This window comes from Pelodiscus sinensis, chromosome 8, assembly GCF_052426305.1.
Source record: "Pelodiscus sinensis isolate ZL-2025 chromosome 8, ASM5242630v1, whole genome shotgun sequence".
Classification (NCBI taxonomy): domain Eukaryota; kingdom Metazoa; phylum Chordata; order Testudines; family Trionychidae; genus Pelodiscus; species Pelodiscus sinensis.
Window position 1 is genome coordinate 16926106 of NC_143059.1, and position 243793 is coordinate 17169898.

The 243793-nt window shown below is 44.2% G+C and overlaps 5 protein-coding genes and 1 long non-coding RNA gene across 13 annotated transcripts; 2 read left to right on the plus strand and 4 right to left on the minus strand.

Annotated features, from left to right (window-relative positions):
• The first annotated feature begins 26404 nt into the window (after positions 1-26404).
• On the plus strand, positions 26405-53442 carry SYT15 (synaptotagmin 15). 5 transcript variants are annotated; one of them, XM_075934821.2, is made up of 9 exons: positions 26407-27028; positions 29060-29178; positions 32259-32467; positions 35737-35882; positions 36465-36760; positions 37919-38089; positions 39059-39179; positions 45233-45412; positions 51493-53442. In XM_075934821.2, the coding sequence occupies exons 3-9, from the start codon at positions 32343-32345 to the stop codon at positions 51627-51629; spliced, it is 1176 nt and encodes a 391-aa protein (XP_075790936.2). In that variant the 5' UTR covers positions 26407-27028; positions 29060-29178; positions 32259-32342; the 3' UTR covers positions 51630-53442. The 5 variants fall into 5 exon arrangements, with proteins under 5 accessions (XP_075790932.2, XP_075790936.2, XP_075790935.2 ...); XM_075934820.2 differs by having other exon boundaries at positions 26408-27028; positions 32254-32467; XM_075934817.2 differs by lacking the exon at positions 29060-29178 and having other exon boundaries at positions 26405-27028; positions 32254-32467.
• A 3583-nt stretch (positions 53443-57025) lies between these two features.
• On the minus strand, positions 57026-138797 carry SHLD2 (shieldin complex subunit 2). 4 transcript variants are annotated; one of them, XM_075934822.2, is made up of 11 exons: positions 138727-138797; positions 133787-133855; positions 101614-101729; positions 95067-97773; positions 91636-91743; positions 90734-90928; positions 82336-82470; positions 76790-76996; positions 74432-74666; positions 61756-61871; positions 57026-60894 (listed from the first exon to the last, which is right to left on the minus strand). In XM_075934822.2, the coding sequence occupies exons 4-11, from the start codon at positions 96625-96627 to the stop codon at positions 60728-60730; spliced, it is 2724 nt and encodes a 907-aa protein (XP_075790937.2). In that variant the 5' UTR covers positions 96628-97773; positions 101614-101729; positions 133787-133855; positions 138727-138797; the 3' UTR covers positions 57026-60727. The 4 variants fall into 4 exon arrangements, with proteins under 4 accessions (XP_075790937.2, XP_075790938.2, XP_075790939.2 ...); XM_075934823.2 differs by having other exon boundaries at positions 101581-101729; XM_075934824.2 differs by having other exon boundaries at positions 137848-138756.
• A 107-nt stretch (positions 138798-138904) lies between these two features.
• GLUD1 (glutamate dehydrogenase 1) lies at positions 138905-195889 on the plus strand. Its single transcript, XM_075934828.2, has 13 exons — positions 138905-139396; positions 158979-159059; positions 159747-159802; positions 161202-161265; positions 165231-165325; positions 177416-177595; positions 182423-182560; positions 186599-186736; positions 186866-186946; positions 188648-188771; positions 190887-190978; positions 193146-193208; positions 194469-195889. The coding sequence occupies exons 1-13, from the start codon at positions 138979-138981 to the stop codon at positions 194586-194588; spliced, it is 1650 nt and encodes a 549-aa protein (XP_075790943.1). The 5' UTR covers positions 138905-138978; the 3' UTR covers positions 194589-195889.
• LOC112547461 (uncharacterized) lies at positions 167741-173463 on the minus strand. Its single transcript, XR_012905566.2, has 2 exons — positions 172879-173463; positions 167741-169749 (listed from the first exon to the last, which is right to left on the minus strand). It is a non-coding gene; the product is annotated as an uncharacterized LOC112547461 (long non-coding RNA).
• A 5886-nt stretch (positions 195890-201775) lies between the features above and the next one.
• On the minus strand, positions 201776-207767 carry ADIRF (adipogenesis regulatory factor). The gene is made up of 3 exons (XM_006112407.5): positions 207609-207767; positions 203131-203193; positions 201776-201980 (listed from the first exon to the last, which is right to left on the minus strand). Exons 1-3 carry the CDS (start codon positions 207667-207669, stop codon positions 201874-201876), a joined length of 231 nt encoding a protein of 76 aa, XP_006112469.2. The 5' UTR covers positions 207670-207767; the 3' UTR covers positions 201776-201873.
• A 4751-nt stretch (positions 207768-212518) lies between these two features.
• Positions 212519-241524, minus strand: SNCG (synuclein gamma). Its single transcript, XM_006112408.5, has 5 exons — positions 240904-241524; positions 233743-233784; positions 233076-233203; positions 213908-213994; positions 212519-212942 (listed from the first exon to the last, which is right to left on the minus strand). Exons 1-5 carry the CDS (start codon positions 241022-241024, stop codon positions 212922-212924), a joined length of 399 nt encoding a protein of 132 aa, XP_006112470.2. The 5' UTR covers positions 241025-241524; the 3' UTR covers positions 212519-212921.
• Positions 241525-243793: the final 2269 nt, after the last annotated feature.

The following is a 243793-nucleotide window of genomic DNA, read 5'->3' on the forward strand; positions in this document are numbered from 1 at the left end:
GGTGTGGACAAGGACAGTGCACTAGTCATTTGAATTGGAAACCACAGGAAGATCACTGTAAAAATCACACCCGCCAGGGAAAAGGGACTTGTTGGAAGCTACACTTCAAAAGAAAACATTTCAAGGGTTTCCTGGTCTATAAAGAGGGGGGGGAGAGAGCTCCCACCCCAAAGTTACCCTTCACCCGAGGAGACAAAGAAACGAAGCACTTTGAAGTGTTTGGATTTTGCTTAAGGACAAGCTAGCTGTGCTACAAGAATGACTGTAGTCAAAAATACTTTAAACAAAAACCTTTAGTTTAGTAAGTTGATTTTCAGACTTAGTACCATATTTTCTTTGTTTGTAACCATTTCTATCCCTATCGCTTCTACTTGATTTCACTTAAACTTGCATCCTTTCGCTAATAAGCTTGTTTTATTTTTACTACACCCCAATTCAGTACTGTGACTGAAGGGAAGGGTGTGTTATCCCCGGCTACATGAACAGGCTGCTGTGTGCTGTCTTTTTAAAGGAGCAGTAAGCATGGTACAGCGAAAGAAACTGCACTGCAGAAAGACATTCTGAGGGGAGAGCTCAGAATTAGAAGGGCTGTCAAAGTCCCCACTGCTCAGACTAACTGGGCAGGGGAAGCCAGGGGGTGACCTGTATGCTTGAATGCTGGCTGTTGGTGTCAGGGCTGAAAGCCACATCAGTGTAGCACTCTTGACACTGGAGTTGCAAGGCCGGTGTTGAGTGAACCCCAAAGCGTCACACTGATGAGGAGTAAAAAAGATGAAACCCTCAGGCAAAGTTTAGGTATGTCTCATTCTCCCCTGTAGTGACTGCTCCACACAGAAGACAGCAGCCTTCCATTGCCACCAGTTCCTGGCTTCTCTAGTGATGGAGGTTTGTCCTGCAGATCTAAAGGTCCGGGTCCTCCTGATGACCTAACCTGGAAGTTAATATGGTTCCAGCAATGCATGGAATTCCATTTATTTTCAGCTTTATCTTTTTTTTTTAAGGAAATTACATTAAAAATCCTACCAAACATGAGGTTGCCAAATCAAGCATAAAAATGAGGACATACAAGATTTAAGTTTCCCTGTGCAACTTTCATTCAGTGCCCGTGTCCCTATGCACTATTATAGAGTTGTGGGGTTTTTTTGGTTACATGACCATGTAGTATTTTTTCCACAAGACCCTGCCCTTGTTTACTCAGCAGTTTGGAAGGGAATGAATCAGAGCTCTGTATTGTGTGGCACTATTGGCTATAGGACCCCTGCACTGTTTGGGGCAGACGCTGAAAGGGAGGCAGAGAGGCTATGTCTAGACATAGGGTATTTTTCAAAAAAAAGTTGCCTTTTTTAAAAAAAAAACTTCACTTGTGTCTACACTGCCACCGCGTTCTTTTGAAATTAAATCAAAAGAACGCGGCAGTTTTTTCAACAGTGGTAAACCTCATTTTATGAGGAAGAATGCCTTTTTTCCAAAGAGCCCTTTTGAAAAAAGGTGTTTTTGAACACAAACGGAGCTTTTTCAAATGAGAGCATCCAGACTGCCTGGGTGCTCTCTTTCGAAAAAGCAGATCACTTTTTTGAAAAAAAGGTGGTGGCTGTCTAGGTGATCTCTTTCAAAAGAAGCTTTTTTGAAAGATTATTTTTAAAAAGCTTCTTTTGAAAGAAGCATGTAGGGTATGTCTACACTACAGAGTTAATTCACAATAACAGACATTATTTCGAATGAACTTTAATAGCTGTCTACGCATACAAACTGCTATTTCGACTTTAATTCAAAATAGCGGAGCCCTTTTTTCGAATTTGGTAAACCTCATTCTATGAGGAATAACACCAAATTTGAAATAGCTAATTCAAGATAAGCGCTGTGTAGACACTTATTTCGAATTAGGGGGTCTCCAGCCCTTCCCAGTTCCCCCTGGTGGACACTCTTGGCCAAACCAGGAAAACACCTCTCCTCTCCCCCAGCCCCAGGGCTCTTAAAGGGGTAGACTGCCCAGACGGCACTTGCCAGAGCCAGGCCTGCCAGCAGTCTCTGCCCCTGACCCAGTGGCCCCAGCATGAGCCAGGCAACCAGCTCTCCCCTGCCCAGTCCTCCAGCACCCAGGGGCCAGCCAGGGGCCGTAGATGGCACGCACCCTCATGGACTAGTGTGGCCACCAACTTCCATGATCTCTGCACTAGGTGGAGGAACGCAGTCGTCTATGGCCACATAGTGGCCACCATGGCCAGGAAAGGCCACAGGCGCACCCAAGAGCAAGAGTGCCTGAAGGTGAAAGAACTGCAGCATACGCCAGGGCCACCAGGGGCGGCTCCGCAGCAGGGGATGACACCTGCCCCTACTTCCCTGCCCTCGATCGACTCCTGGGGGGCCGGGTGGTCCGCGCCAGCCCAGGAGGCAGCGAGCCAGGACCAGAGGGCCCTAACCCAGGCGCACCGGAGGGGCCACTGCCAGCTGTCCCGGCACCGGAGTCGGCAGGGTCATCCAGGGAGGCCACACTGGGTAAATGCCAACACTGTCCCCTACCCAGTGGGGAGCGGCAGAGGGAGACCAGGGACCGCGCGTGTGGGCCCTGCCTCCCACGGATCACGCAGCCACCTGTGCATGTGCGAGCACGTGCCATGCCACCCTTGGGCAGGTGGCTCCAGCTGCGTGACACCCAGGGGCCGTGGCCCAATAGGCAGACGTGTGTGTGAAGAGACCTGACACGCTCCCGACCCTGAGGAGGGGCACAGCAGGACGCTCTCCCTTCACACGTCCCCTCTACACAGAGGCAGGGGACATCTCCCCCCTGCCCCGGCCACACTATACACGGCACAGGGGCACGGGTGTGGCCTTGGGGCAGCTCCCAGTCCTAGGGAGAGCCAGACATCTTGACCATGGCCTCTGTGCAAGCACATCGGCTCTGACGGTGCAGGGCACGGTCACCCTCACGTTGTGGGGGGGAGTTTGGCATCATCCACTGTGTCCCCACTTCTCCTCTTTCTCTAAAAAAAGTGCTGCTCATGCAGGGTGCACCACCCGGCCCAGGACATGCTCCTGCACCCGCGGCCTGCTCCGGACCACCACCACGTGGCAGGAGTACCGGGACCAGCACCTAGGGGCCCTGCGAGCCCTGCACCGCACCATCCAGGCCTGGATGCTGGAGGACCTGCAGCTCCACCAGGAGCAGCTGGCTGAGGACCGAGCCATGAACGCAAACCTGCAGGCCCTGCTGCAGAGCATGCTGCCCTGAGCCAGTCCTGCTCCTGCTGTCCCCCCAACTACTGTTCCTCCTCCCACTCCTGCCCCCCACCACTTCTTCCTCCTCAACCTCCACACCCTCCTCCTCAATGTCCACCCCCCCCCACCTCAACCTCCCCACCCTCTGCCCCATCCTCCCAGGGACGCCGAGACCCCTCCCCCGCCGTGCTGGGAGGCGGTCGACCTGGCAAGACCCTCAGCCCTGAGTGCTGAGCTTTCTCTCCCCCTTCTTCCCCTTGCTTCCCCCTTCCAGCTCCCTCCTCCCAATTTTCCCCCTCCCCTCTCCCACCCTCTCCCACCTCCTTTCTCCCATCTCCCCAGAGTTTCATTCTCCCTCCCCAGTTGTGTTAAATAAAGACAGGTTATATTTTTTTAAAATACGTGTCTTTTATTTGACATCAGTAAGGAGGGGGCTAGGGAAGGGTAAGTGGAAGGACGAGAGGGAGGAATGAGGCACAAGCCCCCAGTGGGGCAGACCGGGGAGACTGTTAGTGCTCCTCAGGGTGGAAGCTCTCCCGCAGGGCCCCCTGGATCCTGACATCCCCTCGATGGTCCTCCCAGATGGCAGCCTGCAGACAGTGCAGCCCTGCTGCTGGCAACGTGTCCACGAGACGCAGCAGAGTCCCCAGGGGCAGGTCTGGCTCCATGTTGCAGAGTGCCGTGATGTCCTGAGTGAGGGCAAGCAGAGCACACAGAGACACAAATGCTTTGCTGTCTCTCAGCAAGGTAGACCAGCAAGCAGAGAAACCTGAGAACTGTCTGTCCGGGATGGGGGATCGGGTCCCTTTAAGCACAGACCTCGGACAGCCTGAGGCAGCAGCCCCACACTCTAAGTCTAACCCTGATGCCCTGCCGGCACTGGTTCCAGCCAGCCTTACCTTCGATTCAGGGTCCACTCAATGTGGACGCGCTATTTCAAATTAGAAAAACGCTATTTCGAATTAGTTTTTGTGTCTAGATGCGTTATTTCGAATTAGCTTGCTACCCTGGGACTTGAGTTGCAGAGGTGCTAAGCACTTACAACTGCGACAGAAGTCAGTCCTTGGAGTTCTACTTCTGAACATATAAAGTGCTGTAATTATGCTAACTACTATGAAAAATCAAGCTCTAGGCACAGGACTGGTCTTAGGAGCAGGTGATCAGGGCAAATGCCTAATCATCCTGCCAGATTCCGTTGGTGTGTGTTTTTTCCATGGCTGCGTGTGGGGTACTGGCGAGGGAGGCCTTGCTTGACTGCCAGAGCAGGCGGCAACCCGCCCTCAGAGGCCCCTCGAACGCCTTCTCTGGATTGAGCAACCTAACAGCTCCTCCCTCCCACACTGAGTCTATTTACAGTATGGCCCAGCGGCCTCAGTCACTATTCCACAGGAAAAGCTCCCTCATGTGGGATATGCAAGGAAGAGGTAGGGGGATCCAGGCCCTCCCTCTCCACTGGATCCCAGCCCAGGGTCCTGTTGGCAGTGGCACGGTCCACTGCTCACTCAGGGTATGTCTACACTACAGCGCTAATTGGAACTAACTTAGTTCGAATTAGTTAATTCGAACTAAGCTAATTCGAACTAACGCGTCCAGACTAAAAAACTAGTTCGAATTAGCATTTTGCTCATTCGAACTAGCATGTCCACATTGAGTGGACCCTGAAGCGGGGTTAAGGATGGCCGGAAGCAGTGCCGGCAGGGCATCAGATGAGGACTTAGAGCATGGAGATGCTGTCTCAGGCTAGCCCAGGGCTGTGCTTAAAGGGACCCAACCCCCACCCCGGACAGACAGTTCTCAGGGGTGCCCCGCTTGCAAAGCAGTCCTGGCTTGGAGTGCCCGGAGTATCCACACTGGGCACATCACAGCACTCGGCCATCAGCCCGGATGCACTTGCCGCAGGCTGCCATCTGGGGAGAGGGGGCAATTGGGGGGCTGCAGGAGAGCTTCCACCCCCAGAAGCCCGCAGAGCCAGCCCAGTCCTCCCCATCGGGGGCTCGTACCCCATTCCTCCCTAACCTCCTTCCACTTACCCTTCCCTAGCCCCCCTTCCTGATGTACAAAATAAAGGACAATTGTGTTCAAAAATAGAATCTCTCTTTATTGAACAAAACTGGGGGAGACTGGGAAAAGGAGGTGGGAGAGGGGAAGAGAGAGGGTGGGAGAGGGGAGGGCAACTACAATGATGAGGGGTTTGGAACAGGTCCCATATGAAGAGCGGCTAAACAGACTGGGACTTTTCAGTTTAGAAAAGAGGAGATGGAGGGGGGATATGATCGAGGTCTATAAAAGCATGAGTGGGGTGGAGAAGGTGCATCATGAAAAGTTCTTCATTAGTTCCCATAATAGAAGGACTAGAGGACACCAAAGGAAAGGAATGGGTAGCAGGCTTCAAACTAGTAACAGAAAGTTGTTCTTCACAAAGCAAAGAGTCAACCTGTGGAACTCCTTGCTGCAGGAGGCTGTGAAGGCTACAACTAGAACAGAGTTTAAAGAGAAGTGAGATCAAGTCATGGAGGTTGGGTCCATGGAGTGGTATTAGCCAGGGGGTAGGAGTGGTGTCCCTGCCCAAAGTTTGTGGAAGGCTGGAGAGGGATGGCACGAGACAGATGGCTTGGTCACTGTCTTCGGTCCATTCCCTCCAGGGTCCCTAGGGTTGGCCGCTGTCGGCAGACAGGCTACTGGGCTAGATGGACCTTTGGTCTGACCCAGTATGGCCATTGTAAGCTCAGGGCCCAGGGTCGGGGGTCTCAGTGGACCACCTTGATTTTCATGCACACCTGCTCCTGGGTGGCCAGGCTGGCAGCTCTCCTGCCCTAGACGGCCACTTTCCTGTGCCTAGTGCGGAGGTCGTGGACGAGGTCCACCATGTCCGCACTAGACCAGGCGGGTGCTCCCCTCTTGTGGTCCCAGGCAAGCTCCCGGGAGCCACCAGCCTGGTCCTGGGAAGAGGGGGAGGGCTGGGGGGCATCGGGTGGCTGGCTAGAGCCGTGCCAGGTGCAGGGTCTGCTGGCTGGGTGCTGGCAGGCTTGCACCTGGCACGGGCACCGTAGCCAGCCCGTGCCCCTTTAAGGGGTCTGGGGCCGGGAGGGGGGCAGTAGAGTTTCCCTGGTGTTGGCTAGAGTGGCCACCAGGGAAAGCTGGGGAGGGCTAGCCTTCCATTAGTTCGAATTAAGGGGCTACACACCCCTTAATTCGAACTAGTAAGTTTGAACTAGGCTTAGTCCTCGTAGAATGAGGTTTACCTAGTTTGAACTAAGCGCTCCGCTAGTTCGAATTAAGTTCGAACTAGCGGAGCGCTTGTGTAGCACCTATCAAAGTTAATTCGAACTAACGTCCGTTAGTTCGAATTAACTTTGTAGTGTAGACATACGCTCAGTGGGGAATCCTGCCACAACACTCTGAGCACCCGGGGAGCAATTTGCTGCCCTGGGCTACTTCCTACCGGATCTTGTCAGACGTCCTCTCTGTCCTCACACTGGGTCCCACAGCATCAACTGTAGCCCCTCTCGGCCTCGCTGCCGCCATCTAGTCCAGATGCGCTTCCTCCCCTGGAGCTCCTGCAGCGCCTCCTTCCCCTTCAGCAGTCAGCCCCAATTGAGCTGTGCCAGAGATCTTTATAGCCAGTCTCCAGTTGGAGCATGCCCAGCATGCTGTCAACTCCAGCGTGGAGCTGATACACCCTGTCACTGGAACCAAAGATATTTTTCATCCTGAGAGGCAAAACATCTCGGGACCTGCGTTCTTTAGTTCGAAAAACATAGGGCCAGTTTCTCCCCTCCGCTACACTAATGCAACTCCATTGACTTCAGTGAGGTTGCTCCAATGTGAATGTGAAGAGAATGTGGCCCACAATCTTTCCCTGGGAAGTGGACACTTGACATTTTTGGTTTAACCTTTCTGTGCCTCAGTTCCCATTTGTAAAATGAGGGATAACTATTCGAAAAAGAAGTCTGGTTTTAGTTAACCTTAATTTGGAGTAAGCGCTGCAGCCTTGAAGCACAATTTATTACTTTTCTCAAAGCACATCATTATATGAGCACAGCCCTAATAAGGGTTCTGTTTACTTGTTTGACGTGGAATATTTCCAAATAATTTAGCCTACAATACATTTACGGGAATGGGTCATGCTTAATGAAATATAGACTAACTGCTATATAGCCAGTATAATGGGGCAGCATTTCACATTCAAAAGGCAGACTAATGGTGCTATATGTTAGACAAGAGATGTAGAAATGAGAACTATAAAATAGTACATATGGTTGGAACAAAAATCACAGCATGGAATGTGATGATGCATCAAGCATATACCCTACGAAAGAGAGTTCAGTAGTACGGAAGCTGAGCTCCATGTTGGCTCTGTCTGCAATAATCTGCACGGTTAACTGTGACAGATGAAAGTCTGATAATAGTGTTTATGCAACTAAATCTTGTTCTAATCTATTAGGTTTATGTAACCACCACTCATGGACAAAATGACTCAGGTTTCAGGAGCCTAAAAGAACAACAAGAAGTCCTGTGGCACCTTATAGACTAAGGGTATGTCTACACAACAGCACTCATGCGAACTAACTTAATTCGAATTAGTTAATTCAAAATAAGGTAATTCGAATTAGTGCATCTAGACCTAAAAACTAATTCAAATTAGCGTTTTGCTAATTCGAACTAGCATGTCCACATTGAGTGAACCCTGACCGAAGTTAAGGCTGGCCGGAAGCAGTGCCGGCAGGGCATCAGGTTAGGACTTAGAGTGTGGAGCTGCTGCCTCAGGCTATCCGAGGGCTGTGCTTAAAGGGACCCGACCCCCACCCCGGACAGACAGTTCTCAGGGTTCCCCGCTTGCTTGTCTAACTCGCTGAAGGACAGCAAAGCAGTCCTGTCTTGGAGTGCCCTGAGTGCCCACACTCGGCACATCACAGCACTTGGCCATCAGCCTGGCTGCACTTGCCGCAGGCTGCCATCCGGGGGGGGTCAATCGGGGGGCTGTCAGGATCCAGGAGGCCCTGCAGGAGAGCTTCCACCCCAATGAGCCACCCCAGTCCTCCCCATTGGGGGCTCGTGCCCCATTCCTTCCACTTACCCCTCCTTAGCCCTCCTTCCTGATGTACAAAATAAAGGACACGTGTATTCAAAAATAGAAACTCTCTTTATTTAACAAAACTGGGGGGGGGGGGGATTAACCTCTGGGGAGACTGGGAAAAGGAGGTGGGAGAGGGGAAGAGAGAGGGTGGGAGAGGGGAGGGGGAAACCTGGGAGGAGGGAGCTGGAAAGGGGAAGCCAGGGAAAGAAGGAGGAGGGGAAGTATAAGACTATGGTACGCCATAGCTTCAGGACTGTGTACAGATGTGGTCTCCTCACCTCAAAAAAGACATTTTGGCCTTGGAAAGGGTTCAGAAAAGGGCAACTAAAATGATCAGGGGTTTGGAACAGGTCCCGTATGAAGAGAGGCTAAAGAGACTGGGACTTTTCAGCTTAGAAAAGAGGAGACTGAGGGGGGATATGATAGAGGTATATAAAATTATGAGTGGTGTGAAGAGGGTGAATAAAGAAAAGTTCTTCATTAGTTCCAATAATAGAAGGACTAGAGGACAGCAAATGAAATGAATGGGTAGCAGGCTTCAAACTAATAAAAGAAAGTTCTTCTTCACACAGCGCATAGTCAACCTGTGGAACTCCTTGCCACAGGAGGCTGTGACTCTTTAAACTATAACAAAGTTTAAAGAGAAGTGAGATAAATTCATTGAGGTTGGGTCCATGGAGTGCTATTAGCCAGGGGGTAGGAATGGTGTTCCTGGCCTCTGTTTGTGGAAGGCTGGAGATGGATGGCACGAGACAAATGGCTTGGTCATTGTCTTCGGTCCATCCCCTCCGGGGCACCTGGTGCTGGCTACTGTCGGCAGACAGGCTCCTGGGCTAGATGGACCTTTGGTCTGACCCAATACGTCCATTCTTATGTTCTTATGTTCTAAGCTCAGGCTCGAGGGTCTCACTGGACCAACTTGATTTTCATGTAAACCTGCTCCTGGGTTTGCATGTGGCCTTTGGTGGCCAGGCTGGCAGCTATCCTGCCCTAGACGGCCACTTTCCTGTGCCTAGTGCGGCGATTGTGGACGTTGGAGGCATGCCCCCAAACCTCGATGAGGTCCACGATCTCTGCACTAGACCAGGCGGGTGCCCACCTCTTGCAGCCCCGGGCAGGCTCCTGTGAGCTGCCAGCCTGGTCCTGGGAAGAGGCGGAGGGCTGGGTGGCAGCGGGTGTCTGGCTCATGCTGTGCCAGGTGTAGGGTCTGCTGTCTGGATGCTGGCAGGCTTGCAACTGGCACAAGCACTGTAGCCAGACCGTGCCCCTTTAAGGGCTCCGGGGCTGGGAGGAGGGCAGAAGAGTTTCCCTGGTTTGGCCCAGAGTGGCCACCAGGGCAACCTGGGAAGGGCTAGCCTCCAGCTAGTTTGAATTAAGTGGCTACAAAGCCCTTAATTCAAACTACTTAATTCGAACTAGGCGTTAGTCCTCATAGAATGAGGTTTACCTAGTTCGAATTAAGCGCTCCGCTAGTTCGATTTAAATTTGAACTAGCGGTTTGTATGTGTAGTCCCTATTAAAGTTAATTTGAACTAACGGCTGTTAGTTCAAATTAACTTTTTCATGTAGACATGCCCTAACAGATTTATTGGAGCATAAGCTTTTGTAGGCAAAGACCCACTTCGTCAGATGCCAAAGGAGAAAAAAGAAAACCTTTTTTTTTCTCCTTTGGCAAATTAACTACATGGCATCATCAAATCATGGTCAAGGTCTAGTCCTTCCAATCTCACCTAATTCAGGTTAGGTCTACACTGCAATGTTAAATTGGAAAAAGAAAAGCAATTTACAGTAAGCAAACTGCGTATCTATTTCCAATTTTCTTTCGAAAGAGGCTCTTTTGAAATTTGGTGCATACTCTACATGGTGCCAAATTTTGAAAGAAAGTGCTCTTTGACACATCCCTTATTCCCCGTAGAATGAGGTTTACAGGAATGGAGAAAGAGCGTGTCCGCTTTTTTGAATTTTTTTTTGAAAAAGCGGATGCATTTCTTTGATGCGGCGTTTCTTTTCTGGGATACCTCCAGTACCCCAAAAAAGCAATACAGTCTAGACATAGCCTGTATGGAGTTACATCACTGTCGCTGGGAGGAGAATTTGACCCTGTGTTTTTGGAACAGTCTAATTCTATTGTCAGCTACACACAGGGACCCCTTATATTGGGTAGCATAGAAAGGAATTTAGTCTATTACCTGCTATGCCAGTTGCATTCAGTTAGCTGAAAGTTGGGGTGGGTGGGTCTGTGTATCCTAATAAGGCATTTTAAATAAAGGGTAATATCTGCAATGTCCCTAATTAAATAAAAAGGACAGAAAGAGGAAAAAGATGGAAAAATATTATGCAATTAAAAAGTTGTAAAGCATCTGTGGATATTTCATTCAGTAGGAACTGTGGACCAAATTCTGTCATGAGTTGTCTATTTGCAAACACATTGCATTCAAAAGAGCAGAACTCGGTCCAAGATCTTTATCAATCAATTACATTTTTTAAGTTATTTTAGTACTCACGAAAGATTAATATGCATAATCTCAGGTCGCCACTTGACACACAGAACATGTTCTGTACAGAGCAGCAAGTGTCAAGACAAATTTCTCCATGTTGCCCGGCCAGTGTGACTCAGGCCCAGTGTTTTTGCATTTAGTAACAATCAGTCTACGTTTGGAAAGACTCCCCTGTGCCCAGTGTGTAAAATCAGGCCTTTCCTGGCAGAATATATGTTGTGTTCAAATTAGTGAGCCCGTTCCTTTATCCCACAATAGCATGGCCACACATTTACATTCCTGGAGTTCTTTTCTCCTCAGTGTTTATGTATTAGCCCAGTATTTATTTGTGGAGAAAGGTCTCTATGTTCACTTGAAATTGTCTGACATGAGATGTTGCTTTAGAACAGGTGTGGCCAACCCATTACAGACGAAGAGCCAAAATAGTGGTGGCTACAGCACAAACAACCGAGGGAAAAAAGTTGTTGAGCAATTTGGTCGAGCAAAAAAAAAAAAAAGGCCCAGCCACAGAGCAGGCATTGCCCCTTTTAAGGCGGCCATTTTGAACTCTGCACTGGCATCCTATGCAGACAGAAACCCGCTGCCTCTTTCAGAGTCGCGAGCCATGAGTTAGGAAAAGCAGCGAGCGTCACCCAGTACTCTCAGACAGGAGTGTGAGGGGAAGATTAGGGGAGGAGTCAGACTGTACTAGCAACCAGAGACACAGGGAGGTGTGTGCCAGGAAGCAGCAGACAGTGACTGAACTCTTGTCCATTTTTTTGAGGTGCTAAGGCACTGAAGCACACAGCTTATTGGCCTCAGTCCAATTTCCTCCTCCAAGGAAAACTTCTAATTGCTACTTTTATGTCAGTGGAAAGAAAAAGGGCTCTCCTATGTAATATTTGGTAATGAAGAGTCTCCTAAATGTTAATTATAAAAGCATCATAGTTTTAAAAGATTTCTATGAAGGAAGGCTCCAGTTACATTGAAACAATTCTTATCATACTCCAGATTAGAAATATATTTATAGCAGTAAAATTATAGTGGGTTAAAAGAGCATTGGCCACTTTCTACCATGGTGAAGAAAGTATTCCTTATATTTATAATCAAAGGGACTAGGTATAGTGAAGCAAGAAATACCCAGGGAGAAATAAATTAATATTAAGTGTTATGCCTAGTATGTTATTTGTCTCTTATCCACACGCAGCCTTTTTGCCTCAGTCAATATACACCACTCAGATTATTTCAGTGCTTTCTTGGATTCACACGTAAAAGATCAAATTGAAAACACACCTGTTTTATGAAGGTTGACAGTGACAATACCCACATGGAACGCTCTGGCTGTCGTGTACAGTTTGTGGTTGGAAATCTGTGGAAATATTTCCAATGCTTTCAGTGGACTTTGGATCTGGCCCTTTGTTATTCAGGCTTGGTTTAATACAGTGGTTCTCAACTAGAGGTACATGTACCATGGAGGTGCACAGAGATCATCAAGTGCTCTTGATGTTTGCCTAGTTTTACAACAGGCTACATAAAAAGTACTAGTAAAGTCAGTCAAAACTAACATGTCATACAGGAAATGAGAACCCTGTTTCAGTGATAATGTGAGGTGACGCTTTTGTGTCTAATTTTGTAACAAGTCATTTCTAAGTGAGGCGAACCTGGGGGTATACAAGACAAATCAGCCTCCTGACACGTCTGGTCAGTAGTCTGGAAAGGTTGAGAATTGCTGGTTTCAATATACAGGTTGGACCTCCATAGTCCAGCACCCTCGGGACCTAACCGGCCCCAAAATGAGGGAGTTTGCTGGACCCGGGGAGGTCAATTCTGGCCCCTCTGCCGGGCTCTATTTTTGGCCCCGCTCACCACAGGTCCCGGTTGCCGACCTCCCCATATTGGCTCCACTTCCAGCCCCAGCCATGCTCCCAGTCACCGGCCCTTCTTGGGCTGCTGGCCACTGGCACCAGCTGGACTCCCAGTCCCGGCAGGACTCCTGGCTGTAGACCCGTCTGCTGCCTGACTCCTGGTCACTGGGGCTCTCTGGTCCAGAGCGTTGCCAGACCAGAGAGTTCCAGTTTGGAAAGGTTCAGCCTGTACCTCACCTGCTAGACAGTGTCGTGCATTCAGAGTGCTGGACCACACACATAGTAACTGTTATCTATCCAGGGTGCCTCTGCTGAGTGTTTCCAGTTTGAGAATTGGCCTCTTTACATAGTTCCTTTGTATATTCATCTTTTTTCTGCCAGATTATACAGTTTTATCTGATCATTATTTTCCTGGCAGGGGTGATAAATGGGCACAGCAAATGAGCCATGTCCCACCCACTTCTTGAGACAATGCAGCACATGACAAAGCCAAAATCCAGCAGAGGGAGCCAGAGAATTCACAAAGGGAAAGCAATTAGCAGCTCAACTAAAACAGGAATGTGGATAGATGTCGAGTGTTTTGACTTGTGGGGTTGGATTTTCATAGATCTGAGGCCTCATGCCCACCTACATCTTTGTCTGGACAATTATACTCGGTGGTGAAAGTCAGGCCTGGGTGCACCGCTCTGGGAAGAGCTGTCTGGGGTGCTTGCTCGCAGCATGGGTTGGGGTGCGCTCTCCCAGCTGGGCTCCCACTAGCTCCTGGAATTCCCCCGCTTAGGCTGGCGCTGGCGGCCCCATGCACCATGGTAAGTAGCAAGGAGCCAGGTGACGCAGGCCATCTGGGGCCACGCTGGGGGAGAGGGGAGCGCTCCTAGCCGGGCTCCTGGTGCATCCACACATGTCTAGCTGCCTCTCTTGCTGGGCACTGGGCAGCGCAGGTGCAGTCCCTGGTGTGCACTGCTGCCCGTGAGAACAGAGAAGCAGGCCAGTGGGTGTCTCATACCCAGGGGAGACAACAGCCTCCAGGGGACCCGGGGCAAGGTGTGGGGTGAGAGGCCCCACACTCCTGGAAGGAGCCTTTAGCGGAAGGGGCAGGACTGGGGGCAGACAGCCCTCCATACTGCCCAGAGCACAGCCCAGCCCAGCCTCCTGGAGTGTGCAGCACGGCACTCTGGCAATGAGTTAGAGGGCATAGGGCTCCCGCCGCCGCTGCTGCTGCACCCCACCACACACTCGCAGCCCTGATTCCTGCACCTCCACACATCCAGCTCTCCCCGAGTCCTGCTTCCCCCCCCACAACCAGCCCCCTCCTAACTCCTCTGCTCCACACACCTAGCCCCCCATACCCTGAATTTAGCACCTCCCTCACACACACCCCTCACTGACTTCTTCACCCCTCAGTGCACCTATCCCTGACTCCTGGACCCCCCCCCCAGCCTCCCTCTTACATCCCCCACACCAACCCAGCCCCTGTCCTGCACCCCTCCACACACCCAGCCTCCTGCCCTGAGCTCCTCGCATTCCACCTCAAACTTACATTTCTTATAGGTTCTGTCATAAAGCAGCCCCGCTGAATACTTTGCCCTGAGCTTTAACCAAGGGGAGGTCTGGTAGGACAATAACTGTGAGAAATTTCAGTTACTTTCACTCCAGATTATGCTCCTACTTTTTACACAGAGGTGTGTGAGTGCACGTGCAAATCTGGCCATTGTGCACACTTCATTTGACCCATGCGCAGTTTGATGGGATGCATGGGTAAATGCACAAATATACATTACATGCCTCTCAGTCTCCCGACTGAGGAAAATCAGCATCTTAGGAGTGTGCATGTTCCTAGTAACAAAGACTCACAGGGCTGAATTCTGCTCTGAGTTATACCCACCCAGCCACGGTGATTCCCAGGGAACTGCATGAGCACAAGTTATGGGTGTAGTGGAGCAGAACTTGGCTGGCTGCATTTATTAGTACTGAGCATTTTTGCACATAGCACATTTTATTATTATTTTGAGGCAGCTTCCCAGACCCCTTTTAGCCAAGCCCCATGGGGCTCACTTGCTTACAAACAATCAACATGACGGAATGGTCCAGTGGCAGAGCCAGTCAGGAACCAGTTCCAGGGGATTCTACAACCTCCCTGGGAAACCTGTTCCTTTCAGCCTTCTTTTCTCAAGACTAAAGAGAGGAGGGTTTTGACCTTCCTTGACAGAGCAGGCTTTCTAAATCTTGTCTCCCTTTTTTCTTCTCCTTCGGACTCTCTTCAGTCCATCCACAACTTCCCTAACGTGTCACACCAAGAACTGGATACCGTCCTCCAGCTGAGGCATCACCAGTGCTGAGCAGAATGGGACAATCATCTCACGGGGCTACATACAACGCACCTATTAATACGCCCCAGGATAATCGTAGCCTTTTTTGTAACTGCATCAATTTGTGATCCATTCTCACCCCCCAGATGCTGCTGAACAATATGCCCATCTAGACAGTTAGTCCCTGTTTTATATTATACATTTGACTTTTCCTCCCGAGCTCTATAGCACTTGTCCTTACTGAATATCATCCTGTTGAATTCAAACCAATCCTCCTACGGATAGAGAATAAGACAGAAAATACCGTATTGCCTCTTTATAAAACTATGGTACACCCACATCTTGAATACTGCGCACAGATGTGGTAGCCTCATCTCAAAAAATATATATTGGCACTGGAAAAGGTTCAACAAAGGGCAACAAAAATGATTAGGGGTTTGGAACAGGTCCCATACAAGAGAGATTAAAAAGACTTGGACTTTTCAGCTTACAAAAGGGGGGTTATGACAGAGGTCTATAAAATAATGACTGGTATGGAAAAAGTGAATAAGGAAAAGTTATTTACTTATTCCCACAGTATAAGAACTAGGGGTTACCAAATGAAATTAATAGGCAGCAGCTTTAAAACAAACAAAAGGAAGTTTTTCTTTACTCAGCCCACAGTCAACCCGTGGAACTCCTCGCCAGAGGATGCAGTGAAGGCTAGAACGTTAACAGGGTTCAAAAAAGAGCTAAATAGATTCATGGAGGTTAGATCCATCAATGGCTATTAGCCAGGATGGGTAGGAATGGTGTCCCTAGCCTCTATTTGTCTGGAGGTGGGTGACAGGGGAGGGATCACGTGATGATTACCCATTGTGATCCCTTCCTCTGGGGCATCTGGTATTGGCCACTGACGGCAGACAGGATACTGGGCTGGATGGATCTTTGGGCTCTGTCTACACTGCTTCCCTCTTCTGCAAAAGCCTATACAAATGAAGCATGGATTAGCATATTGCCATAGTTCAATTGCATAATTAATTAGGAGCCACTTTTGCGCAAGAGGTTTTTGTGCAAAAAGGCACCATCTTCACAACGCCCTTTTGCACAAAACCTCCCTCTTGTGCAAGAGCCGTTCTGCCTGAAAAATGAGGAAGAATGGCTCTTGCGCAAGAGGGGGGTTTTGTGCAAAAAGGCACTGTGTAGATGGCTCCATTTTGTGCAAAAATGGCTTTTATTTAATTATGCAAATGAAGCCTGGCAATATGCTAATCCGTGTTTCATTTGCATAGGCTTTTGGAGAAGAGGAAAGCAGTGTAGACATAGCCTTGGTCTGACCCAGTGTGACGGAGCACGGTTGCCCCGCCACTGGGCAGACACGGCAGCCGGGAATGCCGGCTGCCGGGCCCCTCCCCCACGCCCGTGCGGCGCATGCTTGCGCCAAACACAGGGTGCTTTAAATTCCGGCAGTGACTGGGGAGGTGGGGAGAGGACTGCCCTCCGGAGCAGGAGACAGGGGAGAGCCGGAGGCGACCGAGGAGGCACCCTACCGGCAGCACGAAGAGCTGGTGGGTCCACCTGTGGGGGGGAGCAGTCCGACCCTCCCGTCCAGGAGAGGAGTAGCCCGCGGCCGAGTGACAGGCTGATGTGGCATCAGGGGTGGATATAGGGCAGGGCGAGTGGGGCGGTCGCCCGGGGCCCCGTGCTTCAAGAATCCTCGCGCATGCGCCGTGTCAAAGGGGGGTCCCGCGAAATTGTACTGCCCTGGGCCCCACAAAATCCTCATCTGCCTCTGGGTGGCACCCCCCGGGGAAGCAGACGGCCTCCCAGTCTGAGAGAAAGGGAGAGGGAGGAAGGAACCCAGGGCGGGCTTGTCCCGCGTGGCTGGAGACTTGCGGAGCGGAATCCCACTCTAGCCTTAAAGGGGCAGTATTCTCCGACCCCTAGGGCCCTGGGTCTCCCTACCCACTCCCCTTCCCTCGCCCAAAGGGAAGACAGAAAGGAGTGGAGTGACTTTGAGGGGCTGCGGTGAGTGTGGCAGCCCATCTGGGACATTGGGCAGAATAACCCCCTCTTGGGTGGGGGACCCTCGAACCAGAGGGGCAAGCCCTCTAGGAGGCCCCTCGGACAGAGACCCGCTAGGCAGGGGCGGCACGGTCGAAGGGTTGGTGGAATATCCAGCACGCTCCGGGGACCGGGAGGCGTTGGGGGGGGGCTGGGCCCCCCCCGCCGTGTCCCTTCCGCCCACCCGCCAAGAGGGCAAGAGGAAAAGGGAGGTGGTGCCAGGAGGGGGTAGGTGGAACCCCCCACGCCCAGTATGGCTGATCTTATGTTCTTTTGTTCTCCAGTTTCTGAAGGTTGTTCTAAATTCTGACCCTATCCTCCAAAGTGCTTGCAGCCCCTCTCAAGTTGGTGTCATCCACAGATGTTATTAGCATACAAGAGCGATGCATAGGAGGGGCGTGAATGATCCCATGCCCCTCCCTGAAACACTGAGGGGGCAAGGGGATAGCAGCAGAGCCGGAAGGGAAGAGACCAGCCCCTGGACCTCATTCCCACCCCCTACACACACTCTCAGTCCTGACTCCTGCACCCTCCCCACACCCAGCCTGCATCCCCATTCCTACTTCCCTGCCCCACACATGCAGCCCCTGCCCTGACTCCCATGTCCCACCCCCATACACACACACAGCCTCCTGCCCTGACTCCTGTATTCCCCCCCCCCCCCGATACGCAGCCCCATTAGTGCTTGGAACTAAAATATTCTTGGGGGAAATTATCGATGAAGTCGAAGGCCTTACTGCAATGAATAGAATCATGTTTCTATATTGAAGCTTGGTAATTCATCATGTGGAATGGCAAGCTCAACAAAGTGAAGTTCTTTCTCCCAACGGAGTGTGCATACTTGGCCTCCTTGCCTGTGGGGATAGGCCAGAGGTGGAGTTGCTTGTTCCTTTTGGTGACAGCCTGCACCACTGAAGAATTTGGAGTGGGTGAGAATAAGTATTCTGCCCCTTTAGACAGCATGAAATATTTCTTTGTCATTTTCTTCAGCGTGGGAGCACGGGTATCTGGAGTATGCCAGACCATTGTGGCTAGTTCTACGATGACTTCATTAATTGGCAGACCCACCTGACTCGGACCATCTCTCTGGAGGGTCCCAGTAGCTTATGAGGGCTGTCTTGTACTTCCTCCAGGGGTTCTGCCATTCTCCTTAGGCAGTCCCAGAACTGCCTGTAGTCATCAAGTGGTGACTGTGAGGCTGGTGCAATCAACTCTTCTGAGGAAAATAACCTCCACCGTGCGAGTTGTTCCTCTTTCTCAGTTTGTTCCTGATGGGGCTGAGGAATCCTTGTTCCTTGTGTGAGGAATCTTGTCTTGATTCCTGGTGTGACCATATAGCTGTGGGATGATACACATTTGTCTCCCAGAGACCCTAGTAAGGCCATTGCAAAGAGCAGGGGTGGGCAATAATTTTTGACTCGCAGCCACTTCAGAAACTTTTGAAGCTGCCCTGGACACTCCGGAATGGGCGGGGCCTTGGGAATAAGGTTTACAGGGATGCCGAAAAATGCATCTGCTTTTCCGATTTTTTTTTCGGAAAAGCAGATGCATTCCTTGGACATGGCAGAGCTTTTCCGGGATATCTGGTATCCCGGAAAAGCTCTGCAGTGTAGACATAGCCATGGCCTGGCCCTAAGAGAACAGTTTATGCATTCACTTAAAAGGCTGAGCAATATTAGAAGCTGCCAATAGGTGGCATGATTGTTCCTGTAAGTTTTATAAAAAACTGAGACAGGTGAAGAGATAAAGAAAAACGTATTAAAGCAGCAGCGGCTATGATATGTATGCCAAATTCTGCTCTCATTTGACATCAAGCATGTCATTGAGTTACATGTTCACATCAGGAGGCACATTATAGTTACACTGAAAAAGTTTGCAGTAAAGTATGAGAGGAGTCTATTTAGAGAAAATAGATGGATTTCTGTTTGTGAAGGACTGAGCATGTCTAAACTACATTCCTCTTCTGAAGAGGAATGTAAATGAGCCCGATCGAAAATGCAAATGAAGTGTGGATTTACAAATCTCACGCTTCATTTGCATAATTGCGTGAGAGTAATTTTTCGAAAAAGAAACCACAGTCTAGACGGGGTTCTTTAAAAAAAAACAACCCTTTTTCAAAAGAACTCGTACACTTGAAAAAATGAGGTGTACGAGTTCTTTCGAAAAAGGGTGTTTTTTTTTAAAGAACCCCGTCTAGACTGCGGTTTCTTTTTCGAAAAAGCACTCTCACGCGATTATGCAAATGAAGCACAAGATTTGTAAATCAGCGCTACATTTGCATTTTCGATTGGGCTCATTTACATTCCTCTTCAGAAGAGGAATGTAGTTTAGACATAGCTAGAGAGGGGGTGTACTAGTGTCCTGGTAGAAATGGAATGGGTATGACAAATCTATCCACACTCTGTGTGCCAATACTGCACACTGTGCAGAAGAAGACTGCTACAGCCAAATGCCAGTCCGTGCAATGGACAAAGCATTCTACCACCCTGCCAGTGTACAGCTAGAGTCATAGAGCTTGGGACAAGATGTCAAAACAGGGCCCTCACCCCACCTGGAATCCTTCCTCATGCTCTCCTCCTTTTCTCTCTTTTTATTCTAAGTTGTTCTTATATTGGTGTCTCACTGAAGTATCAGAGTGCTTTTACTTCCATTCACCTTATTCAGACCTCGCTCCCCCCATTGTCACTGTCAGGAGATTTGTCCCTTCCTGTCTAATTTTGTTTGGAATTGTTCTGGATTCAGCAGTACATTTTATTGCTCAAATTCAGCGATAAAACTGGCCAAAACAAGTCTAACAGACTCACCCTTCTTGGATTTCCCTATTTGCCAGCCTTCATTTTGAAGTGTGAGGAGCTGATGCCTCCTGGAATAAGTTCCAGTGAGGAATATTTTGCAAATCACTGTCTTTTAGTCTCATATAAACTTTTCTAATACATTCAAGTACCTGAAACTGAGCGAAGTTAAGTCCCAAATGTCAATCTAGGCCAGTAGTTGTTCAAAATTCTTAGTTATACTATTATGAAACTGGGGTAACTTAAATGGTCAACTAATCTATAAAATAAGAACAATTATTTCACATTGCTGACCTTACGTTTAATTACAAGCAATGCTGCAGTGCTTGGAAACCCCAGAATGAAGATTCTATAGAAATGTTAAAATACTTGTATTATTTCATTCATTTATAATTACCCTTAGGCCTTTTTTCCTGGTGTAATAAATATATTGTACTCAGGGTAGAAATCACTGTTTCACCCCCTTCAGATCCCACTAATTGGATAGCTCTGTAAATGATTCACCAACTTCAATAAAATCTGTGTCTTAGAAAGTACCATTTTTAATTGGAAAAATCTGCCTCTTTCTTGAGCTCATTATTTTAGCTTAGTGTGCTAATTATGTGACAGTCAGACCTCATGAACTGTGGGAGGTAGGAGAAGAGAGGAAGTATATTAAAATACTTTGTTATTTCAGTAACTCCTGTGGTCTGTATTTATTTTTTGATTGATGCCAGTTTTACCAAGCAAGCGTGGCATTTGTAAGGGTATCAGTAATAATTCTAAAATTAAATAAACAATAGTTGGTGTTAGATTTTAGTCAGATACGGTCAACTTTAAAGCTCTCTTAGAAGAGATGAAGCTATTTTCAGATACTGTACTACCTGTATCCCTTAGACCCTTCTACCAATCTTTGTGTTTTTACAACCATGTCTTTTACAAATAGGTCTCTCTCCCCTATTGCTATGATGACATAGCAGGGAAAGTGATTATATAGGGGAAACAGTCTGATTATAAAACACAAGAGTTGTCAAATACACAAAGCTGAACTGAAAGGGCAAGCATGAAGCACAAACTGAAAAACAAAACAGAGACAAATATTTTCTCTTTGGTGTAAGTGTAACAATAATATAGGTGAAACTATTCATACAGAAATGTAACCTCTGTTGATGGTGGGCCTTTACAGAGACATTGACAATTTGAAGTGTATATAAAACAGGCTTATTTAAGAGAACTCTATTATGAGACAAAGTAAAAAACTCAAAGTGGGTTTTTTCTTGGTAAATCTTGTGGGATCTTAAATTATTTTGGATGCTTGAGGCTGGTAATACTATAGTCATCATGGAAAAATGGGGAAAAAATTATTTCCCCCTTCAATTACTATAACAAAAGCATTTCAATTGTTACCTTGAACCATAACAGGTACAGCCATTTGTAGATGAAAATGAGATTTTTTTCCCCACATGATGCTATCCCTTTAAATTCTTAGATTTTGCTATTAAAAATTAGATCTTACCAGTAAAATATTATTTATTATCTGTAACGCACCTAAGAATCTGCTAAAACCCTACATAACATCTACAGGGACTGTCCCTGTGGTCCGATAGCTTATAAGGGTAACCTTTAGAATTGCATTTTTTGAGAGACAGAGAAAGAGAGAATCTTCCTTTTTGAAAAGTCTTTATTTTTCATCTGATCATAAGTCATCAATGAAAATGAGTAAATATTCCAGCATGAATTTGAGGGGGAAAAGAGCATTTGGAGTGTGTTTTGGATTCAGCTAAATACATGTAGCAAGTGGTATACATACACTGTAATAGAAAAGTAAATATTTTAAAATATTCTAGAGCTTTTCATCTGGAAGGTCCACAAAATGCTTCACAGGCCACGCACACAAAGAGAAAAAAAGAGAACAGCAGCTTTATATTTCACTGAATTGCAGTTTCCTTGGATGTGGATTTCCGTAGCTATTCATTGGCACTAAGCTATACCACAGGACTGATTAGGACGGGAATTGAAGAAAATGACTTTACCTAATTGAAACAACAGGAGCAATTAAAGGAAACTGAATGCAATTACCCAAAAAGTAATTTGGCCAAGACAGAAGGGAGTTAACAGTCTACTTCCTACAAAAAGTTTCATAAGTCCTTTGATGATGACAGTTTGGAAAGAAACACCCAGATTGATGCATGCTGCAGACTTCTGGGTTTTGTTGCATTTTGTTCTTGAAGTTCTAGACTTGGCAGGATGGAGCGTGCTGAACTAGGTTGGCTGGTTCAAAAGGTGGGTGAAGGATCTCTATTACCTTGTAGGTAATGTCCTAAAGTTACATTTATACCACATGAGTCTAGATTTATACCACATGGGGCTGCACAATCCTGAATTAGACATCACACTGACATTCACTATCTATAGAATTCAATTCAACCTTATCTGTGGAGCTGTGCCCACTGCCTCCAAACTTTATCTTAATGGTATAATTCATGTTGATTAGAGAAGACTTCACACTGAAAAGTACCCGGCCTCATTCCTTAGGAAGAGCTCATTCAAGGGACAACAGCTGAGAGAATGTGATGTTTTCGTTCATACCTCAGAGGCCACGGAACGCCACGACTCTCAGATAATCACCACCAGCTCAACATCATCAGCCCCACAGTCGATGCTGGAGTTAAGGCTGGGGACAGGATGGACTTTCATTTTAAGCCTCTGCTCAGTAACTTGATTTTTTGGGCAGAGGAACGAAGGAGGAAATAATTACCACACTGCGCTGTCATCAGTCCCTGTGCTAGTCTGAATACACAGGGGGAGCAGATCTGCTAAGTGAGAAGATGCTTCTCTGGCCTTCCTGTCTACGTATGGTACCCACAGAGTGTTGCCTAGGGGTGAAGTGTAATATAATTGGTGTGCATGTGGCTCACCCATCTGATTAGAAGGTTCTAGGTTTGTCCTCTTTTCCCCAGGTCACAAATGTTGAGCACTATCATGTTCTATTTCTGGAGGAGGATCTGCGAGCCCGCAGCATCAGCCACGCTCACAATGAGGATGGCACCAAATTAAAACAATGTTTATTATGACTGCTATGAAGCTGTTTACTCTGGCTCTTTTGCGCAAAAGTTTTGCGCAAAAGGACTTTTGCCTGAACGGGAGCAGCATAGTATTTCTGCAAGAAGCACTGATTCCTTACAGTAGGAAGCCAGTGCTTTTGTGGAAATTCAAGCGGCCAGTGTAGACTGCTGGCAAGTTTTTCCGGAAAAGCGGCTGATTTTCCGGAAAAACTGGCCAGTCTAGACACAGCCATGGTGTGGTTCACTCTCCCATGTAGTGTCGCTTAGACCACTTACAGCGAGAGATAAGAACAAGGGAGCTCTACAGCCTAACATGAAAGTCAGCAGCTTTTAGCTCAAATGGTAGAGGTTCCTACACTAAGCTCCAGAGCTCCCAAATTCAAATCTGCTCTGTTACACATACACTGTCACATACTTTCATATAAATTTTTTAAAAATTGACTTCTTCATCTTTATAGACGTGAATAGGAGATTAAACCAATAGGGTTCTAATGAAATTAATTCAAATGCTATAAAATGTACTCTACAATGTTTTTAGACTTCATCAGAATAAAATCCTTTCTGTAGAATGCTTGACTCTATCTTCATAACACTTAAAATGTCCTGCTATAAATTTTAGCTAGATTGGCTTAGCTCTGTTCTTTTATACAGGATTTGTCCAGCAGGAAGATAGCATTTTAAGTTCCCTTTAACTATAAAGCCATTTATCTCTCATGTATATTTCATTTCCACCTTCTCACATGTCACTCACTACTGAGTGTATTTATTTGCCAACAATGATTTTCTCTCCTTGTCAGTTGCCTCTTCTGAACTTATTTGCTCCCCTAGGTTTGCAGTGGTTCTGGATGTAAGCAAGAGGCACCTTCATGAGCAGACTTTTAGCTGCTTACTGGGCAGGGATGTGGAGTGTCATCACCACAATGTCATGTTCCTTTCTTGCTACACTTGTAGAAGCCTTTCTGCATTGCAGGGCTGCAAGTGCAGGGCTGAGACTCCTCAAGATTTGGGGAGATTGGAGGACTGACAGTTTTCCAGGGTATTGTCCCCTCCTCAGCCAACAGAAATAGTAGCTGATACCCTAATGCTGGTTGAAGCACTGAACTGTTTCATGGATTCTTGCACTGCTACAATCCTCCATGGACTGCAACTAAGCAGTTACAGAGATCCCAGCCCATGCAACATGGCTGTTGCTGGCACCATACTGCCAGTGTGGGGACAGGACCAGCATAGGTACCTGGGAATGGACAGACATCCATGCATACATCTCCTGCTTTCATGGAGTGGGTTCCTTCTCTGCATATCCCACTGCATTAGCAGGCTTAATTCCCTTCAGATTTGTGGCCATTTTGTATCTTTCTGTCTGATTTTATTTTTTTCTCTTTCCATTTGACTTTTTAGCAAATAACCATTGCCAAAACAACTTGTTGTGCAGAGCAGTTGTGTGTGTTTTGCTATATTTTTGTATCCTTGATTGCTATATATTTGTAAGTGTATAGATTGTAGTCATGGGGGGAAAAATCTGAAACCAATTGCAGCTTGTATTCACAAAACAAGATCTGTGTGGCCCAATAAAGTCATTTTAATAGCAGCACATTTTTCTACTAATGGTGTTATCAATTTTTCATCCTAACAGACAACAGGATTCTGATTTATTAGGAACTGGAGAATCTTTTGGGGAAGGGGAGTCTATTCAGGAAGGGGAGTCTCCACCTAAATTAAGATGAAACCAGATCCCTGGCATGTAAAATTAAAAAAGGTGGTAGAGGAGTTTTTAAATTAAAGGCTGAGGGAAAGTCAACAGATGTGCAGGAGAACATACTACGGAGAGAGACATAATTTAGGGCAGGGAGGGGAAACCTATGGCCAATGGACTCTGCCTACCAGGGGAGGAAGCAGTAGGAATGGAAAAGAAATAATCAAATGGAAGAGTCCCATTCAATAACATCATATGACAGCAAACAACTGAATATTGACAAATTTTGTAATTACTTAACTATGGATGCTAGAAGTTCAAGTTCACTCCTCTTAGTATTTAAAGTGCCTGGTATTAAAATGAGAATATTGATATAATAGGCAGAAATACTATGTTGCTCCTGTTCAGGCAAAAGCCAGTGTAAACAGCTCAGATTTGTTTTCCGCAAAAATGCCCCGATCGCCATTTTCGCGATCAGGGCTTTTTTGCAGAAAAGCACGTCTAGATTGGCACGGATGCTTTTCCACAAAAAGTGCTTTTGCGGAAAAGTGTCTGTGCCAATCTAGATGCTCTTTTCCGAAAATGCTTTTAATGGAAAACTTTTCCGTTAAAAGCATTTCCAGAAAATCATGCCAGTCTAGACGCATCCAGGTGTGTGAGTTACATATGCACACCTTATTCCCATTTGGAGTGGATTGTGGGTGCGCTGACACCAGGGGTACAATTTACCAGATTGTCCTGGACCTCAAACAGTATGGCCCAATGGCTAGAGTCAAAGCAGCATGGCCTAATGGCTAAAGACAATATGGCCATCCACAAGCACTAGGCAGTGTGGCATAACAGCCAGAATCAACAGAGTGGCCTATGAGTGTAAGGCAGTATGGCCTATTAGCCAGATCAAGGAGCCATCACCAAAGTGGTGGTGCCAGGACAGGGGGACCCTGGCCCACCTGACTTCATATGCTCCTGACACAGAGCCCTAACAATGGTGGAGTGGCCTACTCCTGGGTCACGGGGAATCCAACCACAGTATGCTGCCCTTATATATGTGGGAGATACCACTTACTTCACCTTCCTGGATCATTTCCTACCACGCTTCCTGAAGCTACAGTCCATGTGATGTCACTTGCCCTGCTCTGGTACTAAAGCCAGGGAGTTGTGAGCAGTAAAGCTGGGGCTTAGTGGTTCCTGACCCCACTCCCCAGCAGGTGTGCCATAAGCAGCAGGAAAGCAGGTGGGGTCACAGGGCCACACATTTTTCCAGGAGCTTCTGGCCAGAGTATCTATTGCCCCTCCTCCACAGATGGGGGGAGGGAGTGGCAGCCCCAGTTGCTCCTATGCCTCACCCCCATCATTGTCCATCCCCCCACCCATATGTCCCATCCCTACTGCTGCACCACTGCTGTAGGCAGCAAGTCTTCCGTCTGTCTTGTGATCTCTGGCTTCTGTATTGACTCTATAGGCAGGGGCCTCCCCAAGCATCTTTCCTCCTTGGTGGTCAGCCCCAAAGTGAGCTGGGCTGCCTTCCTGCATACGGCCACAGCAGGGTTACCCACCGCACGGGATTAGCCCTTCCCTGCCTGGTGCAGGGTCCGCGCGCTCCATCACAGGACCCAAGTTATGAAAAGGACACAAACAAAAAGTACAACTAGGCTCTAAAATGACACTGGAAGTCTTAGTGGTTGCTACAGTCCCGGCTCAGTTCTCCTGGGGCAGCCAATGCCACGCAAACAAGTCCAGAATCCAGGTGCGCGTTACGTACTTGCCTGAAGTTGTATTAGCGACGGCATCTACCGCAGCAGGAGAACCCCGCCCCCCTCGCGTCTCGGCAGGTCAGTGAGAGAAGAATTGAAGTTGGAGGGTTTTGATTCCCCTGCTTGCTGTAAAGCCACCGCCCCCTCTTATAGTTAGTGGCGGGTCAGGGGCTGCTTGTGGCCTCCGAAGCGGGCGAAGGGAGCAGCACGGGCCGGGCCCGCCCTTTGCACAGCTCCCGCAGAGTCACCCCTTGCAAGGCGGGAGGGACTGAAGCAGCGAGGCTCGCGCGCGGCAGGGTCCCGCTCCGCGAGCCGGGCTCGGCCCCGCCCCCCTCAAGCTCTTTCCCCGCCCCAGCGCCGAGGGCGCGTCCCGGCTGCAGGCAGAGCCGCGGGATCCTGAGCGGCCCCCGCCCCGCAGGTGCCCGGCGCGTGCCAGCCCCGCTCGGATACGCAGGACCCGGGACCCCCTGCAGGGCACCGCCGCCCCAAGGGCCAGGCAGCCGCCGAGCAGCGCGCCTCGCTGGGGGAGCTCCCCTCGCGACCCCGGGCCGGGCTGCTTCAGCCAGGTCCCGCGGGCCAGGGAGCAGCGGCCCGCGGGCCAGGGATTCGCGTCGGGTGCAGCGTCGCAGGCCGGGACTGAGCTCGCGGCGGGGGCACCAGGAGCCGGTCGCGCTGCCGGCCCCGGGCACATGGCAGGGAGCTTGTGACCCCGAGGAGCAAGGACCCAGCCCAGCAGCGGGGGCCCGGCCCCATGTCTGGTAGGTGCTGGGGCTGGCCCGCGGGGTGCAATTCGCGGGGCGGGGCGGGGCGGGCCCGCACCGGGCCCGCACCTCTGGCCACAGCCTGGGAAGGTGGCTAAACTGTAAAGCCTGGGGAGGAGGGAAACCAGTCGGGGGGCTGCTGCACCCTTGCGCCCCTAGCTCCAGCCTGCCCCTGGGGAGCTCTGTGCTGGTGCTGACACTTAGCTCCCCAAGCACTGAGGAGAGGGGTGCGGGACACAGCTGTTGCCCCCCTTCTTCCTCACCCCCATGTCAGCCATTACCAGCTGTTCATCAGGGGGCATTTCAGTACCAGGCTAGTCCCCTCCGGTGTCTCCTGCCTGCCTCCACCCCTTGCTCTTCTCTGGCACTAGTTCATCTGAACCCAGTGTGGCCTGAACTTTCCCTCCTAGTCAGAGATTGGCCTTTGCCTCTCTAGCGAAGGACTTCTCAAACTTCCCAATTCATCTCCAGGTGCGTCTGTGCTGGGGCAGTGCCTTGCCTCCCATCTGCTAGCTCACCCTTAAACAACTAATAGACTGCTAAATTTTGTGGGAACCTTTAGTTATGGCTCCAAAGCAGAGTGGTGTGGCTCCAACCCATCTCTAGCAACACTTGTGAACACAAACCCCTGTACAGCTATTCAGCTCTTCCTCACAACCCCAGTGCTGGAGCAGGATCCCTCTAATTCTCAGGTTTCCCATTTGATTTTTATTATATGCCTTTACTTGTTGCATTGTTATCAAATAATTGCTTGGATTCTGATGTATATAATGCTTGTAAGGCAGGGAGAGTGAGCAAATAAGGAAACGTATGATGGATTTTTTTCAGAGAACACTCCGTCCTTTTCTGTCATGAAGGTTTGTGCTGAGATAAATGTGTAAACTATGTGAATGAAGAGAAAATACATTGCCCATCCAAGACTTGTGCATGAATTAAAATGTGAGGCAATGTTGCCTGACTACATAACTACAATAGAATTTATTTGGTATAGTATGGTCATTTCTAAGGCTGCACATTTACCAGGGAGTGATGGGAAGGATGGGGAGTGGTAGGTGGAGAAAGCTTATATAAACAGATAGTTTTGCAAATAAATAAACAAGAAACTATAAGCCTGAGGGAGACAGAAAATTCCCCACATCAAAATATTATGTTTGCTAAAATCAAGATTAGTATCTACACTTGTTGATAGCTGATCCTGCAGAGCAAGAGGTTGGGGGAGATTGACTCAGTGTTCTAACTATTCTTCTTTCCAACTCTAATTCCCGTGCTCTCTTCCTCAGAAACAGCAATTTCTCATCAACATAGGCTATTATTTGAACATCCTACAAATTTGTTTCTTCGTATACAAACAGGTTTCGTCTATCTTAAGGGTTGTGTTTCTGTTTTATGCAGCACTGTATCCTAATTTACTGATGTTGGTTTAAACAAATAAGGAAAACTGCTTAAAAAAAGACAATAAGCTATGTCTGCTTTAGATACACAGGTGGGAATTCTGAGTAGCTCTGTTGAACCACTCTGGATTTACACAAATGAAAATAAAAGATGAATTTGCTGTGAGGGGTGGGGCAAGTGGATCAGAAATGTTGAATGATGTGATTCAACAGTGACCAAATTCATCTCACTGAATTTGCGCAAATGTTCAGAGCTCATTCTCTTTGGATTTACTCCAATGCATTCCATGGCTGGCTGCTGTAGTTACACCATAACACCTTTATTGTCACTGATGGCTGTGTGGATGAGGCTGCATGGGTAGGCTACGTAAGCAGAACATAGGGTAGCTGAAAAGAGGATAAGTGCTCAGAAATGAAGAAAATGAACTAAACTGAAAACAAAAACAAAAAAATGGCAATGAATGTAAGTGGCTTAAGCTGTAATGGCCCTTGAAATGCTTGCCTTTCTGCAATTAACACACACATCAGAGGGGAGAATAGAACCATAAACCACGCATTTGCAGTGCAGATATTACAGTTGTTTGAAGTGAACTATTTCATTTTTTTTTACTTGTGTTCATTTTATCATGGAATTTAGCTTCTCACTCTGCTCTTCCAAAAGCAAGGGAGAAAGATTTGTGCGTTTGCAGTTTTACCTACAGATATTCCACCAAAGTGATTCAGTGGGAGTTTGAGTGTGCCTTCTAACACTAAGAGGTAAGGTGTATCTCTGCTAAAGTTCTTTGTTCAGCAGAGAATTTCTGAATTGCCAGTTCCGCTAAACTTCAGACAATTATGCAAAAGTTAATTAATGAGGTTACCAGTTTAGCACACCCAGACTTTCAAGAATAATTCTAATCCACAGCAAACAGGCAAATGAGTTCCCTGCATCCAAGAGTAATTATTATAATCAGTGTGTCTAGACATCAACACGTACTCAACCCATCTTCAGATTACAAGAAAAATATGACATTCTTAAAAAGTCTGTATGTTGGTTGAGCGGCTGGGAAGTAGATTAAAAAATGAAGAAACACAAAAAGTATGGTCGCAGCTTCTATTTAATTGCACAGAGATAGACTAGACGCTTTAGTGGTCCTTTCTGGTCTAAAAGAATCTTTGAATGAATAGTTTTTGCTTGTATTGCCATGCAGGCTGCTGATGAAATACAGCTCTCCTACCATACAGAAAGTGAGGGAATTCAATACTAATTTATATGTATCAAATATAATTGGAGGTATCACCAGGGGCAAGTACTGAGAAGGCAAGGCCTGGGGGAGGGAGATAATCCCCCACATGACTAGTTTCCCTCCTCCCCTCTCCCGTCTGGACCCCCAGCACTCTCCCTGTTCTCTCTTCATGGCACTTACCGGGAAGAGCAGTCTGGCAGCCTCCGGCCACATTACCTGCCTGGGAAATTGCCCAGTGCAGCAGCATCCCAGGCAGGCAGCAAGGCAGGAACTGTTAGAGGAAGGGCTCTGGCCGCACCTCTTCCCTTCTGGCACTGCTGCTGGCTCCTTGCCCCCTCCGTTTATTCGCCTCATTCTATGTCATCACTTCAGAATTGGAACAAATATGTTCTCCGGGATTATGTACTAGAAGTGGACTGTGAGTGATGCTGTACAGATCAGGCAGGATCTCTCCCTCCTCCCCCCATTCCCGCAAAAAGAAGTTAGACTCTAATTCAGAACTTCAACTACAGGCAGAACAGTTCAGAAACTAGACTCTTTGGCTCCAGCCTATGTGACCCCAAAACACCGCATCAGGGCAGAGCCATCCTTGGGTAGGGCAAATTGGGGTAACTTGCCTGGGCTCTGTGCTTCCAGGGAGCCCACACTTTGATATGTGGCCCTTTCTCCCGCATCTAGATTGATGCACGATCCAGGTGCCGTTTGTCCCGATGGTCAAGTGAGGAGGAGGGCGGGGAGGTTAGGCAGGGAACGGGCAGGAGGGAGGAGAGAAGGCAGGAGGGGAAAGAGCCAATCTGGATGAATGGCAAGGAGACTGGTGGGGAGTGAAGTAGTAAGCAGGCATGTTCAGAGGAAAGCAAGAGGCGGGCAGGCAGGCACGCTGGGTGGATGATGTGGAGGCTCATTTGTCCTGGGCCCTGCACCCCCTAGCGATGGCCCTGACCAGGGAATAACATGACCCTGGGTGGGGAAGAAATTTAGCTCTGATCAGCATTGAAAATCTTTGTGCATGAAAACATTGTGCTTTAAGCAGTAGAGGGAAGTTTGGAGCCTTCATAAGGAGAGAAAGTTCCGGGGCGGGGGGGGGGGGGGGGTTGGAGAAAGCAGAAGGACCTGACATACACCCTTCGGAGGGGAACAACGCCCTGGGTGGAATGCATTGATTACAAAGAGTGCAGCATACAAAAAGGAAATGCAAGCAAGTCACCGGGCATCCTGTACTTTCACTTCAGCACTCTGAAGGACTCGCAGAATTGTGGCCACTCCCTTTTTTGTGCCCGTGGAATGCTGTAAAAGGAAAGGCATGAGGGGCCCTGTTGACCAGGCTTGCAAAGAGATTTAGGGGGCTCTTGTGCCGGCATGTAAGAAGATCAAGAGGCTACATTGAAGAAGGTGGTTTTATACCATCACTGCACCTACCTCTATTGTGCCCAGCTCAGGTTATAGCAGCCTGACAGGTTATTGCAGAATTCCCCAACCCCACTGGGCTGGTCCAGCAGCCAGACTAGCCAAGTTAGGAATACATCCCTGCCCCCCTAGGAATGTACATAGCATGTCCCTTACCCCGAAGACTCCTGCTTGGGGTGGCCTAGCAGTGTCTATGGTGACTCTGATTTCACATGGAGTTCTTGATCCAAGAAGAGGCGGGGAGTTGGAGATCTGGCTTTGGTATTCCACCAGAGATGGTGTAAAGTAGCGCTGGAGTACCAGTGAATCAGGTCCATTATCAACATCCAACTCTTGGTCTTGATATTTTGATAAATTATCTTCTTTTGTTGTGGCTAGAAAACTGCTGCCCCAGAGTTTAATTTTAACTTAAGAAATCAGGGTTAGGATACAATATTCAGACGATGTGCTTGAGTTGATCTTTCCAGATTAGGAAACATAAGTATCCTCTAATTCTGTTTTGTTTGATTCCAAACTTCCTTTATTCTAAAAGATTCTTTGTTTTATTTTTAAACTTTGGTTTTTTCTTCATTTGGACATGTTCTCTTAACTGAACGTTGACGGAAAGGAAACGAATTTAAGTAATGGAGTAATGTTTTGCCTGGTATTTCACACTCCACTGTCTAGCCTGTTTTTCCTGTTATGGGAGTATTACAGAATCTCTCAAGAAATCTGCATTTACTTATATTCTATTCAGGTTCTTATTCCATGCTCATCACTATAGTATCTGACCACCTTCCAGTAGAGCATTAAGAGATATAACCAGGAGTAGGAGTGTGTGAGTGGTGTCTTTTGTTCTGCTAGGTTTTCTGAAACGTATGTAGCTTTGTATTTGTTAGAGAAAGCGAGTCAAAGAAATGTGCCATGCAGCTGGAGAGAAAGATGGTGAGGGTTTGTGATGATCCTTAGGTTCTGGAGTAGTTCAATCCATAGTCTCAGAATGGCCCCCAACAAAGCTCTTGAGCATCAAATCCTATCCGCAATGTTTCAGCCAGTGTAACTGAGAGTGAAATAAGCAAATCCACTTCCAGCAAATCTTTCAGCAAAGCCAGCAACTGAAAGTTCCTAGTCCTAGGAGTGTTCTCTTAAATGTCTATTTCCCTGTCCAAAACCCCTATCTGCACTGAAAATCCCATGATGTATGCTTCCCTGTAATCAGCACAGGTAGCTGCTGTGGCTGGAGGTGTGATAGGAGGAATCCTTTTACTGATCCTTATTGGAATAGTTGTGTACCTGCTTTGGAAGAAAATGTGCCTCCTACCTTCCTATGAGGAACTCACCAATTCAGTCACACCAACACATCCAGATGCTGCCAGTCTGCAAGATCAGACTTTAGTACAGCCATCTTCTATAATTCAACCAAAAATCATAAGGTAAATAAACCTCTCTTTCTTCTTATGGGCTACTGTTTATCAAGCTACCTATTTCTCCACCTGCCAACAGCTCAAAAATGGGACACAATGTATGAGAGGAGCCCAAAATGATGGAGGGGGAGAATCCATCATGTAGAAAAGGTAAAATGCTGAAGGATCATTCCTTTCAGGTAAGTGACACTTACTACAGGATGAACTTCTCTAGCCCAACACTCTTGGGACCTGACGAGTGCCGAACTAGAGAATTTGCCGAACCATGGGAAGTCAATATTGTAGTGAGTGGGGGGGGGGGGGAAGAATCCATCATCTTTTTATTTTTATTTTGCTGAGGTCAGTAAATGGAACAATGCTTGCAATGCTGTTTAATAATGTATGACTGTACTGATACACCCTATTATAGCCTATGTCTACTTAAGGCTTATCATCTCTCTTCATAACAAAGTGTTACCGTTGTTAAACAACTTTATTGTATTGGCACAAGAAAATCAATTACATATCTGAGAGAGTGTGTGTGGGGCAAGAACTCCTCCTAAACGGAGAGAGCTAGAAGCTCCAAATTTGGTATACAGCTTCCTCTCTTGTCATAGCTTAAAGCAAAGTCAGGGTTTAGTTGTGCCAGGACAATGGGGTATACCTGGAATTCGATTGTTTCTCAGAAAATAAAAAGGGGGGCTCTTGTAGGAGAGACAGTTATACTGTAGAATGACCATTAGGGGGAGCAAACGGCCAGAGATGGAGACTGGGATAGCTATAACTCTCTTCCCCTGTCTCCTGCTGGCCCAAGAGGAAGGGACAGCTATCTACTATATATTTCAGAGAGCTTGTTTGTGTGTCCATCTGTCCTCCAGATGGGGACATGGACCCCTTCTAAGGCTGCACCTGCAGGTGCATCGCAACTGGCTCCAAGCTGCTGTGGTTAGAGGGGCTCGGGTAGCCCTCTCATCCTGTAAACGGAACCCTTCATCTGTACCCCTACCCCCAGAGCAATGATTTAAATGAAGAAAACAAAACTTATTTGAGTTAAGGACCTGAGCAACACTGGGTATATATTCTAGTCAGTAGATAAAGCATAAGAAACATGCTTACATTTAGTGGCAGCATCACCAACACTTCTATTGCTTGCTGGGCTCTTAGAAGACTTTTAGGAGTAAATTAGAACTAAACTACAGTTTGGAACACTGAGCTACGCCTGGTGGCTGTAAAGAGACTTTATGGGACCCTGGGAAACGTGGCCACACCCATGATAAGTGGACATCCAGCTAACTAAAATCATGCTGGCCCACAGATGTTGCCAGACTAGAGAGTGCTGGACTAGAGAGATTCAACCCGTATAACCTCAGTTCTGTAATTCTTTATTTCTGAAGTATACAATGTATATCATTTAACAATACCAAAGATGGGGAAACCAAATGTATATGGAACACGGCTAACTTGTTGGTTCTCAAATTCTGATCTGTGGATCAGGGCCCTTCCTGGTAATCCTTAAGAATGAAACATTGTAAGGACCAAGCACTTGGAATTTTGGACATGGGGGTGGGGAGTAGATGTGATCAGCAAGCTAATGAAGTACAGCTAATGTTGTTCAGCAGTTCTCAAGCTTTCCGAAGACTGTATCTCCTTCCCGAGTCTGATTTGTCTGATATCCCCAGTTTCACCTTACTTAAAAATACTTGCTTACAAAATCAGACTTAAGGCTGTTAAATATTGATTAATTTACTAGTCAAGTAGTCGATGGAATTTCCATCGACTGCTTGACTATTTGATAGGCATTTCCACATTTCTCCTTTGAAATGTACAAGGGCCCCAATGGGGCATTTCAAAGTTGGAACTCTGCGTGCAGCCCAAGACCAGCAGGAAGTCTGAGCTTTTGTACATTTCAAAGTGGAAGTGCCCATAGGGAGCCTGGGTTCAACTGGGGACTCCCCAGATGACCTTGGGCTCCATGCAGCCGCTGCCACTTTGAAATGCCATGTGGAGCCAGGGTCAGCTGGGAAATCCTCAGCTGACACTGGGTTCTGCAGAAATGCTGCATGGAGCCCGGGGTCAGCTAGGGAGTCCCCAGCTGACCCCAGGCTCCATGAGGCGATGCTGCTTTAAAATGCCATGGCAGCATTTCAAAGGGGCAGTTCCACATGAAGCCCAGGATCTGCTGTGTGGTGCTACCCCTTTTGAACTGCCACTGCTTCAAAAGGGCAGCACCGCCCGGGATCAACTCCATGTGGCGCTGCTGCTTTGAAATGTTGTGGCGGCATTTCAAAGGAACAGCACCACATGGAGCCTGGGATCAGCTGTATGGCACTACCCCTTTGAAATGCCGTCACAGTGTTTCAAAGTGGCAGCACTGCACGGAGCCTGTACCCCAGGCTCTGTATGGCACTGCTGCTTTGAAGTACCCACCTCCCTCCCCTTTTGCTGCCTCTGAGTGACTAGTCAACTCAACTATCCAATAAGCATATGCTTATTGGATAGTCGACTAGCCATTAACATCTTTAATCAGACGTAGACACACAGATCTGTCCCAGCACTCTGTTACTAAAAAATGGCTCACTTTCTCCTTTTTACCGTACAGTTATAAAGTAAATCCACTGGGATGTAAGTATTGTACTGTGTGATACTGAGCCTGGTTTTCATTTGAGCCATGTCTAAAACCCGAGCCCTGTTGTCCAGGGCTGAAGCATGTAACTTAGTTTTGTGAAGAAACTCTATGTTATGGAGCCCTTGGCAGTTGCGTTACTTGCTACTTCTTAATGCCAACCCTGCACTTGCAACCCCTCATAAGCCATCTCATAACCACCTGCAGGGCTGCAAGCCACAGGTTCAGAAACACTGCTCTAGAGGAGCTGAGTCCCCCAGAAGTACACATACCTCTGGTTGAGAAGGACTGAAAGAGCTAGAGACTTACTCATATGCTCTGGCTCAGTCTGTACAACAAAAAATGCAACTGATTCTTTCTTTGGGGCATTAATTCTAGAGAAGGAGAGGGGGCTCTGACCAAAAGTTTGTGTAAGGTGCTCACCATAATGAGGCCACAAATACCTGACTGGGACCTCTAGGTACTACTGCCATACAAATACATAACACATTTCTATGATTTGTGTATGGGTACACAAAGGGTATTGTGCTATCTGTCAGGGCCGCTCAAGGACCAAAGCCGCTACAAGTACAAGCAATTTCTGCAAAGCTATGGAATCACAATGGGGCTAAATGTGTGATTTGATTGAATGCCAGGCTTCTTAGCTAACCTGGAAGTGTGTGTTTGTTGTTCCAAGCAGAACTAGAAGCGTTCCGTTCATCATCCCACCAAAACTGCATGGGCGAGATTGGATTAAGCTGACCAATGGAGAGCTGGTTCAGGAGGACAGTGACCCCTACATGACTCCTGAGTGCGGGCCCCGGTGTTCTTTTCACTCCTTGGGTATGATGACACTGCCCAGGTGGGACAGATTATTGGAAAGGAAGCTTGAACTGGAAGGGATGAGCTATATACAATAATCACACAGTGGAGGTGCACTACAGTGTTCTACGATCAGAGTCCCATACACCACTCTCTGTTTAGTCAGAGATTGGGTCAGACTGTGGCCCATTACACTGCTGTACAAGCACCCGAAGCAAGTCTCCCCTTGTATCTTCTATTGAGGGACAACACCAGAGCTGCTCAGGGCTAGTGTCAGTCAGTGCTTGTCTCTCCAGAAGGGGCAGGCCGAGCCAGTTGCAGAAGGGGGTATGGGCTGCATCCTGAAGGGCTGCTATGTTCCCCCAGTAGGTGTCTAAAGCAGAGTTGCTACGGATGCTTCCATAACTATATTAAGAAGAAAAGAGAGGAGTGCACAAACTCTTCTGAACCTTTGAGGGGAAAGGAATTCAAATGCAGGATTTATGCACAGAGTTGGACTATAAATATGGAAGAGCTTTCCATGGTTTCTCTAGAGAATAGCTAGAAGAAAAACAGCTGTGGCTTGAGGTTAACTTGCTTGGTTTTGTTTTTTATTTTGTGAAGCTGGAGCTTATATTGTAGGGTCTATCAACCCCGAGCTGTACAAGTTCCCTGAAGATCAGAGCGAGACAGACTTCCCTGAGTGCAACATGGGCCGTCTCTGGTTCTCAGTGGAATATGAGCAAGAGGCTGAAAGGCTTCTCGTCTCCTTGATAAAAGCTAGAAAACTGCAGCCTCCTACAGAGTCCTGCAGTACCTTTGTGAAAATGTATCTGCTGCCTGATGAGAGGTGTTACCTCCAGTCCAAAACTAAACGCAAAACCCTCAACCCGCAGTTTGATGAAAGTTTTATTTTCCAGGTACTTGCCTTTTAACTGGAATGGTACGTGTAATGTGTCACTCTGGATGTCAGGGAAACAAGATCACTGGGCTATGCAGTCAGGTGGTCTGTGTCATCTCCTGTGCTAGGAAAGGCTGTCCATACACTGTCACAATGCTCTCTGGCCATGAGGCAGTTAATTATTATTATTTGCACTGCCAAGGCCAGTTAGGGGTCAGTGTCCCATTGTTAGGCACTGTGAAAAAAGAAAAAACACACACCACAAAAAAGGTGGTCCCATATCCCAACAAGCTTACAAGCTAAGTCAAACAAATCTTATTTGATATTTCATCTCCACTATTTGTTTTGCACTATTTTTCTCCAAGTAGCAGAGATTATGGCATCTTAATTTCTGATAATGTATTATGTTGATCAGCGTTCTCAGTGCATTTACACAAAGAAAAATCCAACCTCAAAAGCCAGAAGAAACAGTGGGGATACAGGCAGTCCTCGGGTTACGTACAAGATAGGGACTGTAGGTTTGTACTTAAGTCGAATTTGTACTGAAGTCAGAACTGGCGTCCAGATTCAGCTGCTGCTGAAACTGACCAGCGGCTGACTACAGGAAGCCCGAGGCAGAGTTTCTCTGCCCTGGGCTTCCTGGAATCAGCCACTGATCAGTTTCAGTAGCAGCTGACTTGGGGATACCTGGGGTAGAGCAGCTGGGGTGCTGCCGGGTTGATCCCCACAGCGCTGAGGTGCGGCACTGCGGGGACCTACCCAGCAGCGCCCCAGCTGCTCTGTCCCAGGCGTCCAGATTCAGCTGCTGTCCCCCCCCCCCCCCCCCCCCAGCAGACCAGGGAGACGCGGAGCAGCTTTTCTCGCCCCGGAGGACGCGGGCAGTGGGACCGTGGCACGTCTGGGCGGTCCCGCCGCCCGCATCCTCCGGGGCGAGAAAAGCCCCGTTCGTAAGTACGGATCCGACATAAGTCAGATCCGCGTAACTCGGGGACTGCCTGTATTGGGAGGCAGATTATTATTGCTATTTTGCTAATAAGAAATAGGATATATATTTGAATTACAGAAACAACATGCCTTAAAATATTTCAGACATGCATCACGTGTGGTAAGGATAGGTTGCAGAGCTATGGAATAAATTACATTGTTATATTGAAGCGTTCTGTCTATTTTTGTACAGGTTTCTAGTAAGACAGTGTATCAACGGACTCTGAAGTTCTTGGTCTACTATGTTGATAAACAGAAAAAGCACCAGCTCCTAGGCCAAGTGATTTTTCCTTTGAAAAATGAGACATTAACTGGTGACAACAAGCTAGTAATTTGGAGAGATTTGGAAGCAGAAAACCTGGAGGTAGGCATCTAAGTAAAGGGTATATTCATTAGGCGAAAAACACTCTGTTTTGTAGTTTTGAGCTTTGACATTGCAATGGTCCTATGGGCGGGAGGGGGGCAGACGAGGGAGTTCTACAGCACATAGAGTACCTGCATAAGGGCACAGAGGGGGCAGAAGATAAGATCAAATATAGGATCGTTTTTATAAAAAACGAGGGGAGTAGAGTAAACCAGGGGTCCTAACACACACCATAGGGGATCACTAGCAGCACCGTAACACTTGTAATGCTTCCCGCCATAGCACTGGAATGAAATGGCCGCTATCTCCCCACTGGCTAAGATGTGATGGTGTAAAAGCCAAATGGAAAAGTTTCTGTTTCTGATATGGATTATTACGCACACAAGAAAGGCCTAACACAAAGCAGGATGAATGATGCTGTATCCCAAAGGAGGAGGGATAGGAGGGGAAACTTTTTTCATGTGTGTTACTATGACTCAGTGGTTACTGCTTACACTTCACCTCAAGATGGCTTAGCCACCATTTAGGAAAACTCAGAAGAGCCAGAAACTTGATTAGTGACGATACTTCATACTGTTACAGTGCAGTGTTACAGTAGTACTGCTGGTGCTGGGGGAAATGACACCTTGATAGAATTCAGTGGATGGGAGGCACAGCTGAGACTGGGGCCCAAAAAGAAGGGTCAAATCCTGTTCATTGATGTAAATATTTATGTGAATAAGGGCAATCAAGGTTTACTGTGAGGGATAAAGCCAGACTCTCTGGCAAAGAACCACAGAGAAGTAACTGCTAGGTAGCCAGTTATGCTGGCATCTGATTGTTCCTTTCAAATACCTCTAGCAATGAAATGCAGAGATTCTAGAATTCATCTCCCATTCCTAAAGTGGCAGAAATCACTGTTTTACAATAAATCTAGTTGAAAAGAAAGCGTCTTTGATGCATTTTAATAGCGACCTTCTGCTTTCAAAGCCTCCTTCAGAGTACGGTGATATCCAGTTTTCTCTCAGCTACAATGACTACCTGGGTCGCCTCACTGTAGTGGTGCTGAGAGCAAAGGGATTAAAATTCCAGGATGAGAGGCATGCTGCTAGTGAGTATTACTTTCCTCTGTTACTACCCCTGGATTCCTGTTCTGGTTTGCTGCCTCCTTGCCCACGTTCCTAGTGCTTATGTTAAGTGACTCCACTGAATGACCAAACTTCAGCAGGCCTGTATGCAGAAATTTCTGTGGGGGGTGCCTTTTTTTTGGTAAATGTGGGCCACAAGGGTGTGAGCGCACTCCCCAAAATACCACAAGTAAGCTGGTCGGGGGAAGGCAGGAGCCGCGCACTGTCCGAGCCTCCCTCCCCCATGCTTTAGCTGGCTGGGGGAAGGCTGGGGCTGATTTCCCCTACTTCTGGAGGAAATCAGTCCCAGCCTTCCCCCAGCCAGCCGGAGCGTCGGGGAGAGAGGGAGGCTGGCTGGAGCACGCTTACTGGGGGACCTTAGTGGGGTGTGCTCACACCCTTTGCACTCACCCTGCGTACGGGCCTGATTCATTGGTTCCAGTTGTTAATTGGAAAACTGCCTGTATTGGGAGCCACATTCAGAAGCTGTTTTCCAGCTTTACCCCAGTTTTGCTCTGGAGAGCCATGTCTGCCCCCCTGCTGGTGACTGAGGGGCGTCTACAAGCCTTGGTGAGAAGGGGAAGTAGGACTTGCAGTTACCTCACAGAGACAAGCTGGCGGAGGTACTGTCTTGTAGAAATTGTATTGGACCAATCTGAGCTGGGGAGAGACACGTTTTCAATCTACCCAAAGCTCTTCTTCAGGTCTGGGAAATACGTGGAGTCACTGTCACATTTAAGATGGAACAGATGAGGGGCTTAGCAAAAATAGTCAACACATTTTTCAAAGGGCCACGTAAGGTGCAGTGGCCCCCTACCAACTCCCAGTCATGGGCGAGTTAAGGGGGTCACAGCTTGTAATGAGTCAGAAATCCAGTGTCTGTCCAGTTCCTATTTTGTAGCCTCTAGCAAAGGTCTGAATTTAAGTTCCCAGGCTCATTTTGTTGCAGCTGTTGTGCAGGTTTCCTCCGAGGGCAAGGCCTGAGGGAACCGACAGAGCGGTGCCTTTGAGAGGCGTAGCAGCTTCAGAGACATTTCTAAACATGCTCGTTCCCTCTTGCTCCCCCCCCCCCGAGCAAACTGCAATAGTCAGACACCACCTAAAGGGATGGTCCCCTCACTTTCCATGGGACTAGAATGTGTGGCTGTGGTGACAGCAGAGAAGGGGGAATCACCCCTCAAAAGAGTGTGTGTGGGGAGGGGGGATGGACAGAGGCTGTCAGCAAGCGGTGTCTGAGCAACTGCACCCACTAGAGCAGCAGTGTCCCCTCCTGCAGCAACTCCTATATACCCAGGCGGCGGCAAAGGGCAAGGAGTGGGACACTCACCTCAGCTGGAGGGGCTGGGGGAGAAGCTACATTCTTGGGCCCTTCCTGCTTCAGCAGCAGCCCCCCCAGCCAGTCCCACCACCCATCCTGGGGCACAGCCTGTCTGCCCTGGGGACAAGAGGCTCTCACGCTGTTGCTGTGGTTAGGAGAACACTAAGCAGAGCAGCAGCCCCCCAGTCTCCTCGCTATGAGACCCGGACTCGGAATGAAGATCTCAGAGGCCTCCCACTTCTGCTGTGCACAGAGTTAGCCCATGCCAGGGGTGGGCAATAATTCTGGATGGGGGCCACTCCAAGAATATGGAAAGTGATTGAGGGCCGCACTCTTCCATGCTATTAATGGAGGATGTGCAGGGTCTGGGATGGAGTTTGGGTGCAGAAGGGGGCTTGCAGTAAGGGACTGGGGTGCAATCACTTCTCTCGGCTCACCTCCACGCTGGCCCACAAGTGTAGGGTTTTCAGTTTTGTAGCAGCAAGAGAGTCACATTAAATTTGCTTCTTTCAGCACTGGCCATTGAGCTGCTGTTAATTTGATGCCAAGCGCTTGCATATTATTATAGTAAACAGCATTAACAGGAGCCATGGAAGCTCTCCAGGAGGAAGGAAGGAAGGAAATGCTGTCAATAAGCAATTCCCCACAATAAATGGCTAAAATTTAAAGATGTTTCAACAAACAGCCCTTATTGCCTTTGATAATGCCCACTGCTGCAGCTGACTTAGTGACTGCAGATTATCTGACAAACCCTAAAGAGAAGAACTTGAATGAATAGAATAGCCTTTTACCTTTGTGGTTTATAGGCTCTCTGCTTCCAAACTGTTAGTTGTTAATTTGATTATAACTACAGCCCTAGGATCCTCAACTGTGAACCAGAACACAAGCTGATCTTGGGAAACAGAGATCTGTATTCTCTAACAAGGTACAGATTAATAAGGGACTGCTTACTGGTTGGTTAAAACGTGAGTGACTTTAGTGTTTGTGAAAATGAGTGGCTAGAGCCAGGCTTAGAGCAAGAAGTTTATGGGCTAACTTCTTCTTTAAGATACACCACAATTGAAATACCTCAGTTGTGTGAAAAGCCACCTACTCTGATAAATCCGTGGTTTCTCTTCAGCAGAACTGCTATCTAACATAACTGCTGACTAAAGTCTGTGATGTGGATAAAGCAGGATTAAAATGTCAATCTACAAACTCCTGTTTGGACCTATTGATTTCCATTGATCTGAAGGGGGGGAAGGATCAATACACACCTGCGAGCTGAGTTGAACTCAGGTCCCCGTAGGTGAAAATCTCACGCGCTAACTCCAGTGCATCACAGAGCACCTAAAATATCATCTGTTAAACTTCCAGATGTATCTTGATAAGCTGGTTCTCTAGCTAGAAGGTTAATCCAGAATGATACCAAAACAATTGTTTTTCTGATCAAAGAACATTATTCATGCAAAACCAAGATATGAAGTAAAAGGAGCTGACAAATTGCATCAGTCAAAACCAATTTAGCAAATTAAAAAAAGACTGGAAATTTATATGGAAATCAAGAATATCTAATTATTACACCGCATATCCCATTATCATAATTATAACAACATTTTGAAAGGGGTATTACACCTTGTGCTTCAGGATTTGTCAGTCCCTAACCAGAGGCCAGGAGCTATATGCCTAGGGATGGGTGGAGGTAGATTATTTTACATTTGCCTATTGATGGGTTCTTGTCCCCTTCCTCAGAGACTGACTCTACATGGGCCCTGGGTCTGACTCAAAATAGCAATATCTAGAGTTTATCTTCAAAAACTTTCTGACGGTGGGATAATGTCATAGAATCATAGAGCTGGAAGAGACCTCAGGTGGTCATCAAGTCCAGCCCCCTGCCTAAGGCAGGACCAATCCCAACTAAATCAACCCAGCCAGGGCTTTGTCAAGCCAAGACTTAAAAACCTCTAGGATGGAGATTCCACCACCTCCCTAGGGAACCCATCCCAGTGCTTCACCACCTTCCTAGTGAAAATAGTTTTTCCTAATATCCAACCTAGACCTCTCCCACTGTAACTTGAGACCACTGCTCCTTGTTCTGCCATCCATAACTACTGCAAAGAGCCTTTCTCCAGCCTCTTTGGAACCTCCCTTCAGGAAGTTGAAAGTTGCTATCAAATCCCCCCTCACTCTTCTGCAGACTAAACAAACCCAAATCCTTCAGTCTCTCCTCATAGGTCATGTGCTCCAGCCCCCTAATCATTTTGGTCGCCCTCCGCTGGACCCTCTCCAATGAGTCCACATCCTTTCTATAGTGGGGGGGCCCAGAACTGGACACAATACTCCAGATGTGGCCTCACCAGAGCCGAATAAAGGGGAATAATCACTTCTCTGGATCTGCTAGCAATGCTCCTCCAATGCACCCCAATATGCCATTAGCCTTCTTGGCTACAAGGGCACACTATTGACTCATATCCAGCTTCTCATCCACTGTAATCTCCAGGTCCTTTTCTGCAGAACAGCTACTTAGCCATTCTGTCCCCAGCCTGTGACAATGCTTGGGATTCTTCTGTCCCTAGTGAAGGACTCTACACTTGTCCTTGTTGAACCTCATCAGATTTCTTTTGGCCAAATCCTCTAATCTGTCCAGGTCACTCTGGACCCTGTCCCTGCCCTCCAGCGTATCTACATCTTCTCCTCCCAGTTTAGTGTCATCTGCAAACTTGCTGAGGGTGCAATCCATCCCCTCACTCAGGTTATTAATAAAGATGTTGAACAAAACTGGTCCAAGAACAGATTCTTGGGGCACTCCACTAGAAACCGACCGCCAACCTGACATCGAGCCGTTGATCACTCCCCGTTGGGCCCGACAGTCTAGCCAGCTTTCTATCCATCTTACAGTCCATTTATCCAATCCATATACCCTTAACTTGCTGGCAAGAATATTGTGGGAGACTGTATCAAAAGCTTTGCTGAAGTCAAGATATATCACATCCACTGACTTTCCCATATCTACAGAGCCAGTTATCTCATCGTAGAAGCTAATCAGATTGGTCAGGCATGACTTGCCTTTCGTGAATTCACGTTGATTGTTCCTGATCACTTTTCCCTCTTCCAAGTGCTTCAAAATGGATTCCTTGAGGATCCCCTGCATGATTTTTCCAGGAACTGAGGTAAGGCTGACAGGTCTGTAGTTCCTGGATTGTCCATCTTCCCTTTTTTGAAGATGGGCACAATATTTGCCTTTTTCCAGTCTTCCGGGATCTCCACAAGTTTTCAAAGACAATGGCCAAAGGCTCTGCAATGACACTTGCCAACTTCCTCAGTACCTTTGGATGCATGAAATCCAGGCCCATGGATTTGTGTATGTTTAGCTTTTCTAAATAGTTCCTAACTTGTTCTTTCCCCACCAAGGGCTGTCCACTTCCTTCCCATACTGTGTTGCCTAGTGCATTTATCTGGGAGCTGACCTTGTCCGTGAAGACAGAGGCAAAGAAAGCATTGAGTACTTCAGCTTTTCCCACATCATCTGTCACTAGGTTACCTCCCTCATCCAGTAAGGGCCTCATATCCTCCCTGATCACCCTCTTATTGCTAACATGCCTGTAGAAACCTTTCTTGTTATTGTTCCCATCCCTTGCTAGTTGCAATTCCATTCTGAAGACAATTGGGCTCCCTATACCATTCCCCAGTGGATCAGACTGTACAGAACCAGTCTCAGCATATTTGTAATTAGTTGTGCAATAGAAAATGGAAATGATGGTGCACCTGGATTTCTTCTGCCTTAAAATGAATGGCAGAGAGTAACAGACAGTTACACTAGCAGAGCTCTTATTTCTCCCTCAAGGAAACGTTAGTGCTTGGCCACTAGGAGTACATCCACACTGCAGCGCTTTTACGGGATACTGGAGGATCCTGCATCTTCACAGGAAGCTCATTATTTCAGGCTGGCTATCCTGACGTCCCTGTAATCCTCACTCCACGAGGAGTAAGGGACATTTAGGGATAGTGGTTTATTTTGAAATCTGGCGCTGTGTAGACCGTGCCAAATGACGAAATAAGCTATTTCGAAATAACTTCAAAATAAGATATGCAATTTGTGTAGCTCAAACTGCGTATCTTATTTCGGGTTACGGTGTTATGTAGACGCACCCTGAGATCAAGCCACTTTTGTACTTGCAAGGGATAAGTGAAGATAAAGAGGGAAAATTGAGTTATTTTGAGGCTGCTTTGGCTCTTATCACCTTCAAATGTTGGCTGAACACCACAGAGGAGCAGGGTCAATCAGGACAGGAAGCAAGGGACAACCCTTTCCTGTTCTTCCCCCGCCCCACCCATCTTTGTAAGGTCTCTTAGAAGAAATAATAAACCAAAGAGCCCATTTTAAACAGCAACTCCGCCCCTCTTATTTCCCCTACTGCTAATATTTTCTGCAAATTTACCTATCCACTCAGAGAAGATAAAAAGTAAATGAGATTTAACTACCTGCTTAAGTGCTGCCTTGAACAGGGATGCTGCCTTCCTGAAGGGGGGTCTAAATAGCTTGTGTGCTGTCTTGATAATGTCATTGCATATTGTTGGCTCTCTGCATGTGTCATTAAGCTTTCATTTAATTAGCTTTATGACTAATTTGTTTTAAATACAGTTTCTGAAGTCATGAAATTGTTGTGAATTATCTTTATCCTTTTCTCTCAAAGCCCCTGATATGTTGTTTTCTTTCCTTTGATTTTTTTTCCACCTCAGGTGTGTATATCAAAGTGTCCCTAATGAACCACAATAAATTCATTAAATGTAAAAAGACAGCAGCTGTTGTGGGATCTCCCAATCCAGTCTATAATGAAACCTTCAGCTTCAAGGCAGACCAGACGGAGTTGGATACAGCAAGTGTGAGCCTGTCTGTGCTCCAGCGTGCTGAGGGAGAGAGTAAGAAACAGAATTTACTATATCAGAGGTGTACTAAAGCGCTTCCTAGGTTCTTGTACACTTGCTGCAAGGGTTACCCTTGATCACTCTAAACAGAGGAGAGTCCCAGTAATCAGCACTGACAAACACCAGGGGCTAATGGGGAACCAGGTATTTCAGAAGCTGTTGCTTAGATGATTAAACCACCCAAAGAAAGATTAGAACGCTGACGTTAAAAAAAAATGGTTTTAATTACAATTCATGTGTTAGATGACATTCATTCTGTAGCATTTTAGTTGTTTTTGAGGTCTCATGGTGCGGTAAATGAATAACAAGGGTTTTAGAGTCATGGTTTAGTCTCTTTGGGATGCTATTTACATAATTTTTAGAGACTGGATATATCTGGACTGTTCCTTGATATTAGATATCTAATGTGATATGAGGATGACATCTGGAAAATCTCCACATTGATACTCATAAATCCAATACTTGCTTTACAGCAACATCAGAAAGAGGTCATCTAGACACTTTGAAATTAGAGAGAGGAAGGAGGGAATCTGTTTCAAAGCTCTGAGAGTAACAGAAATTTTAATCAGCACAGGAAGAGCTCCAGTCTAATCAATTTCTGTATATTAGCAGCTGCATTCTCCTCCTCCTCTTGCCTAAACATGGATTCAGTTTTGAAACCAAAGCTTTCATGGGGTTACTACATACTGTCCCTTGCACAGCAGTTATACAATGGTTAGGTGAATGGACTGGATCTGTGGAATGCCTAATGACCTGTGTTGTAATTGAGATGTAAGCATGTAATACAGATTGAACCTCTGAAATCCAGGACTCTCTGGTCCAGCAACATCCATGGTCTGGCAGGAGCACGGATGTTGCTCGATCAGAGAGCCCCAGAGCCTGGGAGTGCAAACTAGGTGGGAACGGGGCGGCAGCAGCAGGGCAGCCAGCAGCAAAAACAGGTCAGGCAACAAGCCCTGTCCCTGGGGATCCCACGGGGCACAGCAGAAGGGGGGCAGCTGGCAAGTGCCATCCTCAGGATCCCCAGTTGGGTGGGGGAGAAGTGGGGCCATGGCAGCTGGGGAGGTCCGTCCCTGGGGAGACCCTGCCCTGCGCTGGAGCACAAGTCCAGGCCCTGCAGGCTGGAGCCCAGTGGCAGTGGGGCCGGAGTGGAGCCAGCCACAGGGAAGAGGAGCATCCTGGGAGGCCAGTGGCAGGGGACTGTCCATTTCTGGCAAATTTCCTCCTTTGGGATAGGTCCGGTCCTGAGGGTGCCAGACAAGGGAGGCCCAACCTTTAGTTTCCATGCAAGGATCTTAAAGTGCTTTACGGACCTTGACAGTCTCTGAGAGGAAGGTTCTCACTCCCCTTTGCATATGGTTACATTGAGACTTGGAAAAGTTACATGACCTCCCTGCTGTCCCAGAGTCATTGGCAGAGCCAGAAACAGGAAAAAAAATAACCCGAATGGTTACTCCCCTGTTGCTCTTTGAGATGTTTCAGTTGAGGTGCGCACGCGCTGAATGCACGGCTGCTGGAAAGCTGTTATCCTAGCTGTTACCTGTGGGTTGGCTGTGGAGCCCCCTCGAGTGGCGCCAATTCGACACCCTATATATGACCTTGGGAACCCAACAGCCCCTTAGTTCCTTCTTGCCAGCTACTCTGACAGAGGGGAGGGAGGGGGGTATGGAATAGACATGAGCAACACATCTAGAAGAACAACAGTTCCAAAGGTGAGTGACCGTTTTCCTTCTTCGGGTTCTTGCTCCTATGTATTCCAATTGAGGTGATTCACAAACCTTATCCAGGAGGAGGGGTTGGAGTCAATGTGTAGCTGACTCTAGTACTGTAGCCCCAAAGGCTGCATGAGGCCTGCTGCACAATAGTGGAGTGAGACGCAGCAAGAAGGGTTGAGGACCACGTTGAGGACCACGCATATTCCAAAGAGGAATATGAGCCAGAAAGGCAGCCATGGTGACCTGCCTCTGTGTGGAGTGCGCAGGGGTCCAGGAGTAGATATGCTGTGGCAAAATGAGCAGCCCCTTCTCCAGTCTGCCACAACCACAAATAGCCATGAGGAGTTCCAGAAAGGACTTGGTCCTCTCAGTGTAGCACGCGAGAGCTTGCCTGATGTCCAGGGCAAACAGCTGCTGCTCCCGTGGGGTTTGGTGAGGTGTGGGATAGGAAACCAGGAGGCAAATGACCTGGCCTGTGTGGAAGGCAGAGACCACTTTGGGGAGAAAAGCCAGATGAGGGTGAACCTGAACCTTGTCCTTATGGAAAACAATATATGGAGGGGCCAACATAAGGGTGCAGAGAGCAGGACCAGTAAGAGCGGGATCAGTGCGGAGAGTGGGACCGGGGTGGAGAATGTGACAAGGGCTAGAAAGGCTGGTGCCAAGATGAAGATACATGCACCAAAGAGACTAACCCCATAAAGGACGGTGTTGGACCCTGATGCGATGCTGAGAAGACCCACTCTGCACTGGAGAAGGAGACGGGGGGGGGGGAGCATCCGCAACGGCCAGATGAGGCAGAACTCAAGCGGAGTCAAGACCCCTGGTGCTGCGAGGTGCAAAGACTCCAAGGCTGACCATGGTCTGCTCTCTGCAGAAGCCCTCGAGTGGGAATGGCTCCGAGGGGACTGCCAGAGATGAGTATGACTGACGCTGCGAACAAAACTTGCGATGACCACACTGGGACTTCAAGAGGGGTGACATCAGGGCTGGAAGTGGAAGGCCCATCATGGCCAGCTTCCCCCATGAGGGCTGGCAGGAAGTGGAGGCCTTGTCCCTCAAAGTGGACTACATCATCTTGAGGAGGCCTTGAAGATGTCTGGTGTGAAGGAGAGGTCTGTCACCAAAGGTTCACCTGTTGGAGAGTCTGAGATGATGGGACTCTGTGCGCAGAGAGAGCATGGCAGATCGGTGACTCAAGTTCAGGAGCCTTCAGGGGCCACTGATGCTGGAGGTGCAGAGGGAGCCAGTGGTGCTGGGTGCGCCAATGTTGAGAACGTGGCTGCCTTGGAAGGGCACACTGAGGAGTGAGAGCAGCCCGGATGGACTCTGAAGAGGAGCAATGGTACCAAGAGGTTCCCTCCCCCCCCTTTCAGTGCATGTCCTGGAACCAAAGGAGGTGGCGCTGCGCTGAAGCACTCATTGTCAGATCTTGCATCTGAAATCACAGAGCGGATTCCATGAGAAACTGCTGCAAGCGAAAGTCCTGCTCCTTTCTCCTCTGTGGTTTGGAGACCTTGCACTTGTCAGTCTGGTGGCGTTCCCCCAGGCACTGGAGACACAAGGTGAGGCTCATTTGTAGGCATAGATTCAAGGCAAAACGTGCAGGGTTTGAAGCCCTAGGACTTTGGCATACTCCAGCCCTGAAAGGCACATGGGCAGGAAGGGGAACTCCTCTTTACCCCGTGCTGCTAACTCTATCACTAACGTAACAACTGCTACCCTAACTATTTACATCGAAGAGCTGTAAGTGCTAGGGAGACGGGACCTGAGCAAAGCAAGAGAGCGCCAGTGACGGCTGCTAGAGCCTCTGGCTCTAAGAAGGTACCGAGGGGCTGTGGGGTTGGTAGGGTCATATTCGGGCATTGCACCGATGCCACTCTAGGAGACTCTACAGTCGGCCCAATGGGTAGCAGCTAAAGTAAACATTTTCCAGTAGCCATGCATGCGGCACATGCACATCTCAGTAGATAGGAGCAAGCACTCGAAGAACTAGATCTTCTGACTCCCAGACAGATGCTCTACTACAGAGGTCTCCAGCCTTTTTAACCACAAGATCACTTTTTCAGTTTTAAGTGCAACGTGAGATCTACCTCAAACCCAAATACCTTTGCTCCACTTCCTTCCTGCCCCTTCTTTGAGGCCCTGCCCCTGCTCCACCCGTTCTCTGAGGTCTCACCCTGCTCACTCCATCCCTCTTCTTCCCCGAACCACATTCGCTTTCACCAGCCTGTGGTAGGGGATTGGGGTGCAGAAGGGGTTTCAGGGTGCAGGCTCTGGGAAGGAGTTTGGGGGTAGAGGGACTCGTGTGGCGCAGGAGGTTTGTGTGCAGGAGGAGGTTCAGGGCTGGGAGAGGGGTTCAGGAAGCAGGCTCTGCCTAGGTATGGTTTAACTGAGACAGCTTCCAGGTGGTGGAGCAGTGGAGCACATACAGCAGTGGCTCCATGGCACCATGCACTGCCCCTCATCTACAGGCACCAAGCCCACAGCTTCTATTGGCCATGGTTTCCTGTTATTGATCAATGGGAGCTGCAGGAGCGGTGTCTGCAGGCAAGGACAGCATGTGGAGAACCCCTGCTCTGCCTCTCTCAGGGACTGCAGGGACATGCAGCCACTTCCGGGAGCACAATTACCGCAGGGATAATGACCCCAGTCACGACAGGTTCGGCATTTTAGAACTCACTACTCAAAGAATTACATTTAAGAGTAAGAGAGAAATGAAAGTTACGGAATGCACAGACCAGTCAAACACTAAAAATAACCCACTTTGCAAGCAGTACAAGTAGTAACAACAACCCCCACGTATGGGTTGGGTCAGGAGATGAGGGAAGGGCAGTGTGTATTTGTGAGTGACTGACACACGCACAATGTGTGAGAGTGACCGAGATTTGCATTGCCAAGCTCTCGCCAACCCCTTTTCTCTGTGTGTACAGGAGTGGGGGGAGGAGGGACACCCTGACATCAGCACCTCCCCCTTCTCCCATCCCACACCCTGCACAGCAGGTAGGAGGCTTCCAAGGGGCAGAGGGCAGGAACAGCATGACCGTGGGGAGAGGGACAGCTGAAGTGCCAGCATTTACTAGCTTTCCAGCCAAACCGGCTAGGATCACCTGTCAGAGGCTCCACGATCTACTGGTAGATCCCGTTCTACTGGTTGGTGACCACTGCACTAACTAAATATGCTGCCTCCATGAGCCAAAACGCTTTCACTTTTCAGTCATCCGGCTGAACCCTGTGCAAGCAAGTGGTGACCAGGGCAGGAGACATCCTTGAAATAGATCTGTCAGTGGAAGAGTCCTTGATTTCAAAGGGGCAGCGCAGTAGGTGCCTGGGATCAGCCGGAGCCTCCACCTGACCCCGGGCTCCTGGCAGCGCTGCCCATTGGAAACACCTTGGCAGCATTTCAAAGGGGTAGCACCTGGGGTCAGCTGTGTGGCACTGCCCCTTTTGAAGCGCTGCCCTGGCATTTCAAAGGGGCAGTGCAGCGCAGCCCAGGATCAGCTGGGGATTCTAGCTGAGCCCAGGCTCCCATGGTGCTGCCCCTTTGAAATGCTGGGGTGGCCTTTACAAGGGGCAGTGCTGCATGGAGCCGGGGTCATCTGGGGACTCCAGCTGATCCCGGGCTCCTGCGGTGCTGCCCCTGGGGCAGTGTTTCAAAGGGGCAGCTGTACTGAGCCTGGGGTCACCTGAGGACTCCAGCTGATCCCAGGCTTCCACAGCGCTGCCCCTGTGCAACACCACTGCACAGGAGCAGCACACACCATTAATTGCCAGCCCTGGTCTGAATGGATATCGATTGGCCTGCTCAGAACAGTAGCTGTGGCTGGCCGAACACAAAGTGATGGAACAGGCCAAGGCTAGATACTTGATGTGACTGAGTGTGCCCCACCTGCAATATCTCCAAATGGCTGAGTCACACTGCAGGTGGAACCTCTTCAATCCAGGACTCTGTGGCCTGGCAGGATCACAGATGGTGGTGGACCAGAGAGCCCCAGTGCCTGGGAATGCGAGCCAGTCAGGGAGCGCAGCAGAGGGGAATCCCGCTCCCATAGAGCCCCAGCTGGACCGGACAGCAGTGGGACCAGTGAGCCCTGCCTCTGGAGCCCCGTCCCGGCAGGGCAGCAGTGAGGTAGCCACAGAGCCCTGTCCCATGGAGCCTAGTCCCCAGGAAACCCCCAGCAGGACAGAAGCACGGCCGTGGCGGCTGGGGGTCAATGGCGCACACTTTGGAAATTTGATTTAAAAATATTCTCTGACAACGTAGAGGAAATGCTGCTGTTCCACTCCTAGGCAAGGCGCTAACCAGAACACAGAGAAGGTGCTGGCCACTAACCCCATTCTTTCCTTTTCTCGATTCAGAATCCCACCTGCTGGGCCGTGTCGTGGTTGGCCCCTTCATGTACACGAGGGGCAAGGAGCTGGAGCACTGGAACGAAATGATCAGCAAGCCCAAGGAGCTGGTCAAACGATGGCATGCTCTCTGCCGCAACACCTAACGGAGCAGACACTCCCGCTGAGCAGCACCGGAGAGACACAGGACTCCTTCAAAATGGAGGAGCTCTCATTGTTTCTGGATCCAAAGAAATGTCCACAAAGCTTTTCCACCACTGACCCGTGTAACCAGCCAGTGAACCTGTAACCACACTTACCCTCCAGAAAACTCAGTTTCTCCTATGCTGACAGTCTTCCCTCTCCCTCCAAAAGATTTGCCCTTCTTTGGTCAGACATACAAAGCAGGAAGAGAAACAGGAGCATGCTAACCTGGTGACCAGTTACGTGAGCTGCTGACCTTGGTTTGTGGTAGTTTACTCATCTGGACTGAACCCAAAACAAGCTACAAATTGTCCATAAGGCTATGGAGCTTGATCCACCATTCCACTGCTTCAGTTCTAGACCAGTGCAGGTCTATTGGAATTTTTAATGGAGTGTCACAGGTATAGAACTGGAGTCAATTAGGCCCAAAATGTGTCAGCCAAATACATTTTATCCCGGACAAATGGTTTATATTTCAAATCCATTGTAAATCTAATATGAATCTGGCTTATAATCACCCAGCAGCCATAAATTTATTTCTGGTGAATCTCCAAATGATGCTATATTTCTCTCAGCAGTTTAGTTGGAGGTCTGCAGTTGACTCCAAAATATAACCTCTTCTGGTGACTTTGAAGACAAGGTAAAAGTATTGAAAACACTGGCCAAAATTCTAACTGTATTACAGACTTGTTGTTAACTTGAACTCTGGCAAAATGAAATTGTTGTGGTGGTGATTCCTTCATCACAAAGATCTGATTATGTTTGAAGCAGAACAGAGGGGAAAGTAAGCGGGTGCACCCTGGTGTGCAGTACCCATAAGAAATTGTAAGCTACTTTCACCGCTGAATCAGAATGAAAGCAATAGGACATGTGTCACTTCTTGATGGCTCACCTAGGATTTAAACACAGGACTTCTATAGTCTATCCTAAAATCATAAACCAGACCAGCATGCTGTCTTTTAATGCAGCATGTAGTACAGTATGCTTCAATCAGCATTGTAATCTTTGCAACTGAGAGAAAACAGGCTTCCTTTCAAACAGGATACAGTGTAATTAATGTATCAAAATAGAGCTTTCTTGAGAACCAGAGCACTTTTCCTTTGGAAAACCCTGCTACTTTCTGCCTAAATTGGAGTATGTCTGAAATAGGCAGTAGTACAGTAGGTTAAAATCTGCCTGACCTCCAAGTGGAATATTTTGGGGATTCCTCATGTCACAGTTTGTTAGGAATAGCCAATTGTGTACAAGAGAGGTCCAGTATTAGAGAATCAATGATGAGACATATTGGTCTTATGTGAAGAAACTTGTAAAGTACCTGATCATGTTATGTCGTCTGCCTTGAATCAGTACTTCTGAGTCCTCGAAACTTTGCATAAATGTTTTCCTGATTGTATTCCTCAAAAAATGCTTTAAATCAGCCTAATATGCAGCAAATATAATTTGATGAGGAAAATAATATACGAACATGTGCTAACTATATTGTTACAATAAAATTGTAATGGACACTAAAATCTACTGTTTGCATCCCCATTTAAGTTAATAAAAACTGTTTTGTTTGTACATGAAGGTGAACAAATAATGTATTTCAGTTAGGTTTTAGTAGATGATATGAGTGTTTATGTAGTGTAAATTTGTCAAGTACTATATCTGTTAAAGTAAGTGCTGCTAGGCTAAGAAATAAAATTTTTGTTTCTTTGCTTGCACTTTCCAGGTTGACAGCACATCTGTCTCTGTCTTGCTGCACAGTATCCTGTATGTAATAAAAAATACATTGCACTAATGTTTTCCCCTTTATTTATGCTTCTACATGATAGAATGACAAGTCCTGTGACAACGTAAGGTTTGCTATTCACTTATTCTAAATGAAGTGATGGAGAAATGGATCTGTAGAGCTTATAGGTTATTGACTAGTATCCTTGTATTTTGGCTGTTGTCATGGGTGTTGGAATTGCTGTTCAAGCTAACCTGAGTAGCAGGAGTTGGAAAGATCATGTCTGATTCCTCACAAGAGAATGCTCTTGCTCTAATACACGGCCATGAAAAAGAGGCCAGGCAGAAGTGGGGGCAGATTCTTGGCTCAGTGGAATAATGGCAAGTCACACCACCCTGCTGGCCTTTTGCTGTCTTTGAGAGAGTCTATGAAGTAGCGAAGATGAGTCACTTTCCTAGCTGGTGTCTCCTCTCTTCCTAAATGTGGAAAGTACAAACATTCGCAGCTGAATGTAAATGAAAAAACAATCCAGACTCCAAAAGTAGACAAAGGAAGAAATCGAAGCTGTGAGTTAAGATTCAACATTGCTCACGGTATTTCCTATCAATGTCCCCCCAAATTAGAATTGCTTATTGAACAGTTGTTCAGTACTTCCCTTTGAGTAATTCTCTAGCCATAGCAACAGAGCTCCCCAATGTAAATGACATATGCCATGGGATGAGGTAACCCTTGCAATGATTTGGTGTTTAATCTCATCCCCACCAGGTCTAAACTGCTTTCCAGGTGGTGGACTGGTGGAGATCACCTAATGCTCAGAGAAGAGGCGATGTGTCTTATAAAAGGAGATTTCTTAACTAGTGGACAAGGAGCAGGAAGGCTCCTGCAGCAGACCCAGTTGAAACTCTAGTCAGATGGAAAGACTTTGCTGTAGCTTCTTGTTTTGAGGGGCAGGGGGAAAGTCTTAGGAATCACTGGGTCAGGTGCACAAAGAACTGACAAGGTGAGGAAAGATTAGTTTTGATTTAAATTTACATTGAAGTGTGATGATGCGTCCGTGAACCAAATCACAGGGAGTACTGTTTGACAAATGAGAGCATAGTGCAGTAACTGAGGAGCTCAAGTGGAAGCAACTGAGCCAGTGGAGGGGCTTAAAGCCAGAGTGAGTAGGGCCCACTGCAACATTCACCTTGGAATGTGAAGCACTGCCAAGAGACAGTTTTGGACGGAGAGGGCAGTGTTTTGAGAGTGAGCGATGTGTACCTATGCGTGCCCAGAGGCCAGAGCTGAAACACAGCATGGTATTTTCTCAGCAACTGTTTCTTTTGTATAGTGAGTTACGGTGGTTATGTATGCAAAGCTTAGAATAGTGCTGTTTCACTTGTCTCTGATTGCCAACTGCTGTATGCAACATCATAGCCATATCTCAGTGCAGAAAAAGCCATCCCTTCAAGGTCCTAATAGATCCACAGTCAGGGTTTAGAAACAGAGTATGAAACAGAAACAACTCCACATTTAAATCCAGCAAACTCAAAGAGCCGCAAAAGAAATCTGAAAAGAACTCCATGTGAGACTTTGCAGATAGACAGATCCCACTGTCCCTGCAAAGGGGAAAGCTTCTTGTTCTGAGTGTTCCAGTCTAATTTCATGGCAGTGTAAATGTGGATGTACTCCATTGCCCTAAGCATTAGCCCTTGAGTGTTACAGGGGCTGTTGTTCTTTGAGAGGCAGTTGGTGTGGACCCCACTGTAGGTGGACAGGCACTTCCTGAGTACAAGGCTAGAAGTTTCTTTAATACTAGTGTGTGTTGGTGCCGTACAGGCACCCTCCCTCAAAGCCCGAGTTGTTAAGGACTCCACAAACAGGGCCAAGTAGGAATCAACACTGATTACAGCATCTCAAAGAACCGCACAAATCATTCATTCTTCTTCGAGGATATTTCCTTGTGGATCCCATACAGGGGACCAGCAAACAGTAGACTACTAGGATGGAGGGCACGAGGCATTTCACCTGTATCAGACAGTGACCGAAGGACTGCACTGACTCACTTGGCATCTGACCAGGCTGCCATAGCAAGTGCTTGATATTTAGCAATGGTCAGTGGGTTGCTTCATGTAGCTGTCCTGCATCTCTCAGAAACTGGCATGTTTCTGAAGCAGCAGAGAATGATGCTTGTGTCCGTGCTGACTGTGCTTTGATATTCAGAGGAAGTTCCACCAGTCATTTGACATCAGGTGCAAATATACTGTGTCGTCCACTTAGAGTCATTGCAATGAGAAACTTTGGCCTCTTGATGCACTGGGTATTGCCACAAGGAGGTGGGGAAACTGCCTGAAAGGTCTGCCTCCCCCTTATTGACTAATCGAGTAGTCAATGGAAATTCCATTGACTACTTGATTAGCTAATTAATCGCTACTTAACATCCTAGTCTTGGGACACTTGGGACAGCCAGTGCTAATATTGGTTCTAAAGATACTGCCTCATCCAGTGACAGAGAGAAAAGATCCTTCAGTGGTGAGATGGGGCATTAATAGCCATGGAGGAGACCGGCTTCTTGATGCCTGCGATTGTGGGCCCCCACTATCCAATAAGGCCGTGGTAATATGCTACAGGAGTACAGTTTGATCCGGGAGGCGTGGGTGGGTTGACCTAACTGTCACCAGGCTGGTAGAGACGAAGCTGGTCTCATCATGTGATCACAGTTCTCAGGGGACAAGATTCTCTACTTGAGGACAGGGAAAATGTATGCTCTGGTGACTGAGGTGCAAACCTCTTCTGGGGTGTGGCCAACATGTAAGAAATTCTTGGTGCTCCAGTCTATACTAGAGCCACTAGGTATCTTGGTACTAATGGTGGTTCACATTCAGGCCCACTCTCCTCCACTGAGCCTGAGGTTGACACTGATGATCACTGGAGCCTAGAATGGTGCTAGCAGACTGCTGTGTCATAGGCTCCTCCTTCTCCCCAGCCCTCAACATCACATGAGGCTTGGCAGAGTCCTCGCCACAGGCTTTGCTGTGTTTGTCCTTATGAGATAACATTGAGCTCCTTCTCAGGCTTCTTGATACATGGCTTCTTCAGTCAGGCTATGTCTACATAGCGTTATTTCGGAATAACCGGCATTATTCTGAAATAAAGAGTGCATCTAAACTGCAACCCATTATATTTTGAAATAATGTTGAGCTGGAGGACTTCTTACTCCGACTCCTGTAACCCTCATTTCACAAAGAGTAAGGGAAGTCGAAGGAAGAGTGCTCTTCCTTCAACTTCCTGCTGTGTAGACAGCGCCAAAAGCTGAATTACACTATTTTGACTTCAGCTACGCAATTGACATAGCTGAAGTTGTGCAGCTTAATTCAACTTTAGCCCTGCAGAGTAGACAAACCTCCAATATTGAAGCCAGACAATGAGGGTATCAGTACTAGCTTTGACACTGATGTTGAGATCAGCTTTAGTGCTGCAGGCATCAGAACCATTCACTGTCAGTACCAAATTTTTCCTTGGTGCTGTCTTAGGTGTTGTTGGCTGGATTAAGATGATTTATTCACTAACAGGATAATAATGCTCATCTACTTAGGGGCTGATGAGACTTTCAAGGATGGTTCCAAAAGACAGAGTCTTTGACTTATCTCAGAACTTGCATATTCCAACAGAGGATGAGCAAACCGAGCATCTGCTCTGAATATGTGAGTTCCGCAGGCAAAAGAAACACTTGACTTTTCCATTCTTCTCCAGCATCTGATCAGCAGTTTAGATCAGTTCACACAGTCAAACAGAATAGATCAGAAGTGGGTCTGAAGAATATGGAGCATTTTAAAAAGATTTAGCTTAAATGAAGACTTACTGGGTTGGACTCTTGCTGCCCCTTATGCCCCAGGGAAAGCACAGGCCATACACGTGGCCTCAATATACTTGTATTAAATACAATTAACCTCTAGTGTTGTGCACGAGTTCTCCTGACACATACTTATTTGTAAACAACTAATTGACATCAGACAGTGCTCAAAGAAAGTTGTGTCTGTTCAGTATCATCTCAGTTACATTGCGTCACTAGTGTATAAACATTTCCTCTATTAAGAAATTAATTTTTCCTGGAAACAGTTCTGTGTTGCGAGGTGGAGGGATATTGGCCTGCTAAACCCACGGTTGTGAGCTCAATCCTTGAGGGGGGCCATTTAGGAATCTGGGGCAAATCTGTCAGGGATGGTACTTGGTCCTGCTGTGAAGGCAGGGGACTGGACTTGATGACCTTTCAAGGTCCCTTCCAGCTCTAGGAAATAGATGTTTAAAAGGTTCAACAAGAGCCCATGGGAGCTTAGTGGAGTCAGACCTCCAGTGAGCAAGACTGATGATAAATGAAATCAATACCTGCAAAGACATAGTGAGAAGAGAACAGGTCACATATTTTTGTCCTGCTGTTTCTCCCACTCCCAAAACTGCCAGGTTCACCATTTGGTGCTGCTCTCTGAACAGTTCATGTAGTAGGGGTGTGACTTCTTGGCTAGCTGCTGTCTACTCATGACACTGTAGTTTTTGATTTTCTCCCCCCTACTCCCCACTACACTCAGACAGGGTGGGTGGCCCAGTGAGGTAAGTCAGGGGATGGAGGTGGTACTCCCTTGCCAAACCCTGCTGCTGAAACCTGAGCCTGAGTTCTGCCACTTGGGGCTGAAGCCCAGGCCTTTGCAGACCCTCTGAAACCTGCTCATGGCTCTCCAGGGGGCCCTAGTTGAGAACTGGTGCCTTACATGATGCAAGATATTTTATACCGGTATATATATTCCCATAGAGGATGGAAATAAGCTACATACAGTAAGAATCACCTTTTTACTGATAAAATAGTGTCCACTAGATATTGTACTGATGTAGCTATCTTGGTAAAAAATCAGACCCCTGACAGAAATAGTTACTCCAGTACAAATACTGGGTTTAGACCACGTCTAAGCATAAGAAAGTTATAATACAAACATTTATCTCTCCCTCTAAGCTTTATCTGAGGTCTTTAGACAATGAAAGCACAAAATATTCCCTCCAAACAGATTGACAGAACCAAGCAGGTACCCAGAAGTTACCTACTACAGAACAGACCCAACGAAGAAAGCAACAGAACACCACTGGCCATTACCTACAGCCACCAGTTAAAACCTCTCCAACATATTGTCAAGACTATAATCTATCCTAGATGATGATCCCTCACTCTCAGAGAATTTAGGAGGCAGGCCCGTCCTCACTTATAGACAGTCTCAGACCTGAAACACTCATCAGCACCTACATACCCCCACAACAGAAACACTAATCCAGGGACCAATCCCTGCAACAAACTCCGTTGCCAACTCTGCCCACTCATCTACTCTAGTGACACCATTATAAGAACTAACCACATCAGCCATACCATCAAAGGCTCATTCACTTGCACATCTTCTAATGTAATATCGGCCATCATGTGCCAGCAAGGTCCCTCTGCCATATACACTGGACAAACCAGACTGTCTCTACACAACAGAATAAATGGACAAAACCAGACATCAAGAACTGTAACATACAAAAACCAGCGGAGAATATTTTAACCTCCCTGGACACAGTTACAGACATGAAAGTTGCCATTCTCAAGAAAAAAAAACAAAAAACCAACCCAGACTGCAGTGTGAAACTGCTGAGCTGGAATTCACATGCACCTTTTGAAACCATCAAAGAATGGGTCTGAATAGGGACAGGGAATGGGCTTGCCCATTACAATAAATAATTTCCCCCTTCAGGTATTCTCACCTTCTTATCCACATGCACCCTGACTGAATTAGCTCTGATGTAACACTCCCATCTATGTATGGCTGCCATCTCTTTCTTTTCTTTCACTTCATGCATCTGATGAAGTGAGTTCAACTTGTGAAAGCTTATGCCAGGGATGCGCAATAATTTTTGAAGGGAAGGGCAACTTCAAATTTCTGAAGTGATCACAGGCCGCCCCGAATCGGGCAGGCCCATCAGGCGTCCTGTGCTTCCCTGCTCACAGACCCTGATTGGCCTGGAGGTGGAGGGAGCATGTGAAGTCTTTGCCCCTGCTCCTCAGCGCTTAGAGAACCGCCAGCTCCTCCAACCCCAAGTCTCGATTGCTCTGGGGAAGTGGCAGGGTGGCTGTGGGCTGGATCAACTGGCTTGGCGGGCGAACCCGGCCTGCTGAGGTTGTCTTGCCCACCCCTGGGTTAAGGGATTTGGGTGCATGAGGGTCTGGGAGGGAGTTTGGGTGAAGGAGGCAGTTGCGACCTCAGGTACAGGATTGGAGTGCAGGGGTTTGGGTTGTGACTTACTGCAGGAGGGGATTGTGATCTGGGGCAGGGTTGGGGTGCAGAGGATTTGGCTAATGTGGGATGGGGGGTAGGAGCAGCGGGGCAGAGGGCTGGAGGGGAAGGAGGGACTGGGAGACTTACTAGTGAGACTCCCAGCTAGCAGACCAGCTCCTTTCTCAGGCAGGAGCCTGCCCTGCTCCACCCCCACAGGCTGCAGGGCCCTGTGCTCTGTGAATAAGAGCCTGATTGGAAAGGAGGGGTGGTGCTTAGAGTACTGCCTATTTTTTAAACAGGCAGCTTTCATTAGCTTTAGTCAGTTTCTTGCCAACTTAAAATAAATCAATATATACCAGGTTAAATCAATCTAAGAGGGTCCACAAAGGAGTATTCACCAGTTTAACTGAACAAGCTTTTAATACCAGTTTAAGTTAAATTGACTAAGCGTGACTTGTGTGTGAAGACAAATCCTTAGCTATACAATTGGCATGGTGGACTCAGATATTAGGATCCTTCAGTGAGAAAATGTTCAGATGGGAGAGAAGCAAGACTACTAGGCTGCAGGGAGAAAATGAAAAAACTGCTGTCCACAGAAGAGAGGAGGTGAACCAGAGCAAAGACATAAGAAATAACAAAACCAGAGTATCTTATATCTAAAACCATACTCCAGAATAATGGCTTCCCTCTCCTCTGTCAATGTACATATGACTTCACTGTCAATTAATATCAGAAGACTTTTTTTTTTGAAGAGGCAGAGAAAAGAGAAAGAGGAGGAGAAAATATTGGTGAAACCCTTTTATAAATAAAGGTATATACAAAATATTTAAGAACAGCATATAAAATCACTATATGACAATTCATAAAATATTACAGCAGTGGATTTTCATTTTTATTCTTAATTTTTAGTACAAATTATACATAAAAACATTTTTCACTGTCGTTCTTTACTTTTCTTGTCTCTATCCTTTTGTGGGATAATGCAGGGTTTTTTTTGTTTGTTTTTTTTAAATCTGCTAATTCATATGCTCTCTGTTAGTCAGTCAGTCAGTCAGTCACTGAAGAGGACAAGGCTTCAGAGATCAGGATGGAAATCCAGCAGGAAGAAATCCTGTTGCAAAGGATAGCTGTTTTCATCCAGAGTAAAATGGCTCCTAATGTCCAACAGACAGGATGTGCCTGACAGCAGTGAGTGGCACAGATCTGCCACTACCATGCCATAGGTAGCATCTGAGGGAGGCACTGCAAAAGATAGTGAACCAATCAGTTATGCTTCATTGTTATCAATGCTCATATCTATACTTAAGTTCTTTCCCCAAACCTCAAAGAACTGCCACTGTAGTGTCATATCCTCAGATTTGATCTGCTCACTGAAAGGGATAAACATAGGAAATGCTGCTCAACATTTGAATCACAAAGCTGAATAATTAATTTAGTAATTACAAAGTAAAAATTTCCTTAGAAGAGTTTTACACATTTTCAGATTTGCTAGTCCTTCTTTCCTGGGCTGAACTACAGTTCCTGTAACATACTCTCTAGCAGCTCCCAAGCAGGAAGTTTACTTTGAGGATGTCAACAACACGGGAGTTCTCAGCAAGACATTTAACACCGTTTGCAATTATATACATTCTGAAACTATGGGAGTTATTTTTAAAAAATGAGATGGAAACCATTCCACATATGGAGGCGCGCGCACACACACACACACACACACACACGCACGCACACTCCTAACGAGTAACTGTATTGAGCTATGTAATGTTATACATAATCATCTCACAGTACTTTCTGTTATCTAAATTCAGAAGATCTCTCATGTCTTTTGTAACAATTACAGCATTCACCTTCAGGATTCTGAACAAAAATGATCAATGTTTATAAATGTAACTTCAGATTAATAATGTTTGGGAATTAGTTATAAATGCCTGACAAAGCCTCAGTGGAAAATGAAACACGCATTCTGATGTTTACATAAAACATCAGAAACATCACATCAAACCAGATCAATGTCCTGTCTTTAGACAGTAACTATAACTTAGTTTTAGTTTAGTGTTTCTGGTTCGGTGTTGCAGCTGATTGTTCTTTTAACAAATTAGACAGTACCTATTAATCTGTTCAGCCAGTCTGCAGGAATATTAAGGAAGATTTTCTCCATCAACTCTGATACCACTTGAATACAAATCTCATATCCTTTGTCTTCTGCAGTCATCAGGGCTGGTCTACATTAGAAAACAGATTCTCATAAATGCTTCAATTTGAAATTTTTGCAGCAGAAACAAAATGCACGGTCAAGGTAATTAAATAGAACATTGTCTTTATTCACCTAATACTATTGATCTGGAAAATCTCTTTTATTATCTTAATTTCTGCCAATCTGCAGATCAGGAATATGTGCCCGGCAGTCTAATTCACATTCTCTAATGACTATGCATAATGATGCCATACAATTATCAACAAAGCTGTAATTTTAGAAAATAGGGCTAGGTCCATACTTTTCACAATCTGTGCTTTAGTTTTTAAAAAAAATGAAAATTGCACCATACAACATTTTTAGGGCCATATCCTAAAGTCATAGACCTAAGATGATTTGTAGAGCCTTATGTGGATGCAAAATTCAATCCAATGATATCCAATCCATGATATCCACAGACCTTGTTCGTGTATCTGTGGACATAAAGTGAATATCCACAGATTTGCACTAGGCTGAGCATCTGACACATTCTTCAAGCTCAAAACTTTAATCTTGAGATGAAGCTCCCTTAAGAAGATTCCAGGAGAATTGCTAGTTCTGTGATTCAGTGGGAAATGACTACTTTCCATAGTATATGTGATACAGCTTTTGGAATTTCAACTTTCTGTTTCAATTAACATATTAACATGAGTTATTCACTCTGGGCCAAAAACTGCCATCTTTAACAAGCACAACTTCCATTAAGTCAGGGAAAATGTTACCTTAGTATTGATAACCTCTGGCCTGACCTCCACAAACAGAAAGGGCATTTGTTTCCAAAGAAACTTGGCAAAGATATACCCTTAGAGAACAGTTTTCTTTAACTAATTTTCTGAAGGTTAAAAAAAAACGGTGTAGGTATGTTTAGTACCGGGTGAAATGCTAAATTCTCTAATGCCAAGAGATGTGCATGCGTGCGTGCGTGTGTGTGTGTGTGTGTGTGAGAGAGCGAATGAGCAAGTGCATAAGTATACACAAGTGTGCCCACCATTCCTGTCACGTGATTTACAATTAAATTATAGCAAAAACAAATATACTAAAGCTATGGTGTTTCAGGAGTCAAGGACATTTTCTGCTTTTAACTCCAGACCCTTGTCCAGTGGTGCAGTCTAATCAGCATACTCGCTGTATGCAAGCAATTAAGCTAGCAGAACCTGTTGGCAGCTTAGCAGTTGTTTTAGACTTCCTGCTGATATTTCTAATCAAGTAAGTATAAATTGCAATATCAAAGAGAATAGTCATATGTTTCTATTTCAGAAATAACTTTAAAAAATCAATAAATAATGAAAATAGAACACTAATTAATTTATAGTTTTATCAGTTTTTGTTGATATTACTCTTGAGAAACTGACAAATTGAAAAGTTTAAATTAAATTTAATTAAAAATTATTTTTCTCTATTCACTTTCACAAACTAAATTATTTAAAGTAAATAACAGAATTTCAGCCACACCCTTATCATCAGATTCAAAGAAACAGGAAATAATGATTCCATAATTAAAAAGTGATCCTCACTTTCCCAATCAATCATATTGAATTATTTTCCCCTTTTCTAATATTTTTTAATTATTCATATTCTGGATCTTTGTCTCATATCATGATTCCTATTTTGGTGCTGACATCACAGTGTAGCTCATCTGTGTCAACAGAATAAACATCAAGCAACTGATTCTCGGAAGTCCATGTGTTTACAGCAAAACTGAGAGCTCATCACTCTAATAAATAGGGATGTAAGTGACTAATTGACTAGTTGACTATCCAATAAGCAAAAGCTTATTGGATAGTTGACACCCTAGTTGACTAGTTGCTTCTCCCCCCCCCCTCCTGCTGTCTCTATCACAAAGAGGCAGCAAGGGGGGGGGGGGCGCGAAGGGAGTGTTGGAGGGAGCCAGCTTAAAAGTGTCCCTGGCTGACCCCAGATTCCATGCGGTGCTTCCTCTTTGAATGCACAAGAGTTCCCACTGAGGCTCTTGTACATTTCAAAGGTGGAACACAGTAGTTCTTATCGACTAATTGAATAGTCGATGGAAAGCCCATCAATTATTCAATTAGTTAATCGAAATATAACATTCCTACTAATAAGCATGTCCCAAATGCATATGACTACACAAGGACTGACCAACTGCATCTGTCTCTCCAAAGGTTTAATTAATCCGGGGTTCTCTCATCCAGCAACATCATGCCAGACCCCGGAAGTTCCTGGATGAGAGTGTCCTGGGGCAAGAGGGCCAACAGCTGGGAGCCTGGTGCAGCCCTTAAGAGTCTGCTAGCAACAGGGCCGCAGCAGTGGAGTGTGATCGGGGCTGTTTGCCACTTGGCAGCAGGGCCGGGACCACAGCAGCCCAAGAGGGGAAGCCTGGCCAGGCTGTGTCAGCCTGGGAGGCAGCAGAGCCACAAAAGCCCAAGCGGCGGGGGCAGCAGCACGATTGGGGCTGCCTGCCACCTGACATAAGGGCCAGGGCTGTGGCCACAGCAGCCCAGAAGGGAAAGCTGTCTGGGGCTGTGGCAACCTGGCAGAATCAGTGTGACGGGGCCACGTGCCAACCAGCAGAATCAGCGTGGCTGGGGCCACGTGCCACCTGGCAGCGGAGCTGAGACTGCGGAAACCTGATCTGGCAGTGTGCTGTTCTGCAATGGGGCTGGAGCTGCCTGGCCAACCGGCAGCGAAGTTGGGACTGGAGCTGGTCCAGACAGCCCAGCGGGGCTGAAGGAGCCAGCAGCGGGGAAGGGCAGGGGCCTGAGGGACTGGTGACAGGGGACCTCCCGTTGTCCAGGAAATTCCCTCATCTGCGGCCAGTAAGGTACTGAGGGTGCCGGAGAAGAGAGGTCCAACCGGTAGATAATTCAGAGTCAAATCAATGATAATTTGAACTTCAACCCTATTTTTTAGGAGTCTGTCTGTCTGTCTGAATTCTTGTTGGAATGAATATTTTACTGCTTCTGGAGTTTCACTGTCTTGTAACTTCAATTGAGGTTTGCATTCAGAGCCTTAGATAAGTGTATTTGTAATCATTTAAAATCTAAATAAATAAATAAAGGCACAACATAATTCCAGGTTGGATCTTTTCATTGTATATGTCCACATCCCACTAGGATGGCATAAGGCAGATAGAAGAAAGAGAAGAATCATCTTCAAGGAAAAGTTCTGCAACTACAGGTAAGAATGGCAGCTATCCAGAGCTCTAATATGCTGCATTCTCTCTGGCGTATGTTTAGCTTTTATCACTATTTTTATAGTAATTGACCGGGTAATACGAGAAAATTCAGCAAACTGCTCTATGTTTTAATACTTAAGTTTTAACATTTTTGCAGCAGGCAGATGAGTTGATTGTGGCAGTTCCATTTTCTCTATGGGAAAATGCTTTGACACACTATCCTAAAACACTAAAATCACAGCCATATTTCTTTGGATTAGATCTCATGATCTAAATACAGACAGTCCTGGTAAACAGTTAAGAGAGGAGACATCTAGGAAGTTAATAAAGAGTTGCAGATATTGGCGTTGGTGATATTAGCCCTATGCTGCTGGATGTGAAATCTTTTGAATTAGACATAAAAATCAATGCCCTGACCACATGTGGTCTTCAAAGAACTGGTAGTACTTTTCATGAGAAGAAAGTTAATAACTGTAGTGTCCTGGCTAAATTCTAATTTGGGTCCTGCTAGTTCTGCTTACTTAAAATTCTCCCAGTAGTTTTAACTGGATGCTATGTATGCAATTTCCTGAACTGTTACAGGAAATTTTTGTTGAATATATTAAATGTTTTACTTCGGAAGAGATTATTACATTTCAGTGTATACAGTTTACATTATTAGTGGGTTCCATAAACACCATTTCCACAACTTGACTGCAATATATTTAACTGAGGTACCCTATAAAAAGAATATATCAAGACCTGGTCCTTCAGGAAAGGATTTTTTTTTAAAAATGAGCACATTAGTCAAAATTGCCTGAAGGGAAGAATTAGAAAATCAAAGTTCATATGATCAGCTCAAAGAAGGAAACATCAACTTTGTGAGGTAAGAAGAAATGTGAATCAATACCTAGAGATATAAATATAAAAAAAAGATTCTTTGAGTGCCTCACAAATCAGAAGCAAAGGTCTGTGGGGGCAACAGACCCAGAGAATGAAAAGTGGTAAATCAAAGGGGTGAAAACGATTGCAGAGAAACTAAATGATTTATTTATATTTTTTTCACATCACAAGAGAGGAGGGAAAACCTTTTTAAAGAATGGAAGTAATGCACTATCCAAAGCAAAAATAATAAAAAAGGTCTTCCTGTCCTGCATAAGATCTGTTCTAGGATTTTTCATCTTCTATGAAATCGTGGACATTCAAAAACATTTTACAATTCCAAGGATAATGATGTATTTGATCAGCTAACTCCGCGTTTCTCAAACTGTGGGACCCGACCCCCCAGGGGGTTGTAAGCAACTTAGAGGGGGGTATCACAAAGTTTGAGAACCCCATAGCTAACTGATTTAATACCTGAAATGTGTGTGCTATTACTGAAACAAAATCAGATGCTATTTCAAGTTGGGCATTTCTCTTGCTTTGCAAAGGTACATCCCCAAATAGCTACTCTGCGTCTATTGAGGCAGCCCGTTATTTCAAAATAGATTTTGAAATAACAGGTGGCTTATTCTGACGTTCCGGTAACCCTCATGCCACGAGGGTTAAGGGGCATTTCGGAATAGCACATTATTTCAAAATATGGTGCTGTGTAGATAGCACCAAATTACAAAATAAGCAATTTTGAAATTGACTCAAAATAAGCTATACGATTTGTGTAGTGCAAATTGTGTAGCTTATTTAGAGATAAGGGTGCTGTGTAGACGCACCCTAAGACACCAGAAAAGACATAAGCAAATAAATGTATTATGAGGTATTATGTCTTATTCCTAATTATTTCCTAAAATTAGTGAAAGTATTTAAGATTATGAATATGAATTAGATAAAAAGAAACTTTTTAAAGGTAACAGATATTAGAACTATTCATGTTACAAAGTACAAACAACATGCAGATTATACAAATATGACTCCTCAAAATTTGAAAGGAACAATTTTGCTCCTGGAACCAATGATCATGCTGAATTTACAACTGTCCAATTCAAACAGCTTTAAATAACCGTCTGAAAAATGGGGGGATATGATTTAGTAGGCTACGGAAAAAGAAATATAATTTGATCTCAATGAGTAATATTAACGATTTTGAATGCAAACTAATTTTGACATTTCATGTGCTTGCACTAATTGGGAAATAGGCTAAGAACAACATGTTTTGTGAATACAGTACATTGTATCTCATTAGTTTTCATGAGATGTCTCTCTAGTGAAGCAGGAAAAAAAAGACTCCTCTTATTAGCATGGGCTAAGTGTTACAAAACTCATCTTGGAGTTGCCGTTAAGAGATGTATGACATGTTACTAGAGCAAAGATCAGTACCACCAATTTCAATGTGAAAACATTAGATGCATACTACTCTTTATGACAGAGTTCAAGGTTCACATCAGACTCACACTTAGGAACTTATGCTAATGCAACTCCAGATGGTTTCACTATTATTTGTGCCAACCCTTGGGTTAAGGGTTAAACAAATGTTCATTATGGGAGTGAAAGTAACTTACATTTCTTACAGGAACTGTCTTATAGCAACTTCCACTGGGGCACCTAAGGGCAGGAGGTTGGGGAGAAAGGGGTTGTGATATATTTCTTTCAGAAACTACTGTGAGTGTGGGATGGAGTGTGGGGGGCTAACGACCGGAGATCGGGGAGTGTCAGAATGTCTGGGGGCTTAGGGCAAGGGGTGAGGATGTGGGGGGATGCAGGAGTCAGGGCAGGGATTTGAAGGTGTAGGGGAGCAGGAGTCAGGGTTGTGGGTAAAGAGAACTCAGGGCAGAGGGTTGGGGTGTGGGAAGGTACAGGAATCAGGGCTGGGGAGTGAGGAGGAGCTCAGGGCAGGAGGCTGTGTGTATGTATGGAGGGATGCAGGAGTCATGGGGATATAGGAGTCAGGGCTGGGAATGTGGGGGATCTCTGGGCAGGGGGTTGGTGTGGGGAGGGTGCGGGGAGAGCACAGGGGCTGAAGTCCCCACCCTGATATTTGTACCAGGATGCTGCTTGCTCTTCCCCTTCCTGTCACCATCAAGGAGTGAGAGGAAAGTGCCCAGCTCATCCACCCCCCGTGCTCCCCAGCCAGAGTACAGGAATGCAACCAACTGTGCACTTTCCCCTTGCTCCCTGACAGTGATGGGAAGAGATGAATCTTGGAGGGGGGGGCTTCAGCCCCTCCACCTTCCTTAAATGGCGCCTTGGAGGTTAGGAGGCTCAGGGTTGGAGCAGTCCTGGACTGGTGGGGCACATGCCCTCAGCCAGTTCCTTTCACCTGGCTGGCTGCCTGCGCAGGATCCCTGGGAGCAGGGCAGGGAGCTCTCCCCACCTCTTCCTAGAGCCGAGTACCTCAGGCATCCAGTTCCTTCTTGCCAGAGCGGCACACTGGGGTGCACCAGTTTACTTTCACCTCTGGTTCGATAGACTCTTGGAAAGAGAAAGTTAAAATTTTCTTGGCAGAGGCACCTTATTGGATTTATTGATATCATGCATCTCTTATTTCTCTCATGCTCTTACAAACAAGCTGAAATATAAAAACAATTCCTCTGATAAAATATCAACAATATTAAAAGAAATCTCTCCCCCCTGAACAAAAGCTCTTTTTCATTTAATTCATGCTCACAGAAAAAGACTGAGCAAAAAGATAAGGTCATAATATTTGGCCTGGGCTACAGCAAAGGTAGGAAGCAAATTTCAGAGTTAAGGGCCTCATCTGAAAATCCTCTGCAAAAAATTCTGAGGTTTACAAACTGAAAGACTGTCTAGGGAACGGTAAATGAACAAACGAATATTTTTAACCTCTAACAGAAGTAATCATTTTGCGTATGCTCCAGCCATATTCGAAGACAGGTCATGTGCACACCTTTGCACCTACAGTAGGCGGATAGACTTGGCTTTATCATAAAGTAGGTTGACTACTGGCTGTCTCATATGGATTTTAATTTTTTTTAGCTAGTAATTTATGTGTTTTTCTCAAATGTTTCAACTACTTCGGGCTCGGTATTCTTGTTATGTTGTTTATTAAAGAAATAACGCCAAATCCTTATATTTGTTTGTAACAGGGTGGCACCCCCTTCCACACACGTACCATTCTGGTTGGATGTGTCTGTAATTTTCAATTCATGGTGAGCCCTGTCAATGGTTTCTCAAGTAGTTTTTTTGGCTGAGTCAAACACACTGGCTACACGTCTAGACTACATCTCTTTTTCGTAAAAGGGATGTAAATTAGATGTATCACAATTGCTAATGAAACAGGGATTTAAATCTCCCCCGCTTCGTTAGCATAAAAATGGCTGCCGCTTTTTTTCCGCACGGAGCTTTGTCGGAAAAAAGCACCAGTCTACACGCTGATCTTGCAGAAAATAAAGCCTTTTCCGAAAGATCCCTTATCCCTCTATGAAATAAGGGATCTTTTGGAAAAGGCTTTATTTTCCGCAAGATCAGTGTCTAGACTGGCGCTTTTTTCCGACAAAGCTCCATGCGGAAAAAAAGCGGCAGCCATTTTATGCTAATGAAGCGGGGGAGATTTAAATCCCTGCTTCATTAGCAATTGCGATACGTCTTATTTACATCCCTTTTACGAAAAAAAGATGTAGTCTAGAAGTAGCCACTGTATTTAGGTGAAACAGAACAAACCCTTTCCAGGGTATACATCCTTCACCTTGTTATGGCTCTGGAATGGGGGCTTCTTCCCTGGGGACACTCTCTTTTTGTGGCTCTCCTTGGCCTCAGTTCTTACTCAGGCCCAGCAGTCAATCAGAAGCACCTTTTTAGTTTCCTCAGTCCCTGCCCATCCTGAGCTGTCCAGGGTCCTGCTGCTCTTTCAGCCAGTCAAGGACACATATCTCTCTTCTTCAGGTTTAGGCAACAACCGACTACTGCTCTGTTCTGCAGCTCCTTTTATATAGTTCTGCTGGACTCTATTATTGACTGCTTCTCCACTCTAGGCCACTTGGAGGACTTTTCTTTTGCTCCTTTCTAGGCTAGGCTCTGGCTGGACCAGGTGGCCTCTGAGGAGAGTTGTAAGTATTTCAAAGGGACGTTGTTAAGGGCCCAAAAGCAAACAATTCTGCTGTGTAGGAAAGATAGAAAATATGGCAAAAGATCAGCTTGGCTTAACAAGGAGATCTTGCATGATCTCAAAATAAAAAAGGAGTCTCATAAAAAATGGAAACTAGGACAAATAACAAAGGATGAATATAGGCAAGCAACACGGGAATGCAGGAGCAAGATTAGAAAGGCAAAGGCACAAAATGAGATCAAACTAGCTACAGGCATAAAGGGAAACAAGAAGACCTTTTATAAATACATTAGAAGCAAGAGGAAGACCAAGGACAGGGTAGGCCCACTGCTTAGTGAGGAGGGAGAAGCAGTAACAGGAAACTTGGAAATGGCGGAGATGCTCAATGACTTCTTTGTTTCGGTCTTCACCGAGAAGTCTGGAGGTGTGCCTAACGTAGTGAATACAAGCAGAGAGAGGGTAAGTTTAGAAGATAGGATACACAAAGAACAAGTTAAAAATCACTTAGGAAAGTTAGATGTCAGCAAGTCACCAGGTCCTGATGAAATGCATCCCAGGATACTCAAGGAGCTGATAGAGGAGGTATCTGAGCCTTTTGCTATGATTTTTGAAAAATCATGGCAGACGGGAGATTCCAGAAGACTGGAAAAGGGCAAATATTGTGCCCATCTATAAAAAGGGGAATAAGAACAACCCAGGAAACTACAAACCGGTCAGTTTAACGTCTGTCCCAGGGAAGATAATGGAGCAGGTAATTAAGGTAAATATGCAAACACTTGGAAGGTAATAAAGTGATAGGGAATAGACAGCATGGGTTTGTGAAGAACAAGTCATGCCAAACTAATCTGATAGCTTTCTTTGATAGGATAACGAGCCTTGTGGATAAGGGAGAAGCGGTGGATGTCATATACCTAGACTTTAGTAAGGCATTTGATACAGTCTCGCATGATATTCTTACTGATAAACTAGGCAAAGATAACTTAGATAGGGCCACGATAAGGTGGGTGCATAATTGGCTGGATAACCGTAGTCAGAGAGTTGTTGTTAACGGTGCTAAATCCTGCTGGAAAGGGATAACAAGTGGAGTTCCGCAAGGGTCTGTTTTGGGACCCGTACTGTTCAATATCTTCATCAATGATGTAGATATTGGGACAGAGAGTACGCTTATTAAGTTTTCAGATGATACCAAACTGGGTGGGGTTGCAACTTCTTTGGAGGATAGGGACATAATTCAAAATGACCTTAGCAAGTTAGAGAAATGGTCAGAGGTAAACAGGATGAAGTTTAATAAAGAGAAATGCAAAGTTCTCCACTTAGGAAGGAACAATCAGTTCCATACATACAAGATGGGAAGCGACTGTCTAGGAAGGAGGATGGTGGAAAGGGATCTAGGGGTCATAGTGGACCACAAGTTGAATATGAGTCAACAGTGTGATGCTGTTGCAAAAAAAGCAAATATGATTCTAGGTTGTATCAACAGGTGTGTTGAAAGCAAAACTCGTGAAGTCATTCTGCTGCTCTACTCTGCACTAGTTAGGCCTCAGCTGGAGTACTGTGTCCAGTTCTGGGCGCCACATTTCAAGAAAGATGTGGAGAAATTGGAAAGGGTACAGAGAAGAGCGACAAGAATGATTAAAGGTTTAGAGAACATGACCTATGAAGCCAGGCTTCATGAACTGGGCTTGTTTAGTTTGGAAAAAAGAAGATTAAGGGGGGACATGATAGCGGTTTTCAAATATCTAAAAGGGTGTCACAACGAGGAAGGAGAAAATTTGTTCCTCTTGGTTACTGAGGACAGGACAAGGAGTAATGGGCTTAAAGTGCAGCAGGGGAGGTTTAGATTGGACATTAGGAAAAAATTTCTAACTGTCAGGGTGGTCAAATATTGGAATAAATTGCCAAGGGAGGTGGTGGAATCTCCCTCTCTGGAGATATTTAAGAATAGGTTAGATAGACATCTGTCAGGGATGGTGTAGACGGAGCTTGGTCCTGCCTTGAGGGCGGGGGGCTGGACTCGATGACCTCTCGAGGTCCCTTCCAGTCCTATGATTCTATGATTCTATGGTGTTGGATAAAGGAGAGAAGTACTGGAGATGTTCTACTACATTAGCATACAAGCAGTAGGATACTGTTCTACCATTCTCTTGAGTGCCATGGGTGGGACTCACGTAATTGCAGGTGCTGGCACACTAGAGTTCTAGTTTGTACTGTCTGCCAGTTTGGGACTGATTAGACTCTCTGACCCTCTCTAGACATATGCAATGGTGTGCAGTATCAGATCCCCACTTGAGTAGCTCACAGTAGTACACAGGATTGTACCCAAGTAAAAACAACGAGTAGTCCTGTGGCACCTTAGAGACTAACAAATCTATATATATATATATATTGTATCGTGAGCTTTCATGGGCAAAATCCACTTCTTCAGATCAACTTGACTCCAGTTCATCTGAAGAAGTGGGTTTTGCCCACGAAAACTCATGATATCTATCTATCTATCTATCTATCTATCTATCTATCTATCTATCTATCTATCTATCTATCTATCTATCTATCTATCTATCTATCTATCTGTCTGTCTGTTAGTCTCTAAGGTGTCACAGGACTACTCATTGTTTTTAAAGTACCCATGTAGTTTCACATTGTATTGTCCATGACAAAGTCAGGTTGTATGTTGTCATCTATGATTATTTAATACAGTCCTAAGTACACTTCCAGCACTTAGAAGATAACAAACAATAATAATTAGTAAACATTTCTAATAAAAAAATTATCCCGATATTTTTGGGAAAGGGATAATTAGGTATGTGAGTAGTCAACTAGTCAACTACTTGCATTTGCCTATCAGAGGCAGCAGTGGGGGGGAGGCAGGGGAGGCTGCCGTGAAGCAGCCTTTACCTATGGCAGGTCCAGGCTTACTGAGGGCAGAGGCTACTCCAGCAGTAGCCCCTGTCTGTTGGGGGTCCCAGATCCCTGCTGGGACTCTGGAAGATGGGAGCTGCTGGACCTCGTACGAGCTGGGACTGAGCAAGCCCAGCTCAGTCCCAGCTTGTGCAGGGTCCAGACCTACCCCCGCTGAGGTTCTGCAGTTTAAATGTAGTAGGAGCTGCCTGCCCACCTGGTGCTTATTATATTTAAACTACAGAGCCACTGTTGGGGTAGCTCCAGGAACCTGGCGCAAGCCACGAGTGAACACCTTTCCCTATCGACTAATCATGTAGTCAATAAAAATTATATGGACTACATGATTAGCTAAATATCCACTTCGTAACATCCCTAGGGAAAATTCAAAGTACCAGGACAATTCTTGCTGTGTGAGTTATTACTGAGTGAAAAATGACTACTTCATTTGCTGGTACTCAATCCCCACACTCCTTGTTCTATCTCATTATAAAGCAAGTTAGGATAACTTAAGAAGTTATGCGTAAAACTAAATTATACTTCAGACTTTATGCTCAGTGCCTCAGAATTAACCTGTACCATATGCATGCTATGCTTTGCAAGCAAGGTAAAAGTAAGTAAGTAAAAATGTGCTTGAAATAATAAATTCTTTAAAATAAATAAGGATTTCTACATTTCATAATTATGCTGTTAAATCAAATGATGAAGTTTAAATTAGCTTTTATCTGTTATAAATTAAAGTGTTTGTACAGCCTATCTCATGCTGCCACCTGCTGTTCATTATGTTATGCCTGAACTTGCTAATGCAATCCATTGGAAACATGCAGGGATTTTGCCTTTTGTTCCCCTTAGTTTAAATTAGTGGTGTATCCAGTTTTAGAATAAGATTCTGCTTTCAACAAGTTTGAAAGCTAGGCTGAGTATTACATGCTCATGATCTTGGGTTCTCACATGAACAATAAAACTAATCCATCTTGATTCTAGTCCAGTTTTACCATCAGCTCCAAACATCACTACTATTCCCACTTCATATTAAACGGGACTCAACAAATTATAATGGATTATCTGAAGATGGAAAATAATCTTTAAATAATAATAAAATAATGTAACAGATAAAAATGCTTTGAATTCTGTAAAGTTTTCCATCCAAAGTACTTTACAAACACAAATGGAGTATACATGATACTGCTTCTGAAGAAGGTATTATCATTTCATTTTGCTGGTGGGGAAGTTAAGGCAAAATAAAGTTATGTGACTCAGCCAGGGCCACATAAAACGTCAGCGACAAAGCCAGGAACTGAACTGCCTTCTGAGTCCCAGAAATGTGCTCCAACTACTAGAAAATGCTATTCCTTAATGAACATGCATACAGGATAGAAAGGAATAAAACATAATTCAGTTCACAATGTTAATGCACTTGAAGTGAAATTTACATTAAATGTATTATGGTTATTTAATATATTTTAAATCTCTCTAATATTAAACATCGTTTTACTGGTCTTTGTTTTATTTGATTTACCTGTAGAACTTTCTCACTTTGTTAAACGGTAAGCAACTAAGGCACTGCTTGTAGATCTTGTTCTCATCTGTCTGTAGTTCCAAACCACATTTTGCACACCCTGAATAGATGATCATAGGAAGAGAAGCCAAAATGCATTCTAATGAAGTGTCAGCATCAAAGATGAATTGCCTGTACTGGGGAGCAGTAATGGTAAACTTCAACTCTAAGACACGAGCTTTCAGTTGACTCACTCCTACAAAAACAAAGGAGTAGATAAAATTTTGTGCCATCTTAGAATTTTATAATATTATCACATAAAGTAGTAGGAAGAAAATATAGCTCAACTGAGTCAAAACATTATATATAATTAGCGTAACAATAGCCTGAGATTTACTTTATCTATTTGAAGCTGCATATTGACTTTCTTTTCAAAGAACCATTTCCTCAGTGATGAAATCATTATGATAAAGAAAAATAAAACTGAAAGTAACAGCCAATGTGCTTTGATATTTCAGTGATAGATGCCAATATTAAAAAAATGACAAACTTGGAGCTCAGATAAGCAATACAAAGAATAGCTCAGAAGTTCTCCGATAACAGTACCAGAGACTGTTCAAACATTTTTCATATATAAGGGAGTCTTGGTAAATACACATGAAAATATAAAACTTTCTTTGGCAAGTAAAAAACAGACAACAGGGAAACAAGATGCTATCATACACCAAAAGTTCATAGCATCAAAGAACAATCTGATGGAGGGGAGCAGCAGCAGGAGGAATATTTGTTTTGCCCTTGCCCTCCACGAGGTCTAATTCTGTGTATACCACAGGGCACGTCTAGACTACGTTCCTCTTTCGAAAGAGGAATGTAAATGTGGCAAATCAAAAGCGCAAATGAAGCGCGGATTTAAATATCCCACGCTTCATTTGCATATTTGCGTCCAAGCGCTTTTTCAAAAAAGGGTTTTTTGAAAGTGAAAGTGAAGTCTAGATGGGGTTCTTTCGGGGGAAAAAAAAAACCCTTTTTTGAAAGAACCCGTACTCATTTTTTTTGAAAGAACCCCATCTAGACTGCACTTTCACTTTCGAAAAACCCTTTTTCGAAAAAGCACTCGGACGTGAATATGCAAATGAAGCGTGGGATATTTAAATCCATGCTTCTTTTGCACTTTTGATTTGCCTCATTTACGTTCCTCTTTCGAAAGAGGAATGAGGTCTAGACTTGCCCCCATTGACCGAATGCCTGAGGTTCAGAGGAACCCAGGAGCATGAATTGTGCAGCGGGAACATTCAGAAAATAAAGGATAAATGTTAAACAAATCCTACTGTGTATGTGTAAATGGTGATTTTCCACACCTCATAACTTAACCATACCAGGGTAGATTCTCATGGGCACAGCAAGAGAGACTTTTTCAACCTCAGGACTATACGCCTGCCAAATTTTAAGTCAGTGAGCCAAACTTTGAAATCATCAGATATGTTCAAAATGTGATTACAAAAATATACTAGCAAAATTACTTATTTTTCTTTATTCCAGTTTCAAAAAACGGCTGCATTGTTAAAACTGATCAGAATTATAAACAATGGGAAACAGCTGGCTACTGATGTGGATAAAACAATACTGAATCAGTGCCTTGTCCATCCTGTGCGCTGAACCAGAGAGGGGTCCTGTGGAAAACAGTATGTAGCAAAATAATCAAGCACTATGCCATAAGGCATATAAAGATGCACCAGAAACTATAATTCATTCACTACCTATCTTCTGAACACGTGAGTTTGCATCCTCAATCATTTTATTTCGTCACAGGTTTGTTGAATGGCTATCTGCAGAGACAGGTGTCCATTCTATGCTCGGAGATAAAGTATCTATTTGTTCTGTTCCAGGAGGTTTATATACTTTTAAAGTGAAAAAGAACCACAGTGTATATTAACTTCCACAAAACCTCATCCAGTAGGTCCTGCACCTACCCCAGTGATTTTTAGTTGAACTGGAGCATACCTTTTAGACAGATTTAAATCTTGATTTGAAGACTTCATGTGATTGAGAATTTATCGCTTTTCTTGGTAAGCTGTTCCAATAGTTAATTATCTTCACAATTAAAAATGTTAGGGTGGAGAATAGGTGGCAACACATTCAATCCAAGCTGTTTTTATTTTGCTCCCCTTCACAGGTCATCTCTATGCCTTCTGAATGAAGGCTGCAGTCACACTGTGACTGAAATACTGAGCAACTGTTACCAAGACACAAATGTCAGGCCTACAGGCCTACCAGTTTGTGACTGGTTTTAATGAAAACACCCTTAACTGTCATCAACATAGTCAGCTTTCCTGGTTAGCATTGTGCATCTCACTTGAATAGACAGTCAATGAACCTCACCTGAACATTTTTCCTCTAGGTGTGCTGCCAGATTTGTCATTTTCATGAGGGGCTTTTCACATTTTTGATACTTCTCTTTAAATTCAACTGCCCTTTTGTCATCATCAAACAGACACTCACAGAATGACCATGGAGTTGTGTGCAGTTCAATGTCACCTGAAATAGAACTACGTTTGGCAAGTAGGTATTTAAATTCCCATATATGATCTGAAAAATAAAGCAAAGAACAAATAACAACCCTAGAAACTAAGTTAACTTCCATACTACAGTTAATACTTGTAGAAAGCTGCAAACAGCAAAAGTATCATTTCACTTTGGCAGCAGGGAAGTTAAGGAAAATGAAGTTACATGACGCCTCTTAGGCCACACAAAAAGTCAGTGGCAAAGGTATAACAAGGGTATAAAAAAGAGGCAAGGTATGTCTACATTAAGGGTACGTCTAGACTACATGCCTCTGTCGCCAGAGGCATGTAGATTAGGCTACCAGACATAGTAAAATGAAGCAGCGCTTTAAATAATCGCCGCTTCATTTAAATTTACATGGCTGCCGCGCTGAGCCGACAAACAGCTGATCAGCTGTTTGTCGGCTCAGCGCGATAGTCTGGACGCGCGGGTGTCGACATCAAAGGTATTTGTCGACCACTCAGGTAAACCTCATCCCAGGAGGGATGATCAGCTGTTTGTCGGCTCAGCGCGGCAGCCATGTAAATTTAAATGCACCGCTTCATTTTCCTATGTCTGGTAGCCTAATCTACCAAGTCCTAGTCTAGACGTACCCTAAGTCGACTTACAGCCACTGCAGTAATTCCTTTGGTGATGCATGTCTACACAACCCCCATTGGGTCAGTGGTGTGTCCTCAGCCGGAATGCTTTCATTGACCTAACAAGGGCAGCGTAGGGAGCTGAGAGTCCTGTCTAAGCTCTGCTGGTAGCTCCCCGCCAGGAGCCTCGCTGCCCAACAGGCTCCTGGGGGCTGACCTCCTACCTTCCAGGAGCGTGGGAAAAGCCACCCAGGGTGCTTCTCACTAGGAATAGGGTAAAGCTGCCTGGATCTTTTCATCACAGGGAAGCAGGATCCCGGTGCCCCAGCTTCTCAGCCCTCCTCCCATAGGAGCTGGGGAAGCCCACTGGGACTTCTCATCCTGGCTCTCAGCTGGGAGTGGGCTCCTAAGTCACTTCTACTTCTTGCCCCAGCTCCTCGCTGGAAATGGGCTCTGAAGCCACTCTCACTTCTTGCTCCAGCCCCCAGGTGGGAGCAAGCTCCGAAGTTGCTCCATGTTTGGTTTCCTGCTGAGAATGGGGAAATGCCCATTGGGCTTCTCATTCCAGCTCCCAGCCAGGAGCAGAGCTAACTCTCCAAGAGGTGGGGGCTTTCTTGTCAATTACACTGCTAATGCCATGAAACTGACAAGAGACCAGATCCGATGTAAAAGGACGCAGTATTTACATACACATTGCGTCTGCCCTAAACACACTGACATAAAACTTATGCCTCTCATAAGAACATAAGAATGGCTGTACTGGGTGAGACCAAAAGTGCATCTAGCCCAGTATCCTGTCTGCCTACAGTGGCCAATGCCAGATGCCTCAGAGGGAGTAAATAGAACAGGTAATCATCAAGTGTCACAAACAGAGGTAATGGACACCATTCCTACCGATTCTGGCTAGTATTGACAGACCTATTCTCCATGAGTTTAGTTCTTTTTTGAATCCTGTTTATGTCCTGGTCTTTACAACATCCTCTGGCAAGGAGTTCCTCAGGTTAACTGTGCACTGCATGAAGATGGAGTTATTATGTCAGGGTAGTATGCCACTTACTTTGGAAGGAAGAAGGCTGTAGTGTAACCACTGGCATAATTAGGTCAATATAAGCTGCCTTATGGCAACCTAAATGTAGTATTGACCAGTCCACCGAATAACTAACTACACTGCCTCAAAGTGATGTTAAAGACTGCTCCTCTGTCTGAAGCAACCTACTTATGTGGATCAAGCTGAAGAAAGTCCTGTCTTGTCACAAAATACATTGGGTCAGAGCAGAGTTAGTGAAGATTCCACAATTACACAGAGTAGTATTTTAGTAGTCTTGAAAAGGATAAGGTGAATTCTTAGCATGACTGAAAAGAAATTATATGGCAGTCAATCATCTCAAAAACTACTTCTAGAGAAAGCAATTTTCACATATTAAATTGATTTCTAAATCACCTTATTATGGTTAAGAAAATACACTACCAACATTTTTTTTTAAAAAAATCCCGAAATTGTCTCAATGAGCACAGATGATTCTAAGTCCATTAAAGTTAACGAGGCACTTTCCACAAACTTTCACAGGCTTTGCATCAGATCCATCAAGCTCATTTTACCTGACTATCTAGCTTTTATAGCATCTTTTAACTTATTTGCTTTTATGCCTTCATTTGGCAACTTGTATAGTTCCCAATGTGACTACTCTTAGGGAAGACTCGTTCTGTTAGGCTACGTCTACACTGGCCACAATTTCTGGAAAAGCCATGCAAATCAGGTAAGTCAGGATAGGGAAATCCGCCTTATTCAAAGTAGGAATAAGAGATCCTCCGGAAAAGGGCTTTATTCCGGAGGATCGCACCAGTCTAGACGCTTTTTTTCCGGCTTTTCCCCAAGCCGGGAAAAAAAGCGGCAGACATGTTTATTTAAATCCGCGGGGGATATTTAAATCCCCGCGGATTTCCCTATCCTGACTTACCTGATTTGCATGGCTTTTCCGGAAATTGTGGCCAGTGTAGACGTAGCCTTAGTGTTTTCATGTTTTAGATTATTCTCTATGGCTGCGTTTAGACTGGCATGATTTTGCGGAAATACTTTTAATGGAAAAGTTTTTCCATTAAAAGTATTTCCGCAAAAGAGCGTCTATATTGGAAAGTGCCTTTGCACAAAAGATTTGCTTTTGCGCAAAAGCATCTGTGCCCAGTATAGACGTAGTTTTGCACAAGAAAGCTCCAGCGGCCATTTTCGCCATCGGGGCTTTCTTACGCAAAAAATTCCTGCCCCTGTCTACACTGGCCCTCTTGTGCAAGAACACTTGCACAAGAGGGCTTTTTCTCGAGCTGGAGCGTCAGAGTTCTTGCGCAAGAACAGTGACAATCTTACATTAGATCGCCAGCGTTCTTGCGCAAATTCTCGCAGCCAGTTTAGACAGCAGCCGCTTTTGCGCAAAATCTTGCCAGTCTAGACGTACCCTATGGTTTTTAATATTCATCGCTAGTGTGAGCATTACTCTCTTTCACTTTTTAAAAAACTCTTTCATGATATTTCTCTCTGTTGCTTATGTTAACACACACTGGCTTTTCTCTAATTAGGGATTCATTTTTCCTAAATGCTGGGATCATCCAAGTAGCTCTTGCTGAATTCCTTCCAGGGCAGTATAAAATAACTACTGCTTTCAGATGACAATTTTCATGTCCTTCTTTAAAGCATGCAAGTCATTCAATCAATTTGACAGCAGAGATTACACTAGACTACTTTACTTCTTTGGCCTCACAAAAGCTTAATTTGTATCAGCAGTAAATTCTCTACTTGTGCTCTGATTTTCACATAAGCTGCATATTGCTATTAAGTCATGATGATCTGCTCACATACCTTTACTAGAACTGAACATTTTGACACTAATCTTATGTACTGTGCTCCACAAATTCACTGTATAGGAACACAGGACATTTTAGTGGTAACATCTTCACAGGGGAAATCTTATCCTTAATGAGTGTTTAGCCATTGCCTTCAACATGTTTAGGATTTCACCCTATGTTACTACATCTCCTCTGTTCTCCAAAGACTGTTGGTCTAGAGAAAAGTAACCTCTGCCAGATCAGAGGAATATAGATAAGAGAGCCTGCACTACAGACTATACAGCTTTCACAGTTTTTAGTGGCAGTAAAAAGAGTTTTATTTACAACTTCACTGATAGGTAAAAATAATTGTATCTCTTAGTTAGAAAAAAGTTGCTTTGATGCTCCACTGTAGAGCGTTATTAGTATTGCTAAATGTCCTTCTGGTTTTCTAAGGAAGTATGAAAAAAGCTGCAATTCCTCCACTCTACTTATTGAGTTTATTATGTAAAGTTTAATCTTCAACTACAAATGGATATAACATGCCTGACTGTTTTAATCTCCTAGCAAGAATGGCCATCATGTGCTTTTTTCCCCAAGAATGCCCATTAGTTGTTGTGACCTATCCGCTTGCTTGGATGACACTTATCTTTTTGGCTGTCTTGCTGGGATCAAATGTTCATGGCTTGTCTATCAATGATGAATATTTGGACAGTTGAGAAATCAGTTTTTTATCTTTCATTTTAGATCTAGACTTTTAATGATTAAAATACGTGAATTACTAGATTCATAGAATGCTAACTGGAGAATAAATTACAAGCTCTATGATAAACTCAAAACAATTATAATAATTCTATACATGTCTATATTTTATTAAAAGATTTGCTGTCTTCCATTTAAGGGACTACACAACAAAGTCTTTATTGTAGTACAGGCTGGACCTCCCTGGTCTGTCCTATGGCTTGTTTATCTGTGGTGGCTATTTAATTTGTTGCAGCACATACTATGTTGCAGCACATACTCTAGTATCAAGAAACTTTTCAATGATCTCCATATTATTTAACAGTTATTACTTCATGTTTCTCAGTTCTATAAGAAACTTATGCAAGTTTTGCCATCACCTTCATCAATGGGTCCAGGCTTTCACCTCAGTTACTTTTCTTTAAGTTCCTTATTTCTCTTAGACAGTATTCACATACCCAGTGTCCTTATTACAATATACCAAAAATTAAGGGTAATGAAGGTTTCATCAACTAAATACTGAATTTCTGCTAATAGTTTATTCTCTTCCCATTATTTTTTCCTGTCCTATTGCTTTAGTTCTATCTTCAGCTACTTGAGTTTTGAAAGAGAGTGTGCTCTAGAAGTTACTGCATAAGTGGGTTCCCATGAAAGGTCATGATATTATCTACATGTTTTGTTAGTCTCTAAGGCGCAGCTAGACTATTTGTTGTTTTTTAAGTTTTTCCAGTTACAGACTAACTCGGCTACCCCTCCGAAGCAGAAGTAGTAGTCACAATTTCCAGGATCTATTTCCAGCTCTACTATAGATTCACTATGTGACTTGGGCAAGTTTCTTAACCTCCTGTATTTCAGTTTCCTCATTTGTAAAAACACATATAATATTGTACTCCACAGAAAATAATTCATTAATATCTATAAAGCCCTCTGAGACTCTCATATAAGAAAACATAGATAAAGCATTATGAAATCACTGCTAAACCTTTAAACTGCTATTTAAAACTCTCACTAACATCTAAAAACCCCCAAAACGCTCTCACAATAGGACCAAGGGACATTACCTATTGATCACAAATGTTTACTAAATGAATGTTTTAACACAATTGATAGCATCATGCAAAACATATTACCTCTTCTCACTCTCCTCTTGATCTTTGCTAGGACTGCAGATTACACACATTCATTATTCACTTGGATATTGCATACAGAGAGTTGATTTGTTCTCACCCTTTTTCCTTTGAAGTTTAGGACACCAGGCTGCCCCTGCTCCCCATAACACCAACAGATAGCGCTGATCTTTGATCTGTTCCACTGTTAGAATAATTTTCCTTTGTGTCTCTCCTTTATAACTATATAAAGACTCTGAAAAGGTTTTAAACAATATCATTGATATTTTACAGAACAACTTACTGAAAACGTACATGAAAATACCTATGAAACCACAGAGCCAGTTAGGGAGGAGTGGAGAGGGGGCAGCAAATGTTTCCCTTCGCTCCCACATCTTCTGCACTTGCTCAAGTTCCACAGGTCACAAGTGGTGGAGGGACAGGGGGTGGAGGCAAAGCCTGACCACTTTTAAGCAGTGACCCCATGCTGCCAGTGCACCTGCTGCCAGAATGCTGCTTCAGCTTTTTGGTCACAATGGCACTGAAATTGGATCCAACTTTGTAGAGATGGAGAGGCAATCAGGCCAGTTTTCAGTGTGTGGCATTGTGACCTGGAGCCCTGGGCCAGAATGCGACTCAAATTGGTCTAGCCATCCAGTCCTCCAGAAGGGTGCCCGGGCTAAAAATGTTGCGACCTGGCACATGGGGAGCCTGTTTCTCTGTAGTACAGTGCAAAGGAATTGGCCAAGAATTCAACTCCTGGCGACACTGGCTCAAGCACTGTGGGTAAGAGAAATGGGAGACTTCCACTGAGATCAACAAATGTGATATACTCTGGAAAATAGAACCATTAATTAGGTGCCTTAAAGGGAGGTGCCAAGTACTAAGACTTTAAAATCTTGCCTCAAACATTTACAGCAATGCTCTTCATAGGAATTGCGGACTCTCAGATTGACATGAATGGAATAAGAAGCATTCTGAATATCTCAGGATCGTGCTCAAAGCTAGAACAAGCTAGCATAACTGGGAATTGTTAATTCTCCATAGATGGGGTTGGGAAGGAATTTTCCCTCAGGTCAGAAGGACAGATGGTACTAGTTAAGGTGCTTTCTCAAAGAAATATTTTCTAGTGTTTTTCACTGAAAACAGAAATTATTGCTGTATGTACAAACAGACTAACAGGAGTAACAGTGATAAAATTTTGAATTAATTCCTATTCATCTCATCATTCTTAAGTGATTTCAGGTCATAGAGTTTAAGGCCAGAAGGGGGACTGCTATATATTACAGGTCAACACCACCAACCAGGACCTGCACATTAAACTCAATGACCAAAATATTACAGTCCACTGAAGACTAAACTATTATTTGCAACAGGGAGGAAACAGGAAGGATGAAGGAGCACCAACGCCCGAAGTCACTGTAATGGTAGGGCACAGATTAAGTGAAATATACCTAGATAATCCTGGCAACAAATAGTGCAGAGGAAGGCCCAAAACAAAACAAAACCCCACCAAGGTCACTGACCTGGGGAAAATTTCTTCCCAACCCCATATACGGAGGTTAGTTAGATACTGAACAAAAATTAGGCACCCAAGCACTTAAGGGTGAGAGAATGTCTCATTGCCCATTAGAGTACTGATCCCACCTATTCCAGTAACCCATTTTCATTGCTAGTACTTCAGATGAAAGAGAAGGGAAGGTTACTCACCTTGTGCAGTAACTGGAATTCTTTAAGATGTGTCCCCGTGGGTGCTCCACTTAGGTGTGTCAGCGCTGCTGTGCACACGGCCCAGAGATCTTTGCTAGCAGTCCCCGGCCACCTGCACCTGCACATGCCGTGCTATTGTGCAATTACCCCAATTGACAGTTGGAGCAGAGGGGAGGAGGGTGGGCATGGAGCACCCACGGGGACACATCTCGAAGAACTCCAGTTACTGCACAAGGTTCTTCGAGGGTTGCTGTGGATGCTCCACTTAGGTGACTATGCAGCAGTGTTCCTGCTTGGCAGTGGGCACTCCGTGATGCAGGACTGGATGTTGGACAGGACCGTACGTCCAAATCTCGTGCCTGAGCCCTGAAAGGTCTAAATAGAGTAATGTTGTGCAAACATATGGGCCAAAACCCATGTTGCTGCCCTGCAGGTAATGTCCATATGTAGGCCCTTAAGGAAAGCAGCCGTGGTAGATGCTGCTCTCGTAGAGTGCACCTATTGGCTGTGTTTTTCTGGGAGTAAGCCAACTGTATGCATGCAGAAATCCATTTGGATATTCACTGTTTGGAGACAGGTTGACTTCTAGACCTGTCCACGCAAGACACAAATAGTCTGAGTGTTCTTCGGAAGTCTTTTGTATGTTCCAGGTAAAAGGCTAATGTCCTGAGTACATCCATCATGTGTAGTGCTGCTTGGCTGCTGTCCTCGTGTGGTTTTGGGAAGAACATAGGTAGATATATCGGTTTGTTACAATGGAATGAGGTAGGTATCTTGGGGAGGAATTTCAGGTGGGTTCTAAGGACAACCTTGTCCTTGTGGAATACGGTGTATGGTGGATCCGCCATGAGTGCTGCTGTCTCTCCCACTCTGCTGGCTGATGTTAGCGCAACGAGAAAAGCTACTTTCATCAATAGGAATAGTAGCGAGCAGGTTGCAAGTGGCTCGAAAAGCCATCTCAAGAGTGAATCCAGCACAAGGTTCAGGTCCCATGATTGCACTGGATCTCTATGCGATGGATACAGGTTTCGTATCCCTTTGCGAAATCTCTTAATGCATGGGTGGGAAAAAACAGAATACCCTTGTATGAATGGGTGAATCGCTGATATAGCTACTAAGTGTACGCTGATGAAACTAATTGATAATCCTGTGTCCTGCAGGTGAAGGATATATTCTAGTACGTCCGAAATCCCTGCCTTGTGTGGATCCTGTGCTTTGGTCGAATTTCAGGCCGCAATCCTGGCCCACTTTCCACAGGGAAGTTCATCTCATAGTTGGTCTCCTGGAATTAATTAGAATGTTTCTGACCCTTTGAGACAGAGTTAGCTCTTTGTGTGAGAGCCAACAAGCATCCAGGCTCACAGGTTTAGTGTATGTAGCCCAGGATGTAGCATACACCCCCTATCCCAAGTCAGGAGAGCTCGTACCGGGGGAAACTTGTACGGCTGACGTGTGCTGAGTTGGAGTATGATAGGGTACCAAATTTATCTTGGCCAATTGAGGGCTATGAGTATGATCCTTGCTGCCTCCTGTTTGACCTTTATTACCATTTGATGTATTAGAGGTATAGATGGAAATGCATATGCAGTGTATTGCAAATGCATATCTGAGAGATTGCAGTCCAATGCCCGCCTTGGAACAATATCGGGGGCACTTGGAATTGATGTGCGTTGCAAACAAGTCTACAACCGGTATCCCCATCTCCTGTAAAGGTTGTTTATGATAGATTTGTTGATCTCCATTTTGTGATTCTGTGGGAATTGTCTGCTGCGAGCATTCACTAGTACATTGTCCTTGCCTGGCAAATGGATAGTGGTAGGTGTGATATTGTGTACAACACACCATCGCCATAGTTTTGATGCTTCTGCACATAGGCTGTGAGACCTCATGCCCCCCCTGCCTGTTTATGTAATACGTCATTACGACATTGCCCAACAATATCCTTACGGTCTTGTTTCGTATGTACAGAAGCAGTTGGAAACATGCCCTCCTCACTGCTCTGAGCTCCAGCACATTGATGTGAAGCCGAGACTCTTCACATGCCCATTGTCTCTGTAATATCACACTCCCCATGTGGGCTCCCCATCCCAGAAGCGATGTGCCTGTCATGATAGTGACAGATGGCGATGGCATTTGAAATGGAAGTCCGATACAGATGTTGTTCAAGTCTGTCCATCAATCTAGGGTGGCTTTGGGGACAAGGAGTGTCTTGCAGAGTAGGTTGTGCGTGGGGCAGTACACAGAGTGTAGCCATGCCTGGAATGGCCTCATATGTAGACGGGCATTTGGGACCACAAACGTGGACGCTACCATGCATCCAAGTATTTGCAGGCATGTACGTGCCGTGGTGTGTGCTCTACTCTGTACGGAAATGATCCAACATTCTAGACCATCTGTGGGTCGGCAGTCAGGCTATGCCCTGAGTGCAGTCCAACTGTGCCCCTATAAACTCCAGAATCTGGGTAGGAGTGAGGGTGCACTTTTCTAAATTCAAATAACGCTCTTGTTGACTCCAGTGATAGTTCTGTGTCGCTATAGGTGGATGCCACGATTAAACAATCATCAAGATATGGAAATATATTTATTTGTTTTCTTCGCAAGTGTGCGAAGAAAACATGGACAAAACTTTGGAAAAAACTCTGGGGGCTGTGGACAGCCTGAAGAGGAGCACCCTGTAGTGATAGTGTAAGTCCTTGATGGTGAACCTGAGGAATCGTCTGTGAGCCAGATAAATAGATACACGAAAACATGCATCCTTGTGGTCGAGGGTAGCTAGCCATGCTCTTTTCTTCAAGGCAGGTATAGTCTTTGCCAGCGTGACCAACTTCAACCATTGAGATTTGATGAACCGGTTGAGTGCACCCCCTTCCCCCCGATTTCTTGACAGAAAGTATTAGGAATAAAATCCCCATTCTCTGTAGCAGCTGGGTACCTCCTCTATAGTGCCTAATCCTAGGAGATGCTGTGCTTCTTCCAGGAGGACCAACTCATGCGAGTCCCTGAAGAGGGACAGGGAACGGGGGTGGGTTGGTGGAACTGCTGTGAATGGTATGCAGTATCCAGTTCATATTATTTCTAGGACCCATTGGTCCAAGGTGATGGTTTCCATGGTGGGTAGAATGCAGCAAGTCTGTTTCCAAATATTTGTTTGCTTGGTTGTACCTGCCCTGGAGAATCACGGGCTTTTGTACTCTTGACCAAATCCTCAAATTTGCTGACGTGAGTAGATGCCTGGGTCAATGATTGCTCATTTGACTGTCTTTGTCGAGTTTGTCTCATACACATTTTGTTTTCATAGGGTCTTTGCTGTTGTGTATACTCTGATGTTCTGTACCTCTGGTTATATTGTTTATATTGTTTCCTCTTGGCTCTGGGCAGCTGTATCCCTAGTGTGCTGAGTGTCACCCTGGAGTTCTTCAATGTGTGGAGAGCTAAATTTGTTGCCTCTGCGAAGAGCTTTTCACCCTTGAATGGGAGATTCTCAATATTCGATTGAACCTCCTTGGGGAACTCTGACAGCTGCAGCCATGACATCTGGGTAGGAGTAATCAACATTACTGCGGATGCCGTCAACCTGGCTGCTGTGTCTGCTGCATCTAATGCAGCCTGTAGAGCTGTTTGGGAAATCAATGAACCTTCTCTGATATTTGATTCAAACAGCTCCCTCACATTCTCTGGTATATACTGAATAAAGGAACTGAATGATTCAACCGTATTGTGCGAGTATTTTGCTAGTAGAGCTACATAATACACAATTCACAGCTAGAGGGAGGCTGAGGAGTAGGCTTTCTTCCCCATAGTGTCCAGTCTTTTTGTCTCTTTATCATGACGTGGTGTTTTGGGGTACTGTTGTTGTTTCTTCTCTGGTTGGCTGCTTTGACCACTAGTGAATTAGAGGAAAGGTGAGAGAAGAGGTATTCGACCCCAATGGGGGCGACATAGTATTTCTTATCTAGGTTTTTCGATATTGGAGGCACCGATGCTGGAGTTTTCCAGATTAATTTAGCTGGATCCATCAATGCTTTGTTCATTGGTAAAGCCAGCCTGGTATGTTAAGGTAAGCTGAGTATGCTCATGAGTTCATGTTTGATCTGTGTTACATCGGAGAGTTTAATGGCAAACGTGTCTATTATCCTCCTAAACAAGTCTTGGAACCTTCTAAAGTCATCCCCTCTGACTGGTGATGTGTGGAGACTGTGTTCGTATGTCGTGGTATAGGAATTATTGGGCAGAATAGAGGAAGCCTATGTTGCATCCTTCATAGATGACACACTGTCATGGTCAGTTTGATCCCAGTCAGCTCATCTTTGGGTATCTGTAGGAGCTGACTGTGCCCCAGGGACCTGCACAGTGTTTTGAAACTGTGGGGTTTGATAAGGCGCCCAAAGATCCCAACAGGCTCACTCTGGGGGCATCAGTGGGGGCATCCCCTGTGCCATCTGAAACTTCTGCATTTGCTGTTGTTGTGGTTCCGCATATAGAGGTACTCTGTGCTGGCCCACTGACTGCTCCTCCTCGTCATCACTAAATCTGGCTGATGTTTGTGAGTCTGATGTTGAGGAGAACAGGGAACCTCTAGTCTATGGGGTACCATCAGTACCGAATAGTGGGGAGCATGGTACTGATTGTACTGTGAGGTCTGTCTCTGCCATGAACCTTGGTACCAGAGTATCCAGAGGCGTTGTTGTGTGGTTCCATACAGCTGCCTGCATTGGTACCGATGGCACTTTGAAGTGTGTCACTACCGGTGGTACTGTGTATTTGTGTAAGTGCAGCATTCCACTGCTCTGCAGATTGTCGGCTTGCTTGCTCCTCTGTGGTACCGTGTCTCCCACTGGTACTGCATTACTGTGTGGAGAGCTTGAAGTGTGGCCAGCAGCTCCATGCTTCATATTAGGGTTGCAGCTTTTCTTTAAGATGGATCCCCTATCCCACTTTTGGGAGTCCTGCCTGGTGGCATTCTTATCAGCCTCCTTTGTCTTTTTGTTTGCTAGAGGCTGAGGCTCAGCAGGGGACTGGGAGCATTTCCTGCTTCGCTTTGGGTCCTGCTCTCTAGCATGTCCCTGCGAGGGAGTGCTCCCCCTGCCCTCCTCCTCAAGAGGGTTATCTCTGGGTGAGGGTGAGAGGGTTGAATGAGGCTGAGACACAGCCATGTTGTGGTCCAAAACTAAATCTTCGTTGTAGTTCTCTCGCCTTCTTAGATTGTGGGGCGAGCTTCTGACAGTGCGGGCAGTGGCTGACAGGACAATCTTGCCCTAGGCAGAGCAGGCACTGCTCGTGTCTGTCTGCTGCTGTAATTGCTGTCCCGCACCCTGTGCGCCTTTTAAAACCCATGGATGTGGGCCTAACAGGAGGAGTTTTTTTCCTTTTTGTTGTCCATCTGGAGAGCGGGACACAGTGGAAGCGCCCACGCACCACTTGGCTCGCTTTACTTTCTGTTGTTATCCTTTTCCTCCTTTCTCTTTTTTTTCCTTCTTCCTTTTGATGCTGTTAGGGAGACTGACTAAGTGCAACTGTTGCCTGTGGCAGTTGAGAAGGACCTGAGGGAACAGCTGCCGTCGCATGTCTGTCAATTGGGACAGCACACGCGGGCAGCCGGGGGACTGCTAGCAAAGACTGCTAGCAGCGCCGACACACCTAAGTGGAGCATCCACGGGGACCCTCGAAGAAGAAACAAAACAAAACATAATAGAGGGAGGGAGCTGGGGGGGAGGGGCTGGAGCCCTGAAGCATGGGCTTTTAGGAACATAAATCATAAACTGGAAATGAGCCCCAGAGCTCTCAATGCCCCAGACATCACAAAACAAACTCATCATGCAAGCTCACACAGAAATGTGTCCAACCCTGTCAAAACTCAAGTAGCTTGCCCCCACACTCCTATGGGGAGGTAACCTCACTTCTGATCATTCTCCTCCTCCTTTTAATTTCCAGACTGAATTTGTTCATAGCCAGTTTATACCCATTTGTTCTTGTGCCAACATTATTCTTTATCTTAAATAGCTCTTCACCCTCCTTGATGTTTACTCTCGACATATTTACAGAAAGCAATCGTATCTCCTGAACAAGCCAAACTCATCTAGTGTCATCTCATGAGGTAGGCTATCCATTCCTCTAATCCTCCTAATAGCTCTTCTCTGTACTGTTCAAGTGTGAATTCATCTTTCTTAAACATGGATGGCCAGAAAGGTACAGAGTATTCAAAATGAGGTGCTAGTAGTGCTTTATACAAATGTTATTGATACGTTTCTCTCTCTCTACTGAAAGCACCTTGCCTAGGACCAGGGTTCCCTCTAAGCAGCAGGGTAGCACAGCTTCACAGGTGATTACTCAACTCTGCCCAGTCAGAGGCTCAGGGCTCCACCCATGGAGCTGACTGACTGGGCAGGGCTGATTAATCACCTGTGAAACTGTGCTACTGCACAGCTTAGAGGAAACACTGCCTAGGACCTACACCATATAAGTGGCTTGGGTCATTCTCTAATCCAGTGGTTCCCAACCCCGTTTATGCTGTGGACCAGCAAACCCATTCACAAACTTTAGGAAGACTAGTAACATTTTATTTGCATACATGCATATTCATTATGCAAATAAAATGTTACCAGTCCACCAAAAGGCCCAGCCCCCAGAGCCGCTGCGAATAACTGGCTTCAGCTCTGGCAGTCGTCATGTGTTTCTCCAAAATGTACTGTTGTTTAAAACTGATGGTTTGTGGAGCAGGATTTAACTACCTTTTAGCATATTGGCAAGGTGTCTGAGTTTGCAACATAATCATGAACTTGTGTCATTTAAGGCTCAAGAAATCCATGTACCTGTTAGTATAGTGATGTTGACAAGTTTTAGTACCAAATGCACCAATGTATCTGGCTGAAGTTGGTCTAGCTGGACAAACTGTATGCCATCCAACTTCTGTGGTTTTCTGCATGGAAGGTCTCTGAAGTAGGTATATTTTGAAGACACATATGCCAGCAAATCTTGAAGAACATCAGCATCTACAACATGGGAAACTTGAAAAGAAAAAAAAATCATCTGATCCTTTCTCCATTTTTGGCCATGAAATGTATTATAATTTGAATAGTGAGTGTTTGGACTGAAAAAATAATTCTGATCCAGGGCAGCACCTGGAAGTATCATGATAAACAGTCTATCATTTGGTTCAGATTTTGCAATTAAAACATTTTTATTTATTTGCCATTTTAAAAGTCAGCTACCCATAATGTACTGTTTGATAGTTGTTCAGCACAACACTCATGTAGCTTTAAATGCACCCAAAATTAGTAAGAAAATCAAAACAGATCTTACACCATTACAGAATCATATAAAGTAGTTCTCATTAAAAAGTCAGCATTTACTAAAGAGCTGTATCTGAAATGCAGCTGTTATTTCTTTTTTAAGTACAGGGAACTCAGATAGTTCTGTAAATGTTTGCTTTGTATCATGAACACTCAATTGTGCCACAGAGTCCATCTGGCTAGCAGTCCAGATATGCTCTTTACAAATCATTTTCTAGTGTCGTGCACACTTCAGATGTTTATTTTAGCAGGGAAAATCCAAACAACAATAAAAAGATTATTTTTAAACAGCCATTTTTCTTTTAAAATAAAAACTTGAAAATAAGTGATTTAATCTTTCAACAATTCTATTATCTGAATCTAGTAAAGTTAAGAATTAGATAAAATATAAAGATTCTCTTATGCACATAATCCAGTCTCACATTTTTTGGGATCAATAGCTGAGCAGCTCCCCAGATTAAATAACTGACTGGTAAATGTTGACTGCAGCATCATTTCTCCATACCACTTGTTCTCATATACAATGACATCTGCAACAAAGAAAGCAGGTATCAATCCACTGCATATTAATGTTGATTACATAAAGGTCCTATCCTCCAACATAATAAATCTTTAAAGTGATTTTAGCTCTGAATCTGAAATCTTTTATTTAACCCATCTAATGTTCAAGTTGCTCCATCTGTTTCCCTGTCTTTTCCAATGCATTACAGCTTACCTACCATCCTGTCTTGCCAGTGGCCTTCTCTACCACTCAGGGAGGCTAATCTCCTTTCATGAGCTACCTAAAGGCATGTCTTCACTACAGGCTGGATCAATGGGGAGTGATCGACCCAGTGGAGTTTGGTTTACTGTATCTAGTAACAGACCTAAATGCCTTGACTTTGGCTACATTATTTACTTAGCTGAAACTGAATAACTTAGGTTGATGGTCCCACAGGATTGTAGACAAGGCTTAAATAGGGAGCTAGGGCTGACCTTGAAAGAAGCATCCAAACTGTTCCTTTGGCTTTCAATATATTCCTAGGACCTGATCCTGCAAAGTTGTTCCATGTAGTTAGAGACCAATGCACATGTAGAACCCTATTTACGTCAGTGGAACTAGCTGGCAGGACAAGAGCACTAGCTTGTGGCTGAAGGTTTTTTAAGGAAAAGGATATCTTTTTATAATGGCTTACTTTTAAAACAAATAATGTTCAGAATTTGCAGAGAACCTATACAAGTATTGCTTTATCAAGTCTTGTTAATGGCAGTCATCCCCTACTGTAGGATTTAATATCCAACACGAGTATCTTATACAGACACATTATGCAATGGAATTAGATTTATCAAGTATGATTTCCAAACAGCAAGGCAGGTAGACTGACAGTTTCTTATTGACTCGTACAGCCTGTCTGAGGCAGGCAGTGCTAGGCTGGCTTAAAAATACTTCTGATGGAGTCTGAGATAAGGTAAACAAAAAGAGGAAAGGGGTAGGGTAGCTATCTTTACTTTCAGTTTTTCTATAACATGTAATATCACAGTATCTATGCACTGAAAAAGTTAAAACTAAACAATAAACAGTGTTTAAACATTCAAAAACCTTGAAAAAGTCACAACAAGCAAGAGGTAACGTAAACTATCAATACTGGGTGCAGTATAAGAGCCTACATGAGAGTAAGGATAACTAGATAAAAGCACCCCAGCATTTGTATTCATGGGATTTGGTAATAGGAACAATCCTATTTCACCTTCATGGAATAAACAGTCAGATTATGAAACCATATCGCAGTGAGGATTTTGTTCAGCTTGTGGAAAATTCTGGATTACTTTTCCACTTTCAGGTAAAGAAACAGTTTAGGAATGCTATGGCACCATATGAAATATGACAGCCAAGATAGATAAAACATCCTGGGATCTTTTTCAAATGTATTGTAGAGTTGACTAGATGGAGATAACGATTCTAAAGTTTCACACTCTTCTTTTTTTTTGCTTTATTTTGGCTAAATCCAGAAATATCTTAAGCAAATGTAGCTCCCCTATGTTCCATCTTCATACATCAGGGATTAATTTAATCCCAAATGTATCTGAAAAGGAGATAGCAAATATCATCAGGAGCTGTCACCAATCTTAACTAACTTATCCAGAGCTGGATGAATCCCAATTCTCTACACCAGCTTTCCATCCACTGAATATCTAATTCAGGTTTCTAATACTGATGTAAAAAGCCCTTAATAGCATAGGCCCAAGCTGACTGCTTCTCTTTCTGGGATTTGCCACAACAGTTAAAATCCATGACTATCAGTAACAAAGAACTACAACAGAATCAATCCAAATAAGGATCTCAAAAGCCAAACTGTTAATGATTAAAATCAAAAGGCAAAACCCTCAAAACACCTTGTTCCTTCTGGACAGATTCCAGTGTTTTCTATGATGTATGTGCCGCAACTAGATGGCCACAGTGATAGCTGCTTTATAAATGCTCACTGGCTGGACAGATTACATACACCGAATATACATGACTTTACTTACTGTTGTATATCAAGGTCAATATATTGCTGTTCTATAGCATGTATGCTTCAGATCAAAGATATTATACAAAAATTACTCATTTAACATGTGCCCGCTTAACATGTTTTCGCAATAGCACAATTTTTTTTTTTAGGGAACTTTTTCAAATAACACAACCGTCCCTGAAATAACACGAAAATAATCAAGTGACGGACTACTTAGTGCGGTGGTATAAGTTGATTAAAAAGTAGTAATACACATGAGCAGATGAACCCACGTGGTCATAGTGCTCCTCCGCTCACTCACGTGTTTATCTTTGTGTTTTAACAAATGGCAGCAACTTGTGTTGCTAGATATCTAATGTTGACGTTGACGACTGAGCACCAACAAAAAACTGACTTTGCCACCACTACCTGAAACGCAACCCCCACATTTTCCATTATTTTTAATGGGAAAATTGACCCCAGCTAGCACGTTTTTGCTTAGCACGAACATTTTCAGAAATGCATCTATAGTGTTAAATGAGGAATTACTGTACAACATACAGAAATGTGTGTCTGTCTGTCCACCTGAGAGACCTTCTAATGCTCAAGAACTCCTCCGAAATGGTAAGAGCTAGGACACCAAATTTGGCATGTGGCTTCTTCTTATCATAACTTAAAGCATGGTCAGGGTTTGGTTGTGCCAGGATAATGGGGTGTGTGTGGAATGTTATTGTTTCCTATCAAAGGGAAAGGGAGGGGTGTGAGAGCAGGAACGACAGCAAGCACAGATGACAGTTATATTTATGAATGACAAAGAGGGCAACAAACACCCCAATGAACAGTCACTGGCCAGCAGCACAGTCCTCACCACCCAAGCCTGTCCTGGGGAGCAGCTGCTAGCCACCGTGCAGCCACCTCCTACCCCAGGAAATGCCGATGGGTGAGCCACATGGGCTCCTACTGTCCCGAAACTGGTCCTGGGGAGCTTCTGCAGCCTCCCTACCCTCCCTGCCTCCAGGGAACACTGTTTGGTGACCTGCACAACCTCCTGCTGCCTCAGGGCCAGCCCAGAGAGCGCTGGCATGCAGCTTCCATGTCCTCCTGACCCCGTTCTGGGCTGGCCCCCCCGTTCTAGAGCGTGGGTCCCCAATCCAGGCTGACCCTAGCCATGGGCAACACCGGGTAAGTCTTTCAGCAATATAATATAAAGTTCTTGCTCTCTAAATCACAATTTGTTGCTTTCTAAGTGGCAGGATAATTCTGATAATTTTGAGTGATTAAACTATAATGATTGCAATCCTAAATTATTCTACATTTGGTACAGAAAGTATTTTTAAAAGATACATTTTAAAGAACAAAAACATTAAAAATTGAATTTTTACCTGTGAGTAGTACAATATCTCCAGGAAACACTGTGAGTGCCCAAAAAGCAGCCGCCCGCCACAGCACAACCTTCTTCTCTATTTCTGATTGGTCGATAACTATAATAGTTGCAATGGGAACTTTAGAGGAAGATTTTGGTCTTGACTTTATCTGTATTTCTTTGACATGACAAGGATGTAGTACTGTAACCAAAACACTGTACTTCTGGTTCTTGCAGCAGCAGTTTTTAAGTAGCCATGGATTTGGCCGAAATTTCCAAAACTTGGACATCATTTCTTTATCTACTTTTGTTTCAGGCTTGGTTGCAGAACAAATCAGTTTAGGTCTCTTTGATTTCTGCTGGGCTTTCAGAGTCGAGTGAGAAATACTTAGGAAGTCTTCAGATGTTCGGGCTCTTTTAGAAGAGCCTTTATAATAATTATCTACTTGTGAGCACAATATTCCTGTGCTCAATGGTTCAATACAGATCTCATTCTGCAGTTGTTCATTATCATCACTTACAAGTTCTTGAGAGTCTTCTATGTTTTCCTGAGAGCTTGTTTGTCTTTCTGTAGACTCAAGACAAGTAGTGTTCCTGGCGCTCTCCGAACTGAAAAGTTCAAGGGAACACACAGACTCTTGGTCAGTCTCAGACACATGAATGCATGCTCCAACAACAAAATTAGTCTGGAAAGGTTCATCTAAAACTACTTCATTTTCTCCACTTTTTTTTTCTACTTCTGTTTCCTTCAGTTTCTTGGCTTCTTTCTGCATTTGATTCTGTTCTTTAAAATGCTTTTGGGCAAGAATGGCAACTTGACTTGATGTTCTTATACTAAGAAATTCAGTTTCTGTTGATATTGCAAAGTCTGAACAGTCACGCATTGGTCTATTTGTTTTTGACTCCTTTGCTATTTTGGGAAAAAACATTTCCAGATACTGACTAAGACGTTCATGATGGACACTATGATCATTTAATAAAACATCTTTTCTCATAGACTTTAAATGTATGCTAATCTCTTTAGTACTGGAAACCAAGTCAGAAATATCACAGCACTCATCTTCCAGATGTCTGACATCTTTTTCAGAAAGGTTTGGAAAACATTCTTTTGATGGTTTTCTATGCAGTTCATCTGTTTTTATAAATATATCAGGAAGTTGTTGATCTGCAACTCGATTCATATTTTTCCATGTGTCTCTATGTTCAGATATTTGATAACCATAGGAAGTCACATCAACAGTCCTCTTCAATGCAGTATCATGAGTTTCCATCCTTCCAACTACAGGTACATATGTCAAATAATCTTCTGCTATGCCAAACCTTCCCTGTTCAGAGTTCACAGAGAAATGATCTCTTGTGTGAATAGCTACGCCTCTGGGATCTGGTGACTGATGTTTCGCATGATCTGGGCATTGACATTTTCTGTCAGAAAGATGGAAGGCGTGTTTGTCAAATGAAAGGTGGAGTTCTTTCCATGTTTCAGCAGTGGCTACCGAAAAACTCTGTTCCTCTGACACTTCCGCCGGGGTTGGAATGATGGGCGCTCCAAAGAAAATATGGATTTGGGGTCTTCCAAACATGCTTTTTGTATTTTTTAGAAAATAAAATTTGAAATGTTGTATTTGTTGCTCAAAATAGTAACATAAAATGTCAAAAATCTTCCTTAACTTAGTTTCCTCGCAGTCTTGTCAAGTTTTCAAATAATTAATTAAAAAAGATAAACGTTGTGTTTCATAAATTACCTGGCTAACACTATAAATAACGCAGGGGGTAGCTGAGTTAGTCTGTACAGGATTAACTTAAAAAACAACAAATGGTCTCATAGCACTTTATAGACTAACAAACCATGTACATGGTATCATGAGCTTTCATGGGCACAGCCCACTTCAGCTGACTGGAGGTTTTTTTGAAAAGTCATAGATTCAAAACATAATAAACTGGAACAAGTTAGTCTGCTCTACAACTCAAAATAGAAATACGGTAATATTAGACTGCTTTTTCATTCTGATACTTGTCCCTATGAAACATAAATAAATGTGCAGTGCAAACAAACACTCTTGTACAAAATTTCCAGGAAGTTAAACCTCTTTTACATTTGTGAAAATTCAAATATCATCATAATCTACTAATTAAACAATTTAATATGAACTGATTATTTCTACTTTTATATTATATTGGCAGAAATAAATACCTATATCAGAGATTTCTTATAGCATGATTTCATGTTATGGGGGGGGAGTCTCAAATACACACTAAGAATTGAAACAGTTAAATCTTGTTTAAAAGTTACTTTCAAATAGAAAAGCTTTCCATCAAAGCGACTATTTGAAAAAATTCTAATTATTTGTATTAAAAATCCCACACTATATCTGAGTAATTTCTTCAGCATCAGTTGATATTCATGTAAGTAATGACAGACTGAGCCAAGGAAGTTACTAGTCTTTTCTTCAAATCAACAAGTGTGTTAATTTTTAAGCAGTTTGTAAAAAAGGACTCTCAGATTCTTCATCTATCCCACAAATCTTCAAATTGAACTGTATGTTGGAACAATAGCCTAATCCTGATACTGTCCAAAGATAATTGCCTCATACGGAATTTCAGGAAAGTGCATGCATCTGCTTATTTCTGTCCAAATGTTCTGAGAGTTGTGGAACAGTGAATCCTGTTAAAGCCGCAAGCATAAAAAAAAAAATCACACAAAAGAAGTTCAGGAATTTTTGATCCAGCTGCAGACAGAAGAGAAGAAGAAAACATTTAAACACTGCAATGAACTCTCTGCTCCCTCCCCCCCGCTATTTTTAATCAGTTTCATTTATTTAATAGTTTCTCAATTGCCCACAAGAGGTCACCAAACCCTGTGACAAACTTCACAAAACGCATTCACAAAACGCATAAAAATAACTGGAGAAAGGCCATATAATAATGCTGTGGACACAAAGACTTATGCTATATCAGAAGCTGGAAAAATATGTGGTCATATGGTGAAAGACTATTATAATGCATACACACAAAGAGGAAAAATTAAAGCTTCAAAGGCAACCTTTGGACTTCCTTAACTTTCTGGACTTTCTTTAGTGCTTGATATTACAACCTTAATAATGTTCTCTTCTTGTTGTTTTTATGTAACAGCACTCAAAAATAAAACAATGTAAAACTTTAGAGTTTACACATCCACTCAGTGCTATTTCTTGTTCTGCCAACTGCTCAGACAAACAAGTTTATGTTTATGGTAGATAATACTTCCCATTTATTTGCAATGTTACTTAAAACTGAGAACAAGTGGATTCTATTTGACAGAGATCTAAAGCAATGCAGAACAAACAACCTTCATTTTCATCATCTGAGTCAGATACCACTGCAGAAAGTTTATTTTCTTTTTTGGTGATTCAGATTCTGTAGTTTCTGCATCAGTGTGTTGCTCTCAAAACTCTAAAAGCATGTTCCACACCTTGTTCCTCTCAGATTTTGGAAAGCACTTCAGATTCTTAAACCTTCGGACAAGTGCTACAGCTATCTTTAGAATTCTCATATTGGTATCTTCCTTGCATTTTGTCAAATCTACAGCAAAAGTGTTCTTAAATCAAACAACATCTGCTGCATCGTTATCCGAGATTACAATAACAAAAAATATATGTTAGATCCGTGGTCCCCAACGCGGTGCCCGCGAGCGCCATGGCGCCCGCCGGGGGATTTCTGGGCGCCCGCTGAAACATCTGGGCTGGCCCCCCCCCCCGGCACATGCATGGTGCCGGCTCCAGGCGCGGGATGCATGGGTGGCCCCTCCCCTGGGCGCGCGGCACATGCGCAGGGCCAGCCCGGGGCGCGTGGGCGGCCCCAGCCCCGGCCCCAGGGCACATGTGTGGTGCCGGCCTGGGGCGCGTGGCTCGTGTGTGGCCCCGCCCCCAGGCGTGCGGCTCATGCGTGGCCCCACCCCCGGGCGCCCAGCACGTGCGTGGCCCCGCCCCCGGGCGCCCGGCATGTGCGTGGCCCCGCCCCCGGGCGCCCGGCTGCCACGCAACGTTGGGGACCACTGTGTTAGACTGTAAGCCCTGGAGCAGGATCCACACAACTGTTCTCTAAGGCGTTCAGGCACAAACTAATTAATATATATATTTTTAATGATCAACATCAACTTGGAAGCATGTCCTCTGGAATGGTGACTAAAGCATGAAGGAGTATACAAATGTGTAGCATATCGGACTCGTAAATAATTTGCAACGCCACCTACAACAGTGCCATGAGAACAAGAAACAGAACTCTATTGGCACCAATGATGGTTATAGCAATGCTGGTGAGAAGGTTGGTGCCAGACTCACAGATGTAGTATGAGTGTGGCTAGATTTGGAAAGGGCCTTCGTCGGCACTGAGGCTATGTCTAGACTGCAAGCCTCTTTCGAAAGATACTTTCGAAAGAGCCTCTTTTGAAAGGGAGCGTCTAGACTGCACGCGGAACTTTCGAAAAAGCAAGCCGCTTTTTCGAAAGAAAGCACCCAGTGAGTCTGGATGCTCTCTTTCGAAGAAGCCCTATTTACATTCAAGAACGCCTTCTTTCGAAAGAGCACTTTCGAAAGAAGGCGTTCTTCCTCGTGAAATGAGGTTTACCACCGTCGAAAGAAAAGCCGCATTCTTTTGATTTAATTTCGAAAGAACGCGGCTGCAGTCTAGACGCAGGTGAAGTTTTTTCGAAAAAAGGCTACTTTTTTCGAAAAAACCCCTGAGTCTGGACACAGCCTGATAGATTGGTCAGCACCGCCAGTATGGATGAGGTGGATGACTTACCCATTTCACAGGACTTAGTTGGTGCTGGTGTAGTAATTGCCACTGGTGTCAGTACTGGGGCCAAAGTTGCCAGTGCCGGTTACTTCCCATGCTGGGACTTCAGTTCTGCAGGCTATGAGGAATGGCAGGATATAGTGCCGGAGATGCCCAGTTTGTCACTGGTGTTGACCCGGGCAGATGAAGAGCCAGCAAGGATCATGTCGTCGAGTCTCTTTTTTGACACTGGTTTTGGTGCTGGAGAGCTCGCACATCTTTTCTGGACTCTGAGTGGCTCAGAATGAGAGGCAGAGTCCTCGGCCTCAGAGGCTGAAGAGCCTTATTAAAAAGGAGCATGGGGAGATGCATCTCCCTATCTCGATGAGCCCAGGCAGTCAACTTGCTGCAGTGAGGGCATTTTTGAGGACTATGTGCCTCACCGAGACACTGAATGCAAGAGGAGTGTCCTTCGGAAGCAAGAATGGCTTTGTGAAAGCTACCGCACTTTTTAAAGCCTGGGGAGCTGGGCATGGCAGAAGCCATGGGACAACTTCTGTCCACACTGGAAATACAACCCCCTAAGTTTTTCTCTCTTGAGCTTTTTCTTCTTTTTCATTTTCTTTTTTTGTGAGGCAGGGGGAAGATGTGGGTGGTTGGGCCGCAAAGCTCCGTTCTTTTTAATTCTTTGGCAAAGTGTCTGAGAAGTTTGTCCAATATACATAGCAGACGGACACAATTGACACATGATGGCATAAATCATATTTCTAGATGAACAGGAATTATATCCTGTTCATCCAGAAATATAATTTATGCCATCATGTACCAACAGTATCTGTCTGCTATGTATATTGGACAAACTTCTTTTGATTATAGCCTAATCTTTGGATGCAGCATTAACTAGAGTAACTTCTAAATATAACAAATTTAATACCTTGTAGATTAGGATGAAAACAACATTTAAATCCTTATTTAATCAAAGGATCAGACAGAAGGAAGGAAAGGCTGTGCTTCAAAAATATATGTCCATAAGGAGTAGTCTTTGAAATACTTGAGAATGTTGATATGTAGATGTAACCACCACCAGGTGGATTTGAACCTGGGACCTCTGGAGCTTAGTTTAGGAGCCTCTACCCTTTGAGCTAAAAGCCAGCTGTCTCGGTCTCTTGATCTTAGCTGTTGCTGTGGTCTAGGTGCCACTGCATGGGACAGTGAACCATACTAGGGCTACGTCTACACTACTAGCCTCTTTCACAAGAGGAAATGCAAATGGAGCGCTTATTTGCATATGTTATGCTCTCATTTGCATTTCATTCTCAGATCTCTTTTGCGCAAGAGGTTTTTGTGCAAAAAAGTGGTGTAGACGGCTCCTTTTTGCGCAAAACCCCCCTTTTGCACAAGAGCTGTTCCTCCTGAGGAAGAACGGCTCTTGTGCAAAACGGGTTTTTTGCACAAAAGGAGCAGTCTACACAGCGCTTTTTTGTGCAAAAACCTCTTGCACAAAAGGGATCCGAAAAGGAAATGCAAATGAAAGCATGACATATGCAAATGAGTGCTCCATTTGCATTTCCTCTTGTGCAAGAGGCTCGTAGTATGGACATAGCCTAGGTGTGTGGGTTACATAGACATATGCAAACCTGGTGCTGTCATATCAGTGGAAACAAAACTGTATACCTCTGGAAAGTTTGGTGAAAAGCCTGTAGTTCTAATACTTTCATCTTTCTCAGGAGAAAAAAACTGAAATGCGCATGAGTCAATGTTCTTTTGTTCTGTTCTCTTACCTGTTTCACTATCCCTCAGGGTAAGCTTCTTACCTTCTTAGGAAAAAGGAAGCCAGCGGATTGTGATTCTGAGATAAGGTTCACAGAACAACAATGTGATTCAGTTCTTAGCAAATCTTGGTGAGGCGCTCAGTAGGAAAATCTGGTCTCTGAGGAGAAAAGATTGTTAGATCAGGTTCTGTGCTCAGAGTGTGACTGGTTTACAAATGAATACTGCAAGACGTCTCTCACCCCATATTCACATCTGAAAGTAAATCGGCATTTAAACATATCACCAAAATGTAAAGTCATCTTTGATTAAATGAAAACCCAGCTGCTATTTTCTTTAAGTACTATGTAAGGGTTCACATGATTGAAAGCAACTTTCCACAGTGTTTGACTGAGAAACAGAAAAATAATTTAAAAGAGATAAATACATAATTTGAAATTTCAAGTATGTAAAAGAAATTTATCTTAGAGAGGTGGTGTTGTTTTACACTATTTCCAGAAGTATAACAAATAACATGTTTCATACATACTCTGCAAGATGATGGTAATCAACAAAAATCACACAGACATGATCAATTCATTGTATTGTTGAAGGAAACAGACTCATGGAGAATTACATGCAAACATATGGAGTTCTTTTATTTTGTAATTTTGACTATGATTAAAAAGAAAGGTTCTAGATTTGTTTTTAATTCCCTGGCTCTCTCTCTAGTTTTTCCATGTAAAACTGCATAAATATATCAGAAAAAAACTGTAAAAGGCAAAACTAAAGAAGCCCAAACAGCACTTATGGTGTTCATCCCAGCAGTACAGCAGCAGTGGAGGCCAGAGACTTGGGCCCTTTAAATCACTGCTGAAGTGCTATGCGTCGCACTCCAGGCAGCACTGAGGGCTGACTGCCTCCAGCCCAGCCCTTCTACAAAGACCCTGCCCCTTCTGAAGCATGGAGCCAACCCCCTCCCACACATTTGCCCAGGATATATAGGTACACTAGGCCAGGTCTATACTAGGGGAGATAATTGACCTTAGATACGCATCTCCAGCTACCTGAATAGCGTAGCAGGAGTCAATGGACCTTAGGCTGAATTTCTGCAGGATCCCCACTGCAGATCAATGGGAGAAACTCTCCAGTCGACTTCCCTTACTCCTCATGACCCAGTGGAGTACTGGAGTTGATGGGAGCACCATCAATGGTTGATTTAGCGAGTCTGTGCTAGACCCACTAAATTGACGATCCATCTCTGCAGTGTTGATTTCGGTTTAAGTGGGAACCACTTAGATTTAACAGAAAGCTGAGGTCCTGGCAGACTTGTGGTCCTTAAAGGTTTCATAGCATGGATTTTGTCAAATTCCACCTCTACCCTACATTTCAATTGGGTGAAATAGTCTTTCATCATTTTGCATAGTGTCATGTGGATTCATAGAACTTTGGGGGGAAGGGAGACATGGTTCTTGCCCCCCAAAAACTTAGTTGAAGTTTACACATAACAAATGATGGGAAAGGGAGGACAGGGTTTATAACAATAGGATTATGTAGTAGTTTTAGTTCATTGTGGGTTAAATAGCTCTATATTTCATTTTAAGCAATTGTGCTTGCTCCTTATAAATTTGTGTGTATTGGGCTTGGGATACAAGAGTGCACTTAGCTAGGGAAGCCCCGCCCACCTGACACTGCCAGGCCAGCCTTTGCTGTGATCAGCCTGGAGCTTGGACCACAGGAATCAGACTGATGCCCAGACAGGTACCTTGACTCCTGTGAACACCCTTGAGAGAGCACAGCTGACGGACCTGAGTGATGTAACTGCGGGGCTCCTAGGTCATTGCCCTACCCTGGGAGGTGTAAAGAGACCCCATGACAATGTGGTTAAAGGAAGTGGAGTACATCAGAGCACAGAAAGATGGAGAGAAGGGTAGACAGGATGATAATGAAAAGTTGTTCCATTTCCTCCCAGAGGATTTCACACCTGGAAAAAGTGATAGACATCTATCCACAGATCTGTATTAGGGACGTAAAATCCCAAGTAAATTGTTAACCAGTTAAACTATAGGTTTAACTGGTAAACTGTGCTGCACTGTGGGGAGGGGAGCCCTGAAGCAGCCCTACTGCCAGCGGCTCAGTGGGCCCAGCTGGGCTGGAGCAGCCCCTCATCCGTGGCACACTGTGGGTGGGAACTGCTCTGGCTGGGCTGGGCAGGGCCCACCTCACTGTGCTGTGGGTGAGGGACTGTTTCTAGATGTAGTGGGCCTGGCTGAGCTGGAGTGCTCTCCACGGTGTGGTGCAGAGGGCCCAGCTGAACTGGTTAATTGGTTACCCCATTAATTGGTTAACTGGTTACCCCGGTAACCATGCCAGTAAAGCAATGCTTACCAGTTAACTGGTTAAACCTTTACATTCCTAATCTGCTGTATGTGTATGCACATAATCTGATTTCTGCTTTGTACCTTGTTGATAGACACTACATAAATAAAGTGAAAGCTTTATCCGGCACTCTGTTGACCAGAAAACTTTGTTAACTGGCATTGCCCCCAGCCACAATACTGAAACATCTTCAGGTGCACTGGCCTGGCTTGCTTTACTACGATTGTCTTAATTTTTTATTTAAGTAGTACTAATCATCTTTAACTCAAAATAGAAATGTGAGACTAACTACCAGTATTAAAAACTTGAGTTTTACTATTATTGTCCATTGGTTTTTCCTAGGTTGATGGGACCCTCAGATAACCGGAATGCCCTAATCCCCGAGCATGCCGGATAACACCGGTTTTACTGTACATGACTACAATATTTTCAAAGCCATTTGAACATGGTCTTCTTTAGGCAACTATTTTTGCATTATTGCTCAGTCATTACATGATCTAGCAACGTACACATTCCTTACATAAACAAAAAGTATTAAATGGTGGCTTGTTTATTGCAATACCAGAATACTGTGAAGCAGAGAAACATCTGCCAGCTGTAGATGGGGAAATAAACTGAGAATGTTGGCAGGAGGTAATACCCTACATGTACAGTACATGCCCAGGGCCAACTTGTGACATTATATGAAATACTTTCCTTTAAGTGGATTAATGAAACAACAATCTGATCATTTTTGTCAGCTTTTCATATAATGACAAAATGTTATTTGCATGAAGATGTCATTTGGTCTAGCAAGTCACCTGTTTTGAAATAAATTATTTGGCACATGAAAATATATTCAAAATTAATTATGCTGTATACAGAATGTATGCAATGTAAACATATGGCATTGTTTTAAAGATGCCTATTTTATATTAGATGTCAGAGCGTTTTTCAAAATATCCGAAATCACTATGGGCTGTCAAACTCTTAATTATGGACTGTTTTAGCAACTTCTCATGAAATTGTCATCTTCTCCATTTTTTTCTCTTCTTTTCTGATAGAGCCAAGTACCTGCATGTAAATTCAGGTATTCTCCTATATGAAAGCATAACTTTTTAGACTCAATTTACATCAGCACCTCTCTCTATACTATATTAACTTTGGATACTCACACTTTTTCTGCAATAAATATATTACATCACAAACACAGAATTTAGAAGTAGAAGATACAGAAATCATTGTGAAAGGTAAAGAACTTAATTCCCCTCATTTCAGGCCCTGCACTGCAATTTTTCTTATGTTCTTTTGAACGTTGGAAGGTTCAAAGGAAATATTATCCGCCTTTGGTCTAATCCGATTCATCCAGCGATACCACAATAAAACAATATGCTTTGGCAATACCCAACTGATTATATGGTCACATGCACTGACCTTTGACAACATTAATTAACTCTTCATAATCAGTATTCATTTGGAAAGTATGTAATATTTTAATAAGGTTCTGAAAAAAAATGTAAACCTGAGTATAGTGATGGCCCTTTAAAACAACTCTTTTCAGTAGGTAATTCTATCATTTATTTACTTCAATAAGTTTCACTACTGGGGAGCTCTCTTTGCCTTTATAATTTACATGGTTTTTTTTAGAAACAGGTCAAAAAAAGAAAACAGAATTTATTATTAAGACTGCAGACCTTTAAAATGATCAAAAAGTCACCTGAGCACCTGCTGACACACCACTGTGTAGAATAATGCCTATTTACAAAACAGGTTGATCATACACACATAACTTACAGAGTTAATCACACTAAAGATAACAGGACTTAAAACTCAGAGATACTAGCTGAAACCTGAATGCTCACTCCATTACCCCAGTTAATGATTATACCATTTCTCAATTTGCAGAAGGGTGCTGTACTCAGACAGACCAATGGAACTATAACTTCTTATCTCTGAGGTGGTCAGAGTCTGACTGATGAGTCAATGATCTATTAAAACACAACTAACTGCATCAGCAAGTTTTGCATTCGCAATATCCTGTAACTAATTATTAAAACTGCTATTATGTGAAATCTGGTAAAATACATTAAAAAGTTTTTCTCCAGCCTACAAAAGAAGACGAATTCTCATTTTAAACATAACTCTTTTGAAGCTCAAGTAATTTATTAGCATTTGTAAAAAAACCTCGCCTGCCTAACACAATATGCAAAGCAGTTTTAAATATCTACTGTTTTACACAGATAGATCCCAAACACATTAAATGCATTTAAAATCAATATGTATAACCTAAATATGTATTTGTAGGCACTAAAGATAGTAGATTAGGTTCCACATAAGACTGGAATCTTTAAAGGGGTCTGACTCAAGCTGAAATGTAATAGGAGTTAGGTGCCCAACTTCCTTCAAGTTACTAAAAAAAAGTCACAGCTGCAATATTGATACCAAAAGATTCTTCCTTTATTTAAAAAAACAAATTACTATACTTCCACCACAGATGATAGTTCCAATATATATCTGTAACACATAATGATATCTTCAATTAAATTAAAAAATTCTGCTGGGAATGTATCAAAACTGAGGTCAGTTGGAATAGATTCATGTACAGATTGGATCTCCCTACTCTGGCACCCATCGGGATTTCTCATTCTGTACTGGTAAGAATTTGCTGGACTACAAGAGGTCCCTTGTCAGTGGTCCCCAAGCCCACCACCTGCTTCCAGCTCCCCCCTGGATGGTCCATGCTCCGGCTCCAGCCATGGGGCTCTGGTGCCAGCCCAGTGTTCCCAAGGACTGCGGGAGGAATCCGACCCTGATCCCACTTGCTGGGGGCTATCAGGGGCTCCAGACCAGCCCCACTCTGGCTCTGCCCATCCCATTGCCCCTGCCCTTAGCTGGCCCTCCTGCCCTTAAGCTCCTGCGCTCTCTGGTCCAGGAGCATCCATGGTCTGGCAGGACCAGACAGTGCCAGTGTTCAGAGGTGCAACCCAGGTTTTATAAAGCTCAATTGTTCTCATTCAATACATTTTGTGAAAATGCCCAATATGTTATTGCACTTGAACCTCTGATGTGGTGTTCTGTGATGGTAATAAATAAGGACCAGACTGCAAACCCCTTTACTCAAGATGACATTTACTAACTTGAATCATTCAATATTTAAAAGAAGCTATGCAGATTCAGCTCAGCTAAGGATCTGGCCCTGTCTGTTTAGTGCCTTATAAATAAATCAGAATCCCCCCTGCACCTGTTAAGGCTGACAATACTTTTATTTTTTGTTTATTCCACTGTTACTTCCTGGCCTTTCCCATCTTCAGTTTAAACAAAGATAAGACCAAATTACAGTTCCATTGACCTTGTGGTGCAAGAGAACTAAAGTCTTCTTACTAATAGTCTCTGAACTTTCAAGTTCAGTTCAAAGTAGGATTTGTAGTCTGTGGGGGAAAAAATCCATCCTAGATGGTGAAAGAACATAAGTTTGGTCTGGTAATATCTCAGCTACAAGGAAAATCACAGTGGAAACAAAGGGGCCAGAGATCACTATTTGTCTCAGAGGGCTAGGATAGCACTGGTACACAGCTGCATGACAAACTGGCACCTCTTTCACATTGATCTATTTTCCCCCTCAAGAAGTGAAGCAGATTTTTTAAAAATAAATAAGTCTCGAGCTGTTGTGACTGCTGAGACAACCTCCAGAACGTGCCACAAGTATAACCAATGCACATGACTTTTCCCTTCATTGAAGCATGGGAAAAGCTGAAAGATGTAATTTGCACAGATTGTTACACCAGCACCATTCATTTCAATAAGCATTCAGATGCCCTATGACCATCCTTTAAAATCAACAATGGTAACTATGTCACTACTCATGAATTCAAGTGAAAAAGCAGAGGAAGGATCGTGTTACAAAGATCAATGGCGACCGCTGATGTTGGCAACACCAGAAAGGTAAACTTTTGCGTCTCCCTCAATTCAGTAAAAAGCAAAGTCCAAGGAGCCCAGTAGGGACACTGCCCCATCCCAAGGGGAGAGATGCACAAAAATGCCAAAGGGCTACACAAGCAAGGTAAGATCACATACGAGATCATATTTTGAACATCTGCACAATATACTAAGTCATGTCTCATATGGGCAAAGCATGGAAGAGTACCAAGTCCCGTCTCTTAGGAAGGGAGTGGAAAAATAAAGATTTTAGATGGTCTGTTGGGGGAGCAATCACAGTGCGACATGGTAAGGAAACAAACAAATCTGTGTGCATACACATGAGAACCGGATAACCTTTTTGTCATCCTCACCCTCCCGTACCACACTGTCATGGTTTGTAACCTCCATACAATGCTCCCCTGTTACCCTTAAATGTAAGTCTTTACATAGAGATTATGACTAACAACCCTCCAAAATCAGCTAGTAACAATTACTTAGAGTAGTTACTCTGGAATACTGGACATGTCATTCCATGATTTTATTACAGTTATTCTGCTAACAAAGGGCTTGTCTACACTATGGAAAACATTGACGCTGCCTCAGGGTTCGAATTAGTAGGTCTAGTGAAGACTAGGGATGTAAGCGACTAGTTGAGTAGCTGACTCCCTGATAAGCATATTCTTTATCGGGTAATAGAGTGACTACTCAGCTAGTAACTTCCCCTGCCTTGCTGTTTTTATCAGAGGCAGCAAATGGGGAGCAGGAGTCAGCGCTGGGGGAGCTGGCTTAAAAGCTGGTGCCCCCCAGCACCATGTTTGTGGGGGCAGGAGAGGCAGAGAAACAGTGGGGGACCAGGCGTGGGCTGGAACTCAGCTGTCTAGGCTCACGCCTAGGCCTAGATGCTGCGCCGCTACTTTTTAAATGGGGTAAGAGCCGCCTGAAGCTCTGGCTACATTTCAAAGGCAGAGGCACAACAGTTGGGACCTGGCATGAGTGGGGACTGAAGCAGTGCCCAATCACCCCAGGTTCCTCGCTGCGCCTCTGCCTCCTGTTTGGGTTCCCTGCTGCGCCTCTGCCTTTGAAATGTAGCAAGAGTGCCTGTGGCTCTTGCTACATTTCAAAGGAAGAGGCACAGTGGGGATAGCAAATGCATCCTCCTCCTTATCAATTAATCTAGCAGTTGATGGAAATTCCATCAACTACTCGATTAGCTGATTAATCAAAATTTAACATACCTAATTTGAACCGAGAGGGTGCTCACAAGGAGTAAGGGAAGTCAATGGGAACATGCGCTACCACTGACCTCCTGCTGTGTGGATGACAACAAAACATGATTTAAGATACTTCAACTCTAGCTACATAGCTGGAGTTGTGTATCTTAAGTCGACTTTCCCCTTTAGTGTAGACCTGGCCAAAGTGTACTAATTATTCTGGAACAGTGTTCATCTGAGAGTCATAATATGTAGACTATGATGAACATAAAATAAGAACAGCTATAGTGGGTCAGACCAACGGTCCATCTAGCCCAGTATCCTGTCTACCAACAGCGGCCAATACCATATGCCCTAGAGCTGTGGTCACCAACCCATCAATCGCGATCGACTGGTCGATTGGGAGGGCTTGACCAGTCAATTGCAAGGCGTTCAGGGCCCCCCCATTTCCCACCACCCCCAAGAAGTCCCACTGCCTACCTCCAGTGACAATGGAGGTAGCGCTGGCTTCCTGCAGGGTGGATGGAAGTCTGGCAGCTGTGCACCACTTCCAGGGTTTCAGGAAGTGCGCTGGTTGCTCCCCCTCCCCCAAACAGCTGGTACGGTACCAGACCCAGGTTTGTGGCGTGCCAGGGACTTCCTGCACAGGGCAGGAGGTAGGAGTCCCTGGAGGAAGCTCACACTGGGACGAGCTTCCCCTGTGGGAGGAGAGGGGGTAGAAGTCCCCAGAGGAGGTGCGCGCCGGGACGAACTTCCCCTGCGGGGGAGGAGGGAGTGGGTAGGAGTCCCTGGAGCAGGCAAGTGCCAGGGCAAGCTTCCCCTGCGAGGGGGGAGGGGATAGCAGTCTTCTGAGGAGGTGAGTGCCGGGGAGTCCCTGTTCCCTGCCCCCACCAACACCCTGTCCCCTGCTTCAGCACCCAATGGCACTCTGCCCCCACTGGCACCCCTGTCCCGAGCACCCTTTCCCAGTACCATGTCTCCTGCTCCCACCAGCACAGCTGGAGCCACATTAGTGAGGCTTGGAGGGTTTTGGAGGAGGGTTTTTTTTTTGCGCAACTCACTTGTGTGGCCCCAACTGACTTTTCTGTGGGTCAGTGACCCTTCACTCAAAACAGGTTCCCTGCCCTTCTCAGAAATAAAGACAATGCTGAAACTTTGTGTTTGACATAATATTTTATTTAAAGATGAAGCCTGGCCAACATGCCGCCAATTGGGGCCAAGCCCCCATCTGGCCACAGAATCATAACACTCCTGTACCACCTTCAAGCCCCAAATCTGAGCCTATCATACACTAGAACCACCTGTTCTGAGCCTCTCACATCCCCAAACTCCTGCACCCCCACATCCTCAGTCTTCTGCCACAACACTCCTGGCACCATCTATACACCGCAAATGTGTCCTGAGCCCATCATACTCCCAACCTCCCTGCCCTGAGCCCCTCTCATATCCCAACCCAAAATCCTGCATCCTCACATCCACAAGCCTGTGGCTTGCTCAGTACCCCAACCCTCCACCTGACCCCAACACTCCTCAGCCTGGAGCCCCCACTCCGAGCCAGCATACCCTTCTCCACCTCCTCCTGCAATCAAATTCCCTCCCAGAGCTTGCACCTCTCTCGCCTACCCACACCCAAATCCCACCCCAGAGCCTGCACCTCCTGTCTCAACCCAGTGAGGGTACAGCTAGACTGCAGGAGTTTTTTTCCAGGATCCCAGAAAAACTCTTCTGCATCCAGCAATGTGTTTGTTCTTCCGCTTTTTTTAGCGGAAGAGCAAATATGCTCTTTCGGCAACCTGTGTATTCCCTGTTCCTCAAGGAATAAGGGGGCTTCCGAAAGAAGGGTTTTTTTCTGACATTTGGCGCAGTCTAGACAGGCCAAATGTTGGAAAAACCTCTTCCCACAGAAGAATAAACAAAAAAAGGCAGTGTAGCCATATCCTGAGAGTGTACAAGGGCCAGGGATAGCAAGTGATGGAGAGGAGGAGAACAGACAGGGCAGGGCTTCAAGGAAGGGATCACCCACCTCCAGACAAACAGAGGCTAGGGACACCATTCCTACCAATCCTAGCTAATAGCCATTGATGGACCTAACCTCCATTAATCTATCTAGCTCTTTTTTGAACCCTGTTAAAGTCCTAACCTTCACCACATCCTCTGACAAGGAGTTCCACTGTGAGCTGAGTAAAAAAAACCAACATTTTGTTTGTTTTAAACCTGCTTCCCATTAATTTCATTTGGTGACCTCCTATTTCTTATGTTATGGGAACAAGTAAATAACTTTTCCGCCATCACTTTTTCCATACCAGTCATGATTTTATAGACCTCCATCATATCCCTCTTAGTCTCCTCTTTTCTAAGCTGAAAAGTCCAAGTCCTTTTAATATCTCTTCATATGGAACCGCTCCAAACCCCTAATAATTTTTGTTGCTCTTCTCTGAACCTTTTCCAATGCCAATATATCTTCTTTGAGATGAGGCAACCACATCTGTACACAATACTGAAGATGTGGACGTACTATGATTTTATATAGAGGCAATAAGGTATTTTCTGTCTTATTCTCTATCCCTTGTTTAATGATGCCTAACATTCTATTTGCTTTTTTCACTGCCGCTGCACACTGAGTGGATGTTTTCAGAGAACTATCCACAATGACGTCAAGATCTCTCTCTTCAGTAGTTGTAGCTAAAGTAGTCCCCATCATATCGTATGTATAGTTGGGATTATTTTTTCCAATGTGCATTACTTTACATTTATCAACATTAAATTTCAGTTGCCATTTTGTTGCCCACTTAGTTTGGTGAGATCTTTTTGAAGCTCTTCACAGTCTGCTTTGGTCTCAACTACCTTGAACAGTTTGGTATCATCTGCAAATTTTAACACCTCACTGTTTACCTCTTTCAATAGATCATTTATAAGTAAGTTAAATAGGATTGGTCCCAGGACAGACCATTGGGAGACCCTACTAGTTGCCTCTCTCCATTCGGAAAACTTACCATTTAATCCTACCCTTTATTTCCTGTCTTTTAACCAGTTACCAATCCATGAAAGGACCTTCCCTCTTATCACATGAAGACTTACTTTACCTAAGAGCCTTTGGTGAGGGACCTTGTCAAAGGCTTTCTGGAAATAGCCTGGTGGAATAATTTATTTCATGGTAGCTATGCCAATCTTCTCATTTAGACAATACCTATGTTTTATTTTCCCATGAGGCACTTCTTATAGTACGAATGAAACTGGCTTCATTTTTCACAGAAATTCAAATCTTCATAAAAAATGAACGGAAAAGCCATTTATTCCCTACAATATTAAAATTCCCTCCCTCTCAAAATTATCTTAGAATCTCATTTTTTGACAGTGGCAGATAAAGCAGATTGGCTCCAGCTAATTTACAGTGGAATTAGAGGAGTATAGGGTCTATGTAGCCATAAAATATTTTACAATTGTTCTCACCAACGAAATATATTTTAATATGAAGAACTATTTTAAAATTGCCTCAAAAGTACTTGATAGCACTCTTGAAGTATAAGCAGCAAATTCAAGATTTTAAACTAGCGCCAGACAGTGGTTTGTGCCAGAAGCTTCACACATTCTGAAAGACTAGTCAGTTCAGAAAACAGAGGCCAGAATTTAAAGCTGACCTCACTGTGAAACACTCCTTTATTTCTTCTTTGTAGCTACTTCAAATGGTAATTTTACCATTGCATTAGCTTACTGAATGGGAAGTAGTCCAATGGGACTACTCAAGTACTTGATGTTAACCATGTAAATATTTGTAGCATCAGGACCTGGAATTTCTGAAGTTCCCCTTCACATTTTGGCTTGGTCCCTAATGGACTAATGGATTTTGACTAAAACTACACAGTTATTCCTCAAAAATATTCAGCTTACATTTGGATATTTGCAGTTAGGGTTAACTGTAATAGACCCATCAATTATTCATTTAAAAGGATATTTTATAGGCATACGGTTGCAAGTTTTGAATATTCAAACATCTGAACATTTTTTTCTATTCAGACAACTGAGAGGCTTTCCTATTGCCTTTAAAAATTACAATAAAAGGAGCTGTTACGTAGCCATTAGCTTAGTAATGGCTATGCTGATTCCTGTAGGGTCACTTGTAGGATTTTTCCTTTTGAAAGGAAACAACATTATTGATTTTTGTTTTGCAACACATACAGCACACATAATTAAAGAAACATGAACATACAGCAGCCACTACAAATAACAGAAGCTAAAAATCCTTTAGAACAGTGACCTTTCAGAGAATGAGAGATAAAGGTAAAAAGTCAGGTAAAATGACTAAAATACACAAAAAGGATGAAACATTCAAGTCGTTGACTGTGCTTTGGTATCAGGTATTCAAGAAAAAAAACTATCAAAATATTCTTTTCTCACACAGCAAGTGCACATTATGATGAGATATATAATTTTCAAAAACCTCAATTTTGAGAAAGGGAATTTTGGTGTCCTTCAGAATGCGAGATATGTGAGCTTTTACCTTTCAGTAGTATGGATAGATATTAGTTCGGCAAATTAGTTAAGCTTTAACAGAAAACAGGTGACTGAGTAACTATCAACATAGATGACTGCACCAAAGGTGCCCTTTTAGATTTTAGATGTAGTTTGCCCCACTTCTCTTTGCTCTTCTTTTAACTTCAAACTAAACTCTGTGCTCTTAGGGTACGTCTAGACTACATGCCTCTGTCGCCAGAGGCATGTAGATTAGGCTACCAGACATAGTAAAATGAAGCAGCAATTTAAATAATCGCCGCTTCATTTAAATTTACATGGCTGCCGCGCTGAGCCGACAAACAGCTAATTAGCTGTTTGTCGGCTCAGCACGATAGTCTGGACGCGCGGGTGTCGACATCAAAGGTATTTGTCGACCACCCAGGTATGCCTCCTAGAATGAGGTATACCTGGGTGGTCGACAAATACCTTTGATGTCGCCACCCGCGCGTCCAGACTATCGCGCTGAGCCGACAAACAGCTGATCAGCTGATCAGCTGTTTGTCAGCTCAGCGCGGCAGCCATGTAAATTTAAATGAAGCGGCGATTATTTAAATTGCCGCTTCATTTTACTATGTCTGGTAGCCTAATCTACATGCCTCTGGCAACAGAGGCATGTAGTCTAGACGTAACCTTAGTTTCACAAATGTTGAAACAAATGCACTTAATTTTGTTTTCATAACAAACCGACTATACTTCTCTCTGTTAATCAAACAAGCTAGGAAGACTAATGGCACAGTGGGGTGCGTTAGTAGGACCACTGAGAGCATATCTAGGGAAGTTATTATTCCCCTATATTCGGCACTGGTGAAGCCACATCTTGAGTATTGCATCCAATACTGGGCATTCCGTTACAGAAATGATGTAGATGAATTGGAGACAGTCCAGCAGAGGGCAACAAAAATGACCAGGGAGCAGGAGCACATGACTTAAGAGTAGAGACTGAGGGATTTAGGTTTATTTAGTCTGCAGAGGAGAAGAGTAAGGGGGGATTTAATAGCAGCCTTCAACTACCTGAAGGTGGATTCCAAAGAAAATGGAGACAGAGGCTGTTCTCACCGGTGACAGATGACAGAATGAGGAGCAATGGTCTCAAGTTATATTGAGGGAGGTCTAGGTTGGATATTAGGAAAAACTATTTCACTAAGAGGGGTGGTGAAGCACTAGTATGGGTTGCTTAGGGAGGTGGTGGACTCTCCATCCCTATAGGTTTTTAAGTCTTGGCTTGACAAAGCCCTGGCTGGGATGATTTTGTTGGGATTGGTCCTGCTTTTAGCAGGGGGTTGAACTAGATGATCTCCCAAGGTCTCTTTCAACCCTACAATTTTATGAGCAGCTTGTCAACTTTATGAATTGCAGAGTGATAATGTCTTTGAACTGGTCCCCACTTAAAAAGTTTTGCTGGCATACCTATGAAAGTTAGATGTGTGACAAAAATCACACCCCTACCCAACAGTTATCTCTGCAAAAGCCTTGGTATAGTCTCAGTGATACTGTCAAAAGTGTCATTTTGCCAGTATATCTTATTTTGTTTGGGGGAACTGGTATAAGTTCCATCAATAAAATGTATCTTTTGCTGGCATAAGCTGTCTCCCCGTTAGGAGGGTTTTCTCATATAGCTATAATGCCAACACTTTCTAGTGCTGAGAAAGCCTTTACCTGATCCCTTCCTCTTGGAGCAATTTCTGCGAGGTCTCAGAATGGGCAGGGATGTGTCACAAACCTCAGTTTTGCCAGAAGCTGGGAAATGGGGGACAGGAGATAAATGATGATTACCTGTTCTGCTTATTGTCTCTGAAGCATTCGGAATTGTGGTATTGGCCACTATTGGAAGACAGGATACTGAACTAGCTGAACCTACCTCTGACCCTGTATGGCTGTTCTTGTGACAAAGGGCACTACAGATCACAATCATGTTCATAGGATACAAGAGTTGAGAGCTAAATCCCTCTCTAGCTGCCCACTCCTGAAGGAATACTCATGATCACTTGATTACAGACCCCAATGGCCTCACATCTAGATAGTGACTCTTCAAACCTGGGCAGCCTATAAAACCTCAATATAAAAATATTATGTTATCCTACATTTGCCTCTAGGAAATTATATTCTCAATTGTTCCATACATAGCTAAGCATGATGCCAGCTCTCAAACTTGATATTGGAAATCTCTGTTGAACAGAGGCTATCAGTAGTACAAAAACAACTTTTAGGAACATACACAAACATTTTACTTACTGCTTTAACTTGCTAAAGCACTGCGTAGGCTATAAAAAAATTAAGATAGCTAAAAAAATAAGACATTTACATTTCTCTACTTTTTCTCTTCCTTTCAGCCAAAATAGCATTAGGCAGAGAAAATGGTGTTACAACCATTCTGTAATAATAAACAAATATACAATACTAAATAATACTATGCTGCATACTTATTTAAATTGGACACACAAATACAAGAGGAAAAGTAATATTGACACTGTTGTACAGGCCCTCTGAAAATGAATGGGACTATGAACCCTTTTGATCCATCAGGGAGATTAACACAAGTGGATTATTGACTACCCAGAACTGGTCACATCACTGTACTTTACACATTATGAGCTATGCTGCAGTTGCCAATTTGGAAAATCTAAACTTTGAACCAATTACAATTTAGTATAAGGCACTTTTACAACAATATTGGACGGATAGTATATAATATTTTACTAAAAATCTATGTTCCAAAACTTCTCTCTATTCTCTCACCATATCAAAACAAGAAACACAAATTTTGATGCAAGTGAGTATCCTATTCAATAAGTAAATCGTATACATTAAAAACATACCAATCACTTAAATTCACAGATTTTGAACAAAAAAAGGACAAAAAGAACTAAAATACAGATGATATCATGACACAAAGCAGTTTATGAAATGGACAGGGAAGCCACAGCAACACAGATGTGACAAAAAGAGAAGCTAACATTGTTGATAACACGTCTTCCAACCTCAATATGAGAGACAGTATTTCATCTCTATTCCTCCCACTTAAAGAACTTGGGCAAAATTCCTACACAAAAATTAAGCAATTCTTGGTTTAACTACACAACTTCACACACCATATATGAGTACATATTCATATAACAACAGAAATTACTTGTAGCTTGTGTGAGAAAAGATCAGTTTCTGTTCCCAGCTCTTTCAGTGACTTACTGAATAGCTTTATTAAATCACTATATTTGTACTACATCTTCTCTTTCTGTAAAACGCTTATTATAATAATTACTTCAGAGGCTGATCAGTTCTTTTTGCTTTCAATCAAAAAATTGATTGAGAGGTTAGTATTTTTAAAACATTTTTCAATTCACTGAGGAAAGGCATAGTAAGTGAAATATTAATAGTATTATGCAATGTATACTGTTCTGATATGTCTCCTTCTCCTAAAGTAACAGCAATGAAGTCTTTATTGCAATACCCAGTCTGTGAGAAGTCTCAAATGTCTCCATAGAAATTCTCTGCAAAATATTCATGGAAGTCCTGACATAGAACAGGAATGGTTGTGTGATCCATGGAAGTACATAGTTTTTTTAAAAAAAGGTATGCACCTTGGTGTCTAAAATATTACACACTTTGGTGTCCAAAATATTACTTAACAGGTTTGCAACACTGTAACCTAAACTTACTCTTTTATTCTCTGGGAGTGATTTCACCTCAATGCAGAGACAATACAAAGAGTGTGTAACTCAAATGGTGCGTAGGCCATATGCTAGCTCCATACACAGAAAAGATTCACCCTGAACGAGAATTCTGAGGAAAAGGACAGGGTGAGAGAAATGAAGGAGAGAATTAAAAAAAATTACCTGAAGAAAAAATCATTCTCATTACCTCTTACATATCAAACATTATTTGCCTAGGAGGTACCAAAATTTAGTCTTGGGTTTTGATACCCACACAATAGCCATAAGAATCTGTTGTACTCTTGGAAAACAGAACACAATTAATGTGCAAGTGCATGCAACAGCACTGGGTTATTTTTCCTTCCATGAGTTTCCCATTAATTAAAGAAACATTTTTTGTATAAACTTGCCCTACAAAAAATTGAATTTTAACTGTTGAAACAGAAAGACAAAAAATGATATATAGTTTTACTACATGGCCCAGAATCTCTACTCATAAAAAAACAGTAAGCTTTAAAACCTGTGTCCTCTGAAATACCCACCCCCCTCCCAATAACATGAAATCAGGAATTTTGCATTATTTTATCGCAAGTAAATTCTTGTTTCCTTTCTTTGCACAAATGTTTACAATATATAAAAATTCCAGAAAATATGCAAATCCTAAGAGTTAGATACATACATATGTGTGAAGTTATTAGGGTTGCCAGGTGTCCGGTTTGAACCGGACAGTCCAGTATTTGAGCTTTCTGTTTGGGAAACAAATTGAGAAAATATAAATGAGAAAATATAAATGTCTGGTATTTTCTACATAAGATGTAATATAGATTGTGAGGTAATGTCAAGTGTGTCTGGTATTTTTGTTGAAACCATCTGGCAACCCTAGAAGTTATGTGCACTGGTAAAAAAGAAATAGTACATACTTTTCCTAACATCAGCATTATTAAGTGTAGTTTGGTGTACCAGTGTTTCTCATCTAGGGGTATCAGTGCATTTTGTGTAGTATAACAGGGAGAGAAAGAGAGAATCTGGCTTTAAGCCAATTGCTAAACAAAAATAATTGAGATTATTTTTTAAAACAGAAGCAAGTGAGCAATCCTGGAAGCTTTTCCTGCTGCTCCTCTTGACCAGATTCCGGCCAATGGGAACAGAGGGAGGCTAAGCCTCAGACACAATGCTGGGAGCTGTGAAAGCAAGTAAGTGCCCCCCACTCACCGCCCAATTAGTTGATAAGGACTAGTGTGGTGTTCCACCTCTGAAATTTACAGAGATTGAAGCACTGTGTGGCTTTTGCTTATCAGATAGACTACTAGTTTAGTTGCTTATCCTCGAGGATTATCACGGGGAGTGGGGGGAGCTGGTGTGGGCAACAGCATTGGGAAGCGTGGAGAGGCCCAACCTTTCCTGTGGTCCATTGTCTGTTGTTGTACCTGAAAGGAAAGCTGTGTTTCCAACATCACAACATCTTTCAGACTACATACTTTGCAAAACTTCATAACTGTACAATGACAGCGCATAAAATCCAATAAGATATTACTGTTTAGTGGATCAAGATGGTTAGAATATACAACACAAGGCATATTTTATGCATCTTTTATCATAAATATACGAGAGTAGTGAATATAGGGATGACAGTGTGTCACTTTGGGGCACAAAGTGTCATAGCAGTATAATCCTTTTGTTTTGTGAAGCACCAACCATGCTGTTTATACTCAAATAATAGTTTTCATTTTCGGAAGATTAGGAATTTGAAAACATGAATCCAACCCATTCTTCCTCCTCCTCCTTATTCTGTGATTCTAAATTCTATTTTTAAGTTTGCTGAAGAGACAATGACAACACAATAGTATGCCAAATAAAATCTAATTCTTTGTTAACCCGTTCATTAAATTCCTTGACACTGAAACTATGAAACAACTTTCACTGCATTAGCCATGTCATAAACAAGAATGAATTAACTTAATACCAAATAAAACTAACAAACTTTCATGTCATAGCCCCATTAGACTATATCACATGCTTGAGACAGAAGCATCACCATGTATGCTAGAATATCAATAGGAATGAACAATCCAAAACCATTCAATTTTCCTAATTACATAATAATCTTCTACTAAATGTATCCTCTACCTGAGATACTAACAGGACAACAGAAAAAATTAAGTATTTTTTAAGGATCTCGTGACCATTCTTGTAATCATATCACATTATTATCATATCTCGTAATCAAATCTATCACTAACTATCTCCAAGCAGAGAAGATCAAATACAGCAGGGGTTCCCAAACTTTTTGATACGAGGACAAGTAAATCCATTCACGAGCTTTTGGAGTACCGGTAACATTCATTTGCATATTTGCGTATTCATTAAGCAAATGATGAATATTGAAATACGTTGTTTCTGGTCCTCCCAAAGCCCCCATTGCCAGCATTAGCAAAGCTTTTGAAACAGTCAACCACAATATTCCTGCCAGCAAGTTAAGGGAATATGGATTGCATAAATGGACTGTAAGATGGATAGAAAGCTGGCTAGATCAGGGTTTTCCAAACCTTTTACTTTAGTTGGAACCCATTTTTTTTTCAGTACTGTTTTTTGCAGCCCAAAAATATAAACGCATATAAAAAAAAAGAATGAAAAATGAATAAATTTTCAGTGTTTCACCCGGCTGCATCCTTCACCCAGCCTGGGCCAGGGCTTGGGGAACCCGGCGCCGGATGGGCACTCCAGGAGGCGGGAGCAGGAGCAGATTGGGGTTAGGGTATCTGGCCAGGAGGGAAGGTGCAAGGAAGCATAGGGTTGCCAGGTGTCCGGTTTTGTACCAGACAGTCCAGTATTTGAGGGTTTTGTACAGGAAACAAATTGAGAAAGTACCAGACATATAAAATGTCTGGTATTTTCTAATTAGGTAAAGTTTTATTATAATTAGGTGTCTCAGTCCTTAGCGAACTGCCTGGCTGGTAGATGTGCTCACGCTGCCTGAGTGTGTCTACCTGCCAGGCAGTTCGCAACTACTCGAGGGAGGGTATGGGGGGGAGGGGCAAAATGGAATTCCCGGCCAGACTTACTCATCTGCCAGGGTCTGCAGGGTCTGCATGTGCCTAGGTCAGTCCTGCTCCCCCCTCCCCTTCTCCTCCCGATCTCCCTAGTCCAGCCCTGCTGGCTGCCCCCGTCCAGCCCTGATTCTGGCGGCCGGTTCCCCCTGCCCTGCACCAATCTCCCCTGGTCAGCCCTGCTCCCCCGACAACCCTCCGACCAGCTCCACAACCCCCATCCAGCCATGCTACCGGCAGCTGGTTGTCCCATCCTCCTCCTCCTGATCTCCTCTGGCCAGCCCTGGTTCTGCTGCCTGCCCTCCCAGATCTCCATGGGACAGCCCCGCTGCCTCCAACCCTGCTTCCGCCACCTGCCCGCCTGCCCAGATCTCCGCGGGACAGCCCCACTGTCCCCAACCCTGCTTCTCGGTGGCCGGTTTCCCGACCCGCTCTGCTCCCCTCCCGGCAGCCACGCTGAGGCCCGGCATTTTTTTCCCACAGCCCGGTATTGGGCCGCGGCCTATAGTTTGGGAAACGCTGAAATACAGTGATTTCCAAAAATAAATGCACTTAGGCCCTAATCTGCAAACACTTCATCACATAGGTAACTTTAATCATATGATTAAAAAAAGAACGGCCCTGTTGATCCACTGGAAGTGATTAATGTTCACAGGATTAAGGCCTCAGGTTTGACCCAGAAAAAGAAATAAGAAACAGTATGTGCAATTTTGGAATAATTCCAATACCTACAGAAATACATGTAAAAAGTTGCTCGGGTTCCCTTGGGAGCAGTGGAAGGCGGGGGGGGGGGGGGGAGAGGAAAGGCAACAACAGATGAACAATTAAACAGAACTACAGTGAGACTTTTAGGGTGAATTCTGTTCTCAGTTTCATCCATGCAATCCTACTGAAATCAGTTTCACAAATCTAAATGAAGCCTTAAATCAAGCATTACACAAATCATATTATTTTAACAGAGCATGGTATACTCAGGGTTACAAAATGGAAACAGGTCTTTTTTATTTTACTTTTTACAAAGTAAAATATTTTAAAATTAGTTTGTTACATTGTATTCAGTACTTTAGGATTATAGATTTTTTTAATACAAAGAAAAGCTATCGCATGGTCAGTCTCTGAAGACGTGGGTTATGCCCACGAGAGCTCATGATACTATCTATATATTTCTTTGATTTTCTCTAAGGTGCTACAGGACCACTTTTTTATTTTATTTTATTTTATTTTTTTTTTGTCAGTAGAAATACAAGTTTTTCCAAAACTGTTCTGTCATTGCCCCACCACAGATGGACAATTTCTGGGATGAGAAATCTAATCCAATTCTTGGACTTGATAGTCCATTTAATTCTCAGGCCTCTCTGATGAAATTATAAATTAGTATCAGTTGTGCTCGTGATTGTCAAAGGCATAGCTTGTTCTTCAGAATTTGAACCTCAACCACCAAGACATTCAATAGAAGGTACTAAAAGCTGCTGACTACTTTACATTAGAAAGTTTTGAAAGGCTTAATTCAGAATTCAATAATCAACATTTCTACCAATAAAAAACTAAATGGATTTTTAACACATATACAAACAAAAATAGTGAAAGAAAAGGTTACCCATTAGTTAATTATTATAGAAGCTTCAGCAAGTAGCTGAGTTAGTCTGTACAGGATAAACTTAAAAAACAACAAATGGTCTGGTAGCATGTTATAGACTAACAAAACATGTAGCTGGTATCATGCGCTTTTGTGGGCACAGCCCATTTCTTCAGATGACCAGAGCTCTTCAGATGACTGGTCATCTGAAGAAGTGGGCTATGCCCATGAAAACTCATGATATCATCTACATGTTTTGTTAGTCTATAAAGTGCTTCCAGATCATTTGTTGTTTAATTATTATAGTAACTTTAATGTTTAATATTTAAATAAAATGTACTATGTGTAGATACAACAATTCCACTCCAACTCCTGTGATGAAGTGAACTTTACCCATGAAAGCTCATGATCAAATATAATTGTTAGTCTCTATGATGCCAAAGGACTACTCATTTTTACATAAAACACATTCTTCTGACTGTTGAATTCATTATTTAATCAGGAGGAAACTGGTCTGCAGTCTCTGTCACTGGGCTCCCATGTAGGTATTCAAATACTATAATGAAGAAGGCTATTGCCAGAGAAGAAAAAGGAAATGTCAATTTTGGTTTAAAATGTTATTTTCAAATGTGTTTTGCAGCTGATGCTTGGTGAGACATGCTTCCTCAGGATGGGACTTTTTAGATTGCTTTGTTGTGCTCATTTTGGACAATCTCCAATCCAGTATTACAGCTAATGATTTTAGCTCCAGGAAATAAAATAATGGCCAAAGTAGGTTTGTTTTTCCCCTCAAAGTATTTTCAGATGTCCCTAGCTTTTTATTTCTTAATTTAAAGTTAGGAAAAGGAAAACAGAAAATTTAAATCCACTTGGTGTTCAGCAAAAGGTAAAGCAGTTACACAGTCCATTTTCCTGCTTCCTGAGTCACTGGACCAGGGGAAAGAAAGAGTCGTCTTGTTGAGCTGCATAAATCTCTAGGTTAGTGGGTGACTGCTGATACAGCTTGAGTCAAAGCCCACTAAAGCCAGTGGAAAGACTCCCATTGATTTAGATGGGTATAGGATCAGGCCTGTGAACTCCAAAGAAAGTCCTCTCAACTCTATTTGTCTGAAAACAATACTGGACATATAGGAAATAAGTTTTCTTGCTTTGTGATGTGTTTTGTTTTGCAAATGTATTAACTTGCAAGGCAACCAGGTACCTAAACATACCTTAGGACAGAAAGATGAAGGTATTATCTGTTGTGCAGATGAGCTTTCATATGTGGCCTATAACAGAGATGAAGTTAAGCAGTGAACAGCAACAATGCAAGACATAAGACAAGCATAAAACAACAGTGCTTCACAGTGAAATCAACATTATTTTTATGTATTAGGCAGTTATCAAAATCTAATCAATATTATTTGGCTGCCACTGCAGAATAAGTAATATTTTAAAAGCATGTGGAACTGCCCTCAGTGACACTTGATCTGAAACACACTGGCAGAAGATATGTACCAATAAAAGAATCATTGCAATTACTGTAATGTAAAATTTTGCATATCATATTATGGTCTTTTACAGAGAATATTAATTATCCCATGCAAATTGCAAAATACTCATCCTACTGCTAAATATGTAAAATAAGATTGGTACCCTGTTTCAGATGCTTTGGAGTAGTGCAAAGTCAAATTTTTAGAATACGATTTTAGGTCATTATGCAAAAAAAACAACAACAAAAAAGTCTTTAAAGAATTCCTACACAGCCCAAAACTCTGTATTACATAATGTGAAAAGCATATTTAATATCCATACAGCACTTACTCATTCTTAATGTTAATGGCAAAAATTGAAAACAAAGATAACTGGAAATCTAAAGCTCCACATCACACAATACACACAAGATGTACTGATTATAAGACTTTAAAAAAATCCTTTTTTTTTTCTTTTTCTTTTTTTTACAGGAGTTATAGACTCCAGAAAGATTTGGCAGATATTGTATTCTTTTGGAATCTCTTAGGGTATGTCTACACTAGCCCCCTAGTTCAAACTAGGGAGGCTAATGTAGGCATTCAAAGTTGCAAATCAAGCCCGGGATTTAAATATCCTGTGCTTGATTTGCATCTTCCCGGACGGTCACCATTTTTTGAAATTTACAAGTCCAGACTAACTGCCCGCGTCTACACGTGGCAGGAACCCAGTAGTCTGAAATAAAGCCCTAAATCGAACTACCTGTTAAACCTCATTCCAGGAGGAATAACAGGTAGTTCGAACTGGTAGTCCAGCATTCTCTGATCCCACAACATCTGTGGACTGGCATGAGTTTAGTTTGCTGGTTGTCCACTTATCATAGGTGTAGACAAGTTTCCCGTGGTCCCATAAAATTTGTTTACAGCTACCTGGCTCTTGGTGTTCCCTTCTATTATTCAGCTCTAATTTACCCCAAATGTCTTCTAAAAACCCAGTAAGCAATAAATATGTTGGTAATGCTGCTAGACAAACTGACTTCCTGTGATTCAGCAAATTCTCTGGTTTGGCATTGATCAGGTGCCAAGGGTGCCAGACAAGAGAGGTTCACCCTGTACGTGCTGAATTTCAGTGTTGTTGGCAGCAATTAGGGTTGCCAGATGGTTGAAACAAAAATACTGACCTTCTCCTCCCCCCCCCCCCCCCCAAAAAAAAAACCACCGGGAAGAAATTCTGTTGAAGGGAAAAAAAGTGGTGGAGGGGGGAGGGTACCAAAGTTGCTGAGCAACAACAACAACAAAAAAGGACTCCAAGAACTTATTAAAACAGCATGTCCCCTTTAAGATTGAGTGCAGGGATAGGAACAGGGAGCGGTTGAGCACTAAGACCCAGGGGAAGCATTACTTCCCCTAGGTCTTTTGGCTGGCAGCCATTTTGTGCCAGCAGCCTTGGGGAACCAGGTAAGCCTGGGGGCTGTGTTTGGGGGACTGGGGGTGTTGGAGGCCAGAGGGGGTTCAGCTGGGCGCTGAGTGTTTGTAGGGTTGCCATGTGCCCGGTATTTTCGCCTCCTTGCCGGGGAAAAATTCATAAAATACCGGACATTTTAGGTGTCCGGTATTCTCTGAATTTTTTTACCGGACAGGAGCCAAAAATACCGGACTGCAACCCTAGCAGCAATAGTTCAACTAGCAAAAAGGAACTCCATTTGAAACTCCTTGTGTCTGTTGTTTATGACTTTCTGAAAAATGCCGATTAGATTGAAGCTTCATTTGTTCTATTTAAAAACCAAAAATTAATTATTTTTAAATTTAAGCCAACTCCATTTGGTTAAGGTTCACGAAAACATTCATTTCATTCTGTTTTTAAATATATCTATTTGGGATTTAAATAATTTGAAAGACACCTATCCAAGACATGTATGCCTTAACACATCATTTACATTTTACAATATAATAAAATCTGAGGAGTTTAAAGTTTTTTGTACAGAACTTGGCCTTCCCAGCTGTGTTGAGGAAAGCACATCTCAGGTCTCTTCCACAACCCCAATACATACAAATCTTTTGCAGTGTGTCTGGTCAGTTACCAAATTTGAGTTATTTCAGATCACAAATGGAGGGGAACAGGTTCTGATGTCTTCATAGAAAATGTTCTGTTAGCTCTCCCTCCCATTTTTTTAATTAGAAGATTCGAGCTCAGGCACCTCTGGTGAAAACAGCTCCAGAAGAAGAGCACGGGTAGAAACAATTGTTTAGGCAGGCCATTTAGGGCTTTATGGATCATAAACAATACTTCAAACTCCACTTAGAGATCAATGAGCAACCAAAGCAGATCCCAGAGCACTGGTGTATCATATGTTTTCAGCATGAAGCCACACTCAGAAAGCAAAGCACTGCACTCTATACCAGCTTCAATGCAAACAGTTTCAAGGGGTAGACTTAGGTCAATGGTTCCCAACCTTTTCCAGGTGGGGACCCATTTCAACAATTCAGGAAGACTTGGTGACCCAAGGCAATTCAAAAACGGGGGGAGGAGAGTGGGCAGAGCCACCTGGGGAGACACTTGGTGACCCTTTTGAAAAGTAATGGGGACCCATACTTGGGTCCCGACTCACAGGTTGGGAAACCCTGCCTTAGGTGAAGGTTCGCTCTATAATTTTCAATAGGCCATGCCACATATAAACAAATATCACAAACATAATACCAGACATTTCCCTAATAAAAATTAGCATCTGAAGAAGTGGGTCTAACTTATAGGCTGCCATTTGGAAGGCAAGACTAACCAGAGCACACTGCTCCTGTCCTCGACATGCCCTATACTGGATAGGGATGTCAACGTGTAGTCCACTATATGATTAACTGATAAGCCTAGGTATATCGGTTTATCATATCAACTACACACACTATACTACCCCCTATTGCCTCTATATCAGAGTCAGCAAGGGGAGGAGGCGGCAGCCGATACGTGGGGAGAGACAGCTTTTAAGCCAGCTCTTGTCACATGCCAGCTCTGCCTGCCCTCCCTTCTCCATTGCTGCCTCCCACACCGGGAGTGGGAGGGGCAGGTAGGAGCCAGCACGTGCAGAAGGAGGAGGGGAGGGTGGGAGCCGGTGTTTGCAGGGAGCTGGCTTAAACGAGCACCAGCTCTCACCTGCCCCTCCATACATGTAAACATATAACTGTTAAAATTTTAAGCGGTTACACATTTAGACAAATACCCAATAGTTAACATCCCTGATAATGGATTCCCATAATGGGCTACAAAGTAGTCCAGAAATGTTGACCTACTTGATTAATGGAAACTTGCGATTTACTTGAAGTTTGGGGAGAAAATTATAATTGAAGCTGACTGCTTCAATATAAAGAGAATGTTTAATTTTTTAATAGAGGGAAACTATATTGCTGCATTGTATATATGTTTGTTATACGTTCTACTTTCAACAGATGGGAGGCTCCATATGGTACAACATATTGTACTGAAGACAGTGAGAAAAAACAAAAACGAACCAGTAAAATGCTATGCATTTTCATAAGCATCAGAGGGGTAGCCGAGTTAGTCTGTAACAGGAAAAACTTAATAAACAACAGTCTAGTAGCACTTTAAAGACTAACAAAACATGTAGATGGTATCATGAGCTTTCATGGGCACAACCCACTTCTTCAGGTGACTGGAGTGTTGGAAGTAAAGATCCAAGAATAAATCTGTAGGAAGGAAGGGGGGAGGGGGAAAGAGGAGGGAGAAGGAAGAAAAATTTAAGGGGGGGGGGAAGACAGTGAGTAGATAAGATTCAGAAGGGATAGCGGAGTGAGTCTGTAACAGGAAAAACTTAAAAAACAACAAATAGTCTAATAGCATCTTAAAGACTAAATAATTACAAGAGGTTGATAAGAACCATTAGTTTGCACTTAGAAAGGAAGATGACCAACACCAGATTCTACACAGACATCAAAAACCATTAGTACCTTCATTGTTTGGTTGGTTGATAATGTGCAAGCCATCCAATATCCCAGATTCAAACTATTAGCATAAGAATTAAACTTGTGAGTGAAGTTAAGCTCTAATTCTTCTCTGTATATTTGGCTTGGGAAATTGGTCTGAAACAAAATCGCAATTTGGAGATCCATTAATGAGTATCCAGGAAGATTAAAGTGTTCTCCAACAGGTTTTTATGTGTTGCCTTTTTCAGATATCTGATTTGTGTCCATTAATTTTTTCCTGTAGCGACTGTCCAGTTTGGCTGATATACATTGCAGTGGGGGCACTGCTGGCATTTGATGGCATAGACCACCTTAGTGGATGTGCAGTTAAATGAGCCTCTGAATTGGTGGCTGATATGGTTGGGTCCAGGGATGAAAACGCTTGTGTAGATGTGTGGGCAGAGTTGGCACTGGAGCTGATTGCAGGGGTGGGTTCCTGGATACTTATGATGTAGCTGTGTTGTGTGCTTACCGGAGATAATTTGTTTCAGGTTGGGGGGTTGTCTGTAAGTGAGAACTGGCCTTTCTTCCAAGGCCTTTGAGAGTGAGGGGTCATTTTCCAGGATAGGTTGTAGATTGTTGATAATGTGTTGGAGGGGTTTAAGTTGTGGACTGTAGGTGATGACAAGTGGAATTCTATTGTTTTCTCTTTTTGGCCTGTCTTGAAGGAGTTCATGTCTGGGTACTTTTTTGGCTTTGTCAATCTGTTTTTTCATTTCTCCAGATGGGTATTTCAGTTTTAAGAATGCTTTATATAGGTCCTATAGGTTTTTGTCTCTGTGGGATTGGAGCAAATCCAGTTGTATCTTAGTGCTTGGCTGTATACAATAGATTGAGAAATCTGTCTGGGATGGAAACTAGAGGCATGAAGGTAAGTGTAGCGGTCGGTGGGCTTCCGGTATAAGGTGGTGGAAATTTGTCCATCATTTAATTGTACTGTAGCGTTAAGGAAGTGGATTTCTCGTGTGGACTGATCCAGGCTGAGATTGATTGTGGGGCTGCGGTTGTTGAAATCCTTGTGAAATTCTTCAAGGGTCTCTTTCCCGTGGGTTCATATGATGTAGCGTACCCATTTTTATTTTACTTAGAGTAAAGGTGTTAGGGGGCAACTTTGTTCAAGGTCAGCCATAAAGATGTTGGCATACTGTGGTACCATGCAGGTGCTCATGGCTGTGCCACTGACTTGAAGATACAAATTGTCTGCGAGTCTGTGGGTGAGGACAAAGTCGCAGAGCTCTGTAACTAGGTGTGCAGTGCTGTCATCAGGGATGGTGCTCCTCAGCCTGTAATCTGTCTTCATGCAGAATGTTGGTGACAGGGCTTCTACATCCATGGTTAGTAGGAGAGGGAGCCAGAGAGAAAAATCAGAGAGATTTCACCACAAAATAACTAGTAGCCCTAGGAGAACATGCTCTGGAGTTCAAACAAAAGGCCATGAGGACTAGTCCCAGCACTTCCATTCCTGCAGACTTCTTCGTACCCCTTTTGTGCAATTCTGGGGAATGTGCAAGAGCTGCTTGGGTCAGAAGTCACTAGTTTCAGGGGCTGTCCAAGCAGATCAAGGACTGGGTCCACATTACCAAGATAGGGCCCAGATTAAAGAGTTGTGGAGCCCTTTTCAGTATGGAAGTTGTCCTCCTTCCAACCTTCCTTAAGGTGACCCTGCCTCATATGTACCCCACGCGACATGGACTTTAGAATGCCCCTTTCTCCACCCCACATGTAGATGCCTGAATGCCCTGAATGCCAATAACTTACCATCAAAACCTGGTCTTACGCCAACAACCCCCACGTGTCAGCAACCCCAACATACATCTGGCTCACTGCAGCCCCCACCACATCATCGTCATTTGTCCTCCCCCCAATATCTTCCACTCATCCACAAACTCTCACCCCTCAAGAATTCCCATTGATCTCATAGCTCACCAATAATTCATTACCAGTCCCTCAATCTTCCTGGCCACTGTTTCTGCCCCAGGGTAGTGTAGACCTTCCTGACTCTAGATGTCCAGCTCCACTCATTCCCATTGCCCACCCTTCACTCACATAGCCCCATACCATTCATATTTCACCAAATCTGAAAGAAAAGCATTGCAACCTGGCTCCTAGGTTGCATTTGTTTTGCTTTCTGGTGGACAAGGGGCCCTCTCAAATGGAGACTTTTGCAAGTGCACAGAGTAGGGATGTAATATTGTAGTTGATTAACTGAGAAGCAAAAGTTTATAGATTAATGCTACAGACTATACACATTCTCCCCCCCCCCCCCCAGCAAATTTTTTAGTAGGCTGGCCAGCAGCCCGGCTCAGTCGTGACTCATGCTGGGTCTGAGAACTCAACCCCCAGCCTGGACAGGGGTTGCTGTCACCCTGCACTGCTGACTCTGTATAAGAGGCAGCAACACAGGGCGACAATCAGCTGGTCCACAAAGGAACTGGTTTTTAAATTGGCTCCCCTTACGGACCAGCTCCCACCTGGCACCCTGCACTGCTGCCTCTGATACAGACAGAGAGGCAGCAGCATGGAGTGGCAGGAGACTCCTCAGGAGTGAGGCCAGAGTGCACTGGCTGCCAGCCCCACCCCTCGGGACTATAGCATAGTCGAGTACCCCATAAGAATTCATTATGTTAATTGACTATTCAATGAACTGATATTTAACATTCCGAGCACAGAGCATAAAATGGTTAAGCCAGTCTGATCAAGACGGGTGTTAGCTATGAGGTCTGCACCAAACCATGTGCCTAGAGGCCAAAGCCAGGAAGAGTACCTAGCTCACATCAAGTGAGGGCCACATGGGATTCCACATTTGGATCCCCTCACAGCAATCTGGTGAGTATCCATCAGACCTTTGACAATGCAATCGTCATTCTTGTATTTTTACAGATGACTGAGAAACTGTGCAAGAGTACTTCAAGAACAGTTGGGAACAAAACCAAGATCTCTAATATGACAGGCTAGGAGATTTACCCTGTCTGCTCATGTCCTTAACTTAATTAATTTTTTAATAAAAGGAAAATGTGTGTTCTTTATTAAAAATATAGTATTTTGATTAAGTTAATTTTAAGTTAAAATTTTTTCATTTAATTTTTTTGTACTTTTTATTAAATGGGAATTCTATCAAGTATTTTTACTTCATCTTTATAAACTTTATATTTTAATAAAAGAGGGCTATAGTCTGCTTTCCAATAACATTTTCTTCTAGTTTTCAAACCTTAGGCACTGATTTAGCTGAGCCAAAACAGAGCACTACTGCAAATTTCTCTGTTTTTAATCTCTTCCCTGTAAGGTTTATTGAGAAGTAGTCCTATTCCAGGTTCATCCTATTTTTCTGGCTCATCTTGGTTCAGTCTTTTTCAACTAGGAATATTAGATATTGTATAACTGAAATAGGGATGACGGAGAAATTGAGGAAATAAATTTTATGGAATAAATACATTATCTGAATACTAAGTGATAAGAACACTGACAAGAGTGATCTTTTAGTACACTGACCATTACTGATGAGAGAAAATGAATTCTTGGAGATTATAAGGCTTAACGGTTCAGATAGGAACCAGCTTCAATGTTCTGTTAAATATAGTAAACAGTAAACAATAAACGAACCAAATACAGTGGGTGGTTGTTTGGTTGTTTTTTCTCCATAGAAAAACTCCATTATTAGACAGAGCATAGCCCCCCAAGTAAAAAACTGACCATTTATCTGATTTTATAATATAAACATTCAGAAGCAGCAATCAGTATTTTTATCTAAAAATGTATAAAGAGGTTTTCAACCTACCTAAGGTATTGATAATATATGTATTTGATTTTGTATTACATATTCATGCATTTAGAGTAGACACTACTTTTCCTATTACAGATCTGAATGCATAAGATGCTATTTGTTTATACACTCAACCTATGTACCCCAAAATCTTACAACAATTTTTTTTTATCTTCTAGTCTCCTTTTAAAAATAAATCCATTACAACTGAAGTTTGGACTGCACATTTCATCCCAAGAAACTCAAAATGTATAAACTACACACAAAATAACTTCAATATACACAGCAAATTCCTTTATCTACAGTGCAGTTCTAAATGGTATTTTCTGATTTGTTTCACACATTTGCTCCATACACAAAACTTCCACTGAACTCAATCATAATTTGCACTTAGAAAAAGTTCTTTTCAAATGCACATAAGTATCATTTAACTTACTAGAAAGATTAAATGCGTAAGTGAACACTATACAACAGGTTAAGTTAGGTCATAAAAAATACATCAAAAGATTGAAAATTCAGCTTAAATTAGGTAGGCAGAATGTAATTACCGGTAGACAGGAGTCTGCACAGCATACAAAAGTTATGGTGTAATACCTCCATCATTTATTAAAGTATCAAATGGTCTTTAATGGCAACTTTTGGCAAAAACCTTAGTTTTGTCTTGTTTGCATTGATTAAGCATTGGCTTTGGGAAAAAATGTCATTTAACCAGTACAATCTTCTGCAGTGGTTGGATTTTGTTTGGTGTTCACCCATCCATATAAAGACCAGGCCTACGTTTAAGCAGCCGGTATGAACTGACAAGAGCAGAGAATTTTAAGATTCCAAAAAGTGGTTTCAGTTTTTAAACATTTTTTAAAAATCTGCAAGGCTAGAATCATTCTCCACCCAGTTCTACTGGGAGCCTGGATTCTGGGGGAGTCCATCAGACAGGTTGCCACAGAATTACAGACCCTAAAACTCCTTGGAGTTCTGACTCTAGAGCAGACTGCTTGGAGGGGTATCCCAACTTCTAGGTAGCACCTCTAGCTAGAAGTCCTGAGAACCAAGGCGATTCAGAAACCATGGGTACAGCTACACAACAGGGCTACACTTGAAATAAGCTATGCAACTTGAGCTACGCTAATTGTGTAGCTTAAGTCAAAATAGCTTATTTCAAAATTGGGCATGTCTACCCTAGGGATGTAAGCAACTAGTCAATTATCCGATAAGGATAAGCTTATTAGATAGTCGACTAGTCCCTCGACTAATTGCTTCTCCCCCTTGCCACCTCTATCAGTGGCAGCAGGGGGAAGCAGGAGCTGGCACTGGCAGGAGTTGGCTTAAAAACCCGTCAGGGAAGGCAAGAGGGTAGCGGGATCGGGTGTAAGCCAGGAATCAGCTGATTCCCAGCTGGAGCTCAGTTCCAGACGCTGCGCCTTTGTTTTTTAAATGTATTAAGAGGCAGCAGGCTATTAATACATTTAAAAAGCAGAGGTGCAGCGTCTAGGATTAGACTCCAGCTGGGAATCAGCTGATTCCTGGCACGCGCCCCATCCACCTCATTATGCACCAGCTCTTAATACATTTAAAAGGCAGAGCCACAGTGGGGTTAGCTCCCAGGGCCTGGAACTAACACCGCCTATCGACTAATCAACTAGTCGGTGGAAATTCCATTGACTAGTTGATTAAACTAAATTTAACATATTTAGTCTACACAGTACTTATTTCGAAATAGAGCACTTTTCCTCCAACTGCCCTTACTCCTCATACAATGAGGTTTACAGAAGTTGGAGTAAGAAGCCTGTTATTTCAAATTTATTTCTGAATACATTATTTAAGAATAATGTCTGTTATTCCGAAATAATGCTGCTGCGTAGACGTACCCCATGAACCTAGGAGCTGGGGACATCCCACAAAGTAGGCTGCTGAGCCAGGTTTCCCCAGAAACCTAGCAGGTGAGCTGATAGGGAATCAGGTTGGTAAACTGGCAGAAAACTGATGGGGAAAACCCTAAGCTTCCAGAGGAATTCTGTCAAAATTGATACACTCCTACAGAATGTTTTGATTTCAATGAATAAACAAATGCTGGAGGGAAATATTTCTTATTTATAAAATAAAAATGTATCTAAAATAAGAAATATTGTTTCTGACCTGTTCTAGTTTTAACTCTGTAAAATTATTAGGATTTTTTTCCTTCTGTTTCTGCTATTCCTGAAACTTTAATTAGCTAACAAGGATACCCAGTGGTCTCTCCTATGTAATTTCAGATAGTGGAATTACATGGAATTTTGAGTAATATGCTATCAACAAAGCAAATGCAAATGTGTCCTGGGTTCCTGGCTGTGAACTGATTTTCCCAGTACAGCTTGAAGATTAATTTAGCCGATATGCTTGCTTGAAATGAAATTAGTTAAAATAGCATACATATCTTAAAACAGGGATCTTTTCAATTCAGGTGAGAACAAAATAAAGCAAAATGTTTATATTACATAGCAAAGAAAATAAGTAGTAATATTTAAGGTTGGAAGTACAAACTACTTCGAAAATTGTTGGCTCAAAAACAGTGTCTTGTACTTTTCCCAAATTCAGAATGTTCTTTCGGTTCTTAGGTGTACTGAACAATTATATTACCACGTCCCATAGATCAGAACTAAATAAGTCCATCACTGATGCAGATAGTTTCCTATAGTACATATGCTTGTTTACCACTTTACTTATGTCTGTTTAAATGTTTGGAAGAAAAAAAATTCAATTTCAGTATGAAATTAATTGAAATGTCTCATGGCACACAAAAATATAAAAAGTACCTTTACAACCATCCAAGTGATCTTTTACAAGTTTAACTGAGAATCCTCTGTCGTCTTCCATGTGTTACTCTAAACAAAGAACATACAGTTTATATTCCAGTATTACAATCATTGTTTTAATATTTACAATAAGCAATGATAAACATACTGAGCAATGTTATGAGACTATGAGAAATAGCTTCCTTGGATACATCTACACTGCATTCCTCTGTCGAGAGAGGAATGCAAATGCAGCCAAGCGAAATTGCAAATGAAGCGCAGATTTGAATTTCCTGCGCTTCATTTGCATACTCGTGTTCGGCCGCTATTTTGAAATACCCTATTTCAAGATTAAAAACGCCATGTAGACGCAGTTATTTTGAAAGAAACCCCTTTTTTCTAAATAACCCTTACTTTAGGTTTAATGGTTATTTTGAAAGAAGGAGTTTCTTTCAAAATAACTGCTTCTACACACATTTTCTCTTCCACTTTTTTTTGCAGAAGAGCAAACGCACTCTTTCAGAAGCCCCTGTATTCCTCATTCCACGAGGAAGAAGGGGGCTTTTGAAAGAGGGTTTTTTTCCGAAATTTGGTCCAGTCTAGATGGGCCAATTTCAGAAAAGTCTCTTCCAACAAAAGTATTGGAAAAAGAGACGCAAAATGCGAAGCGCATTTTGCGTATCTTTTTCCGATAGATCCTCGCAGTTCAGACATACCCTAGAATTAGATCAAGATCATTAGACCGCTGTTGTTCCTGGAGGAGACATAATGATCTTGCGCAAAAATGGTTTTTTGCACAAAGTGGACTCATTCATATTGCTTGTTTTTGCGCAAAATCAGACCGGAAGAGATTATGCAAATGAAGCACAAGAAAATGCTAATCTGTGCTTCATTTGCATTGCCTCTTCCAGCAAAATTCATAGGCTACATCTATACTGCAGGCTTCTTGCACAAGAACTGTTTTGCACAAGAACTCCTGCACAAAAGGTCTTGAGCAAGAGCATGTCCACACTGGCAGGACACTCTTGTGCAAAGACTTCCCCCCAGAACTACTTTGGAGAGGGCAAAAGGGCACCAGGACTTTCCAGGGGCAGGGACTGGAGCTCCTCTGAGACACGTGCTTAAAGGGATCTCCCTGGACAGCCATTTTTCTCCTGCTGCGTGCTTTGGGACCTCTTGTAGGGACTGAAAGCTGTAGTAGTGCTAGTTGTGGTTGCCCTCTGCCCCATTGGACACCACAGCTTTGTGCCCTAGAGCCTTTTGCAACTTTTGCCTTGCGCTTGCTGTGCCATGGAGCCAGGGGTGGCCCTGTGCCTGCTCTGGCCCTACACGGCCATTTTGGAGTGCCTGTAGCGGCTGCTTTACACTGCCTCACTACTCCTGAATGAGCTCAATGCTGAGCTCACTCTGGACTCCCTCTCCCTGGATGCGGTGGCGTCCCTACCCAACTGTGTGGAGGTGTTACTGGACACTGGACACCAGTTCTGACTGGTGAGACCGGCTGGTCCTGGAGCAATGGGATGACCAGCAGTGGCTCCAGAACTTCAGGATGCGAAAGCAGACATTCCTGGAGCTGTGTGCCTGGCTCACCCCTGAGCTTCTCAGACATGACACCCAGCTGTGGCCTGCCATCCCTGTGAAGAAGAGGGTCACTATCGCCCTGAGGAAGCTGGCCACCCCAACAGCTACCGCTCGGTGGCACACCAGTTTGGGCTGGGCAGATCCACAGTCAGTGCTGTGTTGATGCAGGTAACTCTTGGGGGCGGGGCTGCACTCCCTGCCCGGGGGAAGGAAAGACTCCAGGCTGGCGGGAGGGGGGCAGAGGGAAGTGGAGGAAGCCCTGTCATGCAGGGGCTTGTGCCATCCCTCCCTCACACAGGCCTGCTGGTATGGGGGAGGGGGGCCTGGTGTGTCTGGGGGCAGAGGGCATCATAGGAGGGCAGGTACCCCCCAAGGACTCATGCACCTGCCCTGCCTCATTGGGTGCATTCCCTGTGTTTCTGTGTGCCCTTCTGCAGGTTGTCCGCACCATCAACATCCTGCTCCAGAGAGTCATCTGCCTGTGGGACACGGATGCAACAGTGGCTAGCTTCAACAGTGGGTTCCTCAACTGAAGGGGAGCCGTGGATGGGACCCACATCCGCCAGAGCATCGAGCGGCCCATTTAATCAATCGGAAAGGGTACTTTTCAATGGTGCTGCAGGCCCTCGTGGACCACTGTGGCCACTTCATAGACATCTATGTGGGGTGGTCCAGTAGGGCACATGATGCCCACATCCTGAGAAACTCCTGCCTGTATCACAGGATGGAGGCAGGCACTCTCTTCCCCCAGCAGGAATTTACTGTTAGGGACATCCACATACCTCTTTGCATTGTGGGGGACACAGCCTACCCCTTCATGCCCTGGCTGATGCGGCCATACACCAGCCACATGGACCCCGGCCAGGAACATTTCAACCAGCACCTGAAGTGGGCCCGCAACCAGGTTGAGCATGCGCCTTCGGATGGCAGAAGGCCAGACTCCGTTGTCTGCTCACCCATTTCAAAATGGGTGAGATGCAGCAGGTCAGAGCCACATGCTAGAGCTGCTGGCTGTGCTGGTGCTCCCATGCAGCATCTGCAGGTTGTGTGTGGCTTTAAGGGAAAAGGGTCTGGCAAGCAGAAGTAACGAGCTCTGAGTGCGGGTACAGAGCATCCAAGAGCAGCCATCTGCATTTTTCCCCTGGGAGGCCAGTTCTTGCAGAAAAACTCTTGGCTGCCTGTCTGTGCTGCCCTCTTGCACAAGAACAGTTGCACAAGGCTTCTTCCTCATACAGAGCATCAGAGTTCTTACGCAAGAAGCCCTGTTTTCTGATGCTGTACTGTAAATTTACTGGCGCAAGAACGTGTATGCAGTGTAGACACTTAGCAAGTTTTTGCACAAGAACAGCCGTTCTTTGTGCAAGAAGCCTGCAACGTAGACATAGCCATAGTGTAGACATAGCTTTAGAGTACAAAAACTGGTTGTATTAGCAGGTGGCAAGTCATGCTAACTTGAACTTTATCTATATCCCTTGATAGGCCAAGTAGAATTAAAAGCATCCCCATACTCAAAATAAGGACTTTTGTATGGATAGGATTCAAATTAGGGAGGAAAACCAAATTAACTGCAAAGAGGATAGGTCCTGATGTATTTCCATCACAAACATCTGCATAGCAGCTCTCTCCACACATTTTGCAAAGCATTATTGCTTGGATTTAACCTTCAGGAAAGAAACTTATTTCAGACTATGTTCTGCAATGCATTTCCAATATAGAAATCACACGCTCTTTCTCTGACAAAAAGATAGGTTTATTTTACTTCAGTTGGTCCATTTTTTTTTCAAGTTTCCCTGCCTGCCCCCAATTATTGTGGGTTGATTCATGTATAACTTATATACTGTACATGACTGAAGAGTTTTGAGATTAGCATATCTACCCTAGATAGACAGATGTCCCTGTTCCCACTGTCCAAAGGGCAGCATAATTGCTCTGGCCAAAATTAGCCTGTGTATTAAACTTATTCTTCTGTAATAAATGAAAATGTGTCCTGTCCACATTAGGAGGCTTAAAATTGTATTAAACAATAAATATTTCCACTCACGCTTTTTTCTTCTTGGCTCCTATTAAAGGATATTTTTACACACACACACAAAATAGCTCTTGCCCCTCTTGGTGGAAGTGTTCATAGTTCTGAGTGAATATAATTAAATATAATTCTATACACTGGCACTAATATTTTTTCTGAAATGACACCCTTGCAGAACACATAAGACTGCTACTGTATAACTCGTTCAAGAAAAACTTAAAAAACAACAAATAGTCTGGTAGCACTTTAAAGACGAACAAAACATGTAGATAGTCTTTAAAGTACTAGCAGACTATTTTCTTGTTTTTTAAGTTTTTCCTGTTACAAACTAACTCAGCTACCCCTCTGAAACTTTTGCTCAAGAAAGTTAGGGCATTATTTTTCTCCCTCAGATTCACACCCTCTGTGGGATGTGTCCAGGAAGCAACACAACACACACTGTCCAGTAGATTAGTTGTGCTGTCCTGCTCCCTACCTCTGTGTGCCTGCTCTAGTCTTGACTACTCATCCGACAAGAACTGTTGCTTTGAGAGGGTCAGAGAGCCCCAGGTCACCTGGTGACAAACAGGCAGACAAGAAGAAAAATAAGTACCCAAAGGATACAGGTGGTGACACATTGAGCCTTGTGTTGCCTATAGCAGAGGGCCCTTGTAATACCACATAAGCAATGCTGCAGAGCCTGCTAGCACTGTCAGCTAAAGCCTGGGTTCTCAACCAGGCATACGTGCGTGGCTATGTGCATGCCTAGGGATACCTCCTGGTCTTCTGGGGTTACTCACTCAGATATTCGCCTGGCTTTACAACATGCCACACTGAAAGCACATACAAAGCAGCACTTATACAGCTCGCTTGTACCGCGCTATGTGCTGACCTAGGAGGACGATCGTTAGAGCCCAAATACTTTTTAAAGTCCTAGGGCGAAAGGAAACCAACGCGCGTCGGGCCCCGCTGTGTGGCTAGGGCTGAGCTGGGAAGCAAACAGCTCTGAAGCGAGGGGCCCGCCAGCGGGCAGGGGGCACACGCGGCTCCGCGGAGGCTGAGCGCCACCAGGCTCACCCAGCCGGGGACCGGCCTCGCGGCCAGGCTCAGGCAGCCGGGACCGCCAAGCGGGACACGGCTCGCGGGCGGTTGGCGGCAGCGGGGAGGCGAAGGGGAGGGGCGCAGCGAGGCGTGACAGCAGCAGGGCGCGGAGCCAAAGGGGAGGTCGGGGCTCTCCGCCCCCCAGCGCAAAGGGCAGGATGACCCCCCCGCAGTCGGGAAAAGCGACCGCTCCGCACCCCCTACACTGGCGGGGGCGCCTTAAGGTCGCGCTCCGCCAGCCTCGGGCCCCACACGCATGCGCACCGACACCCACCGCGGGCCTTCCGGGAGATGGGCTGAGGTCGGTCCGGCGCCGCGCCCAGCGCCTCACGGCGGAGCCAAGAGGGCGGCGGAGTGCCGGGCCCGGCGTGTGCGCAGGCGCGGCAGGGGGCGGGGTGTGACCTGCGGCCCCGCAGCCTCGCCCCCCGGGGCCATTTAAAGGCGGTGGCGGCGGCAGAGGCCGCCTCTCTTGTGCCGTCGGGGCGAGCGCTGTCAGCACCGCCCCCGCCCCGCAGGAGCTGCCGCTATGTACCGTTACCTGGGGGAGCTGCTCGCGGCCCGCGCCGGGGCCGGCTCGGTGCTGGCGGGCGCGGAGCCGGGCGCGGCCGCCGGGGCTGCGCTGTGGGGCGGCCCCAGCGCGCGGTTCCCGCAGCGGCGGCGCTACAGCGAGGCGGAGCGGGAGGACGACCCCAACTTCTTCAAGATGGTGGAGGGGTTCTTCGACCGCGGGGCCGGCATCGTGGAGGACAAGCTGGTGGAGGGGCTGCGCTCGCGGGAGAGCCTGGAGGAGCGGCGCCACCGCGTCCGCGGCATCCTGCGCATCATCAAGCCCTGCAACCACGTGCTCAGCGTCTCCTTCCCCATCAAGCGCGACAACGGAGAGTGGGAGGTGATCGAGGGCTACCGGGCGCAGCACAGCCAGCACCGCACCCCCTGCAAGGGAGGTGAGCTCCGCACCCGCCCCACACGCACCTGCTCCCCGCCTCCCCATTCCCACAGCCGGCGTTGCACCCCCAGCAGGGGGGGCACAGGTTTACAGACGGGTAGCACCTCCACATCCTGCAGGTTGAGACCCGATGATCCCCACATACGTACATGGGGTGTCCCTTGCTAGGTTGGTGAGCCCTTTTCATACATAGCCAGCATCAGTGGTCCCGCTAATCTTTTCCATCCACATGCAGAATAATTTTGTGAACTGACATGCATGCAAATCTACACCATCAGTAGAAACAAAGCAATCTGAGCTGTGGGTGCTCTTCTAATCAGCTGGACATCATTTGACTCTCTTTCCTGAGGGGTGGCACAAGCCCACATCTTACAGGGAACATTGGCCAGTCCCACTGATATATGCAGAGCCAGTACTGCACTACAGTACATTCATAAGTAACAACCTTTTACAAAAAGTAGGAGTGTATTTTTATGTCCCATTCATACACAGCCAATGCTGCACCCAACAAACAAGTTATTACAGTGGACTGAAACAGGAGAGAGAACTTTACTATAGTAGCAAAGGAGGGAAGGGTAGCTGTTGGAGAGGACTGTTTACCGAGGCCCAGAAGTAGGGAAAGCTCCCACATGCTTTTAGCTCCCATATAATTCCTCCTTAGTTATCAGTAGCTCCAAATACTGCCAACAATATATTCACTGTAAGGGAAAAAAATGATTCCCTTTTATAGTGCACTGCTAGGACTATACTCTGAAGGGAGTTTTTTTTTCCCATTCCTCAGCTAGTTTTGGCTCCCTACAAAAAACAGGAAATATGTGCACAGCCAACATTGCAGTTTTAAAAGCAAGACTATATGCCCAATACAACGTATCCAGCAGTGCCAACCCTACAGGCTGGTGGGGAGCTCCTGGCCACTGACACCTCCCCCCCCCCCCCTCCCCCCCCCCCCCTCCGCCCCCATCACCACACACATCTCTGTATCCTCTGCAAGAGAGGTCATCTCTCAGCTCTGTCCTAACCTAGCCATATGCCTGTCAAAACAAGCAGCATTGTCATTGGTCCAGCGCTGAACATGTTCACTGTTCAAATAACAGGAGATGGGTTTGGGGGAGGAAGGAGGAGAAAGAGCTGTTGTCTGAAGATTAAAGTAATACAAATTAGGGATGTGGAAGTGTAACCATGTTAACTGATGAGTCAGTCAGTGCCGGGGAAGGAGCGGGGGAGCCAACTTGAATGCCAGCTCCCCATGTGCACAGGTTGCATTTTCGTATGTTTACTTGATTAAATGCATTTTAATACCCCTAATATAAATATAATTTATTCCTTATGGATGTGTCATATTTGATCTAGGCTGAACACTGGTAATTTAGCAATTGGGAGGCCAGATTAATAGCATACAGTTGCAACTGATAGTTTATCAGATCACTTCAATTACCTGAAATCCTATTTAAACAGAGCACAGAGATGGGACTTGTACACTTGCTATGCATCAGATAGCTGGAGAACTAGACCTACTATGCAGAGTTAGTTACAATAAACTAGGATGGGGATCTGGATCATCAAGGACTAAGACAGAAAGAAACCCTGGTTAAAAGAAATCCATTTCCATTGTAGGAAAGGAATGAGATGATACTGGTTTTTTTTTTTTTTTTTTTTTTTTTTTTACATTGATGCTATTCCATTATCCTGCTTTGAGTGCTTTAACTTTTATGAGCCTCTGTCTAGTATATGTATGATACTTCAAGGATGGCAGGTCTCCCTCCGCTACTCCTAGTTTTCAGTTCTCATCCAATCTCTGCCTCTCTTACCTCGTAACTTTCACATGCCGCATCTAATGAAATGGACTTGATACTTTACTGTTTCATTGCTGCTTGTAGTACAGGCAGTCCCCGGGTTATGTACAAGATAGGGACTGTAGGTTTGTTCTTAAGTTGAATCTGTATGTAAGTCGGAACTGGCATCCAGATTCAGCCGCTGCTGAAACTGACCAGCGGCTGACTACAGGAAGCCCAGGCAGAGTTGCTCTGCCCCAGGCTTCCTGGAGTCAGCGCTGGTCAGTTTCAGCAGCGGCTGACTTGAGGACGCCTGGGGCAGAGCAGCTTGGGTGCTGCTGGGTTGGTCCAGTAGCGCCCAGAGCGGCGCTATGGGACCAACCGGCAGCGCCCCAGCTGCTGTACCACAGGCATCCGGAGCAAAGCGGCGGAGCACAGGGGCAGCGGGACAGCCCAGACGTGCTGCGGCTGTTCCGCTGCCGGCGTCCTCAGAGGCTTTGCTCCCCGTCTCCCTGGTCTGCTGGTCTCCAGCAGACCAGGGAGACGCGGAGCAAACCCCGTTCATAACTGCGGATCCGACATAAGTCAGATCTGCGTAACTCGGAGACTGCCTGTAGTCGATGCAAAAATGCATCAACTATTCAATTAATCAGTTAGTCGATATTTAACATCCTTAATCTAAGTGTATGAAAGCAGAGTTCAAAGATTAACATTGCAAACTGGCTTGCTCATATTTTGAGCGATGATGAAAGGAAGGGTTGTGTTGTAGAGCAAAATGGGAACCTTTCCTATTTCAAGATTTAAAAAAAAAAATCTTCTGTACTAAATAAATGCATCTCCAAATAAACATACTTGTGCAGGTGTTTATTTTTTTAATGTAAAGTACTGTTAGTAACTGGACAGAAATAACTAGCATAAGCAATGTACATTCAACTTCATTATCATGGGGCTATTCTTGTAAAATCCCAGTTAATCAGTTAACCGGTTAAATGTTAGATTGACCTAACATTTAACCAGTTAACTAAGGTGGGATCTGGACTGGGGACCACTCCAGTCTGGCTGATGGTGCTCCCGGCCTTTCCCTGTGACTGGCTCTCCTGGCTCCCAGCTGCTGTTGGCTCCTAACTTCCAGCCCTTGCCTTTGGGGTACCCAGGCTCCCCGCAGACAGGGGCTGCTCTGGACAAGAGCAACCCCTTTCTGTGGCAGGGCCCCTGCAGGGCTGGAGCAGCCCCCTGCTTGCAGCAGGCAGGCAGCTGCTTCCACACCTGCTGGTTACTGGTTAACTGGAACTGGTAAGCATTACACGTTTAAGGTGATGCTTACCAGTAAACCAGTGAACCTTTCACACGCACCCCTAATCTCTCTCTCTCTCTCTGTACGTGCGTGTATGAGAAACTTCTGGCCATGCAGCAGAATGATATCATCAGGCTCAAAAGGGGGGTTGACAAGCGTAGTGAGCAGGGGCACAGCCCCTTGAGTACTAATCTAATTTTGGCTTTACATCTTTAAGTGTAACTGAGAAAAATCTAGGTGTTATGAGGCACTAAGGTGAAAAATCAGAACTGTTATTTAAAAGGATCAGTATTTAATATTGTTTGAAAGTTACGGACAAACGGTTCTAAGATCTTGTGCCTAATACATGTTGTTCCAAAAGATCAGGATTCTTTTGCATTTGTTGCCATTGCCTTAATATAAATTCCATAAATCATTCATGGTGACTTTTTAAATACATAAAGGCAGTACGGAACAGCGTACTGTCACCTCTTTTCCCAGCACACAGAAGAGAAATGGCATTTCCCCTGTGTGTACCGGCTCTTGGGTTGGCTCTGCTCCTAATGGAAGCCTGCTCGAGATGTGTGGCATTTTTTTCCGGCTCCCAGCCTGGCATTTTGGTCCTTAAAGAGGCCAAGACCACATTTTGGATCCCAGCATGGCGTTTTGTTTTGTTCCACAAGTGTCTTCCTCTCTCTTCCCCCCCCCCCCCCCTTTTTTTTCTCTTAACTTTGCCCCGGAGTACCGGCACCTTTTTTCTTACCCAAAAAACCCCCACTGCATAAAGGCATTAAAAACAGTTTCATACTCAGATTAGTTTATTTTAATACAGTTGCTTAAACTAAAATAGAATATCCTAGATATCTGTTGGATTCAGTAGTTATGCCATAGCACTGTCAAACTTTTTGTTACCTCAAAGTTTTCAATTTATAAATATATTTTTATAAATATAATTTATAAAAATCAGAGACTTATAGAAGTGTTTTCATAATTTTGAAGTGGGCTTTGCTCATGCGTCCCTACAGTATTTGCAACTCAATATAATGCTAAGTCTTTCTTCCAAAAATGCAGCTGACTTGGACATGTCCAATCAATGAAATGTAAACAGTAAGCAACATAAATAAGATTTTTTTTACTACGTCTCGATTCAGTGGTGGAAGTTGTTGGTAATGTAAACATGTTTAGTGACTTTTTTTTTGTTTGAAAGTCTTAAGAACTGTTGATCTGATATATCTGAATACCAACTACCCCACAAAATAATAGTTCAGGGAAGGAGCAGCCACCTTTAGTGGTAGGTAAAGGAAGTGTTTTGACCCGTGTCCGAAAAACAGGCAATTTATAAGTACAAGCAGTTATTATTAGAAAGAATTCAAGAGTATTTGAAGTGAAATGTTTTGCTCAAGCATTGATGGCACTTCTATTAGAGAATAAGTAGTGAAGAGGGTACTAATTTACACACTTTAAAACATATGGAATCCAGCAAGATAAATCTTTCTTTAGATTTTTTTGTGCCTCTCTATAAATTCTAGGAACACTTTAAAAACTGCCATTAAATTGCTAAGTTAGCTGTTCATTGAAATATTCTGCTTGAGAGAGCCTAGATCATTCTTTGATAAATCTTACACATTCCAGTTTCTAGAAATTACTTTTTTGATAATAAAGAAAGTTAAATGACCCAGTAGGAAGAATAAGACTTCTACAAATTCTCAGAGAAGTAATGTTGCTTTTTTCCTCGTTTTTTGTGATACAGTATAGCTTTTCGAGTTTGTTAATATTACCCAAAATTCAACTTTTTTGAAAGCTGGAGAGATTCATTTGGTAGCTAAAATGTTACTAAGAATCATTTCTCCCTTTCTTTGCTTACATAGTGACTTGTATGCTATGGGGTGGAGTTAACAAGAAACCACAGCTGCTGTTGCTCATCATAGAGAGAGCTGTCTAGAGAACTAAAACAATCCAAGTGGGGACAGAAAATGGGGGGTAGCAGACCACAGTTGACTTGAAGGCAAAGTAGACTAGACTAGCTGTTTTCTAACTAAAATCTATAATTTTATTTAACAAACTAAAATTGTTTAACTGATAGTTGAGCTGGGACAAAACTGTTAATCTTTTTTGTATGAGCCAGTTGAGATCAGTTGTTTAACCACAGGTCAATTTCCTAGGGTTAATGGGGCTTAAAAGCTTATGGCCAGCAAAGTCATTTTTTTATATTAACAGCTACTTGGTAGTTAAGACTGGATTCACTGATGTTTAAAGGGCCTCCTGTACAGTGGGTGTAAAATGGTACTCTTTGAAAACCTGTTTATGGTAGCTGTTTAGGAGTCCCCCCTCAGTGAATCCAAATTGACCTTTGTTGTGAAACAGCTTGTTCCCTGTCCCATCTGGCGATCTTAAATCATCTAAAATGATGCAACAAGAATTTGTTTTAGTTTGTTTGCTAAGGTTTCCATATACATTTTGGATCTCTGGTCAGATTGTAAACAATCTTGTGATTGAGATTTTCAAAACACTGATTAAATGAAATGTGACAAGACATTGATCAAATATCTTATTGTAAAGAGAGATGAATGGCTCAAATCATTGCTCCTACAACTTGTGGGTGATGAATCTGCATTTCTTTGTGGAACAGTGTGACTGATTGTGAAAGGGAACTTACTTCTGCTGAGTATTTCAAATCTCTACCTGTTCTGTTTTCTATTCTTTTGGATAGTAGATTTCACAGTCCCTCCTGTCCTGTATCTGCGTGAGAATGTGTTTCTGAATGCAATAACTCATTCCTCTACAGTTATCTTCCCCAATCTACTGTTATCCTCTTCCTCCAGCAAGGCTTTTATCATATCTTTTCAGGATTATACTAATTTCTGTAAAGGATTGTCTATGCTGGCATCCTAAATTGGTGCTACTGTGATTGATACAATAAGCTGATGTCCGAGTGCTCTCCTATTGAGTTCAGTACTTATCTTCTGCCCCTTGGAGAGGTGAAGTCAGTAGTAGAGTGTCTATAACCAACACAGCATGGTATAGACATTGCATTAGATTGATGGAAGCTGTGTCACTCAGGATAACATTTTTTCACAGTCCTCTATGATGTAACTTACATTGACTTAAGAACAGTGTAGATTAGGCTGTAGATGCAGGTTTGTACATTAAAACACAGATTTAACAGGGAGGGTTAAAATTGCATTAGGTTGATGTAAGCTATGTCACCCAGGTGGATGCTTTTTCAAGAGAAATGCTGTAATTAAAACAGGAGTTAATTTAGGAAAGTCCTATTGTATATGGAAGATCAGATTATATACGGCAAGAAGGAAGCACTGATTATCTATGTGTGTGTGTATATATGTAAATTTTACTACTTTAACTCTATCCACAGAATTTGAGTGGTACAAGCCCACCCCTCATTATATTGATGTAAAAGGTGCCTCTACCAGTATATCTTATTCATAGATGGGAAGGAGAATAAGTTGTCTTACGATACCTATAACAAGCTTTCTCTAAGGGACGACAGAGTGATGTTATCACATCACTCTGCATCCTGCAGCCCCTCCTCCTTCAGCTACCTGGCCTCCTCCCCTTCTCCTCTCTGCTGCTAACTCCATAATGAGGTTGGCACATTATGGATCATGAGAGATCTAAATATGGCTCTTTGGTGAGCACAGGGAGCACATCCCCTCAGTATTGATAAAAGACATTTATATCAGTAGAACAGTGGTTCTCTTCAAGTCACTGGGGCCTGATTAAATGCATCCTAGAATACTGAAAGAGCTGATAGAGAAGGTATCTGAGCCTTTAGTTATCTTTGAAAAGTCATGGGATTTGAGAGATACACCAGAAGACTGGAAAATGGGCAAATATTGTGCCCATCTATAAAGAGGGAAATAAGAACAACTAAGAAAACTACAGACCAGTAAGTTTAACTTCTGTGCTAGGGAAGATAATGGAGCAAATAATTAAGGAATCCATCTGCAAACATCTGTAAGATAATAAGTAGATAAGTATTAGCCAGCATGGATTTGTAGAGAACAAATCATGTCAAGCCAATCGGATAGCTTTCTTTGATAGAATATCCCTCCTGGATAAGGGAGAAGAGGTGGACATGATATTCCTAGACTCTAGTAAAGCATTTGATATGGTATCATGTGGCTTTTTCAGTAAACAAGGGAAATACAACCTAGATGGGGCTACTATAAGGTGGGTGAATAACTAGATAACTGCTCTCCAAGAATAGTTATTAATGGTTACCAGTCATGATGGAAGAGCGTTAACAAGTAGGGTTCCACAGGAGACTATTTTGGTACCAGTACTATTCAGTGTCTTCATGGATGATTTAGATACTGGCATACAGAGTACCCTTATTATGTTGACTGTGATACCATGCTGGGAGGGGTTGCAAGTGCTTTGGAGGATGGGGTCATAATTCAAAATGATTTGGACAAACTGGAGAAATGGTCTGAGGTAAATAGGATAAAGTTTAATAAGGACAAGTGCAAAGTACTCCACAGTTTCTCTCACACAAAATGGGAAATGACTGTCTAGTAAGGAATACTACAGAAAGGGATCATAGTGGACCACAAGCTAAATATGAGTCAGTGTTGGCACTCTTGCAATAAAAGCAAACATGACTCTGGGATGCATTAACAAGAGTGTTGTGAGCAAGACACGAGAAGTATTTCTTCTTCTCTACTCTGTGCTGATTAGACCTCAACTGGAGTATTGTGTCTGGGCTTATCGATTAGTTGACTGTAGGCTAAAATATCCAGAGATTTTTCCTAACCTTAACTAACCACTTCAGCAATTGACTAATCCCTAGGAATAAGAAGGCGCTTGTTCCTTTTTTAAAGTTGTTTAATGTACTTTATTCTGGTCTCTTTCCTGGTGGATAATTTAGAACCCAAGAATGAGAGTGAATGGTTGAATTTACTTATTCCAATGTAAGTTACTTTGCATTTGGCAACAATGAATATTACCCGCTCACTTAGCTTTATTAGAATATCTGCAAATGTGCCACTTCACTGTTCATCTCCATCTCCAGCTGATTAATAACATTAAGCATGAGTCCTGGTATGGAACCCTTGGTGCACCCCTTGGTTAACTTTCACATATGAAAAAATGACCACACCTTCTGAAAAGGCCTATGATCATGTTGGAGCAGGTAGTTACACGTTCTATTCCTAGTGTCACACACAAAAATGGGCGGGGGTATGGTACTTTTATTTATACAATTTAATGTTAATAAATCCATAACCAAACCAACTAACCTCTTCCCTTCTGAACTTTCCAAACTTAACTCCATGTGTAAATATTACCAGGAAATCACATGTGTAAAATAAGTATCTATAGCAGAACTAGTTTGTCACCAAAGCTGGTTTAAAACTGATCATTGCAGAATCAAAAGATCTGTTCCTAATGTGTGATTATAATGTATTTGCTGTAGCTCCTGTTAGTACCAGGTGTGATCAAGGGCCCTATTGTGATAAGTACTCTTAGTCCCTGCCCAGAAAAAGCTTTTCTGATACTTGTACATTTTGCAATATCAAGGCGCACAGAACAACTACATTTTTGTAAAAAGGATAAATAATAATCTTTTAAAATGCCAGAACTATGTATCCCCTTCCAATCTTGATTCCCTCTGGTGGGTTTTTTTTAAGAGGTGAAACTCAAAATAGAAAACAAAACCCTAAACTGTACATAAATTGATTCAAACCAGCAGATGTAAAGATGCTTCCAAGCTCTTACTCAGACTTCCTGAGTTCTGTAAGAGGCTTAATTAAGTGAGAGCAGTCACTGGGATGTTTTGTTATGAAGTGTTACTATGGTGACTAGAGAACCTTTATTTTCTGATTAAATGGAAGGAATGCTTTATATTCTGTGGATGTTAGACTACGTAATATAGAGTGTATTCTGTGGGTAACTAAACTAAAAAGGTCTTGAAACATTCTGAATCTATCAACTTTCCAATACATAAATTTTAGTAAGCATCTCGAAGTTCTCATTATGCCTAGAAATCTAACTTGTATCTGAAACGTGGTGCTTCTGTCGTGTCTAAAAATAACATACTTTCAGTTTCTTTCAGAAGCCAAGGCAATATATGCCTAACATTAGCATCTTTACACATTCAGATCTTGGATTAGAAGCTAGGTTGACTTTATTTTTCACTTAAAAAAAAAAAAAATCAAGGTCTTTCATGGGGTTTATGCTAGTACCTGTTTTACAGTTCTCTGCATTTCTGGAATTCCTATTTGAACTGGTTATGCTTCATCCTGTTGCTGTACATCTGGAGCACCACTGATGACTTCCCTCAATGGTATATGATAGAATCCAAAAGATGTTCTTAATTGTTATAAATAGCTTCTAATTGGATGCATTCTTTAACAAAAATCGTATCTGAACTGATTCAGTACTAGTAAAGAGAAGAAATTCAGATCTAAAGCTTCCATATACCGTTTATCGGTATCGAAGCATTTCAGGAAACTAATCTTTAGTCAAACAAAAGCTTTGGGCTTAGAGAGGTAACAGGGTGAAAATGTAATGGCTTGCAATCTGTAGATCAGACTAGTGATCCCTTGTGGCATTAGTATCCATGAATGAATCATTCATGAGCAGTGGTGCAAGTAAAATCTATTTATCAGTATGGGGAAGGAGAACACCAGCTTGGGGAGGGGAATGCGACACATGACTTTTCCATGTGACTCTGCCCTGCCTCCAACCCGTGTGATGCTCTGTCCATCCCCTCCTTGTGATCCATCCAATGGAGGAGAAGGGGTGAGGAGAGGAGAAGAATCCCCAGCTCTGCCCTTCCATGGAGCTGTCTCAATCCCTACAGTAGGATAGGGCTATCGGAACAGGGTTGGGAGCAGTACAGCTGTGGGAAGAGCTGCTGGTTTTCTGCTCCTTTTTGTGATGCCTTTTCCCAGCAGTGAAAGGAGCAGAACTCCCAGCCCTAATCCCTGCCTTTTCACAGAGCTGCCCCCTGGGTGGGGCAGCAGGGAAAGGAGCAGAAAGCCAGCAGCACTTTCAGCAGCTGTACTGCCCCTAGCTCTACAGAGATACAGCTCCGTGGAAGGGCAGTGAACTGGGCTGGGGGCTGTACAGTTGCTCCTGAGAAGAGATGTGGAGCAGCCAGCTCCTTCTGTCATTCTCGTATGCAGTGCCAGCTAAAAATAACTTGCTGGGACAGCGTTCTGGAGCGTCCTGGCCTCCTTGCAGTACTCTCCATGACACTTGCAGTATGATACTTCGATGCAATGGAGTGAGATGCAGAAGTCTGACTTTATCAAACATTAAAAATATGTTCTAGGGATTGACCAGTGTGTGATAAGATTTAGGCCTTAATATGTCCAACTATAAAGTCTTCTCTCACTTCCATTTTAGCATATACGAAGGGGGGGGGGGGAGGACTACATTTTTTTTTTTTTTTTTTCAGATAAAAAAATTACTGAGGTTCTGTCTTGCTATATTCAGAGGGCTAACTGTTGAGTACACATTCAATTTTGATGGCTTTAGATGATTGTAGTGATTATACTTTCACACACTATCCTGTGGAATTAATTTCTTGTACCAATGTACTTGGCATTATTGAAACTTCCTGTATTCTGTTCTTCTGTCTAAAAAATTCTAGACTGACAGACTGAGATAAGTGAGGGTATGTCTACACTACAGTGTTATTTCAAAATATCTTATTTCGAAGTAGCTTATTTCGAAATAAGGCATCTATTCACAAAATGCATTTCAAAATAGCATTTTGCTATTTTGAAATAGCACGTCCACACTGAGTAGACTCTGAATCGCATTTAAGGTCGGCCAGAACCAGTTCCAGCAGGGCACCAAGTCAGGACTTACTGTGTGGGGCTGCTGCCTGAGGCTATCTGAGGTCTGGGCTTAAAGGGACCCCCTGGACAGCCAGTTCTCAGGTTTTCCTACTTGCTTGCCTACCTTGATGAGGGACAGCAAAGCATTTTGTCTCTGCGTGCTCTGGTTGCCCTCACTCGGGACACTACAGCACTCTGCAACATGGAGCCAAAGCTGCCTCTAGGCACTCTGGTGCTTCTCTTGGACGTGTTGCTGTGAGCATGGCTGCACTTTCTGCAGGCTGCCATCGGGGGGACTGTCAGTATCTAGGAGGCCCTGCAAGAGTGCTCCTCAGGGTGGAAACTCTAAGAGCCTCCCTGGTCTGCTCCATTGGGGGCTTGTGCCTCATTTCTCCCTCACATCCTTCCACGTACCCCTCCCTAGCCTCCCTTCCTGATGTCAAATAAAATACACATTTTCAAAAATATAAACTGTTTATTTAACTAAACCTGGGGGGTGGGTATGAAACTCTGGGGAGACTGGGGAAAGGAGGTGGGAGAGAGGAGAAGAGGGTGGGAAAGGGGAGGGGAAGCTCAGGGCTCGGGGTGGGGGTCTTGCTGGGCCAACTGTCTCCCAGCACAGCAGGTGCGAGGGCCTCGGCGTCCCTGGGGGGATGGGTAGGAGGGGTGTGAAGGTTGAGGCGGGAGGGGGAGGAGGAGCGGGAGCTGGGGAGGCAACAGGCACGGGAGCGGCACGAGGCAGCACGCTCTGCACCAGGGTCTGCAGATGGGCACAGATGGCACAAACCTGGGCAAGCAGCTCCTGCCGGAACTCCCGTTCGTCCTGCACCCGCTGCTCCATGGTGCGGTGCAGAGCTCACAGGACCCCCAGGTGCTGGTCTCAGTACCCCTCCAGTGTTGCGGTGGACCTGCTGAGCCCTTGGGTGCAGGAGGGTGTACCGGGTGGGGTGCTACGCTGTTGCGGCTGTGGAGAAAGGGGAGAAGTGGTCAGTTCTCCTTGGGGACACGATGGATGAAGCCCAGCCCCCCCACAAGGTGAGGATGACCATGCCTTGCACCATCAGAGCCACTGTACTTGCACAGAGGCCATGGTCAGAATGTCCGGCTATCCCTGGGAGTGGGAGCTGCCCCGAGACTGCACCCAGGCCTCTGTGTTGTGTATAGTGCGGCCGAGGTGGGGGGAGATGTCTCCTGCCTCTGTGTAGAGGAGGCTTGTGAAGGGAGGGCATCCTGCTGTGTCCCGCCCTGGGGTGAGGAGCATGTCAGGTCTCTTCTCACACACACAGACTTGCCTGTGTGGCAGGCAGATGGAGCCACCTGCCTGGGGATGGCACGGCACATGCTCGTACGTGCACAGGTTGCTGCGTGATCCGTGGAAAGCAAGGCCGACAAGCGCAGTCCCTGGTCTCACCCCCCCCACCCCAACCCGGGAAGGGAACAGTGATGGGCACTTACATGGTGTGGCCTCCCCGGATGACCCTAGTGACTCCGCTGCTGGGACAGCTCGGGGGTCCAGCCACCATGGCACCCTCTGTGGCAGCTCCTCCTCTGCACCCTGGTCAGGGCCCTCCGGTCCCGGATTGCTGCCCCCTGGGGTGGCATGGACCATCATGATGCTGTCCAGGGCATCAAAGTAGGGGTAGGTGTCTGCTCCTGCTGAGGAGCTGACCTGAGTGGCCCTGGCATATGCCTACCACAGCTCCTTGATCTTCATGCTCACCTGTTTTTATGTGCGCATATGGCCTTTGGTGGCCATGGTGCCAGCTATGTGTCCATGGACAGCAGCGTTCCTCCGTCTAGTGCGGAGATCGTGGACATTGGAGGCCTCCCCCCAAATCTCAATGAGGTCCATGATCTCTGCACTAGTTCAGGAGGGTGCCCGCCACCTCCAGCCCCTGGCTGGCTCTTGGGAGCTGGGGGACTGGGTGGGGGACAGCTGGCTGGCACTGGCTGCCTGTCTCTCTGGCCACTGGGTGAAGGGCAGCGACTGCTGGCAGGCCTGGTTCTGGCATACCGTGTGGCCAGAGTCTACCCCTTTAAGGGCTCCGGGCCTGGGGGAAAGGAGAAGAGTTTTCCTGGTTTGGCCCAGAATGGCCACCAGGGGAAACTGGAAAGGGCTGGAGGCCCCCTATTTCGGAATAAGTGTCTACACAGCGCTTATTTCGAATTTGGCATTATTCCTTGTAGAATGAGGTTTACCAAATTCGAAATAAGCACCCCGCTGTTTCGATTTTATTTCAAAATAGTGGTTTGCCTGTGTAGACGTTAGGAAAGTTAATTCGAAATAACGGCTGTTATTTCGAATTAACTTTGATGTGTAGACATACAGTAAAACACTACGTATGAAGGTATTTGGCAGTATGCTATTTACGATCTTACTTTTCCCTTTTCTTTTGGGTGGTATGGGGTTTTCTGAGATATTGTTAAATGCTTCTGGAGTAATTTAATCTTTAGTTTCTCTAACAATTCTGTTTAAAGTTGATTTAGCCGACTGGATTGATCTTTCCTCTATTCTAATGCACTGCTGATAATAATGAAAATAGTATGTGTCCAGGTTTAAAAGCTGAGACCCTGCAATGGGAATATCTTCCTCTGTTCATCAGCAATTAAATAGAAAAGTAAGCTGGAATTTGAAGCAACTCAAACAATGTAGAGAAAAGGAACAAGAGAACACTTTACTCAGTGTACTGTGGCTTAACTTCCTTTTTTTGGGTGTGGTGAGGAAAGAAAATCCTTCACTTATAAACAAAACTTTCTGGGCCTTTTCCAGTGGAAAGTATTTTCCATAGCTGTGAGTCATCTGCAATTTAAGCATTTCATTACAAATGATCACTTTGCCTAACTGTGAGGGGAAACGCTAACCATTTATGTAATGTGTTTTCAATGAAAGTCTAACAGTCTTTTTTTTTTTTTTTTTTTTTTTAAATTCACCGTCAGACAAAGAAAAATCCTATGCATTTACCAAGGAAAGCATTTAGTCCTATAACTCTTGGACTCATTGAGAAGTGTGTTCGCGTAGGAAGGCAGAAATTTGGCATCAAACTTTTGAGCTGCACTTAATTTCTTTGCAGACTTGGAATCTTTTCCAGTACATTCAGGAATGGCTTTCATTAGAAGCTCAGTTGTTTACTGTGGATAATGCTTTTCATGTCTGAGGACCTGGTTTTGTACTCCTCTTTGGATAATAGGAAATCTGTGGAGTCTTATTCTTGTTTCTAGAGTACAGTCCGTCCCTGCTACAAACCTACCCCACACAGTTGGAACAATTTACAGCCTTTGCTTAAGAATCTTAGGACTAGGGTAGAGAATCATTTTAGGTTAGAATGTATAGAGCTGTGGGGGAAACTTTCATAGTAGTTATTTTTGGTTGTAACTGGGGATGTGAGTGTAACCAATTAACGGTTTAACCAATAAGCTGATGTTGATCAGTTAACTGTGTCCGTTAAACTCAGCTGGCGTCTGAGGAGTCAGCTTTGCTGCAGTAGGATAACAAAGCCTTCCCGGGAGATGGCGTGCAATGGCTGCCTGCTCCACTTCTGGGGAGGAGGCTTCGCTGCTGCAGCAAAACCTCTTTCCTGGGAGTCAGGTAAGCAAGGGAAGTCGCCTCTCCAGATCTGGGCTGGTGGCTCTGCTCCCAGGGAGGCTTCACTGCGTGCTCTGCAATATAAAGTTTATTGAAGCTGTATACTGCAGAGCATGCAGCGCGTAACCATGTAACTGCTGAGATTTTCAGTGGTTACTCGCTTACCTATTCAACTGACTTTGAACATCCCTACTTGCAACCTTGTACTGTTATCCCCTGGCTTTTGTGGGCACAAAGTTCACGTTTTAAACTGGAAATCTGAGCATCTAGATTTCTATTTATGAAAGGGTTGACTGACTAAAATACCTGGTTGCTATAGCAAAGTAGATAATTAATGCACTATGAAGCTGCCATATAAATTAAATGTTAAAAGATTTAAAAACCAGTTGTCACTGTCCTCAGCTTCAGTAATCAGAAACAAATAAGTTCTTAGACATCATTTATACTCCCAATTCTTGTGAAAGAAATTAGCTTCCACTTTGTTTTGAACTGCCTCTAAGTTGGAAAGGTACAAAATATTACAAATCTTTCAAATTTTACAGTCTTTTGCATTACCCTTTTGCAAGGTCACTCTTCAAGATCTCTTATTATAAAAGTATTAATGCCCAGCGACAAATCACTTTACTTTGTATAAAGTAAATGAGTTGCAAAGTTTTAGGGTTAGAGGGATGCTGGCAAGCTTTAGCATTGTGTTGCTGAATGATTCATGTTGGAAGCTACCAACTCTTAAATGGTGAGCTTTGTTAATACAGAATTAAGGTTGCCCAGTGATAGCTCATGCCATTCCAGAATGCCCAGTTGAGCAAAATTCAAGCTTCTGAACACTAGGAAGTATGTGAAACCTTACCTCTGCCCCTACCCTCACCACAAGAGCAATAGCCACTGGGAATTATCTGCATGCACTTAATGTGCATTTACCTTCTAGCTGTACAGAATAGGGCAGTTACAAAGGGTTTATTCACGTAAAAGTGTAATGGCCGAAAAATTCAGTGGTTACATGTTTACATGTGGGGTGGGAGGAGGCATCTCCCTGAAGCAGATGTGAATGGGGAGCTGGCTTTCAAGCCAGCTCCCTGTGCACACTGACTCCCACCTGCCCCTCTCCTGCATTTCTGCCTCTGATACAGAGGGGTGTAGCCAGACAGGAACCCCCCTTGTAATATCCATTTTTGCTTGCCTGGAGCATACAGAGCAGAAGGCCCAGGCTGTGTGACCGTGAATGGCTATAAACAGAGATACGCCAATTGCTGACCAAGAGGCTGCTGAGGAGTGCCCTTGACTTAAACCCATATTGATACGAACACACAGCCGTCCGCAGGGGGAGGAATCTCTCGGCCAGAAAAAAAAATGTCTAGTACTCACAGTTTAGTTCTCTCTCTTGCAAGTGTAAATTAACTTGAAACTTGCTTGTAAGAACTGGCGCCACAAAACAGACCAGTACAATTTGGCCTCTTAGATAAGAAAGAGGATACGGGCCCTCGGGTATAAAGATGGGTCCAGCAGCACACTTACTCTGAGTGTCAATCTACCATCTATCTGCTGGTCGGGTTAGGTGTTTGACCTCTCGAGGTTCCAAGGGGACACCCACCTCGTATTTGTCTTTCCTAGGAATTGAGGGACCGGCCCTGGCCTGACACGCTGGAGTCGAGAGGCACAAAAGGGGGTAAAAATTGTACCTGGATGTGGTCCTTTGTCTTAAGTGTACACATAGACTTAGAGCTCTTTAAAGATTAAGCTGTCACTTGGTACCATTATTTCTATTTTTCTATCCTTATTTTCTTTGTAACCATTTTTAAGATAAATATTTGCTAGCAGTTAAGAAATAGAGCAATAGCCATTGTAACCATAAGATCTGTATTTGCTAGCAGTTAAGAAAGAGAACAATAGCCATTGTAACCATATGCTTTTATAAGTCTTTTTAATAAACCTGTAACTGTTTAAGTTTTTTAACCTGACTCCTTCAGTTGCTGTAACAGAACCAAGCACAATTTAAAAGAACTTCAGCCGGTCACAAGGGACAGGTATAGGAAGAGCTTGGGCGTTTAGATTTGTCACTCCCAGGTGACAGATCCATTGGGGCATTTCTCAGTCTTTCCTAGACTGCCTGCTGCGAAGGGATCTTGTATTCTAGCAGCTAAAATCTGAGATGTAATAGGCTCTTCCTATAGGCCCAGGGTGTCTGTTGGCTGCCTTCTGCGACGGGACCCCGGTCCTAGCAGTAAAGTCACGGATGTTAAACCTCTTTTCAGCGCGCGCACACACGCACACTGCCCTGACCGTCGGCTGACAAGAGGGTAGGGGAGGGGGTGGTTTGTAGCTGCGAAGGTTACACTTTTACATCCCTAGTACAGAAGGAGTTTTGTAGATTTGTAATTAAGATTCAGTGAAATTTGGATCTGGTTCCCCTGGGTGCTTTATCAAAGAAAAGATGTGGATGTATGCCTAGAGGTTCCAGTCTGCACCATTACAATACAGAATTATGTAAGCTGTGTCAGTAGCAGAGTAATGGGGTTTTCTTCCCATGCTTATTTTCAGTTGCAAGGTAGGATATGAGAACAGTCTGGATTTAATTATAGGTAGAGCAAAGAATAGTTTTTGGTGGTAATCTATGCAAGTTGATCTGTGAGCAAAAAAAAAAAAGTTGCCAGAATGTGTGAACATAAAGAAAAGCGATTTCTTCCTGGGGGCTGTATTTCTGGAATCTCATAGTTAATGGACCCATACTTGAAACACTGACACGAGTGTTCCCTCTAAGCTGAGCGCACTAAACATTTTTGGTCTGCCCACATCATTTTAAGAGCCGTGCAGCAACACTCACCGCTGACCTTCCTGCTGGAACAGAAGGTGAGTGGTGGAGGCAGTGGCAGCCCTTCTGCTCCTCCTGGAGCCGGGGCATGTGAGATGAGGCTGCCCCAGCTGAAATGGGCCTCGTGCAGCTGCTGCTTCACTCCAGTTGGAGCCAGGGCCGCCTGTGGTGCTGTTTTTAGTACCGTGGTCCTAAAAATAGCATCGCGGGCGGTCTCTGCTCCAGTCCCAGGAGCAGCTGGTGCTGGGACCGTGGTAATAACAATAGCGTTGCTGCCCTGGCTCTAGCCCCCGCAAACTGTTTTCCACATGGAAGACAGAAGGTGAGGGACAGAGCAGGAGGAGAACTAAGGGAGTGGTGGGGTGAGGAGAGGAAGGGGCTTGTGCTGAGGGGAGATGGGGAACCAGGGTAGGTGAAGAAAGGGGAAGGCGCCAAGGGGGAGGAAGGGTGGACGAGAGACACATGCCGGGGGCCAAGAGGACACAATGAGGAAAAGGGCAGTAGGGGGGGATAGGCAGGGAGGTGTCAGGGGGATAGGAGAATGGAGGGGACAGGATGATGCTGGAAGAGGAGAGGGGAGGGACAATGGGGGCAAGATGGAGGGAGTGGGGAGGAGTGGGTACCAGGAGAAGAGGGGCTGAAAGGAGGGGTGGGCATGAGGAAGGCAGGGGATGGAGCGAGTCATGTGTGAGGGGCACAGAGGGGCATGAGGAGGCAGATGGTGGGGCGGCACCTGGGAGGAAGAGGACAAGGAGGGCAGGGACAGTGAGGGAAGGGAGGATGCTAGGGGTTTGTGGGGGTGAAGCAGAAGGGCACACATAGGGAGTGGAGTGGAGGGAAGGGATAGGCACCAGAGGAGAGAGGCAGGTTAGGTGTGTAGAGGGATGGGGGGGCAGCAGGCACCAGGGGAGCAGATGGGGTGAAGGTAGGAGGATGGGAAACATGGCAGCAGAGGGAAAAGGGAGAGGTTTATAAGATATTTATTAATTACTTGGGTGCCACAGTGGACTGACACTACCCTGCACCTCCATGACACACTCCACATTTCAAGCAATCCAATTAACTGTGTATATTTTAGAGTACTTAGAGCAATCAGGACAGGAAAGCTGGTCTTAATATTAGGGATGTGAAAGTGTCAGACAGCAGCATGGGAGAGGAGGGGAGAAGACAGCTTCCCACGAGCACCAGCTCCTGCCTGTTCCTCCCATGCTGCTGCCTCTGATGCCTTAGCCTCCCTGCCTTCAGCTGAAGCTGATAGTGGCTGCTTCCGGGATGTGCGGCTTGCTCTGGGGCTGCAGCATGGCTCCAGCTCCAGCGGACAGCTAGGGTGCACCAGCTCCTGAGGAGCCACTTCCTCCCGTCCCTCCATGTGTAACCGCTGACATTTTCAGCAGCTACATATTTGCCTAAATAAATAAATGCATTTTAATATTCCTAGGTAAGCAATACTGTCCCTTTTAAAATACCTCTCAGCTGCCCATCGTTTGAAGGCACATCATTTGTCCCAAGTTAACTATATGGTGTAATTGAGTGACCCTCTTACTTCCATTGAAAACTATCCAAAACCATTAACTTTTGAATGGTTTGCATTTCATTTCCCTACTTGGCTTTTGTTATTTTAATAGTAATAGAAATGTAGCCGTGTTAGTCTGGTGTAGCTGAAGCAAAATGCAGGACTATGTAGCACTTTAAAGACTAACAAGATGGTTTATTAGATGATGAGCTTTCGTGGGCCAGACCCACTTCCTCAGATCAAATAGTGGAAGAAAATAGTCACAACCATATATACCAAAGGATACAATTTAAAAAAATGAACACACATGAAAAGGACAAATCACATTTCAGAACAGAAGGGGGATATGGGGTGGGTGGGGGGGAAGGAAGGTAAGTGTCTGAGTTAATGATATTAGAGGTGGGGAAAGGTGAGCTGTGAGCTAATGGTATTAGAGGTGATAATTGGGGAAGCTATCTTTGTAATGGGTAAGGTAGTTGGGGGTTTTTGTTCAATCCCCCCCCAGAGAGTGTTGAATTTTAGCATGAATGACAGTTCAGAGGATTCCCTTTCAAGTGCAGATGTAAAAGGTCTTTGTAGCAGAATGCAGGTAGTTAAGTCATTGAGACAGTGTCCTTTCTGGTTGAAATGGCAAGAAATTGTTTTTTCTTTGTGATCCTGTCTGATTGTTTGTTATTTTAAGGCTGTTGTACATCATTTCTTACTTCAAACTTGACAGGATGAGAGAGAGATTGCCCACTTGAGTGTAGAGTGCTGGTATAATAGAGTTGCTATTTGCAATTTGCAAATACTAATTGCTTCATTCTTTTCCTGTTTGTTTTTCAGGTATTCGTTACAGCACAGATGTTAGCGTGGATGAAGTCAAAGCTTTAGCCTCTCTAATGACATACAAATGTGCTGTGGTTGGTAAGTGATACGTACCTGTCAAGTTTTGATACTAATCGTCATTTGAATTAGCATTGATTTAAGTCACAGTGAAATAGTTTAACCGAATTTTTTTACATTCTTTTTACTAAAATCTGACCTGTTAAAATCTACAAGAAGTGATTTTGAATGTTTACCCCGTAACTATAATATTGTATTTCCGTTGCTGTTATTGAAGCTTCATGTTTTGGAATAGTGTTTAGTTCTCTGCATTCAGCTTTTCTACTGTGCATTGTCTCAATAAAATGATCTTACATATAATATGTTAGTATCACATGAAAACATGCCACTTAGTCATAAGGACTTAATTCAGGTTTGAGTAGATGGGGCTATAAGGAATGTCAAAGATTAACAATTATCCATATAAACAGCAAAATTTGTAGAAAATAGATTTAAGTAAATCTTAGGCATCTTGATTTTAGAAGCTCCTCTTCAAACTTCTGCAAAGATTTCCCCTTCTGTGCACAGAATGTAGGTTTTCATGAAATTGTGCTGTGGACGTGGCGGTCAGCTTCACAGTTGCCAGTGCGGGGTTAGGGACTGATGATTTTCAAATATTTGTTTACACAAATTTTTAGAAGTTCTCCTTTTTGTACAATTTAGAGATCATCATTTCTGTTCTACCTTTGTCTTGTAAAGAAAAACAGTTTCATTTTTCATCTCTTTTAGATGTGCCATTTGGCGGTGCAAAGGCTGGTGTTAAGATCAATCCTAGGAACTATACTGTAAGTTTAAATTATATACGTGTGTGTGTATATATTTGTGTGTGTGTGTGTGTGTGTGTGTGTGTGCATATGTTGTATGGACTGAAAGGCGTAGGCTGACTAGATCCAAAGCTCTTTTGCAGGAAAGCAATAAAAGCTCAGTAGAAATTCACCTTCCATTTCTTCCTCTGGAGAGATTAAATCAAGTCTTGGTATTACCCCTGAGGGAATTCTGCAACACTGTGCAATATAGATTTTGCACAGAATTCTGTTTCCTCCACAAAATTAGGCTGCAGAGCTGTGGGTGCCACTAGGGGCTGCTAGATACTACAGAGTCCTGCTGGCAGTGAGCAGCACACCCAGTCCATCAGTGACGGAGGCTGCACACTCTTCCTGCTCAGCCCAATCCTCATTCTCCTGGGGATGGGAGAGGGCCGAAGAGATCCAGCTCCAGCAAAATGTGAGAAATGGCAGGGCTGCAATATAGCACATCCCCCGGCAGGCAGAGCTGGATTAATATTTTGTGGGCCTGGTCCCAAACATATTTGTGGGCCCCCACGTGATTATCAGCCCCTTCAAAGTTGGGCCTGGTGTGGCAGTGCTATAATATACTTAGAACCGAGTCTGAGGCATTTTTTCATTTTGATCACACACCCCTGCAAGATTGTCTGTACTGCTCTGCACAGCTTCCTCATTCCCCAGTTCTCTCATTGAGCTGTTCGCCTATGTGGGTTTACCAAGGTTCACAGTGAGTAGAATTTTCATAGCCATCAGGGGAAACTACCCACATGTTTGTTTCCTCATCCAGATATTCTGTAGCCATGTCTCCAGTACCATCCTGTTTCACCATTCACTGTATGTGGTCCTGGTGTCTGGTCAATAGTTTCAGAGCCAATTCTGACATCCCCACCCCAGCACACAATAAAGTGGAACAATTTTCAGTTTCTGTGATTAGAGGTATCTGGATCCATATCGTAAGACTGTCCCATATAACAAGGAAAAGTTGAGAGTTGCCTTAGTTGTTTTGTTCCATTCTTTGTTTCTGTGGGGAAATCACCGAAGCAGTATTACTGTTGTCTTTGTAAAAGAAGACGACTTGAAAAAAAAAATGCTAATGACAGTTGAAAATAGCAACTTCAGTCCCAGTTAGCACTGGGAAGATGCCAGCATTTGTTGTTCAGCTTTATCCTACTCTTTCCACAACAAATTAAAGAGAATCAGTATTTGATTGTGGAGAAATGATTTAACAGCAGCCCAAATTAAATGAGCACTCCTGTTCAAATCTGGAAGGTAAATACATTAACAACTTTTTACTAAATAACCCTTTAAATAACTAAATAACATTTAACGTCTGTAGGAAATTTTAGGCTGACTTTTGAACTTTCTATGAAATCCTAGTGACACTAAATTTTCTTAATAGGATAACGAATTGGAAAAGATCACAAGAAGATTTACTATGGAGTTGGCAAAGAAGGGATTTATTGGTATGTAAGTACAGTGATTAATACTAGTCAGTGGCATAGGTAGGGGTGGAAATGTGGTTGGGTCCCAACTTTTGGGTAAATGAGCAATGACAGACTGTGCTAATTCAGAGGGGTAGCCATGTTAGTCTGGATCTGCAAAAGTGACAAGGAGTCGTAGCACCTTACAGACTAACAGATGTATTGGAGCATAAGCTTTTGTGGGTGCATCTGACCAAGTGGGTCTTTGCCTATGAAAGCTTATGCTCCAATACATCTGTTAGTCTGTAAGGTGCTACAGGACTCCTTGTTACTTGTGCTAGTTCAGTTACTAACCTAATGTCATGCCCTTTAGCCTTGGTGTCCCCATACACAGGGCTTCACCTGCCAAGTCAGGCGCATGCATGAGGTGGCTCAGAAAATAGCAAGACAGAGCTGCAGAAGTGTAGCTTTCTGAATTGTGGGCACATAGCTCAGTCCTGAATTTCAGGTGCCCAAGTGACATTCTTGGCTACTGTGGCAGCACTGTACCTGCAGCTCAGTTTTGGGTGGGCCTGTGCCTATGCTCCTTATACTAGTCAACTTGTTACTTGGGAATCTAATTTCATGTTTGTCAGCAGTGTATACTGGACAGTATTGTGTAAACATGTGACTCACCAGGGCAGTGTTTCTCAACCTTTTTGTATAAAGTACCCCTTTCTAAAAAAAAATATATATATATATATATATAAGAACGCCCAATACCTACAGTTTTCAGACACACAATTTTTTTTCTACCATTGCAACACTTTGTTTAAACAACTTAATTGTAGGTGGGCGATGAAATGTTTGGGTGTAAAAAGTACAAAAATAATAAAGTGCTGTAAAACTTACAACCAAAATTCAGTTTTCTCCAAGTTTCACTTGTGTTAGTCTCCCCTCTCCCCCCAGACTTCTTTCAAGTACCCCTAAAGGTACCACTGATTGAGAAACACTCCCTATGCTGAACATAGAACACCTAGTAAAATTACTCCTATTTAAGCAAGTTCAACAGCAAGCAGAGCTGTTCAGTATAAACACTCAAATTAACATCAAGTTGACTGAGCCCCTTTTAAAAAGAAATACTGTGTAATACCTTATCTTTAAGGCTTTAGGGTTCACATGGGGAGAGGTGACACACATATTCCCATACAATCCTCCCTGGTGCTCTCTGCCCTCTGAGCCTGGCTGGGCCCCCCAGGACAGACCTGCCTCTCCTGGTACCTAATATGCCTTCCTAAGGCAATACATTGCTGGGGAGGGGATACAAAAGATCAGTCCTCCCCAGGTTTTTGTTGGGGTTCACACCAGAATGTGACCAGCAGCAGCCTTTCAACAGTGTGCAAGAGGCAAAGGGTAGGAGCCACTTCAGCTTCAGGGAGGTGAGAAGGGATGACGTGGCCTATGTTTTTGCAGAGCTCACTATTTTTTTCCTTTCCCCTCTCCAGTGGCTAGAAACAGCTTGCCCCTTCCTGCCTCACAATATTGAAAGGCTGTTAACACTTCCAGGCTGCTGCTGGCCACCAACATAACCCAGCCTCACTCCTCCCCTCACCCCCCGTTATAGCACAGACATTGTCAGGGCTTGCCGTACCGCAGCGAGTCCTGCTTGCCAGCCGTGCTGTCCAGCGATCTGCACATGCGTAGATAGCCTGAACCCATCTCTTCCTGGTTGCAATCTACTCGCCACAGGCAAATAGATTGCATTATTTGTCGAGCCCTGGACATTGTACACTAGGGCCCATGGAACTCTGTAGCAGGGGCTACATGTAACCCAGCCAGAGAGGTGGCTCAGCATGGTAAGGCACAGTAGCCCTGCCCGCTCTGGTGGCAGTGAAGAGGGTGCTAATGGCCTGCCCAAAGGGCTGCTGTGGAGCCTGCAGGTTTGGGGTGGGAATAGATTGAAAATTGCTTTCACCCATCCACTCCAGAGCTAAATTAATGGGCAGAGAGACTTTCCTGTGTTAGTGCTATGTGGGTCTTTGGCACATGCAAGGATCTGCTCTTTCTGGCCAGCAATCCAGACCAGAAGGTCTTAGGGTTTCCTCAGACAGTGGCCCAGCCAGAGCAGTGGGGGAAGGAAAGAGCCTGTCAGCCAGGCTGTGCAGGTAAGCTCAGCATGTTGAACAGGGGCTGGTTCTCCACATAGCACTGGGCGAGGGACATGCCCCAGGGAGTGGGGAGGGGCAGGGAGGAGGCAATGCAGGGAGAGGACAGTGAGAGGGGGAGCCCATCAAGGGCTGATGAGTGGACAGCAGATGGAATAGATAACAGTCCACAGCCTGCCTTCGCTGACCAACTGCTGCAACATGCTGCTAGTGCCAGCCAGAGGTGGGAGTCCTGTTGGCCAAGCGTGCACATAGAACACTTAAATTGTCACACTTGAAACACATAATGATTACGTTGGTCATGTGTGCTATCTTGTTTCCTGTAACCTCAAAATCAAGGCTTTTTGCTGATATCAGAGGAAGGAAATGGAAGATTCCCCCCGCCCCCTAGTGATCAGAGATGATTTCAAAAGAGATACAGGCAATTATGTGAATCCATAGCCTGTGTAGTACATTTATAAGTTATCCATTTCATTCAATCTGTTTGAATGTGCAAGCTTATCTACTTGAAGAGAGCTCACAGTTGAACTGATGCTGGAACACTGACTTGCAAAAAAAACCCTCTTAGTTTCATAGGACTAGGAAAGGAATAAAGTGGTGGGTTTTTTTTTTTTTTTTTTTTTTTTTTTTTTTTCATTCCTGATCTCTTAAGAAAACCAAGTCCTTATAGGTATCCCTACAAGCATATGCTTGTATCTTACATTTTATTAATGTCTACATGGGCAGAAGTATCTGTTTTCTAGAACACATGAGAGCATATAAGCATCCATACAAATATATTTATCAAAATAAATTATTTGTGTATTGGAGTTAGTGGTAGCTAAGCTATATTGACATCTGAAAGGTTAGATAGAATATCTTTAATTATAAAATGCTGTGTAACTTCTTTGTAATTATGGAAAATTAAATGGAAGCTGAGTTTGTTTAAATTCTTTGCCATGGATATCTAGATCTTATTTATTTCAATAGTTTGGCTTAGCACAATCCTTAAGCAGTTACCTAAGGAGAGTACATATAATTACTGGTAGGGCGGTACAAGGAATATTTGTCATTAGAGATGCCTTTGCTCTCCCATTCTGTGATACAATGAATAAGAAATGAATAGAGGAAAAAATGTATCAATAAACTGCAATATCTATGAACTTAAACAACAAATAGTCTAGTAGCACCTTAAAGACTAACAAAACATGTAGATGGTATCATGAGCTTTCATGGACACAACCTACATCTTCAGATGATGGGTTGTGCCCATGAAAGCTCATGATACCATCTACATGTTTTGTTAGTCATTAAGGTGCATGCTTCTAGATTATTTGTTTAAGTTTTTCCTGCTACAGACTAACTTGGCTACCCCTCTGAAACTTTTGCAGTATCTACAACAGCTGATCTCAGGTATATGCAAGCAATAAAATGTACCTAAACGCAGAACATTGTTATAAAGAAGAAAGAAACTGAGGTATATGGTTTCTACATTTAAAATCAAATGAAGTTATGCTAAGTATAAGTTATATATGTTTAGCTCTCCTTTCTTTCTACAGTGGCATACGTGAAAGATATTGGATAAAGCAAAAATACAAACAGACTTCTGATGCATTAGTTTATCACTAAATTTGTAGTTACATAAAATGTGAACCAGATAGTCAATAGTTTAAAGGAGTTTTGCCAGATTACTTAAACAAGATATGTCTAAAATCCAAATGTGTTTAAAAGTATGGTTTGTTCTTCCTTGAGTAACTGAGGCTTAAATATGTAAGTAGATCATCTCAACCAAGCCCAGCTGTCACACCAAGGGGAGGAGACAGAGAAGTTGAAGATAAATATTTGAATTTAATCCTTGAGACATGTTTTTAATCTTACTAATAGGACCTGGTATTGATGTGCCTGCCCCTGATATGAGCACAGGTGAGAGGGAGATGTCCTGGATTGCAGATACCTACGCCAATACCATAGGACACTATGTAAGTTCTGAGCATAAACTTGGCAGAAACCCAGCCAACATTGCGTCAGATGTATTGCTTTGTTAACTAGTCCTCTAATTTTAATTGTGCATGTAACTATAGCACTTTAATCATTATGGAGTTTTAGGTCATGGTTGTGGAAAAAAGTGCCAGAAGTCTTCCTCTTTAGACATAATTTAAAAGTTTAATTTTAAAAAAAGCAGCTGCAGCAATCATTTGACACATTTTCATGTGTCACATATGATGGAACAATTAGTATGATCATATTCAAACTGTATTAAACCATTAGTCCAGTGTCATCCTCTTTTCACAGTAGTATTGAAAAATAGACCCTCAAACAAGTTTTCAGTGAGATCTGGTTAGCCCTTGGTAACGCTGACCATGTTTGGTAATGGAATATATTTGCTAACATTGTTCTAAAACCATAGGAAAGCACAATGAGGAGAGTTGATTAATGATAAGCAAAATTCAGAATTGACTTGCATTTTAAAATCAGACTTTTGTCCATATTGACTGTTTAGTCAAGCTAGTTTCTGCTAGTTTAACACTATTTTTGTTACAGTATTTAACTATGTATTAAATATTCCATCTCTATACAGTAAAATAGTGTTTCCGTTCAAAGCCCATGTACTTAACTCTTTAAAGTCTTAATGAGATTTTACCATATCAGTTTTTAAAAGCACTGTTGTCAGGCTTTCATCGCTGATTTCTCTGAAATTGTTCAACCATCTGACACTTATCTCATTTGACACTAGTCTTGATTGTTAAAGTGCCTGCATGTTTATTTGAGAAATCTCTGCATGACCTGTCGAAATGACACTGTCAAGCTGGAGAAATACTGCAACAGCTGAATTGTGTGTATTGTTTTAATACCCTGCTGATCACACACTTTTACTCCTTTGTATGCCATAGCTGGTACAGATTGCATCAAGAGATTTTTCAGAGTACCAATGAAAAAATTAATGTAGATTTCAAAACTAGAGGTAGTATAAGAGAACAGTGATGTGTTTGAACACCCACAAAACAAAAGCCAAAAAACTTGAATTCTTAATGCCTTCCAGTTATGGTATTCCCCTTATGACTGTGTAAGACTGATTTGTCCCTGCATAGTCAATTGTTAGATTTTAGTGACCAGCTTTGACATTATGAAAACATAATAGTAGGCTAGGCAAATACTCAATTTTTTGTGATGTTTAGCACCAGAGTGTATAAATTACATGATGGTAGCTCTTAAGCATGTCCTTTAAACACTCAAGCCAGAAAACAAAGGAAAAAAGAAAAGTCAGTAGAACCTCTGAGTTATGGAATCTCTGGAACTGAGGTTTGTAATGCTCAAATGTTTGTAACTGAACAAAACATTATGGGTAGTTCTTTACAAAGTTTACAACTGAATATTGATTTTAATACAGGTTTGAAACTTTACTATGCAGAAGAAAAATGCTGCTTTCCCTTTATTTTTAGTAGTTTCTATTTAACATAGTACAGTACTGTCTTTGCTTTGATTAGTTTGTGAGGGCAAGATGGGGAGCAGTCTTGTTTGCTGCTGCCTGATTGCATATTTCCAGTTCCAAACAAGTTGTGTGGTTAATGGTCAGTTCGTATCTGTCGTTTGAAATTCTGAGGTTCTGCTATGCTGGGCTATTTTTTTAAAAAGCTGTATTATCCCCTGAGTTCCTTGGTTTCCCCTTGGGGCCATTGGATTTCAAATATTTTATACAGGTTGACCATTTTCCTGATGTGCTGAGCATACTAATGTACTCTTTGAAGCAATAACAATTAATACTTAATGCTATTGCATGACTAGCTCAACCTCTGCTACTTCTGAATGAAATACTTACTTCTCTTGGTTTCTGCAGTCATTTAAAATAGTTCTTTGGGGAATACCTTCACTCTTTATTTCATACTTTCACTTACTATGCTATAAACCTGTTCATATCCCTCATAGAATACACGTTTACAAGGTGACAGTATTTTCCTAAGGCAATGTGCCCATTGGCAGAGCATTTACAACTTGCAATCTTTGACATTGAGTGAGGTGGTCTAGATCACACAGGCCAGTGTCTCAAGCAGTATTAATTATTCATGGAGGGGCGGGGTGGAGGGGAGAGGAGAGGAACAACCCTTTGAATAAATTTGTCTGGGAAATACTCTGCCTGTTGAGTTAGCTATAGAAATAAGAGCTATGAACAACCTCCTGCACTTACACTGCACAAATGAATCTTACTTTATAAAAATAATGAAATGCAGAATAGTTGGTTTCAAAAAGTACTTCAGGTTGCTAAGTGATAATATATTGCCTTTTAGTAAATTACAAAATCCAAGTCCCTAAGGAAATTGTTGCCGGCACACAGTGCCCAAGGGGGACAACAGCTGGGTTCGTTGCCCGGTGTGCGCGCTCCAATAAACACACCGGAGTGGAGAAGCAAAAAAAGTTTATTTGAATGTTCAAATAGGTGCCAGGAGACATCTCAAATCAAGCACACAATGTAAGCAGTTTTCCTTCCTTATATACCCAGGTTGTTTACTTGCAAGAACATAGTGAACTGTAGCAAGTTTCCCACACTGGGACATGTTCCTCCTCCCCCTGTACAGAAACACATCTGAATTCTTCTTCTATACCACTGATAGTAACTAAACAACTTTCAAGATCTTGCTGTTCCCAGCTGTTAGCGAGCTAGAGAAAAGTTATGTCTGGGGGGGGGAGGGGAAGGGGCTTTTAGGGTGCTTGGGCCTAGAGCGGGGGGGCTTCATCAATCCTTGTGATCTTCCACTCCCCCGAGTTACCTAGGATCATGCCCAGTGACCCCAACAGCTCCCTCCTTTGAGAATACTCAACAAACTTTTGTCTGAGTTCTCATATTCTGAGGACAAAAGCTGATTAAGTGCCAAGGTTGAACCATATAAATTGTAGACACCACTAATCTAAGGCTCTCTCAGTTGAAGGCGAAGCTTCAGGTTGCCTAAGGGGGTAGCAGTTCATTTGCCTCGGGCACAGATGTCATCTGCTTCTGGTTCACCCGATTCGTGGTGGGATGAACGTGCATGGCTCCCTCGAAGTCTGACGTCGTCTGCTTCTGGGCCTGGATTGCCGGTACCATGCCTGTGCTGATCCCCGTCTACTTCTGGACCTGGGTTTTTGGTACCAGGTCTGCGGTGCTCCTTGTTGGGGCCAACCTATGTAGGCACTGGAACCAGTTTGCAGTGGGAGGCATGAATCCAGGTGGGCAATTCCTCGTACTTTACAGCAATAAGGTGGTCAGAAGGACCTGGTAGGGACCCTTCCACCTGGGTTCCAGGGCAGTTTTCTGCTGGTGAACTTTCACGCAAACCCAGTCTCCTGGTTGTAGTTTATGGCACGGCTCAGTCGGGACCTCCTGGAAGGCGTCTTTAACCTGTGAATGATAAGACTGTACACACCTCATAAGTTCCTGTCAATACTTGACTATGCTTCCTTTAACAAGTGTGGCATCAGCCAGGTTAATTTCTGGGCTGCTTAACAATCTCATAGGTCGGCCACATGCAATTTCATGTGGGCTGAGTCCAGTTTTCCGATTAGGAGTGGCTCTTATGCTCATTAGGGCAATCGGGAGTGCTTCTACCCATGTTAAGCCAGAGTCCTCACATATTTTAGCAAGTTTGTTCTCTAAAATCCTATTTCATCTTTTACTGCTTCTGCACTCTCCAGGTGTCATGCACAATGCAGTGCTTGTCTGATAGAGTAGTACTTTTCTAGTTTTGAATAATTTGTCCAGTAAAGTGGGTACCTCTATCACTGAAGATCACAAGGTGTATTCCCCATGATGGGATGTAATGATTTAGAAGTTTCTTTGCCACTGTGATGGCATCAGCTTTCCTGCAGGGATAAGCTTCCACTCATCTCAAAAACAAGCAAACATTAACCAGCACATTATTTAAAAAATTGACATTAGGCAATTGAATAAAGTCCATTTGTAAATTCAGAAATGGTCCCAAAGGCGGAGGTCTGGTTGCCAGAACTGTCTTTACAGGTTTACCCACATTGTGGGCTTGGCAGACAGGGCAAACCAAACAGTAATCTTTGGCTGCTTGGGAGAATTTGGGAGCAAATCAATTTTGTTTTACCTTTGCCAATGTGCGACAATCCATGGAGCATGGAGGCAAGGGGAGGTAGCAAGACCCTGGGGCAACAATGTGGCCATCAGAGCTGCACCAGTAGTGGTCTGGGTACAAGGTGCACCCTGCCAGTATCCACTCCTGCTTTCCCGATTTTGGGGCTTGGTCTTACAGGAGGGCCAGTTCCAAAAGAGATGGCAAAGGAGCTGGCGATCGTAGGAGAGAAGGGAAAAAACAGCAGGTACAGGAGCAGATTCCATTACATTCCAAACAGTACAAACTGCATATCTTGCTGCTAAAACTTCACTAGTTTTATAATGGCAAAAACTTATCTGTAAAAAGCACAAAGTTAAGATTATTCAAGGGACTTAAATTATTCTTTCATTAAAACAACAATATTGTACACACAACAATGCTTGAAATACATGTATCACAATTAAGACACACTAGACAAATTTGGATAGAACACAGAACATAAACTTATTATGTCATGACACAGAACCATGTTTTTTTTCTTCAGTTAACTTTTCAGATGATATTAGTGCTTCTTAATGATCTGAAAGACAAAACATTTCTACCTCTATCGGGGTGGCCTATTATAACTTAAAATACTGCCTAAGATCTGCTAGGGGAACCGATTACAGCTAACTCTTTACCACTTCTTTGGGCGAGTGAGCTGCAACTTTCCGAGAACAAGGTGCTTGCTAGTTACTATTCCGGCAAGCAAAAAGGTTTTCTTTTCCTGAAAAGAATCACATGCAATGTTACAGGCTTACTTATGGGGGGACAGTGCTCCCCACACCCCTTCCACAACAGACAAGCAGTTTGCAGACACACACAACCTTGGATCTAAAAGCAAGCCAAAAGTGTTATCAACTCAGCCTTGAACAGAAACAGAGTGAAGTTTCTGGGCTTGGATTCTTAAAACAATAACTTGGTTTTCTTAGAGAGCAAATTTAACCTTAAAAGTTGAATGCCCAACACAAGCACTAACCAATTTGTGCTTTCTCTGTTTGCAATTTTTAAGCAAGAGGACATTATCCAAAACAAAATAAAACTAGTTCATTTGAAACTCACAAAATAAAGTTACAATATATAGAGCTCATTCTTTTATGCAGTTAACCAATTAAGTTTCAGTAGAATCCTTAATTTTTCTTTTGCAGATTTAAAAAGTGTCCGTAGACAAATGTTTACGTTTGATTGTTTCTTTGCCTAGACGGTTTGCACAGTGCTTAAGAAAGAGGCTACAAAGAAACGAGGTGTCATTTTTAAAGCAGGTTTCTCTTCACATATTACAACAATCGCTTAATCCTTCCCACTGTCCCACGGAGTCCATTTTTCACCTTCACATACCCTCAAATCACTTGCTTCGTTCTTCTAAAGAAAACGTTTCTCATTCCTAGTAACTTTCCAATGTCTGTCCTACTTTCCTTATTCCTTCAACTATGCCCATAGGGCTTCAAACTTTTTGTCTTCCCCTTTCACATATTTTTTTCTTTTTATGATATGTCCTAATTCCTGCTAAAAGACTTTTCCTAATGACACAGGTTTGTTCAGTATCAATTTGGTAAGGAGGGTGGGCTTTCCAATTAGCTCTACCCCTCCTAATTTTTTCAGTAGGTAAATCTGAATGTTTAGTATTGCAGTCAGCTATTACTAATTTTAAACTTACAAGTCCTTGGACTATTATGCACGTACATGTAGTAAACAGGGGGGCCTTTCGGCAGTGTGGGGGATATGTTTAGACTAACCCCCACCTAAACTAACTCTACACACACCAAAGAAAGAGTCTGCCAGGTCTAGAGTGTCAGACCTTAGTAGCTTATGAAATAAGGGGAGTTGTCACTTCTTTCCATATCCGCTGAGTTTCGAGATTCAGCTGACCTACTACCTCGGGCTTGTAATCAGGGTTTGGTGTGTGGCCTTTCCCAGGACCCCTGATAACCATACTAGGGGGTACACCTGATCCTCCCACTGGCTCCACTCAGGGGCTTGCACGGCAGAGGGCTTAGCTGCCAGAGTCATTATCCATGCATTCTCGGGGGGTAAGGTAAGGGTTATTTCATCCTGGGTGAAATGCAGGGTGGCACCTAAGCGACAAATCAGGTACTGTCCCAGCAGCAGCGTTGGGCACTCGGGGAGATAGACCAGCTTGTGAGTTATAGTTCTGTTTCCCAAAGCGCATTCTGCTGGGGCATACACTGGGCTCCTTTTCCTGTGGCACCCACCACAGTGAGGGAGTCCGCCACGGGCAGCTGAAGAGATTGGTTTACGGCGGTTCGTGCCGCCCCAGAGTCCACTAAAAAGTCTATTTCCGAATTTCCCACCCTCATTTTTACTCGGGGTTCCAGGGGCAGGATGATCCGTTTCCCCTGACACCCCTATTCATGAGTCTCTGCTGCCCTCATGGGGGCACATTCTCTTTCGGGGCATTCATTTTTCCAGCGTCCTTCCTTTCGACACAAGGCACACTGGTTGCGACCCAGATGTCTTCCCTGCAGGCCAGGACGCCCGCGTCCACGGCCCCGTCCTCTTTCCTGTAACCTTCCCCTTGCACCAGCCTGTACTGCAGCTACCATCATTTTCACTTGCTTCTTTTCCTTTTCTTCCTCTCTCAGGGAATAAGCCCTATTTGCAGTTTCCAGAATCTGTGCCATGGACATGCCCATTAAGTCCTCCTTTTTCTGTAATTTCCTTTTAATATCAAGGGCTACACAGCTGGTAAAGATCCCCTTTATAATTGCCTCAGTTGCCTGGTCATTGGGATTTGCATTAGTATTTTGCCGGATGGCGTCCCAAATCCGCTGCAAAAAGGCAACCGGACTTTCCTTTGGTTCCTGTATTAACTCATATGGTTTTGCCCAGTTATGTCAGCCAAGTGCCGGAGACCATGTAAAAGCAACTCCTTGGCGGGCTACCACAGTCTCGGTAATCAGTGGGTAGAATCCCACAGAGGGGGTAACCTCCGGGACCTGAGGCACCTGTTCCTTATATAGTGGGGGTGCTGAAGCCGAAGGGGACACTGAATCTGCCATTACAGCTGTAGGAGAGCTCTGGGGGCTCACATTAACTCTGTCGGGTGCAGTAGTAACTAAATTACACTGTTGCAAAATATCTGTTCTATTTCTTAAAGCCATAAACAACTGCACATATAAATGTTCATGCCATTTACCAGTTCGCTGACAAAACAGGAGTAATTGGAGGATCATGTTATAATTGATTGATCCTTCCGATGGCCACCTTTCCTGGTCCTCTAGCTGATATTGAGGCCAGTCTACTGTACAGAACCTTTTCAGTTTACTTTTAGTCATGGGATCTGATCCAAACACTTTCCAGTTCACTAGAATGCATTCTAAGGGCGTACACCATGCCCTGCCTGTCGCCTACCCCATAACCTCAGGAGACACTGGGCGTCCCCAGGTCTTAACAGGCGAAAGTCCACCCCACTGGACTGTTCCTACCTTATCCATGGGACCGGATCCGCACCGTCGCCCGCAACTGCTTCTCCACTATTTGAGCGCGTTGCACAGTTGTGCCCTCCGGGGTCGATCAAACTGGTCTCCGCCGAGGCCCCTGATAGTCACCGGTGCACGCTGGGCGTCGGTCATTGCCACAATCCATCGACCACCAGGAGGGGTCCGGGCAAGGCTAAATTTCAGCCTCGAGTCCCATCTGGGTCGCCAAGAACTGTTGCCGGCACACAGTGCCCGAGAGGGACAACAGCTGGGTTCGTTGCCCGGTGCGAACACACACCTGTGTGTGTGTGTGTGTGTGTGTCTCTCTCTCTCTCTCTCTCTCTCTCTCTCTCTTCACGGAGTGGAGAAGAAAAAAAAATTAATTTGAACGTTCAAATAGATGCCAGGAGACATCTCAAATCAAGCACACAATGTAAGCAGTTTTCCTTCCTTATATACCCAGGTTGTTTACTTGCAAGAACATAGTGAACTGTAGCAAGTTTCCCACGCTGGGACATGTTCCTCCTCCTCCCCCTCTACAGAAACACATCTGAATTCTTCTTCTATACCACTGATAGTAACTAAGCAACTTTCAAGGTCTTGCTGTTCCCAGCTGTTAGCGAGCTAGAGAAAAGTTATGTCGGGGGGGGGGGCTTTTAGGGTGCTTAGGCGTAGAGCGGGGGGGCTTCATCGATCCTTGTGATCTTCCACTCCCCCAGTTACCTAGGATCATGCCCAGTGACCCCAACAAAATGACTAGCTAGAGACATTTGTCTACTGCCAGTACAGTAAAATATGTATTTCATTATGACCTAATAACCCCTTTTATGTGCTCAAGGCAGTGACCAAAGACTTGTGTGCTTTCGCTGTACTTTTCAATATCATCTGCCCATATATGGAAGTTTCTTCCAATAGCTTCTTTAATTTTTCAATGGAAAATCTAAACACTGATCATCAAGGAACAAAATCATATTACAGGAAAATAGTAAAATGTATAGCAGTTTCACTGCTTCCTTTTCCTAATCTTGAAACCCAACTTGCTTTTTCAGTTCCAGCAGGGTTACAAGTAATATACAGACAAACTTTACTAAGATGAATTTAGTGCTGAAAGCAAAAAATCAATCATTTAAAAAAATGTTGTTCTAACAATTGCACCTTCTTACTTAGACCTCCTTTGCATTAAGTTTTGGTCACTAAAGTTGGAAGCTAGGATTTTTTTTTTATTCTTGGTAGCTGCTTTGGGTCTGCAGAGTTGTGTGAGTATAACTCTCTTTTCTCTTCCTGGCGAGCAGAAACCAGCTGAGAGAAGTGGAAGATAGGGAAAAGTGAAAATTGCTTCAGAATTGACAGAAAAGTGCCACAAGGGAAGGCGAGCCTAGGAAGAAGGGTTAAGAGGGAGGGAAGGCTTTTTATTTAAACTAGGATGTTTGGCAAGGCCACCAACCACATTTTCAGATCAATTATTTGTAAACTTGAAAAGTATTTGTAACACTTGAAAATTATTTATGGTGGGTCCTTTCCTCTAACTAAAGCTTAGGGTTAGGTTTTTACTGATACTAAATATTAAAAGCGAGATTTAAGCACTGCTATCAGAATGTGGATGGCTTTAAGAACATAAGAATGGCCGTACTGGGTCAGACCAAAGGTCCATCCAGCCCAGTATCCTGTCTGCTGACAGTGGCCAATACCAGATGCTCCAGAGGAAGTGAACAGAACAGGGAATCCTCTCATGATCCCTCTTCTGTCATCCATTTCCAGCCTCTGACAATTCGACTAGGGACACTATTCCTACCCATCCTGGCTAATAGCTAAGGGTATGGCTACACTTGCACCCTCTTTTGAGAGAGGGATGCAGATGAAGACATTCAAAATTGCAAATGAAGCTGGAATTTAAATATCCCTTGCTTCATTTGCATATTTGCATTCTGGCGCTATTTTGAAATAACAGACGTTAAGACGCCGTTATTTTGAGAGAAAACCCTTCTCTTGAAATAACCCTTATTCCTCATACAATGAGGTTTACCAGTTATTTCGAGAGAAGGGTTTTCTCTCAAAATAACCACATCTTAACAGCATCTGTTATTTCGAAATAGCACCAGAACACAAATATGCAAATGAAGCACAGGATATTTAAATCCCAGCTTCATTTGCAATTTCGAATGTCTTCATCTGCATCCCTCTCTCGAAAGAGGGTGCAAGTGTAGACATACCCTAAAAGAATAATGGGTCTTCCTGGCCAAGGAAATTTTGTCTTTAATGGATACCATATTAACTTATACAGAAAATTCATAGTAAGTTTCTGGATTACTTAAGAAATATTACTAAACTCCTCTGTCTGAAATGAGCTGATACAACTCCTTGCTTTCTTTCCCCACTCCCTTATATTTTTTAAAACATTGGCCCTTCTGATGGAGGGAATTGTAGTTAGAAACTGTGTTTGTGTGCTCATAAACTGGTCATTCCTTCTGTGTGTGACTAGTTTAGATTTTTTTTTTTTTTTAAATATAGCTAATTGGAAACTTGGTAATATATTGTAAGCTGCCCAAGATTATAGTATCACTAGTAAGTGGTTACAGCTGATTACCACCAGAGGGAGCAGACTACTTTCTAAAGGAAACCATTTAGATTTTGGAATAAATTTTCTAATAAGCTGGACCTCGTTGGAAAATGAAGGATACTGAGACTCCTATATGTTACTCTCCGAGTTTTAAGGGACAGGGTTTGCTTTGGGTATCAAATACATGCAAGACAACTAGGTAGAAGTTTTATTCCATTTGAGACTGCATAAAAGGTGGGGGTTTGTTGGCATGTGACTGCCTTTCCATGTAGGAAAAGAGACTTCTCTACTATTTTCTCACATGACTGAAGTGTAGGCTGTCCACTTGAGGTAAGATGTGGCCCCTCTGGTCAGACAGAAGAAAAGACTGGAAAGATATGGGTAAAGCCTATTACTTGCGGATACATTTCTTAATAGCACCTCCATCTGATCAATATGTACTCATTTATAACGTTGCTAATATGCCTGTACTACATGCTTTCAAGTACAGGTTGAACCTGTACTTGGTCTGGCAACCTGGGAACCTGAGCTATCCCAGAACAGGGGAGGTCAGTGCTCCCCTGCTGGCTCCCAGGTTCTTCTCCTTGTGGCTCCCTGTTCTGAAGCTGGTCTCCCTAAAACTGGCCCAGCACAGCTCCCTATCCTGCTGCCCACCCACTGCCCCAGGGTCTCCTGGGGTTCCTGTCGGGGACTGTTTGGCCGCTGCCAGCCCCACTGCTGCACAGTGTTCCCCGGGTTCCCAGCTGGGGCTGCCTGGCCGTTGCCAGCCCTGCTGCTGCTGGGATTTCTGGCTAGGACTGCCTGGCCACCAACAACTCCACTGCAACCGGGGGTTCCATGGCTGGTGCTGGGACTCCCTGGTCACCTGGATCTGCTAACACCGGGAGTTCTCCATTCAGGACAGGGGCTCCCCAAATGTTTCCTGGTCCCACTGATGCCAGGGGTTCCCAGCCAGGGCGAGAGCTCCCCTGATGCCGACTGGCCCAGCTGAGGCTCCCCAGTCCCTGCATATTGCACCTGCCTCCCGGGCACTTTGGTCCAGCAACATCTGTGGTCCTGCAGTGATGTGGCCGAACCAGAGAATCCTGGATTTGGGAAGTTCCCTGCCTCTGGTACCCCAGTCCCTTCCCCAATCCTCAGCCCCCAACTCCACGTACCCAAATCCTCTCCCAGATCCAGCACCCCAATCTTCTACCCCAGATCAGTCCCCTCCTGCCCTAGCTCACAACCCAAATCCCCACACTCCTTTTTGTACCCCAACTCCCTGCCCTAGATCACAATCCAACCACCTGCACCCAAGTCCAGTGCCCCTGGTTACAACTGCCTCCCTACTCCAAACTCCCTCCCTTACCCAAGCTCCCTTCTGCACCGAACCTCCATCCCAGAACCCACACCTCCTCCATTAATATCCTGGAAGAGTGCAGCCCTTGACCAAATCCCAAATTCTTGGAGTGCCCCCCCATCAAAAATTATTGCCCACCCTTGTTTTAAGGGATTAATTTGCCAAGAACAGTGATGGCTATCACAACTGTAGAGTGATTACTTACCACTAACAGGCATACAGTTCACTGCCTTTGTAGCTAGTCACACGGCAGCTTCTCTCTGGACCCCCTCATCCTTATATCATCACTGTAAATATACCACTGTAAATTAATGTGAGCATAGAGCTGAATTGTGCAAATCACATGTCAGAAAATTGCACAATATCTGAAATACTGTGGTTATGTAACTGCATTGTATGGCAAGGTAGAATTTCTATATGATGCCTATGGTAAACAGAACAATGGAGTTCAGAGAGGTGAGTTTTAAAAGGTGTTTCATATTTCCATTATTGCGGTCAGTAAAAGCCTAAAATTTAAGTACTTCAGGGAAATAAATCTATTCATGTGTTTGAATCTCGCATTCAAACATTATACCTCAGCGGTTGTTTGACTGGCCTTCATGAAAAGATTGGTGCAGTTCATAGAGTTCTAAACTGTCTTGCAGGATATTAATGCGCATGCCTGTGTCACTGGTAAACCTATCAGCCAAGGTGGTATCCACGGCCGTATCTCTGCCACTGGTCGAGGTCTCTTTCATGGAATTGAAAACTTCATCAACGAAGCATCATATATGAGCCTTTTGGGAATGACTCCAGGGTTTGGAGATAAGACATTTGTCGTCCAGGTAATTTGTCTAGAAATGCAATTGTTTTAGTGAAGAAAGTTGGAAACATAGCAGCTTTTAAAATCACTATTAAACCTGTAGATCTGGTAACTTTAGAGATTAGCTTTCTAATCAATGTCTACTTCAGAAGCAGTTTTCAGAAGTCATCCTTTATTTTGCATTTTTTTTAAATTACATACAAAGGCATGAGTCAAAACACTAGCCATTTTCTAAGAACAATGTTATAACCATAGACTGAGTGTGTCTGTACATTTAAAAAAAAAAAAAAAAAAAAAAAACCTCACAGCTGACCTCACAGCTGACCCATGCCAGCCATTTCAGACTGTTTGCTAAACAAACTAGGGCAGTACAACCTAGATGGCGCTATTCTAAGGCCAATGCATAACTGGCTGGAAAACTGTTTCCAGAGAGTAGTAATAATCAATGCTTCACTGTCACTTTGGAAGTGTATATAAAGAGGGATCCTGCAGAGATCAGTTCTGGGTCTGGTTCTATACAGTATTTTCAGCAGTAATTTAAATAATGACAAAAAGATTACACTTGTAAAACTTTTGTGGATGATACCAAGTTGGGAGAGGTTGCAAGTGCTTTGAAGAAGTATCTCTCAGCCTTTCAGGAGCCCTTTCAGGAGTTGATTGATACTTTGCACCCCCAAGTTTCCCCTCACTTAAACTACTTCCTTACAAAATCAGACATAAAACTACAAGTGTCACAGCACACTTTTACTGAAAAGTTGTTTATTTTCTCATTTTTATCATACAAGTCTAAAATAAATCAACTGGAACATTAATATTGTACTTGTTTGTGTAGCATATCGAATAGTATGAACTAATCACAGTATAAAATTTTAATTTATGCCGACTCTGCTAGTGCTTTCTATGTATACTAGGCAAGCACACAGATGAGTTAGAGCTCTTCCGGGGGTACCATAAGTATCACCAAGGTACGTGTAGAAAGAATTTTGAAGTTCATAGTGGATCACAAGCTAACTATGAGCAAGTGTAATGCTATTGCCAAAAAAAAAAAACCCAACCCAAAAACAAAAGCCCCACAACAACTTAGGGGTAAATGGTTAACCGGTTCCGTTTAGCTGGTAGGGGCTGGAGCAGCTCACCCCACCACAAGTTACATGCTGGGTCCGCAGCCCCACTCTAGCTTAAGCTTTATATTACAGAGCCCGTAGCACGCTTGGATTTTTAAGTGTTACCATTTTAAACTACTTTTCACATCTCTAAAGCAAACATTTTGAGATGTATTAACAAGAGTGTTGTCCATAAATTAAATTAATCTCCTAGAACTGGAAGGGACCTCGAAAGGTCATCGAGTCCAGTCCCCTGACTTCACAGCAGGACCAAGTACCATCCCTGACAAATTTTTGCCCCAAATCCCTAAATGGCCTCCGCAAGGATTGAACTCACAACCCCGGGGTTTAGTAGGCCAATGCTCAAACCACTGAGCTATCCCTTGTTAAGAAAGACATAAGTAATTCTTCTCCACTCAATGCTGATGAGGCTTCAACTAGAGTACTATTATTTTGTTCTGGGTGCCACATTTAAGAAAGATGTGGGTGACTTTGAGAATCCAGAAAAGGGCAACAAAAATGATTAAACATGACCTGTGAGGGAATATTGGGGGGAGGGGGAATGGTTTAGCCTGCAGAAGAGGAGGATAAAGGAGACTGACAGATTTCAAGTATATAAAAAGTTTTACAAGGAAGAGGGAGAGTGGTGTGTTCTTTTTTTTTTTCTTCTTCTTCTTCTTCTTCTTTACCCTCTGAGGATAGGACAAGGGTGGTTTAGTTTGGACATAAGGAAAAACTACTCAACTGTCGGGGTAGTTAAGCACAGGGAGGCTATGGAATCCCTATCATTGAGTTTAAGAATAGGTTAGAAATGATCTGATGATGTATAGTCCTGCCTTGAGTGTAGGAGACTATACTAGAAGACCTCTTGAGGTCCCTTTCAGTCCTATGATTCTATTGCTGTGTAGGTTTCTTGGCTTGGGATCTATACTAAAGCCCAAAGTCTGGAAGTCTACACAGCAGTGATACAGCCTTGCAACCAGAGTCCTGTAAGTCTGAGTCAGCTGGCATGGGCCAGCTGCAGGGTTTTTTTCTGCATAGACATACTTTGAGACCTCCAGGCATCATTTCCAGGTTCTTGAAGCTTTTAAACTAAGGGATATTACACATTTTACATGTAATGTAACACTAATTTTTGGAAAATGATATTCTGTAAAAACATCCATATATAATGGAAACGTGAGACCTTTAATACCTTATTTTTAGATTCTAAAGAAAAAATTCAAAGCTCAGAAAAATGTGAATATGATTTGGTCTGTGATATTTTGAAATAAACAATGAGATCTTTAGGTCAACACAATGGCCTGGATTTTTAGTTTTAGCTCTGAATTTTTGGCTTTTGTAAGACCTTAAAAGATTCTTAATTCAAACTATGCCCCTGCATATTTTTAGACATGAATATTGGGCAAGAATAAAGACTATACTGAGAAATAGATTTCTAATACTCTCTAACATGCATGATTATATATGTCAGGTTGAATAAATACATAATTAGCAAGTTATTAAAATGCAGAATTGAGATGATGCACCACAATACTTTATTTGAAACTGTTCTGATATCAGTGTGACAAGCATTAGAAATATCAGAGGATTGATTGCTACATTTTTTAGTAATAAATCATCAACATCACCTAATTGCGTTCTAATGTCCTGTGCCAGTTAACCAGTCATCTGAGACACACATCCTTTAGAAACACAATAGCACCGTTACATTCCCATCCTTTGGAATTCACATTTGGCAGCGCATAAATAGAGTCTAAAACTGAACAAGCAAACTGAAAACTTAGCAACATAGCTGAAGACCAATCAAGAAAAAATGAGGACACAGCACTAAAGACAAACACCATACCTAAATATAACTTAATTTTTGTATCGGAACATGCTTCTGATGTGAAAGGGGAACAATGCAAAATACTTTGCAAGCAATAAACTGAAGGATTTCACATTTATCACTCTTCCTTGAAGTTAATCTTATTTGTAGCTTTTCCAAATACTTCCTGTTTGACTTTGGGCAAACTATTAATCCCTGCTTCCTTACTTGTAAAATATGGAAATCTGTATAACATCCCAAGAAGCTGAAGTTTACTTCACATTTGTAAAGCAGTATAATTAGAGGTTAGTATTGAAGTAATCCACTGTGTTGTTTATTACCTGTTAAGAGAGGACTCATTCAAGAGTCAACATGAGAAAACAACTACATTAACTGAGCCACTTTTAGCGCTTGGGGAAGATTGATCCTCCAGAGGTTGATCTTCTAATGTTCAGTCTAGCAGCCCTAGTGTAGACCCATAAATCAAACACTGAGGGCAGCCGCGGCCAGCATCGTGTACCCCTCATTCTGTGAGCAATAAGAGTAGCTGATAGGAGCATGTGTTCCCCTCAGCCTACTGCAGTGTAGAGGCTATGGCTGCTCAGCTCAACATAAGCCGAATACAGTTTTGCATAGCTGGGTGGCGTACCTTAAGCCAACCTTCCTGGTCTAGTGTAGACCAAGCCTTAGAGGCTTTACATTTTGCAGCATCCTATATATCTAGTGACCATGAAACACAAAGTGTCAAGCAAATTCTGGAATTGTCATTCAAAAGTCAAAAAAAATCTTATACAACATTTGGTTATAAGCATATTCAGAAGTATGGGTGCATCTACACAGTAGGGCTTAACTCAAAATAATTGGGAGCATATATACAGCACTTACTTTGAAATAGAGTACTCATCCTCTGACTTCCCTTACTCCTTGTACAGTGAGGGTTACAGCAATCGGACTGAGAAGTCCTCCAGCTTGACAGTATTTCAACACTATGTAGACGTGGACTAGGTTATTTTGAAATAACACGTCTGAGTAGACGAATCCTAAGTAATTCAGGTAAATGTAGTTATGAGGAACCTTTCGGGGTGAGGAACCTTTTTTGGGTTGGACACTGATCCACAGAAAAATCAGTCAGAGGCCACAAAACCAAAAACCCCTTTCTTCTGTGGCCACTGACTGAGAAGCAGAAAGACACTTGCCACATTCCCTTTACAAAGCAGAGCCTAGGGGGTGGTCCAGGCTAGTAGATTTTGTATGCTCCAGCCCATGGTGGAGCAGTGGAGAGCCGGAGCCCTGTGCAGGCTCCCCAATCCCGGGGGCGGTGAAGCCCTGAGTCTTGAAGACTGGATCCAGGCAAGCCGGGGGCCACATCTGGCCCCCAGGCCTTAGGTTCCCCACCCCTGCATTAAGTGATTAAATGAATAGCTGTTCACCTATCAAGAAAGACCTTAGAAGTTGCTAGGTATATTAATGCATTAAAAATAATAGTAACTTATGACAAATTTCAGTTGAAATTTTACTATCCCCAAAATTGCTACAAGCACTCTGCTACTGATATTCAGGAAGTGGAACCAGAAAGAAGCATAGAAAAGTAGAGTTTAGGCTTCATAAAAGGCTTCATCTTGGCTAGTTTTTCTCTCCTGAAATAAATGCCATCTTAACTGGTAGCATCCTTGTAAGTGTCTGCAGCTTGAAGGAATCTGTGGTAGCTTGCATGCTACTTTTTGAAAAGAAAAATATTGGAATGATATGTAAGTTCTATCAATGATCTTGCAAAGTATATCATAGACATGTCTCTGTCCCATATCACTTCATGTCAACATACGATGTAGAAAGGTGAAAAGCAGATATATGTAAGGACAAGGTGTTTTAAGGTTTGTGGGTTCATTTCACCTGATTCAACTATTCTTTCTTCTACTCTTCCCATTTTCATTGACAGGGATTTGGCAATGTGGGCCTGCATTCTATGAGGTATCTTCATCGTTTTGGTGCTAAATGTGTTGGTATTGGAGAGATTGATGGTACCATCTGGAATCCTGATGGGATTGACCCAAAAGAACTAGAAGATTACAAATTGGTATGGAAATTCTGTATTGTTCCCTATGTCAACTCTGTAAATATTGACGATGACTGCAGGCTGGTGTTAACTGTGCAGAGTACTTGCAAATTATGATGAGTAATGCTCTGTAAATTGCTCATCAGAAAAGACTCAGGATTGGCATTGTCTAAATTTAGCTTTTCATTTTCACTAGCTTGAATGCAGACCAAATTGAGTAATAATAATTGGTTTCATTGTTTTGACAGCCTGTGATATGCTGGTTTAGTCATTTCCCTACATTGCCTATCGCTACCCAATAGGCACATTTGTGGACCTGAGTCTCTCTGAAGGGCATAGGATTGCATCAGAACAAACTATTGCTCTGGTTTATATAAATCTCAACATTGGGGCTCACAATCCCCCTGCCCTTCCCATCTTACTAAACTGGAGCAGTGTCCCAGCTAGATTGCAGCTGTGGGAAAGAGAGGGTTCTCGTTTGGAACAGGGTGAAACACATTTGTTCAGACTTACTAGCGAGCTTACACAGCTGTCTCTGTGGCATCTGCTGTATGGACAGACAGAAGTTTTTGGAGTAACTTCCATGTTCAAGAAAGAAAAAATGGAGTTCATTTGGGGAAATTGAATATGAAAAACCTGTCTTATGAAAGGAGACTCAAGGAGCTTGGCTTGTTTACTTTAACCAAAAGAAGGCTGAGGGAAGACATGATTTAAGTTTAAGTTTAGACTTGAGATTAGTCGAAGGTTTCTAACCATTAGAGGAGTGAGGTTCTGAAACAGCCTTCCAAGGGAAGTAGTGGGGGCAAAAGATCTATCTGGTTTCAAGATTAAACTAGATGGGTTTATGAAGGGGATGGTTTGATGAGATAACATGATCTTGGTAACTAATTGACCATTCATTATCAGTGGGAAATAGGTCAATGGAGGGATGATAGGAGTTACTATAGAGAACTTTCTGGGTGTCTGGCTGATGAGTCTTGCCCACATGCTCAGGGTTTAGCTGATCGCCATATTTGGGGTCGGGAAGGAATTTTCCTCCAGGGTAGATTGGCAGAGGCCCTGGAGGTTTTTCGCCTTCCTCTGTAGCATGGGGTACAGATCACAGCTGGAGGATTCTCTGCATCTTGGAGTCTTCAAAGTATTTGAAGGCTTCAATATCTGAGATATAGGTGAGAGGATTATTCTAGGAGGGGTGGGTGAGATTTTGTGGCCTGCACTGTGCAGGGGGTCAGACTAGATGATCATAATGGTCCCTTCTGACCTTAAAGTCTATGAGTCTATGATCTTGTAAATTGAGCCTTTAATTTGCTAGCTTCCACATGTAGCAATATTGAGGAAACATTTAATGAAGCACTGCCTGTGTGCTTAGGCCTAAAATATTACTTCATGTTTAAATAAACTCCTTAAAATATATATATTTTTTTAAATCCGCAATGTCTTTCTTTAAGCTTTTTTCATGCTCTCGGGAAAAGAACATGTTTAGTCTTATTAGTACTCCTGTAGGGATTCTGCACCAAAACAACAAAAAATCTGTGCACAATATTAGAATACTAAAAAACCAGCATATTTATTTGTCTACTTAACAATAGAATCATGCCAAGTTCAATTATTTTGGTAACTTATTTCAAAATTCCTTTCAGCAAGGGTGTCTAACAAAACAGATGAGAGAGATTCCAGTTTTTTTGTTTGTTTGGTGTTTTTTTTTTTTTTTTTTTTTTTTTTTTTAAAAGAGATTTCTTACTCAGCACATTAATCCAGAACTTTGAGTAATTCATTTAATTTAGAATACAGAAAGTTATTTTCCACACTCCTCAGAAACAAAGGCTGTAATAGAGTAGCTGAGGGAGAGGAAAGTTAATTGTAGGGAGACAGTGTGGGAGTGAACCTAGAGAGTTGGGTGTGAAATACGGAATGGGTTTTTGCAGCAAGATGTAACTGTTTGGGTACCTCCCCCATTCAGTTAGGCACATCTGTCTTTGTCCCAATGTGTCTCCTGCGCTGGCTCAGTGCTATTGCTTCTTCAGCTCTTGTTTTCATGCCCCAGCCTGTCCCCCACCAGCTCTACCCCCATATCCACTGTATCCTCAGCTGGCCTTGCATACAGGGCACTGAGGAAGGCAGTCACTGCTGCCCCCTCCCTCTCTGCTGCTGGCTGCTCTGATCCTGAGCCACTGCCCTTTCTTCTGGCAGGTGCTAGTGGGCAAAAAGTATAATTTTGCAGCAAGTACCTTTCTGGCAACGTCTATTTTTTAATAAAGGAAAAAATATGTGCCGGGGACATGATTTCTGGGCATGCGCTGTGATGTAGAATTCTTCCGACAGTACACTGGTGTCAAGAAATGCAGTGCCCAAAACAAAAAAGGCACTTTCATTTTAATATAATTTGTGTCCTGTGTACTGCCACAGTAATGAATTATTTGTAGATTTTTCTGATACGTTGAAAGTCTAGACTGATATTTTGAAAATATGTAAGGATCTTCCATCGGTACTGTATGGGATACACCTGCTTTTTAGAGTGTGTGTTTGAGCTTATTGTGATTTTACCTTTAATCTTCACTCTTATCTAACAGCTCCACTTAAAACAAGACTGTAGAATTTAGCTAACACTAAAATATTTTGGGCATTTAAATTAATTGACATACTGCCTGATCTTAATTTTAGTATGAGCTGCATTAAATTTGAACTTTTTATCCAGCAGGCTTTGTAGAATGGTCTTTGGCTGCCCATGGGAACTGCAACCAAATCTTATAGTGTCTTTTTGAACATGTGGTTCTTCAAGTGCTGTCCCTGGAGGTGCTCCACTTCAGGTGCTGGTGCATGCTTCTGCTGGCAATCAGAGATTTTTCCTAGCAGTGCCCTACTGTGCCATGCACCGTTAATGTCTGTTGACTGTGCACACAGTGCCTTGGTTCCTTCTCTACATTCTCGGCAGCAGACAGAGCTCCTCATATTTGCCCTCCTTCAGCCTAAAATGACAAAACGGTTAGACATTTACTTCAGTTTCAGCTTTATTCAAGTTCTTCAGACCCCGTGTTCCTGTTTTTCTTTTTTTTGGGGGGGGGGGGAGTTTTTCCCACCAGTTTTCCACCCTGTTTCAATATGCCTGGCCCTGCAGTCTTCAAGAGGTGCGATGTTGCTGAAGGACATTCTGTGTTTAAAATGCCTGAAGGAGCGCACCTCTCAGAAGTTTCCCCCGCTGTTCTAATCATACAGCCTGGGCAAGGTGAGACCAGATCTGCCTCAGGGCCTTCCTTTATGAAAGATGTCTCCAGCCGCTTTGTGAGGGCCTGCCGTCTCCTGGAAAGGGCTTGGATAGGCACAAAATATCCGTTTCCACTAAGAAACCATGCTATGTGCACAGTCAGTGGGCACCAGCAATGCAATAGAGCACTACTGCGCACTTGCAACGTGGCAAGATGCTGCTAGGAAAAATCTCCGATCACTGGCACAAGGATTAACTAGTGGAGCACCCACAGAGGGACATATCTCGAAGAACCATCGTTACTGCTCAGGGTGAGAAACTTTCTCTCCTGTATAGCTGTTTTACTAACGGAAATGGATTAGTAGTGCTTGAATGTACACTGTTTTTAATTCAAGATTGGGGAACAAGAAAGGAAGCAGATCCCTTTTTTCCTCATTCCTCCAGTATAGTACATTTATATTCTGTTTTACTAAAATGCAAGTAAATGAAGTTTCTCCTGTCTCAAATGGAGTAAAGTGCTTATGCAAATCTATTAGAGTTATGCAGTGTCTCTTGAGAAGTATTTAAGGTCCAACTGCAAAACTGATGGTATTTGGTGCTGTTCTTCGATGGCACTTGCTGTAGTAGTAGTAGTTGGACGGGGAGGAGGGCATTGTATTTAAAACTAACGCAAAGGGCAGTAGACATGCTGTGCTAGGTGTTGTACAGGAACTTGCAAAGGAGTGCACATGACTATCAAAGCAATAGTCTTTCCCATTTTAATATAATTGGGATTATGTTGTGCAATGTGAAGGTTCTGTTGTACAGTGGTGGTACTGAAAGTAACTAATAATCACACTTCTCTTCCCCTCAAACAGCAAAATGGGACAATCGTTGGCTTCCCCAAGGCACAACCATATGAGGGCAATATCTTGGAGTCAGACTGTGACATTCTCATTCCTGCTGCCAGTGAGAAACAATTGACTAAATCTAATGCTCACAAGGTTAAAGCAAAAGTAAGAAGTGTTTAAATAAAACAAGAAACAATATGACAAATGCCTTTCTTCCTATTTACTCTCACTGTTGGTGTGGATATGAATGTCTCCTTGTGTCAGTCATTATTGTGTTGTGGTTCTTTTTCCTAGATTATTGCTGAAGGTGCTAATGGACCTACAACCCCTGAGGCTGATAAAATCTTTTTGGAGCGGAATATCATGGTCATTCCTGTAAGATTCTTTTGTCAACACTTATGGAAAGTAGACTGTCTGCCAATGCATTCTTTCTCCTGATCACAGGATCAACCGTAGCATTAATACTATTGAATATAAGAATCACTACTAAGAGTTCAGAATAAGTTTCCTTTGAAAGCCATTCCTGCAGTACCCTCCTTTCTGTGCTGTGATAAGAATATAACATAAGAACACAAGAACGGCCGTACTGGGTCAGACCAAAAGTCCATCTAGCCCAGTATCCTGTCTACCGACAGTGGCCAGCACCAGGTGCCCCAGAGAGGGTGGACCGAAGACAATGATCAAGCGATTTGTCTCCAGTCATCCCTCTCCAGCCTCTGACAAACAGAGGCCAAGGACACCATTTTATCCCCTGGCTAATAGCCTTTTATGGACCTAACCTCCATGATATTATCTAGCTCTTTAAACTCTATTATAGTCCTAGCCTTCACAGCTTCCTCTGGCAAGGAGTTCCACAGGTTGACTACATGCTGTGTGCAGAAGAACTTTTTTTTATTAGTTTTAAATCTGCTACCCATTAATTTCATTTGGTGTCCTCTAGTTCTTCTATTTAGGGAACTAATAAATAACTTTTCTTTATCGGCCGTCTCCACACCACTCATGATTTTATATACCTCTATCATATCCCCCCTCAGTCTCCTCTTTTCTAAACTGAAAAGTCCCAGTCGCTTTAACCTCTCCTCATATAGGACCCGTTCCAAACCCCCAATCATTTTAGTTGCCCTTTTCTGAACCCTTTCCAAGGCCAAAATATCTTTTTTGAGGTGAGGAGACCACATCTATACACAGTATTCAAGATGTGGGCGTACCATAGTTTTATACAGGGGCAGTAAGATTTGATCTTTAAAATGTGTTCTAATGTCACTTAGTTATCTCACAAACTTATCTTCAAAATCTAGATCTCTCATTGCAGCCGTGTTCACTTACTTACATTCATCTATTGCATGGGAGTGACAGTTTGAAAAGGAAAAACAATTTATAATCAAATACTGACACACATACAGGTTTTCCTTTCTGGGAACTGAAGCTTAATTAACTCCCCATCCCAGTGAATGGAGTAGATAGGAAAAGTTTAAATGCAATGGCCAAATTTTTGGATGTCTAACTTATACTGAAATCAGTGGGGGGATTTTTAAAAATCAGTGCTACCAATCTGGTTACCTAAAGTTAGGTAACCTAGTATGGAACATTTTACCTGAGCTTTGTGCTATAAATATTCTGAAATATATAGACATGACTAAAGATTGCATGCTGCACTGATTATTTGAAAGAAACCTTATCTAGTGAGGCCCTTTTTGGTGAAGGAGGAATGATAGCTCTAAAGAAAGTGACATTACTGTTAAGTAATTTATTTTAAATCTTGCTCATTTGGCTAGTCTGCATGCATGCTTTTTTTTTCTCGCCAAAAACTTACAGATGGAGAGGGGTAAATATCAGTTAATCCTGAATCGTTGAATCTGAGGCTTTTAAAATTCATATATTTTAATAAAGTTTGTAATCCAGACTCCTAATGACTTCAGGGCTTTCTTGAGGGGAATAAATGACTGAATTATTCTCTGTGCTGCCTGTTGCATTTACACATGATTTCTATATTTTTTTCATTTTAATTTGTCTTTTAAAAATATAGCAGAGTAAGTTGTCTAATCATAGGTTTTTATTCATATCATTTTTGTGCAGGATCTTTATTTAAATGCTGGTGGTGTAACTGTGTCTTACTTTGAGTGGTTGAAAAACCTGAACCATGTCAGCTACGGCCGCTTGACTTTTAAATACGAAAGGGATTCGAACTACCACTTGCTGAGTAAGCATTGCTTCTACTTTTATTAGCTCTTCAATAGATAAATTGAACTAGAAAGGAATTCTAACCATCTATGTAGTTAACCAAGTTTACGTTTGATATCTTCCTATGCCAAGCATTGAAGAAGTCCTATTCAAAGATGTTCTAAATTTAATTTATCTTTAAATATACTCCTAGTGTGTTCTGGACAGTGGGAAAGCTTACAAATGCATGTGATTTGAAGAGTAATTAATAAATCGGGAAAATACTCAAGAAAATATTGTAGAAAACTAACTATCTTCATGAAGTGATATTTGTTAAAATGTCTTGTAGATACTAATTTGCGGAAAAACTTGCCAGCTGTCTATACTGGCCTTTTGAATTTCCGCAAGAACACTGACGATCTCATGTAAGATCGTCAGTGTTCTTGCGAAAATACTGTGCTGCTCCTGTTCAGGCAAAAGCCCTCTTGCACAAATCATCTGCGCAAGAGGGCCAGTGTAAACAGCACAGTACTGTTTTCCGCAAAAAAGCCCCGATCGCAAAAATGGCGATCGGGGCTTTTTTGCGGAAAACCGCGTCTAGATTAGCCATGGACGCTTTTCCACAAAAAGTGCTTTTGCGGAAAAGCATCCTGCCAATCTAGACGTGCTTTTCCGAAAATGCTTTTAACGGAAAACTTTTCCATTAAAAGCATTTTCGGAAAATCATGCCAGTGTAGACGTAGCCATGGTGTTTCAAAGCAGCAGCGCCACATGGAGACCAGGGTTAGCAGGGGAGTCCCCCACTGGCACTGGGCTCCCCAGGACTTTTCAAAGCGGCAGCGGTTCCCAGGCTCCATGCAGTGCTGCCACTTTTAAATGCTGCGGGGAGCACAGGGCTAGCGGGGGACTGCTTGCATAGACTATTCAGTTAGCCCGTTAATCTAAATTTAATATCTCTGCTTGTCAGTGTAAAAACAAAACCTCAGAGTGTTCAACTGTGTATTTGGTTAATTTAATCAAGTTACAGTTTTGAAGAGCACTGCCTCATGACACTGAGCAGGTATACAGTAAAGGAGGGTTTCTGTAAAGTGCAATATAGGGATGTAAAAAGTCACCCTAAACAGGTAATACTGGTTCTGGTTTACTGGTAACTCGTGGGGGCTAGAGCAGCTGCTCTCTGCAGAAAGCCTGCACCCCCTGCAGGCAGGGGCTGCTCTGCGCAGGGGCTGGGAAATTCCACTTGAAGGCCATTGTTTGGGCTTCCTATTTCCTGACCAAAATGCCGATCCTATTTTTTTTTAAAAAAAAAGCTTTGTGAATTAGTAGAACAGTAAGACTTCTCACCAGACACAAATAACACTTCATCGCAAAAGTAAGTAATAGTAACAAATGCCCAAGTTTCTCAGAACTTAATGGAGATGATAAAATTTAGATAAGTATTATTATTATTTTTTTTTTTAAAGAAAAACATAGCCTCTTTACATTTTTACCCCCATCTGCTCTGGCATTGCTCAAGTAGTAAAAGGTCCTTCTTAACATTTAGAATGGTGCCTAAAAATTGCATTTATCTTAAATATGGTATGCAGAGTTGTTCAGGAACTCTGCTTATTATAAATACAAAAAACTTCTATAAGAGACACTGTCCTATGTGCAGACATTGTAAATGCCTTTGGAACTTAGAAAGCTTTTAAAACTTACAAACAATAAAATTTAAGAAGTGCTGTCCTTTAAATATGAGCTATAAAGGAGAGAGGTTTGTTCACCTAACTCTCTGAAATGAAAAGCCTGAAGTTTCTACAGTAGAAATATTGCTTTATAGTCTGTGGCAGTAATTTATAGCAGACTGGGATGGTTACATACCAGCTGGTTGAGTCTAGACTTCAGCTCTACTACCTCCATCTTTCATCAACCGAGTCATTCGAATTGTCTTGGTGCAGAGTGTACTTCAGGACCTTGAAGTTTCTAATTTTGAGTCATTTGTACAACAAAAGCAGCAGGCATCACGCTTTGTTTCCATTCTTTAAAAGGTTACCTAACATAGCTCATTTTATGCTACTGGTTAAAGTAATGAATGCTGAAACTGTAAGGATAACTTTCCAGTGCAAGTATTTATCACTTTAAAATTTAATTTACCTTGTTTTCCTTCTCCTTCCAGTGTCTGTCCAAGAGAGCTTAGAAAGAAAGTTTGGGAAACATGGTGGAACTATTCCAGTTGTGCCTACAGCAGAATTCCAGGATAGGATATCAGTAAGTAGCTGCTGTGATGCTTCAATTGTGTTCCAGTATTTACAATAAGAAAGTTCCATTCTTTTGCTGTTGGCCTTTTGTTTTTGCCATTAGGCATCAGTGTGTGGTTCATTACATGGCCAAACACAGTGATCTGAAAAGCCTAGTTAATACAGCAAGCAGGCTGACTGTCCAATTGCTTCAGAGGGGTAGCCGAGTTAGTCTATAACTGGAAAAACTTAAAAAACAACGAATGGTCTAGCAGCACCTTAAAGACTACTTAAAAGTCTTTAAAACTAATACAAGTTTTTTTTTAAGTTTTTAAGGTGCTGCTAGACCAGGGATGGACAATAATTTTTGCCTGGGGGCCACTTCAAAAAATTTTGCCCTGGGCCCCCTCGGAAGGGGCAGGACCTAAACAGGAAGGGGCAGGGCTACCCACACCCAGACCATGATACGTCTGGGGGTGAGGAAGCCCTTTTGCTCTCCCCCTTCCCACTAGGCACCCATGCCCTGGAAGAGGCTTGGCACTCTCCCCCGCCCTCAGGCCAATCAGGGCCTGGGGGCAGGGGAGTGCAGGAAGCCTTCTCTCTCTCTCTCTCTCTCTTCCCCTCTCCCCTTGCGTGAACAGCACGTGGCACTCTGAAGTGCTGCGAGCTACTCACAGGGCCGAGGCAGGGGGAAGGAAGCTTCCTGCGCTCGCCTGCCCCCAACCAATTAAAGCCTGGGGATAGGGAGCATGCGAAACCTTCTCCGCTCTGTCCCCACCCTGTGAACAGTGCATGGTGCTGTGTGCAGCTCACTGGGCGGGGGCAAAGCGGAGAAGGCTTTGTGCGCTCCTCCGCCCCCAGGCCCTAATTAGCTTGGGGGTGGGGGAGCAGCAGGGCCTCTGAGATGGATCCACCTGCTTGGCGGGCCGGATCCAGCCCATGAAGGCCCTTTTACCCACCCCTGAGCTAGACTATTTGTTGTTTTTAAAGTATGCCCAATTGGTATCTTGCTTTTGACTTCCCAGAACATCTCCATCTCTAAAGTTCTTCTAATGCTGAAATGTAGAGTGAACATAAAAGATACTTGATCTTACATGTTAATCACGGAGTTGTTTTGTAATATTAATCACTGTTGAGATTACAAAAACCTACCTCCTTTTGCAGAGTTAGTCTGAGCCATATTTAACTTAAGTGTTACTACAATTGTTGCTCTCTGTATGAAGTGATCATCAGCCTCAGTATTCTGAATAAGTTTCCCTTTCTTGCACATTACTATATGAATACGTAATTAAAGGATTTTTGAGGGGGTGGTGGCCAAATATGTTTTAATGTTTTTCATCATTCTGAAAGGAAGAGGAGTTGCAAATAGGTATTGCAAATTCAGAGTTAAATAAGCTAAATACTCTTGAAAGTTCACATTAAGCTGATTCGGTAGCCTAGAATATTGATTTAATGGATTTTGAGTTCAGAAAGGACCGTTGTGGGGATCTGTTCTGATCACTTTCACAACCCCAGCCACTGACCTTCAGAAAGTAATTGTTGTCAAGTTCATATACACAGCATCTCAAACACAAATTCTCATAGAATGATATCCAGTCCTAATTTACCAGTGCTGTGGCTGCCCTCAGAATACAATATTAAAGACTGAAGTTGCTGTTAGTCCTCCCACTTAAGGATTTTTTTAAGTATTCCTATATTCTGCATAAAGAGTATATCGAGAATCAGGAACCAAACAACTTGTTCGTACTTGCCTAAGTAAAACCATTTCATTCAGTGATATGAACATTTTATCCTAGAAGTCTTTTTTGCAAAAAAAAAAATCATCCTTATTCCAGAATAGATCTTTATTTAATTTATAAATTAAATAGAGTGTAGTTCTCTGTAGAAACTCTAAAGCCAGAGTCAGTATTGGGCATTTTAATTGGCGGTGAGCTTTATATTTAGATGGTCTTCCTTTTTTATTGAACTTCTGAATATTTCACATACTGTATGTGATGACTTATGGTCTGTAAAATTACCCACTGAATTAGCTACTTTCACATATCTTGGTCTCCTTTAACCAAGTATTAAAATAAATCTACAGTGAAAGGAAGCTGATTAATTATGGGAACCCAGCATCTTAGTCTGATGTACTAAGAGAAAATCAATATTGCATATTCATTCATTTCATATTGAACCTGGATTGCATTCCCTTTCAGGGTGCATCTGAGAAAGACATAGTGCACTCTGGATTGGCCTACACCATGGAGCGTTCTGCTAGAGTAAGTATTGTAGCAACTCACCGAAACAAGTCAGCATGTAGTGGTATCAGTGGAGGGTACTGTTTCCTTGCACTTAAATAGGAGACTGATAGTGACAATAATAGTAGCCCCTGCACATATGACACCCCTTTGAATAGATGTTTGTGTGGATAACTTTAACTGGATATTGTAGGCCACCCAGAAACACTAAATCCAACTTGTGTGGATTTAGTAAGCATATTTTTGGTTTAAAAGTTTAGCCCTTAGATAGTTGGCCTCTGTTTGTCAGAGGCTAGAGAGGGATGGCAGGAGACAAATCGCTTGATCATTGTCTTCGGTCCACCCTCTCTGGGGCACCTGGTGCTGGCAACTGTCGGCAGACAGGATACTGGGCTAGATGGACCTTTGGTCTGACCCAGTACGACTGTTCTTATGTTCTTATAGTTACATCGTTTATCATTTTATGCTCTATAAATCTGTTAAAGAAGAAGTACTTTCAAAGCTGTACTTAATATCACTGTATATGTAGATTAGACTGTCCCTCCAATGGAAAATATTGCAGAAGGGGACAAGAAGTCCATTGGGAACTTCTTGACTTTTATGAAGATTCGACATACATGGGAGGGTTAAAGTCCTTGATAAGTGGCCCTATGGAAATCTAGCAAAGACTTAAAACTCAGATGCTGGTCTTTAATCCAAATACTAGGATCCCGCTATTCTGAGCCTTAGCCCCTGTCTGCAGTTATATAGTAGCCCAATGTCTGTAATGCTAAAAATGCTGGCTGTTCCCTCTGGGTGGCGCTATTGTTGAAAAGCTGGCTGTTTCCTCTGGGTGGCGCTATTGTTGAAAAGCTGGCTGTTTCCTCTGGGTGGCCCATGCTGCATGGAGAGTGTGGGGCCCAAATGGCCACTTGCTACCCTGCAGTGGCCCGGCTGAGCAGCGCAGAAGTCAGCCAAGCGCCATGGTGGGAGGCAAAGGGTGGCAGGGCGGTGATGTACATGTCCAGGGGGCATGGCCTGGACAAGCGTGCATCCCTGACTGACAGACAGAGGAGAGCGGGGAGAGAGAGAGAGAGAGAGAGAGAGAAGCAGGAGGGGGAGAAGAGAGAGAGGCAGAAGGCAGAGGAGAGCTGGGGGTGGGAGGGGAGGAAGGCAGTATGGGGAGGGGGAGAGGTGAAAATCCTGTCTTATGACGGGCTAATTGGCTAGTTACTTGAGACTAGTATACATGGAAAGGCTTTTCGAGCAGGTCTAAACTTCTGCTTTTTCATTTGACTTCAGCAAATCATGCGCACTGCCATGAAGTACAACCTTGGTTTGGACCTGAGAACAGCTGCTTACGTCAATGCAATTGAGAAAGTCTTCAAGGTGTACAATGAGGCTGGTTTGACCTTTACATAAATTGGTCATTACCGATCCTTATTGATACCCTTACTCTTCCTGCCATTGTGTACCCTCTTCTTGAGAAGCTTATCACAAGTTTACATGTAACCACAAAATTCCTCTTTCCTCTGACATTATAGTGGGTACTATTCTAAATTACTTTCAGTAAAAACAATTTTTTTATAATAAAGAAAAATCCATGGATTAGGGAGTTGAATACAAATATGTCTCTAAAAATAACCAGTTCATCTGCACTTGTGGGGGCCATGCTGGGTATTTCACCTTTAAAATAAAAAGGTAAGTATCCTGTATGGATCAGTAGTCATGCTACATGGGCAACCTATCAAATTTCAGATAACATATTGTACTAGATGAGCAGTTTAGCTCATCCTATTACTTCATGCACTTTTGTTTAATGGTGTAATTTTAGCTTTGGCACTTTCAATAAGGCCTTGTATGATCAGTGCTGTGGCATTGTCAAAGGAAGAATGGGTCTTCTGCAGGGAGTAACTTTGATAGGACTCTCTAACTTCTACTTGTTGCAGAACTCCAGGCTTGGTTTATTTTAGGCAATGTTTTTCTCTTCTAAACTGTGCTGCTCCTACTATCAGTTAATCACTAACTGAACCTGAATTTGACTCATGCATTATAAAATCTGTTGAGAGGTGGCAGAAACTAGAATTTTTATATGCTGAAACAGTATCATTGTGTACAAACATCCAGCAAATATGTATCTGGTTATGTTTAATCAAGTCACTCTACATAACCACTCAGTTATGTTTTTTTTTAAGATTATCTGAATTTGATATGTATAATCATACATGTGTAGTCCAGTGAACTTTAACCTTTTTTTAAACAATTATTTTCAGTTGTCTTATTTCCAGAGGCTTTTTTTTGGGAACATTTAAGTTGCCTCAATGAACAATTAGAAGTGGAGTCTAACCCTGAAACAGTTGACCTAACTACAAAGGAGCTAGACTGCTGCTTGTACACCTTATGCAATGTCTGAACACACATTAAGTTTCTATTTTTTTTTTTCTTTATTGGAAAAGCTTGCGTATTCTGAACATATTCAATTGTAACAAAATGGACCTTGCTATAATATTAGATCAAACATACCTTTGAGTTTTTTGTCAAGGTTTTTGTCCAGTGGAGTCCCATTGAAGTGCCAGATGTTATTTATGTAATGAATAAGATTTTTTTTAAAACCCTAAACCTAATCCCTTAGAGGAATTCATGCTTTTTCTAACTACTTTGTAACTACATAACATAACATAGTGAGAAAAGCGGTTATTAAAAAGTTGACTTTTCCAAACCTATTATGCTGGTGTATTGCTGTTTTCCACGGTCATGGTAATAGCTTTGTTGTGTAGAAGAAATATTAAGCACTAAACTACAGCAGAGCGAGACACTTAATTCTCATCTCTCCCTTTCTTGTTAGGTTGAAGGCCAGAATAAAGTTTTCAGCTGTCCAAGAAGTGCACTAGTAGCTAAATATGATACTGGATTGTTTAAAAAGGTGCATAGAGCCATGGCGCCCGCGGGGGCATTTCTATGCGCCCGCCAGGTGCTCGGGGCTGGCCTGGCACCAGGCGCATGGCGGGGGGAGCGCCGGCCCCGGGCGCGCGGCGCATGGCGGGGGGAACGCCGGCCCCGGGCGCGCGGCACTTGGCAGGGGGAGCCTGCATGCAGCTATGGGGGGGGCCGCCCCCGGGACGCAAGTGTCCCCGTCCCTGGCCAGGCACCGTGGCGCCCAGCGGGCGAACAGCCACGCCCCCTGGCGCCCGACAACCTTGAAAGGTTGGGGACCAATGGCATAGAGCATTGACTTACCTTTTTAAGCCTAAAATAGTGTGCATTGCTGATGGGCAACCAAGAATTGTGCATAAGCCACATGAGTGACCCTCCTTCATCTCAGTGAGCTGCATGTTGAGTGGTCTTGTAAGTGAATAGGAGGGGGATGGAGCATCAGTCAGTGAATTCAAAAGTGCTGGTTGGGAGGAGGAGGAGTAGGAAGTGGGCTCCCGTGCATGAGAGGCACTAGAAGAAGGGGATAGAGGGTGAGTGGGCTGCGGGTGGAATCCCAGTCTGCCAGCTGCAGGTTGTCTACCATTGGCTTAAAGCAGGGCCACTCAATGCGGCCCAAGGCCTGTTGGTTTGCAGCCCGTGGTGCAGTTTGGGTTGACTTGGGGCTCAACACCTGGGTCGCAGGTGGGGTCCTTTGAACATGGCCTCCACTAGGAACACACTCTACAATGGCAAGGCATCTCCCAGGCAGGGTGCACATTGAAAGATGCAAGCAGATGGGCTGGCTGGAACAGAGGGGTATAGGGTGTGGGTGTTTCTAGCCCCTAGCAGGAGGTGCCGGGAGAGCCAGGGCATTGTGTGAAAGAAGCTATTTGCATATATAGTTGCATAACCACACTTAAGTTGAACTTGGCATGTGCTGTATCATTGGCCCCTGGGGCTTCCAAAGTTGAGTAACCCTGGTTTAAAGTCTAGTTCCAGAAACAAAACTAAAGAACAAAAATAAGAACTTCAGAGAGGTTACTTTTCAATACTGCTTTTTGTAAATCTCCATGAAGTGCTAAAATAAGACCTTGCCTTCAGTCACCTCTTGCCCAACTTTAAGTGGCATCAGTCTCTAAACAAGTTTGCAACATCTCTAATAGTAACCTTAGTCACAGCAGTTCTTTTAATGGGTGAATTTTGCTTTTTGTAACCTCAGCTGTTCTGATTGTAGCAGATTTGAAATCTTTTATGACCTGGATAATTAGAAAAAAGGGACCAGTGAGGAGACTTGGGTACTTACGCTCCAAATTCCTTAGTACTTTCATGGGGCAAATGACTAATATCATCCTGTCTTCGTTGTGCTCTGCCGCTGCTGCTTTTGGAGACAGCCAAAGCTGTGTTGCTCCTGTGCTTTTGCACTGTTGAAGTCATGAAGAAAGGTAAAGGAAAGCTGGCCAAGGGCTTATCTCTACAGCACAGCTATTGCAAAGTGAAATAAAACCGCTATTCTGTTAAGTGGGTTAAACTAAGCTACCCAAAGGCGATCTGAGTGTGCAATAATTGTCAACACAGGGAGTTACTGTGTAATAGCTACTTGGGGCTATTCCCAGACAAGCTCTTGTTTGTCAACTGGTCCTGAATCTTTGGGGGGACAAAAATTGCTGCCCTTGGTTCTACACTATCCGCTCCCTAGGCCTTCCAGTATCTGGTGGCAGAGTGTATTCTAGCAATCCCACGCTATTCTCAAAAATAGGTGAGTGGAAGAATTATCTCTCTGGCCTCTTCTCAGGTCCTGTCTTGAGCTGCTTGACTGCCCCCCAAAGATCTAGCCCTGAAATTAGAGCAGCTGGGTTCAGTTGTAGCCAACTTTATGCTACTTCACTAATAGCATTAGAGTGGGAGGCTTATAGAATACTGTGAAATATGTTAAAATGATACATTGACCTGTGGCAAAGAAGCTTTTCAGTGACATGGATACAAACTGAATTATGATAAATGTGGAAAGGAACAGAATGACTTATCAATTTAAACCAGGGGTGGGGAACCTCAGGCCCGGGATCCAGATGCAGTCCCCAACACTCAGCTCCCCCTCTCCCGGCACTGGGGAGCCTACACTGGTGCTCACTCCCTCTGCTGCCCCACTGCCCCATGGGGCTGGAGCACACACAATCTACTAGGCTGGGTGCCCTAGGCTCTGGTGTGCAAGTGGAATGTGGGAGTGTGTTTGTTTCTCCTTCAGGGGCTATGGTGAGGGGTTTTTCCACTTCTCATTTTTGTGCAGCCCCCCAACTGATATTTCTAGATCAGGACCCCCCACCATTCAAAAAAGGTTCCCCTCCTCTGATTTAAAGATATGGGTTTGTTTATGGACTGAATCTAGTTGACTTACAGAAGACTTGTGGGAACTGTCACAGGAGTCGCTCTCCCAAGCAGTGTTGCAGTCAGCAACTGGGTACACATCGGGTAGCTATATGGATTTACTGGTGTGCTTAAGTGTAACCTAGGGCTATGTCTACACTAGCGGGTTCTTGCGCAAGAATCCGCAGAGCATCCACACTGCCCACCCTCTCGTGCAGAAGATGATTTACACTATGGTGTGGTAAGAGAGGGCCGCTTGTGCAAGCGCTATGCTCTTTTTTTTATGAGGCGTAAGCCGTCTTGCGTGGGAGCTCTTGCGCAAGAGGGCAGTGTGGACGCTAGGCAAGAAACCCCTATGGCTAAAATGGACATCAGAGCTTTCTTGCACAAGAGAGCATCCACACTGCCATGGATACTCTTGCACAAAAGCACAGCTCGCACATGGCACTGTGGATGTTTTCTTGCGCAAGACTTCTTGCACAAGAACCTTTTAACAAAATGTTCTTGCGCAAGAAGCTGCCAGTGTAGATATAGCCCAAGAGTATTGTTGTCTCCAAAGTTAAAGGTAATGTATGGTTCTGAGCAGACTGCCTCAGACTTGTCAATTGCTCAGGCACAATCATTCTTCCTAGCTTAACTGGCTCAGGAATAGTTCGGCCTCAGGATGGTGTCACTAGCAGAGCACGGACTGGCGGGGTTTTGACCTCCTGCCACTGTCAGCAGTTGTTGCTGAACTCACACCTAGCTTCTTGTTTTGGAAAAATCACATGTAGCCAAGCTTCTCAAGACATTGCTCTTCTCTCCCCCTCACCCCCCCCTTTTTTTTTTGAGTGCTTGCTCATGTATTCCAATTGTGAGATGGCATTTAATCAGCTAATTGACTAGTCAATGGAATTTCCATTGACTAGTCAATTAGTTGATAAGGGGGGAAAACTGGTCTCAGGAGATGGCACTGCTGTTTAAATGTTAAGAGCCATCAGGCTCTTAATGCATTTAAAAGGCTGAAGCACAGTGGGGGAGGATGGGGATTAGATGGGAGCCAGGAATCAGCTGATTCCCAGCTTGTGCCCGGTCCCTACTGGGCTTCTGACTCCCCGGCCCCCTGCACAGATGGTGCTGGGGTGAACTGGCTTTTAAGCCCGCTCCTCCCAGCACCAGCTCCTGCTCCCCTTCCCCCCTTGCTGCCTCTCTCTGAGGCTGTCTACACTACCGAGGTTTTTCTGATCTACCAGGGAACATGTCCGAACAGTTTCCGAGAAAGCAGGTGTGTTCTTTCAGAAGCCCTTGTATTCCTCATTTTATGAGGGAAAAAGGACTCTTCCGAAAGAGGAGGTTTTTCCCACATTGGGGCCCATGTAGACAGCTTTTCCAGTGTCTGGCCCAGACTAATGCTTGATTTAGAACTTCTTTGTGTCTCAAACTGTATAAAATAGAGATTATGTTGGTGACTGAGCAAATACTCAGAGGAAAAAGAAAGAGCATGTCTTGATCCCTTTGATTAAGTGGGTATCATTTTCTTTTGTTAACAAACCAGAGGTTTGGTTCTATTCCAGCTTGTTCTTGTTTGTCCAGAAGGTAGCTGCTGAGGAGTGCTTTTACAATCTGTGTTTGCCCTCCTTTCCTCTAGGATCTAGACATCACACCAGGCAACCATGCTTTTGTAACTTCCTGACGGGGTTACTGTGACATAATGTGTTTGGCTGAGGAAGACCAATCAAAAACTTCATCTGTGGAATGCAGATGCCGGCCTCCTGAATACAGTGTATTATGCCAGGAGCATACTGATTGCATTCGTTTACAGTATGTGTCAGGGGTCAGTTCATGGTAATAATTTTAACCTACAAAGTGCTTGAAGGTTTCCATCAGGGTAACCTTGAAGATTGCTGCTGCCTTCATGGTTTTCATCGACTTTTGTGATCAACATTTTTCAAGTTGAGGTTTGCTAAATGTACATTAAATGGGTGGGGTTAGACTGGTGAAGGGTCTGTGGCACTAGAATTCACTTCCCCATGGGGAGACAGCCTAAACTTGATTAGTGTTAGACAGGCCCTAAGGCAGTGCAGTTGAGCTTTTTCTGAGTGAGTGTTTCAGGGCTAGGTAGAAGTTGGAGTTTAAGGGTTATCTCTGTCTTGGGGATGCACTGCTAGAATGGACTATCTGTATATGATTTTGAAGTTAAATGTGTAAATAACGCATCTGATCCTGCTTGCTCCCATTGAAGGCAACAGGGCTGTGTCCAGACTCAGGGGTTTTTTCGAAAAAAGTAGCCTTTTTTCGAAAAAACCTCACCTGCGTCCAGACTCAAGCCGCGTTCTTTCGAAATTAAATTGAAAGAACGCGGCTTTTCTTTCGATGGCGGTAAACCTCATTTCACGAGGAAGAACACCTTCTTTCGAAAGTTCCTCTTTTGAAAGAAGGCGTTCTTCAATGTAAATAGGGCTTCTTCGAAAGAGAGCATACAGACTCACTGGGTGCTTTCTTTCGAAAAAGCAAGCCGCTTTTTCGAAAGTTCAATGTGCAGTCTAGACGCTCTCTTTCGAAAGAGGCTCTTTCGAAAGTATCTTTCGAAAGAGGCTTGCAGTCTAGACATAGCCCAGGAGATATGCCATTGACTCCAATGCCAGTAGGATCAGGCGCTGTGACAGGTGCACAATATAACTATAAATGAGGCAGGCAGTGTTAGAACAGAGAACTATGTACCAAGCAAGATGTTTGTATTTTGTTCCAGACCCTTTCACTGAATTTCTCTGTGGCCTTTCCCAATTCTGCATCTGAGAGACTCATTTAGCCTAGCTGTAAAATGGGTTTACTACTTAGCCTACTCAGTGGTGTTTGGATTCGAGTGAGAGGTTTATAAAACACTGAGTTCCTTTGGTGGAGAGTTCTCTATGATAACTCAGTGTGTTATGGTGATATATTACTTTTCCTTTGCAAAAGAAAGTTTGTTTTTCCTTATTCCCTTATGCATTTTTTAAAAATTTGAGAATAAATGAACTTCTGGCTTGAAATGGCACAATCAGTTAGCTGTAGCTGGAGAAGAAAACCTGAATAGCACAGGTAAACCTTCTGCTGTTCATTATTTGTGATTTTAAATTCTGAAGTATTTAAATTCTTAGGTATATTAACCTAATGTATCATCAACCTTTATATCACTGAATGAGACAGACAATACCTTAGTCATGGCTGAAACTTTCTTGAGTTGTATGGAATGGGAGATTATGAATAGCTCATAAAGGTGGTGGTTTTTTATTGGCGGGGGGGCGGGTTCTAACTATTTGCTGGATGAGCATTCTACATATGGAATTTTTGCATTAAAGCTTAAGCACAGTAAATGATCCAAATCTCAAACAGGTTTCATATTTCAACATAAATTATTGCTGTCTTGCAGCACAAACATTGATTTTATAATCTCTCCTCCTCTTGGCTGAAATGATCATTTCCTAAGGCCACACTTCTTCCCAAGGCCGGATGCTGCTTCTGACGCTTGTCCAGTTGCTTTTTCGACACCTTCTTGAGCCGTCTTGCAAACCTGGTCAATAGCTGGGAAAGATAAGGAAGAAGCTAACATAAAAGCAAGGTCAATACATTCCAATGTATGTTCCATATTTATTGGGGAAGGGGGGAAATGAAAAACCTACTCATGTATCTCTACTGTTAAACAGAATTGTGTACTATTCATTATACAATCTGATTCCTGCTCGCTGCGCTAGATAACCATTTACTTATGCTGCAGAAGGGCTTCTCTCTGCTAGTGCAAGATCATGTCTGGATGGTGGTGGACTGTGTTAGACATTGGGAGACAGGTTGGGCACTGTTGGACAGGCGCCTGGGGTGGCAGGAGCTGCTGTGTGGGATGAGAGGGAAAGCTTGTGCTGGAGCGGTGGGTATTGAGGGGTTGCTAGGTAAGGATGGTGCTAGGTCAGGAGGTGCTGTCGCAGAGTGGCTGGCTGGCTGCCTGCTACTGTGTGTGATGATGGTGTTTCAGGGGCTGCTGGCGCTATGGGTTGATGTGGGGCACTGATGGAAAGGACAGTGGTGTTGGTCAGTGAGGTAAGAAATGAGGGAGTTGCTTTCTCCTGGTCTCTCCCTTCTCTAGCTTGTGTAAGTTCAGCTGCCTGCTGTGAGCAGTTCTTTTGTCCCTGCTGCCTTTTGCACTATTTCTAGCAGTGGGGAGCAGGTCCTGTTGTGGATGGTGAGGGGCATTGGAGGGATTGGGCAGCTGCAGTGTAGCCACAATGGCAAGGAAGGGGATGGCGGCAGCAGCAGGAGCCTGCTATATTTTGACAATGTGGCTACACCCCCACTTTCTGGTGACTTTACTTGGTGTCACAACCAGGGGTGCCGACTGCCTCCACAGTCTCACTGCACCCCAGCCAGAGCCCTCACTGATCAACAACGGTGTACGAACACAATGCTAAATCCCTGAGAGCCACAGAAACAGAGAGAAACTGTAGTATCTGCCAGTCAGTACACGGAGAGATGAGGTGTGAGGCGATCGATTTCTTGGACCAAATTCTGTGCGGGTGAGACAAGCTTACACAAAGCTCTTCAAGTGGAATTGGTCTTCTTTCTTTAGTATCTTGGCACCACAGCGCTTATTTGGGCCTGGGTTTATGGTACTTTTTATTAAGGTGGCTGTGGCTTTCTTGCCTAGTTTTGCCTTCATTGAACGTAATCTAATGTTTCTTACCTTTCTGACCTGCATCTGTAGTCTGGTTCACTACATGTTGGGCAGACTTTCCCAGTGCATTTGCTGTAATTAGGAAAAACAAAGCATTTAACCTGATAGGATTACTAGGGGGCTGTTTCCCCTTCTCACTGCGCTCGCCAGCAGGCCACCCCAGCTCTCCCTCCAGCCACTGGGGAGGGCTGGGTTGAGGCTGCACCCACCCGGATCTCTTCTCCCTTCCTTCCCTCCCTCGCTCCCTCTCCCCCACCAGCCTGGGTCCCTTCTCCTCCCTCAGACTGCCTGCGGCCCCAACACAGACCTCCTCTCTCCCTCCCCCCCACCAGCCTGGGGCCTTTCTCTGCACCCCCAACTCTAACCTCCCTCCCCCAGTCACGGTGCATGCCAGGCGTAGCTCTAGCCCTGATGAAGGGGGAGGCACAGGGGGGCCTGCCTACCTGCCCCAAGTGGTCCCACCTGCGCTGCTCCCTGTCCCGGCCTTGCCCACAGAGCCCAGGGCTGCCCATCCAGGAGCAGAAGGAAAGGCGCCAACAGGTCTGTGCAGCTCGGGTGCTCTGGCAGCCACTGTAAGTGCAGCTGCTGGGAAGGGGGGAGTCTTCATGGGGGCAGCTGGAGTCTGGGTGGTCGGGCGCTGCACTCCAGCTCCCCAAGAGCCTGCTGCTGGCACATAAGCCTGACTGGGAGCCCCGCTTCTAGCATCTGTCCCTGGGCTGCTGTCCCAAGCACTGAACTTCTACCTCTGGGCTGTCTCAGCTGTGATTTAGGGTCTGCCAGCTACTGATCTTGGCATTGAAAGCCCTGTGGGGCAGGGGTGAAGGAGGGGGGAGTAGAGGCTTGGTTTAGCAATTCCAAGGGGTGAGGGGAAGCAGTGAGGTCAGGCTTGAGCTGGGAGAGGCAAGAATGGAAGAAGGCAGGCGGAATGCAGAGTGACATGATGTCACTTTCGTCCTGCAGGAAAAACTTTTATATATGAGAGACTGAGTGAGAGACCTCTTCTTGCTTTCCATTCGCTCTACATCACCACCCCCATTAAGTGCTTATGACTGTTGGTTCTGGTGCATGTTTTACAGGCTGTAGATCATGGTGGGAGTAGATCAAGGGATTATTAATAGAGAGTAGGCTGAGGCTATGCAGATTGCTGAGGCGTGTCCATAGGAGGTACATAAACTGGCTGGTATGCTGCCAGGGAAGTTTGCTACGTGATTATTTAGTACCAACAGGGCATGTTGAAAACAACGCACAGTCCTGGGGCACCTTTGGGCATGTCTACACTAGGAAATTATTTCAAAATAGCTCCCAAAATACCTATTTTGAAATAGTGCATCCATACTACAGGAAAGCCTCGAAATTAGTCCAAGGCAGGCTCCCTTAATGTGGACATGCTACCTCGACTTAGAGCCCCAGGAAGCATTAGGGAGTGATTGCTTTGACTGACTCTGGGGAATAGTTATTTCGAAATAGCAACAGTGGAGCATCCATGTTAACACTATTTCAAAATAAGTGTTGTTCCTCATGGAAAGCAGGAGTTACTGTGAAATAACCAGCCCCTTATTTCAAAGTAACAGGGTTGGTAATGTGGACGCTCCGCTTGTTTTTTCAGAATAACTCCCCAATGTACACCAGGGCTTAGAGACTAACAACTATAGATAAGACAATAAAATGTAGGCTGGGGGATAGAATGATGGGATTAGCAGTAGCATTTAGCTGCACATTGCTATTTCTATGTATCTTATTTATGTATTTACATTTCTTGTGTTGATGTTCTGCCATTTAAGTTATTAACACTTCCTCAAAGGGTAAAATAGTCTTTGCAGACCTTTTAAAGGAAGTGTTGTTTCAGGAAGGAAAGAAGGATGGAGGCAGGGCAAAGGGTATTTTTCAAGCAGCAGCTAGGGAAACAAGAGGTACAAATACAGGCAGTCCTCGGGTTACATGGATCCGACTTACATTGGATCCCTACTTACAAACGGGGTGAGGCAACCCCGCACTAGCTGCTTCCCCCCAGCAGACCAGGGAGACGCGAAGCTAGCGCCCCCCCCCCAGCAGACCAGGGAGACGCTGAGCGGCTTTTCGCAGCAGACACCTCAGCTTGAGAATAAAGGACTGAGGGAAGTGAGGTGTGGGAGAATAGCCAAACATTTCTCCAGAGCTCAGTTTTAGAGTTTCCCCTACAATATGTACCAGTTCCGACTTACATACAGATTCAACTTAAGAACAAACCTACAGTCCCTATCTTGTACATAACCCGGGGACTGCCTGTATAATACCTCCAATGCAGACCACCAAACAGTAATCAGAAATGATGTGGGATTGTCCCTCTAAAAGATTTTTCACATAAAAGATATTCACTTATGAAAACACAGTCTCGGTTTCACAGCATCTGGCTGACTAGCTGTGACCAAGTCATATCAATGACAAGAATTTACCAAACATATGTGGCATTTAGAAACACAGCTGAGTGCATTTTGCTTTTAAAAAGCCAAGTACTTTGTTACAGGAGGGCCTACATCACATTGAGAAAAGGCTCATAAGGCTAACATTTAACATTAAATGGCTTTTACTTCCTTATCTCTTCTGAGCTGAACAAAGATTCATGCAGCAAAAAGGAACAGGGCACTTCAGCCCGAGATCTCTTGTCGGAGCTGCACTGATCTGGCGTTAAATTGTATTGGAAAATTCTGGTCAATGCATCATGATACATAATGTTATGTTCCTGTGGATGTGCCTCATGTAAGGAGGACTGGGCAGAATTCTCAAGATGTTAGCAAATGACTAAAGGCCCCCAAAGTAGCCCCAACTCTTCACCAGATAGGCTCACCCTGTTGAAAACTAACCGATTTGTGTAGGACACCCAGATCTGAAGGTGAGAAACAATGCAAAAGATGACATTTGTACTCTACAGGACAATTTTAGTTTATACTTGCTGTTTCTGTACCTGTATTCAAGCTATGAAAGGAGTATCACATATATTAAGAAAGAAAGTGAACATCATAGCCTGAGTTCTACAGTGAATTTTGAAGTAATATTTGGACAGCTTAAACTGATGCTCTTTAACTGGATTGCTAGAGACTGAGCAATTAAAGAGGCTGGGATATTAGAGTGTAATTGGCAGTGTGTCCAAACTGAGATGTTCAAAATCAGTGTCCCTGGAAACTGGACTCCCCAAGTATGAAAATATCATTTTTAGCATATTAAAATTTGTCCCCATAGGTGTGCAAACACAGACATGCTTAACTTTAAAAACAACAATAAAGCTATTGAAGTCAGATTACTTATGTATTTAAACTACATATGTAAGTATTTGCAGAATGAGCCATGACTTTTATCCAAGAGTGCTGTCTCTGTCTGCTGAAGATCTGCTCTTGCCTTGGAGAGCATGTGACCTCGTGACAAACCACAGAAACTTCAGCAGAGGGTAAATAAATCTACAGCAAAGATATTTTAAGTGGTATAAGAAAGTATAGATAGACTGAATATATTAGCTTACAGAGAAAATAGTATCTTAGTTTGAAATATAAAGCTCTGATGCACAATAATAGTCATAAGAGTTAAAGTTATAGCAATACGTCAAACATTCCCTATGGTAAAAATTTATAAAGATTTTTGTTTACAGAGAAATCTGAAGGCTCTTTGTGAAGAGCAAAACTAATGTATTATTTATTGTAAATAGTCTATATTTCAGTGAGTGGAGACACTAAAAATTGATTTCCACAAAGCATTGTTGTTTAGTCTGGGTTGCAAACTCACCCACCACAAGTTAAATAAATTTCATTGCTTCAACAGAGGTCAGTTCAGAGAGCAGTGTATGAAACTAGGTTACGCTGTTCACAAATACTGAAGTATTTATAATGTGATCAGAATGAAAAGTAATTTGTTTCTTACAGAATATAAAGTTCTTATTCAACCAACAAAAAGATCTCCTTTGGTCCTTATCCTGCAGTACGGTTTGAGAGGAGCTGCCCGTTGCAGGATTGCTAATCCTGAAGGTGGTAGCCTCCAAATCATGGCTCAGACACTTTAACAGAGAAATGTGTCTAACAGAGCCCATGGTTCTGATTCTGTAGTCACTGCAGTCAATGGCAAAACCATTGCCCTCAGGACCAAACCCTCTGTTCCAGTTTGTCTCTGAACTGAAGACTCCGGTGTCCCGCACTGTCAGTGTTGTAGGTTTTTTTTCTTTTAGAAGTAATAAATAATCAGTCTCAAATAATAAGGGACACTGATTGGCTAATCCTAGCCGTAAAGTGATTGGATTTTTACCATACTATAAAATAAAACACCAAAATATGCTGTTGGGATTAACCAAATTCAGTCCAAACAAAAATGGAGTAAAGACCATATGCGGTGCTCACGTCTAACAATTTACAGTCAAATTCATTCATTTAAAGTCTAGATTTAGACTGGTGTAAGTGAGCAAAAACTGTTCCTTGGTTGGCTGGTTTGTTCAAAACAACAGAGTAAATACAATTAATGTTCCTTACCTGCATTCTGGGCCTCCCCTTCTGCCTGTTGTTGAAAACCCTTGAAGCCCTTCCCGGACATGGTTGCTTTTAAAAGCTTTCAAAAAATCTGCAGTCTAACAAAAGCAAAGCAATTTGCACTACGCTATGCCAGGACTGCTCTAAGTTGTGGTGGTTTTATACATGTGCCAATGCTCCTTCAGATGTCCTCTGGGCAAATTGTTTCAATAGGTGGAGCTGCTTGAAAGGCTTAGCGTTTGTCTATTGAATGAGACCTGACAGTGTGCAGTGACATGATGAATTATTTACTTTTCCCAAAGAGGGTGTATCCACGTATTCTGCATCAGAGGAATGAGTTTTCATAACCTTTGTTTTTATCAACATTTCTATACAAATACATTGCACTGTCTCAGCAAAACATACATGTACAATGGAAGAAGGCTGAAATTACTGAAGTAAGCTTTAGAATGGATTCTGTGAGGGCTAGGTTTATATTTCAATGTGTCACTCTTTTCCCATTCTTTTCTTTCATACTTTAGGCACTGTGGTTAACTTCTCCCTCTTGGGAGTTGGCTAAAACACAGAAAAATGTCCCAGAAGATAAGCACTTAGTTACCTTAGCCTTATATTTGGGTGTTCCTTACAACTTGAGAGTTCTAAGGGGCATAGGCCCTAAAGTGAACTTAACAATCTGGTTGTGTCTCTACTTTGATTTCAAAGGCAGAGCGCCCTAGGCAGTGTTTCATCTCCCAAGTAGCCTCCAGGTGCCTATGGGTCGTCTTTGAGTACAGGTTACTACATGTGGATGTGAGCATGTGCTGGACTCCATTCTCCTAGAATCAGAGAATTCTTACAAGCAGCATCCATTGGTCTGCATGTGCACCCTAGCCATGCCTTCTTGTGTTTCCAGCCATGCTATGAAGGGTGGAATGAACTGACTGCTGCTCCAGCTCCTATTCTTAAACCATACAAACCAACCTTAATAATAGTAGAAAAGGTTCTATTAGGAAATGCCATAAAGAAACCTACACCTCATCAGGGCTTAACCTTTATTCTTGGCGGTCACTAAGCCACCCTTCAAATCGTTGGCTGTGTTCCATGTCTCTCATATAATTGATGGTTGCAAACTTTGTGGCTATCACCTCAGCCGAACAGGGCTAGTTGGGACCTGTAAAGGCAGAACCATCAAATATTCCATAAAAACAAAGTTGCTTCACAACTACACCCAAAATGCTCCCCGCCAAGTAGTGTTGGACTTTGGCATGAAGCAATCACATGCATCACTTACCTGTGTTTTTTCTGAAATCACATGCTTCTGAAGAAGAGACTGTACTCCCTCAATCTACATCACACTCTTGCCTTCTACCTACAAGGGACAAAAACGTGTTTGAGAGACATTGAGCTCTCGTGCAGAACCCCACTGACTCTTCCTTTAGGAGAGTGAGGCTCCAAATGGCTGCACCATCTGCACCCTCACACCCACCTCCTACCTGAGTACCACTTGCCAGTCAGCCACAATGGAATGCACCTAGAGGGCACCTCTTGAAGAACCAAAGGTGGCTACTTACCTTGTTGTATCTGGATGGTTGAGGTTTGTAGCTTTTATCTGTATTCTACTGTCCCCCCCCCTTCCATCTCCCCTCCCCCCAAAGAAAACCCTCCTTCCCCAGTGCTCTCAGGCTTTACTAGGTTGTGGTAGAAACAGAACTGAAGAGGGGTGAGTCCACGCCCCCTTTATGCCTTCAGCTGGCAGCATGCAGTAGGCAAGGACACACAGACATCAACAGCCGCTGGGTGTGAGAAGTCTGATTCCAGGACCACAGAGAGGGCCAGAGCTCAAAACTGCTGGGTACTTGGCTAAGTAAATTCTTCAGGGTTTAGCCAAGGCTTGTCTTCACTAGGCAATGCTTGCCAGCATAGCTAGCTAGAGCGGCCTGGTGTAGGCTCAGTTTATATTTGCACAGGGGAAGGAGAAGCAAAGGGGACAATTGCCCAGGGCCTGGGTGATGCGAAAGGGCCTGGCAGGCCCCACTTACGGCCACCAGCAGTACCGTGGGACCAAGGCAGGTTTTACTGCAACTCCTCTCTCAGAAGGGGCCAGGCACTGTCCCTACAGCCCCAGGGGAAGGGGGAGCTCACTTTTCATGCCAACTCCACACTCAGTGGCCAGGAACTGCAGCCAATCAGAGCTGTGGGGGCCCGTGCCTGTGGGAAGTGGTGTGTGGAGATCCACTGACTCCCTCCCTTCCCCCGAGCTGTGCGGGCCCGTGCCTGTGGGAAGTGGTGTGTGGAGATCCACTGGCTCCCTCCCTTACCCAAAGGGTATGTCAGTCACTTTTGGGAGCCACCCAAGTTAAGCGCTGCCTTCCTCCTCCACGCATCCCAACCCTCTGCCCTAGCCTGGTCTGTGCATTTGGACTAGGGATGTTCCAATGTGTTTAAATAACCAGCTGAAAATTTCAGCAACTATGAGTTTACACAGGTGGCAGCAGGTGACTCCCAGGGAGCTGGTGCACATGGGGAGCCAACTTTTAAGCCCCATCAGTGCAGTGAGGGAAGAAGGGCAGAGGAGAGACCTGGTCTCCTGAAGAACAGATGGGAGGGCAGAATCTGTGCCTGAAGCACTGATTGGTGGCCAGGACCAGAGCAGCAGCCTGGTCAGGCCCTATTTTTGCTCCATGCCCTCCCTAAGCATCCATGAAGTCGATACTGATGCATTTCAATTATTCTTTAATACATCCAGCACCCATCAGTTGTATGAGGTTTGGCAGAGAGTATTGGCCGGATTCTTCAAATGGTTTGCACACCTACCGTGCCCACTGACTTCATGGGGACTTGTGCGTGCTCAGGCCATAACACCACCATTTCAGGTGTGTCAGAACATACACTGGGGTGAGGAACACAACAGGACTTGTGATTCTCCCTGCTTCACAGTACTGGCCTTCTAATATCATCCCATATGTGAATCTACTTTGACAATCAAGAATTTGAAGCCAACCGGGGTCTAACACGTATGGGATGATGTTAGAAGGCCAGTACTGTGAAGCAAGGAGAATCAAAAGTCCTGTTGTGTTCCTCACCCCAGTGTGTGTGTGTGTGTGTGTGTGTGTGTGTGTGTGTGTGTGTGTGTGTGTGTGTGTTTGAAAACAAAAAACCTCTTTCCTCCTCCTACTGTTTTCACCTAATTGAATTTGCCAGCTTTCCTATGGCTGACTTTGTTGTAAAACATTTTGCTGTATGTTCTTTTTACAACAGTAGTTCTTAATGTGTTTGAGTCTCCTCTGTCATTTATCATTGGGATGATTCAACTGACAGTGATTCAGATGATTTACAACAGCAGCAGAACAGTTTTTGTTCCAATGGCTTGGTGAATATCACAATTACTTAATTTTATTATATACAGACAAATCCTTTAGCTCAAGCTAAAATTTTCAGGTTATGTTGGCTGCAGAATAAACAACAAAGGACTTGAAATAGGCCCAACGTGCTTTTGCTATTTCTGTCTGAACCCTCTCTCATTCATTTAGGCTATGTCTATACTCTTCCACATCTTTTGAATGCACCGTTTCGAAATATAATGGGCTTGTTATCCCAACGTCCCTATGAAACTTATTCCATGAGGAGTAAGAGATGTTTCGGGATAATGATTTATTTAGAAATAAGTGCTGTGTAGACTGTGCCAAATTTCAAAATAAATTATTTCAAAATTGACTGGAAATAAGCTACTCAATTTGCATAGCTCAAATTATGTAGCTTATTTTGAGCTATGGGTGCAGTGTAGCCACCCCCTTAGTCTTACATCCAGACATACTGAGCTGTAGCAAGGGTATATGGACAAGGGCAAATCCCCACCCATCTGCACAAGGAAGCGGTTGAGCCATTCTCCATTACCATAGCAACTGTGTTGAGGTACCGTTAAGCCATTAAGTGAGGGTGGTCAGGCCAAGCCTCCAGGCAAGGTGAGCAAGGGTGCCTTGGGCCCCATGCCTTAAGAGCCCCCTACTGCCCAGCACCCAGCCACTTGCTGTCCTCCTTTTGAGCCGCCTGGCCGCGCCACGCAGTGTGCTGCCTTGGGCCCTGCAAGCACATTGGCTGGGCCTGAGGGTAGTGATAGATAGCAACCATCATTCAGCTGCAAAGAAGGGCTAGACCAGAATGGCTCCAAAGGCTCAGTTATTGGTTCAAAACTAGGCTAAACGCAGAGCTGTACAGCATAGAAGTACTGTAGCAGCTCAAAGAGAGCCTATAGGCTAGGCTGTGTGGAGTAAATAGTTCACATTTCCTGAATTAGCATGTATTCCAGTAGAAACCAAGTACCCAAATATTATCTGGCTGGATACGTAGAGGTATTATACCTACTGCACCCATGTGCTTGTTTATAGTTAACCCCAAAACATACCATATAATTATCAGAGTGAGTTTCAGAAATATTTACCCCCTCTGAGGATTCCAGACCCTATGATGCTGACCTCCTTTGTAAAGTGCTTTGAGATCTACAGGCGAAAGCTCTAAGAACCAATGATTTGTGTGTTACTTTGGAAGGAAACTTATCTGAAATGTTGAACACTCCCCATCCTCCATTCTGGGAGGAATTTCCTGGGAACATTTCAGGCAACACTGATCCACATTTCTAGATGTGATTGCTCAGGATCACAAGTGCTCTTCTCCTTTCCCATTTGAAGTGATTTTACTCTGAATTATTTCAGTCCTCTCACCCTGGCCCATATCAGGAGCATGTTGACGGATTTCAGACCCCCCCCCCCCCCCTCCGTTTCATTGCTGACACAGGGAACAAAGCACTGGATTATTTCTCCTTTTGGTTGAGCACCAAGTGTGCATGTCCGGAGATATTTTCAGCTTAGAAACTCAGATCAAGATCATTATTGTGGAAAAGAACTTTTACGTATAAAAGGGACCAGCGAGACAAGGGAAAAGTAGTTCAAATACTTTTATTTTGTAGTTTAAAAAAATCATTTCCATCATCCCTAGGGATTCCAAGTGCAGGTGCAAATAGAGATAAAACGTTGACCAGTGACTTTAACCACATTATGTTATTTGCTAACAGTCAGAAGGCAGAAGGCTCAAAGAGGGGAAGGTAAAAAGCCACAAAGGAGACAGCGATGGTTAGAGTGGGACAGACCATGGTGAACAGTTGCCCTGAACACAGAGTCTGACATACATCTATTGTATGATATGTTAATGAGGCACGTGAAAGGCTATAGCGCTGAAAGTAGTTAGCCAATGAGAAGAATGATTTCACTACTCTGGTGTCAACTAAGGTTGCAGTGTGTACTCCTGGAATTCTCTCAGTCACACCTGTAGTCCTGAAACTGATTAATTGCATTCACTTTCACCCTGCAAGAGAAGCAAAACAAGAGACTAGAGCACTATTTCAAACAGAATGTGGACAACAGGAAGCCACACATTACCAAGATTGAGCCTCACATTAAAAACCTGCATAAGGCAACAGGGACTGTAGGGCTATGTCTTGGGCTTCTTGCGCTTCTCGCGGCTTCTTGCGCCAGAAATATGCAATTGAGGCTAAGCGTGGAATATCGCTGCACCTTATTTGCATACCTAATGAGCCGCCATTTTGCAGAAGACTCTCTTGTGCCAGAAGGAGCTGTCTACACTACCCCTTCTTGTGCCAAAAAAAACCCTCTTGCGCAATGCCGTTATTCCTGAAAATAATAGTTGTAACAGCATTGCACAAGATGGTTTTTCTTGTGCAAGAAGTGGCAGTGTAGACAGCTCCTCTGGCACAAGAGCCTATTCTGCAAAAATGGTGGCTCATTAGGTATGCAAATGAGGCTCAGTGATATTCCACGCTTAGCCTCATTTGCATATTTCTCAGGCAAGAACCTGCCAGTGTAGGTGATTCAGCAGGTTAGTAAGTTCCCCTTTCTCATTCTATTAGAATGCACGTTCTATTCTCACTCAAGTTCCCAGTGAAATTTAGCTTGCTGAGTCGTAGCCTAATCTCCATTTGAGTTTGTCATAAACTGCTGAATCATGCAGCCCTGAGCCAGAGACCCCTGAACAAAGCAGAGGGAGCTTTGTGCCGCAGCACAGAGGGGTGCTGGTAGAATGGTGGGTGTCGGGAAGACCCAGAAATGGAACTCCTGCAGGCAAGGTCAGAGATTCATTGGTACACACTCTGAAGGAGGCTTGCCAAGCACTTGTGTCCTGTGCTTTGCTGAGATCACATTAGTCTTTCATTTCCATGAGAACAAAAAGGTTCATGGCGTGCATGCAAGAGACTGAGAGAAAAACCCTGGACCAGGGATTCTAGGGTTAGGTGGTTTGTGTCTGGGCTTTACCTCTCCAGTAGCTTTTATGTCTTCTGCTGGGGGCTCTTCTTCTGCAGCAGCTGGTTCTGCAGGGTGCTCTGGGTGAGATAGCTCCTCCTGCAGGATATACACAATGCATTTATCCTTCTTGCAACATGGTGTATCAACCACTTAATTGTAAAGAGGCTACTCAAACAAATTTTGCAAATCTTCCATCTGGAGAAAGTAACAGGTTTGAACAATCATAAAATCATAGAGCACTGGAATTGGAAGGGACCTCAAGAGGTCATCAAGTCCAGTCCCCTGCCCTCAAGGCAGGACCAAGCATTGCCTAGACCATCCCTGACCGATCTCTATCTAACCTGCTCTTAAACGTCTCCAGAGATGGAGATTCCACAACTTCCCTATGCAACTTATTCCAGTGTTTAACCACCCTGACAGTTAGAAAGTTTGTCCTAAACTGCAGCAACCTCCCTTGCTGCAGTTTAAGCCCATTGCTTCTTGTCCTATCCTCAGAGGCCAAGGAGAACAATTTTTCCTCCCTCCTCCTTGTGACACCATTTTAGATACCTGAAAACAGCTATCCTGTCTCCTCTTTTCTTAACGAAACCAAGCCCCATTTCTTTCCGTCTTCCCTCATAGCTCACGTTCTCTAGACCTTTAATCATTCTTGTTGCTCTTCTCTGGATCTTTTCCAATTTCTCCACATCTTTCTTGAAATGTGGTGCCCAGAACTGGACACGATACATCTCGACTACATCCCTCTGTTGGCAGAGGGATGTAAATGAGGCACTGCGAAAGTACAAATGAAGCGGGGATTTAAATATTCTGAGCTTCATTTGCATAATTGCATCATGGCGCTCTTTCGAACAAGCGCCATTTCGAAAGTAAAACTGCGGTCTAGACACGGTTCTTTCGAAAATGGCAGGCTTTTTTGAAAGATCCTGTACTCCTCAAAAAATGAGGCACTTTTAAAGTGCCTCATTTACATCCCTCTGTCAACAGAAGGATATAGTCTAGACATACCCCAATTGAGGCCTAATCAGCACAGAGTACAGCAGAAGAATGACTTCTCTTGTCTGGCTCACAACACTCCTGTTATTGCATCCCAGAATCATGTTTGCTTTTTTTTGGAACAGCATCACACTATTGACTCATATTTAGCTTGTGGTCCACTATGGCCCCTAGATCCCTTTCTGCAGGACTCCTTTCTAAACAGTCGCTTCCCATTCTGTATGTGTGACTGATTGTTCCTTTCTAAGTGGAGCACTTTGCATTTGTCCTTATTAAACTTCATCCTATTTACCTCAGACCATTTCTCCAGTTTGTCCAGATCATTTTGAATTATGACCCTATCCTCCAAAGCACTTGCAACCCCTCCCAGCTTGGTATCATCTGCAAAATTAATAATCATACTCTCTATGCCAATATCAAAATCATTGATGAAAATATTGAACAGACCTGGTCCCAAAACAGACTCCTGCAGAATCCCACTTGTTATCCCGTTCCAGCAGGATTGTGTACCATTAATAACTACTCTCTGAGAATGGTTATCTGGCAGTTATGCACCCACCTTATAGTAGCCACATCTAAGTTGTATTTGCCTGGTTTATTGATAAGAAAATGATGTGAGACCATATCAAATGCCTTACTGAAGTCTAGGTATACCACGTCCACTGCTTCTCCCTTATCCACAAGACTTGTTATCCTATCAAAGAAAGCTATCAGATTGGTTTGACATGATTTGTTCTTTACAAATCCATGCTGGCTGTTACCTATCACCTTATTATCTTTCAGGTGTTTGCAAATGGATTCCTTAGTTATCCATTATCTTTCCTGACACAGAAGTTAAACTGACTGGTCTATAGTTTCCTGGGTTGTTCTTATTTCCCTTTTTATACATGGACCCTATATTTTATAGATGGACACTATAGTCTTCTGGAATCTCTCCCGTCTTCCATGATTTTCCAAAGATGATAGCTAAAGGCTCAGATACCTACTCTATCAGCTCGTTGAGTATTCTAGGATGCATTTCATCAGCCCCTGATGACTTGCAGACATCTAACTTTTCTAAGTGATTTTTAATTTGTTCTTTTTCATTTTATCTTCTAAACCTACCGTATTCCCACTAGCAGGGCTCGACAAACTATGTAATCTACTCGCCCGTGGTGAGTAGATTACAACCCAGAAGAGCCGGGTTTGGGCGATCTGCGCATGCGCAGAACGATCTGCACATGTGCAGATCTCCGGACAGCGCGGCTGGTGAGCAAGGCTCACCGCGGCTCGGCTAGCCCTGCCCACTAGTATTTACTATGTTAGGAATTCCTTCATCAGACTTCTTGGTGAATACCAAAACAAAGAAGTCATTAAGCATCTCTGCCATTTCTATGTTTCCTGTTACTGTTTCTCCCTCCTCATTGAGCAATGGGCCTACCCTGTCCTTGGTCTTCCTCTTCCTTCTAATATATTTGTAGAATGTCTTCTTGTTTCTCTTTATGTTGTAGCTAGTTTGAGCTCATTTTGTGCCTTTGCATACCTGTATTGTTTGCTTATATTCATCCTTTGTAATTTGTCCTAGCTTTCACTTTTGATAGGATTCCTTTTTGATTTTGAGATCATGCAAGATCTCCTGGTTAAGCCAAGGCAGTCTTTTGCCATACTTTCTATCTTTCCTTGTTATTTTGGAATAACATTTGTTATTCCAAAATATCACTGCTGTGTAGATATACACACAGTGTTAAGTACTGAAGTCATTAAGTCCCCTGGCACCTGCCATAGGACATGTCCATAACTTCTTATAACATTTTGCAACACACACAGCACTGCAACGATTTTCCCTCCAATATTTGCTGGTTGTCTGTATTGCGCTATGAGCTGTGATGATTACTGTGATGCCTATGCTGAGTAAACCCTGGATTCCAATGGCATCCTGCTGTGCGGAAGACAGAGTTCAATTTCTTAAACTCCACCAACTCGCAGGGGCTGGGAGAGGTAGAAAGGTCTCATTGGTCTGTCCCCATCTTGCAAGAGCAGCATTTCCTAGCTGAGGTGGCAGTGGTGTTGTCAGCAAATAACAAAGGCCACAGGGAATCTCATCTAGTCAGCCTCAGCTGTGAGTTTGTTGGCCTACTGCCATTACTCTTGAGATTAGGGAAAGCCCTCCAGTTAAAGAGACCATCTGTGGTTCCCTGCACTGATGAACTTGGCATGTGAAAAGGCGAGTGACACATGCTAGATGATAATCAAGGAACTGGCACCATTATGTGCGTCTCCCAATGAAAAGAGGACAATAAAAAAACTCCTGGAAAAGTATGTGCTGGAGCCTTGCTGCTGTAAAGTGGCCTAGTTCAGATGACTTTTGTGGAGCTGCAGATCTGATCTCAGTAGTTGTCAAGTGTCAAATAGAGGCTAAACTTAAGATCCCCAACTGGATGCACGTGGGCAGATCTGATTGCAGCACTGGGATCTGGGTAGTTATAGCTACACAGCGGCATTATTTTGGAATAACTAACGTTATTCTGAAATAACGAAGATCGTGTCTACACAGCAAGCCGTTATTTTGAAATAATGGCGAGTTGGAGGACTTCTTACTCTGACTTCTGTAATCCTCATTCACGAGGAGTAAGGGAAATCGAAGGAAGAGAGTTCTCCCTTCAACTTCCTGCTGTGTAGACAGCACCAAAAGCCAAGTTAAGATATTTTGACTTCAGCTGTGCAATTGACATAGCTGAAGCTGCGCAGCTTAATTTGACTTTAGCTCTGCTGTATAGACGTGCCCTGTTTGTAAAGCAATTGGCATGTGTTTGGCACCTTATAAAAATAAACAGCAGTACAATTTATAACTGAACAATGTACAACAAAGAGTATAAATAGCCGGTAACTGTATTTTCAGTGTTTCGTGCTATTTAAGAAGTGTTTTGGGCCAGTATTTTCTTCCCTTTCTTGCCTACTTGTAGTTGCATCGAGTGCATTGCTTCAGTCATACCATTTGTTACTTTCTTTGTGTTACAGAATATCAGCTGCAGTAGTCAGGGCACCCCATGTGTGGCCTCTAGGGGATTAGCAGAATCCATGCTGATTAGTGGAAGTGAAGTAATGGCCCTGGAGACAGGCCAGAAGCGGAACCTGCTGCCTAGCATCAGAGAAACAAACTGAGAAGCCATGTGTGCGAGTGTGTGAACAAGCAGGAAGGGCAGTTCACTGTAGTCAGAAACCTATCTGGTAGGGGGCTCAGAGCTCTGCCCTCCTCTTTAAGACGGCTGGAGCTTTTTGACTACAAATAATGTAAACAAATAAAAAAGCGGTTCCTGCCAGGAGCTTTTTGCAGGAAACCATGGCTGTGTGTGACAACTGGAGGTAAGAATCCGCATTCATCTCTTTTCCTGACCCTTCAAAATGTGCTTTTAGCTAGACTCCATCAAAGAGTAATGTAACTGCCTCATCAATCTATTTTTTGAATGGACAGGAAACAAGTTTCTTGAGAATATTTCTAAACTGACGTGGCAGGAACCAACACAATTACAGGATGCACTAGCATCAGAGTGTGTTCAGGTTTTCACCTCACTGTCTTCTTCCCATTTAACTTCCCTCCAGTTCCCTGTCCAGGATACAAAACATTGGACAAGACAGGGCTGCAGGCTGGCATTTGTTGGCTTGGAGTTAAGGCTGAAAGCTGATAAACGTAATTTAAGGTTCTTTTTTTAAGTAGGCAATGTGCCTTACAGAGGCGCTCACACAGATCTAAGAACATAAAAATGGCCATGCTGAGTCAGACTAAAGGTCTATCCAGCCAACTACCCTGTCTGCCGACAGTGGCCAATGCCAGGTGTCCCAGAGGGAGTGAATCGAACAGGTAATGATCAAGCGATCTCTCTCCTGACATCCATCTCCGTCCTCTGACAAACAGAGGCTGGGGACACCATTCCTTACCCATACTAGCTAATAGCCATTAATGGACTTAACTGCCATGAATTTATTTAGTTCTCTTTTAAACCCTGTTATAGTCCTAGCCTTCACAGCCTCCTCAGGCAAGGAGTTCCACAGATTGACTATGCGCTGTGTGAAGAAAAACTTCCTTTTATTTGTTTTAAACCTGCTGCCCATTAATTTCATTTGGTGGCCCCTGGTTCTTATATTATGGGAACAAGTAAATAACTTTTCCTTATTCACTTTCTCCACACCACTCATGATTTTATATACCTGTATCATATCCCCCTTTAGTCTCCTTTTCCAAGCTGAAAAGTCCAAGTCTCTTTAATCTCTCCTCATATGGGACCCACTCCAAACCCCTAATCATTTTAGTTGCCCTTCTATGAACCTTTTCTAATGCCAGTATATCTTTTTTGAGATGAGGAGACCACATCTGTACACAGTATTCCAGATGTGAGCGTACCATGGATTTATATAAGGGCAATAAGATATTCTCTGTCTTATTCTCTATCCCTTTTTTAATGATTTCTAACATCCCGTTTGCTTTTTTGACTGCTGCTGCACATTGCATGGACATCTTCAGAGAACTATCCACGATGACTCCAAGATCTCTTTCCTGATTAGTTGTAGCTAAATTAGTCCCCATCATATTGTACGTATAGTTGGGGTTATTTTTTCCAATGTGCATTACTTGACATTTATCCACATTAAATTTAATTTGCCATTTTGTTTCCCAGTCACTTAGTTTGGTGAGATCTTTTTGAAATTCTTCACAGTCTGCTTTGGTCTTATCTAACTTGAGCAGTTTAGTATCATCTGCAAACGTTGCCACCTCACTGCTCACCCCTTTCTCTAGATCATTCATGAATACATTGAATAGGATTGGTCCTAGGATTGGACCCTTGGGATTTATCACCTACAAAGGACAGGTCAAGTTTGGGAATCTCCCTAACATCCTCAGCTGTGAAGACTGAAGCAAAGAATTCATTTAGTTTCTCTGCAATGACTTAATCATCTTTAAGTGCTCCTTTTGTATCTTGATTATCCAGGGGCCCCACTGGTTGTTTAGCAGGATTCCTGCTTCTGATGTTCTTAAAAAACATTTTGTTATTGCCTTTTGAGTTTTTGGCTAGCTGTTCTTCAAACTCCTTTTTGGCTTTTCTTATGACATTTTTACACTTAATTTGGCAGTGTTTATGCTCCTTTCTATTTACCTCACTAGCATTTGACTTCCACTTTTTAAAAGATGTCTTTTTATCTCTCACTGCTTCTTGTACACAGTTGTTAAGCCACGGTGGCTCTTTTTTAGTTCTTCTACTATGTTTTTTAATTTGGGGTATACATTTAAGTTGGGCCTCTATTATGGTGTCTTTGAAAAGTATCCATGCAGCTTGCAGGGATTTTACTTTAATCACTGTACCTTTTAATTTCTGTTTAACTAACCTCCTCACTTTTGCATAGTTCCCCTTTTATTAAATTAAATGCCACGGTGTTGGGCTGCTGAGGATATCCTCCGCCACAGGATAGCCCCCACTCTGCTGCTGGGCTTCTGCCTGCATTCTCTCCTACAGCTACCTAGGTTATTGATAGGGTTTCTAGTTAAATCAGGAAGTTTTGATTAAAACCTTTAAACTAAACTATAAAGACTAGCAAGTGTACCTTGGCCCCTTCCCACTCCCTTTCCCAACTCCTTCTCAAAACTCCCTGTTTGCTGCTCCTGTTTGCAAAGCTCCCTGGTTGCTGACTCTCTGCTTTATAAAGCCCTGGCCTTCCTGATAGCCCCACCCCCTGACTAAGGCTCAGCCAATTAACAGAAGCTTCTAGATTTCAAACCTTTAGAAGCTCACAGCTTCCAACTGCCGGCCACAGCACATGCTCCTTCAAACAAACAAACAAACAAACAAAACAGACAAACACAAGCTCAGCACACAGCAAGTAATCCCCAAAGAGCTAGCAGCTGATGGCTATCAATCCTAGTTAGACCCCACACTTGCTGTGTGACACTGGGCAAGAGGTGTAGAGTAAAATCCTGCCTCTGTTTAAGGCAATGAGAGTTTTGCCCTTGATTTCAGTGCAGCCAGGATTTCATGCCATGTTAAATGGGAATAATAATACATCCCCACTGCACAATAGTGTTGCAATGATTACTTAGCTCATGTTTACACAGCACTTTATACCTTAAATGCTAAGGGGGAGGGTAATGTATTTTAAATCATATACTTTGTTAATTTTAGGCAACTTTCATTTAAAGATTTCAAAGCCTGTTATAAAAAATAAATCTCCCTCATGTGACATAGGAAATGGGAAAACTGAGGCACACACACTTATGCAAAGTCATAGAGCAAGCCTGCGGCTGAATTAAGAAAAGAAACAAGATCTCCCAACTCTGTTCTCAGCTTTCTGGCCATAAGATTGTTCTTTCCATCACTGTGTGTGTGTGTGTGTGTCACTTACGTCCACACTGCAAATGAGTTCTTTTGGAAAAAAAAATCAAAAGAATGGAGGGGTTTTTCCAACATTGGTAAACATCTTTCTACGAGGAAGACGCCTTTTTCCAAAAGAGCTCTTTTGGAAAAAGCCGTGTGTGGATAGGGAAGAGAGAGTTCTTTCACAAGGAGGAAAGAGTTAAAAAGCACAGGTGCCCTGATGGCCATTCCATCCAGAGTAATCACAGCTGAAATGCGAGATAGTGTCCACATTGAACGGACGCTATCTTTCGAAAAAGCAGATCACTTTTTCAATGTGTTTTGGCAGTGTGGACACTCTCTTTAGGAAGAAGTGTTTTTGGAAGATCTCTTCTGGAAAAGCTTCTTCCAAAAGAAGCCTGCAGTCTAGACATAGCCTCTCAAGTGAGCAAGAGAAAGATTTGCCAGAGGACAAGGCTAATTGAATGAAGGCTTTGCAGCTCTAGATTGGCTCCAATACCCTCAATAGGCCTTTTGCCTGTACCTCTCTGGTGCCCTGACAATGCAGCTCCAATGGAGTCAAAATGCCGAGATTTTCCTTGCTGGAGGAGACACCACAGAAAAGCTAATGAAACCCCTCTGCCTTTTAGGCATATTCCCTATGGAATGTTTGAAGGGAGAATATACATCCCTTGCAGCCCTTGCCTAAGGGACATACAAAAAACAGTGAAACAATGTCCTGTTGTCAATATCATTTACATTTCATTGTGACTGGTAAAGAGACAGATTTTATCATGTATCACCAGAAGGTGTTTCCATTAATTGAATCATCAGTTTGGTTCAAGTGGCAAATAATAAAGTTCAGAGATTTTCTCCTTTGTTTCTCCCTGTTTCTCAAGAGCAGTAACAAAACATTTACATTCATATTTAAGGGAGATTTTTCATCCATTTTAAAATGTGTCATTTTCATAGAAGGCATTTATTTTACAAATGAGTTTAACGTTATTTATTTCGTGTTTGGAATTGTATGTAGCAGAGTCCTTGGTAGCAGTGCTTGTGCCACACAGTGGTGGGACCTCTGCTGGACAACCGGTTGCAAGTAAAGGAATAAAGGCGCACAAGTGTTATGCTACCTCACGATGGCTTTGAATGGGAGGAAGAACACTTGCTGGCTGTTGACTCAAATCTCTTTGGTCAGTAGAGTGAAGACCTGCTTTGGAACCCCTTGGGAATCATAGCTGTTGTAATTCAGGGGACATGGATGTGCAGGAAGTACCTACTGAATATTCTTAAGATCTCAGAACTTGTATTCAAGCATTAGAAGAACTCCAGTGTCATCTTGATGTGTGTGTGTCAAATGTCCTTTGCACGGCAAAGGTGGTAAAGTCTGATTCAGATACAATTAGAATTTCCTGCTGTCTTTATGGTTCTTTTTACTATGGACCACATCCTGAATCCTGAGCATTCTGAAACCCCTCTGAAGTCAATGGCAGTGGGGAGTACTTAGCCCAGTGTACAAGGGGTTCAGGCTCAATACACAAGATGCTCTTTTATAATACCAGCAAATGTGTCTGTTGCATTCTTGGGCCATATGGTGAGGTAGCTGGAGAATCAGACTGGAATCCCAGCGTCTAACTTCTGCTGAATCATTCACTCCTGGGCAAACCACAGGGCAATCTCTGTGCCTCTTTTTGCTAAAAACTGAGTAAAACACAAGACTGCTGAGGTGCACTTGAGGGGAAAACAAACAGCAAAGAGCCCCAGTCCAGCAGTCCCTCCTCAGGAAAAACTCCAGTTGCATTCAGTGGAACCTGCCTGAGAAAGTCGAGTCGGTCTTAAAATTGATAACTTTATTCTGAATTAGCATTTAAACACCTCTTTCCTGACATCAAAATTTGCCCTAAATTCTCCTCTGGCTAGAGATCACACATGCAACATGGAATTTGTTTGGAAATGGAGCTATTGGGGTTTTAATGAAAAATTAGTTAAAATCTCAAAAATGACAACTCTCTTCCTTCCATAATATCAGATATCTTTCTGAGACTTAATTATAATTGACAATACTTTGCTATCAATAGCTGGAGAGGCAGCAAATTCAGTGGAAATCAGGGTTGTGTTTTGCTTTTGTTAAAAGCTGTGAACCTGAAGAGGGGCATTGGTGACCTGGCCTGCTACAAACAGTGGCATAGCGAGGAGAGGGTTGAGGGGGAAGTTGCCCCTGGGTGCCATGCTATTGCCATGCCAATTTAGTCCCCTTCTGCTCCCCCTGTCATCCTTCGGCTCCCCTGCTCCTCCTTCGCCCACCGTCGCCAGCTGGAGCCTCTTCCCCACCTCTGTGCCCCCTGCCTAACCTTCCTCCACCTTCGCCGGCAGGTTAGTGTGTGCGGGGCCCGGCCCCAAACTGGAGGGGGCAGGGGAAGACATGGTACACGCTCCCCCCTTCTCCCAGGGTTGGGCTCAGCCATGTGCCAGGTTCGAGACCCCACAGCGCAGTGGCGACAGGCGCAAATTTTGTCTTTATGCTCGAGCACATAACGCCCTTGCTATACCTCTGGCTACAAGTTTAATAAATAATAAGCATTCACCAACTTGCAGTGGATATGGAGGGACTCTGGTCACTATGGAGTTAATGTCTTCAGGTTCTAGAGTGTGGGTGATGCTTCTTGGAGAGAACTCCAAGCTACTAGCCAACAAGAGAACGGCTCTTCTCATGATTGCAGAGGTTAGATAAGCTGATAAATTCTGTGGTCTTGGCCAGATGGAATCTGAATCCTCACCCTGATTCAGACATTTCTAAGTAAATGAGCAGAACACACCAGCATGCAGCATGCAGACCACTGTGCGTGGCTTTTCAGTCTGCTGTTTACTTGTATTGGGCTAGCTCTGCATGTGCTGACTCAGCCACAGCCATATAAACTCCCATGTGCTTCAATGAGACTGCTCATATGAACAAGGATTGCCCTTGTTCCCTATGATGCACTCTTCATACGATTTCACAGTGTATTGCCATTTAACAGGCAAAATAAAAGTTTGACCAGAAACACTCAGTCACGTTGCACATCCTGTACATCTTGTGCTGTTCCTGGGATGTGAGAGATTGATATATTACACCAGACAGGAAATGAGAAAGATTGAAAACACGACATATGTGCAGTGTCTCCCAGTTAAAGCTTGTTTTGCTTTTAGTAGAATCTTAATGTTCTTAAGTAGCATGAGATAAGTCCACAGGCTATCATGAGATATCATGAAAAGGGGAAGAGTTCCAGTTATATATTCAGTTTAATTGCGATGTACTTAAGTCCCATGTCCTGCCCCCACAATGCTCCCTTGGTGCAGAATCTCTGCCATTCCACCACATCAGATTCTTATATGCCTTTGTGGTGGCTGGATTCCCACCTACCTGAAGACACTTCATCTACAGATACTGGGTCAAATTCTGTTCTTAATTCTCCCAATACAACCCCATTAACGACAATGAGAGCTCTTTTGGAGAGCAGAATTTGGCCCATTTATATGAAGTATTTCTGATTCTCCTCCCTATTCATTTTCAAAATGTGCAATCTTTAAGAAAGCAAATGCTTCATGTATCAGAAAATCACAGTTGTGTCAGATCAAACAGATAAAATAATTATGAGAGTCAATACAAGTTAAACATGCACACAGTAGTTACAAATAACTGAAAATTACCAGAATAATTATTGAATGGACATATAATAGGAACAAGACCGTTTGAAAATCACAGAGCCATGAACTGACAGCTAGACCTGACAAGAAAAATGGATGAAGAGGGCGGCGGAACAACAGTAGTGAAATATTAGTGACTAGGCAATTACAGAAGTGTGTATGTGCGTGCCTGGGCTGGCTTGCTTTTGATCACGTGGTGAGTGGCTGCAATGCAGCAAGCTTTGTGCAGAGTCATGCAGATGAAAAGTTCATCCCTGATCTCAGACAAAGATACCGAGTGAAAGACAACTTTCTAAAAACACTGGAATCAATCCTAGGGATGAGAAGGATGGAAAGGAACATACGATATCGAGCGGCCTCGTTTACAAAACCTTTGCATTAAACACCACACGCACACCAAAAATAAAGCCTTTGTTTACTTTGTGTTTTTAAGAAACCTGCCAGAATAAGACAGGAAAGTAAGAGATGTATTGAACCTTCCTTAGTGGAGATGAAGCAAAGAAGACCAGAGATATCACTGATAACTCAGTGCATTCAGCAGCATCCCAGAGGAGCTCAGGAACTCTCATTGGGTCTAATGTTATTTTCTTCTGTGGGGTACAGAGCCCTCAGCACCCATTGAGGACACTGGAAATAGAAGAAGCTCGGCACCTGGGGACATGACCCTTTGTTTGTTACTAGCTCCCCCATTAACGAGAGGGCTCAGTGCAGCAGGTGCTACAAACTGCTAACGGCCATCTGCTCTGCCTGGCTGCACCCATTCAACTCCATTGACCTCCTGGGTGTAGCCAGGAGCAGAATTCAGCCTTAACTTGTTCAAAGCTCTCTGCTGGATGTCAGCTGTGCGTTTTGCATTGACGCTAGTTGGCAGCTGCCAACCTGCTCCCTTGGGTGGGTAACATTAATGCTAATAGACCTTACTCAGGAACTCTCTGTCTGTTCCACAGGAGATTGAACTGGCACAGAGTAATACTTCCCAAGCTCAGTAGCACTGGAGAGCATAATATAATGCTAACATATACCTATCTCATAGAGCTGGAAGGGACTTTGAGAGGTCATCAAGTCCTGTTCTCTGCCCTTCTGGCAGGGCCAAGTACCCTCCTGTTAGATTTGCCTCAGATTCCTAAATGGTCCCCTCAAGGATTGAACACTCAACCCTGGGTTTAGGAGGCCAATGCTCAAACCACTGAGCTATTCCTCCCCCCATCACACAAATTCAGCATTCTTCACATGAGCAGAAACGATATGACATGGATGTTACACTTGTTGCTTAATGAAGTGCCAGCCTGTGTTTGGACCATACTGTGATGAGCACAGTAGAAAAATCTACATGGAGCCAACCCAAAGCCGGGAATTACACACTTTCTTGCCCGGAACATCACGGAGTAAGAGCCTTGCATGCTACACATAGACAAGAAGGCTTTATTCCTAATACTGATCACTTCCTCCCTTTTAAACAGCACACAGCTTACAGAGCCACCTGTTCTATATATTGGTATTTGGCTGGTCTTTGGCTCTTCCTTTAAGATGCTGCTTGACAGGCGCTGTTTCAAAATGTGAGATGTCAGTTCAAGCTAAGTACTTCTCTCATTTACTCTTGTGCCAATCCCGCTGAAGGGGTGGCATGTAACGGACAAAAGAATCATGACATTTCATGGAGGTTAGGTCCATAAAAGGCTATTAGCCAGGGGATAGAAATGGTGTCCTTGGCCTCTGTTGGTCAGAGGCTGGAGATGGATGGCACGAGACAAATCGCTTGATCATGGTCTTCGGTCCACCCTCTCTGGGGCACCTGGTGCTGGCCACTGTCGGCAGACAGGATACTGGGCTAGATGGACCTTTGGTCTGACCCAGTACGGCCATTCTCATGTTCTTATGTCATTAGCATCTACTGTAAAGATTAAAAGGGGCAGGGAAGACCAGTTTTCTCAAACTTCAAGGGTTTAGATGCTTGTTGACAATTTCAGAACTGAAGGATCATCAAGCAATCGATTTAGCCTCGGCATTGGTATGCTGTATGTTTTTAATGTGCTGCAGCTCATCTTGTTGGTAGTGTCTATTTCACACGAGTTACTTTGCTGATAAAGAAATTTCATCTGAACTTCTCTGCAGCTGGCTCCTTTTCATTTCACTGATCCTTCTCGTTTTCTGTCTTTCTGCCCAGAGCATTTCTGTGCTAGCCATCCCCACATTATCTGAAGCAAGGTACTCTCCCACATGGCTAACTAGCTCCCTCAGTCACGGTGTCTTGATCGAGTTTCTACACCCCAGTCATGTCTTGTCTTGATCAGCCGCCTGTCTTCTTTAATTTGAAAGGAACTGACACTGATGAAAGATACCAGAAAGAGAAGCCCTGGGGACGTAACCCTCCATTAACCAGAGATCTGGAAACTTCCTCACAGTACCTGTCTGTGTGCCTCAGCTATGATTTGGAGAGGCCATCCGTAGGGTGAGAGGACAGTTGGCCCATCCCATCTGACAAAGGGAAATGCAAGTCATATCTCCCCAAGTAGCTGCCACTCCCCGTGCTGGCAGAGGTGAATCTGATCTCAGATTTTTTTCCTTTCTACCTGTGTTCCAAGATCTCTGCACTCACAGCTACTGCTGCTATTTCTCTTTGCTGACCATCTCCTTCAAGGTGTGAAATACCCAGTTTGTGCCTTACACAGGAGGTTAGTTCCACATGTTGTTGTGTTTGCTGCAGGTCAGAAAACCCAGAAACAAAGGGCTAGATCGGGGTGGGTAATCATTTCAGATGGGGGGGACATTTCACTAATTTTTGAAGTGGCTTACCTCTGGCAAAAGGGGTGGGACCTCTGGCAGAAGAGGGGGAGGGGGCCAGGACACTTCTGTGCTCTTCTTCTCACAGACCCTGATTGGTGGGGGGGTAGGGGAGCACATGAAGTCTTTGCCTCTCCCTGTCCCCCACCTAGAGAGAACTGCCAGCTGTTCTGAACAGGAGGAGACTTTGCGAGCTCCCCCCTCCCCAGGCCAATCAGGGTGCACGGTGCTGGCAGGGTGGGGGCAGAAAGCAAGAGACTTTGCATGCCCCTCCCATCCCCAGACCTTGATTGGCCTGGGGCAAAGGAGTGGCAGGGCGTCTCTGGGCCAGATCCACCCTTTTGGTGGGCCAGATCCAGCCAGTAGAGGCCCCTTTGCCACCCCTGGGCTAGATCCACAATGAGGCATAAGTGTTGTAATACCTAACTCTTCAATGTCCTGCTGCCGAGTTAGGTGCCCAGGTTTTCTATACAATGCATTATGTGCCTAAGAATGGGGTTTAGAAGGCTGGCAAAGAGAGCGTGTCTACCCCACAGCTGGGAGGGGTGATTCCCAGTACAGGCAGACGCCCACACGCTAGCTCTGGCCAAGCCAATACACTAACAAGAGCAGTGTGGCGCAGCGGCATGCATGGGGGGGGATGCTTGGGTGTGCACTGAGGGCCTCCGACGGGATGGGACTTGAGCAGGGGGTCTATGCTGCTGACTGTACTGCTCCCGCCACTCTGCTATTTTAGTATACTAGCTTGAGCAGAGCCTGTATGAGTCTCCCCAAGCTGGGAATCGGCCCTCCCAGCGGCTGTGTACGCATTTCCGGCAAGGGGCGCTCTCTCACCTTGCAAGTAAGAGGAAATAATTATAAGGGGGCGGAGCTTAGGCTAGTGGTCCAGAGAGAGGAGGAGACTGACTCTATAGCCAGCTGGTGAGAGCACTCACCTGAGAGCCCTGGGTCCCATGCCCCTGGCGCAATGAATGTTTACACATCACGTACAATGTTTCCACCGAAGTCGAGAGAGGCCCTACAGACAAGTATTTAGAGCTGGCGCGGGGGAGGTGGGAGATGTAGTTTAAGTCCCTCTTCCCAGTCAGGTACAAGGATTGGAACCAGGTCTCTCTCATCCCCCAGCGGGGCTCTCATTGCTTGTCGTTTGCCGAGAAGGGGGAGGCAGCACCACCATGACTGTCTCCTTCTCAGCTGTTTTGATGTGGGTTGCTTGTGCTCTAGACACACCTATCAGACACGGCCAGGCAGGGAAAACCTACTTTGAGACCCCTGCTAGGGTTTAGGTGTGAGCTGGGGGCTAGGCAGTGGGTACATGCGCACCAGCAGAAATGTAACACGTGGGGGACTTCAGTCGTCTATAGGTTTAAGTGGTAGCTGATGGGAGTGGATTTTGAGGAGTTCAGTGGTGCATAATTAATGGACTTAGGCACCTAAATACCTCCATGGAGCTGGCTCTACATGTCTGTTAAGATGAGAACTATTTTGTCCAGTCTCATTTAATTCTGTTTTATTGCAACTAGTCAATTTGTCAGTCTAGTTTGAATAACATCGACTGAGTTGACAGCAGCTCCCTAAGCGAAGCTACCATACTACAAGAGAACTCCCAAATAGTAGTTCCATGGGGCTACAGTTCAGCACTGTGCTTTCTCTCTGCTTGGCCTAATGAATAATTTTTCCTTCCTGCAGGGAGTATTTCTGTTCCTCCACATTCTCCTCATTCAAAGACTGGAAACAACTAAAACTTCCACATTGTATCTCAGAACAGAAGCTTTCTTGTTTAAAACTGTCTTAATCAAGGCATAGTCCAGATCACATGGCCCTCATTAACAGATGCTTAGCTGTTGTCAAAATTGACATAAATTGGAAAACAAGGGGAAGATTTTCTTGTGTCTCTTATGGGTCAAATATCTCCTGAATCTGGACTCAAAATGGGTCCGAATTAGCACTGCTCTCTAGTGTTGACAATTCAGTACTGTCCCCGTTGAGATGTGCACATACTGTCTGTTTCTCGGGTTGCTTTAATCAGATGTCTGAGAAGCGCATGCAGGAGAAGGTGATCTGCAAGAATCTTTTATGGCTGTTTTCACAGTTCCACCATCCAGTGACCCAGCTTTCAAAGAGGCTGAAAACCATAATGAGGTGTGAATAACTGCACAACAGCAACACAATTTCAACTAGAAAGAGGGATATGACAGGGCTGGCCTTCCTTTTTAATGTCTCACTTCTACCACTGATAGATGGCAACAGTCAGCCATTTAAGGTGTGACTATACACAGGAAAATACAAAAGCAGTTTATATGCTAGTGTCATGTTGAAGAATCTATCCTCATCAATCCCATCGTTATTGAATGCAGTTGATATTTTTGGAAATATTATTGGGTTTTGCATTTGCTGGAATAAATCACAGCAATGGATCTATCCAACAGACATCTTTTCAGTTTCATAATTTTCCATTCCAAATATGCCCGGAAATAATTATTTAGGGGTCAAATTTTGTCCTAATCTTCCCCAAATTGTTTCTATAAATATGGACTATACATTAAAAGAAATTCCCCAGGCTGCAGAGAGGTGGCATCTCTTTCCTCTAGCCTTACTGGGGAGAATAGAAATAGTAAGTCATCTTGGCTGCCCAAGATCAACTTACATAATCAGCTTATTGCTTTCCAAGAGCTCTCCTTTGCTTTTTGCTCCAATAAGTAACTTATGACAACTATGCTGATTTTTATTTCATATGAAGAAGATATTTAAATGATATATACCAGAGGTCTCAAGCTACCAGTGTAATCTGACCCAGGACTCCTGGTAAGCCGGGTGGGGAGGATGGGGCCTGTCTATTACCTGTCTGCAGGGAGTTTGTTATAAACAGAGGGAGGACAGGGTGATCAAGAATAACAACAGGCAGGGCATGCCAGTAATTGAAGGATCCTTAGATCAACATGGAAACATTGCTGGGTACTCCACTTAAAAGATGGGTGGGAAGAGTAGGAATGAATGTTGTGCGGCAGGGATCTGGATTGGATTGCTGTGTTAAACTTTGAAAAAGGGGTGAACAGAGTTGATTGCAGAGTTGCAAAGTCTCACAAATCCGGGTGATCGGGCAACATGAAGGCAAATGGAATTCAGTGTTGATAAGTGCAAAGTAATGCACATGGAAAAATATAATCCTAACTATAGATACAAAATAGCTGTTCCCACTCAAGAAAGAGATCTTAGAATCACAGAATCATAGAGCTGGAAGAGACCTCAAGAGGTTATCAAGTCCAGTCTCCTGCCCAAGGCAGGACCAATCCCAACTAAATTCCCATCTTGGAATCCTTGTGGATAGTTCCCTGAAAACATCTGTTCAATGTGCAGTGGCAGTCTAAAAACCAAAAATCTAACAAAATATTGGGAATCATTAGGGAAGGAATAGATAAGACCAAATGCCATATTGCCGCTATAAAGAGTCACTGTATGCCCACATCTTGAATACTGTATGCAGATCTGGTCACCCCATCTAAAAAAAGATGTATTGGATTTGGAAAAGGTACAGAAGGAGCAACAGAAATTATTAGGGGTAAGGAACAACTTCCACATGAGGAGAGATTAACAAGACTGCGACTCTTCCGTTTAGAAAAGAAATGATGAAAGCATGGGTGGATATGTTAGATGTCTAGAAAATCATGAGCGGTGTGGAAACAGAATAAGGAAATGTTATTTACTCCTTCACTAACATAACAAGAAGCTCACCCAAATCAATTTATAGGCAGCAGATTTAAAATAAAATAAATTATTTCACAATCAATTTGTGGAACTTTCTGCCAGCGGATGGTGGAAAGGCCCAAACCATAACAGGATTCCAATAAGAACAAAATAAGTTCAAGGATGGGCCCATCAGTGGCTACTAGCCAGAATGGGCAGGGATGGTGTCCCTAGTGTCTGTTTGCCAGAAGCTGGGAATGGGAGACAGGGGATGGATCAGGATGATTGCCTCTTCTGTCTATTCCTTCTGAAGCACCTGGCATTGGCCATTGTCAGCAGACAGGATACTGGGCTAGAAGGACCTTTGGTCTGACCCAATCTGGCCATTCTGATGTTCTTGTATAGAGCTGAAATGAATCTTCCCCCTGCTGTAACCCACTAGAGCCCACTCCCCTTCCAGAGCTGAGATAGCACCCAGGAGTCCTGACAGTGTCTGTCTCTCCCCCACCTCAGTCCTCCCCCCCACATGCCTTCACTCTCCCCTACCCCCATCACAGCATGCACAGGTTGGCCCTCTTCTACCAAAATCTGAAATGGCGCCCCTGCCCTCACGGCCCCTGAGCATGCAGCTTTGGGGAGCACTGGAGAGCCTGGCGCCATGCGACCGCAGCTGTCATGCATCCCTATGGGGGAGTGGATGAAGTTCCAGGAGCTGACCTGGCATCCAGTGGTTCTCTCCCCTCTGCCACAAGCAGGACCTCCATGGGGGGGGGGGAGTGTCAGGGCTCTGGGGGCTGCACCCTGGCCTGCAGCACCCTGTTACCCTGCGGGGGGGGGACTCCTGGGTGGGGCCAGGGGGTCCTGGGCATGGCAGGCAGGATGGCCCAGTTGTTCTTGGTGGTGTGGCTGCCCCCAGTGGATACTAGAGGATAGCTCTCCCCAACAGGCTCACCATCCCCAGTGGCCACTCTCAGTATCACATCCCTTCCAACAGCCCAGTCCCCCCCTTCCCATTATGTAATACAGTCCCTTTCCCAGCACTTCCTGTTCTCCTGGCACAACCACACCCTGACCTTGCTTTCAGTGAGAGTAAGAGGAAGTCGCATACCACATTTGGTGGCCCTAGCTCTTACTGTTTAAAAGAAGTTCATGAATAAATGGACTTACAGACAGACACAAGACAGACATACAACTCTCTAAAATATCTATCTGTCCGACTAGAGAGAAAAGTGTTTTATCCGGTATGCTGGAAGAATGGGGTGGAAAATGGTAGTTAACTAAGAGAGAGCGCGTTTGTATTATAAGATTGTATTATAGCCTTAATTTATAGAACCTTAACTGAAGACACTTGAAAGGGGCACATTGTTCATAGCTTGGGTGCTTAGCACTTTGTGAAAAATCAGGTCTCTTTAGAAGATCTCAAGTTGAGCATCCAGTAACCGAGGCAGCCAAAGTCACTAGTCACTTTGCAAATCTCTGACCAATGCACAGATGTGCCTGTTCTAATCTGTATTACATAGCAACATATGAGGAGGTACTAACTCATTATTCTGCTATTAAAATAATCATATTAAACATAACAGATCACAGCAGGATTGTCCAAGAATATATACAAGTGATCTCAACAATTAATATCCAACTCAGAGCCTCAGAAAGCTTCCCAGGTGTTGGAGGAAATAGAATGCCAAACACGCCTGTGACAACCATGAACATACCTTTTTTACAATCCCAGTCGTGGTCACAATGTTCTCTGCTCCTTCGACAGTCTTGCCTGCCACTGTGTTCACACTGGCCACCACAGCTTCACCGACCATGTTGGCCTGCTCTTTGGTTTTTTCAGCAACTAATGGTTCAAAGAAAAGTAGAGTCAGTGAATGAAATTCCAAACCAGGCTTTAGTTGGATTCCATCCTAACTGGCAGTCTATAGAGCTAGTCTGGGCCACTGAAATGGATGTGCAGGGGACAGATGAACCTGGAACCACCCCAGCCTGGGAGACAGGTGCCCCTCCCCCAGCCATGCCTGCTGGTGCTGCAGAAGCCATAGAGAGGTGCCTCTTACCTGGCCCTAAGCACTGAGCCATAACCTACAACAATGCCCAGTGACGAGCATCCTTGGCCCACCAGCAGCAGAACACTCAAACTCTCTGATGTGCAGAGCAGAATATCAAAAGCCTCCAGGAGCCGTCCTGTGTTACTCTGTTTAGGAGTTCCAACATGCAGAGCGTTTCTAGCACCCAAGAAGTATTCTGGGAATCATGGCACTTTGGCTTCTGAAGCCTAAAAGAAAACTCTTGCTTTGTACCATTAGCAATTATATTCCTGTTCATATTTACGACTGCACGCTGTCCACTTACGCAAATCTGTAGGGACTGTGCTCTTACCTGAGCTCACGCTGTGCACAACCCCTTCCTTGGTTTTGGCACCTGTGGAAGGAAACAGGCTTCGTCAACTTCATCCCTTAGGGGAGAGCACTCTGGGTCCTGCAAGCAGAGCACCTCAATTCTGAATGGCTGTGCTCCTGAGTCCTACTCCCACTCAAGTCTATGGGAGTTGGGTAGCTCCAGTTCATTTCTCTGGCACGTGCATTATCTGGAGGTGCCTAGACAGTTAACCTTTGCCTTTTACCCACATCAGTAGCATCTTTCAATGAGAAGCTGGTTGATTTAACAGAGCCTTTAACCACACGTTAGGTTAGTTAATCAGTTAACAGAACATCAAGAACTTACCTTAAAGAAACATCCAAATCCTGCTCTTCCCCCCCCCTCCCCCCCCCCCCCACACATTTTCAAACACTGAGCTCCAGCTCCTGAGGGCCAGGCTCAGAACTTTTTACGCCCCTGATACCCCACAGGCAGCAGAAGTCGAAGATTGGGCTCAGAGAGGCAGATGCTGCCGATCACTGTCACAGTGATGGTGACAGCTTCGGTATTTCTAAATACCATTGTGACAAACAACTATAAATAACTATGTAGGAATATGTGATGCATTTAGCAGCCCCACACTGAGCTGAGGTGCTTGAGTCAATGGAAGTTGAAGGGACAGGTTCCTACGGAATAACAACTTTAACCTGAAACAACATGCTCAGCAGACCTCATTGTATCTGTGCACTGCAGGGGCAAACATTTTTGATGAGGGGGGACACTCCAAGAATTTAGTAAGTGGTCAAGGGCTGCACTCTTCCATGATATTAATGGAGGAAGTGCAGGGTCTCTGATGGGTGCAGTTGGGAGCTCAGGGTAGGGGACTAGGGTACAGGAAGAGGTGTGGGGTCTGGGAAGGAGTTTGGATGAAGGAAGGGGTTGTGACTTGGGGCAGAGGATTAGGGTGCAGGAAGGGGTGTGGGTGCAAGAGGGGGTATTGGTGCAGGAGAGAATTCTGAGCTGAGGAAGGGTGTAGGAAGGGACGGAAGGCCTTGGAGGGGGCTTGTGATCTGGGGCAGAGGTGCAGGGGTTTGGCTTGTGAGCTGGGGCAGGGGTTTCGGGTGCAGGCTATGGGTGCAGGAGTGGGGATGCAGAGGCTTTGGATGACATGGTGCAGGGGGTAGGAGAGGGAGTAGAGGATTGAAGTGCGGGAGGAAGGGGTTGGGGTGCCTGAGGCAGGCTTTGTCCAGGAGGTGCTTACCTAGGTGGCCCCCATCCAGCAGGTCTCTCAGGCAGGCTCCCTACTTGGCCCACCCCCACATGCATTCACAGTGGCCAGCTGATGGAGCCATGTACCTCTCTGAGTGCAAGGAGACCCAGGGTGGGGGGTACTTTGTGTGCTGCCTGACCTGCAAACAGAAAGCTGCCATTGGCCAGTTTCCAGCCAATGGGAGCTGTGAGATTGTGCTGGGGGTGGGGCAGCACATGAAGCCTCTCCTAACCCACTTGCTGCACATGACCCCCGCAGCCAGTCACTCTGAGTGGCGTGGGGGGTGGGGCAAGCAGGGAACCAGCCCGAGGCTCCCACTGGGCCACAGGATGGATCCAGCACTTGGCAGCCTGGCTGTGGCCTGCAGGCCATATTGTGCCCATGCCTGGTATTCTGCAATGTGCACAGTTCATCAGATCACTTACAGCATTTTTTGCTCTGCAGCTTGTTGTGTTCCCCAATAGGTAAACACGCTACCTCTGCTCAAACTATGCACTAAGAATAGCAGCGTGGCCGTGGTGGCACGGCAGTGGCACTGGCTAGCCCCCTGGGTACAAGCCCACTCAGCCCCCTGGACGAGAGTTTGGGATGCTAATCGAATCTGCTGTCTAGGCAGCAATGTCCAGACAGCTATTTGTAGCTTGAGCAGAGCTAGGACGTGTGTGTCTGCCCAGGCTGGGAAGCTGAGATTTTCAACCATTAGAAGAACCCTAAACACTGCGAAATGAAGGTGCAGGGCCCTTTGGAAATCAGACCTTCCCGAGTCCATGGACCACAAATTGAAAACTCTGCTCGAGTGTTTGGAAGGCCCTGCTATAGCTAGAGTCAGTGTTACATTAAAAACCATCTCTCGTGTAATTCCATTGATTTGAATAATGAATCTTCCTTAAAAACTGTTTCCCATTGTTTCCATCTTACCGAGTTTTAAAGAATCATTTAAATCTACAAGTCTCCTGTTGACTTTTTCATGCCTGTGACATAACAACAGACACTTCTAATGGCCAGGTTACAAAGTGCTATCCAGAGTGATGCAGAAGCACCCAACTCCTTAGCTACAGCAGCACCTATTCAATAATTGTGCATGAAGGGGGGAGTTAGCCGCAGACCATGCCCTGCACTCATTACAAGCCTGGAAGGAAGGCAGAACATGTGCACTTCTGTGATAACTCTTAAGCCAGCCCAAGTGCATCCTTTTGGATTGAAATGTGTAATGTACAAACATAACCCCGCTCTGTGTAGCTCAAAGGCTTGTCTCACCAACCGACATCTGTCTAGTATAAGGTATTACCTCGTTCTCCTCGTCTCTGTAATATCCTGGCACTAACCCTATTATAGCACAGTATCCAAACATAGCACACGCCCTTTTTTTATGTTTCTTAAGGTCATCCAGAGCTGAATACAAAGAAGCTGCCTTTCTACTTATCAACCTAACATTCTACTTCACCCTTAAATGACCATACAGTCACGCAGCAGAAACTAAATCCTTGATTAATGTAACAGAATGACTTGATATAGCAGAGTATCTGAAAGCCAGAGACAATTGCACTCTGCTTGTAATACTCTCTGTAATCATGTAGCAGCTAACAGCACTGAGCAGAACAGGTCTGCATGGCATAAATGTCCACAAAAATACATGCAGTGCCGATGTGTGCTGAGTGCACCAAGTTCTGTTCTAATATACCCATTCCTACATGTACCCCCTGCACCAGGCTGTACCATTCCCAAAGAGCACTGCTCAACAGTTAGTTATTCTACGAGGACCAGCCATTGAAAGGTAGCTCTGCATGACTGCTCATAAAAATGCAACGCTGTTAAATATGGAAAAATCAAGGAAACCAGCTGGGTGAATTAGCTGAACTCATGTATTTGGTATCTTTGTATTACTTCAGTGAACATACAAACCAGAACAAGAATTGTAATGAGTTTTTCTTATCTCAGCCATTACATCTGGGGTTTGTTACCAGGACTCTTCACAAATAGCTCTGATTTCCCCCTTTCCTTTAACTGGAAAACAATGCCAAGGGAAAGGGGCCCTGGGAAAACAAAAACAGCTAAATGCAGATAAAGATGGAAGCAGCCGCAGCAGCAGCCAAAAGCCTCTTGCGCTGCAGCTTGCACACAGCTTGTTAGGTTCTTTCCACTCAGGACCACACCCAATGACTCAGCTGTCAGCTTCCATAAAGCACTGCATGCAATCTAATCTTCTTCTTCAGGCATGTACCCCTGCCAACAAGCGGCATCTGTTGGACTGCAGAGCAGTCAGTGGAAGCCGTCAAGTGGCACTGCTAATTTTTAACTTCCTTGCAGCTCGTGTGCCTAGAATTTCAAGTTCATCCCTTCCCTGCCCTACTTCTGAAAGGAATGAGCAATACGTACTATCCTGAAAGTCTGCCATTGGGGACGGAGGCACCAGTCAGAAGGGTTATATTCTAAGCAGGGACACAGTCGTGTGGTGAAGTGCTGGGCACTGAGGATAGGCATGCCCAGAAAGAAACAGGATGTGACCGGGCACGTTCGGTTCATGCAGGAGGCATTGGAGGTGGCCTTGCCATGTGTAAAGGTCAATGCAAGGGGTGTATTATGAGTGATGCATGGGGCCGGAGGATTTGGGCGTGTCAGAACTGCATTGTTTACTGAGAGCTCCTGGGTTGGAGTATCTAGTATTCACATGATACTGAACATACTTTTGTGATGACCATTGCGCTTTCCATGTTGCTTGCACTCCTGTGCGCCTTCCAGCTCAATACTGCAATAGATTCTCTGCTTGTGTAAATCAACGTCGCTCCATTGGCCTCACTGGAGTTTATGCCTATTTACACCAGCTAAGAATTTGTCCTGGGGTGGCGGCTGATCATGCAGTAACAGTAGGAATCCACAACAGCCATTACATTCTCCGGGACAGCGGTAGCATGGGCACAACATATTTCAAAAAGCTGTTAGATCTTTCTTTCGCACCTGGGTAGCCACATCTATTGGCAGAAAGGACCCCATTTGAATGGAAGCCCTCACCACCTCTGGCTGAAGTACATGGACAGGGGTCGTGGTCCAGAGATCGGCCAGACTACAACGACTGTGTAAGCTTCAGGAAGCTGAATGCTTCAGTAGATGTCACAGAACGAGCCATTTAAGCTCAACCATTTAAGCTGGTACGGACGCCTGGGCACCTGGAATGTGCGTGGGGACACGGAGACCCCACCAGTGCCGTGAAATGCAGCTTTCGATTCATTCGCCAAGTTACGTAAGAAGTTGACTCAAAACCAGACATCCGCCTCCCCCACCATTGTCCTTTTCCTGACCTCCTGAAAAGACTTTCACATCCCCGCGTGTGCCCACCGCCCAGCAGCTCCCTCCCTTCGGACGCAGGTTGCAAACTCAGTCTCTCAGCGGCAGGCACTGGGACGCGGGAGAGCAGCTCACGAGCATGGCATCGGGGCTGGGCATTTTGATTAAGCATCCCCTGGGCAGCAAGACAAGCAGGTGTTGGCTGCTGCAGTGAAAATGGGTGATGCACAGGCACGTACCGGGCATCCACCTCTTTGGCTCATGTAAACCGGATCCTGAGCGAGAAGAATTGTCTGGCACCCCCACTCTGTGAAATCCTGGGCACCCTGGAAAGCTCTACCAGGCAGCACACCAGGGGTGAGGGGCCTTGTTTGGTTGGGGGCCACTGACCCATAGAAAACTCAGTTGGGGGCCACACACAAGTGAGAATGAGAAGGAAAAACAAAACCAACCCCCCCAGCTGACCTGGCCGTCAAGTGACAAGGAGAGAGATACTCACTTCCCTCCCCTTGGGCGCCCACCCCACAGGATGGGATCACGGAGGGAGGAGGGGAAGTACCAAAGCTCAGGGCTTAGCCCCAGAGCCGGATCAGCTCAGCTGGGGGCCCAGGGCTAGTAGATTTTGTTGGGCTCCCCTATGCTTTTGGGTGGGGCCAAAAGTGAGGGCTTCCGTGTGGGAAAAGGCTGGCGGGGAGCAGGCCGGGGGTAGGAGTGTGAAGTCGAGGGGGGGAGGACGCAGGCTGCAAGAGTGGGCTGGAGGTGCGAGGCTTGGGAGGGAGGGAAGGTGCAGGAGGGTGCAGGAGACTGGGCATGGCTCTGCCCCGCCCTGCATCTGCAGGTCCCTCCCATCACTCCCATTGGCTGAGAGTGACAGGGGTGGATTCTGCAAGCAAAGTGCAAGAACAGAGCTTCCCAGTGTTGCTGTCCCCCCAGGCAGGAGGGCAAGGGCAGTGCACAGAGACGCTGCCTTCCCCAGCCAGGCACTTTGTCTTGATTCAACCCACGAGGCTTATTCTCTGCCCCCCACCCCCTACCCCCCACCCCGCCCCTGGGAAGGGAGGAGAGCCCTAAGCCTCGCAGGCTGGACCAAGGCAAGCCACAGCCCAGAGGTTCCCCATCCCTGTTGTGTACGCTCACCACCAGTCTGCTCTTAATAAGCACAGCGTCCCACAATGCTTTATTTAATCACGATCCTGCCCTGAGTGCCAGGGACTGGCCTCGATAAGCTGGCAAAGTTCCTTCCAGTTCTATGGTAAACAAGAAGGAGAAAAAGATTTTCAAAGAGTTTTCGAAATGGTTAAATACATAAGTCATGGCAGAAAACTCCAGTTTGTCTCATGACTCTGCAAAAGTGAAAAGCAAATCAAAGGCCTGGGGAAATATGTGTAAAAATGCTAAATATTCTGGTGTGACCTTGCTCTGATCACCTAGGAAAAAGGAACTGGGTACCACAGCAATCCCCAAATTTGACAGCTGGGTGTGAGATTGCACAAATTCATGTTGTATTTACCAATTTTATTTATTTCTTTGTAGTGATGCTGTAATCTTAAAATTCTGCTTGGCATTTCACTTCAGATTAAAACGTGAATTGGTTATAAATTGCTAGATAATGACAGGATCAGCTGCACTACATCAGTAGTTGTCTAAATCTGGGGAGGAAGATTTGCTACAGATGGGGTTTTCTGATTCCACTGCATTTTGAAAATGCAAATCTAACTACAGTATGGTTTTTAAATGGTGACCATCTATGTCTAAGGCAATGTTAATGGAATCAAGAGCCTATTCTGTTTAAAAATCTCATCTTACCAACAGCCAACAGATACTACAGCAAGCCTCCCTTCTGAGAATACCGGGTTAAGAAAGTAAGGCTATACATAAGTGTTATACCAGCCCCCCGGGTTTGTTCAGCTGGATCATACCTGCACCTCCATCCAACAGTGCAGAGACCAGGTTTCAAGGGCAGTTTTGAAATGACCTCTGGAGGGTTTATGGGAATGAAGAGCATTTGTTATACAGGAAAGACAGCACCGAGTCACTGGACAGCTCTGATAACGGTCTCTCTACAAATCAAGCAAGGGATTTTTGCATGGCAAATGTAAAGTGGGATAGAACATAAGGTGGAGGATTTCAGAATAAAATGAAGTGACGGTGGGAAAATAAGTGATTCCTACTAGCCTAACTTAATAAGTAGAAACAATGTCCGCCCTTAATAACCTCAGTCACTGCATCTTTGGCAGGCAGGAGGTGAAGGAGAGATCACTGTACTCAAATGCTTGAAGAGCAAGTGACCTACCCTGAAATCAAAGAGTGAATAACAACTGTAATAGGCACCTGCCACCGGAGGATCTCAACATGCTTTCTGAACATTGCATTAACTCACATGCAGCAATCCAGCAACCCTACCCCACCCTGGGAAGTTGTGATGCAGATAGGGAAAATGAGGCACAAAAGATTTTGATACCCCAATATTACACAGCGAGCTTGCGACACAGCTAGGGTTGGGAGCAGATCTCCTGCATCTCAGTCCCAGGTTTTGCCCACTCTCCAGTCCAGGTACTTCCATGCTTTCTGGAAAATTATTGATGTCATATTTCATGCTCAATTGTGTATTAAAAATAGTTCTCTCTTACCTACATACATCACACCCTCCTTGGTCTTCTCCGCAGCCTCGGTCACTCCCTGTTTGGTCTTTTCTGCTGCAGCCACCACACCTTCTTTCGCAATGGAGAAGCCTTTCTTAAAGACATCCATCTTCGTCTGCTTGCTTTGGGGCGCGTCGCAGGTCTGGGCCGAGGGTGCTGGTGACAAGCCCCCGAGGCACGCTGCGCTGTGCACGCTTACCCGTCTGGGGCTGCTGCGTCTCTCTGCGCCTTTGTCTCTGGCTGCCTTTGGCTCTGATTCCCCTGCGGGATGAAGACAGCGTGGTGAGCCACAGAGCCCGTGACAGTTCTTATTGACGAGCTGCGCTGCGAGGTAGCCAATGCCTGCCCCTGGCTGATGCTGAAATATTAATGACCAAGATCTGCATGTCCAGAGTGAGGATGGGAAGAAAAAGGGGATGGGGGAGGAGGTAGGTTGAGGGCCTTTTTGGAAAATGTCCAGGTGATTAAAGCTTTTAAGATCTGCTGCAGTGCTCTCACTCAAGGACACGCTGCAGAGCCTCTCAGCTGGAGCGGGAGGATCTTAACAACCAAGCTCGAGGGAACTTGTGTTTTAAAAGCATAAATCTCTGAGGATACGGCGGAAAGAGCAAATGTGCTCCGAACAAAACAAGCCGTCAGGTTTCTTTTGCTGGCGGTTACCAGAACTCTCCCCTAATAAAGGGGCACAGCAAACAGCTCTGTGTAGCTTTTTTTGTGTTGCTGTAGACACAACTCAGCTGCTGCAGAATGATGCAACATTTTTACACAGGCATCATCACTCACAGGAGATGGGCGCGCTGTCGGGACTGTTAGGGGGGGAAAATCAACCTTTGATCTGACACTGGCTTGTGGAAAATCTCTTAGGCCACAGATAAAGCCTCTCCAAAATTAAGGCTCAGCTCTGCAAACCCCTAATGCATGGGCCTAATTTTACGTGTGAGAGTAATCCCATTGGATTGAACTGAGCTACTCATTTGTGCTTAAAGCTAGGTACATGTTTCAGTGCTTTGCTGAATCGGTTCTAAGTACTGAGTGAACCAAGTTAGTGGTTTCCTCACTGACAAATCGTAATTCAAAGAAACTAGATTTGACAGTAATTGTTTGACCATTTTCTAGCACAATGAAAAGTGCTGAGCAGCTGGCTTTATGGAAATTGAGGACCACATAATTTGTATTATTCTACTACAGTAGATTTCTGTTAATCTGGCACCTTTGGGACCCAGGGGGTGCTGGATTATCGGATATGCCGGAGTACCAGGGGGTACTCCAGCGGGGGGCTGTGACGGGTCTACTGGGACCCACGCTGCAACCAGCGGGGGGGGAGGGTCAGCGGGGAATGGCGCAGCGAGGGGCGAACCCTCTGCCATTTTGCAAGGAGGCGGGGGAAGCCCCTTGCAGCCGCTGGTGATACGCCAGTTGGGGCTGCAAGCGGTAGCGGCAGCGGACTTGAGGAAGCATCAGGGCAGAGCAGCTGGGGTGCTGCCAGGTTGGTCCCGAAGTGCCACCCCTTGCCTCACCCCCTCTCCTCTGCTTGCAGCCCCAGCTGGCCTGTAGCAGGCAGCTGCATGGGGCTTCCCCCGCCTCCCTGTAAAATGGTGGAGGGTTCGCCCCTCGCCGCACGGTTTCCTGCCAACCCCCTGCCAACCCCCAGCCGGACACAGTGCGGGTCCCAGCAGACCTGTCACAGGGGTATAATCCCCTTCCCCTCTTCTCCCCTTCCCTTTCCCGGCCCGTGAGCATGCATGGGACTCACAGGATCTCCAATTGTCCGGCTGGCTAGAGCACTCCTGGGTTCCAGTTGGTGCCGGACTATCAGGAGTGCCGGACCACTGGATGCTAGACAATTGGAGTTTTACTGTATTAAGTTACACTGCTAATAAAATGTTATAAAATACCAATCCCTGACTGTTTAGTACTGCTGGCTGTTTCTGCCTTTTGAAATCAGACAGAGTGAATGCTAAATTGAGAGGCCTACTTACATTAAAGAAACAATACGCTGTCATTTTATGGGTTATAATGGTCTATATGTCGTTCATACAATAGTCTAAATAGGGACGGTTTTGTTATATGACTGGGGAGGGGTTCTATAGCTTAATCTTGAGACACAGAAAATCACACAGGGTACACAGTTCAAACTAGGGATGCAAATGTAGCCGAGCAAAATTGCTAATGAAGCGGGGATTTAAATATCCCACACTTCATTAGCATAATCTCGCCCGCGTGCTATTCTGCTCGCTAGCTGATTTGAACCAGGAAGTGCGCTCCGGGATGTGTTAGTGCGAATCAAACCCCTTGGTTTGAACTAACGTTACTCCTCAAAAAATGAGGTTTAAGGAGCTCAGGGGTACTTCACAGGAAGGAATTCCCAAATGCACTCCCCGGGCTCTCAAAGGGGTTTAGAATTTGGGTGACTTCAACAATACTAATCCAAGGCGCAGGAATCTGTGGCCTTGGGGAGTTTGTAATCAGAGGCCTTTAGTGGCAAGTTATTTTAAAGTCTGCTGTGGGCCCCCCGTCTTCTCCACTCTGAATGACATAGTGGGTACAGCCACGACAGCTTCTCTTTTGGAAAGTCACTTCTAGTGGTGATTGCTTGGGCAAGAAGGGTATCTAAACTTCAGACTTTGAACAGCTTCCCTGTGCTGTTTCTTCAACGATAAGGTCAGGCTCCTCCCAGCCTTTCTACCCACAATTGGTGGAGTCACAATTTCACATCAACCAAGACCCGTTTCTGCCAGTCTTCTTCCCAAAACTGTAAGACAAGAGAAGACTGGTGTCTGCAATCTATGGGTGTAAGAAAGGTGTTAGTCTTTTGTATTGACAGGACAAGACCCTTCTGCAAATTGATGCAGCTTTTTGTGACTATTTAGGACAGACT

Bases quoted from the DNA above. Each gene is read 5' to 3' on its own strand.
- SYT15 (XM_075934817.2), top strand. The intron at 32,468-35,736 runs GTAAATAAACCT...TGTTGTTCCAAG, and splicing joins ATTCAACCAAAAATCATAAG to CAGAACTAGAAGCGTTCCGT. The intron at 36,761-37,918 runs GTACTTGCCTTT...ATTTTTGTACAG, and splicing joins ATGAAAGTTTTATTTTCCAG to GTTTCTAGTAAGACAGTGTA.
- SHLD2 (XM_075934822.2), bottom strand. From the start codon at position 96,627: ATGTTTGGAAGACCCCAAATCCATATTTTCTTTGGAGCGCCCATCATT. The intron at 91,744-95,066 runs GTAAAAATTCAA...TCTTTGTTGCAG, and splicing joins AGATATTGTACTACTCACAG to ATGTCATTGTATATGAGAAC. The intron at 74,667-76,789 runs GTGAGGTTCATT...TTGTTTTTGTAG, and splicing joins CCTAGAGGAAAAATGTTCAG to GAGTGAGTCAACTGAAAGCT.
- GLUD1 (XM_075934828.2), top strand. From the start codon at position 138,979: ATGTACCGTTACCTGGGGGAGCTGCTCGCGGCCCGCGCCGGGGCCGGC. The intron at 159,803-161,201 runs GTAAGTTTAAAT...TTTTCTTAATAG, and splicing joins TCAATCCTAGGAACTATACT to GATAACGAATTGGAAAAGAT. The intron at 190,979-193,145 runs GTAAGTAGCTGC...ATTCCCTTTCAG, and splicing joins AATTCCAGGATAGGATATCA to GGTGCATCTGAGAAAGACAT.
- ADIRF (XM_006112407.5), bottom strand. From the start codon at position 207,669: ATGTCCGGGAAGGGCTTCAAGGGTTTTCAACAACAGGCAGAAGGGGAG. The intron at 203,194-207,608 runs GTAAGGAACATT...TCCTAATTACAG, and splicing joins AGGGGAGGCCCAGAATGCAG to CAAATGCACTGGGAAAGTCT. The intron at 201,981-203,130 runs GTAAGAAACATT...TATCTTTCCCAG, and splicing joins TACAGATGCAGGTCAGAAAG to CTATTGACCAGGTTTGCAAG.
- SNCG (XM_006112408.5), bottom strand. From the start codon at position 241,024: ATGGATGTCTTTAAGAAAGGCTTCTCCATTGCGAAAGAAGGTGTGGTG. The intron at 233,785-240,903 runs GTAAGAGAGAAC...TTCCTTCCACAG, and splicing joins GGAGGGTGTGATGTATGTAG to GTGCCAAAACCAAGGAAGGG. The intron at 233,204-233,742 runs GTAAGAGCACAG...TTGAACCATTAG, and splicing joins TGTGCACAGCGTGAGCTCAG to TTGCTGAAAAAACCAAAGAG.